Source organism: Balaenoptera musculus, chromosome 8, assembly GCF_009873245.2.
Source record: "Balaenoptera musculus isolate JJ_BM4_2016_0621 chromosome 8, mBalMus1.pri.v3, whole genome shotgun sequence".
Taxonomy (NCBI): Eukaryota; Metazoa; Chordata; class Mammalia; order Artiodactyla; family Balaenopteridae; genus Balaenoptera; species Balaenoptera musculus.
Genome location: NC_045792.1, coordinates 36,759,630 through 37,047,987, shown reverse-complemented (window position 1 = coordinate 37,047,987; position 288,358 = coordinate 36,759,630). Strand labels below are relative to the sequence as shown.

Below are 288,358 nucleotides of genomic sequence, written 5' to 3'. Positions count from 1 at the left end.
TTCTTTAATGTTTGCTTTATATATTTGGGTGCTCTGATGTTGGGTGCATATATATTTATTACTGTTATATCTTTCTGGTGAATTGACCCTTTTATCATTATATAATTCCTTCTTTGTCTCTGTGATAGTTTTTGTCTTAAACTCTATTTTGTCTGATATAACATAGCCTCTTCTCTTTTGGTTACCATTTATATGGGATATACTTTTTTCTCCTTTTACTTTCAGCCTATTTGTGATACTTAAAACTAAAATGAGTCTCTTATAGAGTGCACATAATTGAATATTGTGGGTTTTTTTGATGCATTCAGCCACTCCATGACTTTTGAATGGGGACGTTAATCCATTTACACTTAAAGTAATTACTGATAGGAAAGGACTTACTGTCACCATTTTGTTAATTTTTATTTTCTGTCTATCTTATAGATCTTTATTTTCTATTTTTCTCTTTTGCTGTCTTCCCTTGTATTTTGCTTAATTTTTTTTTTTTGCTTAATTTTTTATTGTGATATACATTTCTTATTTTCTTTTGTGTTAGTTCTAGACTATAAGAGATGTCTGTTTTTTCTAATGTGCAGATACAAACACAAAGAGTCAAGGAAAATGAAGAAACAGGGTACCATGCCTCAAACAGAGGAACAAGATGCTCCAGAAACTAACCTTATGAATAAGGATATATATGAGTTACCTAACATAGAATTCAAAATACTCAATAAATTCAGGATAAAGAAGAAGATACTCATGAATTCTGGAGAAAAAAGCATAAACAGAGTGAGAATTTTAACAAAGAAATAGAAAATACAAAAAAAAAAAAAAGAACCAAACAGAAATCTTGGCCCTGAAGAATACAATAACTGAACTGAAAAATTCAATAGAAGAATTCAACAGCAGATTAGATTAAGCAGAAGAAGGAATCAGTGTATTTGAAGATAAGAGATTTGAAATTATCCAGACAGAGAAACAGAAAGAATAAAAGAATGAAATGGAGTGAAGAAAGCTTAAGGGACTTATGAGACATTGTCATGTAGACCAATATATGCATGTCCTAGAAGGAGAAGAGAAAAAGAGTGAGCCAGAAAGCTTATTGAAAGAAATAATGGCCAAAAACTTTCCAAATCTGGGGAAGGGAATGGATTGTCAGAGCCAGGAAGCCCAAAGGATTCCAAAAAAATGAAACAAAGAAATCTACACCAAGAAACATGATAATCAAATTGTCAAAAGTCAAAGACAAAGAATTTTGAAAGCAGCAGGAGAAAAGCAATTTGCGATGCAGAGGGGGAAACCCCCCCATAAAACTACCAACAGATTTCTCAGCAGAAATCTTGCAGGTCAGAAGATACTATATAATATATTCAAAGTACTGAAAGGAAAAAGAACTACCACCAAGAATACTATACCCAGCACAATTCTCCTTCAGAAATGAAGGAAAGATGAAGACTTTCCCAGACAAATAAAAGCTGAGGGAGTTCATCACCAGTAGAAATGCCTTCTAAGAAATGCTAAAGGGAGTTCTTCAAACTGAACCAAAAGGATGCTGAACAGAAATATGAAGCATGTGAAAGTAAAAAACTTACTGGTAAAGGTAAATATATATATTTGTATATTTATATACAAAACAAAATACTATAATGGCAATATGTAAATCACTTTTAATTCTAGTATAAAAGTAGTTAAAAGACAAAATTATTTAAAGTAACTGTAAGTATAAAAATATGTTAATGGATACACAATATGAAAAGATGTCAATTGTGACATTAATAACATAAAGGAAGCGGGGGAAATAAAAGTGTAGAGTTGTTTATGCAATTGAAGTTAAGTTGTTATCCTCTTAAAATAGACTGTTATACCTATAAGATGTTTTATGTGAGCCCCATGGTAAACACAAAGAAAATGTCTCTTTTTAAGAGAATTTAATGATTTGAAAAGTATGGTTTTCCATCTTTGAATTCAGATACTGTCTTATATGTACTTATGTACTTTTAACTTGGCATTTAGAACATAACACGTTTATTTCTTATTGATAGTCCTTTTGCTCATTTACACCATAAGCTTCTTAAGAGCAGGACAATGCCTTATATCTCTATACACCTTAGCTTCACATGAACTGTCTTAAGTCTTGTAGCCATTTGCTCTAGTTAGACCCTATAGGTCAGGAGGAGCAAAGTTTTGCTCAAAGCAAAGCTTAAAAGAATGAAATTAATTATTGAAATATATGTATCTTGGTGCTGGAAAACTGCTGATGTCTCATTACCAACACTTTTCATATATTTTTTCAATAGTTTAAAATATCTTTTACTATCACTCTCACCAGAATTACTCCTACTTGTCCAATAGGTCAGACCTGATAAAATTTTAAATTGCCAGTTTCTGGAAAGTCTTTCTTGAACTGCCCACATTATCCCATATATTCTCTATCAAGACACTTAGGACATTTTTTTCAAAACAATAATCTGTTCAGTTGTTGGCACCATGAAATCAGAACTGTGTCTGTCTTACTATTGAATCCCCAATGCTCAGCCTTGTACAATAGGCACTTAACTAATGTTTGCTTAATAAGTGATATCTCTAGTGTTTCTACTTCCCTCTGCAACATAAACTTTTTTTCTCTTGCTACCAGCTGACTTAAACTTTTCATTCTTTTTCTGTACTTTTTACTAACTCATAGTTATCTGCTGCTTTATAACATCTACTTTGCCAGTATCCTGATTCTTATTCTTTCTCTTGTAACTTTCAAAGTCTCCATTGGCCCTGGTCCTTCCTCATGACAATTCTCTACCCATAAACTCTCAGTTTGAGATATTGATTCTTATAATCTTCCAGGGTAAATTTCAGAGAGAATCTCATTTGTTCACCTCTTCTTTTCATATCAGGCTGTATTATGGATTTTAAACATGGCTATCTAAACCCCTTCTTTATCAGGAGGCATATTTTCCTAGAAAGCATTATGGGTGTGTCAGCTATTATAGTTGAAATATGTTGTATAAATGATTATAAAAATACCAAAACTTTTTGCTAGTTTCCAAAAATTCATAATCTGAGCTATACAAAAATCAGATATTTTATCCTCACAATGTACCCTCCAGAGGTGGCAAAACAAGTACTGCCTTCCTTTCAGCAACTGAGGAAACTGCACAGAGAAGTTGATTGACTAGCTGAAGATCACACAGTTAGTCAGAAAACTGTTTACCATGACAGGGGTCTTAATCCTGGGGTTTTGTCAACTGGGCCTCTTCCATTTTCTCAGTCAAGTCTTCTTTCACTTCTTAATACCCAGAATACCTATTCAAGTAAGCTTCAGAGGAGTTCTGTTACCATACCTTTTATGGAGAGGATACAGAAGAAATTGGAAGAATGGAGATTACTGATTGAGACTCTTAAAAGTTTGAATTGAAATTTCTGTGATTAGCCTAAAGTAATACAATTCAATCCTTCCCATTCCCTCCTCCTCAATAATAAATAACCAAGTCTGCTAGGATTAAACAGAAATTTCTTTGCATTTGTTTTTTGACCATGAAATGTCTCATTGGGGAGTTGCCATGGAGACCGTGATGTCATGAACAACACAATGTACTGCCCTGAAACCTCAGAGAATCAAAGATAAGGTTTGATGGGAGCATTTTCTGGGCAAGTTTATTGCACTTAACAAGAAAATAGAAACTTGAGAGAAAAACATTTCTAAACATTGCACGCTGCTGGGGGTGTGTTGATGTGGTCACTGAAAACTTCACAAAGGAAAGTGCCTTTACAGTTTAAACACACTAAGAGGTCAGATTGAGGGGATGAATAGAGTATGTTACCAAGCTGGCTGCACTTTGGACAGACTGTTCCCAAGCTAAGAATGGCTAAATTTTTGGTAGCATAGCAAAATCTCTCTATTGGATTTTTTGGTCATGTTGAAAATTCACTGTGGGATTAAATGGAAATAAGAAACTTTTACACTAAATAAATTAGCAGAGCTTCGTACACATTCAGGACCACATGAGCTATGGTCTTCTTCAATGTCAAGTGTTGGACACCGTTCCATGGGCTTTCCATCTCCAATTCCCTTCCTTTACACTCAGCCTTCTCCACCCGAACTATATTCTGGCTCACCATCAGAGGGTTGTTTTTGTTGTCTGTTTTGTTTTTTGCTTCCTTCTTACAGACCACAACTTTCCACAGGAAGAAAAAAAACAATCCTAAAGGAAAAAGAATAATGAAATGAAAAGGAACTGAGATGAGACCAATGCAGGTGACAGAACGGAAAAGCTGCAGGTTTGATTATTGAAATAGGGGTTGTTAATGATAGATGAATATGATGAGCAGGTGTGTACATGTCAAAGAATCAGCATGTTCTTGGTCAATTCTGAGATTCTCTCAGATACATGGAGTGGTGCCAACTTTCAATTTAAGAGTTTCAACATCTTTTGCGTTCCTGAGATTCTACATGGCAGGGACTTTAAAGCATATGGGATTATAACAAAGCAGATTAGCTGTAATAAAAAACTACCTTTGTGAAGGTATGTTCATTTCTCATCTGTCTTTTTTTTACCCCAGGTGAAATTCACATAATAGAAAATGTATCATTTTTAAATGAACAATTCAGTGGCATTTAGAACATTCACAATGTTGTGCAAACACCACCTCTACTTAGTTCCAAAACATTTTTATCACCCCACAACGAAGCCTTGTACCCATTAAACTGTTACTCCCTAAATCTCCCTCGCTCCAGCCTCTGGCAGTCATCAATCTGCTTTCTGTTTCTATGTATTGATATTTACCTTTTCTGGATATTTCACATAAATGTAAATATACAGTATGTAACCTTTTGTGTCTGGGTTCTTTTACTTGGCACAATGTTTTCGAGGTTCATCTTCATTGTAGCAGATATCAATACTTCATTCTTTTTGTGGCTGAATAATATTCCATTGTATATATAAACCACAATTTGTTTATCCATTCACCCATTGATGAACATTTGGGTTATTTCTACCTTTTGGCTGTTGTGAATCATGCTGCTATGGACATTCATATACAAATATTTGTTTGAGTACCTGTTTTCAGTTCTATTGGTTATATACCTAGGAATGGAATCGCTGGGTCATATCATAATTCTATGTATCACTTTTTGAGAAATTGCCAAACAATTTTTCACAGTGATTGAACCATTTTACTTTCCCATCAGCAGTGTATGAGGATTCCAATTTCTCCACATCCTCACCAACAATTGTTATTTCCCATTTTTTTTATAGCCATCCAAGTGGGTGTGGAGTGGTAAGACATTGTAGTTTTGATTTGCATATCCCTAATGAATAGGATGTTGAGCATATTTTCATGTATTTGTTAACAATTTGTACATCTTCCTTGGGGAAATATCTATTCATATATTTTGCTCATATTTAAATTGTGGGGTTTTTTTTTTTTTGTCTCTTTGTCATTGAGTTGTAAGAGTTCTTCATATATCCTGCATCCTAGGCCAGTATCAGATATGCTATTTGAAAATATTTTCTCCCATTTTGTAGGTTGTCTTTTTATTTTCTTGATAATGTCCTTTAATATGCAAATTTTTTATTTTGATAATGTCAAATTTATCCTTTTTATGTGGATGCTTTTGGTGTCATGCCAAATCCAAGGTCATGAAGACTTACTCATATATTTTCACTTAAGAGTTTTATAATCCTTTGTTTCTTTATTGATCTTCTGTCTAGATGTTCTGTCCATCGTCAGAAGTGAGGTATTGGGACTTCCCTGGTGGTGCAGTGGTTAAGAATCCGCCTGCCAATGCAGGGGGCACGGGTTCGAGCCCTGGTCCAGGAAGATCCCACATGCTGCGGAGCAACTAAGCCCGTGCACCACTACTGCTGAGCCCGCGCACCCCAACAAAGAGTAGCCACAACTAGAGAAAGCCCACACGAGACAATGAAGACCCAACGTGGCCAAAAATAAAAAACTAAATAAATAAATTTATAGGGCTTCCCTGGTGGTGCAGTGGTTGAGAAGCTGCCTGCCAATGCAGGGGACACGGGTTCGAGCCCTGGTCTGGGAAGATCCCACATGCCACGGAGCAACTAGGTCCGTGAGCCACAATTACTGAGCCTGTGCGTCTGGAGCCTGTGCTCCACAACAAGAGGGGCTGCGATAGTGAGAGGCCCGCGCACCGCGATGAAGAGTGGCTCCCGCTTGCCACAACTAGGGAAAGCCCTCGCACAGAAACGAAGACCCAACACAGCCAAAAATAAATAAATAAATAAATAATTTTTTTTTTTAAATGTGAGGTATTGAAGTCTCCAGCTGTAATTGTAGAACTATCACTCCCTTCAATTCTGTTGATGTTTGCTCCATACATTTGGGGGGCTCTGTTGTTTGGTGCAGATATGTGTATAATTATATCATCCTGACCAATTGATCCTTTTATCAGGATATAATGACTTTTTTCATCTCATAACAATTTTTAGAGTCTATTTTGTCTAATTAGTATAGCCACCCAAGCTCTCTTTTTTTGTTACTATTTGCATGGGATGACTTTTTTCATCCTTACACTTTCAACCTATTTGTATCTTTGGATCTAAGGTGAGTCTCTTGTAGACAGCACATAGCTGGATCATTTTAAAAATCCATTCACCAGTCTCTGCCTTTTGATTGGTGAGCTAACTTGCTTTTTTTTTAATTGAATGCAAAAACTCATTCCAAACACCCTATACTTTTATCCATTCATCCATTCACTTATCATCAACAAACACTGGTTAAGGTCTTATTAAGTTCCAGGCATCATTTTAGATGCTGTGGAAAACACAGCTGAACAAAATTTAGACCTTAACCTGGAAGAGTTCACAATCTGAAAAGTGAGAAACATATATAAGTAAATAATTATAATGCAATGAAATATGTATTATAATGGAGATGTGCATAAAACATTTTGAAGGAAACAAGTAGGTGGGAGGAGGATCTAGGAAAATCCTAGGAGATGGGTCATATGGAAAGATAAGAAACTCAGACATTAGCTGAAATTCCAATAGAATAGGAAAATTTCCATGCAACATCCACTTATCCTGTTAATGGGCATAGGACCCAAATCAAACCAATCATAACCCTTTGCCATAATTTTTAAAAATTATTGCTGGGAGAGAGAAATCTCTTTTTCCTTCTAGAGAGAAGCTTTGGGGATCATTTCTCTCTGCTTAAAAGACTCAATGAAGGCAAGCCTGAAACTGAGCAATTAAGTACCTGGAAGAATACAGCCAAGAAGCAGAAATAAAGGCAAGAGAGAAAAAGCAAGGAAGTTCTGAAAACATTTCAATTCCAGTTCGAGATACCTCAAAGTAAGCTTGGCATGTCCCTCACACAATTTGGTTATGTGAGCTGTTATATTCCCATTTTCTGCTGGAGACCATTCAAGTTGGGTTACTGTCACTTGCAAATAAAAGTATTTATTGGGGCTTCCCTGGTGGTTCAGTGGTTGAGAGTCTGCCTGCCAATGCAGGGGACACGGGTTCGTAGCCCTGGTCTGGGAAGATCCCACATGCTGCGGAGCAACTGGGCCCGTGAGTCACAACTACTGAGCCTGCGCATCTGGAGCCTGTGCTCCGCAACAAGAGAGGCCGAGATAATGAGAGGCCCACGCACCGCGATGAAGAGTGGCCCCCGCTCGCCGCAACTAGAGAAAGCCCTCGCACAGAAACGAAGGCTCAACACAGCCAAAAATTAATTAATTAATTAATTAATTTTTTTTTTAAAAAGTGTTTATTAACACAGAGATTCTTGTACTGTAAATGTGAAAAGAAAGAGGAGAAAGGGCTAGGAAGCTCTTACAGTGACAAATAACCCGATAAAATTCTGAAGTTAGCATTTTCACACCTATTCCTGTAACAAAGACAAACTACAAAAAGGCAGATTTTCTGTGGCTAAAAGATATTTGGGCCAAAGATGGGCTCAATTTCTTTAATTCAGTGCTGATGTTTGCAATTCTTTTTCATTTCTCTAATCATCATAATCAAGAAAAAGTTTTTCCAAAGAAATGTTACAATAACAAAGGTACATCTTATTGATGTTCAATACCTACCTGATCTGTATAAAAAAAATCTTTATTAAACATCCACAGTAAAAGATTTCCTTGTCATCTCCAAAAAGGGCATGCTCTCCTCTTCCCATCTCCCTTTAGTTTTATTCTTTAATAATTGCATCACTGGTCTCAAACCATGCAAGGAATAAGATATGATCAGCAAAATAATTCTTGGACATTTCTGTGAAAAATGAAGAAAGAAAGAAATGATGCTATTACCCTCTCCTCCTTTGTGTTCTTGTACAAGTCATTCCACTGTGCTCAAATCCCTTTTACCTGGGCATCTTTCCTATGGATGAGATCACATATACTCAGTTTCCATTTCTACACCATTGAATATTGGTGCTAGTTCTAATAGAACAATCCTCTCATTGGCATATTATGGTACTGCATTCCCTCCAGTAAGGTAAAGGCAGCCAAAGATTCCAAAGTTACTTGCCCAAAATTATAAAACTATTATCGGCAAGCTAGGACTAGAATCCAGGCCTCCTAATTCCCCTAATTCTCCTAATTCCTAATTCTGTGTTTTATTTTACTACACACCTCTGTCTCCACCCTGCTTCAGGAAGAAGTAGAAGGGCAGGAAAACTCTTCACCGGGGAGTGTTAGTAAAAATTGAGGAGAACTCTAAACTGGAAATATCTTTCATGTCATTATTCTTCAAGAGTTACTGGCAAGGGGCAAGTGGTGACAGTGGGGATTAAACAGAATTTTTTGCAGTTTCATGAGTTTTCCACTGGAATGCCTTGATGAACATCAGCTGTTTCATCATCTGGGCATGTTAAGATTGTTTTTTCTGCTCAATATTTATTGCATGCTTACAACATACAAGGGGACATTGCATTCTGCTGCCTCACTGCCTTCCCTGGAGTTAAATTAATAATTTCTAATTATAAATATGGTGCATGCGGATGATACTCTCTGTTGGCAGAAACCTACAGCTAAAAACCACTGGCCAGGCCGTAGGTAAGCATTCGGAAACACGGTTTCCCTCCCTCTCTCTTCTGCACTGCAGAAGGCAAGACTACTACCTTGCCGAGGGGGCGTGGCCTATGCGGTTGCTGCCAGAGAGACACATGTCCCCTCAGTATCGCCTATGACTAAGGTGTAGGAAGAGCACAGGCTTAGGAGTCTGATAAGTGTCTGAACGTCAGCTGTGCCAGCGCCTAGGCATTTGACCTGGGACAAGCCATAAAACTCCATGAGGTTCACTTTTCCCATCTGTGAAAGGGGAATAAAAATCTATATCATGTCAAACGTTTTGAAAATAAGATGAGATACTGGAAGTAAAATGTTTATCACGTACTATGCCTAGAACACAGGATATGCTCAATAAGTGGTACTTTCACTCTCACTTCCTTTAGTTTTAGCCCCTGCCTTCCTGACCAGACTGAGGGAGAGCACGCCTGAGCTCTGAGTATGGGATGTGAAGTACTCAAAAGGCCTGGCCTGGGAGGGGCACCCTCCCCCTCTGGAGGCCCGCATTGTTTGAACCACCACAAGAGAGCTTCTCCCACCCCAGCACGGCCTGAGTCTTGAGACAGCTACTTCCTGTTCCTCAGCTGCCAACCCACCGCCTAAAAAGACTAAGTCCACCTTTCTCTGCCCAGGTTCACTCAGTTCAGAGTCCCATGGGACCTGTGAATTGCCTTTCATTCCATGGGTGCTAGAAAAAATTTGCTTTTGCCAGGTAAATGAAGACCTTCCAATACCAAGATTGTAGAATTTCCTTAACTGCATTGCACAGTTTAGTATTTAACTCTAGATTTTATATTATTCTGTATCTTAACTTCAGGATTTTGATCGCATTGCCTTAAACCAGACTGCAAACTCCTCAAGAAGGAAGAGATGCCTTACATTTCTGTATTCTCATGTTGTGCCTAGTACAGTGTATTCAAGAATCAGTTTTTTTACTGATTCTAAGTTCACTAAGCTAAGAACTGATCACTAAGTTCACTGAGCTGCCCCAGGATCTGGACTACAGAATCTCAGTTTTCATCACCGAGCTGTCAGCTCCATGCAGGAAGAGGCTATCTAGTTTACCATGGTGTCCGTGACACCTATCATGGTGTCACCTGGTATGTGACAGGTACTCAGATATTTACTGAATTAATGAATATTTCTTGTTGTTTAAATATTAAAACTTCACTCTCCTTTAGGGTAATTAGAAATTAAAACTAACTTATGTGACAAAAGCAAATCCAAATAATTAGAAATTGACAATGTTTTTTAATATCATACGTCCTACCTCTTTCTCCTGCAAAGCTTTACTTGCTCTCTGAGGAAGGCAGGCTTCTCACTTCTCTTTCCAAGTGCCCCCCCAGGTCCTCTGGTTTGGGAGCCGCTGGTCTGATGGTCTACCTGCTTTCCTCCGAACCTCTGTTCATCAAAAAATCTAAGGATCCTTACAGTATTTTGTCATTTCTAAGAGATGATGTATATATTTCCACATTTTTATGTTTATAACATTTGGAAGCATCTTCAAATGAGTACATTTAATGTGGTTCTGGTTTTGTTTCCCAAAAAATAGTAATTAATCCATGCTATAATCTAATTATCAGTAACACTTTATTTTTAAATTTTTTTATTGAAGTTTAGTTGATTTATAATTTTGTGTTAGTTTCAGGTGTACAGCAAAGTGATTCAGTTATGTACATATGTGTGTGTGTGTGTGTGTGTGTATTCTTTTTCAGATTCTCTTCCCTTATAGGTTATTACAAGATTTTGACTATAGTTCCCTCTGCTATACAGTAAGACCATGTTGTTTATCTGTTTTATATACAGTAATGTGTCCGTTAATCCCGAACTCCTAATTTATCCCCCCCTCTCCCTTTCCCCTTTGGTAGCCACGTTTGTTTTCTATATCAGTGAGTCTATTTCTGTTTTGTAATTAAGTTCATTTGTATCTTTTTTTTTTAGATTCCACATATAAGTCAAATCATATGATATTTGTCTTTGTCTGAAATACTTCTCTTAGTACAGTATGATTAATTATCAGTAACATTTTAAATCATGGAAATGCAGTAGTGACTCAGCTTCTTATGTACTTTAATACTAGGAACAGAGGGCATAGATGATAGTTCTGTAAAATTCAGACACTGGAAAGAACAGCTACTTTGTAAATGAATACTTCAAATTCTGATTTACATACCCAGCTCCTGTGAGTTCTATTATCTTGATTAAGCTCCCAGGAGCTGTTCAAGTCTGAGGCACTGAGAAAATTGAGTTCCTAGTGACACACACTCTGTTCCCCCCTGCCGACCAGTGAGTCCTCTCTGGCACCCAGGCTTCTTTCTTCCTCCCTGAGTGTGTCACCCTTCTCTAACCAAAGCACGGTAATTTTGATTTTAGCCTCAGACTCTTCTATCATAAATAGGCAAAATAATAGGTATTTCCCAGGGCTACCTCTTTGGTGTACAAGGGGGTCAGAAAATCAACAGTGTAGTAATTACAGCCATTTTTAAATTCAAAATTTGCTCAATGAACACCCAAACCGAGCCTCCTAGCTCAAAATAAACCATCTCCAAATATCCCACCATCTGCCACCTTCTTCTACATTCCCACCTGGCTCCTGATACCAGGTCACCAAGGTGCTCTGATGATATTTGGATTTCCACATGGAAAATCCACATGCCACCTTCACTATGAAATGCTTCCTCCAATGTCTATTTGAGACCACAAAGCAATGGTTATTTGCATTCTTTTCACTTCATATTAAAGCTCCCAGTGGCACAGCTTTTATTTCGCTCACTCTTTATTTTGAATCCCTCTTCTAAAGACTGTCAGACTCACCCAAAAAATACAGCTCTGGGAGCCTGTCTCCTCATCCTCTGAAATGTCTCTGCTTGAGTTCGGATGTAAGCTGAGCTGCTGTTACAGAGAGACAAAACCATACCAAAAGGAGATAAAAGTTGATTTCTGTCATGGAGTAGTCCGGAGGTAAGCAGTTCTGCCAACCTGAACACCTGGGTTCATATGTGGGACCCAGGGGCTTGCTCCAGTTCTCACCATCTCCTCACCACTGGGAAAGAGAAAAGGGACTAAGAGGTGTGGGTGGAGTGACGGCTACTGCCCCTTTCCTCCGTCCCATACAAAGCCTGTGTGTGCATCCTGACTCTGTATCCAATCTGGCAGGTTCCTTCCCTACCTAATACCAGACTAGTTCAAAGCCAGCTGCTGCTCTCTAAAGGGGGGAAGATATTTTTCTACCCTTGCTCCCTGATGTATTGTCACTGTCCTCTGCCCCACCAAGTTCTCATGCCTCAAGCAAAGTGATGCCTGGAAGACCCATCTACTTAAAGGTGCTCAGACTCAGCTGAATAGGCGAATCTCCACGGCATCCATTTAAAAACAAAGAGAATTGGAGAAGGAGAGTAGAGTGAAACAGATGCTCGGTAACAAATTCATTTCCCTTATTGTTCATTTATTTGCACAACATGGGCTCTGTGCTTGGCACTGGGGATCGAGGCGAATGAGACAAGCATGGTCCCTGGGCTGGACATCTTCCACATCTAATCTGATCTCCATCTTTCTCCACGCTCCTCTCTGCCAGACGACATCAGTGGATGTCCTTGCCCCCGGCTTCCCAGCAAAAATTTGGAGGGAGAAAGGAGAGTGAAGCAGGGGGCATCTCTGACCCTGGCTCCCTTCCTGTGGAGTCAGCTTGGGTTGGCTGTATCCCTCAATCAAAGAGGATTTCTCCACTCCTGGTGTTTCTCAGAGCGTGGTTGTGATTCTCTCCCTCCAGCCCAGTGGCCACTCCCTTCTTTCACCCTTCAGGCTAAGGATGTCAATATCCCCACTTAGGTAGCTCTGGCAGTGAACTACCCCTTGTGGATGTGGTTTTTCTACATCCTGCCCTGACCAATGCAACTAGCTCCAATAGTAAGTCGTGCTCAAAGTGTCCTTTGAGAGTGTCATCTTTTCCCCACTGGGACTCTGACTGATGGAGTACCTCTTCTCGGAGGCTTAGTGACTAGTGGGAGATGACAGACAACAAACAAACAAACATATAATTACAAGTCGTGATAAGATCCAGGAAGGAAATACAATGAATGGCGTGAAGAATAACAGGTTGGGATCTAAGTTAGATAGAATGGAGATGGCATTTAAGTCAAGTCCTAGAGAATGAAAAGAAGTCAGAAGAAGTGGATTCTAGGCAAAGGAGGAAGCAAATACAGAAAATCTGAAGTGGGAGCAGGTTAGGTGTGTTCAAGAAAGTTTAGAAAGGAAGGAAGGAAGGAAGGAAGGGAGGGAGGAAGGGAAGGAGGGAGGGAAGGAAGGAAGGAAGGAAGGAAGGAAGGAAGGAAGGAAATCCAGTGTTGTTAAGTGACATAAGGTAGAGTTAAAGAAGTCAGTCTTAGATTCAAAAGCACTTGTTTACGGTGAGTTTTTTAAAGGATTTTCTCATTGCTAAAAATTGTATCTGGACTTCTATCACTCCTTCCCTAACTCCTCAACTATGAACACCTCAGTTTAGCTAATATTTGGTGACATTTTAAATCGCCAAGTGAAACATGATTCTGGTAAAAGAATTAGACATTTAAGGGAAAATCTCATTTTAGCCTGTGCCCAAAATACAGCTCACACAAACACTTCCCTACACCCCCTGCCCCTCAGTGCTCTCCCAACTGAAGACATTGTTAATTCAAATCCTAATTAGCGAAAACCCTGTAATGGCTCAACTTCCACTGAGATCTGCCTGACTGGGCTGTATGGCTGGTGGGTGCTCAGACTGAGAATGTCATTTAAGAGCCCAAGGAATTCAGCCTTTTATAAAGGACATTGTAAAGTGAGCTGCTTTGCATAATGACTCAGAAGACCTAACTTCTTTCAGTCCTTTATTGGACAGGCCCTCAGGTTGGGGTCCAGTCCTCTCACCCTCTGTCTGTCTGCTGAAGGGGCAGAACTAGAGAACAGTAAGGTCTACTCCAGTTCTGATGGCCTGTGAGGCTGGGTAGTAATCAGTCTTCTTGGGAAGAAGTTGGCCTCTTTGAAATAAAATATCTTGTTATAGACTACTCTGAACCGAGCTTTCAGAATGAGAATCCTCTCTCTGTTCAATTCACTGCCCACCTATGTCTTTACCACTTCTGGCTCCTTACTTGGGAAGAGCGTATCTCCAACCCTCAGGAAATACATCACTTGGCCTAGTTTGAAAGAGTTGTATCACGTATGCATACCTGTTATTAGCTGTAATGGTTAATTTTGTATGTCAACATGACTAAGGCCACGGCACCCAGATACTTGGTCAACCATTTGTCTAGATGTTGCTGGGAAGAGTTATTTTTAGGTGAGATGAACATTTAAATTGGTAGACGTTGAGTAAAGCCGATCACTCTCTGTAACACAGGTGGGCCTCATCCAATCAGCTGACGGCCTCAAGAGAAAAAGACGAAGGTCCCTCATGGAAGAGAGAATTCTGCCTCCAGGTTGCCTTACGACTTGAGCTGCAGCATAAACTCTTACCTGGGTCTCCAGCCTGCTAACTTCCCCTACAGATTTTGGACTTGCTAGCCTCTATAGTCATGTGAACCAATTCTTAAAAATCTCTCTCTCTCTCTCTCTCCATATACACATCCTATTGTGTCTGTTTCCCTGGAGAACCCTGACTAATACACTAACAAATAACACATAAAAATATATCCCTTTAGGAAGCTGAATTTGAAAACTCCTTTTATGAACGGTTTTATAGGTACTCAAATCAACACCTTTTTCTTTTTTTTAATCAGTCATCAATTTTATACACAACAGTGTATACATGTCCAAATCAACACCTTTGACTCAGAAGTGAGGAGATTCATCCTCTCCCAGACCTGCCACACCCTGGTTATTAGCACTAGTTGCCTAAACTTTCAAAGCCACAGAAACTCTCCCCCGCCCCATTTGTAAAATGATAATAAAGTGGCTATTATGCTTATTTTAGGAGATTAGTACAGGGAACAAAAAAAAAAAAAAACATGTGGAAGTACTATATAAATAGGATCATTAAGCAATAATAATAAGTAAGCCTTATTGCATTTAATAATAATATACATACACATGTAATTAGGAAACATTCCACCCACAAAACCACCCTGTTTCTTAGATTGGGGTAAAGAAAATCAGTTTCCTTTTTTTTCTTCCAGTTTTGTTGAGATATAATTGACATTCAGCACTGTATAAGGTGTACAGTGTAATGATTTGACTTACATATATCATGAAATGATTATGATAAGTTTAGTGAACATCCATCATCTCATGTAAATAAAACTTAAAAAAGTAAGGAAAAAATGTTTTTCCCGTGATGAGAACTCTTAGGATTTACCCTCCTTACAGCTTTTCTATATAACATACAACAGTGTTAATTATATTTATCATGTTGTACATTACGTCGCTAGTACATATTTATCTTATAACTGGAAGTTTGTACCTTTTGACTGTCTTCATCCAATTCCCCCTCCCCCCAACCCCCCACCTCTGGTAACTACAAATCTGATCTCTTTTTCTATGAGTTTGATTGTTTGTTTTTCAAGTTTAAGTGACCTATAACACTATGTTAGTTCCTGTTACACAACATAGTAATTTGGTATTTCTGTACATTTCAAAATGATCACTATGATAAGCCTAGTTACAATATGTCACCATACAAAGATATTACACTATTATTGACTATATTCCCCACCCATACATTTCATACCCGTGACTCATTGATTTTGCAACTAGCAGGTTGTCCCTCTTAACCTCCCTTATCTATTTCTTACCTCCTCCCATCCCCCTCCACTAGGGCAACCACCTGTTTGTTCTCTGTATCTACAACTCTTATTTCTGTTTTGTTACGTTTGTCCATTTGTTTTGTTTTTTAGATTCCACATATAAGTGAAATCATACAGTATTTGTCTTTCTCTGACATTTCACTTAGCCTAATACCCTCTAGGTTCATCCATGTTGTATCAAATGGCAAGATTTCATTCTTTTTTATGGCTAATATTCCATTGTATATAGGTACTGTGTGTGTGTATATATATATATATATATATATATATGACCTCTTCTTTATCCATGCATCTATTGATAAGTATTTGGGTTGCTTCTATATCTTAGTTATTGTAAACAATGCTGCAATGAACATAGGAGTACATATATCTTTTCTAATTGGTGTTCTTGTTTTTTCGAATAAATAGGAGCAGAATTGCTGGATCATATGGTAGTTCTATTTTTAGCTTTTTGAGGAATCTCTATACTGTTTTCCATAGTGGCTGCACCAATTTACATTCCCACCAACAGTGTCCGAGGGCTTCCTTTTCTCCACATCCTCGCCAGTACTTGTTATTTGTTGTCTTTTTGATAATAGCCATTCTGACAGGTATGAGGTGATATCTCATTGTGGTGTTGACTTGCATTTCCTTGATGATTAGTAAGGTTGAGCATCTTTTCATGTGGCTGCTGGCCATCTCTATGTCTTCTTTGGAAATATGTCTATTCAGGTCCTCTGCCCATTTTTTAATTGGGTTGTTTGGTTTTTTGATGTTTAGTTGCATGAGTTCTTTGTATATTTTTGATATTAACCCTTTATCAGATATATTGCTTGCAAATATTTTCTCCCATTCAGTAGGTGGCTTTTTCATTTTGTTGATCGTTTACTCTGCTGTGTAAAATCTTTTTAGTTTGATGTAGTCCTATTTGTTTATTTTTGCTTTTGTTTCCCTTGCCTGAGGAGACCTATCCAAAAGAATATTACTAAGACTGATGTCAAAGAGAATACTGCCTATGTTTTCTTCTAGAAGTTTTATGGTTTCAAGACTTAAATTTAAGTCTTTAATCCATTTTGAATTTATTTTTGTGCATGGTGTGAGAAAGTAATCCAGTTTGGTTCTTAAGAATATCGGTTTCTGACTGGTATAAATGTTCCTCCAGTTAACTGATCAGTGTAGAGGATCCTGCACTGTGCATGGAAGGAGAAAAGTGAAAATAATAAACACAGATTTTTAAAAAATAAATTAGAGCTAGAGTTTACATTAATAAAATAAGATTAATAAACATTGTAAATAGATGCTTATCTTCCTCACTTAAGTTCTTTGAAGAACAAATTATACAAGCATAATTCCTGTTGGAAATTATGTTGACGAAAAACTATAAAGAAGGAAAGAGAGAAAATGAAAGAAATCATGGAGGAAGGGAAGAAGGGATTCCCCAAAGAGTGACACTAGGACCTACCGATAGACCTTATATGGAGACAAAGAGGAGGTTTTCTCTGGTCAAGTAAATTTGAGAAATAGTGAGTTAACAAAGGTAAACAAATTTCTTTACCAAAGGATTTCCTAGAAACTTTAAGATGCCAAAGTGCACAGTAAGGAAAATACAACATTTTGCATTTCTTCAAATTTCTCATTTCCTTTTCCCATGTTCCCTAAGTTCTTTGACAACGGCATCTCCCTTCACTCAACCATTATCTCATAGGATGAGCAAAACAGCCTAAGAAGCCCTGGTGTACCGAGAAAGTCCAAGGGATGCCCGTGTCCATCCCTTACCTGAAACCTTCAATGGCTCCCCATTGCTTACAAAATAAAGCCCAAGTACCTTATCACAGCCTGCGAGGCCCTACTGCCACCCCCACAGCCTCTTACCCCCTGTTTCTCACTATAATCTGTGTTTTAGCAACCCGGACCCATTTGTAATTCCCCTCGTACACACACGCACATTCTGTTGTAGAAAGAGAAAAAGTAGAGAGAGGAGTGTCACTGGAAACAGAAGGAAAGAGAATTTCAGATTGAGGAAGTGCTCAGCAGGGTCAAGAAAGACATGAACTGGAATGCTTTGATAGTTAGTGGGCACCAATGGCCTCAAAGAGAGCAGCTCGAGGAATGATGGTGGAATCTAGAATACAGGGCATGGAGGAATGAAGCAGAAGTGGGGAGTAGAGGCAACACAACAGACAGTTCTCAAAGAACTTGATCTTTAGAGGGAAAGAAGCAATACACAGGTATGAAAGAGAAAGCCAAAATAGACAATGAAAGTTTTTAGGAAGTTACATATTTAGGATATTGATGGTATTGATAGATTGATAGGAAAAAACAATAGAGAGAGACACTGACAATACAGGCAAGAGGTATGGCATCTTTATGACCAAGCTCATCTATATGAGAAAGCCTTCTTTGAGCAACCCTGCCACACACCCTCAAACTAGGTGAGGGTCACTGCATCTCACATAGGACAATGTGCACACCCTTATCATAGCATCTATCATTCTGGATTGAAATTCTCTGTTTATGGATCCCCTCATCTCATATAATGTAAATCATTTAAATGAGCTTACTATTGCCATTACGAATGATCGTAAGCTTAGTGGCTTCTAACAAAAATTTACTATCTTACAGTTCTGGACTGTCCAAAATGGGTCTTATGGGTGTTGGCAAAATTGTGTTCCTTCTGGAGGCTCTAGGGGAGAATCCCTGTCATTGCCTTTTTCAGCTTCTAGAGGCTGCCCACATTCCTTGACTTAGGACCTCAACTTATGGTCTTCACATCACTGAGACCTCTGCTTCTATCATGACATCTCCTTCCCTCTGACTCTGATCCTACTGCCCCGATCTTTCCATTATAATGACCCCTGCAATTACATTAGATCCACCAGATAGTCTGGATAACCTTCCTATCTCAAGATCCTTAACTTAACCACATCTGCAAAATCTCTTTTGCCAGGTAAGATAACATATTCACTTATTGGGAGGATTAGAATGTGGAATTTTGGGGGGCCCTTATTCTGTCTACCACACCCTTTAATGGTAGGTCCATGTCTAAGTCATCTCCACATCCCAAATGCCTGGATCATAGTCTATGCTCAATAAATGTCTGTCCTCCTTTCTGTCTACACTTTGTACAGTGCTTTCACATATTCTCTTTTCATTCAGTTTGCACATTCAATATTTCCCCTTTGAGAGGGAAATACTTTTTTTAGGAGAAAGTGCACTAGATAAGAAATAAGAGGTTGAGGTTCTTAGTTCCAGTTTCCCCATTTCCAAATGGGTGAATCAAGGCTCAGACAGTTAAGTGACTATGTCATACCAAAGTAGTAAACCTAGGACTTGAAGCTCGCTCTCTTTTCATGTTAGTACACTAATTCATCAGCCTAGAAATAGGGTGTTTTACTATACGAAGATTCTGATCAGCATCTTACAGCTGATAAAGGGTTGGATGGAGTAGGTATTTGTAACAGTGTTAACTTCTCCAGAGATTATATATATGGATTTACTTATCCAGGAACACTAAAGACATGATGCTTTGCTCTTACCAAGTAATTTTCCTTTTACCTCATTTGATTTCCAACTGTTTATTTCCTAAGGAAAGAATAATCCGTGAACTTTTGGACCTTACAGTGCCAAACATAGGCCACACTTCCCTGTATTGTACTGTTTGTGTCATTCCTGACATTGGCACAAGCCTCCATCCAGATGAGACTGTTTTATGTCCTCTCTGGAAATTTCCTCTGGTGCTCAGGCCGCCTGTGGTTGGCTGTGTTGGTTCACAGATGGGAATTCTGGCTGAGGTCACCATTGCACTTTCCTGCTCTTTAAAGTTTTGAAAGCATATCTGCATATCTTTCCAGATAAAACTCCCACTTCTGCTCCTTCTTTCTTTCTCGCTGCAAATCCACTTTGAAGTCTGAGTCTTCTAGGGAATCCACCCAGTGCCATTCTAAACCAACAAGTACATGAAATTTAAACCAAGTAAATGAGACCACTTATTTTTCTATCAGTATACATTACTCTAGTCTTCAAATTATTTCCAAAGTTTAGTTTATCCTACTTTTAATCATACATCCTACTATTAACTATTCTACAGTGCCTAAAAACTTCAAATATCTATCTTCAAATATTTTATCATTGCGATCATAGTTTTTATTTCATATCCTCCCTACAAATTTGTCCTTTTTTCTCCTGTATTTTTTGTATTAGTATTCTACTTTCCATCTACTTTTTCTCCAAAGTTGGAAAAATTTAATTACTTTCTTCATCCCCGTAGTGAATGTCAGTTATTTTGTCTGCTAAATATCCCCTTTCCCTTTTCCAGGTAACTGCTTCTTTGGAGGTAACTGCTTATACCTCCCTCAAAAAATATTGTGATGCTGGGGGAGTTGCCAATTACAGCCCCCCCCGAACATACACACATGCACACACACACACACACAATATGCATACACTTACATACACACACCACCTGCCACAGGGCTGGGCAAATGACCTGACCTGGTCCTGGCTCGGGACCTTAACTGAGCCAATCAGAATCTTTCACTGTGATTTATATGCATTGAAGCAGGAGGAGAAAAGTCCACCTGTTCCTCTATGGTCACTGAGCTGGGAAAATTTTCTTTAAGCCAAGGCCTGGAACAATGAATAAATCATGTGTGCCCCCTTAAATACGCTGCATGGAAAAAAAATCTCAGCCACAGGACAGAAGAGCACCACCAGGCAAAGGGGAGCAGAGACAGCAGAGACGCAGAGAGAGTCCTGATATCCAGCTGACCCGAAGGCCAGTTCCACCCCATTCTCTCCAGCTACATAAACCAGTGAATTCCCTGTTTCTTTAAGTTAATTTTAGTCAGGTTTTTGTTACTTACAATTAAAAAGTGCCCAACTAATATACAATCCTTTTCTCCCTTCCTTATTGTTTTCTCATATTATATCCATACTGTATCATCCAAACTTTATTTCTTCTTTACAGCTAATTTTGAATCCTAAATCATTTTTTAACCAAATTACAATTCCCCCAAACCTATCATGGGTAGAGTAGAACTGCATCTTTCTGGAGCATCAAGAACCCAAAGACATACCAGGGATGAGATGGCCCTGTCTGGAAAATACAGCCTCTGATCTAGTTCTGTACATCCTAGTATGCAGCATATGGTGAAACCTGAGGAGCATTACAATAATCCACGTACAGAAAAACCCTGGCTGTGCTAAGTGAAGTCCTTTGGAGCCATTAGACTTCTGGAACAGGTGCAAAAATGCCCGAGAAACTTGAACAAAACAAAGCAAACAGCTCTCAGCAATAGAGAAGCAGTTTCCGAGAACATCCACCACCCAATGAGGGAGATACAGAATGCTGAGGAGTTAAATTCCTCCCATAGCTATGAGATGGGAGAAAAAACTCTCATTTGATGGCAATATCTATATATCTCATTATCTAAGATATATGAGTAGAATGATAGGAAATGTAAGAAGCTAGAAAGATGGAAAGTGGGAACAAAGGAAGAGAATGACAAATGTGAATCAACATGGAAGCAGTGGTAGAGATGGATTTTTAGGGGTGGGACCAGCAGTGGTGAACAGCAGATGCCCCGGCACTGTGGGAGAGGACATAGGAGCAGGACTCAGGAGAACTTCACCCACTTGGGGTGGGCAAAAAGGAGGTTCCAACAACCACCAGCCCTGTGCCCCAGCCTGTCCTATACCCCGTACTCATTGAAACACCCAGGGGCCTCATCAAAGTCATGACACCTGGTACATAGTTTAAATGGAGGTACATAGGAAGTGTAAGTGTTCCCCATTCACTGCATCGAGGCAAAACTAAATGGCAAAGCTAAGCCTTAACAGTCACTTTGCTGGCACCAGATTGTAAACAGAAGTTTGGCATCTCAGTGAAGCCATTCCTTGATTTAAATTTCATTATTTTTTAGTGAGAGGCAAAGTGCACAAATCTAAAGTGTATTTCATAATCTTAAAAGACAAAATAGACTCTACGTTCCCAGTTGCTTTAACTAGTACTGGACCTCACAGTTTGCTTATCTGGTTGTCTGCACAGCTGTGGGAGGAGGGGGAGGGGGGCAGAGCATGGGCAAAGGCACTGTTGTGAGAAAGAAAGAACTCCTGAAGCCCTTCGAGAAAGTTACTCAAGATGGGATTTCCCCTCTGATGGGCCACGAGCAGGAGGCTCCAGGAGTAGCAACTGAAAAAGTAGCGAAAAAGCTTAAGATCGCCCTCTCTCCCTTCCCTTTGTATTTCCCAAGCCAAGAGTCACTTTTTTTCACCATTACAAGCCCAGCCTCACCAATGCTTTTGGGAATTAAAGGGGCTTATGTCTACAGTGGGACAAATCAGTACAATGAAAGCAGCGGCAGCCTTGAGAAGTTGGTTACAAGCCAGCAAGTGATGCCCAGAGCACAGAGGAGTCATCTGGAACAGAATGATCAGCTGAGGCGACAAGTCACAAACAGGATAGATTTGCGGGGCATGTGAGCATTCCTTAGGGATTTTCAGGAATATATGGGGAGGGGTTACAATAAAATACTGCATTTTCTGTGCACATGGAAAGGATTCTTACATTATTCCTCCTCCTCCTCTAATTATTATTATTATTCAGAGTAAGGGAGTCCTAAAGGCTGTAAAACATGAGGACAGAAAGTTTACCTTGAAAAGTAAGGGGACTAGAAAGAATGGATACGTGTATATGTGTATCTGAATCTCTTTGCTGTGCACCTGCAACTAACACACATTGTACATCAACTATACTCCAATACAAAATATAAAATTGCATTAAAAAATCTAAACTTAAAGAAAAGAAAGAAAAGCAAAGGGAAAAATGCAAGTCAATCAGGACAAAATTATGTAGCCACTCTCTGTGGTATCGATGATCAGGATTCGTATAAGCCTGCAGATAGAGGGTAAGATGCACCTTCCATAAACTGAAGAATTTACACTACTTTCTCTAGTTTTCAACCACATAGCATCATAATTATCCTATTTCTGGCTCAATGACAAATCATAACATTTTACAAATAATTGAAGCTGACTGAATCATGTATACTTTTATAAGGGCTAGTTTTGATGTTTCAAACCACACTATGGTATCAGAAAGCTAAATATAGTTGGAGAAGGAGAATCATTAACTCACAGCCCATAAGAAAAACTGCAAGTGGATGAAAAGTATTTTGAAGATGTTTTCACTACCAGTGATGCAGAAATCAGAGAAAAAAATTAATTGTACTCACCTGAGAAAACATTTCCTCTAAGCCCATTAAAGCATGTGAAAATTTTCTGTCATATGTATATCATTATTGTATTAAAATAAGACATGCATGACTGTACGACCTGTAAAAGTGGCTGGTCACACCTGAAGTATATGATGTCATTCCTAAAGGCACACCCAAAGTGTATGATGTTATTCCTAGATTTAGTCCCATAAGGATGAGGTGAGTCTGGAAATATGGAATCCAGAACAAATCTGGAGACTTCTGGAACACAAGGGGGGTAGAGAATCTGCCTTTTTAAAATAACTATTATGAATCCATTGATGTTAGCTGGACTGTGGGTTCCTGTAATGAAGACTATATTTCCTAGTCACCTTTGCAGCAAGGTGCAACCATATGTCCAAGTTCTGGCCAATGGGATGGAAATGGAGATGGTGTGCACAACTCTGGAAATTATCCTAAAAGGGAGAAGACATGATTTTTTTTTCCTTTCTTTTCTCCTTTCTGATGGATGATGTGGGCAAATAACTGGGGTTTCAACAGACATCGTGGACAATACTCAGTGCCCCTAAGAGATAGCAGAGAAGAAAACTGGAGGACACCAAGTTCCTGACAAATTTGTACCAACCCTGGATGCTGACTTATAGAGTTTTTACATAAAGTAATGAAATGTTCTGGGTTAAGCCACCATATTTGGGTTTTCTGCCACAAGACACTGAACTCAGTTCCAACAAATACAAGGGGAAAAGTAAATCACTTTCTTTTGTGGCTTGGGCTTTGTACCATGTAGTTTCCTAAGAAAGTGTTCCTTGAGTAACACGTTCAAAAACTGATAGTGAACTCATGGAGCAGAGCCAGGTACTAGAAAGTTAAAGACTCAGGTCAGTCATTTCTTTATCTGTAGCCAACTTAAGGGGTGGGACCAATTCTGCAAGACCCTGCAGCAGTTATATCTTATAGGCCAGATTGTTTAGATTTCCCCTACTTTGGGTCCTTCCAACTCTCCATGTTTATTTCCCTGCTATCAAAGTTTTGTTTTGTTTTGTTTGTCAGTCTTGAGGGGAGCTAAGGGAAGTATCTTTATCCATGCTTGGGACAAAACTGAAAGAAGGACCTCCTGACACTTCTACACCTGAGTGGAGGTGACAATCAAAATAAGTAAGAAACCCTTCAATGAATGCTTCCCATTGTTACCAAACCAGCAACATCTTTCTAGAGCAGATATTTTGTAGTTCTCCCTTTGCTACCCTAAAATAGAATTCAGAGGTAGTATAAATAAATCTATATAATCCTCAAACTATAAAAGAAAAATAAAATAATAATAATGTTTTTCCTATGTAAGTGCTCAAGTATGATCACATTGGAAGACAAAAGTGCCCCCATATTTTCAAAATGTTCCCCAGGGAACTGCTACCATGGAAGGTGATAAAACTTTGGGGTGGAAATGATGTCTCTTCTTTCCTTCTTTTTCTTCAGGGATAACCATGAAGGGCTTAGTAGTTTTATTTTCTTAATAAACGTAACACTTTCTTATAGCAGTATTACTTCAAATGTGCTCTGTAGCAAGCAAATTTCCTGTTAATGGGTGTTATGTTAAAAAAAAAAAAGTATAGTCCAATAGTTTAACAAACATTAGTTTAAACAGATTTGAAAGCTTTTTTCTTCCTCTAGGACATTTCAGAGTCCTGAAGATATCACTGTGCTCTGTGAATCTTATTCCCAAATGTATCTCACCACAGAATCCTTTTTCAGTGGGACATCTCTTGGGTTCAGATTCTTACAGAAGGAACTTAGAAAACACTGCCTTACAGCCTGTCAAAGAAAGGAGACCTTCTGGAAATCCGAGGTCCACTTTTGGAAGAGTAGCCTTTATGGGACTAATTCATTTTGCAGAAAAGTGGCCATGTTAGTCTTCCCTGGAACTCACAAATTTGCCCTGTTTCATTTGACTTTCACGAGAGGGGGGCAAACAAGTCAAACTAATCTGAAATCAGAGACATCTTCAGGAAAGGACAATATTAATGCTGCAGGAGTATTGACTTGTATTTGAGTTCATATTTCACAACACATTCTTTTATAGCTATTTTAACATCACAGATATTCTGTTCATAATATTAACAATGAGGCATTAGAAAAGAATACAGGTTGTCTGATATCTTTAAAGAATATGTTTTACCAATAGTTTTCAAAATATTTATCATTTCTGAAGTTTCTATCTTGTATAAGAACATTTTTATAATCATTGCTTCATTTCATCCACATAACACGTCCATGAGAGATTGGTAGTTTCATCTTCCAGATAAAGAACCTGCAGCTCAGGGTTAAGTGCCAACGTCACAGAATTTTTTAGTTGCAGAACTTGGACAGAGCCCAAGTCTATCCTGCTTTTCTAAAGCCCATGTTTTTTCCATTGCCTCCCTTAATTAAGGGAAAATTTTAGAATGTTTTAGAACGTTTCCCATTTTTAAAAAATCAGTTACAGCAATTACAAGTTAACCATCAACAATCAGGAAAACAGCCACCCATGTGTACCCAGGATCACTCATTCCTTGAGGGTGCCAGAGCCCATGCTTTAGTGCACATATTTTAACTGATGAACCTACACTGAACTGATGAAAAGTTACAAGGTCTAAAAGATTGTCATGTTTTTCTTCCTCCCTCCATGTCACCTGGTTTAAACTTCAAGGTGTGTTCTTTGAAAACCACTGTTTCCAATGACTCATTTTGAAATCACTGATTTCATCTTCCTGGTTCTCTGCAAAGCCAGGAAGGGAGATCAACACCACATTGTTTTCACCTTCAAACACACTTACCGTGTAACCGGAAGAATCCAGAACTGTTATTGTTAATTCGTTGAATAATATGTTCTTGCTTCATCTTTCACAAGAGCAGAAATCCATTCTGAAAACAGGGTGCCCTGCTTGCCATCTGTTTAATCCACCAGCATTTTGAAAGGATTTTTGTAAAGGACTGCAAAGGATTCACCTATTTAATCAACACACATTTATTGACACCCACTTTGTACCAGATGTTGTTCTACATTCTGGGAATGCAGTGGTTAGACAGACTAGATGTCTTCTCCTTGGAGGCTGTACTCTCATGATACACATGTAGATAAAAATGATCTTTCCAGATAGTGAAAAGGTCTATGAAGAGGGTGGTGTGCCACAGAGCAACTGAGTGAAAGATTTCTTTAGATTTAGGTAGACTTTCTAAGGAGGTAACATTTGAGCTGAGATCAGAATAATCACAAGGAGATAGCGATCACATGATTTGAAGGAAGAGAGTTCCAGGTGGAAAAAATAACTTTAAGATGAGATCAAAACTTGGGAGTCTGAGGAATAGAAAGGAGGCAGGCGCAGCTGGGAAGTGGTAAAAGAAAATAGTAGGTAAGGTCAGAAATGTAAACAGGGTCCAGAGCCCATGATAGAAAACTTAAGTTTTATCCCAAGTGCTGTGAAAAGACATAAAAGGATTTTGAGGCTGCTGTTTGGAGAACTGATTCAAGGCTGGGAGAAATGGAGCAGAGAAACCGGTTAGGCCAATTGCAATAGTTCCGATGAGAAGTACTAATGCTTGAACTGGGTAGTCCAATGAAGATGGGAGGAAGTAAACGGCTCTCAGGATAGAACTGCCAGAATTTGCTGATAGATTTCACAAAGGAAATGGGAAAATTTTTCAGAATTTTGCCTAAACAACTGGATTAATACTGAAGACATTTTCTGAACTGGGGAAGAGTAGGAGAGTCATATATTCGGGGGAGAGGTGGGAAATCCAGGGTGCAGTATTGGACATGTTAACTTTGAGATTCCTTTTAGTCATCTAATTAGAGATGTCAAGTAGGTAGCTGAGTATACAAGAGGTCAGAGGAGGGGTTCATAGCTGGAGATATAAAGTGTTTCATGAAGCCCCTGAGGGCTGAACCCTTTGCAACATGGTCATTCCCAATTCTCTGTGTACAGCTGATTTGCTCTGAAAAATAATTCTCCATGGAAATATCTAGTTTCAGTCTGATTTTTCACTCACTGAGGTCTTTCTGGGCTCTGTTCCTTTGTCAACAGTGTCTTCTTGAATATAAGCAAACAAAATTAACACCCACCTAAACCAAACTAAATGAAATTGCAAATCTTCTTCAGTATGGCCATAACTTTCATTCCAAGACAATCTAGATGAATTTTGTAGGATTCTTAGGATGAGTGGCTTCTGACCACCAGTCTGATCTTTGGACACTATCATCTTCTCATTCCTTGTAGGGCCTAGATTTCAACCAATTACCAACTAATCAGTCATTGGATGTTTAATGGCTTACTCATCTCCAGGTATATTTGTTTTTTACCTGGGAGATTGAAAGAACAAAAGATCTTGAAAAACAAATAGGTGCTCTCAGATGGTAGGAATTCAAGCAGGATTTCTCCAATCTTAATATATGGGTTGGTTCCTTTCCTGTGGCAGGCTCTACCCATTTTTTTCTCATATTTTCCATCTTAAAAATTTCCTTCTCCATGAAATTCTGACACATGCCAAAACATGGATAAACTTTGAGGACATTATGCTAAGCAATATAAAACAGTCACAAAAACACAAATACTGTATGATTCCACTTATATGAGATATCTAGAATAGTCAAATTCATAGAAACAGAAAGTAGAATGGTGGTTTCCAGGGGCTGAGGAGAGGGGGGAAATGGAGAGTTTCTGTTTAATTGGTATAGTTTCAGTTTTGCAAGATGAAAAAGTTCTGGAGATTGGTTGCACAATGTGAATATTCTTAACATTACTGAATTGTACACTTAAAAATGGTTACAATGGTAAATTTTATATTATGTGTAATTTGTCACAATTAAGAATTTTTTAAAATTTAAGCTAGCAGGTAAAAAAAGAGATTTGAAACATTAAAAGGATTCAACTTGCTGTGGCTTTAAAGATGGAGGAGACCACATAATGAGGAATTCAGGTGGCCTCTAGAGGATGGACTCAGCCAGAAAATAGGAACCTCAGTCCTATAACCATAAGAAACTGAATTCTGCTAACAACTTGAAAGAACTTGAAAGTGGATTCTTCCCCAGATCCTCCTTATAAGAGCCAGCCTAACTGACACTTTGATTTCAGTCTTTGGAGACCCCAAACAGAGAACCCTGTTGAGGCAGGCCAGACTTCTCATATACAAATCTGGGAGATAGTGAATGACTGATTTAAGCTGCTAAGAAAAAAATTACTTTCTTAACCTCAAACCCCCCTTTCCATAAGCTCCTATCCCATCTCTTCTTTCCTTTACAGCCATATGATTTAACATTCAATGTCTACTTCAGCTTTTCCATTGACTCTACTTTCCCCCAAAATACCAGTCACTTCCCTTAGTTCCCAGTTTCAATGAACATTTCAAAAGTTTTCTCTTACTTGACATTTATGGTGTTTGGTGCTCCTGACTACTTTTTCTTTTATGAAACCATTTCCTCCCGGTTCTCTCCTGGTTTCCCTCTTATTGCTTCTTTCCAATCTCCTTTGTAGAATCTACTGTCTCTAATTAAATCTTATATTTATTGTCCCCTGGGGCTCTATTATTACCCTAGCTTTTCTACTGTATGTACTCTCCTTGAGAATATCACCTCTTACTTATGTATGTATTGTTGACTCCACACATATTTTTTGGCCTGTACCTCTTGTTTAAACTTAAGATCTGTATATCCAACTGCTTATGGGACAGCTATCCTTTGAAACCCCAAAAGTCTTCAAATTCATTATGCCCAGTCATTCTTTCCTTACCAAATCTGTACCTTTTCTTACAGTTGCCATCTAGATAAATCTCACCCAAAGTAGAATAAAATAGGTGTTGCCTATACTTTCTTTCCTCTCTCATCAACACCGCCACAATCCAAGCACTTGCCCAATTCTAGTACAGTCAACCTCCTAAATATCTCTTGAATCTGCCCCCCACACACCTTTCTCTATACCTACTGTCATTTCTTAGTTTGTACTCTAACCACTTCATACTTGCTTATAGCACTAGCTTCCTAATGGTTTTCCTATCCTAACTGGTCACCCTGTTTTCAGTTTGTCCCACTACACGTCATTCTCCACCCCAGAGTGATCTTCTTAAAGTGCAAAACTGATACTGTTTCCCTTGATTACACTCCTTTAACAGCTCTTCATTTTTACATGATAAAGCTCAAATTCCTTTTCTTAGCATGCAACACCCTACAAGATCTGGCACCTGCTTACCTCAACTCCCCAACTAACTCATCCTCTCTCTGTGTACCTTTTGTTTGGGTCATACTAAATTACTACAAATTCAGTAATATGTCAAGCTGTTTCTCATCTCCATTCCTTTTGGACATGTCGTTCCTTTTGTCCACAATTCTCCAACTCATTCTTCAAATCTTAGCTCACTTCCAACCCTCTTGAAAACCTGTTCTAACGCCACACTTGCATTTAAGTGTCTTCCTTCTATCCATTAACATCACACCCTGTGTAAATCGGTAGCACTACCTTTTCCACAGCTCCTACTGAGAATGGTCATTGGCCTTCTCTGGCTCCACCATAAGAAAGTACACTCCTTGAGGCTGGAGGATGACCCTTACTGACATTGTATACCTAGTATCCACCACAGTGTCTGGCACCCATCAGTACCACAAGTATATTTTAATATATATATGTATACATGAATGAATTGTCCTTTATTCATTGCTTATTAAGAGCTGACCATATTTGAAAAATGATGCCAACATAAAAATATTATTTTTGCCAGCCTGATAATAATAATAATAGCTAACATTTACTATGTGCAGGGTACTATGCCACTTTACCTTTGTGATTTCATTTGCACCTAGAACATCTTTAAGAGATGTGAATACCATAGTCATCCTATATTTTAGGTGAGGAAACTGAGGCATAGGGAAGTCAAGTAATTTGCTCAAAATATATGAAACCAGGATTCAAAACCAGACCTCTCTGACCCTACTACACTAAACTGCCGATCATATAGTGAGCTGTATAAATGGCCTAGATTTTGAAATACTCTTTCCCATTGTCAGACAATGTACCAAATTCAAATTTTAGTTCAGAAAATTCAGTCACTGTATCTGTATACAGTGAATATATGAAAATGAAGCCATAATAAAAAATGAAGTCAATATTTTTTCTTTCTTTTTTTTCCCCCCAAAATTGATGTGCACACCTGGTCAAGTAAGCAAGTAGCTATCCTCATAGCTATTCTAACGCATGTGTGTGTTCAAATAACTCACCATAAAGTAAGTTTCAGACTGACTATACGTATTTTGAAAAGTCGTCGTTTCTTTTAATCACACTTGGACTTAAAAAATTTTTTTAACTTTTTATTTTACGTTGGAGTATAGTTTATTAACAATGTTGTGATAGTTTCAGGTGTACAGCAAAGTGATTCAGTTATACATATACATGTATCTATTCTTTTTCAAATTCTTTTCCCATTTAGGTTGTTATATAATATTGAGCAGAGTTCCCTGTAGTATACAGTAGTGGACTCCATTTTTTTTTTTAATTTTATTTATTTATTTATGGCTGTGTTGGGTCTTCGTTTCTCTGTGAGGGCTTTCTCTAGTTGTGGCAAGTGGGGACCACTCTTCATCGCGGTGCGTGGGCCTCTCACTATCGTGGCCTCTCTTGTTGCGGAGCACAGGCTCCAGACGCGCAGGCTCAGCAATTGTGGCTCACGGGTCTAGTCGCTCCCCTGCATTGGCAAGCAGATTCTCAACCACTGTGCCACCAGGGAAGCCCAAGTAGTGGACTTCTTATAAAATTTTATAGCAGAATGTAACAAAACTCCTGGTACATAGAAGGGGTAGGATGAATTTGTCAAATGCTCTACAGAGCCCCATCTGTTCCTCAGTGATACAATGCAGGTGAAAGGAGGGGGGTTGGGAGGGATGCTGAAGATTGATGAGCATTTAAGACTGAGATAATGCAAACTTTGCAGCTTCACTTTCATTTATCTTGCTTAATAGACTTGTAAGACTTTATTTGGGAAAAAAAAGTTTTACTTTAAATAAAGTTTGAAAAACATTCAGTTTATGAAAGTAAATTTTCTGTGACTCTGTGTTAGCGAATTTCCCCAGGAAACTTTCCTTTTGGGGAATTTCCTTTTGGATGCTGTTTGCACATCTTCTACTTGAAACAAATATTCCTCCTTTTGGTCAACAGATTCTCCTCTATCTTTGTTGAAGACTATAAGCCTGAAATATAAAATAGACTTATTCAGTTTGATTGTAATACAACAGTTTGAATTTAGGCACAAAAGTTACATTTGAATTGTACAAATAAGAGTCTCAGGTGTAATTCTCAGTTGCACTCCCTGGGTTCACATCCTAGTTCTGCTGCTTTCTAATTACATGACCTTAGACAAATCACTGAACTTCCCTGCACACCCATCTCCCTATCTGTAAAATGAAGTTAATAATAGGAGCTACTTCATAGTGCTGTGGTAAGGAATAAATGAGTTAACATATGTAAAGCTCCTCAAAGAGCCTGGTATATAGTATGAGCTCAATAATTGATCATTGTTATACTATTCTTATTATTTGAACTTGAGTATCTCAGTCCTTGAATACCCCATCATTTCCCATAAGGGCCAGCACTAATCTTGGCCAGATCCATAAAAATAAGGGCACTATGCTTTTCTCTTCAAGGAAGCCTAAAACAACACAGCGTCTATCTAGTTTTTTCCCCTATGAAGATGCATTGACAAGATTGCAAATTCTCACCTGACCAACCAATCAATAGAGGACCCAATTGCTTAGGAACCCAGAAGCTTTCAGAATGATGCTCATTCATCTTCTCCACCATATGTGTGATACTCCCTGCTTGGGGGTATGAAATTGTAATACTTTATTGTCCTGTGAGATCTCCCCTGTCTTCCCCAGTGAACCAGGGATGGCTTGGAGATGTTCCTAAACCTTGCTTTTGTTTTATTTATATTAGAATGCAAAGTTGAATAAGACATATCCCCATGGTAGACTTTTAGTGTCAAAGGAAAGACAGACCAGTGAACTTGTGATTACAGTACAATATAGGTGTTTGTGTAGTAGTAGATAATATTTCTGTAATATACTGATGGTTTCCTCTTTCACTCTTCCTTGCATGAGACTGTCCTCTACCAAACCAGATGCATAGTTACCTCTGGGAAGATTTTTTGTTATAACTAGAATGCAAAGAAAGAGCCACTGTTCAGCTTTTTGATTTGTAAGAGAGGATCTTGAAGTCCATGGCAAAATTGTAGTAATATAAGCCAGAGTTTGCTGAAAAATAAAGGTATTTCTAAAGTTCAATAGCTTGCCTTTTCGTAACAGGAACAAAAATTGGAAATGTTAAATATATAATTGTATTATAAGCTCTAGATAAAAGATAAATTTAGGGTTATAACTTAAGGGGAGTTACCATCCACCTAAGGAGTAGGAAGGGAAAAGAAAGAAAGCCTGACTTGAGGGACAGATGTCAGACAGGGAGATATAAAGGAGGTCAGAAGACAGAGAGGATGACCATGGGTCCCGGAGTATATCCCTGGAACAGGGCCTACATATGCATGGAGACAGGAGGATTTTGTGGCAGTAGAGTTTGCCACAAAAACCCCAGACATGTTGAGGGAGAAACTAAGAGCATCCATGCTAGTGCTCTGTTTTCCCAGGTTGTCCATGCTGGCCTTGGAGCAGCAAAGCAACAAAGAGTGGAGGAGGTGTTTGCAGAGATGGGCCTGGTATGGCACACCTGACTCTCCCTTGGTGCTTATAGGATGTGGAAGGAATCCAGAAGCTCCTGGATGCCTCATGGAATGTGAACCATGCGTGCTGGCTGTGACCTTGCTAGAGGCAAAGATAGGCCAAGCAGGATATGAGATGGAGTCACTGGGAATCTGAAGCACCATGTGGTACCTGATCGGCAGGAGGTGATGGCTCGGCTCTTTGGGAGCAATCACCATGCATTGCCCATCTTGGAAGAACAGACCCTGAGTGAGTTCAAACAGTCAGATGCTTGGTAGCAGCTTTTTTTTTTTTTTTTTAAACATCTTTATTGAAGTATAATTGTTTTACAATGGTGTGTCAGTTTCTGCTTTATAACAAAGTGAATCAGTTATACATATACGTATGTTCATGTGCGTGGAGGCTGCCTCCCAAAGACCAGGTGAGATGAGCTTAACAGAGGTTCAGAAGGAAGCAAAGAAGGACAACATAGAAATCATTCACCTCTTCCTGGACACATCAGTCCATGCAAACATTGCCCTACTCAGATTCCAACTCCCTTGAGAAGGTGGTTAGAACATTTGCAGTGTCTGATTATCCAAAAGAGACAGAGTTACTTTGTAATGAGCAAGTTTAAAGATTCTGACATTCCAGAAATGAGAACTCTTGAGCAAGATAAAGTCAGTTACCACAAAATTAAAAAGTGTATACTTTTGCCCATCTGAGTTGTGGGTCATCACTTTTGGCCCCTCTGTACTATGTTTGAGTATGCATCGTGCTATGGAAACCTAGGAGGTCAATGTTTTCAGACTGTGAAATTAGAAAACGATTCCCAGAAGAGTAACATTTAAGGTGAATTTTGAAGGGCAAGCAGGAATTATCCAGCTATGAGGAGGCAGAAGTGTATTTCAGGAAATGCAAAAAACATGAGTCAGGGTACTTTGGTCAAACTAAGTACAGCATGTTCAAGGAAAGCAAAGTTGTCTGAGCTCAGGAGCAAAGGGAAATCAGGTTGAACAGGTAAACTTCAGGGCGGTTCTGTCAGTGGTTGTGGAGGTTGTGAACTGCAAGGACCTTGGAGAGGTTGGGGGTTGAAAAACAGCGTGTGCTCTACTCTCCAAGGTCACTGTGTACCCTACAGCAGAGGGCATGCTCCCCGAGGATGTGACCACCCTTCATCCGGTGTTCACACAAAGGCTTGCTTCTCTCTGTAAGCCCTATATCACCAGGTTTTCTGTGCCTCCAGGGGGTGCCTTCTCAATTTTGCACAAAGGCATCATGTAAGTGAGCAGGGATCCTTTAAATTTGGTCAGATTATGGAAGACCCTGCAAGCTACTTTAAAGAATTTGGATTTTAAGGAAGAACAGTTAGGAGCCCCTGAAGGTTTTTGGACAGCGGTGTGATATGACAAAAAAATTATTCCACAGCAGCTGCATGCAGGGTAGATTGGAGCCAAGAGACTCAGGAAGTTACTGTAGTTGTCCAGGCATGAAGCAAAAAGGGAGATTCGATGGTATCCATGGTAACAGAAAGGGAAAGATATGGAAATTATTTTGAAGGCAGAAACAACAGGACTTGATTACTGATTGGATATGAGTGTATGAGAGAGGCAGCAATAATAAATGACTCAGGGATTTTGAGCTAAGGAAGGTATGAGAATAAATCTGAAATGGAGACGCTAATCAGGACGGCTGCTTTGAGAGGGAAGACAGAGAGTTTGGGTTAAGGCGTGTTGAATTTCACATCACGATGGAATGTGTAAGTGGAAATGCTCTCCATAGATTTAAAAGGGCAAGACTAGGGCATACTTCCTTTTCTTTTCCCCTTCTTCCTCTTCCCCTTCCCCTTCCTCTTCTTCTTCTTCTTCTTCTTCTTCTTCTTCGTCTTTGTCTTCTTCTTCCTCTTCTTCCTATTTTTGTTCAGTCTCCATGATTTTGAGTGTATCTGAGGCTCTTTTTCCAAAGACTTTTGGGAATAAATTTACCACTTCCTTTACTTTTAGTAAACTGTGAAGAAGTTTGTCATCATTATCATCATCAACTTTGTCTTCAAGTTAACACAAAGTGTTATTCAACACAGTGTCACTTTCGTAGACACAATTCACAATAACAGATTCCATGCCCTTGAGACATTTCCACTCTATGACAGCCAATACTGATAGGATCAATACATAGAGAACACACAGGATAGAATAATAATCACTGAACAATACCTACATAAGATTAAAAGTAGTATTGTATTTATGCTCTACAGCAGGAAATAAGGGAAGAGGAAGGGCACTGACCTAGATAAGACCAGGTGGGAAACTGGTGGGGAGGTAAAAAAGAAAACCGGCTAGAATTTCTTTTCTGGACAAGGCTAATGTAAGTCATCATCTCCTTAGGGAATGAAGATGGATTTAGGATGCTGCTTTAGATGACACTTTAGATGATAATAATCATTATTTTCATTAATGCTTTGTACCCATTATTTCCTCCTCTCCATGGATTCCAGGGCTTGTGCAAGACCAGCTCTTCCACAGGAAGCTGGGTCTCAAACTCAACAAATTTCCAGCCCAGCAGGTTGAACCACTTTAAGCATGATGAGAAATACTACAGTATTTCATGAGGAAATTCAGCTATTTTCTAAAAATATAAGAATATCTAAAAATATAAGAATGTAAGAACCCAAAAACATTGCTGTTAAGGGCAGGTCCTTTGGCAAGCTCTCCTTCTCTGCCTTTTACAAACTGAGGCCCTTCTGCATGAAAGGTCCCGAGAGTTGGCTGCTCATCTCTGGACCATTGGACCAGCACATACCCTTCACTCAGACATCTCTGTTTGCCTCTGCTGCTATTCCTTGCCTGGAGCAGCTCCCTGCCATATTTTCTCCACTATCTTAGAGAGGAGGATCAACTTTAAACAAAAAGAAAGAGAAAGAAATGACATGTTTTCTCCCTTGTTTTTCTATTTTATTAGTTTCCATTACAGTTTAACACTGTGGGTCAAAATCTGGGCTTGGAGACAGGTGACTCGGTTCATGTTTTTGGTCCACTGATGGGCAAATTATTTAACCTTTGTGCCAGTGTTTCTTCTGCTGTGAAAGAGATTTAGCAAAGCCATGGATGGCTGTTGAGAAGATTAAGAAGCTCAGTCAAAATGGTACCTTACAGACATAGGCACCCTTCAAAATCAAAGTCTGGTGGAGTCCACATTCCCACCTTTAGAGAACTCTGGATTCATTTAAGTTTCTCTGTAAGTTATAACCATCAAACATTCACCTTTAACTTACATAACATGTTTTCTTCAAGTTTCCCTTAGATTTTTCACTGTACCAAAGAGAGGGACTTTCTAAAAAAGTATCTTTATCTTTCGCAGCAAGTTCAATATATGAAAGCTTGATTTCTTTGCTACCCACACAGTTTCCTCTGGGGCCTTAGCCGGTAAGGCTAAGTCATCATTCTATGACTCACAGCTTTACTTTTCATAAATAGATGCTAAATACTGTCCCTGATTCTATTGGAAATGGCAGATAAAAATACTCAAGGAAAAAGCTTAACTAATGCAGTTAGATTTGAAATATACAGTAGACCCCCTCCCTCTCTCCTCTTTCCTCTCCTTCTCTTTCTCTTGTGTTTCTGCTCACCTGTCTGCTTGTCATAAACAGTGGTTATCAATCTCTGTCAGATAATTCTACTCTCTTTATTTCTCATTCCTCAAAATTCATAACCCTTTTATTGGGATGGAGTGGGGGGAGTCTTTAGTCCTCCTCCTTCTTTCTCTCTTACCTTTCGTTTGTCCCTTCTCCCCTTCACTGTGTTTTCTCCTCTCCTATTCATTTTCTCCTCCTTCCCCATGCCTAGGCCAAGCAGGTGTCAGCACTGGTCCCAGAAAAAGTTCCTTCCTCCTGCCAGAGACCTAGTTGATTTGTCATCTTTCTTGATTGCAAAGATCCCTGGGAAACCTCAAGTGTTCAGAGTCAGCAAAAATAAAAATACCCAGCATAATTCCAAGCCCAGTTTGAGAGCAGAAACTGGAGGCAGTGAGAACCACTACATTCTGGGTAACATGATGGCCTAAAGATAGCAGTGGAAAAGGGATGGAGAACCCACAATGGGCATAGACACCACGTTTTTTCAAGACAGTTTCTGCACTGGACTCTCATTTTTCTGCACATCTCATGAGCAGAGGCACTGACTTCCTTTGTTTTGGAGTAGCTTTTCAAGGATGCTTGCATGAAAAGCAGTCATGGAAGATAGAGCATTTCCCTCCGGAGCAAAGGGCAGGCCTACTCATTGATCATTGTAATGGATTTAGGTTCCCCAGCTGAGGGTTGAGCTCCTGTCATGCAACCCACTGCATGTGCAGGTGTCACCTGGACCTCTTTGCATCACCCTGTGGGAATTAGGACTCAAGGCATTGCCACAAGAAAATTCTGAGACCCTGTCTACTGCCATGTCTCTGAGTAATAGAGCTTTTTGTCTCTGACCCAGGATTCTTGTGTCTTCTGCCAGTATCTATGAAACTGTAGCAGACTCATGTTTTAAATTACAGGTAAGGTAAAACCTCAACCCTTTATAGTTCTTAATAATCTTCAGACTTTATATGATACTTTAGGCTGTCGGTAAGAATAGAAAGCAGGTAAAAATTTAGATGCTAATTTTTTCTCTATCAATATCTTGAAATAGTTAAATATACTTCCCCACCCCCTTCAGCTCCCACCTCCATCTAGTCTAATGTACCTTCTTAACGTTGATAATGATGGGCTTTAATGGACCATTTATTCAGTAGAGTGGATTTCTAAAAGCCATTTCCAGATTACAGTTCGTGTGCCAGGATTACATTTGTTTTCATTAATAGAGAGAGGAGTCGAGCAGCAGATTAGAGTTGACTTTACAATCACTTAATCAACAAATGCATCCTGAGTACCTTCTTACTACTGTGTTGAGAGCTGCAGAAAGCAGCCTCAGTTCTCAAAGCATGTTAACTTCCTTCACTCCAATAAAGAAACACTTCCCCATAAAAAGAATCCAAATGTTTAAGCCACTCATTCAACCAGGAGAAGCATTTTTATAAGAGGGCTTTTAAAAGTATTCTCCCTTGTCTATCCTGCTCCCAAACAGAAAAGCAATTTGAGGACTCAGGCTCCATACCCTTCTGATGCTGAAGAACCTCTGACCTTCAAGGAACTCAGACTAAAGAGTCCAGATCTATTAAGCCAACATTTTTCTGGTACTACTGATTTACAGTAATCATAAAATCAAACATTGCTATCTGTCATTTCCAGTTAATTCAATCCATAATGATGATTATTTGTTGGGGGAAAGAAAGCAGTGAGTCATGGTAAGGCTTTAAAAGTTGGGAAAGGAGCCATGTGAATAAACACACACACACGCACACACGCACACACACAATTTTCAACTTTCACATCAGCTTGAATCGTAACATTTTCTAAACAATAGTGCTCAAATGATAAATGCATTTTACAGTTCAACAAAAACTTAAAGTCTATCCATTGAGAACAGACATGTGATTGCCCAGGTAGAGGGGAGATGGGAGAGGAATGAAGTGGGAGTCTGGGATTAGTAGCTACAAACTATTATATATGGGGAATGGATAAAGAAGAGGGTCCCACTGTACAGCACAGAGAACTATATTCAATATCCTGTGATAAACCATAATTGAAAAGAATATGAAAATATGTATAATTGAATCATTTTGCTATACAGCAGAAATTAACACAACATTGTAAATCAACTATACTTCAATAAAATAAATTTTTAAAAAACTTACAGTCTATCACCTGTCCTCAATCCTTCTCAGTCTCTGTGATCCCCAGTTCAGTCCAGAATTTAACCTCCAAACCATACAGTACTGATCACTTAGGTTTCTGCCACTGTCTTGAGAGAGAGAACATAGGAAAACTGGGTGCAGCTTGGCTACTGAAAACTCACCAGGTTCTACAACCAGGGCACCCAGCAACCAGCCATTAAGGTAGTGAAGGGTTTATAAGGATAGGAGAGCCTTAGGACTTGCATTTTTTCTGTGGGAGTGAAGGAACCCCAAAGCTGTCCTCCTTCCTATGACCTGCCCCACCATTCACAGCTTGTTGCTTTTAGTAACATGGCGTGTTTTCTTTGTATTGGTTTCCCTGTGGAAGAAGGCTGCAGACATTCAGCGAAGTGTGCCACAACCTGCACTGCTTGCTGTCTTGGCCTCGAGACAAGGTTGAGGATGAGAACCTAAGTGCCAGAAAAGATCCTTTCTAGGTTTTCATAACTGAATGGGCAGAAAAATGGTTAAAGACCTCCATGTACACCAGATTGATGGGGGAAGCAGCCTAAAGTTAATGACACTTTTATAATAGTCAAGACTTTTAGGTAGTAGCTGGCTTGGAAGCTGTTCTCTTTTCAATTAAAAGCCAGTTATTTCTACAACTACTCACACCTCTTTCACTAAATAAGAGGGCTGGAAAAAAAAAAAAAAAGAAGTGAGGCATAGGAGAGAGTTAAGTCATATCCAGGTGATTAGCACAGTACGTTGTTGGGGAAAAAAAGGAAAATCTCAAGAAGTTCCAGCATTACACAGACCCAGGCAGTAGTACTTTGGAAGAGGAGTCATTAGATCTCAAGAAACACAGCTGATAGAAACTCAAAGTGTAGATTATGAGCAGTTGCAGACAGAGAGCCTCAGAATTCTATAGTAGTATAAGGGCTCTGATTCAAGAAATAATCACTCCAACACAGACGTATGAGGGATAAGGAATAGCATGGCACATAGCAGATAACAAAATCACATCCTAGAATTAGATGAAAATGGGGAGGGGAGGTGAAGACCTATACATGGACCGGGCATAGACATTTCCCTTGGGCATTCCTGACCAAACATTTTACCAGATCTCTAATGAGTTAAGATGGGAAATCTTGCGATTGCTTGAATGTATAAGATTGGTAGTCTCATGTGTACATGTTGTGTATGTATATTTGCTTGTTAACTACTTAGTAAGTTGGACCTAGTACATTCTTGGGTATGGGTTTAATTATCCTCATTTAATTATAAGACCCAATGTGAAACTCCCCAGCAAATATGATGAATAATTACCTGGACCGGATATGCCCAATGGACAATCATATCAGATTCTGGTGATTAGTGTAAGCAAACATTAGCAACAACCCTTCCAGAACGTTGCTCCAGCAGGATTATTCCTATCTGGATATGCCACACCACATACTGGCAAGGCACAAGGCTGCAGAAGAAGGGTCCCAAGTGATTTGGTTATGATATATAACTCTTCTCATAGAGGACCTGATTTGACAGAAGTTAATGATCTGCCTACCCCCAAACCATCTCCTTCTTCAGCCTGACACGTGCCTGAAATTCTTCTCTCCCTTTGTTAAAGCAAGCATGATGTTAACATGCAGTTGAGGGAAAGGGGTGATTGACACGCTTAGCTTCTACTCAGGCATTGCTGAAGCCATTTCTTCAGATTAACTAGCAAGGGGTCTCAAATACAGTAAGCATATTTTACAAATCTAAAACTGGGTCAAGCGGTTGCAAAAGTAAAAGTGTAATTATGAACTTTAAAAATTTTTGAAATCACAGCAGTACTAGAAGAACTGAGCTATTAAGTTATCACAGGCATGAAACAGGGTCATTTTAATCTAGGGAGAGGACAGGGCAACAGAGCCAGGTGGGATGGAAGAGTGTGGGACCATCAGTGCCAGAGAGCATTACAGCATACACAAGAGGAATGGGAAGACAGCAAAAGAATGAGAATTAGCTGGTTCTGAAAAACAAAATGTTACAAGGCTGCCCTGGGTGGCCCTAATGTTTTCACTTAGCCCTCAAAATTTTTGCTGTAGTCTTCAGGGAAAGAAGTAAAAGAAAAGTGGACAAAGATAAGAGATCCTACTTTCGTGAACATAAAATATGGATAGAGTGAGTGCTCAATTCACTGTTTCCCAAGTCCCTACTCTATGCCAAGCCCTGATCCCAGCTCTCCTTCCACTGGGCCAAGGACCGGGCAGTAGAGCGCATGTTCCCATAGCGACACACCAGCGAAGACACCTCATGCCCCACTTATATTGAGCTTTTTATTCTAAATATTTCCAAGGTTTATCTCAAGCAGAAATAGGCTTTTCTTCACGCTTCTGAGAAAGGGCTGTAATGATTGATTATTTATTTATTGCCATAAAGCTTAACAATAATATGCAAAAATTAAGCACTGGGAAAGAAACAAAATAGACCCTCAATGGGCAAGCAAGTTGTTTTAGTTTAAAAGATCATCATCTACCCGACATCTGGGCAGAATATCAACAGCCCTTAATGCAGCTCTCAATTCCATTTGCCAAAATGAGCTTTAATAATGTCTTTAAGAAATAAATTTCCCAGACCCCCCCCAACTCAAAATATCGTGAAAGAGCTAAATAGTTAAAATTAAAGTGATGAGGGATACACTAAGCAAGGAATGGTAATTCGTTTACTGAGTAGGACAGCGACTCACTTCAGATTTAGGGGAGGGTAGAGCCTCAGTCAGACTTTGGCTAGTCAGTGTGGGCTCTTCCTGCCTTGGTTGGAGAGCACCACCTAGTGTATCTACCCCACTACACTTCTCACAAAGTTCCTTGGTCAGCTCCACACATCCCAAATGCCCAAGGCTTTGAAAACTCAGGGCCAACACTAATATTTATAAGCATCAATTGGACATACACGTCTTGGACTGTGGGATAAAGAAAGAGGAAGGAAGGGCCAGCTCTGAAGCTTGGAGAAAGGAGGAGCTTTGGAAGGAGGATTTTAGATTTCTTCTTAGCACCCAGACACCTGGTCTGACCCACTCTACACGAGCCCACTTTCTCGGCCTTACCTGCCACCAGTCCTTTGATCCAAGTCTGCACCAAACTGGGCTCCTCACCATCTCTTATATTGTTTCTCATGATTTTGTTCATTCCATTCCCATTGCCTCAGCCTCACCACTGAGGCAAAACCTCCATATCTTTCAATTATTAGTGAAGAATTTTTTTTTTTATTTCATGCAAGCTTTCTTTCCAGCCTTCATGAGTCTTCATACCACACACGGTCAAGGACAATTATTTAACAATTAAACTGCATAGTGACATCTCTTGGAGGTTTTATTATTTAATTTTTGCCTGGTTCTCTAGGTAGTCATGTGCTTTAGGGTAACATCCCAACAGGTTTTTAAGCTCCTGGAGGGCAGCGGTGATGTGAGATATTAATTCATATCACACAGCACCCAGAACAGGGCCTTGGACATGACATGCCCTTCCTTTTGATCTCATCACTTCTTCTTCAGAACATCTTTCATTGTGCTTTGCGTAATTCCTCATAGGAGCTTATCTTTGTGAGAGAGCTCTGAATTCAAGCAGTTCATTAATTCAGCTGAAGAGTGAATAATTTTTCTTTGCTTCTAGGGGTTCCTCATAACCCAATAAGTCAAGGGGCTTAATTTTAATTACCCAGCCATGCTATGGAGATTCTTGAAATCCTTGTTTTCCTTAATATTCAGAAACAGGTTAATGCATATAGCCTGCTATAAAGCATAGTAGCTAAGATCATAAATTTTAGAAAAAGACAGTAAACTAGGTTCAATTTCTAACTCTATCCATTGTATCCTATGTAACCTTGGACATATTTCCTAATACCATTAAACTTGCTCTCCCCATATGTAAAAGAAGATAACATTCACCTAATGGGATTTTTATGAGAATTAAATGAGCAATATGCATAAACCACTTATTGCAGTGTCTAATAGTAAGTGTTGGTGGTGGTGGTGGTGTTTATATTCACAAGGCCTAGCAAGAGCCTGGCCCACAGGAAGTACTCAACACACCACACACACACACACACACACACACACACACACACACACACACACACACACACGTGTTAAAGTAAAATAGAGTAGAGAAGAATAGATTCATTCTATCCCAGTTGCTATGAACGGATCTAGCCTGATCAAGCACTGGGTGGTACAAATCTGTAAAGATTCACTCTCGGCCCCATTATCAGCATCCAACACTTGTTCAAGCAGTTTATTAATTATAGTCTTCTCTTTCTGCTCTCATCTTCTCTGAATCTCTGAACTCTTCTCCCAATTTCTACTTCTGGCCCCTTCTGTGCTGATGACCCAGTGGGGCATCCCCCCATAATCTGACCCATGTGCTCTTAGACCCAGTTGAGCAGCATATTCTGGGTCCACATACTCTCTACTCAGTAAAGGTTGTTTCTGCTTCCATCCTTCCAGGGAATCCCTTCTGATCTCATCAAGGGAGGGAGACGGGCCACAATTATCCAAATGAATAACTAACAAAAGCAAAAATATCAGTCATCTACTTGAAAGATGAATATACTCTCAATTTTTTGATCATATTTTGACTGGTTGCAGGAAAATAACATACTCCACATTTTAACATTGTACATTAGCCTGGCCACTGTTAGAGACTAATGCTTACCATTGTTGATTTTTACAATAACCTATAAATATGTGTCCTGTAAATGTGATGTGCCAAAACCTCTTGCAGTAGGATGATTATTAAACACAGGTGGAGGACCAAAAATGTGTGAACTTGACAAACTTTGTCCTTGGTTTGTTTTAGCACCATTTCCTGGCAAATTGTGAGATTCACTGTTTTTCCTGTTATTTTGCTTTCGGCTAGTTGTCAATGAGTATCCCTCAGGTGTAGATTGACATTGCCTTAAGGTGTTTTAAGTGCAAAAATGTATAAGGCTTAAAATACAATACCTCCCAATGGTATTTACGCTTTTATATGGAACTCTTGAAGAGAGTCCCAAAAGAATGTCTCTCTCACTGTAAGATTTCACATATCTTGACAAGGTTTGAAAATTACATCTGTTCCTGAAATTGCATCATTTGTAGGCTCAGTTACTCCATCGTCCACTAATGTTAGAGCCCAGACAGAGCAGACAGTAAGCAATAAAAAAGGTAGAGATGAATATGCAAAATATAAGGCTCTCTTCTTTCATTTGATTTCTGAGGTTAGAAGCAGTCATCGGCTCACAGCTGCTCCAAGAAGAGTTTTAGAACAATCAAGCCCAGCTGTGAAAAATCCTCTCCTGGTTGGGCTCCTGACAGACAAAAGCTTTTCTATGAAAAGTAACAGCTCCTTTCCCTCAGGTAAAACCTGAAATGGCTGTGCTCTCTGTGAAATCCAAATTGGTCAAAGATTTTGAACGAATATCATTTTGATACTGAAACCATCAACATGGAGAGAAAGTAGAAATGCTCTTTTTAGCAGGCATTATAAGTCATAAAGACTGAAGATAAAGCTGTAGAATTCAACCTACTTGACATTATTTCCAGAGGGCTCGGGACACCTAAATTCAATGAGCTCCATGGCCCTAACCCTCTAATGTATTGTCCCTATGCCCAGTTCAACATCACAAAACTCCCCACTTTATTTTGCTAATAAATTGAACAAAATTAATGTCTGGAGGAAAGTGTGAAGAAAGTCCAAGGCAACCAGTAAAAAACACAACAGAATATTAAGTATGGATGTAACTTGGCCAACATAGCAGAGTACCATAGAGGAAGGGAGGGGATTGTGTGCGATGCAGTGCATGGCTGGGATCGAGAACCTCAAGGGAGACTAGAGAAAGAAAGGGCCCTGTGGGTAGGGGGATAGTGAGAGGAATTAAACCCCAATCCTGGAAGCATGTTAGGGAGCATTTGAGCTGTGAGCATCAGAGTGAGCTTAGATGGAATGATTCCTGTTACATTAAGGCATCATAGACAAGGTCAAAGACTCTCACTAGATGAGAAATATACAGATGTGACAAAGCAGAGATTTCCAGCTTCATATAATAACCTCTGAATTGATGGGGTTTTTTCCTAATTAAACCTTAATATAGCTGTATGTTAAGAGTCTCTCGCCCCATATATTCCAATATATACTTCTGGGAGAAGGAAATATGTTAACCCAGAAGTATTCCATGAACTTATTGCCTGGTAAATTTGTGCAAAGAAAAATTAATACAGGGTTATTAAACAAGAGGTCTGGAAGAAGTTCTATTCTAAAGTCAATAGACTAAAATCAAATCATTATGGTATAGAGCATGAGACAATGCAGAGAGTGTCAATCGAGGTGTGTGGTAGGGAAGTAGAATTATCTCTGGCACCTTTTCCAAACTACACACATCTACCCACACATAGATTCTGATGGGATCTCAAGGGAAAACTCCTACCTTCCCAGCCCATAGAGGAAAACTGCTATTGATGGGCAGGAATCATCAGGTTTGTTGATTGAGAAAAGGTTGGGAGTCATCAGCAAAATGAGAAAACCACTGGTCTAGAGTCAGATGGAATGAGAATTGAATTTGGGTTCCCACACATACTAAATACTTGTTTGGGTACTTATTATTTAACTTCTCCCTGCATCTGTTTCCTTGTCTTCAAAAAGGGTGTTGGGGGATAGTAAGAGCTACCTTACCAGTTTAATGTAAACATTAAATAAGATAATATATGTGATAATGATATTAAATAAATATTAGTGGACTCTGAATTATATCATGCCATTCATAACTATCTATGATAGTTTATCAAATAAATATGTCAGATTCTACCCACTGTTTTCATTTTACCTTATTTTCATTTATATCAATTTTCCCCAGTTTGTACTAAAAGGATTTCCTGGATTGTATATTTTTAATCAGTTTGTGGGAAAGGAAGTTCTCAAAGGAAAGACTCTGCTCTATATCCGATGAAATCACTGGCATAGTATTTAGAAAGTTAAGAAAAAATAACTTGTTTACAATTATTTGATTCAACATGGAAATTTCCTTAAGTTTGGATTTCTTTTTGTTGATATCATTGGCATAAATTCAAACTGCTGAATATGAAGATATGAATCTAGTGTTTACGGAACAAAGCTGTGAAATGCTATCAACTAACCTAAATTTTATTCTCATTGGTGTTATCAATTAATGTGAAGTTGGACAAATAATTTTCCCAGATTACAAGTTAGTCTATCCAAAATCTAAGGAATGCCACCCACTCATTGAAATAAAGAAATAAATATGGCATAATTCCATTGTAGAATACGACCACATAACTAGGCTTCTGTAAGTCTAAACACTTAAAGTCTTATTTACCTGTTTCTATTTATGTATCACTAATATTTATGTATTACTAATATGTATCTCAGTCAACATTGGTGTATATACTGGTAACTCCATAATATTTGCAGTTTGGTGGATCAGATGAGAAGATTATGCTAAGACTGACACGCTCCTTTCTCCACCTAATGGTTTATCCACTTAATTGAAGGATACTATGCTCGTTGGGAATCTGTAAGTGTTCTTGGTGAAACTGACAAAATAATTCATTTTCTTAGAATTTTGTGATGTAGTTAATATTCAGGTTGGAACCTTCAGCATTCCAGAAAAGAGTCAAGTGTAGAAAGAAACTCCAAAGAGTATTTAAGAAGTGATGGGGAGGAATTTTCCCCTTCCTCCCCATCACAAACCTCTAACCTCAATCCACCTAAAATTCTGAGAAATCAATAAAGTTAAATGAATATGTGTGAGTTTATCATTGTCTCTCTAAAAAGAATTAGGCTCAGGCTTTACAAGGTGCATTTCTGTAGCTTCCGTGCTGTCATAAACTGCTGTTTCATTTAGCTGAGGTTGAGAATATTAGGCAGAGTCAAGGTGAACTCTAGCAAACAGATCTGGAAACACTCCAGGGAGGAAGCTGAAACCATTTGTCACCAGAACAACAAATAAAGTGGATTGTTCTAGAGTTTGCTCCTTCACCTCCTTCCCCCACCTCCACTTTCACTTTGGTAGCCAGTATTAAATACTGGTTCTACACTGTTCATGAAATAATACCAAAGGGAACAGAAACTCAACATTCACCTCCTTTCATCCGAAATCTAATCAAGAAAATGTGACAAAGTTTCTAACACTTCCCCTAAAAGATGTTTTAAAATGTAGCTAAATAAGATATATGAGAGTTTCTAAAAATCAGATTAGCAATAAAAAAAATCATTCTTAGGCTCAGAAATTTTGCCTAAACAGCTTCCTTCTCTGGAGTTCTGATAAAGCAGAATAAATACTCATCAAAAATATTCAATTGCAAAGGGTCATTTATAAAGCAACCATTTTACAAATGAAGAAACTAAGATTCAGGAAGTGCAAATGATTTGTCCTGTCATGGACCTAATTAATAGAAGAGCAAGGTGCTTCCTACACTTACTATCTTACTTTTCTGTTCATTATTTATGCAGAATTCCTGAGTATGTATTGTATCTACAGTGCTGTATAAGGGCTGTGTACAAACCCAAACAAGTCATGCTTCCTGCTTCCAAATATATTATAATTAGATACTTGACACAGAGCAAAATGATAACCACTATTTATCAAATATTCATCATGTGAGAGAAACTAGGTCAACGTCAGGGTGACAGATATTATCTTTCTTTCTTTCTTTCTTTCTTTCTTTCTTTCTTTCTTTCTTTCTTTCTTTCTTTCTTTCTTTCTTTCTTTCTTTCTTTCTTTCTTTTCATTATCTTCTTGACCTGAGTATTATTTTCTTCAGTTTACAGACGGGAAAACCAGGATACAAAATAGTCATGTAGTTGTCTCAAATCACACAATTCATCTGAAGTAGAGGTCATATTTAAGCCAAGATCTGCCTGATTCCAAGACTTTAGCTCTTAAGTACATCATAAGCTATGCTACCACTGAAACTTAACACTTATCCTCGGAGGCAATAGGAGATACTTGAGCTAAATGTAAAAGGCATTTTTTTTTTAACATCTTTATTGGAGTATAACTGCTTTACAATGGTGTGTTAGTTTCTGCTGTATAACAAAGTGAATCAGCTACACATATACATATATCCCCATATTTCCTCCCTCTTGCGTCTCCCTCCCACCCTCCCTATCCCACCCCTCTAGGTGGACACAAAGCACCAAGCTGATCTCAAAAGGCATTTTTTAAAACAAGTTTATTTAATCTGGAATAATATACCAAAGGAAACTACAGAATTTCATCCTCTCTAAGTGACTTGAAAATGAGAGGTTTCATTTAAAAGTGGGCCTATGTGATTGCCTAATAGGAAATGAAACCAAATGACAGCTCAGGCTTTCTTCCATCCTCTGACTCTAAAGGAAAACAATGACAACCAGAAAACAAAAACATCTACAAACAATAATGTCTTTCTCCTGTATTTTCCCTTGTGTTCACATGAGCTGAAAAGTGATAAATATATTGCAAAGAAAGTAGTTGTGCAGTGCTCTTGGGAAAAGAAGCATGGGCTATGAAGCTTTAAGATGTTTTCAAGGAGATTTTGCAGAGTCTGTCATAGTAAAGCCTGGTACTGAAGTTTGGGCAAAGGTGTGTGTCTGTGTGCCGTGATGAAGCCTATGTGTGGAGGAGGCAAACGTTGCCGATGGCTGAAAAAGATGCTAATGCTGGAAGGCCAGTGTGATGGCTGGCATCCTGAAAGAGAGATAGATGTTTCCTCAAAAGAAGAATTTTAGAACAAGTGGCTTGCGGTCCTATTCAGGCTTGGTTCTTTAGCTGTGTCTCAGGGTCATATACACATCGGAACAACTGTGCTCCTCCCTCTGTATCCCAAGAAAGAGACAGAGCACCGGGAAAGAGCCAGCTAGTTAATCGCAAGGACTTGGATAATAGTACCTTTCATTCGAAATGCTTCTTTTAGTTTTCAAGATGTTTTCATGTTCTCTAACACTTGCTTTAGAAACTTTGCCTTTGTTCACATACTGTGACCCCCTGCAGTGCTCCCATAACACTCTGTACCTTCTTTTTCACAAAAACCAGCCCTCTAGTATTCACTTTTTAATACAATATCTCTTCTCTGCGAAGCTATATGCTCATTTTTGGCAAGGGGCATGACTGCCTATTAACTACAAAATCCCAAGGACCTAACACAATGCCAGACACATAGGAGGTGTTCAAAAACATTTTTTCTCTGCACTCCTGAGAATATCTTTAGATATTCTCAGATATTCCAGAGAGGCAGAGGCTGGATTGGCTCTTTCATTAGGCTGCTTGGGCAAGATCATTCATTCATTCATTTATTCAACAGATATTTTCGAGTTCATACTATGTGTCAGGCACTGTGCTGAGTGACTGGGTTTCTACAATGAAAAGAAGAAAAGAGACAAAAACTTTGTCCCCATGGAACTTGCATGTCAGCATAACTACATTTGAGCAAGAAATTTAAAAATCCAACTATCTGACTACAAAATCCTTTAGTTTGCAGATTGCATATATGGCAAAGGATCTCACAAATTTTCTATCTTGATCAGGTGGGGATATATCTCCATAAAACCAGTAGAGTTTTAATTTGAGAAACATAACTTAAAGGTGTAGAAATCTATTGTAATGGACATATCAAAGCCAGTCACGGCCACCCTTCCGTGTATAACATTAGAAGTGGCTTTAGCACGAATACACATGTCCTATTGTTTCCTGCCACCTATCAGGGTTCTAAGTAATGGGCTCTAGGTTCTGATGGGAATAGAAACTTGTGGAGTGTGGGAATATTTGTCCAGAAAAGGAAGTTGAAACTAACATGTACCAAGCTGTTTGCAGGGACTAAGTTATGATTGACATTTCACATACTACATTATCTCATTTAATCTGGACAATAAACAAACAATAAATTAAATCATATGGGCTCCTTTTTATTTCCTATCAAATGAGGAAATAGGGTCAAAAGTAGAGCTGTGACTTTACATATCAATAGAGAGATTATAGATTTTGCAATGGCCAGAGCTCCTAAATCACTTATTAACTTCCCAACTAACAGATTTACAGACTTGCCTAAAGAGTGAATAAATGAATGGTCTCACCAGATACTAAGAAAATTTGTTGTTCATGACTCTGTGCCAAAAAAGAAATTGGAAATCATCAGACCAGAGAGAATGGCCATCTACTTTCTATTCAGCCAGGCAAGATTTTGTAGAAAAGATGCAAACTGGCTACAGTTGATGCTATTTAAAGAAATCCTGACTTTTAAAATTCTCCACTCCCTTTCTTAATGGCATTTTTTTTCTGTCCTTAAGGTCACAGGCTTTTCTCTAGCTGAAAACACAGCTGTCTCACAGAAACACTGCATAAGAAAATTAATAACAATAAAACCCAGAGGAATCAGGGAAGTAGTGATAGGCTGCTTGATGCTTTTCCTTTATTCAACTGGGAACTTCCTTTGGGCCTCACTTGCTGAGTGCTAAGAGGCCAGGGGAGAATGCTGGGCACATGGAGAGAGAAAGGAGAGGGGGGAGGAGCAAAGAGAAGAGGGAGCAGAGGGGGTTTTACAAAGGAGAAAAGTCTCCAGCTGGGACTGGTCCAAGGAAAAATCGAAGGTCAGCAGAGGGGCTTTAACACAATCCTCTCTCTCTCTCTCTCTCTCTGTTCTCTACCCTGTTCTGATCGCCTTCCGTTCCCATTCCCTTCCCAGCTGCTCTGCTTTCCATCCCCTCAACCACCTGAAACAACAAATGCTCCAAATCAGGAGTTAGCTTTGTGTGTGCAGCGGAGCCTCATTTTGTCCAAATTTAACTTCTATTCTGGCTTTAGAACCTAGACTTGCAACTAATTATTTTTAATCTTCAACCACAACAAACCTATTAGCATGTATTAAGGTTACAGTGGCTCAATAGTAAAAACCAAAATGGAATATACCCTGCAGGCAAGCTTTAGAATTGACACTTATCTCCTATTCTCCTCCAGAGAGTTAATAGGTGCTTCAAAGGCAGAATGTTGTGAAGGGTCAGATATCAGAATATGTGTATTCTTTTTATTCCATCCTTAGTCTAGATCAATGGTAAGCGAATTTCAATATGCGTAAGAATTACTGAAAAGCAAAATACCTCAAAACCATTTATACCATACGTCATAGATTAGTTCAGGGCTTTTCAAGCAAAATTTTGTCTCTAGTTTTGACATTTGAACATGCTCAGCTGCAAAAGTCACTTCCACTGTATGTACTTTTTTCTGGGGAGAAGGTCTATAGAGCTTGAAATACTCTCTAAGGAATCCAAAACCACCTAAGTTGAGAATCACTGCTCTTCCCATATCAAATCTCACCTGTCTCACATCCTCTTCCCTCAGAAATATCCTGTTCCCTTACTAAGTTACTATGGCTTAACTGATATGTTAAACCGAGTTAAATTTTTCATGGTTCCTGCACCTATATAGCACCTGTACTTTACGAAAGACTCTAGCACCCAAACCCAGGGGATTAGATGATTTGGGGAAATTCCAAGAACTCTGGCAGAATCAGAAAGGGAAATGCTTGAGCAAAGGAGTCAAAAAGGGTTTTTAGAGCCTCTGAAACCACACCTTATAAGTAAGCACTTCCTCCTCCTTCAGGAACTTTCTTCTTGGCACTCTCTACCAACCCTACTTCAGCTCTTACACCACTGCTGGTGTGTGGCAATATCAATGTGACCCTAAATTGCCTGGGTCTGAAGATCTCTATGGAAATAAAAGAGAAAAGGAAGCTGAAGAGAAAGGACCTGAGAATTTTGAAGCAGAGTGAGGTTTTTAGAGGAGAGACTCTTGCGGCTCCTACTACTCCAATCCTCCATCTGTTGAAAGAGAATAGAATAAAATCAGAAAACCTTGTGGCCAAGCTTCTGAGATCCATCTCATGTCTTCAGGTCAGACAAGTACACAGAAATTACAGATCCCAACGTGATTCAACACAGTTGGCATACTTTGCCTTTAAGAAATGTTGCCCTTACGAGGAGGCTGGCACACAGGGCCACCCCCCCAGCCACTTCTGGGTAGAGAGAAATGACACTGGGAGCCCCCATTCCAACTGCCACACCAGGAAATTACTAATGTCGACTTGGTCACTCTAAAGAATCCACAAATTCTCTGCCTTTGGGGAACATTTCAGGTCATCCCTACTTGAACAGCAGCTCTCTTTCCCTCCACAAAGCAAAAATCCATACCTTGGTCATCACAACAGCACAGATCAGAACATGCATGTGCAGAGCAATATGGAAAGCTGAATCCAGTATCTTGCAGAGCTTTGATTGTAGCTAAGCAACTACATGAAAAAGATGCCTAGAGATAATAAACACCTTTGCACTCCAAACACTGCATCTGAACTTTGGGCAATTGCAAATAGAAATACAGAAAATTCTATGTAATTAGATGTAAAACCCATGACGAAAGTAATCTATCTGCACATAGAGTCTGGGATATGAGTATGAGGCACAGCAGAATAGCAAGGTAGGCCCTGGATAACGAACTAAGACAGAAATGTTTTCCTTGGTCATGTCTGGCAGAGGGTTTCACCAGTTCCTTGGGATGAAGGAACCAGAATTACTGCCAGAACAGGATTTTTAGTTTGTGATATATTATTATTTTGCTCATATTAACTGTATAGTAAAGTTCATATAATTTTCATTTCATAGTGTAGACTCACTAACCATACATTAATTCTTTTATTTCCTTAATAAAATTTAAGATAAAGAATTTCTTCAAATATTGTTATGTCAATACTTCTGGACTGGAATGAAACTTCACTGAATTTTGCATTCAAGATTCTCATATCCAGACAAAAATTCTAGGTAAGCAACATATGTTCCTATTCCATCTTTTTGTTTTACAAACAGCAAATATAAGGGATGGCAGTATATATTTCCCCTTCCAGTGTCCCATAGATTTGCTCTAATCCTTGTAGGTTTTTAAAAAGATGCAGTCTCAGAGTCAGGAAGTAGAATTGTTCTTAGTACAAAGCTAAAAGGATTAGATATTCAATGACTTTCCACCTCAGCCTCAGAAACATGGCCCCATATCATCTGAGCTCCCATAATGCCTGGCACCAGGGATCTGCTCAGGCTCACAGTTCCTGTCTCTGTTTCTGAAGTCTTATAATTTCCTTAAAAACATCTCTTGCCATGGTGACTTCTCCAAATTCTACCCAACAAACCTAGATCTGTTATTGTAAAAGAGCAATGGTGTCTTTTGGGGTTTTTTTGTTTTGTTTTGTTTTGTTTTTTGAAAATGGTCCCACTAATGGCCTTGTTGTGATTTCTGTTCTACCAAATGCCACTGGGACTTTGCAAAGTAACTGGTTCTCAATTTGCTGAGTTGTAAAACAAGGGTTTGGTCCAGAAGATAATCTGTAAATTGTACATGTACAGGAAACATGAGTGAATGGTACCCTTTCCTGTGAAAAATTCATCAATTTAACAGCAAAGAGATACCACTACACACCTATTCAAATGGCTAAAATCTAACATACTGACAATATTAAGTGCAGACAAGTACATGAAGCCATAGGAACTCTCATTCATTGCTGGTGAGAATGCAAAATGGTACATCCACTTTGGAAGACAGTTGTTTATAAAACTAATAGTCTTACCAGCAGTTGTGCTCACAGGTGTTTACCCAACTGATTTGAAAATATCTGTTCACACAAAAACCTGCACAAAAATGTTTATAGCAGCTCTATTCATAACTGCCAAAAACTGGAAGCAAGCAAAATCACTTCAGTAGACCAATGGGTAAACAAACCTTGCTACATTCACACAATGAAATATCATTTAGTGGTTAAAAAAAATTACTGTGTACTTCCAATTATGTGACATTCTAGAAAAGGCAAAACTATGGAGATGGTAAACAGATTAGTGGTTGCCAGATGTTCAGGTGGGAGGTGAGTAGGTAGGGTTGAATAGGTGAAGTGCAGGAGATTTTTAGGGTGATGAAACTATTCTGTATGATACTGTAATAGTGGATACATGACACTACACATTTGTCAAAGCCCACAGAATATTGCAACACAAAGTGAAACCTTAATGTATGCAAATATTTAAAAAATCATTTTGGAGGTCAGAGGATCTCAGGATTGAATTCAGTATGTGACAAAGGAATACAAATATATTACAGATGTATGAAATAATCTCAACGATTGGGGTAGGAAATTAGGGTGCTGACCCAAATAACTTTGGAAATCAATGGAGTCTGTCAGTCTAAAGGCAAAAGGGACTCTACATGTTCTCTAGTTGATAAAGTTGTTTCCCATGAATTATGAGTTAACAATTCTAAAACCACTAATGGATATTGGAATTGAACCAGTAAGTAAATGGATAGCAGATGGTGGAAACCAGGTTTCTCACTATTGGAATGGGAGGTTACAGATAAGCAATGGGAAGAGTCTAGAATGATCCATGCAGTAACAAGTTAGAGTTGGAGACATCAGTATAAACTAATGTTTAGCTTAATATAGATAGAGATGGTTGCATATAGAAGTGTTTATAGATATGTGTATAAATACTGGTAAGAATACACACATATATCTCCTTGCTTTGTCATCTGAAAGGACTTAGAAGCAATGACACCCTGGTAGCAATGAGCATATCTAGTGCCAATATCTTGGTTTCTAATACCATTCTCCAATAAAAGGAACTAGAACTCCTTGGAGAAGTAGCTGATTCTAGGACTTGGACATAAAATATACAAAATGAGCTTGGAGCGTCTTGCAGTGCCAGAAAATAAGAAAGTGCTCAAAACAAAACAAAACCCTGCACTGATGGGGGGAAGCCTACTGAAGAGTTCCCAATGGCAAAATTTGAAATAATTATAGAAAACAAAATGATGTAGCATTGGATTCTAACCCAAAGCATGAAGTAAGTATCCACGAGTTCACTCTGATGTAAATGATTGAATAAATAAATAAATGGAGAAGAAGAAACAAATTTCCTGTGCAGAAAAATTCCAAATAATTTATGTAGATACTCCACCTTAAAAAAGATGGCGCATAATCCCCACTACTTAAGTGTGGGCTGCACACAGTGACTTTCTTCCAAAGAGTACAATGGAAGGAGAGGAAAAAAAAGAGTAACTTTAGAGTGGAGAAATCTGACAAACACTACCTCAAGCCAGGTGATCAACAGTGATAAGTCATATTGATAGTATGTACTCTTGATATGATGTAGTGAGAATGACACTCTACCTCTGTGGTCATCCTCCCCAAAACACATTACCCAGTCTAGCCATGAGAAAAAAACATCAGACAAATCCCAACTGAGGGACATTCAACTAAATATATGGCTAGTGCTCCACAAAACTGTCAGGTCCTCAAAACAAGGATGTCTGAGAAATTGTCACAGCCAAAAAGAGACATGACTACTAAGTGTAATGTTGTATCCTAGATGGGATTCTGGAAATGAAAAATGACATTAGATAAAAAACTAAAGAATTCACAGGATATCTGAATAAATTATGGAGTTTAGTTAATAATAAGGTACCAATATTGGTTCACTTATTGTGACAAATATTCCACACTAATGTAAGACATTAATAATAGGGGAAACTGAATGTGGGGTATTTGGGAAGGCTGTACCAACTTCACAATAATTCTGTACATCTGAAACTGTTCTAAAAAGAAAGCTTATTTTTTAAATTATCCATAATAGGATAATTTTAAATTTATCCAAATGTTGCTATGCTCCTGCATTGTACTGGGGTGCACTGCCTATAAAGCTGTGAGCAAAACAAACCTGCTTCACGCCCTCAGGAACTTATGGTTTAATATGAGGCAATGACATTCAGCAAATACTAAGTAGAGAGAGAGAGAGAGCGAGACTATGCTGTGAAGATTTTATAATGTCTAATGACTATAGTTCTGTAAAGATGTCCTGAGACTGATCCCAAAGGGAGAAGCATCATACTCTGGCCCCACAGTCACAGGATGACTTTGAGCCCAGCCATCAAGCACTTTCTGTTGATGACAAAGAAGACTCTATGGAAGGTGAGGGTAGGCAGGACATGAATGGATCCATTAGAATCAGAAGACCTGGAATCAAATTCCTCATCCTGTCCCTTACCAGTCATTTCAATTCCCTGAGCTACAATTTCTTCACCAACAAAATTTAGATAATAATACCTACCTTTCAGAGTTGGTATGAAGATTAAATGTGATTGTAAATGCAGCCAGGCACACTTAATGTCTACTTTCGGGGGCTCAGCTAAAGCCTCACACAAGTCTGCTCCCTTAGTCCAGACCATGTTCTGTCCCAGCTTGCTGTCTTCCCTTCTCTCACATAGATCACAAACCACAGGCTTGCTAGGAGTGGTTTCCCCTTTCTCCCCAAATATGCCTCTTTCTCCTTGAGAACGCTTGTTCCTCCACACCTGACTGCCTTATCTATAAAAGCCTGCTGTGCAGTGACACTATAACTCAACAGAGCTGCCCAAAATGGAAAAAATTATTTTTCTAGTTGCTTTGCTTTCACACAAGGAAACAATTTATCTTGCAGAGGGCGAAAGGAAGCTTCATCCAATTTATTTCTAAAAGCAGGGAATATGTTACAGAGAAAGAGAAAAAACTAGAAATACAATTACACTTAAAATCTAGGAGAAGTTATCTCATTAATTTATATGCCACTAATTCAGAATTTTTGATAATTAAAAGAATCCATGTGTTTCTATTGAATAAAAATAAAGGCTAGCAGCTACAGTGCAATATGTTTAGTAGTATATTCTATTTAAATTAACTGACTTGATAGAAGCAAACCCATGTTAAATTATATTAATGGTATAGGAGCACACTTTTTTAGTAATTTTTTTATGTATTAGATAATTTAGTCACAATCATTATAGATATGTGATGTTGTATTGTGTTAGTAATTCCAAGGATGCTGAAACTGAACCTCAAGAAACATACAATAGCTCTGTGTAAAATAATGCTGAAAAGGGTGTTGTTAGGGAGTGAAAGGAGAAAGCAATTGTTGGAACTTCAAATAAGAGGATATTCTTGGGTGAACGATCATCAGAAGTCCCAAATCCATTGCCTGGTTAATATTAATTTTTAATCTAATTCAGGGGATGATGTTCAGCACCTACTGAAGAAGTGGGTACATTTATATCTTCATCAGCCCTGAAGTAAACATAGGATTAAACTTTATCCCTGCCTCCCTTTTCCCCATCCTAAAATCTGACTGAGTTAACAACTGTTTAGGTAGGTTCATTATAATACATCTAGAGAAGAAGATACTACCTGTATCAAACACTAAAAAGACTACAAAAAGATTCTGACAGAAACACATATTTTTATCTCATTCTAATGAATTCATAAATATATATTGTATACTGCCAAAAATATTTATTCTTTCAAATACGTCATTATTTCTTTACTAATTTTAGCTTGAATTCTATTTGAAATATTTTTCTTTTAGTACTTCCAAAAGTATTATGAAAAACATTCAAATAGGAAAAGTTGTACACATCTTCTACAGAAAAACTGAGAAACCACTCTCAATGTCTTTTGTTTACTATTTCTATTATTAATACCCTACACTTTGCCTTTTCACAACAATGCCCTTTTCATAACATCTGTCATCTGTCTGTTTTAAAGATGATGAAATAATTTCAGGGATACTAAATGCCTGAATTAAAGTCATACAGCAAATAAATGATGGACCCAGGACCAAATTACAGGTCTCCCAGCTTATAGCCAAGACTTTACAATACCTTCATAAGTTTATACAATTTTCAATACTGCTCCACTGAGAGTTTTTTATCAAAAGAACATTTTCCAATTTAACTGTTTGCAAAACATAAATATATTAATGAGGTTGAGAATGTTAAACTTTGTAATATCAGAGGAAAATGAAATTACCCAACAATCTGTTCTGTTCATGGATACTGACAACAAATCACATGAGAAAAATGAATGAAGCCCTCAACATTAATTAATCTGAGAGAGCATCACCTTGTAGGATATAACTAGTAATGGAGAGTTTGGGGATAATCTTGGGAATTCTGAAGAACTGGAAGGATTCAGAACAGAAAAAGTAACCATGTTCAGAGACAAACAGACCACACCTTCCTTCCACACTTGTTTCAGTTGAGATTCTTTTTGTTGAAAGTAAGAGACACTAACTTAATCCTGCTTAAGCAAAACATGGACATTTTTATTACAAGGACATGGTTCTGCATCAGAATCCAAGATCATGTGTCTGGGGCTCATGATTCCCAAGGCTCTATTTTTAAGCGTTCTTTGCATGGAGGGAAGAGACTGGAGTATAGAAAATCAAGTCTAGAGAGGACTCAGTGGGTAGAAACATCTGAGCAGACTTGTTTCTGTGTGTACAGAGATATTCTCGGATTCCCACACTTAACAGACTCAGGCACAGGTGGGGACTAGTAAGTTGTTACTGCAGTTTAATAAATGAGGGCAAAGGAGCGAACACATTCTGGACATTATGCTAATGTAGCTTTATTTCTACCCACAGAGGAGAAGCCTGAGGACATGAGTTACACACATGCTAGGAGTGTTACACAGAAGAAGGAGAGAGGGATTCTCCACAGACCGGTGGAGAAAACAGCATGAGATTTCTGCACCAAAGCTCTCCCCATCAGTGGCTTTGGCACAATGAAATAGCTTCAGTACTGAAAAAAGTGGGGGGCAGGAGGTAGGAGGGAGCCAAGGCAAGAATCCTTGGCAGTGGCATCTGCTCTTTGGCCCTGGGATATTGGCAGCAGACCCTACCCTAGGCAGCAAAACTGTGGCTGGATAAAAGTAAAGTGATTGGGCTTGAGCTTGTCTGCTATGGTGAAACACTCTCTAAGGATGACTCAAAAGTAATCAGTAACAGTTTCAAAGGAGTCGAGTGAATGAGGCAGAGCCAAAGAAATAATATACTTGTACTGTTATTCTGATCCTCTTATTTTTACCTTTTACTTAGTGTGGCTTGGGAAACATGGTGTATAATACGTCACCAGAAATATGTGACTCTTTCACTCTATATCTATAGAAATCTCTGATTATTACCTTGGAACCATACTATTTCATGGGACTTGATGGTAGAAAAGTTGTTTTGTACATTTGTCTGCCCTTGCCTGAACACTATCTGACACACTGTAGGAACTTAATAAACCATTGCCGTTTATGACAATCCTGATACCTCACATATATGGGCTCATTTCAGTGTCACTTTTATTCTCTGAAAAGGATTCTACCCATGATATTAGTCAAGATGTCAGGAAATAAAACATATGGAATATGGCAACAAAGTTTTTTTTAAAACCCAGAACATATCTATTACATTCATTTTAAAGGACATGCCTCATAATATGTAATACTTACATTCCTGAAAACTCTTTGCAGTGAATTGCATATAAAAGCAAATGGTGTAGATAGCCTCATCCACCAGGGGGCAGACAGCAGAATCAAGAACTACAATCCTGCAGCCTGTGGAACAAAAACCACATTCACAGAAAAATAGACAAGATGTAAAGGCAGAGGGCTATGTACCAGATGAAGTAACAAGATAAAACCCTAGAAAAACAAATAAATGAAGTGGAGATAGGAAACCTTCCAGAGAAAGAATTCAGAATGATAGTGAAGATGATCCAGGACCTCAGAAAAAGAATGGAAGCAAAGATCGAGAAGATGCAAGAAATTTTTAAGAAAGACCTAGAAGAATAAAAGAACAAACACCTAGAAGAATTAAAGAACAAACAAACAGAGATGAACAATACAGTAATTGAAATGAAAAATACACTAGAAAGATTCAATAGCAGAATAACTGAGGCAGAAGAACGGATAAGTGACCTGGAAGACAGAATGGTGGAATTCACAGCCACGGAACAGAATAAAGAAAAATGAATGAAAAGAAATGAAGACTGCCTAAGAGACTTCTGGGACAACATTAAATGCAAAAACATTCGCACGCAGGGTTCCCAGAAGGAGAAGAGAGAGAGAAAGGACCCAAGAAAATATTTAAAGAGATTATAGTCGAAAACTTCCCTAACATGGGAAAGGAAATAGCCAATCAACCCCAGGAAGCACAGAGAGTCCCATACAGGATAAACCCAAGGAGGAACATGCCAAGACACATAGTAATCAAATTGGCGAAAATTAAAGACAAAGAAAAATTATTGAAAGCAGCAAGGGAAAAATGACAAATAACAAACAAAGGAACTCCCATAAGGTTAACAGCTGATTTCTCAGCAGAAACTCTACAAGCCAGAAAGGAGTGGCATGATATATTTAAAGTGATGAAAGGGAAGAACTTACAACCAAGATTACTCTACCCAGCAAGGATCTCATTCAGATTCGATGGAGAAATCAAAAACTTTACAGACAAGCAAAAGCTAAGAGAATTCAGCACCACCAAACCAGCTCTACAACAAATGCTAAAGGAACTTCTCTAAGTGGGAAACACAAGAGAAGAAAAGGACCTACAAAAACAAACCCATAACAATTAAGAAAATGGTAATAGGAACATACATATCAACATATCAATAATTACCTTAAACGTGAATGGATTAAATGCTCCAACCAAAAGACACAGGTTTGATGAATGGATACAAAAACAACACCCATATATATGCTGTCTACGAGAGACCCACTTCAGATCTAGGGACACATACAGACTGAAAGTGAGGGGATGGAAAAAGATATTCCATGCAAATGGAAGTCAAAAGAAAGCTGGAGTAGCAATTCTCATATCAGAGAAAATAGACTTTAAATTAAAGACTATTACAAGAGACAAGGAAGGATGCTACATAATGATCAAGGGATCAATCCAAGAAGAAGATATAACAATTATAAATATATATGCACCCAACATAGGAGCACCTCAATACATAAGGTAACTGCTAACAGCTATAAAACAGGAAATCAACAGTAACACAATAATAGTGGGGGATTTTAACACCTCACTTACACCAATGGACAGATCATCCAAGCAGAAAATTAGTAAGGAAACTCAAGCTTTAAATGACACAATAGACCAGATAGATTTAATTGATATTTATAGGACATTCCATCCAAAAACAGCAGATTACACTTTCTTCTCAAGTGCACATGGAACATTCTCCAGGATAAATCACATCTTGGGTCACAAATCAAGCCTCAGTATATTGAAGAAAATTGAAATCATATCAAGCATCTTTTCAGACCACAATGCTATGAGATTAGAAATCAATTACTGGGGAAAAAAATGTAAAAAACACGAACACATGGAGGCTAAACAATACATTACAAAATAACCAAGAGATCACTGAAGAAATCAAAGAGGAAATGAAAAAGTACCTAGAGACAAATTACAACAAAAACATGACAATCCAAAACCTATGGGATGCAGCAAAAGCAGTTATAAGAGGGAAGTTTATAGCAATACAAGCCCACCACAAGAAACAAGAAAAATCTCAAATAAACAATCTAACCTTACACCTAAAGGAAATAGAGAAAGAAGAACAAACAAAACCCAAGGTTAGTAGAAGGAAAGAAGTCATAAAGATCAGAGCAGAAATAAATGAAATAGAAACAAAGAAAACAATAGCAAAGATCAATAAAACTAAAAGCTGGTTCTTTGAAAAGCTAAACAAAATTGATAAACCATTAGCCAGACTCATCAAGAAAAAGAGGGAGAAGTCTCAAATCAATAAAATTAAATATGAAAAAGGAGAAGTTACAACAGACACCGCAGAAATACAAAGCATCCTAAGAGACTACTACAAGCAACTCTGTGCCAATAAAATGGACAACCTGGAAGAGATGGACAAATTCTTAGAAAGGTATAACCTTCAAAGACTGAACCAGGAAGAAATAGAAAATATGAACAGACTAATCACAATTAATGAAATTGAAACTGTGGTTAAAAATCTTCCAACAAACAAAAGTCCAGGACCAGATGGCTACACAGGTGAATCCTATCAAACATTTAGAGAAGAGCTAACACCCATCCTTCTCAAATTCTTCCAAAAAATTGTAGAGGAAGGAACATTCCCAAACACATTCTATGAGGCCACCATCACCCTGATACCAAAACAGACAAAGATACTACAAAAAAAGAAAATTACAGACCAATATCACTAATGAATATAGATGCAAAAATCCTCAACAAAATACTAGCAAACAGAATCCAACAACACATTAAAAGGATCATACACCATGATCAAGTGGAATTTATCCCAGGGATGCAAGGATTCTTCAATATATGCAAATCAATGAATGTGATACACCATATTAACAAATTGAAGAATAAAAACCATATGATCATCTCAATAGATGCAGAAAAAGCTTGTGACAAAATTCAATACCCATTTATGACAAAAACTCTAAAGAAAGTGGGCATAGAGGGAACCTACCTCAACATAATAAAGGCCATATATGACAAACCCACAGCCAACATCAGTCTCAATGGTGAAAAACTGAAAGCATTTCCTCTAAGATAAGGAGCAAGACAAGGATATCCACTCTCACCACTGTTATTCAACATAGTTTTGGAAGTCCTAGCCATGGCAATCAGAGAAGAAAAAGAAATAAAAGAAATACAAATTGGAAAAGAAGAAGTAAAACTGTCACTGTTTGCAGATGACATGATACTATACTTAGAGAATCCTAAAGATGCCACCAGAAAACTACTAGAGTTAATGAATGAATTTAGTAAAGTTGCAGGATACAAAATTAATGCACAGAAATGTCTTGCATTCCTATACACTAAGGATGAAAAATCTGAAAGAGAAATTAAGGAAACACTCCCATTTACCATTGCAACAAAAACAATAAAATACCTAGGAATAAACCTACCTAGGGAGACAAAAGACCTGTATGCAGAAAACTATAAGACACTGATCAAAGAAATTAAAGATGATATAAACAGATGGAGAGACATACCATGTTCTTGGATTGGAAGAATCAATATTGTGAAAATGACTATAGCACCCAAAGCAATCTCCAGATTCAGTGCAATCCCTATCAAATTACCAATGGCATTTTCTGCAGAACTAGAACAAAAAATCTTAAAATTTGTATGGAGACACAAAAGACCCCAAATAGCCAAAGCAATCTTGAGGGAAAAAAACAGAGCTGGAAGAATCAGACTCCCTGACTTCAGACTATATTACAAAGCTACAGTAATCAAGACAATATGGTACTGGCACAAAAACAGAAATATAGATCAGTGGAACAGAATAGAAAGCCCAGAGATAAACCCACGTACCTATCATCAACTAATCTATGACAAAGGAGGCAAGGATATACAATGGAGAAAAGACAGTCTCTTCAATAAGTGGTGCTGGGAAAACTGGACAACTACATGTAAAAGATTGAAATTAGAACACTCCCTAACACCATACACAAAAATAAACTCAAAATGGATTAAAGACCCAAATGTAAGACTGGACACTATAAAACTCTTAGAGGAAAACATAGGAAGAACACTTTTTGACATAAATCACAGAAAGATCCTTTTTGATCCACCTCATAAAGGAAATAAAAACAAAAATAAACAAATGGGACCTAATGAAACTTAAAAGCTTTTGCAAAGCAAAGGAAACCATAAGCAAGACGAAAAGACAACCCTCAGATTAGGAGAAAATATTTACAAATGAATCAGTAGACAAAGGGTTAATCTCCAAAATATATAAACAGCTCATGCAGCTCAATATTAAAAAAACAAACTACCCAATCAAAAAAATGAGCAGAAGACCTAAATAGACATTTCTCCAAAGGAGACATAAAGTTGGCCAAGAAGCACATGAAAAGCTGCTCAACATTACTAATTATTAGAGAAATGCAAATCAAAACTACAATGAGGTATCACCTCACACCAGTTAGAATGGGCATCATCAGAAAATCTACAAACAACAAATGCTGGAGAGGGTGTGGAGTAAAGGGAACCCTCTTGCACTGTTGGTGGGAATGTAAATTGATACAGCCAATATGGAGAAGGTATGGAGGTTCCTTAAAAAACTAAAAATAGAATTACCATATGACCCAGCAATCCCACTACTGGGCATATACCCAGAGAAAACCATAATTCAAAAAGACACATGCACTCTGATGTTCATTGCAGCACTATTTACAATAGCCAGGTCATGGAAGCAACCTAAATGCCCATCAACAGATGAATGGATAAAGAAGATGTGGTGCACATATACAATGGAATATTACACAGCCATAAAAAGGAACAAAACTGTGTCATTTGTAGAGACATGGATGGATCTGTCATACAGAGTGAAGTAAGTAGGAAAGAGAAAAACAGATATCGTATATTAATGGATATATGTGGAACCTAGAAAAATGGTATAGATGAACCAGTTTGCAGGGCAGAAATAGAGACACAGATGTAGAGAACAAACGTATGGACACCAAGGGGGGGAACGTGGTGGGGGGGATGTTATGAATTGGGAGATTGGGATTGACATGTATACACTAATATGTATAAAATGGGTAACTAATATGAACCTGCTGTATAAACAAATAAATAAAATTACATTAAAAAAAATTTTTAATGCAGTGGTTTGTTATCAATCATGTAAATTTTTCTGGTGATTAGGAACCAATGTTTTAAACAGTTTATATCATGATATGATAGTTTTACTGTGTAGTAGTTTTATTTTAGGAAATTGGTTGAGGGTTTTCGGTAAAGTATATTGCACTGTAATTTTTTCCCATTTAAAGAACTGGAAATATTGCAGTTATTTCCAATATTGCAGTTAAATATTCTTGGTTAGGTCTTTTGCACAGAATATCTGATTTTCAGATATGGATTACTGATGTTAAATAGAAGGTGATTGTATCTCTTCAATGTCATACTCCAATACACATCCAAATGTAACAATTTTGGGAAATTCAGTTCTTTTGTATTCAATGTCTGAATAACGAACGTGTCAATGTAACATATACTGATAATTGTTTCTTTTAAAATATACTTAGGATCTGGTACCCTTTGTTTCCAAACTTTTTGTTTTTTAGTTTTGTAATTTATCCTTATAAATGAATTGCTTTTTGAAATAAAGAAAAAAATGTAGTTATAAAAAAAAAAAGCAAATGGTATTTTAAACACCGATCATTGAAAAAAACTCTAGAGTGAATTCATTTGTAAAGGAAATAATCACCTCACATTCATTTCTTTTGTAGATTTGTCTTGCCTCCATAGTAGGATTGCAGAAAGGGGATGGCACAGCAGAGTGAAAGGAACATGGGATTAAAATCAAATAGGCTAAAAATCAGTCTTTATCTGCCATTAACTAGCTGCATGACCGTAAACAAGTTTCTAAGATCTGTTGAGCCTCAGTTTTCTCATCTGTAAGTAAAGCTATTACTAATCTCACAACTTACTGTGAGGAACCATGTAAGGAATTTGTTCATAGTAGATGCTCATATAGTTGTATGTGACATGTTTTATATTTCTCTCTCTCTCTCTCTCTCTCCATATATATATATATATATACACACATATACATATATACACACATATATACATATATAAAAATCTATACATATATAATACATATCTATACATATATAATATATATAATACCCACATTTTTGTTTCCAAAGAAAATAGCATTTCTAGAATTTTTAAAGTATATATACAGCAATAAAAGTTTAAAAACTAAAAAAAAAAAAAAAGTTTAAAAACTATGCAAGACAGGCAAACCATCACAACTCCTTAATATTCTGCATAATTAAATTTATAATTTTTAACCGTATCTAATTTTACTGAAATTAGCATCTTAGCCTACTTTTTATTACTACTTAGATAAAGTTGAAAAAATTTCAAACCTCAGTTCCTACTAAATGAAAAAATTAATGATTGAGATGCACTTTTCCTTCATTGGATCCCTCCATCTCTATTAAAATCTCAATCAAGTGATCAGTCCATACCTGCCAAGGACACAAGACTGTACTGAGCATATCAGATCAGATATTAATTAAGCACCTTTTTTTCCACTGAAATGATACACCCAGCTTCCCCAAAATCTTATTTTTGGTAATTTTATCTATCCTCTAAATTTTAGGAAAAAGTTTGCTCAAAATAGCAGTAAATCCAAGAGTAAATTTCAGATGGCTTTTCTTCTTTTATAACATAGTCACCCAGGTGCCATGTTTTATATGTTTTATAATACAGTCACTCAGATACCATGACCATTAGTTGCTGCTCAAGTTTCAATATTTGCATATTTGCAGTTGCAAAATGGGCCTCAAATATGCTCAAAAACCAATGTTTCAATTGCAAGGTTTTTCCCAAGAGGAAAATTAGAATAAATTTTATATGGTAAAATCACTGATTTGCATTCTATGACCTTAGCTAATTTCTACACTAATGTGGTAGAATTACAGGAATCATTTCTGGAACACATCCGTCATTAATTTTGCTAGAAGATAGCTGTTTATGGGCTTATAGAGGCCAAAACATGAGTTGGAAGAATATGTTCCTCAATGTTGGGAACACTTTGTGTCAAACAAATCTGTCAGTGTGTTTACCTCCACATAGGACATTAGTTCTTATTTTTAGATTCTCATTAAACCCAGTAAAGCAAGTGTCTGCGTAAACTGAAATTTCATTGATATGCTTGCTATACATATGGATAGAAATTACATTGCTCCTTATTATTGGTAATGCTTGCCTTAAAAGCAGAATCTTAAGAGTATTTTAGTAACTGGATTGAAAAACTCTTTAGTTTCATTCTTACTTGAGGGGTCAAATCCTGTTATCACAAACGTAGTTTCAAAGAAAAAAAAATCACTGTTAGCAAAATATTGGTTTCACACTAGTCAATGTGCTACCACTGACCTCAGGTGCTTCAAATCAAAGGATGGAATTTGAGATTTGGAAATGACCTTGGAGATTATCATATTTTCCAACCTACTTCTTTTATAGGTGAGTGAATTAAAGCCCATCACTGTCTCTCTTGTAGATCTCATAGTATCAGACACTGACATGCCCCAGTTTTGTGAGTAGTCTCTCACAGGTTGTGAACATTAAAAGGTTTTTTCCCTAATAAGTGGCACTAGCTGTGTTCTCACCCTGTAACTGAGCAGGACCCTAAGGGAACTTCCCATCCCAGACCCTCCCAATGTCCTCCACCTGCCTCTTGGCTGTAGAAAAACTTTACCCTCCTAGGCCTTCCCCGAGTTCCAAAGAGTAAATTTAATCAGAGAAGAGAGAAAATGCAAAAAGAAAGGAAAACAGTCAAGCAAGACCAAATAATAATAGTTTAACCATTAAAAAAAGTTAAGGACATTTAGTTCCTCCTTGAAGGCTATAGATAATATTCGGAGCCATATCCTTCAGGCTGTTTTGCAGACACTGAAAACCCCACCAGGTGAAAGAAGTTAACTGCATGCCCACAAGTACATGGACCCCAGAAGGTTGATGATGTTGATTCCCAATTAGCTCACCACCAACCGATCAGAAGACTATCCACGAGATGATCACACACCCCACAACCCCCCTCCCTCACCCTGTCTTTACAGCCTTACCCTGAAAGCCTTCAGGGAGTTCAGGCCTTTTAAGCACTAGCTACCTGGACTCCTTGTTTTGCGCCCTGAAATAAATGCTGCACTTTCCTTCCCCACAAGCCGGTGTCAGTAGCTTAGCTTTACTGCGTGAAGGCAAGTGGACCCAAATTTGGTTTGGTCACAGCCCCACACTGTTTTCCAGCCTGGGGAGCAGGCTCCCTTCAGGTATCTCATTCTGGCTCCATAACTTTGTATCCACTTTCTGTTATTAAAACAGTCACATTTTGGATCTTTAAAATCAAGTGCTGATCATTTGACTTTAATCTCAAATTTGATCCTAGGTCCTCTTTCTCTCTGCCCTGGCACAGACTAAACTCATGACTCTAGAAACTTGGAGGAGAATGAGGAGCACATTGGTTGACTTCCCCCCTTTTCACCCCTCCTCTTCCTGCTTCCTGTCCTCCTCAGATGTTGAGTTAGGGAGGAGGGAAAGGGACAAGAGACCAAGACTCTTCTTCTGATCTGCTCATCACGAGGTTTCCATCTTCTTCCTATTGGTGGATTCTCCTTTCCTGCCTTACATGGGCAGGCCAGAAATCCATTCAGTATGGCTGACATTCAAATACCCTTGGACCTCCCCTTTTATTTATTCACACTTGCTTCATTGGTGATCTCACCCAGTCTGGTAGCTTTTAATAACTTCTATACACTAAAAACTCCCAACATCCAACTGCCTGATCCTCATCTCTACTTGGATGCTCAGTAGGCATCTCGAACTGAACATGCCCACAAAGCCCGCTCCACCTGCTATCTCCCCATCTCAGCTCACAGCAACTCCATCTTTCTAGTTGCACAAGCCAAAATTTGGAGTCACTTTTATTCCTTTCTTCTTCTCTTTCCCCACATTCAATCTTTCCACAAATTCCATCATCTCTCCTTCAAAATTATATCCAGAATCCAAACTCCTCTTACTACCTTCCATGCTGCCATCCTCATCCCAGTCATCACTGGCTCTCACCCAGATTATTGCAATGGACTTTTAATGTATCTGCCTTGCTTTCAACAGTCTTTCTCAACAGCAACCAGAGCAATCTTGTTAAAACGTATATCAGATCATATCACATATGTGGAATCTTAAATATGACACAAATGAACATATCTATGAAACAGAAACAGACTCAAAGACATAGAGAACAGACTTGTGGTTGCCAAGGGGGGCTGGTGGAAGGATTGGGAGTTTGGGATTAGCAGATGCAAACTAGTATATATAGGATGGATAAACAACAAGGTCCTACTGTATAGCACAGGGAACTATATTCAATATCCTGTGATAAACCATAATGGAAAAGAACATGAAAAAGAATATATATGTATCTGTATATATAAATATATATTTATATATATACATATGTATAAATCTGTGACTCAAAGTGATCTGAGTCACTTTGCAGTACAGCAGAAATTAACACAGCATTGTAAATCAACTACACTTCATTAAAAATATATATTTTTAAGTATATCAAATCATTTCACACCTCTGCTCAAGATCCTGCAAAGAGTCCCTATTTCATCCAGAATAAAAGCCAGAGGCCTTACGACAGCCTACCAGGCCTCCCATCATTCACTTCATCCCCTATTATGCTTTTGGACTCATATTCAGCCACATTCCTCCTTGCTCACTGCACACCTGCTTGTCTTCAACAAACACTCCAGGCACATATTTTTTCTTAATTGAATAGATGAATGAATAAAGAAGATGTGGTATCTGGAAAAGATGAAAACTCTAATTTGAAAAGATACATGCACCCCAATGTTCATTGCTGCACTATTTACAATAGCCAAGACATGGAAACAACCCAAGTGCCCATCAACAGATGAATGGATAAAGATGTGGTATACATATACAATGGAATATTACTCAGCCATAAAAAAATAAGATATTGCCATTTGCAGCAGCATGGATGGGCTTAGAGAATAGCATACTAACTGAAGTAAGTCAGACAAAGACAAGTATTATATTGTACCACTTATATGTGGAATCTAAAAAATAGTATAAATGAATATATATACAAAACAGAAACAGACTCACAGACATAAGAAACAAACTTGTGGTTGCAAAAGGGAAAGGAGGAAGGGAGGGATAGATCAGGAGTATGGGATTAATAGATATAAACTTCTATACATAAAATAGATAAGCAACAAGGATTTACTGTATAGCACAGGGAACTATATTCAAATATCTTATAATAACTGTAATGCAAAATCATCTGAAATATATATATACATATATATATTTATACATATATATGTATATATGTATATATATACATATATATGTATATATGTATACATATATATGTATATATGTATATATATACATATATATGTATACATATATACATATATATGTATATATATATATATCACTGAATCACTTTGCTGTACCCCTGAAACTAACACAATATTGTAAATCAACTATACTTCAGTTAAAAGAAAAAAAGATGCGGTATATGTATATGCAATGGAATACTACTCAACCCTATATAAGAATGCAATCTTGACATTTGTGATAACATGGATGGACCTTGAGGGTATTATGCTAACTGAAATAAGTCATACAGAGAAAGACAAATACCATATGATTTTACTCATATGTGGAATCTTAAAAATGTAATAATAATAAAAAGTTAAAACGAATGAACAAATAAAATAAAACAAAAACAAGCTCATAGATACCAAGAACAGATACATGGTTACCAGAGGGGAAGGGAGATGGGGGTGAGCAAGATAAGTAAAAAGGATCAATCTTATGGTGATGGATGGTAACTAGATTTTGGTGGTAGTGTACACAGATGCCAAATTATATTGTTATACACCTGAAACTTATATAATGTTCTCTATCAATTTTACCTCCATAAAAAATAATAACACAGAAGCATGCTTCTGAATTGCAAATTGTAAATGTTGAAGTTTTTAAATGACTTTTTTGTTATATTTATTGACTGTTTTCTTTTGAAGGCAGGGTGGGGGGGGGTGTTGTCTGTTTTATTTATTAATGTATCACCACTGCCTAGAATAGTGCCTAATACTTAAGTAGACACTCATAAATAATTGTTAAATGGAAGCAAGGAAAGAAGGAAGATGTCAGAAGCAAGAGGACAATGTCTAAGGTGTCTCTCAAGATACCAAGTCATCTCTATTCTATGTGACTCCCCAGGCCCCCCAAGCTGCTGACGCAGCGCCCCATTGTCCCCAGGGAATTTCAGTCATGGGACTCTGTCCCATCTGCCCTCTTCATGGACTTCCCAATCTTTCTCTTCAGCACATGCCAGGTGTTCACTTATGCAAAAAGCCTCTACATCTTGAGATGGAGTTGCTAAAATGTTTCACTCATCAGGCATTAACCTGCTTGGCTTCCCCCTTGCTGTGTCTTGATGTATCTATGCATTCTCCCTCCTCACCCCCCACCCTCCAGCATACCCCACCTAATTGTGAGGGGAGTCTCCGACTTCCTTCCCCTCTCCCATAAGCAGCACCCAACCTCAGCCCCACCCCTTCCTCCATTTCCTCCAACCCAGAAGGCACTCATATACTCCATGCCCAGAATTCCTTCAGCTGAAGAGACTGCTGGCTTGTATTTCTCTTCAGAGCACTCATACATACAAGTAGCTATTATCTGCTACATTACCTGGTGGGAAATTCTAGAAAGCTACATTTGTTTTGCCCTCTCAACATCAGCCCTCACAAATAGAACAACAGGACTAGGATTGCTATTCATTTATTACATCTTCTTCATTTGAGAAAATAAAAAATGAAATGATGGGCATGTATGGGGATGGGGGTTATGGGAACTCACTGTACTTTCTGCTCAATTTCACTGTGAACCTAAAACTTCTCAAAAAATTAAGCTTATTAATTAAAAATAAAAGGATAGCTCTGCCTTACAAATAACAGTGGATTTACGTAAAAATCACTGCCCATTCATCTTCCTGTTGGTCCAGTAAAGTGAATGTGAACTCATTCAGACTTTAAGCAAATTCCCTCAATGTTTATTAATATTATTATTTATTAATTATTTTTATTTTATGTTTATTATTTATTAATATTACAATATAACAAAGTTGTTTGTCTCAGTAATCTTAAAGTGATTATCAATGCCTATTTTGGTCAGGGTGTAACCAGAAAAACACAATTCACTTAAAGTATTTACAACAGAAGATACATAATGTTGAAAGTTGGTTCCACAGATAATGAAAAAACCTAGAAGCCAAATGAAATGGTGAGAGGGAATCTAGATATTAGCAACATCAGGGAACCACTACTAATCCCTAGGCTGGAAAGATAAAGGGAGGAAGCAAAGTTACCAGAACCCAGGTGCCAGGGTCACTCAGCAGAGGCTGGCTTCATGGCAAGCCTGGCAGACAGGAGCTAGTGCCACGGAAAATATATAGCCCTGCCTGAGACACCCACCAGAAAGAGATGAACAAGGAGAAATACCCTTGTTACCGAATGCAAGTTCGTGTGCCTGACGCACAGTGCGGCCAAACAAACCGAAACATGAGTTTGGAGCAGAGAAAGGTTTATTGCAAATCCATGCAAGGAGGTGGCTAGCTCATGCCCGAAAGACCCCAAACTCCTTGAAGGGTTTCAGCAAAGCACTTTTTATTTTATTATTTATTTATTTATTTATTTATTTATTTTTGGCTGTGTTGGGTCTCCGTTTCTGTACGAGGGCTTTCTCCAGTTGCGGCAAGTGGGGGCCACTCTTCATCACGGTGCGCGGGCCTCTCACTATCGCGGCCTCTCTTGTTGCGGAGCACAGGCTCCAGACGCGCAGGCTAAGCAGTTGTGGCTCACGGGCCCAGTCGCTCCGCGGCATGTGGGATCTTCCCAGACCAGGGCTCGAACCCGTGTGCCCTGCATTGGCAGGCAGATTCTCAACCACTGCGCCACCAGGGAAGCCCCCAGCAAAGCACTTTTAAAGGCAAGATGAGGGAGGGGCAAAGTTGGTTGCTGCAAACTTCTTGGTGTCGGAATCCTTTGTTCTTGCAGCCGTCCACGTATGTCAGGTCGTGATGTTCCTGTAAACCTCCCACAAGACAAATGTTATTCCCTGTTCCGCAACTTTTTATCTCTATATAAATGGACTCTTAAAGGGCAGAGCCTTGAGAATAGGTTATCTTGTATATTTCAGGCTATAGGCAACATTCTTTTACAAACGGGTACAGAACCGGTATGACTAAGCACAGGCAACAGAGCACAAAAGTAAAAGTAAAATGAACAGATCTAATGTGGAGTTAGATTTGTTCTTCCCTATTACACCCAGACATCTCCATTTCTCTCACCCTCCCGTTTCCTGCAGGGCTTCCCATCTACCACACTGAGCCAGAAGCCAGGTGACACATGAACCTGGGAAACAGCCTAGAGCGATCAGCCCACTCAAGCAGGGGCAGGGCAAGGATTCGATCTGAGGGCAGCAATCAGCACTGCACCAAAGCTAGAATAAATACGTATAGCAGAATTGGAAAAACGTTCAATAATTTCTATCAGAGTAGATGCTATTTCAGAACATTTCAAAATGCGTGTTTTAACATAAGCAAGAGTAAATGGCTTAGTTTCAAAAAAAAAAAAAAAAGAAAGGAAGGAAGGAAAGAAAGAAAAGGAGAAAAGGAGGAAAGAAAGAAAAACTACCTAATGGTGAAACATTATTAGAATAGGGACTTCCCTGGTGGCGCAGTGGTTAAGAATCTGCCTGCCAATGCAGGGGACACGGGTTGGGGACACAGGTTCGAGCCCTGGTCTGGGCTCTACATGCCGTGGAGAAACTAAGCCCATGTGCCACAACTACTGTGTCTGCACTGTAGACCCCGCTCGCCACAACTAGAGAAAGCCTGCACGCAGCAACAAAGACCCAACGCAGCCAAAAACAAATAAATAAATGTTTTTTAAAAAGCATTATTAGAATAAATAAATACTCAAGCAAAGCTTGAAAATGGGTTCCTGTTGGATTCCAGCACACAATAATCCTATTCTCTTGGTCTTTATGGCATAAGAGAAGGTTAGAAGTTTCCATGTTATTTCTGGCTACTCCAGTTTCAGCATAGGAAAAAAAAAACAGTAATGGTTCAGATCTTATCTTGATATTAACCTCAAAGGTTTGTATTTTTAGAGAAGTGAAACTAGTAAATAATATTTGAAGATTAAGTTTCTTTTTCTTCTTCTTGATGTTGTAAAGTTATTTCAATGATTAAAAAAATATTTGTCTGAAAAAAGATTGTGCCATAAAGTTCAAGGGTCCATAATCTATAATTTGTCAGGCAGAATGTTACGAGAAGACTAACAATCAGGCCATTATTTCATGAAGACTATGATAACTTATGAACAGCAGAGACTGCCCAGGGATTTGAGTTCCAACACATGGGTCTGAATGTCTCCTGGAGTACCTTCCTAGCTGTGTATTTTTAGACAAAGAACTTGACAACTCTGAGCCTCGGGTCAATGCAAGTAATAGTACACTCATGGCACCACTTAGGGTCATGGTGATGATTTAAAGAAATAAAGTTGCTGACCATTATTGCACAAATGTTTGCTACTGTTGTTTTCCTTTTTATTTCAGGGACCCAAGAATGAGCCTTCCTTTTACCGCATGAAAAAACACGGAACACAAACATTATGTAGTCAGAAGCAACCTAAAATAGCCACTATATAATTAACCCAGTCTCCAGAAGAGAAAACAATTACAGGATTAGAGAAGGAAAAACACAGACAATTTTCTATGCCTTCTCCACTGCAGCAGCTAAATGGAGATCTTCAAGCTCACTGATGGCCCCCATTTATTTTACTGAATCTTTACAGCCCTAAATAGTCCAGATGTGTAGGGCTCGCCTGGGTCTGGTAAGCCATGAAACAAGTTAACCAATGATTTCCCAAAAACGGTGGACTAAGTAATCAGAAGAAGAAATGAAGATCACCTGGACATCTTTGTCTTAAAATAGCTGACAAGGAGTAGGAAAAATTTACTTTTGTAAGTCCAAGTTTCTTGCATCAATTTTCTTACTTAAATACCTCCTGGCAAGCAGTTTGTCTAACCAAATCACCAAATTGGTTTCTACTTCATTACTTTGTCTTCCTCTCTAGTTCAGACCCTGAGAATGATCTATTGCAACTCACTCACTCTTCTTTTCAAACGATCTTTTTTTTTCATAAAAGTACTTCTTCTTTTTTTTCATAAAATTACCTCCAGTTTAGTCCCTTGGAGAAATTTGGCAAAGAATTCATCATACAACAAATAGTTAAAGACCTACAGTTGCCATGCACTCATCTAGGCTCTTGGGATACATTAGGGAATAAACAAAGGTCCATGCCTTTGTGGAGCTTATATTCTAGTGGGGTAGACAGACAATAAGAAATATAATAAAGAAGTAAGCTGTATAATGTGTTAGGTGATAACACATTAGGTGATAAGTGTTATGAACGGTAGAGCAAAGTCAGCAGGATCAAAACTGCTGAGCTGGGTTTGGGGAGAGGGGCAGAAAGTTATCCCCTGTCCTCTCAACCGTTAGCATTTAAAGAGTGAGGATTCCGTAAAGACACACAGCCTTTCCTCTGGAACAACGTTTCATGCTGGCAAGTAATAGCTTTGTTCCCTTTCAGTTCAAGCAAGTAATGGAAATTTTACATAGCTGTTTTCACTCTTTTAATTTCCAGATCTGATTTTATGGAATGACATATTAGGATACCCTAGTTTCTACATCCATTATATTTCATTAGGGCTAATTTAGCTTCTCCATCTCCAAGTCCTCAACTTTCCATCTTCTCTTCACAAATAGAATAATTACCAGTTCACGTCCTTTGAGGTCAGAATAGTCCAATCAGTCAGTGTTTTACCAATTCAATTCTAAGACTTTCCCGGGACCTCATTTGAACTTCCATGGGTACAAGCCCATCTTAATAAAAGACATACTTTTATTATGTGGCAAAATTGTGGAGCAAGTGAAAACTGAAAGGGAGACCCTCCACAACTCATTTCTGAGGCTCTTCACCCATTCGTTACTGTACTTTCCTTCTCCCCCTTCCTTCCAAAATATGGAAGTCCCACCCTGCACTACAAATCTCCCCCACCACGCACCCAAGTTTACCCCCTGTGTGGCACTTCCCTGAGGACTTTCCACTTAACCTGTACACCAGTGGTTGGTAATAAGTTCATTCAGACTTACTTAATCCAAGTAAAGTAAAAATTTTTTAAAGTGGGGAGGGGTTTTTGGCCTCATCTTATTCAGCCTTGTATCTCCAGGCCTCAATGCATGTTAGTACTCAATGTATGTTTGATGAATGAATGAATGAATGATTAACACCAATACATGAAAATGTAATCCTGTCAGAGGGAAGGAACAATGTGAATTTTGTTTAAGTGGTTGAAATGAGGACCACATCTCTCCTATAATCTTCTGCTTTATCCCCTACTCATACATACTTTTATTTCATAATGTTTCACTTGTTTGTTTGTCTGCCTGTCTCTTCCACTGTACTCTGAGCTCCCTGAGAGATTCTACGTGTTTAGCTGTTTTATCTCCTGTCAGCAACATCCAGGATGGGAGAACATTTCTTTCCCCACTACTTGTTTCCAGCCAGAGAGGAGCAGGAATGTCTGTCTTCCTTCTCAGAAGAGAAAAATACAAGGGGATCTTCTAATGTCTCTCACAGCCCTCCCTCACTCCTGTCCAGGCTGCTCCCTTCATCAGGAAATGCAGGGGAAGAAATCACACGTGCTTGACTCAGCCCCATCTACCTCCCCTTTTGGGTTGACCTGCCCTCAGAACATCCATAGTCTCTGTCACGGCCATGGAATAAGCATATGGGGTAGGCTGGAGAGTGGGGGGCTGGTACTGTTCTTCCAGGCCTGGGTGAGTAAGCTGGCCTAATCCAGGAGTTAAGTCTTAGGTGGCCGACTGGGGATGCCATTTCTAAACCATGGTCTCTAGTCAGCCTTACCAACAAAGCCAGTTTTATATCTCTGTTAAATTCCCGCAGCTATGCCTGAATCCTCTGAATACCACAGCTGACACTGGGTCTGGCTTATCATATGCACTCAAAAATCAGAGAGTTTAATGAAATAATATTGTCGGGGTCTTTGTGATGCTTGTCTAGAAATGTGAAGGATGAGCTAGATAAGCACAAGGCAATTCCAATGCTCAGGAAAATGGGGAGTCAGCTCTGATTCCGAAGTCCAGGACTCATTCATTTATTTGGTACTTAGAGGAATAGGAGCAGGCTAGGGTGAGGTACAAAATGTCTAACCTTGGCTCTGTATTTCCTTATTATTATATCATTATATCATTAATGTCTTGAGCCTGAGCTGGGGCAGGTCCCAGCAATACCTGATGTCTTTATCCTGGGAATGCCCTTCTAAAAGTGTGTTCTGTGGGATTCTGCTTGAGCAAAATACTCTTTGGAAAAATTAAAAAGGAAGAAAATAGAGCATTGTGGTCAAGACTGTGGGTTCTGCTGCCAAACGCTTGGGTTCAAATCACAACAAAGCCACTCGCTCATAATGTCCTAGGCAGTTATTGAAGCATTCCAGGCCTCAGGACCATCATTCCAAAAAACAAGGACATGTCATACAATAGTTATATGGATTAAATGGGGTAACCTATGTAAAGCATTTAATGTGGTAAACAGTACAGAGGTGCTCAGTAAATGCTGGCTTCCTTGCATACGTTTGATAAATTTATTACCTCCCTCTGTTAGAGATTCACAATTAGCAGAAGTACACTCAGGGCTATGAAATACCCTGCAATATGCCTTGACTTCCTAAGTGTATTTCACCATGAACTGTTTTTTTGTGGGTTTAAATTTTTCTCTTAACATCCATGCAAAAACTTTACGCAACACTGCCATAGGATTGTGAATATAGCTAAGGGCCACAAACACCCCTAGTGGCCCTCAAACCCTAAAAAAATTCAGACATATACCCCCATTTGGCTGGTGAGGCATCTCTGAGGTCAAACAGCGCTCAGCTTCCCTCACCATCTGCCTTTTCATGACCAGTGCTATGCACAGGCCTTAGTTAATTGAACATGCAAAATGCCGCCCACAGGCAACGATCTCAGTTATCTATTTTGACTCATCATCCCACGAAATCAGAGATGAAAGCAACATCTAATGGCTGCGAATACATAAATAGCCATTTCCATTCACTTTCAATTACCCTGCAGAGGAATCTGGTCACAGATGAGCTCAGTAAATTCACAATATGTTAGCCTCAATAGCCATGCTGAGCAAAATCACCCAATTTGTTAGAACATTAATCCTCTAAAAGCGTGCCAACCCTAATCATTTTATGGCTTCAGATTGCTTAATGGTAAAGCTGAGACGACCCCCCCAGGGACACCCAGGTGTGACCTTCAGTTAGTCAAGTGCAGACAGTCTCCTGATTATGTGGATGCAAGTCTTGCTGCCTCGATACCTGCTTTTCAGTAAGGTGGCAGGTGTTCCAAACTCTCATTTGCACTGTATGTCTTTCACCAACTCATCTTGGAGGAATGTCCAGTCCTTTGAAAGCAAGGATTACATATTATTTATTTCTGAATCGCCAGTGGTGGGCATAGTATCAGGCACATAGAGGTCACACGAAATACATTTGTTAAATGAAAACTCAAATAAGTGACAGTCATTTACACTTAGAAAAGAGGAGGGGAAAGAAAGAAAGAAGAAAGGGAAGGGAAGGGAAGGGAAGGAAAGGAAAGGAAAGGAAAGGAAAGGAAAAGAAAAGAGAGGAGAGGAGAGGAGACGAGAGGAGAGGGGAGGGGAAGGGAGGGGAGGGGAGGGGAGGGAAGAGAAGGGAAGGAAAGGAAAGGAAAGGAAAGGAAAGGAAAGGAAAGGAAAGGAAAGGAAAGGAAAGGAAAGGAAGGGAAGGGAAGGGAAAGAAGGGGAAGGAATTAGGAAGGAAGGAAGGAAGGAAGGAGTGAGGGAAGAGAGAATGGCTTTTTTTTTTTTACACTTCTCTGTCTGAAGGTAGAGGTGAAGGCTCTCTTTGCTTGATTCTACCTGTGAATCTGAAATTCTGTACTGATAACTTCAGAGTAAAACTGGTAGAATAATGTAACAACTAAAAGTGGGCTGCACCATACTATGTGGGTTAAAATTTTTGGATGTCTCTTAGTAGCTGTGTGACTTTGGGGGAGTTATTTAGCCTCTCTTTGTCTTAGTTTCTAAACTCTCAGATAGAGATGACAACATGAGGAGTAAATATAGTTTATATAATATCTATATCTATCTATCTGCCTATCTATATATGTAGAATGTCTGGTATGTGGTGAACACTATGTAAGCCTGAAGGACTAGGAGTAGAGCAGTAATGAGTTTATGAACCCTTGTTCCCATGTCAATTGCTCTCTCTTAACACGCTCTTCCCTTTTCTGCATCTCTTAGAATTCACTTCTCACAAGGCGGAGGCAGCATCAGGGGCCAAGATCCTAGCAAGGAACAGCATGTATATATTTGTCGGGCCTTGCCCTTTAGTCCGATCTCTCTAGTAGAAGTGGCATCTAGTCAAGGACACTATCTACCACATGGTAGACTTGTGCCCTCTGGCCTTCCCTTTTCTCTATCCTGGGGGTCTCTCATTCACACCTTCCACCCCCGGAGACCATAATAAATTCTAGCCATGCAAAACTCCCACAGTCTCACCAGAAAAACTGTATTCACATCCTAGCTTGGATATTGAGTCAGTGTTACATGAATTCATACAACCAGTAGGATGACTGTTGCTGGCTGACCAGTGGTCATCTCAGGGACCCATGCTTCATAGCCGCCTTCCTTTTTCTCAATGAAAAAAGAAAATCAACTTTTTAAAAAATCAACTTAATCGAGGTATAAATTATATGTAATAAAATGCGCCCATTTTAAGTGTTCAGTTTAATGAGATTTGATAAATGTATACACCTGTGTAACTACTACCATCATCGATACATTTCCCTCCCCCTCCCCAAATTTCCCTTTTACCACTTGGTAGTCAATTATCCCCACACCAATCCCCAAGCAACCACTCATTTACCACTACTGATGAGTTTTGCCTTTGCTAGAATTTCATATAAATTCACTTTCGTGTATCCTCTTTTATTCAACATGTTTTTCAAGAGTTATTCATGCTGTTACATATTTCAGTAGTTTGCTTCTTTTTATTGCTAAGTAGTATTCCAGTGTATGGATATATTATAATTTGTTTTGTTCACCTGTTGATGGACATTTGAATTATTTGCAGTTTTTGGCTGTTACCAATAAAGCTTTTATGAACATTCATGTACAATTTTTGGTGTGGCATACACTTTTATTTCTCTTGCGTAGATTCCTAGGCACGATTGCATGACTGCTAGTCTTATGGTAGTTGTGTGTTTAACTTTATAAGAATCTGACAGATTGTTTTCCAAAGTGTTTTACCATTTTATGTTCCCATAAGTAATTTACAAGTGTTACAGTTACTCCACATTCTTGTCAATTCTTGATATTATCAACCTTTTTAATTTTTAGTAATTCTAGTAGATATGCAATTATATCTTATTGTGTTTTAATTTTCATTCCCTAATGATTAGTAATGTTTGGCATCATGCTTACTGGCCATTTGTATATCTTCTTTGGTAGAGTATCTGTTCAACTCTTTTACCTATTTTCTACTTGGGTTTCTTTTGTCGTCTTCCTATTGAAATATAAGAGTTCTTTATATGTTCAGGATATAAGTGTTTTGCCAGATATATATTTTGAAAATACTTTTTCATTTTCTTAACGGTGTCTTATCAAGATCAGAAAATTTCGATTATGGTAGAGTTAAATTTTTCAATTTTTTCTTCACATTTCATGCTTTTTGTGTTCCTAAGAAATCTTTATGCCAACACAAGTTCACAAAGATTTTCTTATATTTTTCCTTTAACAATTTAATAGTTTTGGCATTTACATTTAGGTCTATGAATCATTTCAGGGTACTACATGAGAATGATGTAAAGTAAAGTACAATGTTCATTTTTTTCTAAGTGGACACCCGGTTGCTCCAGCATCATTTGTGAAAAAGATTTGCTGCAAAGTGAATTCAGTACACACACACACACACACACACACACACTATCTTCTGTTGATCAGTGTGTCTATCCGTACATCAGTACCATGTTATCTTGATTATCGTCATTTTTGTTAATCTTGAAAGCAGGTAGTTAAGTTCTCCACTCTTGTTCTTCTTCAAAATTGTTTTGACCTTCTAAGTCCTTTGTATTTCCATATAAATTGTAGAATCAACTTGATAATTTCTCCCCGCCCCCAAAAGAAAAGTCATGCTATGATTGAGGTAAAATTCTATGCAAGGAGAATTGATATCTTAACAATAAGGAGTCTTCCAATTCATGACTATGCTATATCTTACCACTTATTTAGGTGTTCCTTCATTTCTCTCAGCAAGGTTTTATAGTTTTCAACTCTCATAGTGTACAGTCTTAATATCTCTTGTTAAATTTATCCTTTATTATTATTATTATTTTTAAAGAACCATTTTGGGGTTTATTTATTTATTTATTTTTGACTGTGTTGGGTCTTCGTTTCTGTGCGAGGGCCCTCTCCAGTTGTGGCAAGCGGGGGCCACTCTTCATCGCGGTGCGCGGGCCTCTCATTATCGCGGCCTCTCTTGTTGCGGAGCACAGGCTCCAGACGCGCAGGCTCAGTAGGTGTGGCTCACGGGCCCAGCCGCTCCGCAGCATGCGGGATCCTCCCAGACCAGGGCTCGAACCCGTGTCCCCTGCATTGGCAGGCAGACTCTCAACCACTGCGCCACCAGGGAAGCCCTATCCTTTATTATTTTATGTACTTTATTCTGTTCTAAATGGAATCACTTTTTTGTTGAACACTCCAGTGATTCATTGCTAGTGTATAAAAATACAATTGTTTTTTTGTGTGCTACCTTTTATCTTATGACCTTGCTAAATCCACTTGTTAATTCTAGTAGCTTTCTTGTAGATTCTTTAGGGCTTTTATACATATATGATCATGTCATATGTGAATAAAGGCAGCTTTACTTCTTCCATTCTAATTTGTATGCTTTTTTTTTTTTTTGGTCTGGCTTTATTGCACAGAGTAGGACCACGTACAAGGACAAATGCAGTGTTGAATAGAATTGATAAAAACAGACCTCCTTGTTATGCTCCCAATTTTACATTGAGACTTTCACCATTAAGTATGATGTTAGCTGTGATTTTTTTGTTGTTGTTTTTTGTAGATGTTCTTTATCAGATTGGAAAGTTTCCTTCTAGTCCTAATTTGCTGAGATATTTTACCATGAATATGTGTTGAATTTTGTCCAATGTTTTTTCTGCATCTAATGATGCTTATATTGTTTTTCTTTATTCTGTTGACATGGTGATTGATATTGATTCTTTTAATATAAACCAACTTTGCATTCCTCGGATAAATCTTATTTGTTAATTTTGTATTATTTCTTTCATGTATTGCTGGATTCCATTTGCTGATAATTTGTAGAGTAATTTTTTTTCAATATTCATGAAGGACATGGGTCAACAGTTTTCTTGTAATGCCTTAGTCTGGTTTTGTTTCAGGGTAAGGCAGCATCATGAAACAAGTTAGGATGTATTTCCTCTTCCTCTGTTTTTCAAAAAAGTTTGTGTAGGATTTGTTATTTCTTCCATAAATGTCTGATGGAATTCACCAGTGAAGCAATCTAGCAAATCTAGCAAATCTGTAGGTTTGTTTTTTTGTAGGAAATCTTTTCATTTTGAATGCAATATCTTCTATAGATATAGGACTATATAGATATTCTATTTTTACCTATGTCGGTTTTGATAATTTGTGCTTTTCAAGAAATGTTTATTTCATCTTAGTTGTCAATTTTTTGGCATAAAGTTGTTCATAATATTTCCTTATTTTCCTTTTAATGCTGCAGGATCTATAGTGATAAATCTTTTTATTCTTGATATTTGTAAGTTGTAGCTTTTTGTTTCCTGATCAGTCTGGCTAAAGGCTTATTTATTTTATTGATTTTTTTTCAAAGAATCAGCTTTTGGTTTTATTTATTTTCTCAGTTAGCCCACTTTCTATTTAATTACTTTTGTTTTTGTCTTTATTATTCCCTTCCTTCTGCTTATTTTGGGTTTCATTTCCTCTATTGTGTACAATATGCATCTTCTTAAGTGGAAGCCTAGATCATAATGCCCTTCTTTATCCTGATAATATTCCTTGTTCTGAGTCTACTTTATCTACTATTAATACAGCCATTCTTTCTTTTGATTAGTTTCTCCTTGGTATTCTTTTCCTTCTTTTACTTTTAACCTAGGTTTTGATATTTAAAAATAGGTTTCTTGCAGGTATCATAGAGTTGAGTATTGCTTTTTTTAATCCAATTTGACAATCTTGGTCTTTTATTTAGGGCCTTTAGTCCATTTACATTTCATGAATTATTGATATAGTTGAGTTTAAATCCATAATCTTGCCATGTGCTGTTTATGTTTGTCTGAATAAACCTTTTTCTCATTTATTTCTGAAGCATATTTTTGCTTAATATAGAATTTTAGGTTAAATGGTGTTTTTTGTTTTTTGTTTTTTTTTACTTTTTTCAGTACTTTAAATCTGTTTTTCCATTATGTATTGGCTTGTACCGTTTCTGACAGGAAGTCTGACATCATTGTTATCTTTGTTCTCTTTTATATAATACGATATTCTCATATCCTCTGGTCTTTTTTTTTTTTAATATTTATTTATTTGGCTGCATCAGGTCAGTTGCAGCATGCGGGATCTTTGTTGTGGCATGCAGGATTTTTCATTGTGGCACACAGGCTCTAGAGCTCGCAGGCTCAGTAGTTGCGGCACACGGGCTTAGTTGCCCCACAGCATGTGGGATCTTAGTTCCGCAACCAGGAATCAAACCCATGTCCCCTGCATTGGAAGGTGGATTCTTAACCACTGGGCCACCAGGGAAGTCCCCCTCTGGCTGTTTTAAGATCTTCTCTTTATCAATGATATTCAGCAATTTGATTAAGATATGACTTGATGGGGTTTTTTTGTTTGTTTATGTGATTGTTTGTTCATTTTGGTTGGGGTTTGTTGAATTTCTTGAGTGTAAAATGTTATGGTTTATATCAAATTTGGAATTTTTCTACTTTTTCTACCCCCTTCCTTTCTTCTTGGATTCCAATTATATGTATATAGAGTACTTGAAATTCTTGCAAAGATCACTGAGGCACCATTCATTTATTTTAGTCTTTTTTCTTTCTCTGCTTCCATTTGGATAGTTTCTATTCCTACATCTTCAACTTAACTGATCTGTTCTTCTACACAATCTAATCTTCTGTTATGTTCATCCTGTAACATGTTTATGTTAGATATTGATTTTTTTATTCCTAGAAGTTCCATTTGCTTTTTTTGAAATATATTTCTCTCCTCACTAACTTCATGTTTCTCTTTAAATCCTTGAGCATATTTGTCATAGCAATTTTAAAGCTGTTATATGTTAATTCCGTCTTCTTTGTCATTTCTAGGTTTACTGATTTACTTTTTCCTGGTTATGGGTCACATTTTCCAGCTTCTTTACACATCTAGTAATTTTTATTGGATGCTGGGAATTGTGATTGTTATACTTTGAATGCCTAGATTTTGTTGTTTTCCATTAAAGTGTGTTTAAGTTTGTTTTGACAGGCAATTAAATTATTTGTGATCAGCTTGATCTTTTTGAGGTTTGTTTTCAAGTTTTTAGGAATGTCTAGAGTAGCCTATACTCTAGGGTTAGTCTAGATCTAGTACTAAAGTGTGAACCTCCTAGGGTCCCCATTTATCATTCATTGAGGTCTCACTACTTTGGCTAGTAGGAACTCAAATAGCTTCCAGTCAAGTATGATCTCTGGAAATTGCTTATTTTACACCTCCCTAATTGTTCGTTGGTTGGCTTTGAGGAGTTTTCATCCTCTGCTTGCATAGCTTACAATTCATCAACAGACTCAAGTGGACCTCTATGCAGGTTTCTGGTTCCTGCACTGCCAGTTGTCCAAAGTCTGAAGACAGTTATTTAATGTATTTTTGTCTAATTTTCTAGTGTTTTTGGTGGGAGAGCAAGCCCAATCTGTTACATCATCATATCTGGAAGTGGAAGTCAAATGCTGTGTTTTGATTGCTGTTATACTTTAGGCAAAAATGGTTTTCTGATTTAAGTAAAGTTCACATTAATCTACAAAAGACTTAACCTTCCCCTTCAAAGATCACAGTAATCTCTTTTCATCATCGACAAGATTTGAGGAAAAGAAAAGAACAAATGGTCAAAGAAATCCTAAAATGGTTATGTTGTCAGGATTTCCACTTGAAAAGGGTATGTACCCACTTCACTTAGCAACAAACCTCTGCCTCACCACCTTTCTTCATTTACATTCTTGGTTCTGGATTCCCCATGTAGTACACCGTGCTCCCCACTTTTTTCAAAGTGTCTCTCAACAGAATTTTCTGCCTAATTATCCATCTGTTCAGAGTCCAGCTTCCCATACAGGGACCATACACATGGGCCACACTTCAGTGGTGGTGGGAGACTAACTCAGGGTTTATTGCCTTTGACCAAGGTAATATCTGTTATTATCAGCAGACCCCTTCTGCAGAAACAGTTCTGCCTTTGTTGTTTAACCCAAAAGAGTACATTTAATCAATCCAGGAAGAACAAAGACCTCTTGGCCAGTCATTGGAAGTGAACATTTTAATTAGATCAGGTATTTAAATGTCTCCAGGTGGGCAGTTAATAAAACAAGAGAACTTTCAATGACATTTAACCAAAATATATTTCTCTCCTTCCAGGATGCAGAAAAGCAATCGAAGGAAACATTCAAAATGATTCCTACTTAATTGATCTCCAATGGATGATACAGTTATACCCGGGAAGTATTTACAGGCCAGGTGTTTGTTGTTGTTTTGTTTTTGCTCTTTTAAGTAATTTGTTAAATGGCATTTTTATTTATTTATTAATTCAGAAACATTTACTTCACTCTTACTATGTGTCATGCTTTGTCCTAGCCATTCCCTAGTGGTGGCTGGAGATGGTGGCTCTTCCCAAGATTCTTAGCGTCTCCTAAAGGAGCAAGATGTGTAACTGGATCATTATAATATAGTGAACTCATTTTATGGAGATACGCTCAGAGAGCTGCAGGAGCACAGAAAAAGGAGTAATTCTCCATGCCTGGGAAGAGCAACCCAGAGGGGGTATCATTTCAGTAGTAGATTATGGTCAATATATCTGAACCTTTCAGAATTGAGGCAGTTTTGAACTGGGTACATTGTAAGAAATACAAGGGAAAGTAACACAAAAGGAGACAAAATTGTATAGTAACTGCCCATGTACTAGTTTCCAAAATTATCAACATATAGCCAATCTTGTTTCACCTATACCCCCTTTTCTCACTGGACTATTAAAAACAAAATGATGGGGCTTCCCTGGTGGCGCAGTGGTTGAGAATCTACCTGCCAATGCAGGGGACGTGGGTTCGAGCCCTGGTCTGGGAGGATCCCACATGCTGCGGAGCGACTGGGCCCGTGAGCCATAATTGCTGAGCCTGCGCGTCTGGAGCCTGTGCTCCGCAACAAGAGAGGCCGCGATAGTGAGAGGCCCGCGCACCGCGATGAGGAGTGGCCCCCACTTGCCGCAACTAGAGAAAGCCCTCGCACAGAGACGAAGACCCAACACAACCATAAATTAATTAATTAATTAATTAAAAAAACAAAAACAAAAAAACAAAAAAACAAAATGACATTACCATTTTTAACATAGCAGCAATATCATTATTACACCCCCAAAATGACAGTAGATACTCAGTATCATCAGTGTACAAATTTCCCTGAGTAAGAGTCCAAATTCCACCCTGAGCCTTTGGGTTGAGAGGGCTCCAGAAGTTTACTCCATACTGACCTGCCCAAACCCTCCTAGTTAGCGTCCTCAGTTCCCTTCCCCTGCAGCTCCTGAGCCCGAGCTGAACAGGCCAGGATTGCAGCAGCAGCGTTAACCACCAGCAGGTGGATCGGGAAATTATCTTTCTTGCCATAGCATTTATCAACTATAGCTGAGCCTGATTTTCCTTTGTGCTTCTGCTTTATTTCCCTGATAAGTTTCTGACCATTTGACTACTGCACTCATGACTATCTGTGGTGGTTTTAAAATCTGGCTACAAATTCTTTGACACCCCTTCTATTGAGAAATGATGCCTATGCCCCAGTTGAATTGGGATGAGTTTTAACTTCTTTGATCAACAGAGTATAGCAAAAGTGATACAATGTGACTAACAAGGCTGGGTCATAAATGGCCAGGGAGCTCCTGTCTTTTTTGCTGCACCAGTTCACCATACTGTGAGGAAGCACAACCCACATGGAGATGTCACATGTGGGCCTTCCAGTTGAGAATCCCGATTGAACCAAGTCTTTTCACCACCCCACCAGACACCATACCTGTGGTTGAAGAAGTTTCTAGCTGATTTCAGTCCATTATTATTTGAGTCATTCTAGATGTCTGAATCTTCCCAACTGAGACTTGAGGTATTATAAAGCAGAGACATGCCATCGCCACTTAATTTTTATTAGAGAGTGACCCATCTGAAATCCTTACCCACAGAATAATGGATTCAGCATAATAAAATGGCTAATGTTTTTTGCCACTAAATTTCATGGTAATTTGTTACATACAACATTAATAACCACCCTAGTTCCTGCATGTCTGTTTCCTTGGGGCACTAAATCCCCCCAAACTTCTGCCTCAGTTCAATCCACTGAATTACCATGATTTGGGAGACCAGCTAAAGAAATGGACTAAGAGATCTTACCATTCACTCTGCAGAATTTAATGTAATCCCCATTTCTAGTAAAGTGACTCACTCTGACCCCAGGCTGTATCTGTCATCATTAAGTCCAGAGTGTCTTGGATCCATTTTTCTGGAGAATAAATATCCAGATGCCTGGCTTTATGGTTGTGGGAGAAGGGTTTAAATAGTCTGAATTTCAGTCAGTCTTCCTACATTAAGCCCATCTTCACCCTGCCTCCAATCCTTCTGTCTTTCCTGGGTCCTGCAGAGTCAAGCTTCACTGTTGGCATCTTCTTTGGAGGCACTTACATTTCCATTGTTTTCACTTGGCTAAGTTGGACTCCACCAGCATTCTCTCTTCTACAGTATTTGTTGGCATAACACGTCTGCTGTGGTTTCCCACCCTCTTTTCTCTGTCCTTGTGTATTTGTATCTTCTTTTTTTCATCCTCAGGCTTCTGATCTCCTAGAAGCAGATCAGGGAAAGTGGCTGGAGGGCTGGCCATGTTTTCTGGATGTGGACTCTCACTCAGTCCCTGCTTTCTGGCCTGTCTCTCACCCTAGTCAAACACGATGCCCAATACTGCTGAGTTCTAAGCTCAAGCTTTCTTCTGTGTGTTGCAGACTCTCAAACAATCTTATTCTCAGTCCTGTGCCTTGTTCCCAACTTCCACAGTACCTGACACCTCCAAGTTCTGAGCCTCGTATGGTCTCTGTGGAGTGGACAAGCTCACCACTTGTAAGTTTCCCCCTTTTTAGATGCTACTGTCAGTCATCGCTTCTCTGTCCACTTTCTGTCTCTCAAAAATGTATCATTCCCCCCTGAAGTACCATTTTCTTCCTGGGTCTATAGCTTTTAAATTTCTTTAGGTCTTAGAAGGAAGAGGATATAAACCTCTGTGGTCAATATACTAAGTTTAATAAATTGAAAATTGTCAGTATTTACTTAGAAAGTCACCAGTGAATAATAAAGGTTTGCTAAGACAAAAATCAGAAATCATATATTAGTTGCTATTTTATATCATACTCACTGTCTAATGTACTTCTTTCTTTTTATTGGGTTGCAGAATATTGAGAGACTTCTATTTCATAGAGAAAAATAGTTGCAAACAATAATGTTTTTACCAGATTGCCCAGAAGTCTTCTGATACTCAATATAACTGATCCAAAAGCTTGAAAGAGGAGCTGCAAGATATGTTTTATCTACAAACAATAAATGCAGGAGAAGGTGTGGAGAAAAGGGAACCCTCCTACACTGTTGGTGGGAATATAAATTGGTATAGCCACTATGGAGAACAGTATGAAGTTTCCTTAAAAAACTAAAAGTAGAAATATCATATGACCCAGCAATCCCACTCCTGGGCATATATCTGGAGAAAACCATAATTTGAAAAGATACATGCACCCCAATGTTCATTGCAGCACTATTTACAATAGCCAGGACATGGAAACAACCTAAATATCCATCGACAGAGGAATGGATAAAGAAGATGTGGTACATATATACAATGGAATATTACTCAGCCATAAAAAAAAAACAAAATAATGCCATTTGCAGCAACATGGATGGACCTAGAGATTGTCACACTGAGTGAAGTAAGTCAGACACAGAAAGACAAATATCATATGATATTGCTTATATGTGGAATCTTAAAAAAAAAAAAGGGTACAAATGAACTTATTTACAAAACAGAAGTAGAGTCACGGATGTAGAAAACAAACTTATGGTTACCAGGGGATAAGGGAAGGAGGGATAAACTAGGAGATTGGGATTGACATATACACACTACTATATATAAAACAGATAACTAATAAGAACCTGCTATATAGCACAGGGAACTCTACTCAATACTCTGTAATGACCTATATGGGAAAAGAATCTAAAAAAAAAAAATGGATATATGTATAGTATAACTGATTCACTTTGCTATACACCTGAAACTAACACAACATTGTAAATTAACTATACTCCAATAAAAAATTTTTTTAAAAAGATATCTTTTTTTTAAGTTGATGCACTAACAATACCTCACATTTTTCACATTTTGTCATCAGTAAGTATTCAGTTTGGAGTGAGTTGGTGGGACAATTTTTTGAACAGCACATAATTGGGAACATAATGAGATATCCAATAATGTCTTTAAAAATCTCAGAAAGATTTCTGTTCAAGGTTGTAAATGAAGCACACACTTCCCTCCCCTTGTTCTTGAAAACCAATCAGAGTGACAATAAGCAAAGAAGAGGAGAAATTCCTGCAAGGGCTGGAATTGGGAAGGGGGATATCAATGCAATTTACCAAAAGGCATTGGTAAATTTCCATAAGACAGAATCTAGGTGATGTGATTCCCATGGAGGAGGAAGAGTAGATGGCACTCCAGCTCTGAGCATGTCCCAGTGTGACTGAGGCAGAGGGCTGGTCAACTTTAGTAGTGATACACACCAGAGTCAGGAGTTGATAATTATCATACCTGAGTTTTGTTGAGCACTTACTACATGCCAAACAATGTATTTTTAAGCACCTTACTAGGTATTGTCCCATTTAATCCTGACAACAACCTTATTAAATCTATACTATATCCAGATGAAGAAACTGCGGCACAGAAAAGTTAATATCATGCCCAACGTTCCTCCGCTAATAAGTGGTAAAGCTACATGTGGGACTAGGGCAGTTAACTCCAGAATCTTGTAACTGCTTTGCCAGACTGAGGCTGTTTCCAAACGGCTCTATTCATTTTGTTTTGCATGTAGAATTCAAACTTTAAGGTTCACTTTTATTGATGATATTTCATCTGTATTTGCTTAAGCTAGAAAATACTGAGAGACTGCATTGTAAAATTGAGCTTATTCAATTTATTAAACGTCAGACAGAAAGCACCAAAAACTCACAAATGCTGAAGCTGTCATATAATTGGATCACAAGTTACCCATTCACATATCTTTTAAAACCGGCTGTTTCTCCATGAAAATGCCATGCATCCTTTGGAAGCATTTAAGTGTTGCCTAAGATTTAATTGAGCACAGCATACAGTAGCTCATTATAATGTACTTTTCTATACAACTTTGTGAGGAGGCACATACAACAAGCTGAATTCAAAAAAACACTGGGGTAGGATGACAAATCTATAGAATGCATTTTTTAAAGTACAAGTACAAAAGCTGTCAGAAAAATTTTATTCCAAAGTTTGCACAAAAGCTACTTAAACTAGGTATCACAAGTCAACACCTAATTTGTGGCCCATATAGTAGACTTTGCAGAGGTGTCCTAGGGCCAGCACACACAGGAAGAGGCTCCTGGCAACCGTATTTATACTGCATGATTCTGTGCCCTTGGCCATGGTTGATTGGCTCTACAGTTGATACCTGGGTCAAGTTAGCCTGCTGGATCCTCTCTCCTAAGCATTTGGAATTGGTACTGAAAATTGAGTCAGTGTCTGTAGATACACAGACGCAGAGGGTGTGTAGTGGCGATATTTTTGGCTACAAGGCCTGAGGAGCACAGGAAGCATGTCTTGAGAGAAAAGAATGAAGAAACACACAGAGATGAGAAACAGCCCTGTTGACCTCTGGTACCTGGCTTAGGTTCCTTTGTGAGACCTGGCTGCCTTCCAGACCTTGGTCTAGGACAAAGTCCTGAGTCCTTCAAATAAAATACTCCATTTTGGCTTGAGCTAGTTAGGGTTGGTTTATATTACTTTAAATCATAATCCTAACTTATAGGATTAAAATTTAGTATCATGGGTTAAAATTTAGTATCAGCCCATGGGTGTGCTTTTTACTTTTTATGAGTTTTTGAAGTATGCAAAATGTCTTAAATGAATTTTTCCTATGTTTGCAACTCCTGCTACTTCTGTGGCACGCACAGCATGGAAACCTCTCATCTAAAGCTGCTGAACAATCTTCAGCCAGAATGAAGAGTTTGGCCAGCTGGAAGTGAAAACATCACACCATTGGCAAGATGTAAAAACTAAGCTGCCTCTCGATCAGATTAGTAAGAAGACTAGTCTTGCTGAAGATGCGTTCTTGTATCTGTTGGGTTATCTCTTGTTGCTTGGGGCCCAGTGGAACACAAACAGGAGCCCTAGAGATTCAAAGGTGCTCCCTGCTGCCTGAGGCTGTAGCCTCTGCACTTATTGTTGCTGCTCTTCCTGCCTCTGCCGTGGGAAAGCAGTTATTTGTTTGCACTGGTCTCTCCTTACTTGTTGTTCTTGTTGCTGGTGCAGCTCATTCTGTTCCAGGCCTCCCACTCCTCAGAGACCAGGCCCAGCTTGAAACAGGGCAGGACTCTATGGGGCCTTCCCAGGACAGACCCCACTCCATGTCCTCCACCTGCCTTTTTTCTGTAGAAAAACTTTAGCCAAAGAATAAGTTCAATTAAAGAAGTGAGAAAATACAGAAGCAAAGGAAAGCAATCAAACAAGACCAAATAATAATCGTTTAGCCATTAAACAAAGCCAAGGACCTTTAGTTCCTTCTCAAGGGCTATAGATAATATTCTGAGCCATATCCTGTGAGCTGTTTTGCAGATACTGAAACCCTCACCAGGTGGAAGAAGTTAACCACATGACGACCAGACTGTAGCCATGACATAAGCTGCCACAATTCCGAGAACTGGCCTCAAAGAAATGGGAACAAACCGACCCTGGAACTGAAGATTAACTGTACTTAAAACAATCAAGATGATGATGATCAAACAACCGCATGACCAATTTCAAGATGACTGTCGGAGCTGACTGTGCTGTTTCTGCATGTAGCCCCCTCCCTCTGTCTAGACACCCCTGAGACTCCCCTTTAAAAGCTCTTGCCCACTGATTGTCAGGGGGGGAATCAGCCTTTGGTTGCCAGCCTCCAAAATAAAGCAAACTTTCCTTTCCACCAACCTTGCCTCTCGAGTACTGGCTTTTGAGGGACTAGCGGCTGGACGCTACTTTCAGTAACAAACTGACACAGAGCACCAGAGAGGAATCAAAGCCCTCCCCCCCAGACCATGGTCCTCGCTTATCTCAGGTCATGACAGTGGGAATATCCATTCCCTTCGGGGGAAATCCTTTCCTCACTACAAGGTGTCATGTGGTTTGCCGCCTCAACAAAATAATCTGGTACATAGTGGATCTTCCTAAATCTGAGATTTTCCAGTCATATTCATGATCATCTTTTTTCCATGCTCCATTTATTGAGTTGGATCTGTTGGCTGGCTGGTTGGGATATTAAAAGTGCAAAAAGCACTTTCTTTGCTCTTTGATGGCCAGGAAAGTCAGGCAACTCACTAGCATAGCAAAATTAAAACAAAACAAAGCAAGCAAAAATAACAAAACAGAAAATACTAGGGAGAAAGAAAAGAGGGAGAAAATCGAAAGACCGAAGAACAGTCAGAGAGTAGCAAATGCTGGCAACCAAAGAAAACAGATATTGGGCTTCCCTGGTGGTGCAGTGGTTAAGAATCCGCCTGCCAATGCAGGGGACATGGGTTCGAGCCCTGGTCTGGGAAGATCCCACATGCCTCGGAGCAACTAAACCCGTGCGCCACAACTACTGAGTCTGCACTCTAGAGCCCGCGAGCCACAACTACTGAGCCCACATGCCACAACTACTGGAGCCCACGTGCCTAGAGCCCGTGCTCCACAACAAGAGAAACCACTGCAATGAGAAGCCCGCACACCACAACGAAGAGTTGCCCCTCCTCCCTGCAACTAGAGAAAGCCTGCACACAGCAGTGAAGACCAAACGCAGCCAAAAATAAATAAATAAAATAAATAAATTTATTAAAAAAAGAAAGAAAGAAAGAAAACAGATGTCTTTGGACCTTACTGAGAACTTGTGGTTTAGAGGGATGTTCAGTGAAAGGGCAGCTAACTTATTAACCTTGGCAGCTCTGTAAGTAGAGCACAGCAGAACTCAGGCAGTGCCAAATGTAAGGTACCCCGGTGGGCTCAGCTCAGTTCAGCTGCCAGGGGAGCATTTGCTACTTGATCATTAATAACAACAACATTTATGGCAGTTTATGGAATTTATAGGAATTTTCATAATCGTGATCTTATTTGATCCTCATGGCCCTGGGAATTGACAAGTACAGCAGTATTATTGCAACACTTTAGAAGTGAGGAAACTAAAATGAAAAAAAGAAAAGGTTATTTTCTCAAGGTCTCCTGACTCCCCACCTCACGTTTCTTTCTATACATCACAACAGACTTTGATTCAATAATTAATTGAATAGAAACTCAGCTCTGGAAGTTATGCCATGGCAGAGATATCACTCCCCTTTATTCGGAAGAGACAAATAATTGAAAAGCAAGTGGCTATCAAGGACTTTTTCAAGTGAGCAAGTTCAAGTGTCTTAACCTATTCAGTCCTACATTTGTCTTTATAAGGAACAATAAGAGCCCATTTATTGAGCACTTAATGGGATCAGCATCTTAGATGCTTTATTTAACCTTGACAACAGCTATGTGATTGACCTTCATTTTAATGACAAAACTGAGTCTCAGAGAGGTTAAGTAACTCACCCAGTGTTGCACAGCCAGATAATGACAGAGTCTGAGTTTGAACCAGGATCTAACTCTAAAGCCTTGCTTGGTTCTTAACCACCACAACTTGTGGCCTGCGTAAGCAACACTGTGCTAAGTCTCAGGTGAGGTGTCTTGTCTTTGAGTTAAGGAAAAGGTAAACCAACACCTAAGAATGCCAGAAGTGTTATATATATATTAGCCAGGGGGCAGGGGAGGAGGGTGCAGGGGAGGATCAAAATCTATTTTAAATTTTTTGACTTAATTAAACTTTAGTGGTCAGGAGACATTACTTTCCTGAATTACATTTTTCCTTGCAGTTCAGGACACATGAGTCGTTATTCCACTTTTACTCTATATATCGTTGCCCAAGTTTATCTTTATTATTATTGTTTTGATTGCACAATTATCTCTATTTACATAAAGCAGAAGGATTTTTTCTAAAAATAAAAAATCTCTTGAGCAGTAGTTCATTTTTAAAAATACATACCCACCTAATTTTTTGTATATGAATAAATGAATAAATGTGATTCTCTTCATGCTACAGTCTTACAGCACAGTCCTATTCTTTGGGGCTTCCTCTTCTTTTGAACAATTCCACATTTCTTGTCACTTCTCCCTGTAGTTATGTTTTTAATGATATTTCCTTTTTGCCTTTTCATTATTTTTACTGGTGTGATCAAGCTGCTTTCAATCCAGTTTTTCTCCTGATATTTTGCAAGTTCTACCTCCCTTTCATTTCATTAATGGCTGCCTTCCCTTTCCTGTGCTCACAATCACGCTCATGTTTTCCTATTTTATTTGAAGAAAAATTGCCATCAGTTTCTCCCCTATCCCAGGAGTTCTATTATTTCATTTTCTCCTGATCCTAATAAGATTAAACTTTTAAACTATGCTCATTCCCCCTTCTCTTGCTGTTCTCTACTCCCTGCCCTGCTCACCATGAAACTTTGGTAATGGAATTATTTAGTCCTTTTTCCTATCTCCGATTGTTAGACTTTGCTGAGATAGTTAAAATCATTGGTTTCTCTTTTTGAGAGTTCATATTTATCACTTCCTAATATTAAAACATCCCAGGCTAATATTATCTATTTAGATTTAAAGTAAATATATCTTGCAAGCTTCATTGCTCACCACTGTTTCCTCTCCTTGACATCTCCATACTGAATTTTTTTTTCGTTCCTTTGTTTGGTGTCTTTTCTAGAATAGTTTCTGCATATGGAGAACACAGATGATAGAGTCTCTGATTACTAGCACAACCACAATTAAATTTCTTTCATCTTGACAGGAGAATGATCCTTGGTTAACGTAGGATTCCTAGGTTGCAGGCTTTTTTTTTTTGTAAGTAGTTTGTGGGATGTTAGTTCTCTGTTGCTTCTAGTGTTACAACAGATGAGAAGTCTGATTCCTTGTCCTTTGCAGAAAAGCTGTTTTTTTCTGTCTGGAAGTGTGTAAGATTTTCTCTTTAGCCTTAGAATTCAGAAATTTTACCAAGACATGTCTTTTAAAAAAAAAGATCAATACTACTAGAAACTCATTGATTCTTTCCAATATGCAGACTCAAGTCTTTCATAGTTCTGGGAAGTTTTCTACTATAACTTAATAAATGTTCTACTGCTCTCTCTTATAAGTTTTTTCTTCTAGAAGTCCTTTTAAAATTATTACTACTTAGCATGTCAGAACTCCTAAATCTATCTTACCAAAAAGTGATCTCTTCTCATCAATTCTACTGTGCATTTTGGGTATATTTCTTGTCATTATTCTTCTAGGCCACTAATCCAATTTTAGCAAATGTTTGGTTGGGAAATCATCTTTTTAGGTGGAGGAAGTCTCTTTTCCCTCACATGCTGGCTGTTCTTCAAGTATATTTTTATTGTTTTTCTGTTCAAATATTTGTCTCTCCCCATCTGCAGCTCTAGTTCATTGTGCTGTTATCTGTTCTGGCTGGTCTTCCCCATCTAAATGCTGGGCCCTGTTCACTGGGAGCAAGTCCTTTGTTAGCTCCCAGGAGCTCAGTTGGGTTACTGGGGGCTCCTAAGCAGTGGCTGGATCACTGAATCCTCTCATAATCCACTGCTTTAAGATTCTCATCCTGGAAGGAAGGGTCTGGGAAGGAATAGTTAGAGAGTTTGGGATCAACATGTACACACTGCTATATTTAAAATGTATAACCAACAAGAACCTACTGTATAGCACAGGGAACTCTGCTCAATATTATGTAACCACCTAATTGGGGAAAAAAAGTTTGAAAAAGAATAGATACATGTATATGTATAACTGAGTCACTTTGCCAAAGCAACCATGAGAAAGAAAAACAGAGCTGGAGGAATCAGGCTCTCTGACTTCAGACTATACTACAAAGCTACAGTAATCAAGACAGTATGGTACTGGCACAAAAACAGAAATATAGATCAATAGTACAGGGTAGAAAACCCAGAGATAAACCCACACATATATGGTCACCTAATTTATGACAAAGAAGGCAAGAACATACAATGGAGAAAAGACAGCCTCTTCAATAAGTGGTGCTGGGAAAACTGGACAACTACATGTAAAAGAATGAAATTAGAGCACTTCCTAACACCATATACAAAAATAAACTCAAAATGGATTAAAGACCTAAATGTAAGACTGGACACTATAAAATTCATAGAGGAAACATAGGAAAACACTCTTTGACATAAATCACAGCAAGATCTTTTTTGACCCACCTCCTAGAGTAATGAAAATAAAAACAAAAATAAACAAATGGGACCTAATTAAACTTAAAAGCTTTTGCACAGCAAAGGAAACCATAAACAAGACAAAAAGACAACCCTCAGAATGGGAAAAAATATTTGCAAATGAAGCAATGGACAAAGGATTAATCCTCAAAATATACAAATAGCCCATGGAGTTCAATATCAAGAAAACAAACAATCAAATTAAAAAATGGGGGGAATAGGGAGGGAGGGAGGGAGGAAGGGAGATGCAAGAGGGAAGAGATATGGGGACATATGTGTATGTGTAACTGATTCACTTCGTTATAAAGCAGAAACTAACACACCATTGTAAAGCAATTACACTCCAATAAAGATGTAAAAAAAAAAAAATGGGGGGAAGACCTAAATAGACATTTCACTAAAGAAAACATACAGATGGCCAAGAGGCACATGAAAAGAGGCTCAGAATCACTAATTATTAGAGAAATGCACATCAAAACTACAATGAGGTATCACCTCACACCGGTCAGAATGGCCATCATCAAAAAATCTACAAACAATAAATGCTGGAGAGGGTGTGGAGAAAAGGGAACCCTTTTGCACTGTTGGTGGGAATGTAAATTGATACAGCCACTGTGGAGAACAGTATAGAGTTTCCTTAAAAAACTAAAAATAGAACTACCATATGACCCAGCAATCCCACTACTGGGCATATATCCTGAGAAAACGACACATGTACCCCAGTGTTCACTATTTACAATAGCCAGGACATGGAAACAACCTAAATGTCCAACGACAGATGAATGGATAAAGAAGATGTGGTAAATATATACAATGGAATATTACTCAGCCATAAAAGGAGCAAAATTGGGTCATTTGTAGAGATGTGGATGGACCTAGAGTCTGTCATACAGAGTGAAGTAAGCCAGAAAGAGAAAAACAAATATCGTTTATTAATGCACATATGTGGAATCTAGAAAAATGGAATACATGAACCTATTTGCAGGGCAGGAATAGAGACATAGACGTAGAGAACGGACATGTGGACACAGGGTGGGAAGGGGAGGGTGGGAAGAATTGGGAGATTAGGATTGACATATATACACCACCATGCATCAAATAGATAGCTAGCGGGAACATGCTGTGAAGCACAGGAAGCTCAGATCAGCGCTCTGCGATGACCTAGATGGGTGGGATTGGGGGGGGGGTGGGAGGGAGGTCCCAGAGGGAGGGGGTATAGGTATACATATAGCTGATTCACTTCATTGTACAGCAGAAACTAACACAACATTGTAAAGCAATTATACTCCAATAAAAAAAAAATTTGAAAAAGAATAGATACATATATATGTACAACTGAGTCACTTTGCTGCACACCTGAAACTAACACAACATTGTTAAATAACTATACTCCAACATAAAAAGTTAAAAAAAAAAAAGATTCTCATCCCTGAGGTGTGGGGTGTGGGAGGGGAAATAAAAGAAGTTTGAGATGAAGAAAGATTTAAGAGACATAATCAATGCAACATATAGACCTTATATAGATCTTAATTTTAATCCTATACATATCCTATTTTGATTTATGAGGAAAATTTGAACACTGATCATTATCTCATTATCAAATGAGATAATAGAATTAAATGTTAGGTTTTTAGAAAGAATCTTTTTCATGTAGAGATACATATTAAAATATTTATGGGTGCGATTATATGATGATTAGGATTTGCTTGAAGCGAATCAGGGGAGAGTGGGACAGCTCCTTTTCCTTTCTATCTAGTCTCGGACTTTTCCTCTCCATGTGGCCTTTCCATGTGGTCTCTTTAGCAGGAGATCTGGCCTTCTTGGATGAATGACCCCGAAAGCACAAAATTAGAAGTTGCCAGACCTTCTTAAAGGCTGAGGCTTAGAACTGACACAACATCATTTCCTTTGCATTATGTTGGTTAAAGGGAGACATAGGGTCATCCCAGAATCACTGGAGGAGGGGGCTACACCAGGGTGTGAATACTGGAAGGTGTGATTCATGGGGCTAAATTAATTCATCTACCACACCTACGTATTAATTAAAACTTTAAAATTATAACGTTGAGACATCTTCTCCTCTCCAGCTGAGGACTGCTGTGGACCAGCCATTTCAGTGGGGAGAGAGGTCCTGAGCCTTCTCTACCCCATTTAGCGTTTGTTCTCTTCTGCCAGCCAGCCAACATCTGACCCAGCCAGCATCAAAGCAGGGAGATGCAAGAACAGTAAACAGAGTGGGAGTTTTTATTTTAATGATGTGTTTCTAAGATGGCTTCGCTCTTTGAATTTGGCAAATGTTTACAACTGATTTCTTCTCTTGCGACGGGACGGTGGCTGGGGCAGAGTTGGTGTTTCATGAGTTCTTTTGAGATCTCCCTCCAGGCCACGGGGAACTTTGTATTGTACTTTCCACAGCAGACAAGATACTTTCCTGTGACTCACTGGGCCCCTTAAAGCTCAGGTTTGTCTTCTGACTCTTCAATGAAGACCCTTTGCTGGGATCCCCTCTTTGCCCATCTCCAACTCACCCAAAGCAGTCCTCTTGGACAAAACTCGGACCAACTCCAAGTTGACTAGATCATATTTCCCACAGCTGGAAGCACTACTCACATACCCTTGACTCAGTAATCTCTGAGAATGGAAACCAGTCTGGATGCAGGAACTTGTCCTTAGTTGGCACCATCAGAGAAGCTAGCTAAGCCAGCCATCTTTCCCAGATTTTAGATTTTCCAGGGAGAAGTCCATTTTATCGCCCCGGTGTCAGGGAACATATCAAGCTCTTCAAGTAAATTCACTGAAGATCCTCTCTTTTCATGGGGTTCACACCCCAAACCTACCTCCTTGGGTGGAGAGAAGGGCTTACAGATCTGCTCTCTCCAAACGAATCTTCTCCTAGGTACTGCTCTCAACCATTTAGACCCTCAGTGTTGGAGGGGCTTAAGAATTGTGTCCTGCATAGAAAACAGACTTGTGGTTGCCAAGGGATCAGGGAGTGGGGGAGGGATGGATTGGGAGTCTGGGATTAGCAGATGCAGACTATTATATATAGAATGGATAAACAACAAGGTCCTGCTGTATAACACAGGGAACTATATTCAATATCCTGTGATAAACCATAATGGAAAAGAATATGAAAAAGAATGTATATATATATGTATAACTGGATCACTTTGCTGTACAGCAGAAATTAACACAACATTGTAAATCAACTATACTTCAATTAAAAAACAAAAAAATAATCGTGTCCTGGGTTTTCAGTTACCTCCTTTTCCCAAGTTCCCGAAGATGGCTCATCTCACTTTGGTATCTACTATCTATTGTGTCTTGGCATCTCAATCATGACTTTTAATCTCATATCCTAACACAAATGATCTGTATGTGCAAGCTGAATTCATAGCCCGATTCCTAATTCAAATGTTTGTTTTGCACTTCCATTCAAATGTTCCCAAAAGGTTTTCTTCCTTCAGTAGTACCTTGAGACGAGTGGATTGAGAACAGTTATTTAGAGAACATGGAGAATCCGTAGTGCTTTATATTTCAAAAATAATTTATATCACAACATCCTCAAATTTCTTTACCCGAAGGAGAGACTAAATACTGACAAGTTCCCTTTTCTTCTTCTACTCTGTACAGCTACACAGATATTCATAGTCTAGGAACCAGGCCACTTCACTGACATAGATGATCAGGAATCCAGGGCCCATCTTGGTAACCATAGGAGCAGGCAGCCAATGACATCAGACGCCTACATCGTGGCTTCTGTTTGCTTAGTGCTGCTATGCTGAAGGAAATCACAAGGTGAGGCAAGGAAAACATTATATACAAAGCCTTTCACTCCTTTTGAGAGGTACTTGGGAATGATTTCTAAAAGAAGTATCTGAATCCCTGCAGCCATTTTTAAACCTTCGGCTTGCATTAATAAAATTTACAGTAGAAAAGAACTTGACAATTTGAAAATGATGTAAAGTAATAAGAATGCAGATTCAAATATATCTATTTTTTATCTTATATAAAATATATAAATACATTCTTTTTAAACCAATTGTTAGTTTTGGCTTTTAGTTTGACTATAAAGGCACCCAGCTGTAGGATGGTTATGCCATAACCCCAGACTAAGTCAGACATGTATAAAGTCATTTTAACATAAACAAAAGTTGGATGCAGCAATTATGCTGGCCTATGGTGTTTGTTGATTTCTACCTGAACTCCACTTTTCCTAATGCTCCATTTTCCTTCCAGCTACACTCTAGGCTTCTCATATTACCTCCTCATGCCTGTTCTACCCCATCATTATTGCCAGGTCCACTCATTCATTTTCAGGGAATCTCTAAAACTGTACTTGGAAATAACTTGCCACATGCCAGGTTTATTATTCACAAGGGTAATGCATGTAATATATTTGGCCTAGAGCCTCAAAAAAAATTAGTGATTTCATCCCACTAAGAAAATTCAGAAGCCCTATCCTGGTTAGAAGTAGCTAGCAGTTTGGTTGGTTGTTATATGGACAAGGGAGAAACGATTTTTCTAGCTGCATTGACAATTAAGACTATTAAAAAGAGGGGTTTTCAATAGAAGCTGAATGACCCAGTCCATATGAGTTCCTGATACCCTGGCAGACCTGTCCCATTACTAAGGAATAAGGGAGGCCTAATAACCCTCTCAAACAAAAATCCATGTCGCATGAAATGTGCAAAAATGAGCAAAACGCTACAAAGAAATGTCATTTAGGAGCTGTTCAATACATTCATAGCTTGACTCAAACCATATCATTCCAGCCCCGCGGGTACGCCCAGTCTCAGGTCACTGTTGACGGCTATATAAGCTGCGTGTCATACAACCCAGGACTCTGGCATTACTTTTGACATAGACCAGCTCAACAATGCAGTGGCCATGTCAACCCTCTCTGGGAGACATAACTTAGCTGGGGATGGAGGGCCTCTGACTTAGGACTGTTGATTCCCTGACCCATTATGTCACCCCTAAGTGTCTTGGGTGCAGGAGCTCCCTCACAGGTAGGAGGAGGAAGGCCCAAACAAATGTCCCTAGTGCATCAGCAGGGCTGGCTTAAGAGAAAGACATGTGCACAGAACGTCAAGACAGAAATCTTTAAAGCAACTCTTTTTAAAATAGCACTTCTGAATTCAAAAACAATTTGTCCCAAGACAAACATTTTAAAACTCATCTTTTGTGAGCTAATCGGTTGAGTGAATTGAAAAGGTGTATTTTGGAATTGTGCAAAACCAGTTCTTCTGCAATTTGCTTCTGCAAATGGGTTATCCCACTTATAACAATATATATCCTATATATGACAAAACTTTGTCACAAAGAGTAGCTGTGAGAATGCTTGCTCCTACCAGAGTGACTCCACCACAGCTGCACAGCCAACGAAGCTTGTGTAGTATTATTTAGCAGTAAAGCCCACCCCCTGGTGGACATGAGTAGAAATTTAAAATCAGTAAAACCTTTCAAATATATTTCATTCCTCTTTAACGTTTAAATCATAGAATTGAAAATGAAAAGGGGATAGCTGCTTCACTGGTGGGCCATAAAAGCTGTAATACGGTAGAAAGATTTGTCTGTGTGTGTGTGTTTTAATATACATTTATTTATTTAATTTATTTATTTTTGGCTGTGTTGAGTCTTTGTTGCTGCGTGCGGGCTTTCTCTAGTTGTGGCGAGAGGGGGCTACTCCTCATTGCGGTGCACGGGTTTCTCATCGTGGTGGCTTCTCTTGTTGCAGAGCACGGGCTCTAGGCGCGTGGGCTCAGTAGTTGTGGCGCACGGGCTTAGTTGCTGGGCGGCATGTGGGATCTTCCCAGACCAGGGCTCGAACCCGTGTCCCCTGCGTTGGCTGGCGGATTCTTAACCACTGCGCCACCAGGGAAGCTCTGGTAGAAAGATTTATGTTAAAGTCAAGGCTTTTGAGGCCATAGTGAGGGCTGAGATGTAGAGCCATTTTAGGGTTTGGAGTGGGGCAGGGTCTCTCAGTCTTGGCGCTGTTGACATTTGGGCCTGACAGTGTTTTGTTGTGCGGGGCTGTCCTGTGCATGTAAGACGGTTAGCAGCATCCCTCACCTCTAACAGGCTGATGTTTGCAGCACTAGACCACACGCGCACACACATTGCCAAATATCCCTGCAGGCGCTATAAATAACTCCCAGCTGAGAACCACTGGAGTAGAGGGATGACAGGATATGATATCATTTAATAAAATCACTCTCTGAGTGGCATGGACATATATACACTACCAAATGTAAAATAGATAGCTAGTGGGAAGCAGCCGCATAGCACAGGGAGATCAGCTCTGTGCTTTGTGATCACCTAGAGGAGTGGGATAGGGAGGGTGGGAGGGAGGGAGATGCAAGAGGGAAGACATATGGGAACATATGTATATGTATAACTGATTCACTTTGTTATAAAGCAGAAACTAACACACCATTGTAAAGCAATTATACTCCAATAAAGATGTTTAAAAAACAACCAAAAAAAAGATGTGGCACATATATACAATGGAATATTACTCAGCCATAAAAAGAAACGAAATTGAGTTATTTGTAATGAGGTGGATGGAGTTAGAGTCTGTCATACAGAGTGAAGTAAGTCAGAAAGAGAAAAACAAATACAGTATGCTAACACATATATATGGAATCTAAGAAAAAAAAAAAAGGTCATGAAGAACCTAGTGGCAAGACGGGAATAAAGACACAGACCTACTAGAGAATGGACTTGAGGATACGGGGAGGGGGAAGGGTAAGCTGTGACAAAGTGAGAGAGTGGCATGGACATATAAACGCTACCAAACGTAAAATAGATAGCTAGTGGGAAACAGGCACATAGCACAGGGAGATCAGCTCGGTGCTTTGTGACCACCTGGAGGGGTGGGATAGGGAGGGTGGGAGGGAGGGAGATGCAATAGGGAAGAGATATGGGAACATATGTATATGTATAACTGATTCACTTTGTTATAAAGCAGAAACTAACACACCATTGTAAATCAATTATACTCCAATAAAGATGTTAAAAAAAAAAAAAAAATCACTCTCTGCTTCTCTGTTGAGAATAGCCAGCAGGCAACAGAGAGACCAGTTAGGAGTGGAGATGGTGAAAAGTGGTTAAATCCTGGACATATTCTGAAGTTAGAGCTGACAGAAATTTTGGAAGGACAGATATGGAGTGAGAGGGAAAAAGAGTCAATGCTGCCACCAAAGATTTTGGCCTGAACAACTAGAATTGAGTTGCCGTTAACCGAGCTGGGAAAACAGCATGAGGAGCTGGCTCTGGAGTTGTTTGGACTTGAGGGTCTAGATCAGGAGCACACAATTGTGGATGTTGGGTTTGAGAGCCATTTTAGACACTCAAATGGAGATGATAGACTGTCTGGAAATTAGGAGAGAGGTCCAGACTGCTGTCATAAGTTTCGGAGTCATTAGCTTACAGACAATATTATAGATAATATTTAATGAGCTTAAGAAATGAAAAAAAATATGTATATATATTATATATTTATTAAAAAGTAGATATATAGAAAGATAGAAGGACTGGGCCCTGAGCAACTCTAACCATTCGATGTAAGGGTATAAGAAATAACAAGCAAAAGAAACTGAGAAGCAGCAAGAAAAGTTAAACAGGCACGTGTAATGTTCTGGAAGTCATGTGTCTTTGTATGTTTTTTTTTTTTTTTTTGGCTGCGTTGGGTCTTCATTGCTGCACGTGGGCTTTCTCTAGTTGTGGCGAGCGGGGGCTACCGTTCATTGCGGTGCGTGGGCTTCTCATTGTGGTGGCTTCTCTTGTTGCAGAGCACGGGCTTCAGTAGTTGAGGCTCATGGGCTCTAGAGTGCAGGCTCAGTAGTTGTGGCGCATGGACTTCGTTGCTTGGCGGCATGTGGGATCTTCCCGGATCAGGGATCAAACCCATGTCCCCTGCACTGGCAGGCAGATTCTTAACCACGGCGCCACCAGGGAATTCCTAGGGGTTTTTTTTCTTTAAAAAAATGGTTTTATCTTAGTAACTCCCTTCTTAATGTTATCATTCGTGAATAACTGTAATTTATCATACTTTCTGAAATAACTTAATTACCAGACTGTTTCTTCTAGATTGTGAGCTCCTGAGAATGAAGATCTTTGCATCTTTGTAGCAACTGGCACAGGGACTGGCACATAGTACATAATAGATGCTTAGAGTTTAATAGGAAATTCACTCCTCTGAAATGAAAACACCTGTACAATAAGGTGACAGTCATTGAGATTCCCAATTAATTCAAAATCAGCAATAACTCAGACATAATTAAAATAACTAAGATATTTAGATTATGTGGCATTATCAAGGACTCAGCCACCAACATCTGCTGTACTGAATCCTGCAATGAAAGGGACCCCATCCTCGCCTTGACTTCTACCAAAGTGCCTCAATTTCTATTTGTTTTACATATTGATTGGTACTCCTGATAAGATTTTATTTGATAAAAGAAAATTAGTTCCATGGTTAAAAACTATGAAGACATTAATCAACCCTAATAGTCTGTTGTCATCAGACTCATCAAAAGACATGCTTGAGGGCTTCCCTGGTGGTGCAGTGGTTGAGAATCTGCCTGCCGATGCAGGGGACACGGGTTCGAGCCCTGGTCTGGGAAGATCCCACATGCCGTGGAGCAACTAGGCCCGTGAGCCACAACTACTGAGCCTGCGCGTCTGGAGCCTGTGCTCCGCAACGGGAGAGGCCGCGATAGTGAGAGGCCCGCGCACCGTGATGAAGAGTGGCCCCCGCTTGCCGCGACTAGAGAAAGCCCTCGCACAGAAACGAAGACCCAACACAGCCGAAAATAAAATAAATAAATAAATAAGTAAATAAAGGAGTTCCTTTAAAAAAAAAAAGTACCCCTTTATAAAAAAAAAAAAAAATGCTTGAAAACTGAAAAGGCACAGTGAGCCTTCATGTTATCTTTAAAAATATTTAGTTGATTAAGTAAACAATTGCCTAGCCATATTGTATGTCTACCACGTGCCAGAGATTATGTAAAGTGCTTTGTATATTAATACTTTATCTTATTTAACTGTCAATAACAACCCTATAAATTGTGACACAGATGAGGAAACTGAGACTCGGGGATATTCATAAATATACCCCCAAAACTTCCAGTTAATAAATGGCAGAGCTGGCTTTGAAACTAGATTTGACTCCAAAAATAGTGGTCTTAAATACTAGGTTCTACTGCCTTACGTGTATGGCTATGAAAGTAAGGCTATGAAATTACTACAAATGTTTTTTTATAATGTAGGAGTTGCTTTTGTTATGGAGGTGAGGGGAGAAGGGAAGGATGAAAACAGGAATCAAAATTACATTGTAACATGATTATAGCCCTTACTCACAGATAACGTTAGAAGAAAATGTACAAAACAGAAACACGAATGTCCCCAGGTGGTAGAATTGTGGGTGGGTTTTTTCCCCTTATTTCTACTCTTTATTGGTATTATCCTTAATTTTTTCAAAGAAGGTATATTGTTTAAGGTGAGCCATAAGTCAGCGGGGTCGGTGGTGGTATTTTTTATTAGGAAAAAAAACCTTAACTTACACTAAAGTTGAACTGAAGAGTATAATAAACTGCCATATACCAATTCCGGAACTCAATTCCGATAATTAACAACTACAGTCAATCCTGTTTTGTTTATATTCCCATCCACATCCCTCCCTATATTATTCTGAGTCAAATACCAAACATCATGTCATTTCACTGTAAGTATTTGAGTAGGTGTCTTAAACATAGCTGCAATAAAGCCATTATCACACCTAAAAGTTTAACAGTAATTCCTTGCTATTATTAAATAACCAGTCAATATTCAAATTTCCAGTTGTGTCATAAATGCTAAAATGTTTTTTTTTTCAATTTTTAAGTTTTTTTGATTCAAGATCCAAATCAGGTCCACATATTGTGATTGGTTGATATCTTCTAAGTACCTCTCACCTTGTATGTTTCCCTCCAACTCCCCTCCATCACTTTTTTCTCCTTGCAAATTACTGAAGAAACAATTGCGCCAACTGCATCCCTTCAGTGTCATTCAGCATAATATGCTGTTCTCTTTCCTGTAAATTGGTAGATACTTGATCAGATTTAGGTATGATTCTTTTTGGCAAAACTACTCTATGGGTCATAGTCTGCTCCTCCCTCAGAAAGCACGTGATGCTAAGAGTGAGTCTCGTTGTTTACTTTTAGCAGCTGAACAATAGCATGGCCAATGCTTATTATCTCCATTAATTCATTGAAAGTTGCAAAGTGATTATACTGTAATTCCATCATTCCTTTTTCACTCATTAAATGGAACTTCTTTTTTTTTAAGAAAAAGTATCCCTCATTTACTACTTGCCTATCCAGAGGTACAGTGTGTATGGGAACTGTAGGAAATATTGAATTCTTTTCTGTTTATTTACCAGTTTTCAAAATATTGAGTCAGCTTGCTAGTATCCTCCAATGGTGATCAATTAGTGCTTTGGGTTTTGTATGGTGTCTCTTTATTTTGTATCATTTTGAACTCATGTATTTAAACATATTCAGTGTTTCCACCCACTACAGATATTATTTTCTATATTGATGTTCAAATTGTGCTATCTGCCAGCTGGCTCCTGAGTCTTTTGAGAGTGTACTAAATCATCCTTGATAGCTTCCTTGCTATCTGACCTGACAAGATATGCAGGCTCATTTTATACTTTTCCCTACTGAATATATCTATTTCTTCTTAAAGTAACTTGAGTTTACGCTGATAATTCTAATTAAAAACAGGGCTCTACAGATTTTCCTAAACTTATATCTCCTTTCTCTTTAGCCAAGAATCCTAGTCCTAAACATTGAATGGAATGATAGAATTAGAAAATCACATAATTATTCACTTGCCTTATTCACAATGTTTTATCCCACACAATAATTTCAGAATACTGACACTGTCACCAATATGACTGTCAACAGTGTAAGATGATTTTGCAGTTCTTTTTTACTTTAGGACATATCCCACTAGGGAGGTACAAATTATTGCATTTTATAGCAATTAGCATAGTTATCTGTGTGGTTGTGGCACCAACTGGTTATATATTTAGGTACATTTGGTGTTTCTTTTTTTTTTTTTTTGATTATAACATTGTAAAAATATTTAAGTGACTCCAAAGTCAAATCAACAAAACATGGTATATTCCAAGAATTCTAGCTTCCAACATTGTCCCTTCCAACGTATTCCTCCTCCCACCCCCTTATTGGTAACCATTTTTTTTAAATTATGGTTAAACCTTCGATTTTTAAAAAATCATATATTTGTGTGTATGTGTGCGGGTAGAGCCCTACCCTTCTTAAATAGTAACATGCTACAACACACTTTCCTCTAGTTTGCTTCTCTCAATTAACAATGTATCCTAGAGAAGTAGCTGAGTTAGTTTTACAGCTACATAGTATCCATTATATGGACATATCATAGTTTTTTAACCAAGCCCTTGAAGCTATTTTTTTTTTAATTTTTTTTTTCTAAGTGTGTGTTCGGGATAGAATTTTAGAAACTGGATTGCTAGGGCAAAGCACAAATGCATGTGTAATTTTGCTGGTTATTAAAATTTACCTCCATAGGGACTGTTTTGCAATGACCAATAGGAATATAGGAAAGTGTTTCTTCCACAACTTTGTCAACGAAGTATGTTGTCAGATTTCGAATACTGCAAACCTACAGGTGAGAAATTGTAACTCCATATACTTTTGATTTTCATTTTTCTTATTATGGGTGAAGTTGAGCATCTTTTCACATGGTTAAGAAGCATGTGCATTTTCCCTATGAACTGTCTATTCATTTCTCTTGCCTAGTTTGCTATAGGGTTGTCGGTCTCTTTCTTCTCTATTTTGGAAATGAGTCAATCATTTTAGTCAAGATACAGTTTCCAACCCTCTAATCATATAACTTTTCAGACTATGTGTTTCTTGAAAAGTGGTGACTAGCACTACACGTTCCAAATGCAATCGTATCAATTAAACATGAGAGAAAGAACACTGGGCTTGAATCATCTACCATCTCCTTGTCAATTAAAAAACAAATTCTGTGCCTTATATGTCAAGGCATAAGCTTGTTGCATCCAATTGACTTTTCTCACTATCCTCAACTTCTTAGCTATGTCTGATATGACTATACACATCCCTCCTTAAAACTTCATTTGTGTGGCAAACTGGCTAGGTACAAATCACTTAAACCAAGCTACCTTAAATTCTTTTTAGAAAATGTCAGGACATTAATAAAAGTCAATACTTAAGTCATTTGCCCTTTCTTGCTCCATTTCTTTGGCTATGAGATAAAAGCAGTTGGAGAAAATGATTTCTACAGTCTTCTTAAAGTGTCAAATTATCTGGTCTTACATGACTTCCTTTTCAAAAATCTACTGGAGACTACCCAAACTGCTTTTAAAATACATCTCCAAAAACTTTTCCAAGTTTATTCTTCCCCAAATGTCTTCCACTCATTGTCTCTTAAACCTCATTCTTTTCTTTTTCTTCTTTTTTTAAATTTCTATACTTCTTGGGCCAGAAGCGTCAGCATTACCTGGGAGTTCTAAATGCAAATTTTGGGGCCCCATCCCAGAGCCATGGACTCAAGAAACTGGGGCTGAGGCACAGCAACACATGCTTAACAAGCCCCACACTCCCATTCCTGACTGACGCACGCTCAAGTTTGAGAAAACAATGATATAGACTAACCTTTCCCACAATCCTGCAAATGCCCTTGCTAAAAGCTATTACCTTCTATTGCATTTTAATTAAGTTCCAGGTATTTTTTCATGTATATTGTCTCCCCAGCTAGGCTAGAAATTAAAGGCATGTCTTCAACTCTTATCCTATCAAACGATCTAGCATGGTTCTAGTCATGTTTCAACGTTTGCAAAAAACCTCAACTACATATAGCTTGATTCACCTATTGTTGCTTTGAAATAGCACAATAAAAATTTATATAATTTCTTTTCAGGAAAATAACTATTTCATGAGAGCAGTCTTAACAGATAGGAAAATTAAACTTGTTTGGTCTGAGTCAACTCCTTCAAATCTATTGTTTTAGAAAAATGTAGGTGAATCTTACTGTAGGCTCAAAAACGGTCCCCTGAGATGTCCAAGTCCTAATCCCTGGAACATATAAATATATAAATACTATATTACCTTACATGACAAAAGGGAGTATGCAGATGTAATTAAGGACCTGAGATAGGGAGACTATCCTGATCATCCAGGTGCGCCCGACAATGTCCTTCTAAGGGGGAACAGAGAGAGACACTATGACCAAAGAGAGATCATATGACAACAGACGCAGAGACACTTGAAGATGCTGTACTTTTGGCTTTGAAGATGGAGGAGGGGGCAAAGAGCCACAGAATGCAAGGAATGCAGCTCCAGAAGCTAGAAAAGGCAAGAAAACACTTACTTCCCAAGAGCCTCCAAAAGGAACCAGACCTGCCAACACCCTGACTTTAGCCCAGTGAAACTGATTTTGGACTTGTGGCCTCCAGAACTGTAAGAGAATTGATCTGTGCTATTTTAAGCCACTAAATTTGTGCTAAGTTGTTACAGCAGCAATAGGAAACCAATACAAAGCTTTTTGACAAGTTTTTATTGTGAAATATTGGATTTAGAAAAAAAGTACAAAATGTCAACAGTCAGATGTGTACAGGTACAGTATTTCAATAGTCTATACATGTGAACAGCTTAACAGGTTCACTGCAGAATGCATATTTAGACCAATACAATCTAAAAAGGACTGCAATATTCACAGGCTATTAATACATAAATAACTGGAGCCAAAATGACCCTCACTGGTAAATGCTAATCGATAGCTGAAAACAGGCTAGAAAGCACAATACGTCACACCATAGTATCTCCTTACAGGTCCACATTGAGAGGATATCAGGTCATTATGTCAATACACTACAGATTCAGGACTGGGACTCAAATACTAGTTTATACAACTGCAAAATAATTAAGTTATAAAACCAGCTCATGGAATAAAGAGAGGGCATTTAATTAGGACTAAATACTGTGAAGCCCCTAAAAGGTTTTAGCCTTGGAATTTACAAAGCTTAAGTATTTAGACTCATTTGAATTTTTAATCTCTTACCTAAAAAACGGGGAAGGGGCATCTTTCTTTTGTAGCAGCTCCAACAAGGTATAAGAACTATTACACAGTTTAAAACCATAATGACCACTGTGGATTGACAAATGGCTATGAAACCAGAATACAAACATTATAAATTTTGAAGAAAGGTAATGACGGTATTATGAATTTAGCAAATCCTGAAAACATTAAAATCTGTGTTAAGGAGACAATTACCTATCATTGTTGAGAATACTAAGTTTAGGAAGATTATTGCATGAAGATTTCATAAAAATAAACTGGTTTAATTCTTCCAAGTCTGACTGATTCAGTATTTTACTATCACTTGAAAATTACCCTAGATTATATGTTTTCAAATTGGACAAAGTATTATTTGATATCTGTTTATAATGAATCACTATAGGAATAATCTACTGAAACATGAATCATGTTAAAAACAATTATTACAATCATCCTGTGTTCTGCGGAAAGAGGATCTTTGATAGGACATTCATAATCAATGCTTCAAGACTGATAAATTTAATAACAGTTTACTTGAAACAAATTTACTTTGCCCATAAATTCCTAAGAGAAGGAGCCTTCTACTCTATACAGTATATCTAGCAATGCTTGACGCTTTAAAATTGAACTGAAACTCTGAACTGGCATTTACTAAGTAGGAGATCAATTCTATTACAGGCTGAAAACCACTAGATTAGAACACAATTAGTCAATAACTTCTCCTAACCTATCCCACCCTACCTTTACCTTTTATAGACAATTTTAAAGACTCTGATATAATTTTCTTATAAATAGTGCCTGAATCTTGCAGTAGATTCCAATTTATTTAAAGATAACCACAGATTGATTTAAAAGATATTTAATTTTTTTCCAGATTTGCTTTAAACTTACAAATTAAGTATGGTGTACATAAATATTAACTTAGATAACCACATATTATAGGGAAAGCAGATATATGGACCACTGCAGAAAAATTATTAATTTTTAAAAATTTTAATAAAAGAAAAATAAAACATGTAACACAAAATATGAACATGAAGCCATATGACATAAAAAATAAAATTATTCTATCAGAAGTGATTTAAAATTAAATCTTTTGGGAAGTATTTTGACATAATTCAATGAATTCAATGACCAACAGCTTCCCATATCACACAGAAACAAACCACAAAATCATCTAAAGTCTAGATGCATTATCAGTTCTTAATGCAACCTCAAACATTTTACTAGCAACTTTGATTTCCTTTCGAAATAGGCTTCTGTACATATGCATTTATATACAAACATTTATTAAACATGATTTTAAAACAAACTGTATGTACAAAAGATCAGCATTCCTATAAATAAAAACATTAGGTGGCAAAAAGGCACTTGTAAGTAAAAATCTACAGTCGTTTTTACAAAACAAACACATTTACCTTGGATACTGTACAATAAACATTAATTCCTATACCAATAATGAAAATACTAGTTTACTAACTAATGGTAACGATGTAACTTTAAAAAACATATTTACATATACTCTGAAGTCCATTTAATAAAAGCACCATGATTCTCTCCTAAAGTCATGTTCATGAAAAGTAAAAACACAATTACTAAAAAACCAGTGTTCACAATTTTTCTTGTTTAAAAGTTTCTGTATTTCTAAATTGAAAACTGTTTATATGAAATTAGCATAGTGTAAAACAAAAACAAAACAAAAAGCCCTGCTGCTCTGACTTCTGAAAACCATACCTACTCTATTATTGCATGTTGTATTTTATAAAGAGCACTACTCATGCACTCCCTTACAACTGTTTAACACTATTGCTGGCAAAAAAGTTCCTGGGTATCAAATAATTTAAAAGTTGCTTCAAACCAGTTGAAGTTTTATTTGAATGTTATACAACTTAAAAAATGCTGTATATCAGTTACAAAAGTGAATAGGAAACATGCCAATTCGTTTGGTGTGCAAAAATATTTTTCCACTACACAGAATTTAAGGGCTTCACAGAATTTTTTTCCAATTTTACATTTTCAGCAGAAACACTAATGAATAACCACTTCTCAAGGGGATGTTAATATGCTTCCACTTTTGTCAAACTTTTTACCCTTTGACAATGCTGCAACCTGTTTGAGTAGTTCTCTGTTTTTGGCCTGCGGAAGACAAAAACATTTACAATTAAAAATGTTTCAAACATTAAGTTCTGCTGAAGAATACTACTTCAAATATTTTATTGAAACACTAACAGAATAAATGAAAGAGTTGATATATTTAGGTTCATCTCTTTAATGTTGGATATGTAGAAGGAAAATCCTAGATTCGTTTATCAGCCCCCTTTGTAATGTCAATATTAAAGTAATTGTTGTCCAAAGATATAATTGGTTACACAAAAGGCAACTTAAAGTGAATCCCTTTAAAAGAGGGTCAAAATTTTAAATAAGGGAAAAATATTTTTGTTTTATCTTAAAAACATGAAACAGAAACTATGAATATAAGTACTGTTGTATAATTAATAAGATCAAATAACAAGTGATAATTTGAGAGGGCTATTTTCAGACAAACTCTACAAAGTCTTTCATTTTGATGTTTACCTATTTATAGAGCAAGCATAACAGGTCCTTTTTGCAAAAATATTCAGACTTTATCACTTTACCAAAGGGACTACTCTCTTAACTTAATGATATTCAAAAGAAAACTTTTTGAAGCACCCATCACAACCACCCTTTCTGGTCTTTTTGTTGTTGTTGTTGTTCCTTTAATTGGCATACAGTTATTTGGTATTGGCTTTGATGTAACTTGAGCAGTTACACATCATCACTGTTTTCAGTTTCATGAAAGGCTGAAATTTCTTTTCAAAGATTCAAGATTTCATTTTGCCATCAATCTGAACTGAATTTGCAAGTCATTCAAATGTTCCATCCACCACTGACAAACACACTGTCCTCAAGCCAATGTGCTATGGCAGTCACTAGTGTTTAGTGAGGAGGAAAGTATAAATGGGGGCCTTCAGTGAATATTTTCAAACTTTGACTACATCCATCTCCCTGTGTAATCTCTTAACTGTGGCAATGTAGATAATAAAGGACCCTCCATATATACAAATATGTTAATACACAAATGCTTTTGGAGTTTTTGAGCCAAAACAGGGAGAATGTTGACAACAGTTTGGAATCTGAGCACTGACAAAATTTCAGAAGACATCCTCTGGTTTATGTTTGAAAACCATTTTCCTGCACAGGTCTCAAGATTTTTTATTATCTACACTTTTTTAACCTCAGTGCTTTATCTTCTACTCTAATTTTAGCCTTTGTATGGCACTCTGCCTTTTCAGTATATACCATCTTAAAGCAGTTTCGTAGAATATAAACCTTTCCCAGGCTTTGTACTTCCACTCTCCAACCCTTCTCCAATCAAATTCTCCCTAATTAATAGGGAGACCTCCAAAATGCAAATATCCTAGCTATCTTACATTTGCAAGTCAAATCATTTTTTAATGTTCAACTGTATGATTAATAGCATTTCTCTATTCCACGATTATTAAATAATTAAGGTGGTAATTTCAAATTCAATTTCAAATTTGGAAAATCATCAAGAATTTAAAAGGATTTTTATTTTCCCTTTAAAACGAAATAGTTTGAGAAACTCAGATGACAAATCAGTGAGAATGCCTGGCAGTTAGTGGAAGTCAAGTGCACGCAACCATTATCAATTGGTGTATTACTCAGCTGACCAGTCCTAGTAAACACAGTAGTTGTAAGTTGTTTTCTTTTCATTGTTTGCTACATATTATTCAATATATAACTATAATAGACTCACTGGTTAAAAAAAGGAATCTTAAGAAACAGAAATTTTAAAATACAAATTAATGAAGGGCATAAAAAAAAGGAAAATGTCTGCAAACTTGCCTCAAAGAGATCTCTGTCAGATCTGTAAGTTATACAAAAGTGTTTACACTGACATAGCAAATCATTAAAGAGTTAATTTTCAAACTATCTTTTCTCATTCATCAAGAAAAAAACAAAAAAATCAATGAGTTTATAATTTTCATATTCTAAGTATGAAATACAAGAACTCAAACCTTAGGTATTGAAAGAAGTTTTTCCTTTTAATTCTTTAGCAGCTAATTTTCAATCTGCATGTATATATTCAGTGTCCTAATCACGTCACTAGTAAATTTTTTTGCTGATAAATTATGTAAGAAAAAAGCCTTTAAGAAAAATAAACAGTAAGTCAGTTGTTAAATGGGGACAAGTCCAAATCTGTCTTATCCTTATTTCGGTACATTTAAGATATACTTTATAGTAATATTTAATATATATGCATTAAAATATTCATCCTAATAATACTTCTTTATTATGCACCATGCAAAAATCAATTATTTAAGAACTCTTAAGCAAGTTAAGTTAAAAATGTTTAGAAATGCTGGCCTCAAGAAAAGAATATGTGGATTACGAATCACACAGATCCTGCTTTGAATCCTGGCTCTGACACTTATCTGCAATGTAACTTGGGAGTCTATTTTCTCACATGTAAAACAGAAACTTCACCATCTACCTCAACAGGAGTTGAAAGAGCTAATCAAATATACAAAACACTTAGCCTAACACAGTGGCTGGTATATGGTAGGCACTCAAATGTTAATTCCCTTTCCCCTTTTATCAACTTATCTCCTAAATGAAGGTATATTTTTTATTTGGCTTTCTTGATATTTTAGACAATTTGGTTTTTGTTTGATTGGCTGGGATTTGTTGTGGGGGTTTTTTTTGGTATTTTGGACAATTTTTTTCTTGTGATGCTCAGTGCTTATTTTTCAAGTTTGGTAGTTTCAAATGTTTTGAGAGTTATTAGAACAAGATAAATTTTCTGCTTCAGCATTCAGTTTCTTATCACAAAAAGATAAGAAAAACAGTTCACTGTGTTTACTCACTTAGGTGGGGAACCTTACTAGTACATGGTTGCTAAAGGGAGTGGGGTTAAAAGAGGATACGTAACTGTGACAGAATGTCACCAGTAATAATACAAATGATAAAGGGAAGTGGTCTGACAATAAGGATGAAGTAGAAAACCTGAGTAACCTGAGGTGGGAGTCAGTGCAGAACAAGAGAAAGTATAGTTAAATCTGAGTCAGAAGATATAGGTTTCTATGTCACTTCTGACTCTGTGACCACAGTGTCATCTGGATACCACATAACTTAAAGTTACTGTAAGGAGCAAATAAGACAGCCTATGTAAAATTATGTTGAAAATGTATACTTCTATAGAGTTATTAGTTATTATTAAATTATATGAAACTTCAGCTACCAAGAAGAGGTAGGCTTAAGATACCAATCAGGCTAAGATGTCAAAGAGAGGTTCCCTTGTGCTTACAACTACAAAATGAAACAAACTGCTCTTTTGAACAGTGAAGAGTACTAAGTTTTATCATATTTAAGTACTGCTCACAGGTTTTCTGTCATGTCATTCTGGATTTATTCATGTTTTGGCTAAATCACATTAAACCAGAGATCATCATGCAGAAGATTTTGTTTCCAGTAATCATTCAGCACTAATAACTGAATGAGTAAAGTAACATAAAACTACTGCTTGCTGGTGGATGAGAAACAATAATGTACAAGAAGCCTAATATATAAAATGGGCAATCTCTCAGAACAGAGGGCAGATGGGCATTTCCATAAATCGTCACTCATTCAACAAATTATTTGAATTCCTACTATGTGTCAGGTTCTACGAAAGTTTCTCTTCAGAATTCTCTGTAATAGTAAGATCAGCATTACGACTATGCAATCTCTACCCTGAATTTCAACAGGTTCCTAAATCCACTTTACAATCTTACTCAACTTAAGCTATTTTCAAAGTATGAAGAACACAAAACCAAAAGATAGGAAATAGCAAATATCCCTTGGTATTACAATGTTAAAAAAAAAAAAAATGCAGGGCAATATTAATTCCTTCCTTCCCAAGCTACACTCTCCCATCAAGAGCCTGAAGTCTGTGTGCTGCCATCTTCTATGCTTTTTTTTTTTTTTATTATTTGTACTGTTTTTTTTTAATTTATTTATTATTTATTATTTATTTTTGGCTGTGTTGGGTCTTCGTTTCTGTGCAAGGGCTTTCTCCAGTTGCGGCAAGCGGGGGCCACTCTTCATCGCAATGCGCGGGCCTCTCACTATCGCGGCCTCTCTTGTTGCGGAGCACAGGCTCCAGATGCGCAGGCTCAGTAGTTGTGGCTCACGGGCCTAGCTGCTCCGCGGCATGCGGGATCTTCCCAGACCAGGGCTCGAACCCGTGTCCCCTGCATTGGCAGGCAGACTCCCAACCACTGCGCCACCAGGGAAGCCCTTCTATGCTTTTAAGACTTAATTCTACAAATGTCAGAATGTATAAATCTATAGAACATATAATTAACTTAGTGTAGTCTGATTTCTAAATTTATGAAACCTAGGTGAAAAAAGGCTTAAATAAGGAAATAACCTAAATCTCTGTTTGATGCTCTCCATCTCTGCATTCCAGACCTCAGAAACCACCCTCCTCGTCACTGTGGTGACTCTTGGCATCACCATTCAGTTGTTTTGTATATGGACACCCTACTGAGTATCCTCTGCAGTACTCTGAGGCTGGCCTACATCCTTAGAGGCTCCCTGCTGTGGATACAGCAGAACCCTATCTGGCACTTTAAAAACCACAGTACAGGGCTTCCCTGGTGGCGCAGTGGTTGAGAATCTGCCTGCCAATGCAGGGGACACGGGTTCGAGCCCTGGTCTGGGAAGATCCCACATGCCGCGGAGCAACTAGGCCCGTGAGCCACAACTACTGAGCCTGCGCATCTGGAGCCTGTGCTCCGCAACAAGAGAGGCCGCGACAGTGAGAGGCCCGCGCACCACGATGAAGAGTGGCCCCCACTTGCCGCAACTAGAGAAAGCCCTCGCATAGAAACGAAGACCCAACACAGCCAAAAATAAATAAATAAATAATTTTTTTTAAAAAACCATGATGGTTTAAAAAAAAAAAAAATCACAGTACAGAGGTTAAAGTGCACTCTTTGGCCTTGCATCTCTGCATGCAGCATGAATTTCTTCCACTCGAGGTCCCGTAAATCGGTTTTGTACCCCCACTTCCCTCCCGTTATCTGGGAGGAAACAGGAAGAATAACTACACAATGTACTGAAGACCTTACTTTCACCTTAGTTTCATGAATCTGATTTTTAATTTTTTGCTTTTCACCTGATGATCAACTGAACATACTTCAGTGATATCCTCCTCTGAAAACCCCATCTGAACTTTAGGCAAAAGGTTTCAGAATTAATCTACTGAATCTCCTTATCAAGTGATTTCAGGCAATAACTTTTAATGGGAGCAGGATTAAAAGGTATTTTAAGTCAAAATCAAAGCTGAAAATGCTCTAGATATGCATAAAGTAGGGATACCAATACCAGTCTAAGAGAAAGAATACTATTAACCAAGTTTACCCCTCCTTGCCTAACAGTTTACATAAATAATCTCATTTACCTGGAGTTGTTCCACAGTTTCTTTGTGAGCTTTTTCCATACTGTTCATCTTTGTTCTCAAGTTTGACTCTTGGTACTGAAAGTCTGCCTTAAGTTCAGTTAACTGAAAGATTAAAGAAAAAAATATATATAGCTATATATATATATGTATATACATGTATATATATATATATATATATATGCACAAACACATCATTGTTAAATATTTTTCACAATAAACTCACAATTCATTATAAAAGTGGAGAATGTTAACAGCAGTTTACTGAGTTTTGTAACTTATCTAGAATTTGTTTTGTGATATAATGAATTCTATCTAATTTACTACTTTAACACTAATACAATTTTAATGTTAAGATAATATTGAACCATCAGTATAACTTTTGAGAAGTTGCCTTTTGTGTTTCTTTTTAAAGGTGGTTTCACTGGACACAGAATTTGGCAACTGGTATGCCAACAGGAAAGCTTAATGGTTAATACCCTGGAAAATGCTTCAGTTAAAACATACTTCACATTATATATAAACAAAGTAAACAGTAAAACTGGTTTCAGGTTAAAATAATCTTTCAATGAAAAAAGAAAAAAGTTTCACACTGGGCAAGTACATAAAGGAACAAGTCTTATCAACCAAAAGCTATATTGCTTTTACTTTAAAATTTATGTCCAGAATTCCATATCCAATACCACTTAAGATTTGAGGTAAAAATGGAGAACAAAGCACAGAAATACAACTAACATGGAATAAGAAAGGAAAGGGGGCTACTTTAAAATTTGGGCTAAATTAGACAACGTAAGAAAAAAGATGGTGATTTGAGGAAGGAAAGACAGCTATATGACAATTTTTTTCATAAATATAAATGACATACATAAAGATACAAAATCTCATGACTTCATACTAAAAAATAGGTTGGTATTATATAATTTCAACATACGAACCAGGCAGAAGACAGCTTCTGCTTATTTTTAATTGGTTTTCATTACATAAGCTTTAAAGGTTTGCAGGTTCTTTTCTGTAATTACCCGGTAGCCAGTAAACAAAGAAGTACACCAAAAAGAGAAAGGAAGTCACAGTGCCCTATATACTGATTTTCTGAATAAAAGCTCTCGCTTTTTGTCCAATTCAAAGAATAACTGAATCCTGCTTTCTACATTACAAAGGAATTCCCGTTCTGAAATGTCAGTTCACATCAGATAAGCTATGATATTTTCATCACTACACTGTGAGTTGCCTCCAGATTATGAATTTCTGGAAGATAAGAATCATGTCTTATTTTGTCTTTTTATCCTCATGATCTAGTACATGGCTGGCTCTAGAAGTCACTGAATAAAGTGAAATAAATTCTAGAAAATAACGTGGTTGTCTTACATTTACATTATTTTAAAAAGCTGTAAGTATGTAGCTATTTTAGGCTTACAATTATTTTCCTCATAGTACTGCTAATTTCCATCCCCATTAGTGTTTAAGAAAAAAGGAACAATAACAAAACCAGAAAACTTTCCACTAATTGCACTAACACAGAATAGTGATGCTTGAAAAAAAAAAAAAAAATCTAAAAAGGCCAAAATTCCACAGTTCATTACCACGTAGTTTTGGAATCACTATTTTATAGTAAACTTCCCATTTTATTCAACTTTTATCTAGGTTAGTACAGATAGACCTGTCTTTGTGTAACAGAAATGTTTCTAATATTTTGTGTGTAAAACAAATTTCCATTAAAGCTAATTTAAAATATTCTGTTGTTAAGCAAAAAGAACCATAAAAAATAAAATACTCGTAACTATCCTATTTTTGTCTTATGTCAATCCTAAATTTCATATATCAAATTTGCTTAAGGTAAGGTACAAATGTATTAAGATAAATTTAAATCCATTAACCATCAAGGTGTGGGAAAATGTAACATAAAAGTTACATTTTTTACATGAATGCCAGAAGTAAAAGCCAACTCAGACTCAAGCACTACTATGGAATCTCAGAGATAGCTACATACTACATATTCATAATCACATCTTGTTCATAATTTTAGAAGAACGTTTTTAATGTTTTCCTATTGCTATGGTATGTTTGAAGTAGGTCAAACCAGACAGTCTAGGATCATAAAACAAGTACAGAAGTAGGTTCTACCCTCAAAGAAGACCAAACCCCAGTAATAGCAGCTATGAGCACTTATACATGCCAGAAGCTGTAAGTAAACGCTTTACATTCTCATTTAATCACAACCATCTTCCCATGAGATGGTGTTAATACTCTCATTTTTAAAATGAGAAAACTGAGGCCCAAACAGGTAAAATTCTGCTCAAGTGCACACAGAAAGTATGAGAACTTTTCACTAAACAGACAACATATTTGATATTCCTCTTTATCTAACTGATAAAGTCCCAATAAGTACACTTAATTCCTATCTTAGATACCTATTGTTAATCATTACCACATAGGAAATTCCCACAGCATTAATTTTTCTCCACTTATTTGATCTTAATTGAAATAAATATATAATTGGTATATTAGACTATATTCAATTACTTTCTTATACCAAAAGAATTGACATAATATTCCATTTACATCTCATTTTCAAATTAAGACATTAGATCTAATTTTAGATTACAGGCTTCCTGAAAACTAATGTTCAGAAATTATTAGAATTCTAATCAGCTCTCAATTGATTCTTAGAACTAAAATTCTGAAGTACCACTTTTACATATCATAATTAGATGGCCTAGGTTCCAATTTGGGCTTCTGTGTCTTGTAAGAATCATGTACAATAAACATGACCAAGTTATTAAAGAAAGTCTCAACAAAATTTGCAATTATCAAGCAAGAGTCAAGATGTAAACCTTACCAGGCTTCAGTGAACCATGTACTTACCTTTTTATCTTTTTCTAAAATGGTCTGGTCTCTCTGCTGTAAGAGACGTTTAAGTGACATCACTTCTTCTTTCAGTTGACTTATAAGGACAAAATTGTCTGTTCCCCCACTATCTGCTGACTGATTTATAGAGCTACTAAAAAGAAAAAAGTAAAACACAGTTAAATGAAGTAGAAGGAAAATTAGCAGGTGTTCAAATTGCATAAATTAGACAATTCCACAAACATCCTTAAGGCTAATGCAAAAAAATATGTACCTGACAGAAATGGATGCAACTGGCAAATTACCTTACTAATGGCACACATTACATACACCTGCAGAAATATAATTCAGTATTAGCTTTTAGGGGGTCAATACTTCTAGTGTAAAGCAATAGGCAGCCAATTTGTACAGTAACATCAGCAAACTTTTGGCTAATGAACTAAAACAAAGTCACTCTCAAAATACTTTAAATCTAAAAACATTTTCCAAGCAGGTCAATTTCAAATATCACAATTAGTTTTGTGTTTCACTGAAGAATAATTAAGATAATGTTCTCTATTCAGATTTTTTTTCAAAACCCAAATTTATGCCCCAAATAGAACATCGTTCAGTGCCACTTTCTTATTGCTAAAATTAAGTTAAAAATTTTAACTGATTATGTTTACTCTTCTGGGTGACTCAAAGAAGTCAGTGTAGAAGATACATGTTCTACTCTTTTACCTAGTAATAACTGGCAATCGGCCATAACTGTTCAACTAAGTTGAATTTTCACAGCACTAAAGGAGTTCATTTTTACCTATCTCCATTAGACGGCTTAGATTCCAATTTGGGCTTTTTCTTTGGAGTTTCATTCTGAATTGCTGCAGAGGATTTATGGCTGAAACCAAACATTAATAAAAATAATTAGAGTAAGAAGGGCAGAGGCATCAAATGAAAAGTTATTCTTCTTCCCCTGAAGTTTTACTGAATATCAATTTTTTTAAAGCCTAAGTAACAAAGTTCAAGGAATATCACATCTTAAAAAATACATGTCAAAATAGTTCAGAAAATATGTTTACGTATTTACCTCTGTTTCCACAGTCCCTGCTCTTGTTCTGGACTCAGATTGCTGATTCTGAAAAATACACAGATGATATCTAATAACAACATTTATTTAACCCATCAACATTTTAACAGCATTCTTCCCAACGGAATCAAATGATATATGTGTATATTCTTTTGTTCTGAGAAAGGCATATTCAACTAAGTTTTCAGACTAAGCTAATATATTTTGAATAAATCACATTCCAATAAGATAAATTCTAATCAAATGACTACTACCCATCTTAAGTTGTTTAAGAAAGGTACGATGATAGGGACTGGATTTTCTTTTTAATCAGGACTTTCAATAATTCAATTTAATATCATACTAAGGGTTAGGGTATTATAAGCATGAAAACCACCACAACAGGGTTCTATAATGACAAAGTCTGAAAACCATCATTCTTAGGCTACCCTTACTATTTCAGACAGATGTTTTATCTTAAAGTTAAGGCCTTCCTAATAATCCTACGTGGAGATTCCTCTGGAGTAACTCAAGTTGCTCACAATCGTGTGTCAAGTTGAACCAGGAAGTATCTGAATTTTTCTTTCTTTCCTAGTTTTCCTAAGAATCTTTTCCAAAGTTTCTTCTTTCATTAGGCTGTACTCTGGAGCAGTCATGCTGAAAATACTGGGAAATCTCATAGTAACTACTGATTTTACTTTTACTTATAATTACTACTACAGTACTACTTCTTTTCCACTATGCCACAATACTAGTAACCACTTTATAACTCACTATGAATTGTCCATACTTTTTTCCTGTACTTTCACATTGGCCAATCCTTCATTAACCTCTAGCTTATTCATTCAACACATGCAGAGCATCTCCTATGTACTGCACACCACGTAAACTGCTGACCCTTGAACAACATGGGTGTTTGGGGGTGCTGATCCTCTGTACAGTTGAAAATCTGCACTTTACAGTCAACCCTCCATATAGGAGGTTCTGCAGCCACAGATTCAATCAACCACAGATCATGTAGAACTGTAGTAAATATTTAGTAAAAAAAAAAAAAATCTGAGTATATAAGTGGATCTATGCAGTTCAAACCTGTTGTTCAAGGGTCCACTGTATATACAATATAAGAGATGTTAAGAAGACCTGGGCTGTGTGACCTTTTGCAAGTTCTTAAAATCCCTGAGCCTCAGTCACCTCATCTGTAAAATGGGTATACCTTATAGGGAAAATAAGGATTAAATGAGTTACCTATGTAAAGACACTTAGTACAGTGCTAGCATACACAAAATAGAAATATGTACATATGTTTGTGTGTGTATATAAAATTTACTATTCTTTTAGCTGTAGAAGCTTTTTAACCATGTTCTTAAGAATCAGCTATAAATAACAAGCTGGGGAAACAGCAGCTGTAATTCTCTCAACCTGAGTTATTCTCTACTTGTGGCAATGAACGGCAACCCTACTGAGGAATTCAGTTGCCATTTTGTTTCTTTTACAAATTTCATTAAAAGCATTAGCGAGGTATATAATCACACATGAATTAATAGAACTATTCAGACCTCAAAATGAGAAAAATCACATTAATAATGACTTAACAGAAACAGAATCCCAGCTTTCTGAGGTGGGATATTCTTGCATCCATATTAACCTGAGTTTCTTCCTTCCCCCATCACTATATATCACAATATGTAAGCTCTTCATAATCATCCTTATCCAATGAACTTAAGATAGGGCTCCACAAACTGGCTGCCTACTCATCAAATACAAAATAGTATTTGCATATCTTAAATAATCCAAAGGAAAATAAAAAGTCAATCCATTCTCTTTCCCTTTACTTCTGAAACATTAATTTCAAAAGATTAAGTTACTGTCACAAAATTTGATCTTTATAAACATAATCTGAGTGTGTCCTTTCACAGCATGCTAAAACAAGTAAAGGGCAAGGGAAAGGGACATTTCAGCTGAGTCTTACGTCTGACAGTTACCATCATGGTAGTTATTTCCTCATATATTTTCCTAAAGCAAGAAGCAAAAACAAGGAAGGTTTACATTCCTTTGTTCCTTGGGATACACTGATATAGAGGCCACAAGATTTCTTCAAAGTAGCCAGATTAGAAGTCATTATGCAGTCTACCACTGTTACATCCAGAAAGCACTACAACACAGTGAGACAAATGGAAAAATTGCTAGAGAAGCAAACAATCTCAGTGTCTCAATCAACCCCCATAATCTACTATGTGCTTGCCTATAATTCAGAATCAAATGTTGTTAATTAGACAGAACTACATTACATTCCACAAATATCTTCATGTGTTCTTAACTGTGGCAGGCATCAGTTTTCTGTAAATGAAACTGTTTTAACTGTCTAGAACTTTAAAAAGGCTCAGAGAAATTTGTGAAAAAAAAATAAATTCTCCTGAAAATCAGTGTGTATCATGTCCCCTTCTTCTCTGTTTTAATTTTTGTATTTATTTTGCATTTTAATATTCTTGATTTGTCCATGAAGACTAAAACTACACTTTAAAAAAACTTTACACACATAAAGGGTTAAGATACTACTACTATGGAACTTTTCTCCCTAAGGCAATTTAAAAATCAAGCAGTTGTTAATATTTGAATAGAGTTCCTGTTTTTTAAAAAAGCAAAGAAACATTAGTCAAAAAGATTACTTCTCACACTTTGTGAACCTTCAAGGTTTAGAATGCTTCCATCATGGTCACAAATGACAGTGTTACAATCTGTTCTCCAAAAAACATTTCCTAGTCACCGGTTTAAATTTGTTTTAACTAAAACAAGTTAATAGTAACAGAGGTAAATAAAATTTTTACAAGTAAAATCCTAACAATTCTTTGAACAAAAAAAGAATATTGAGGCTTTTGATAACATGAATCAATGAAGCATCAATTAACTCTGATGTACTTGTATTTTGACTTCATTATATGATCATAACTTTATATTGTAATTCTCTAAAAGTCTTACCTTTATATTTATAGTAAACAACTAAACACACTCATTATGTGTAATTCTGTACACTGAATAAAGTGGGGAAACAGCCCTAGAAGCTGTCATGGTAACACTCAAGAAGCTTACTGTGTACAATGGAAACTGGACAAGCACATAGCTAGCATTTACAAAAAGTTAAACACCAAAATCTGGCATTAAAATGCCAGTGAGGACTTTGGAAAACACGATTTCAAAGTACTTACTTGTGATGGCTACTGCTGTGACGATGGTGATGGTGATGATGGTGGTGATGATGTTTTGAATGATGCTGGTCTTTCTCAGTAAGAGATGAAGAAGACGAATTTGAATGTGAGGATCCCAGGCTCTTCCTTTGTTCTTTTGTCTTCTGTAAAACTCTCTTGTACGATAAAGTACAGAGCCAGCATAATAACTTCCCATCAACCTTTTAAAAGAAAATACTTAGATTAGATTAAATGTACGTGTAACTGGCTATACGTGAAACCAGGTAAGGTAAACTGCTCAACTGCTGGTGTGCATGTGCGCACGCTCTCTCTCTCTCACACACTCACACTCACACACACACACACACACCACACACAGTGACTGTTGCAAAATGGAAGTAAAAGTAGACTTTCTCTGAAACTTGGGGAAATGCTTATTTAGAGGATCATAAAATTAGAAAGGATGATATATGGACTTCCATTAGTTTTGAGGCATTTTTAAATTTGGAGAGGAAAACTCATTTTCTTATTACTAGAAAATAAGCATAACTTGATGATATACTTCAAAGAAACCTTACCTAAGCACTATCATAAATTCTTAAATTACTGTGTAATTACTAAAATGGCAAAGTATTTCCCATGACAGCAAAACTGTTAATTTATAGAAAAAATGAGATTGAATGACATATAGAATCGACTGTCATTTGCAGATTTTGTATTGGCAAATTCACCACCTATCAGCTAAAATTTACCTGTCACCCCCTAAATCAATTTGTAGCACTTTTGTGATCATTCACCCACATGCACAGAGCAGCAAAAAAATTTGTGTAGCTAGACCACAAACGTTCCCAGATGAGGTTAACAAGGTGATGCTCTGCTGCCTTTCTTCAGCCCTCATATTGTAAACAAGTATCCTTTTCACAGTCTACCTCCTATCACGTTTTTCACATTTGTGCTTTTTATTGGTGATTTCACTGCTAAAATGGTCCCCAAAAGTAGTACTAAAGTGATGTAGTGTTCCTAAGCATAAGGCGGCTATGATGTACTTTATGTGGAAAATACCTGTGTTAGATAAGATTCATTCAGGCATAGTTATAGTGCTGTTTGCTATGAGTTCAATTTAATCAATCACCAATATATATTAAGGTGTCTTTAAACAGAAACATACACAAAACAAAACAAGATTAGGTACCGATCCACTGATTACCACGTTGTGACCAGAGGCAGGGACCTATCCTGTATTGTCCATAGGAGCAACAGTTCTATTCACTAACTCAGTGTTTGCAGCAATTTTATAAAACACAACTCTCACAGACAATGGGAGGCCAGTGTCTGCATGTCAACGGGGAGGAAAAGAGACTTCTTTCCAAAATTAAGACTAAAATTAAGTTCGTATCCTCTATTTGTTCAGACGAGAAGTGCTGGAGGAACATGTCTTACAACTAGGGTACATATATTGCTGTGCAGGAACATGGCAGAGCCCCTCAAAGAGACAGTCATCCTCCAAATCAACTGAAACTGATAGTCATCAGGAGGCCTGTGTGAATGCTCAGCAGAGAAATGTCACACACATATAGATACCTTTTAAGTCACTGTAGGTAGAGAAAAACAAACAATGGTATAAAATATGAGCCCCAAATCGAAAGGCACATGACTAACTTTGAATCATATGTGTTAAAGTGTCATCAGGTATATTTTCACACCAGCAACTTCAAGTAACCAGCAAAAAGGTAGGTAGCTGAAAAGATTTGAAAGCAGTTAGTAATTCTCCCACACCAAATACTGGATAACCAAATAGTACAGAATAGCTATCACAGAATGTTTTTTAAAGTATAGTAATCTCAACTGATCAACATGAATCTACATATCACGTCAGCAAGGAGAAAATGCACTGTTCCTGCACTTTCATCTAACCACCTGCTTTCAGGGACCCAAAGAATACATCAAGCTTCAGTAATATATTAATTATAATAATTTCCAAATTGTTTGTGTTTTATTTAATTTCCAACTTGTTTGTGTTTTATTTAATTTCCAGAAGATGTCATAAAATAAATAAAACATACCTTTCTTCTTCCTTCCTCCTTCCGATCAAAAGCACACTGTTGTTTGCACTGTTCACAAGTCTGAGGTGGTCCATATTTTTTTTCTGAATTTGTGCAACGCTGACACTTGGTACCAATAAATGCTGCAATTATGTTACAGTATTGACAAGGCTTAGGCTGAAAAACAGATATTTTCTTTAATTGAGACATTTTAAAATACTAAAATTTTGCTGCATAAAATATACCCAGTGAACAGGACATATTTTAGGAATTAATTAAGGAAACTAATAGGCAAAAAAGTTTTCTGTGAAGTATGTTGCCCTATCATAGTCAAAGACATTTATTATGTTTCTATTCATTTGCTAACATTTATTTCTAGACTCATTAAACTTTTCGTCAAATAGTTAAATAAGATCGTGAGAAATGTACTTATGACTTGCATAGTATGTTATATAATACAAAAGCTACATGTAAAGACGTTTCAATAAATGAAAACAAAGGTACACAAAAAAGTTTCATGTATCCAGTATTTGGGGGAGTGAACTTCTACTAACTTAATATCCTGTTAGCTTAATTACTATATCATTTATTCAAAATACATTTAACAACTTTTCATCATATATAGGTACAGATGATGCAAGAAATAGGTGAGTTTTCAACTAAAAAAAACTGGCACAAGCATATTCAACATAACTAAAACAAACATACCTTGATTTTCTTTGATATTCAAAAGACAACTGAAGATTTTAGAAACCCTTAAGGCCAGAAATTTGACTAATCATGAGTGTAATATACCAATAATAACTGTAATATACATATAAGAAAAGAACTGTACTAGGATAACTTCTTGACTTTTGTGACTAAATGCCTGAACTGTGCCACTATACAAAAATTGTCAGAGGTTCTGAGGAAGAGGTAAAGTACAGTTATGCAAACTTTATAAGTAGGTTCTCTACAACCAGGAGTTTGTTTGCTATATTTGACTCTTTAAAGAATAAAATCCTAACTTCCCCACTGAAATTCAATATATATAAACATGCACATAATAAGACTGTTTTAAAATGTTATCTTCCCATCAGACTCTCTATAGAAAGTTTCTTTCCTGAAATATTTTGGTACTTGAAATATTTAAGAACATAGCAATACATATTTTTTAAAAGGTCCATCTTTGTGAAAACATTAATTGATCAGCAGCAATAAAATGAGATGAAAATATAAGATATACTTACGGTGCCAAATTGCTTCACATTTTGAGCACACTTCTTACAAATCGTGTTAGTTTTGCTGAAAAGGAAATTGTATATAGATGATGAAACTTATGCAGCACAATGCTGAACTAAAGCAAGTAGTCAAAGTGTACTATTAGTAAAAGTGTACCATGTACTTTAGTAGTACTTAAAACTTACTCTAACACAGAGTAAGAATTTTTTAAAACTGCAAACGTGAGGATCTTTTTAGGGCTGTATATTATCCAAATTTGCTCCCCTTAATTAACTTAAGATAAATGTTTTCATACATTTTTATTGTGTATTTTAAATGGAAACAAAACAAAAAATCCTACTGTTTTCTATCTAGTTCCAAAATCCTCACACTTGCCACTATTTATGCACCGCACCAGTGCCTACCTAACCTTCCACTGGGTGCTCTCCACTATTATGATGCTCACACCTACTTGTGAAGAAATTATTTGCTCCTCTCTTAAGCTCTTGTGCATGCACTGAGGCTCTAACAGGAATCACTCCATTAAGAAATATGTGCTGTTCTTCCACTGGTAACAAGTCACTAGATTTTACCCTTGGAAGGTAGCTGGTTAACACTATAGACCTTTCCTCAGGTCCATGTCAGCACTAACGTTCTGCCATTTTTTAATAGCTTAACAATAACAGTTTATATTTGCACTTTTCGTTAGCAAGGCTGTACATTTTCCATGCAATAATTTATTTTTTATCTCCGCAGGTATAAAGTCTAGCTGTAAAACAGCCATTAATTTTTGGTCAGCATTCTCTCTCCTACCATGCAGAAAGGGCTTACAACTTAAAGCTTGAGAAACTAAACCATTTTATTAAAAAAAAAAACTGTAACATAAATATGGGATTACAACCCTCAAGTATTCCTTACAGACAATACTTTGTCTTTAACAATCAAAAACTGTTCAATATACAAACCTCTCTTGTTGAAATTCTGATCTGCAGTAAGTACACTTTACAATGGGATGCGCAATCCGACATTCCTGTAATAAGACAATATATTAGTCATTATCTATCTCAAGGCCCCCAAAATTTCACGTTTCTGGTGGAAAATTATTACCCAACCTAGTCAAATGCCTAAAACATCAATAAAATTTGTCCCCCAACGTAGAAAATTGAGTGATTTATCAAATAAGTAGCCAATTACAGCATAATTCCTTAGGGAAGGCTTAGGTGTCTTTGTCTTTATTAGATGGGGGGGGGGTACGCAACAGATAAATTAAAAAAAGCTGTCAGGGCCGATTCCAAGGATTGGTTAAATGTGAAACTACTTATTATTTTGCACCGTTGCTCACAGACAGCATCCCGGCTTTAATGGGATGGGAGGAGCTCCAAATCATAGAGCATTCTGTTCCCAAGCCAGACGCTTCGCTTTCCTGGACGGGGAAGAAGGATGCCGTCAGCTTTGCGGCTTCAGGTTCCTAGCAAGAAAGTGCAAACACCGTCCTCTGCCTCCCGGTGGAAGGAGAGGACAGACTAGACAGAAAACCGAGATGAAAACATCTCCATCCCGGGGTCTCTGCGGCATAGACAGGTGGCTGCCTCACGCAGCCCCACCCCTGAGACCCCTCAACGTTGCTGGGGCCCGGCCCCCTCCTGGGTCGCCTGGAAGAGGGCAGGGTTCCGTCCTCCTCTCAGGGGCTTTCCCAGCTGATGCCCAGGTCCTCGGATAACGGGGTCTCTGAGTGAGGAGGCGAGGGCTCCAAACCCCCAAGGCGCCGGCGAAGAGAGAGGGGCTGCAGAGCAGCGGGCACCCAGCTCCCTCGGGCTATGGCCGAGGAAACCCCGCCCGCCCACCACCCAGCGCCCACGGACCTTGCAAAGCTGCTGGCCCTGGGAGAGCTCCTCGAAGGGATAGCGCTGCGTGCACTTGGTGCAGGCGTACAGGGCCGAGGCCGCCATCCTGCTCCTCAGTCTCCTCCTCCACCGCCGCCCGCTCCGAGGCGGGGCCCTACGGGGAACTCGGGCGCCGCCGCCACCGCCGCCCGGACCGCGGGCTCCTCCTCCTCCTCCTCCCCCTCCCCCGCGCCCACCAGAGCCTCGACGCGAGAGACCAAGGTACTGCAGACGCAGCCGTCTCCCTCCGCCTCCACTTCCGCCCCAGCCCACCCAGTGACGCCGTCCCAGCAGCTCCCGCTTAGGCCCCGAGAGCGGCGGAGGGAGACGAAGCGGATAGTTCGCTGCGGTTTAGCTGCGCGGCGGCGGATCCGCTTCCTCCTCGGCCTCCCTTCCCCACCCCTGATTGGCTGGGGAGGCTACTGCGTCACTCGGTCGCTCCGCCCAACTTCTAACCCCCGCTACGCCGGGAGCTCCCACAAAGGGAGGAAGTCGCTGGCCAATAAAAGCCAGACGCTCTCAGCGCGCGAAAGCCGCTTTAAACTCACCCCGCCCAAAGGTCCCGGTCGCGGCTTTTCCTAGCAGCCAGTCCCAGGTTTGGGTGGGAGCTTCCGAATCCAATTGGGCAGTTGTTTGCGGAGGTTTACTCTCTGCCCCTACTGTTTTTTTTCCCCTTGACTTCTATTGGACCAAATCTTTAAGCTCCTCCTCATTCTATTTGTTATTGGCCGAAAGGTAAGTACCTCACGTGGAGAGGCGTCCCCGAGTCAAACTCACGCTGTCTCCGGCGATTAACGCAAGGGAAGTGATGGAGTGTTTTGAGCTTCGCATTCGCTTTTATTTTATTACAGTCATCCCATTCAATCGCCACTGGAGACAACACAACCCCTCGCCCACGCTTCCCCTTCGAGAATGTCCGCCCCTGTGCAGAACCCCTTCAAGAGCCGCCCGGTAGCCAGCCAGCCCGGTTCCCGCGGCGCGCTACCTTGTGACGTCACCGAGGGAAGAGGCGGATTCTCCTGCCACCGGAAGACGACTGATTTTTTGATTGGCTAGTCAGGACGTCCGTTAGGACGTGTTGCGCTTTTGGTGTGCACTCCGAGCGTGGGCGGCCCGGTGGGGGTGTGTGGCCGCGGTTTCCAGACCCGGGACCAACACCCCAGCCCCTTCCATCAGGGGTTCGGCTTAGGGTCGCCCCTGGCGGGCGGCTCTCGAATCTTGAAGAACAGCACGCGAACCCGGACCCTCCCGGGGCTGCGGAGGTCGGCAGGAAGATGGCGGCAGCGTCGGTCTCTGAGACTTCGGCTTCTCAGTTCTCGGTAAGAAGCGGTTGACGTTCGAATAGGCCCCGGGTAGGTCCTGGCGCCCCTTTGCTTTTTCTCCCTCTTCAGAGCGCTTTCGGCCCAGAGTCTCACTCCATCTTGGGGAGCGGCGGGGGGCGCCTAGATCGTCCCTTGCTACCTCGGCGCCCACTGCTCCTGTGTCAAGGCTGCACCCTTCCATTGAGACAGGCCGGGCCCGTCACTCCCCACCTGCTGCTTTCGTCTTTCGGCCTAGCCGCCCAGATTGCCGAACGTTGCCTGGACTCGCAGGGATGACTACCTACACCTTGGCCTGCGAGAACAGGGCTCCTGGGTCTCGTGGGTGCAACGGCCCCTCTTGGAAATTCTCCGAAACCAGGTGGGCGCTCTAGTCGGCTTAATAGGCAGCTGTTGAATTGTACGCAGTCTCGAGTGCTTCTGCTGATTCCTCTGCCTGCAGTGCCTCCCCCTCCCATCCTCCCAGTAACTTCGATCTGTGCTCATCCTACGTCGAGCGCGCGCGCTTCCCGCCTTTCTCTATATTACGGTGACCTCAATGTGTAGTAAATGCCCTTTTAGAGAGGCGACAAGGGGAGCCAATCTGAAATATTGTATTGGCCTCTACAAGAGCCACCAGCCTATTCAGTCACTGGTATTTTGTGGAATTGGAGCGGGACCCGCCGCATTGGGAATAGATAGGCAGTAAATGTGAATGTGAAGCAGCTCAAGTTGGAGCCATTAGCTCTTCATCTAGCAAATGCTGAGTGTCTGGCGTACTTTTAGGCTCTAGGATTACACAGATGAATAGGGGAGAACCCCTGCTCTGAAGGAGCAAAGCACTGAAGAGAAACTACACGTAATTAGGTTATTACACAGTACATTTTGATAAATGCCACCCTGCTAGAATAATCTAGGCGAGAGTGATTAGCAGTGCTTGGGTAGAGAAGATGGAGCTAGCTGGGTGGTGAAGGAATCGGAAATGTTTGTCCCAGGAACAGAAAAGGAAGGAGAAAAACGCACCGCAGGCATTTTGGAATATGTGCCAAGACAAGAGGTGTTTTCAGAAAACTTGTAAAAATTTGAATTGAGCAGAGGTAGTGTGGAGGTAGAGTTCGGTTAGATGAATTGTAAAAATAGGTTAAAATATGAAAAAAGAGGGATAGTGAGAGGAGACTATCAGGGTAAGGTTGTCAAAGAAGTTAACGGGGAAAAGCCTAGGGGGACAGTAAAAGCAGAGTCACCTTGGCGAAAACACACTTTTCCTCAGTTTCAGCTTTTGGTGACTGTTGCTTAAATTTGTGTTAATGAGGCCAGAAGTGATCTTCAGGGTTTCAGCACAGTGGGAGTAGCAAGTTTGTAGAGAGGTCAGGGAAGATTAAGAGGAAGGAAGGAAGGAAACAATTGGAGTTATCCAGAAACTAGATCAGTGAAAGGGAAGATAAAAGACGAGCTATTAGACTATTAAGAAGTGTCAGTAAGTAGATGGATGAGATGATATAGGAGTTGTGATTAATTAAATTTAATCGGGAGAAAAAATAATTAAACATAATTAGGAAAGGAGGGCTTTTCACCACTCTCAAAATAGCACTTGGAGACTGAGCAAGGAGAACTATAAATGTTGACTTGAGCTGAACTCTGCCAAGGCCACCTAGCTGAGAGTGGTTACTGGAGTGTGGTCAACCCTTAGTCTTTAAGGTACCCTGGACAGAAATCCTATAGAGTGTTTAATAGGAAAGCATATATATTTTTATATGCTAAGCTCAGCTTTAAGTGGATTCGAAATACTCAGAGTACACTAAGAATACCTTGGACCCTTTACAAATCAAAGTATAACTTTCTTAACTTTACCTGCTAAATCAAAATGTCTAATTTGGAAGTCACTATGTCTCAAAACAAAAATGACTAAATTTAACTTATCAGTGTATAAGAAATGGCCCTGCTTAGATACTTTAACTGTCCTGTCAGAAATAAGGCTGGCATTTCCAACAGAATTTAAAAAGCACTCCGGCTTAACAGATAGCTGATCATAAAATAAGGCAACGAAAGAAGACCTTTTAAAACTACAACATGAACTCAGAAGGCTACTCATAATGAGATTTCAGGGTTGTGAACATTAACTTTTTATTGTATTTAACATTGATAAACTCAGTATAGGTATAGTAAATGGAAATGCTTTTAGGAGGCAAGGATTTTTATCAGATAGATTCACAAATAACAGTCTTTGGGAAGCAGGTGCAATGTAAATCTCAAATGTGAACAACATGGAAGTAGGTGATACTTTTGAATTGTTCTTGTAAGCATTCTTTCTCTGCAACAACAGCAAGAAGAGTAACAACTAGCAGCTAACATTTATTGAAAGATTGCTGTGTATTAACCCACTAGTGGAGAGCCTCAGGAAAATAAGTATGATCAGGCATAATGACAATGAAAGTACAGGCAGCCTAGTGTTGAAACAGAGTATCTTTCCTGTTTTTGTTTTAAATTTTCCCCGGTAACCATGGTCAACACTCTTAGGTCACTTTGGACTTAATTAATAAGCTAATCTCCTAATTGGTCTCCCTGGCTTTTTTGCCAGGCCTATTGACAAACCTGCTCTGTATTTCTCTTAAAAGTGATTTATGAATGTATCATAGATTTCATAACATTAAATATATGAAGGATTTATTTTTGAGAATAATAAAATGAATACCTTCATGCCCCTTAGTGCATCTTCCTGCTTCTCTTTTACTCTATTACACACACACACACACACACACACACACACACATTTTGAGATTATAATAATATATAATACTAGTATAGTACTATCTGGCAGGCATTTTAAATACTTTTTATATATTAACTCATTTAATCCTCATAATAATCTTATGAGGTTAGCATTAGTATTTCCATTTTTGAATGAGCAAAATGAGGGACAAAGAGGTTAAGTCAAGGTTACACAACTAGTAAATGGTAGAGCCTCTTTTATATTTCTGTATAGTATAGTATCTTGATGGGCTTTGGGGTTTTTAGGGTTTGTTCATTTGTTTGCCCGCTATTGTAAACAGTCCTGTTGTGATCATCTCTATATGTTTCACATGTGCAAAATTTTCTCTAGCATGGCAGTTCTCAAAGAGTGGTCTGAAGACCTTTGGGGGTCTACAGTGTCCTTCCTTATCCAGCCGCTTTGTGGGAGACCAGATTCTTCATGTACATCAACCAAAACAGAGAATGCAGAAGCAAATAAAATGTAGCAGCCTTCTTTAAGCCAAGAGTTAAAGAGATTTGCAAAAAAATGTAACAGTGCCACTCTTTTCACTAAATTTTTTTGATGATATAGTTATTTTTCATTCAAACATTATATTTATGATAACATCATGGGTTTAATATTTTTAAATTAGTAAATATCTTTAAATTTTCTCTTTTAATTTTTCATGTGATAAGTATCAATTGATATAACCCACATAAGCAAAAGCTTTTTGGGGTCTTCAGTAATTTTTAAAAGTGTAAGGGCATCCTGAGACCAAAAAGTTTGAGGAGCAGCGATTTTTGAAACGCAGGTTTGGGCTGTGGGTTACAACTCAGTAATGGGTTGTAGTGTATGTTTAGAAACTTAGGACTGACTTTTTTTTTTTTTTTTAGGAGAGAGAGAAAATAGTTCAGTGAAATGCTGGGTCATAGAGTGTGTGCATCTTTGGCTTTAATGCTGAATTGTTTCCCAAAGTGATTGTACCAGTTTACATTCCCATCAACAGTTCCCTTTAATCTATATCCTCTTTAACCGGTGGTGTTGTGTCAATTTTTTTTTTTTTTTTTTTTTTTTGCTGAGAGATGAGTGTGAAGTGGTGTCCTCTTCTTATTCTTATTTGTGTTCTCTGATCATTGATGAAGATACACTTTTTTTTTCGTAATTTTACTAGTCTTTTGTGGGTTTTGTTCTTGTTCTGTGAAATGCCTCTTAGTACCTTTTGCCTGTTTTCAATTGGTTTGTCTTTTTTTTTTTTTTTTTTTTTACTGATTTATAGTCATTCTTTATGTATTCTGGATGTTAATCAACTATTAGGAGTTTTCTAATGCTCTTTGGCTTGTCTTTTTATGATATGTTTTGATTAGCAAGAGTTCTTTATTTTAATGTAAAATTTATTCTTTCTTTTATGATTATTGCTTTTTGGCTAAATTCTTCCTTATAGCCAAGGCCTTAATGATATTCTTCTATATTTTTCTCTACAGATTTTAAAGTTGGGGCCTATTGTCTTTTATTTGCTTGAAATTAATTTGTGTGCTTATGAGGTAGGGATGTTTTATTTATGATATGCATTTCAGCATTACTTGTTTAAACTCATCCTTTCCCCAGTGGTTTACAATTCCAGCTGTCAGTATATTAATTTCCATATGTGTATGGACGTGTTACTGGGCTCTTTGTTCCACTGTTGTATTTTTCTATATCACTGTCTTAATGATTTCCTTTTTATTTTTGGTCTGAGAGGCCAACTATCTTCCTTGTTCCTCAGAAGAAATGGTAGCTATTCTTGGTCCTCTGCTGTTCTTCAGTAGAAATTCTAGAATCTGGTATTGGAATTTTGATTGAAATTGAATTGAATTTCTAGTTCATTTTGGGAATAACTGATGTTTTTTGGATATTGAGCTGTCTATCTGAACATGTTATTCCAGTTTTTTGGAGTAGTAGTAAAGTAATTATAGAGTCGTATTAACATTTTATTTGAACATTTTTCAGTAAAGTTTTATAGTTTCAGGTCTTGTATATTTATTAAATTTATTTCTAGTTACTTATTTTTATATGTTTTCATAAGTTGCATTTTCTAACTAGTATATAGAATTATTATTGATTATTGCATATTAATTTTACTCAGCAACTTTCCTAAACTCCAGTTCTAATAATTGAGGTTTCTTGGTATTTTCTGTTGAGACAGTCATAATCAGTGAAGTTTGGATTCTTCCTTTACAGTTTTAACATCTGTTATTTCTTTTCATTATCTTAATGTGCAGGCTAGGAAATAACAGCACAACATTGACTAGAAGTTGTCTTGTAGATAATCTTTGCCTTGTTCCTAAATTTAAAGGGGATGTTTTAAATTTTGCACCATTAAATATGTTGCCATTTATTTGGTAAATTTTCTAATAACCATAAGAAAAAAGTTATTTAATAATGGCTAGATATTAAATTTTATTGACTACTCTTTTGCATTTGTTGCTCATATGGATTTTCACTTTAATGGGATGGATTGCATCAAAAGATGTTCTAATGTTCACACAGTTTTAGATTCCTGGAATAACCCCGCCTTGGTCATACTGCTTTATGTTTTCTATGTATTTGTGTATGGTCTGCTAAATTGTATTTAAATTTTTATGTACCTGATTTTTATTTCTTCCAGCTGTGTTGCACATTACATTTGAAAAGAAGGCAAGTAATAATACATTTTTTATCATCCTTCACACTTAACACAGTGTCATACACAGAGATGTTTAATAAATATTTGAGGGGACTTCCCTGGTAGTCCAGTGGTAAAGAATCTGCCTTCCAATGCAGGGGACGCAGGTTTGATCCCTGGTTGGGGAACTAAGATCCCACATGCCATGGGGCAGCTGAGGCCACGCGCCACAACTACTGAGCTCACGTGCCTCAAGGAAAGAGCCTGCGTGCCGCAAACTGTGGAGCCCACACACCCTGGAGCCCGTGCACCAAACTAGAGAGAGAAAAAGAGAAAACCCGCACGCCACAGCTAGAGAGAAGCCCAGGCACCACGGCGAAGAGCGCGCATGCCTCAATCAATCAATCAATCGTCTTTTTAAAATATAAATAAATAAATAAATAATAAATAAATATTTGAGTTGTAAGTGTTCCTAAGTAGGATGTTTGCCCTAACAACTAAAGCTACCAGGAAAGAAAGTGGTCAGGTTAAACGTTTTGCCTTTAATCCTGAAAGTTTTTCCTAGAATCATATCATTTTAGTTGGAAAAATATTTGGAAAGAGGACTGGATTAGGAGCTGGACTTGGGCTCCTTAGTAGCTGTGAAACCTGAAGCAAATGGTTTATGTTTTCTTAGCCTCTTTTTTCACCTACAAAATGGGGACAGTAATATTTGCTATGCTTGCTTCATAGGGTTCTTGTGATAATTAAAAGAGAATATGAGTGTGCTTAGAGAAAACAATGTGCTAACAAATCTAAGATACCATGTTCATTGTTCTGAAAATAAATCCAAGTATATTTTCCTGAACTATAAAGTGGAGATACTTTCTTACTTGTCAGGAATGTTGTGAAGATCACCCCAGATAATGAAAGTGTAGGTTGTAAAGTGCAAGATGAGTTTGAGGTTTATGGGTTGTTTTTAGTATTAATATGAGAGAAGATAGCATAAACGGCATGCTTAAAGGATCCTTTGCCCTTCCATAGTTCTCAGGTACCATGATTGGATGCATATGGCATTGAAGACGGAAAAGAATTCTCTTGAAATCTACCATAATTCCAGATGACTTGTTTATTTTAGAAAGGGCTGTTTGCAAGGTTAGCTCTTCATTGGCATCTGTGAACTTGAGTGGTAAACAGTTTCCTACACAGATCTAGAACTTTAACCTAAATCAGGAAAGAGTGGCTTATTGTGCTTAAACTGTTTATGCAAACAATGTTGAACACCTGTTTTCCTTCTGGGAGTCAGGAATATAACCAGCCTCAAATAAGAACCTTGGCCACTGAGTCTGAAGAGCTTCCTTCGTAGACGCCACTTGACACAGCTGTCACTATTAGTTGCTCGAGGAATTAAGCACGTCCTGTATGACTCTACCTGGAGAGGAATTTTCAAAGCTTGCGCCTGATCTCTTGTAGCTTTTCCCTTTTCTGATTTTGCTTTGTATCCTTTTGTTGTAAGAAATCATAGCCGTTAAGTATAACTCTGTGCTGAGTTTTGTCAGTTCTTCAAGCAAATCATTGAACCCGGGGCTGGTCTTGGGGACCCCTGACTCTAATGGTGACAATATTTGGAACCTTCCCAACATTCAAGTTCCAAAATACCAGCCAAGAACTAACCTTGCAGGCAGACCTCGAGTCTGCTATGTTAACTCTTTGTACACAGCCTCCCTATGACGTTTGTGCTATTATTTGGTACAAAAGAAACCAAAAGTTTTTGTCTTCTAAGAGATTATAGTAACTTTATTGAATAGGATTATTCAGTTTTATAAGCATTATGCCGTTTTCCTGTTTTGTAAAATATTTATATAATTAATTCGTTCAACAGATTTATTAAACATTTATTGAGTGTCTTTTTGGAACTTAAACCCATAATGGGGTGACTATATTTTTCCAACATGCAATTTTTCTATGCCAACTGGGTGTCCTACAATTCAGTTCTGACACTACCTGGAGATAGTGCAAACACCACAGGTTAAGACACTAGGTCCCACAAGACTGCCCCCATTTCAGTTGCCACCTGCAAGTCCCAGATGTCCCCAGAGAACCTGTACTTCTGTCAGCCAACTGTAGATTAAGTTCTGACTCTTCCCCTGTCACGTTCAATAATTTGCTACAGTGACTCACAGAACTCAGGAAAACACTACACTTATAATTAAAACCTTTTTTAAACTTTTTCTTATAAAGAATACAACTCCAGAACCACCAAATGGAAGAGACACACAGGGTAAGATGTAAAGGGACTTCCATGACCAATCTGGACACTCCTGGGACCTCACTGAACAAAGAGTTTTTTAGGGAGGTTTCATTATGTGGGTAGGATTGACTAAATCATTAGCCGTTGGTGAGTGAACTCAATCTCTAGCCCCTCTTCCTTCTCTTGAGGGCAGGGGGTGGGACTGAAATTTCTAACCGTCTAATCGCCTGGTAGGTTTTTCTGGCTATCTGCCCTCATCCTAAGCTATCCACGGCCCCCACTATTACCATAACAAAGACACTCCTATCACTTAAAAATTCTGAGAGTTTTTAAACCTCTTTCAGGGACAAAAACTAAATATATTTTTAATTTTTCCACAGGGCATAGAGATGATAAATATATCAGGTAGAAATAGTGTTTCTTAAAAGGGTAAGGAGATACAGTGACAAAAGGTGCTACTTTAGATAGGGTAGTCAGGGAAAACCTCACTGACAGACTTTTTAGTAGATAACTGAGTAGTGGGAGGAAGGGAGCTTTCCAGGCAGAGTAAATGTAGCAAATGAAAACTGTACTGTGCATTTTAGAAATCCCAAAGTTGGTCAGTATGGCTGGAAAAAATGGGGGGGGGGGGGGGGGGGGGGATAGGTGGTGTGGAGAGAGACTGGTAAGGGATGAGGTCAGGGTTAGCCTGGGGTCAGTTAATGTGGGGTCATGGTAAGAATTTTGGATTTTATTCTGGGATGGAAAGCCATGGGAAGGTTTTGATTAGGGGCATTACTTGAATTATTTTCTTAAAGAATCATAGCACCTACTATTTGGAGAACAGACTGGGGGGACCTTGACAAAAGTGGTTAGGAGGCTATTATGGTAGTCCAGACAAAAAGATCACAGTGGTGTCAAGCAGGGAATTAGTAGTGGAATTGATGAGAAGTTGAAGACTTTCTGTATATATGGTAAAGACAGAGACCCAACCAGATATACTGAAAGATTGGATGTGAGATGTGTATGAAAAATGACTTGTGCAAGGGTTTCGGCCTGAGCAGCTGGGTAGGTGGTGGTGCCAATTATTGTGGTATGCAATACCATTTGAGGAGTTGGTTTGGGAAATAGATTCAAGAATTTGGTTATAGACATGTTAAGTTTGGGGTCCTCATATTGACATCCAAGTGGAGACAGCAAGTAGGAAGGTTGATTTGAATATAGAGTTTCAAGAGGGAGAGCTATATATTCCATATTTAAACTTGAAAGTTATCAGCAGATAGAGGCTTTTTAAAAGCCCTGAGAGTTGATGAGATCATCAGAGGTATCCATGTAGATGAAGACAAGAGGAGGAAGGACTAAGCTTTAGGGAAGCTCCAGCATTTAGAAAGAGGAAGGAGAGAGAGCCCAGGAGATTCTGAGGGAGATGCCTGGGTGTTAGAAGGAAAATCCGATTGTGGTGTTCCATCCACTGAAGGAAGTATTGGGATGAAGTGATCTGCTGTATCACATGCTTCTGGGAGGTCACTGAGTTCAGCACTGTAAAAGTCACTGATGAACTTGAAGAGCTGTTTCTCTGAATTGGTGAGGATTGAAGTCTGGAGGGGATGAAAAGGGAAGGTGATTAAGAAGTGGCAGCAATTACAAACAAGTATTTTGAGGGACTTTGTTATAAAAGCTGAGAAATGAGACAGGAGCTGAAGAGGAGTCCTAAAGTTCAGAAAAGTCTGTTCCTCCCTCCACTCTGTTCCCTTCCTCCCTCCCTCTTTCTCTCCCTTTCTTTCCTTCCCTCCCTTCCTTTCCTTACAAATGGCAGTGTGCAAGGTCTAGTAGGGAGGGAGAAATAGATGGCATCTGGAGGGACACCATGTCCTTTAGAAAGGATAACCAAGACTTTGAGTAGGTAAGTGGAGATAGGTCCATTATACAAAGCTCATTCCCTGTGTTATGTGTGTGAGAACAGATGCAAGTAGGTTTGTGGATTCTCTTTTGAAAGCTAGTTAATTTTTCAGTTAATCACATAGAATGTGATTGCCCTGATTCTACTGGAGGTCAGGTTGGTGTGACAACTCACTATTTTCTTATTATCTTTAGTTGTTTACCTAGTACTTTATCATCTTAACCATTTTTAAATGTACAGTTCAGTGGTATTAAACACATTCACATTGTTGTGAAACGGATCTCCAGAACTTTTTCATCTTGCAAAACGGAAACTCTGTATCTGTTAAACAACTCCCCTTTGCAACCTCCCCCCAGCCCCTAGTAACCACCGTATTTCTACTTTGTTGCCATGAATTTAACTACTTTACCTCATGTAAGTGGAATCATAAAATATTTGTCTTTTTGTGACAGGCTTATTTCACTAAGCATAATATCCTCAAGGTTCATCCATTATGTAGCACGTGATGGGATTTCCCTCCTTTTTAAGGCTGAATAATATCGTATGTAGGTACCACATTTTATCCTCTACAATTTTTAATAGACACTATGTGTACGTAATTGAGTTATGAGTTTCTTATTTCTTGGTTTAATTTTATTTCAAAATAGTTCTTGTAAATAATTTTTATAAAGCCATTTTGTTTTCTTCCTTTTGCTTTGGGTTGATTTATGTATTCTTCCCATTCTTTGCTTCAGACTTCTGGCAGCAAATGAGTACATTGATCCAAAACATTCATAGTTAACAATGACTTTCATTGCTTAAACCCTGACATTCAAAATGAGCTGACTGACTTAGAAAATGGAATATATTTAGAATGACTATTCCAAAAAAAAGTCTCATTATAACTTGCGTTTTTATATTAAGACTTTTCTTAATTTGTCACCTGACCCAAGCAGTATTTTGATGATGTATATGTAACAAATTTTGTTGAAAGACAAATATTGAACTGTTCATTTTACAAGAGCTAGCAGGCAATGAATTTAGCAAAGATGGTTTGTTCTCATTTCTTGATTGGATGTTTTGTTTTTGTTTTGTTTTGGGTTTTGGTAAATTATTTATGCATAATCCTTCTGTTAATATCTGTGCAGTGTTTGGTAATACTAATACAATTCATTTTGAAAATCATAAGTGACTTGCTCATGGTTTGTGTTCATAGATATGTTAAATGCTTCCTAACCATTGATCTTTGAATGGTAGTTGTTAAATGATAGGATTCTAGTAGGTTGTATGGAGACATGAGGTACTCTGTGAAGAACAATATTTAAAGTTAAGCTATGTGATTGATTATGCATGGTGTTTTACAAGAGCTTTGGCAGTATTATATATTTTAATAATTGAAGAACACCCTATTTTCTAGCCACCTCCAAAACTTGATGTCAGTTTGCCCAAAAGTTGAAAAAATGCCAGCTATTAGTCCTTGTTGCATGTGAACACACGTTTCACAGTAGAGTAGCATGGATTTAAGTACTGCTTTTGAGACTTACCTCCTACCCTTTCCAAGCTCTTTGCCCTCTCTTTTAGTTTTCACAGCCATAGTGTATGTTTTGTATTTGCTTTCTTAAATCAACTGGAAAATTGCATGGTTTTTAACATGGAAATATAGTCTTCAATTTTTAATAAGATTTAGATACAGTATGGTTTTTGATGGCCTTTTATTCCAGGAGGCAGTTTACTGTATTGTAAATATACATTGTTCCTTTTTACTTTTCTGGACACAGGTTATTCTGGTACTTTATAGTCATAGTTCCCCAAAGGTAAGAGTTGAGAACCTAGTTTACTGTGGCTATTTGAATACGAAAAATGGATGTCTGAGAGTTTTGAGCAGCTAGCAGTCATATCTTCCACCTGAGCTTTTCCTACTCTAGGTCTTTCTACCAAAAGGAAGTCACCTACAAAAAGCAAAACAGTCAGCATCCCCTGCACTGAAAATTATCTGTGGAATGTAATCCCAAATTGAACGGTATGACAAATGCAGAATGGTATATGTGTGGAAATAAAGTTTTATATTTATGTGTTTGATGAGCTTTAATGTTTTCTAATGGCTTCTTCCTTTTTTCCCCCTAATTAAATGTAAAATTTTTGAGACAAGGAATATGCCTTATTTTCTTTCTATATACCCCAGAGTTTTGGACTTTTGATAGATACTCAGGAATTGTGTAGTTGATTGGGGAAAGATTAATTTAGTCATTTTCTAGCAGTTTCTGATACTGTAAAAAGATAATATTTACTTTTCTGAATATGTATCTTACAGTACATATTTTTAAAATAAACTATATTAATAAATTAAACTAATTTATTTTATAATTAAGTAAACTATGCTCACAATATTCATTGTGAGTACCATATTTAAGTATCTCTGCAGCATTTGTATTCAAGTTGTGTGAACATTATTTCCTTTTTATAGTATTTGGCATATGGCTACATTTAGACATATGAAACGCTTTAAAAGTTTTATTATTTTCAAGTAATGATTGAATTCTGTTGTGTTTGGTCAATGGACTTTAGTTTTTGTCTCCATCAGTGGAACATATGTATATATACACATGCTATTTGTGGTTTAAAATTTTGAGAGGTAATTTCTGTATTTTTATTTTTCAGAACATCTTAGCAGAACCATCAAAGTCTAATGGAAGTATGGTTCACGATTCCTCATCTCCATATGTAATATATCCACCTGATAAGCCTTTCCTTAATAGTGATCTGCGACGTTCCCCAAATAAGCCTACATTTGCCTATCCAGAAAGCAACAGCAGAGGTAATAGAGCCTAACAAAATGGAGGTTTCTTTTGTGTGTTTACTCACTGCTTAAAAACTCTTAATTGTGTCTTCCATTTATTGCAAAATTAAAGGAGGAGAGTATACTTCCCCTTTCCTGTTTTTAACCTCCTCAAAATACAATGCCTTTCTTTTGTTCCTTGATTATTAGACATCATCATCCACCTGATCATCAAGACTATGTTACTTTGAGTCATCTAGGACTGCTCTGTCATTTCCAGCATCACTCAGGAACCAAGACTTGTATTTTGCTTCTGAAATATCCCCAAAACTTACAGGTTTTTCTGTCTCTTCATTCTCATTGGTTTGGTTCAGGCTCTCATCATCTATTGCATAGATAATTGTAATACACTTTTAACCAATTTCCCTGCCCTTGGTCTCCCTCTCATCCCCAGTTAACAGCATTGCTGCCATTTGCTGTCACTCATCATCTCTCCCACTGTAAAGAAAAGTTTCAGCACCTCTCCATGGCTTAAATAATGAAGTCTTAGATTTTTTCTAACTTAGGCTCTACCTGCTTTACCAGCTTCATCCCTAGCCACTCTTCCATTCTTCCTTACCCACACATCCTTTGCTTTGGCTGCTTTGGAATATAGTTGTTCCTGAAACTTGCCACCTGTATTAGTTTTCTTGCTGCCTTAACAAATTACTACAAACTTAGCAGTCTTAAATAACCAAAATGTATTACCTGACAGTTTCTGTAGGACTAGCAGGGTACTCTATTTAGGCTGCTGAAATCACAGTGTTGACTGGACTGTGTTCCCTACTGGAGAGTCTAGGGAAGAACCTTTTGCTAGGTCATTCAGATTCTTGGCCAGATTCAGTTCCTTGTGGGTGTAGAACTGAGGTTCCATCGTCTTGCCGACCTTCAGTCAGCACCAGTCTTTGCTCCTAGAATCTGTCTGCGTTCTCATGCTTTTCTTATGGTCCCCTACAGGAATGGTGGGTCATGTCTCATGCTTCAAATTTCTCTGACTTCTCCCACTGCTTCTTTCTAATTTCAGCCAGAGACAATTGTCAGCTTTTAAGGGTTCATGTATTTTAGTTAGATTGAGCCCAGTCACATAATCAGATATAATTTCCCTATCTGTAAGGTCCCTAGCTTTAATTACATCTCCCAAAGTCCTTTTTACCGTGTAACAGGTACTCAGGGATTCTAGGATTAGGACATAGGCATCTTTGAGTGTCTGTTTTGCCTACCACACCAGCCATGGTGAAAATTATACTCTTTTCTCTAAAGCCTGGATTGTATATTATTTCTTCATAGAAGTCTTCTTCTCTACCAGCTTCCTCAACACATCCCTCTCTCTGCTGTCTTCAGATGTCTCTTCTGAACTCTCTTGGTCCTTTGGTCATACCTCATAGCCTTTACTTTTTTGTCTGGGGCGAGGGGTGGTGGTTTCTGTGTCTATCCATCCTATAGTGAAAGTAGGTATCATTGGATTGATACCAGAAACACTGTAAAAGTATAATGGATCATAATGATTATCTTGGGGCATTGCTACACAGTTCATAACACCATGTTCTGAAGGAATAAAAGAAGCTTATTTACTGTCTTCCACATTATTTTTTCTCGTTTACTTTCTTCTTCCTCTCCTTTTTTCTGCCCTTTCTCTCTCATTTTCCTGAAAACCACTAATTACTCACAGGCAGAATTTAGCTTTTGCTCTAACACTAGGTTAAACACTTGCTAACCTTTGCTCTGTGAATAAATCTGCCCCATTTAATTTTTCTTATTCATGGATTCTTTAGTAATTTGCTTTTCTTTGAACTTTAAAAAAAAGTTTCTTTAGATTGACATAAAGATCAACATAAAGATCAAAACTAGATGAAATATCATGATAGGATTAGTATCTAATTCTTAGACTTTATGTTCCTGCTAGAACTCTTGCATGTTTTTGTGTGTGCTTATTTTTTTAAAAGAAATTATTACTAAAATTTAACTGATTTTTGCTCCACTGTGGGCTTCAGTTATTTGTGTTTTGCTTTTTTAACCTATGTTGTTTGAAAGTTATACAACTTTTGTTATTTTTCTAAATTGCCAGTCTTTAGCTGCTGTATTCTGATGAGTAGCACTTTATCAGTTGTTTTATTAACCATTAAATTAATTAGTATTTTCTTTATCATCATCTTTGAGATACAGTATCTTATGAATAAGATGTTTCTAGTTAGTAATTTGAGTATCACCTATTGAAATTCTTAAAAGACACTTAAAAGAAATTCTTAAAGGCCTCGGGTTAAATTTGTTTCAGCAAACACTTTTAATGCCCCATTACAGGCTAGGATTTACATTGGTAACTATACTTAGATATTGTTACCTACCTAGTATTTTATTATACAGCCAGTACACAGTTTACAAACCAGTGTTATTCTGAGATTGATTTTTAAGATATTTGCAGTGCATTTCCCAATTGAAACAAAAGGGTTCCTAAACTAATTTACAAACAGCTGTTTAACCCATATGTGGCTAAAATATAACACTTCTTTTATCTAGAAAATCATTAGTAAATATAATTGCCACAGTACTGATTAAACACAACTTTTAAAAAAATGAAAGGAATGAAATGCAGTAACATTTCAGACATAGCAAATATATTTCATTTCATCCTCTCAGGAAAACTGTATAAGGTAGGTATATTCAAAAGTAACTGATGAAGAAACATCTCAAAGATGATTATTTTAACATATGCAGTATCAAAACCATTTTCTCTTTCCACTTTTTCCCTGGTTTGTTCAGTGAACCCTCAAATATTTACTGAATGAATGAAGGCTTATTTTGAATAGATACTTGCTATGATAAACTTTTTCTTTTATACTTAGTAAATGTTTCTTTCTCAGTAATACTTTAGGGGGAAAAACTTGTTATTTTTTAGTTTAGTTATGGTTTAACATTTTCATTGATAAATTACCATTTCACTTCACTATCTGAAAATCACTTTGAAAATATAATTTGACTAATGCCATGGAAAGAAATAAACTGTGCTTCCTTTAATTCTCATATTAATTTTGAACTTTAGTGAGAAAAGAAATGAACAAGAACTTTGAAATTATTACTGACATCAAAAAATGTACTAATGTTTTTAGGGAGTCCTTTAAAAAAATGGTAACATCACTCCAAAGATTTTCAGTATAACCCATAGCTCATGTCACTTGTTCAGTACATTTCAAATGATAGTAATGTGAAGAATGGCTTGGATGTTTGAAGCAAGGTAAGTAGCTACAAGGTAGTTCTACTAGGCCAATGCTTTCCAACCTTTCACATACCATAGTACATATGGACAATAAAATGGTAATATATATACAGCACACTGAGATAAACTGGTGGGGTTGGTGGCAACTAATCTGGGGTCTTTTACTGTCCCAAGCTACTCTTAATCCCCCTAAGAGCTGAGAGAAAAAACATCTTGGCGTATCTATTACAAATTTGTGTTGGAACACTCAGTGTTATTGGGACCAGTGTTATAGTCAAGTTATAGCTATTGTGTTAGGTATTGGTAACAATTTACTGCCCATCTGTTCTTCTGAAGCATTGGTTCTCAATTTTTTTTGGTCCAGGAAATCCATTATATGTGTACATAAGTATTTCAATGAAGAATATTTTTCCAAATTTAAAAAACATACTATAAAGAGTAGCATTGTTTTATTTTACACTGTAAATCTCTTATTTCTGGCTTAATAGAAGACAGCTTAACTCTCATATCTACTTTTGCATTCCACTTGTGATGATAAATTGTTCTGATTGAAGTATGTGGGAAAGAAAATCTGGCCTTACACAGATATGCAGTTGGAAAACGAGTAAATTTTAATAGCCTTTCCAACAGTTTGTGGCTATTCTTCTTTGACACTACATCAGAACTTGGCAAATACAGTTTCTTAAAATTAAGCTGCAGTGTGGATTATGGAAACATTACTGAGTTTTTCATACTCTGGGACCTCAGGACCACCTACGTGGTTGCATATTAACTAGAAGGATTTAAGATTCAGAAGCAGTTGTAATTACACCTGTGTATTACAGTGGAATCTGGAGAAATCCAGATTCAGGCTTCCAAAGTTTTTTCTTGTGATCACATAAAACACACTTCTTCCTCCAGCAATAAACTGCATAACTAGGTTCAGAGACAAGGGCTTTTATTTGGAGTTGGTCACACAGACACTTTGTGCCTGCTCAGCCAGTCAAGATATTCAACATAAAACATATTGTTTACACAATCTAGGCAGACTTCTGCAGCAGGATTCAGTGCCCTAGTCATTACAAAACAACCTTATCAGTTAGTAACATAGAGAACATTCCCAAAGCCAATTCCCAGAAGTTAGTCAAGGTTCAAGCCTGTAAACCTTTTTTTTTTTTTTTTTTTTGAGTGCTATTCCACTGAAATTCATTGGTTTGTTTTGAACTTTGAATGGCTCTTTTACCCATGCATGACTTGTTAATTGTATTGACTTATACACACTTGTAAAATTTGACATTTCTTTATACAATATCAAAAAAATTACATTTGTTAATATCACTCAATCTCAATAGAAGAAAATCTTTATATTGGGAAACTATAAAGCTCACAGAACAGAAAGCTTTTTTTTTATTTAGAATTTTAACTTTCACTTGAATTTTATCATTGGCAGCAATTACTGTCAGCTCTTTGAAGGCCCATGTCATTTGAGAAATTCAGGACAAGCTCATTAGGAAAATGACTAAATACCTTAAGTCTGAATAGTTGTAGTCTAACAAAAGTTCTTTCAAATAAAAAGGGTGTTCCTTTGAAGGAAATGGTTTTTGTTCATTTCACAAGTCAAACATTTGTGCATCAAGACCATTGTCCTTTGTTACATACTTTACAGATGTGTCCTTCCCATTTTGTCACACAGGATTAAGTAGATGTGTACTCAAGGCTTGAAATTTAATGATTTTTACTGCTTCATCGAGGACAACAAACAAGCGGCTTTGTTTTTTCTTACTGGGAGTGTGTGGCTGTGACGAATTCGATGCCAAAATTATTGTTTAGTGCCAGTGCTTTGATTTGTGCTAAAATTAGCAGTTCTACCCAACATTGCTCTTGCATCATCTTTGCAAATGTCAACACAGTGAAAAGAGTAAATAAAATCTTAGTAGTGTAATGAAAATAGTGTTGATCTCACAGACACTGGTGATGAGCCCCACCTCTCCATGGGGCCATGCCCCGTGCTTTGAGAACCAACATAGTAAAGACTGAGTACATACAGAGTCATGTTTTGTTTATGTAAATATTTTTCACCAGGTGTGGGAAGAGTAGATAGTAGCTTCTCTTTCCAGAAACTAGACAATAGCTCCTTGAAAGCAAGGACTATCTTAATTATTTTTATGTTCTCTTCTTCATCTTGCAGAGTGCCTTACACATCATATGTGCTCTATAAATGTTGAACTGAAATTTAGGTCAGAAATTAGTCTAAACTGAAGCAATGGCAGTTGGGGTAGAGAACAGGAGACTGATTAAGGAGAGATTTATGCATATTTTGGTGGGCAGTGAAGAAGTCCAAGATTTCTGTTGTGGAGAATGGTAGTGTGATTAGGACAAATTACAGGAAAGCTAGAACATTTCTAGGAAAGTAATATAATTTTGGCTATATCAAATTTGAGATGCCTATGAGTTAGGTGGAGATGAAATAGTAAGCAAATGAAGATAAAAGTGAAGTGTAAAAGAGAACTCTGCACTAATGAACTCAGGCATGAACAAGGATACGGTAGTAAATGAAGCTATATGTGTGTGGAGGGGTTTCTCTGGAAAGAAAGTAGAGGGGAAAGGGTTTTGGAAAATAGCACTGTTCAAATAGTGAGCTAAAATTAGTGGGAGTAGTCAGAAGGGTAGAGAACTACCAAGACAGAAAAATACTAGGGAAATTGAAGATGTGTACTAGTGATTTGGGTCCCCACATGTCCCCCCCCCTCTTAAACTGCAGCAAACTTGTGCTGATAAATTAGTGATAGAAATATTCCAGATAACAGATAGACCCCCCTTTGTTGTTAATGAGATGATACTGAGGTCTGCTAGGCTTAATGTACCCCAAATTCTGAATGAATGACAAGCTGGATTGAGAAGAGGAGAAAGTCTTTCATTCTTTTCGTGCTCTAGTTGTTACTAGAAAGTTTTCAAACTTTGCACATTAGAATCGTCTGAGGATCTTCTTGGACTCATGCCTTTCATTCCAAAAATTTGTGGTGGTTTTTGCTTGTTTGTTTGGGGGTTTTTGGTTTTTTTGTTTTTGTTTGTATGGGGTATGTTCTGGGCATTAGGATTTTTTAAAGCTCACCAAGTACAGAAAATGCAGTGAAGGTGGGGAATCACTGATTGTCTTAGGGAAAGAATGAATTATAAATTACTAAGATGAGGTTTAATTTTGTTAGGTAAAGAGTTAGAGATTGCTGCCATGTCTTCTAATTGATATTTTAAATTAATAATCATGGAGACTTTCCTAGATATGTTTATTGAAACATCTACATACCAACTATGTGCCACACATAATATGTAGCATTGGCATTTGAATTATGAATAATAGGTTGTCTCTTCACTCTACGGAGTTCACATTTCAGAGATGATTAAAGTTTAAGGAAAACTCGGTATCTATCTTTGACGCTAAGTTTTCCAGAGGCAATTTGCACTCTCCTATTCAACTAACTAAAATGTATTTAATTTTGAAATGTATGTTCAGGGATACTGTGGGTAAGGAGGATAAAAATTTTAAATCTAGTGTTTGCTGTGGAAGGTCTGTTTGTGAAAATAAAACAAATATGTACAGTATTATTATATTTTAGTATATCACTTTTTTTCCATCTTCCAGTGTTTGAATTTGCTTCTTGTTCTAGAAATATATTTCCCACTGTATACCTTCCTAATGTATGAAGTTAAAAATCTCTCATTGTTCATTTCTACATAGAATATTTTTCACTCAAGGGAATTTCTAGGTAATGTGGTTATTTGAACATAAATGCAGTGGTGCATGACCTCATAGATGTGAGGGCAGTAGAAGGGAGAAAAAAGCAAGAGCTCACTCACATACTTTTCTAAGGAAAAACAAAAGACTTAAGATCCATCATTTCATCACCTAGAATGTTTTTTAACTCAATAAAGCAGGCATGTTTCTATGAAAACTAAATATAAAGCTGAGAAACTATGCCAAATATAACTCTTAAAGTGAAGATATAATGTACATGAACTTCCTTTCATACAAAATCTCATTCTTGACATAGAAAATGTATTCAGAGATGTGTGTGCATATGTAGTTACGTGTTTATGTATTTTTAAATACATATTAGCCATTGGTAGAATAAAGTCATTTTGCATCTTTATGGTACTGGATTTATTTAATAAAAACTTAGAAAACAAAGAGCAGTTAATAAAAACTTAGCTGTAAGTGATAGACATTCCCAGTCTGAACTAGCTTTGGCAAAGAATCTTTTTGGTTTACAGACATGCAAGGGAGGATTGAACAACCAAGAACAGAAAGGCAGATATACGGGTGGACTTCAAGAACATTAGAAACCAGGGACTCAAACATGACCAACACTTTCTCCCCATCTGTTTTTTAAATTCTTCTAGCTAGCTTCATTCTCTCTAGCCACAGAACAGCTTTTCCACATATCAGGAAACATGGCTACTAAAAGCTCGAGTTTTAAGCTGAACTAATTCTGGCTTCAGCTTTTGGGGCCAGAGTCCAAAAATCCCAAGAAGAAAGCCATTGTCTGGGCTTCAGTTGGGTATCCCTGTGGGTCAGTCAGCTGTGGCCATATTTGTGAGAGGGTGCTAAAGGAACACATCAGTTGTATTTATAGCCATGTTGAGGTAAGAGGAAATTACCAGGAAAAGACATGTATAAGCCAGACAAACAGTTCCCAAGATGTATGCAGTACTTCATACAGTAAAATATAATAATAAAGAAAAATCAAGGAAACAAAATTAGAAATCATAAAATACAATGAAAAAAATAGGGTGACATTTATCAGATGTGATGACATTGATTATGTTAAAAACAAAAAAGAAAAAAAAAACTCAAGAGTCAGTATATGCTTTTTAAGCCGAACAAAATGACACATTAAAAGTAAAAAGCTGTCAAAGACATGTTAGGAACATAAATAAAAAGGATGATGGCAATATTACTGTCAGAGTAATTGTCATAGACAAATATCAGCAGTTTCGTATGATAATAAATAACAAGTAAAACCCAGCTTTAAGTTAAGAAAGGGAAATACCTAGGTGCCAGAAATAAAATGAATTTAAGGCCAAAAGCCTCAGGGACACTATTAGGAGTCTTGGTATTAGATATAAGCCTTAGGTATTGGGGTACAGTAGGGGAGAAGTTGGGATTTTAAATCTAGGTAGCGACTGGAGACAGAAGCTTTAGGCCCAAGTGAAGTGGCTTCTGGAATAATGCTTCCTTTGCAAATCTAATTGGAGAAAAGGAACTGGAATCGCTCAGCCACCTGGCCTGGGAAAGAGGCCATGGTAGAAAAGTCACCTGAGGTAAATCGGCCTAGGCCTGTTCTGTGTGCTCTGTGAGGAGAGTACGTGAAGACTTGAATAAATGGAGCTGTGCAGTGTTCCTCAGTGGAAACTCTTAATATTGTGAATATCACTTAAAGAATGATGTGTGAGAGCTGCATTTCTTCTTTTAATAGAAGGCTTCACTCCTATAAAGGATGGTCTCACCATGTCAACTAATAACAGGTTATAGAGCTATAAAAATAGGAAGTGTGGTTTGAGCCGGTTCAGAACTAGACATTAGTGGAACAGAAAGTTCCTAGACAAGTATGTATAAGGATGGAATTCTAGAAATGTATCTATAGATTGACATGGAGAAATACTCATACTTGAATAAGTGTGATATCAACTAGCAAAGGGATAATTTCACTAACTTATAAAAGCATAGGAAAATCCAAAAGGATTTCAACAAAATGTTTATAATTATTATACTGAGATGATAGGATTGTGGGTATCTTGTTTTTCCTTTTCATTTCTGTTTTTCCCTAAATCCTGCTTAATGTGCATTTATTCAGATTTTTTGCAAAAGAAAACTGTTAAACATTACATACTTAAACTTACGGATTTGCAGTACTTGGAAGGAAATTCATATAATCTTAAATACTTTCCTTATCGAGCAAGAAAAGAATGAAAATAATTGTAGTTAACACTGCTGTATGATATATAGGAAAGTTGTCAAGACAGTAGATCCTAAGAGTTCTCATCACAAGGAGAAGTTTCTTTTTATTTTTATTGTATGTATATGAGATATAGAAGTTAACTAAACCTACGGTGTTAATTTCACAATACATATAAATCAACCCATCATGCTGGACACCTTAAACTTATACATTGATGTATGTCAAGGATTTGTCAGTGAAACTGGAAAAAAAAAACTAAGCATTAATTCAAGTTTGGTAAAGAACCAGTAGAGCTAAGAAAAGTGGGAGAAAGAATTAATGTTTGGCTTTTGTTTTGTTTTGAAATAAAAATGCTGAAGATTCCAAGGAACTTCTGAGAAAGATTCTAAAGAAATGCTAAGATTTTAAGGAAAGAATATAAATCAGTTATTCACAGAGTTAGAAATAAGGAGAGTATGATAGATGACTGTAGGACTATTAAGTTCAGTTCTCTATTAATAAATGTGAGTGTCTTAATAAAATATTTTTAAACATAGAAATGAGGGGGAGGGGGTTGACTAGAAAAAAATGTTTCAAACTGTCAAAGTCTCGGTAAGGTTCTAGCCCCAAGTAGTTTTAGGGAATAAGTTTTGAGAAATGTTTAAATAAACAATCTCTATGCTATATTAGCCATTTCAGAATGCAGTGAATGAAAGCATATACTTTTTGGGTCTTTTCGTTAATCCAGCATATCCCTGCAATATCATAGTGGTTGATGTATCAAACAACAATAGAGTGTTCCAGCCAATTGCAATAATAACTGTAAATGCAAAAATAAAATACTAGCAAAATCATTTACTGTTAGGTACAGTTTAATGAAGGAATGCAAGAAATGTTTGTTATTACAAAGTTTAATAAATACTCAGTGGTTCAAAACAGGCAAAAAACCTCAAATGGCATGTATTAATTTTCTCTTTTTCTATTACATTTTTTATCTGATTATTCCAGGTGTATCAAAGAATTATTGTTCCTTTAAATACTAGTCTTATGTCTGGGCTCTTTTCCTATTCTCATAGTCTTCTCAGTTGATTTTTCAGGTTTCTGAGTGTGTGTATTCGTGTTTCATATCTGTGTTCTTTCTAATTAGATTGTAGTCTCATTGCATACCAGCAAGAATAAGCTGGCTATATTATAAAATGTATCATTCTCGTATTTGGGGCCTGTCACATCTTAGGCACTGAAAAACTTGGTGAATTAATGCATTATGTTAATACATGGGAATGCGTGCCTTGTTTTGAGTGAGAAAGCTCGATTTTTAAAAGATGGTAGTTCTTCCTACTTATTGTATAGTTTACATGAAGTTTTATTTAAATCATTAGGCGAAATGATTCTGAATATTTAATTGGTAAGAATAATTTGAAATGTTTTAAAGATTTATATACTGTGGGAGACTGGCAGAATTGATGTTTATATTATAAAGTTTTAGTAATGAAAATACTGGCATAATATTAATGAAGCCAGAGTAAAAGAAAGTCCTGAAACTGTCTTGGGTATGTGTAAGTAATAATTATATCTGTATGTATAGATATATGTGTGAACTTGGTATATGATAAAGTTGCCATTTAAAGTTCTTCCTTCAATACAAAAATGTTTGTATTGACTTTTATTTGACTTAAAGAATTAAATGTAAAAGTGTATGAAACTATAATAAAGGAAAATACAAAGTTTATCTAATCTTGAGGTTACAGAAGAACTTCTTAACAAAGAACTTGATGGGAAAGATTGTTAGATATAGCTGTGAAAAATCAAAACATCTTTGTATCAAAACTAGAATTAAAGACAATAAAATGGAACGGGGAGACTAATGAAAAATGGGCACAGAAATTCATAAAAGACAGCCAACAATATGTAACAAAATATTTAAACTTTTAATAGAAATGCAAAATAAACTAACCAGAGTAGCATGGGTTTCTTAATCAGAATGGTAGAGATATTGTAATTAGTGATGGTCTATATTGGCAAAGACATGTACTTCTGATGAAAGCATAAATTGATAAAACCCTTTTTGAAGGTACTTTGCTCTTTAAAGAGTCTTTAAAATATGAATATTCTGGGACTTCCCTGGTGGTCCAATGGTTAAGACTCTGCTCTCTCAATGCAGGGGGCCCGGGTTCAATCCCTGGTCAGGGAACTAGATCCCACATGCCGCAACTAAGAGCCCGCATGCCACAAGTAAAGATCCTGCATGCCGCAACGAAGATCCCGTGTGCCACAGCTAAGACCGGCTGTGGCCAAATAAATAAATATGTTTAAAATAAAAATAAATAAAATATGAATATTCTTTGATCCAGTAACTTAGTTTTTCAATTACTAATTGGTCACAAGGAAATAATCTTTTAGGTCTATCTGATTGCATGAGGGAATGCTCACAGTTCCATAATGCTAAGTGAAAAAACTTGGATCAATTTTGATCTCAATATATGTTATACATATAGGAAAAGATTGAAAGAAATGACCAAAATTGATAGTCATTATCTCTTAGGATTATCAGTTCTTCTCTTTCTTGTATTTTCCTGTGCTTTCTACAGTGAATATATATTACTTTTATAATCAAAAGCTTTTTGAGGGGCAGAGTGCTTAGGTTTTTTTTGGAGATCAAAAAGAAATAGTCCTTTATGTGCTTGACTATTTTTAGCTCTATAATTGGATTCTGCATGTGATCCTATTAGTAAAACAGAAAAGATTTATAGTTAATAATGTGCCTTGGGACAGTTTATGAATTTTGTATGATTAGCTAAATATTTTTACCATTTTATAAAATCTTTGAAATGTTTTTACCATGGCAGTATGCTTTTTACTTGAGTACCTAGCACATTTCAGAGACTCAAAAGATGTCTTTAAATGGAGTTTTTTAAACAATTACCATGTGATGATAATTCCCAAAGAGTGATCCTCCATCAATTTTATTTTTTATTTAGATGAGTTTATTCTTTTTCAGTGAACTTTTTCCATATGTATTATAGTATCCATGTTTTTATTTGGCAGCTATATTTTCTGCTCTGAAGAATCTTCAAGATAAAATTCGACGTTTAGAACTTGAAAGGATTCAGGCAGAAGAAAGTGTGAAAACCTTGTCTAAAGAAACAATTGAATATAAGAAAGTACTGGATGAACAGATACAAGAAAGGGAGAATTCAAAGAATGAGGAATCAAAGCACAATCAAGGTTTGTTTAATTATGAAGGAAATGAAACACTATCAAAATAAGTATTATAAAATCACTCTAAAAGAAATTCCACATTAGTGTTTTCTAGTGCTTAGTGTCTTCGAGCACTACAAAATTACATTTATATTTGGGAGCATTTTGTGGAACAAGTGCTGATGTCCTGTATTATATTTACTGTCTGAATTCAAGGCAGATTAGACTAACATACAGAAAGAGAATGACTTAGGTCATCTGAAAAGGCTTCTAGAGCTACTGGAAAATGTTTATTATACATACTGTAGATTCATGTTAAGCAGCTTGTTAAAACTAATACTTGTGCGAGTGAGCTAATTTCTGCTTTTCTTATGTATTCTTTTTAGAGCTGACATCTCAGCTGTTAGCTGCAGAAAATAAATGTAATCTTTTAGAAAAACAATTGGCATACATGCGTAACATGATAAAGCATGCAGAAATGGAGAGGACATCTGTATTAGAGAAACAGGTATGTTACTTCATAGAGTCACTCTCAAGAAGAGTTAGTTATAGAGAAAATTAAGTTGATATAAAGACCTTTTTTCTCAGTGAGGACTAATGGTGCTGTTACAAATAATCAATTCTCCGTCCATCTTAAAAGATAATAGTACCAGTAGTTCATTTTGAAAAACTGCTAGTGGAAGCTTTGAGAAAAATGTGGTTTGTTTTTTCAGCGAAGCTAAAAAGAGGAGTTTCCTTTTTGGATGACCCTCACACACACTGACATATCCTCTACACACAGCTTTGACAGCTTCTGCTTTGGAACAGTACAACAGCATAGGACTGAAATTACTTGGGATCAGTTATGGTGTCTGAAGATTTGATTGGTCTTCATTGTTTTTGCTGTATTTGGTAGAGTTCTACTTAAATTGGAAAAATACTGTACATTTAATTGTATTTTCTTTCCAAGTCATGTTAACTTCTTTGTACATTATCAAAAGTATAAATAAGCATATTACATACCTCTCTGCCTCTTGAATTTTGTTTAAAGACTCAACTCAGGTAGCACATTTCAAGGTTCTTTATACTTTGAAAAACTTTTTTACAGTTGTTATTTTAACAAAAATATTTTGCTCTGTCACACCAGAGGTATTTTAATTTCAGTAACCTATGCATTTACGAGAGGACATCTGCAACATCAGTCTCGAATATATTTTTTTAAAACATACCTCCTTTTCCTATTATGAATATAGAATTTGAATTCATCATGAATACCACAGTTTCTGGGCATCTTAACTTTATTATGCAAAAGTTGAATGTCTATATGCTTAATATTTTGCTGGGTACTCTGCAGTGTGAAAGAAATTAAATGCTTTCCACCTTAGTCAGCTTTCGGTCATAGCTGGAGATATCAAAGAAATATTTGATTGCACAGCAATATTTAAGAGGATGTTTCAGCAATTTTCATTTGTGTTATAGGTCTCTTTACTATGCCATTGAGTTTATTTGTGACCATATTTTTTTGTTTCCAGTTGGGTCCTCTTCAGTCCACCTATTTTTGTTATTTTAATGTACCATTACTTTGCTTTTTATTCCTTCATTTTATCTCTTTGAACACTATAAAAATTCCCAGTCTTTTTAAAATCATTTTTTTTCTTATGAGAACTGTATACGTATATGTATTTTTTTATGATGAACTCTTATTCTTTGGAGTTATCTTGGGAATTCCATACTTCTAAGTTGTGTAGGCAGCCTTATGAAATGGTTGTGGATTTGCCTTTGCTGGGGCTTGATGGGTTTCCCTGGTTCTGGTCTGCATTTATGATAGTTGGCTTTGGGCTCCTGCATCGTGCAGATGGTATGTTGCCTGAGATTTATGTCACGTTCTTTGTGTATCTTATACACCAAGGCTATAGTCTTGCCTCATGTAATATTTGGCTTCAGTATTACTTGCTTTTGATTTATCTTTTTTGCACCTGAAGAGTTCCCTTTCTTCAAGCTTGCTATGCAATTATTATTATTTCTGTGTTTTCTCTGACGCTTTTATGTGATGAATGGGGTCGGGAAAGGGATGGTGAGTTAAATCTGCCACATGATTGGAAATGGCAAAACATTATGTACAGTAATACGCAGTTCTCTTCATTGGCATATTTCCGTTCTCGGGTTAGAAAGCATTTATAAGACAACAGTGAGATGTCTTGACTAATATTGATATAACTGTTAGACATATATATATGTCTTTGAATTAAGCCCTGTTTTCATCAGTAAAGTTTGATTAGTCCATCTTATAAGAGTGGTTCCAATACTGGAAGTGAAGTGTGATTTGTGCCAATATTTAACTTAATGTATTATTTCAAGGGCAGCAACTATCCACTAAGGTGGGTAGGAGGAAATTAGTAGTTCACACAAATTCCTGAGAAATGTATTGGTTTGTATTACTTTGTCATATTCAAATTTCTGTTAGTATGACCTATTGCTATAGACTTGTATATGAAGATACACTGTTAACAAGTTCACATGCTTAATGTTTTGCTTTTTACCAGTAGACCTCAGTTTAGCATACTTCCACTTCTTATCCTAGTTTAATGGTTTATCCTGTGGCTGTCAGTCCTTAAATCTGATAGGTGGCAGTCTTTTCAAATCCTTGACCCTAAGCCTGAAAAAAAAAAAATGATGGATGTTTTGCATAGAATTCAGAGGAAGTATAAATGATACATACCAAAACCCTGATTATTGCCTTAATTAAGAGATTATTTAAGAGAAGCAGACTAATTACAACTATTTGTGTGTAGCCTATATGTCTAGTAAATACCTTCATTCAGAGAGTATTCACAAGTCTTAGTATAGAGAACCAAATGTTATAATAGTATATAGTAAGAACAAGATTTCACTTGTATTTGTTAATTTTCCTCTGGTTTCATCTTAATATTGTTTTCCTGGAATTCCTCTGTAGTACCTAAGTAGTTGTATGAAAGGCCAGATAACATCCCTAGTACTTATTTTACTTGTAACTGGAAGTTTGTACTTTGTAATTTTTATTTTATATTGGAATGTGGTTGATTGACAACGTTGTGTTAGTTTCAGGTGCACAGCAGAGTGATTCAGTTATACATATACATGTGTCTATTCTTTTTCAAATTATTTTCCCATTTAGGTTATTATAGAATATTCAGCAGAGTTTCGTATGCTATACAGTAGGTCCTTGTTGGTAATCTATTTTAAATATAGAAGTGTGTACATGTCAATCCCAAACTCCCAATTTATCCGTCCCCTCTCCCCCAGCTTTCCCCTTTGGTGACCATAAGTTTGTTTTCTAAGTCTGTGAGTCTGAAGAAACTTAGTATTTTTTGATTTTTCAAAGGACTGATTTGTAAAAGTCAGTTTTACAATTGTCTAGGTCATAGCCTACCTTTTCTCAAGTAAAGCTGGTTAGTCTCATTTTAGGTTATTGGTTTTTTTGCCTGGCTACGGTTCAAGGTTTTATATGGTGAAGGAATCTCAGATTCCTTTTAATTTTTTCAGGGAATTTAGATTACTTTTGATTAAGACCTGTAGATCAGAGACTTAGGATAGAAGCATCATGAATGAAAAACTATTCATAGGAACACCTTTCTAAAAGTATTATTTTCACTTGTTCAACAAGTATTTATAGCCACTGTACTAGGCAAGTGGAGACCACAAAAATCGGAGACTACTGTGATTCTGTTTTATAGTCTTGTAATATGATAGCATATATGTAAGTATAAAATAGTACACTAAAAATACAAGAACTTTGAATAATCAAAAAAAAAAGAAAAGCCAGACAAGTAGCATACAACATAGTACTCTCAGTGTTAGTTTTTCAGTTTTTTGTCAAATTATTATGCTGTATTTAATATTGTTTCCCAGGTTTCCCTAGAAAGAGAACGACAACATGATCAGACGCATGTTCAAAACCAACTTGAAAAATTGGATCTTCTTGAACAGGAGTATAACAAGCTTACCACAATGCAGGCCCTTGCAGAAGTCAGTGAAAATCTTTTTTACTCATCAATGCATAATATTGGTTCTTATGTAAAATTGGTTATTTTATAATACTGGATATTTTATAGGAAAAAAAGTGACCTTGTAGCAAAGAAACATATAGGAATTTTTTTAAAGGAAGAAATGTAAATTTGGAGAGAAAGTTCACATTTTACCATCTTAGTGTACATAAGGAAGGAGTTCTTTTTGAAAATGTTGAAAGATGAAGTGTTTTTGAGTACCCTTAAGGCTTGTATCACTTCGTTTTTGTTCTCTGACCTAATTTTAGTTTTTTGTTTGTTTGTTTTAAATTTTTATTTATTTTTGGCTGCATTAGGTCTTTGTTGCTGTGCACGGGCTTTCTCTAGTTGTGGTGAGCGGGGGCTACTCTTCGTTGCCGTGTGCAGGCTTCTCGTTGCAGAGCATGTGCGCTAGGCACGCGGGCTTCAGTAGCTGCAGCACACAGACTCAGTAGTTGCAGCACACGGGCCCTAGAGCACACGGGCTTCAGTAGTTGTGGCACGTGGGCTCAGTAGTTGTGGCTTGCAGGCTCTAGAGCTCAGGCTCAGCACTTGTGACGCATGGGCCTAGTTCCTCCGCGGCATGTGGGATCTTCCCAGACCAGGGATCAAACCCGTGTCCCCTGCCTTGGTAGGCGTATTCCCAACCACTGCGCCACCAGCGAAGTCCTAATTGTAGTCTTAATTGATTCATTTGGGAAGTGTTTAATACCACTGAGACTATAAAGTTTCACATTCAGCTTCCATGTAGCCCAGGGGTCCCCAACTGATTAGGAACCAGGCCACACAGCAGGTGAGTGGTGGGTGAGCGAGCAAAGCTTCATCTGCTGCTCCCCATTGCTCACATTACCGCCTGAACCATCCCCCACCCACCTCATCCGCAGAAAAATTGTCTTCCATGAGAAACCGGTCCCTGGTGCCAAAAAGGTTGGGGACCGCTGATGTAGCCTATGTGGCTTCATACAGAGGCTGTGTTCTTTGGCCGTGAATTTTACCCATAATTCTGTGGAATTGTAAAGGAGAGTCATGGATAAAAAGTTTACAAATAGACACGGAAACTCCTTTCACTATTATCACTTTTAATATTTTTATCACTAGAAAAAAATGCAAGAGTTAGAAGCAAAACTCCATCAAGAAGAACAGGAAAGGAAACGTATGCAAGCTAAGGCAGCCCAGGTAAGTTGAAATGTGAGCAGGTAGGCTCCTCACATTTCATGCTACTCTTTATATATAAATAGATGTAAATGCGCGCTGCTTTGATTATTTATAATTTGGAATGGTCCAATATATAAATTTGCAGACTTAGCTTAATATGAAAACTATAAACGTATTTTTATAGGCAGAAAGTAAAAGCTGAGCAATTCTTTAGGGTTTTTTTAATTGTGGGCTTTCGATCAGCTTTATTTTTTTTTTTTAAATCAATAGACTAAAAAATATCGGCGACTGTATACATAATATAATACGTAATCATCTAAAACTTTTCACATTAGTCACTATTGGAAATGTTTGAAAGCCTCATTCAGTATCCTACTTGTAAGTGCTTCCCTTTTTTGGTGGCCTCGAGACACTAGGTCAGTAGCTGAGGTAGTGGGCTGCCCAACAGGTGGTGACCCATACTAATTTACAAAAGCCACCATATAAGGAAAATGAGCTCTGCTCATTCCTAGCCTTGAATTTTTATCCCATGCAGTGGCCACCAGGTAGAATAGGTGAGGCAGTGTGAATTCACGAATCATTGAGTTTATATATACCAACTAGAACTGCATTTCTAGAAGATATAGCAACATTTCTATATCCAACATCTTACAGGCTAAATAAAATACTTCTGTTTATAACTGAAGACTCTCCCCATGTGAGCTTATTAATTCAAATACCTCTCATTTATTGCCCCTCCCCTTCCAAAGTCTTTAAGTTTTGTAACATTTACATGTATCTTTTCTCATAATATTAACACAAGAAGCAGGTCCTGATTCCAAAACAATTAGGAGAGGAGGCTCTGCAATTCAGGTTGTGGCCAGATGCCAGCGGTGTCCTGGGGTCACTTCATAAATGTGCTCGCAGGACTGTAAACATCTATTATCTCGTCTTTGTTATCTTGTCTATTTTTTCCAGTGCTTCCCAGAATTCATTGACTTAACATATTCTCTTTCTATTAAACCCGATATATTTTCTTTCTCAAATATTTACCTTCTGATCAATTTGTATGTATTTTTTACCTCTCTGTGCTTTCTGAGTTATATAGTCATGTGGCTTTATTTTTGACCACCAACAAATTTTGAGATTACTTGGTTTCTCTCCCCTTTCCACACTTTAGGGTAGGTAGGCCACTTTACTGTGCCTCTGTTTCCTCACTCATAACATGCAAACTTTAAAGCTATGCTTTATATACATTGTGGTGGTGAGTTCTATTATACATGAAATACAGAATTAACAAGTTCATTATTTTATGAATTTAAAAAATTATTTTGTGGTAGTTTTGTTTTGTATTTAGCAGGCAAAAAGTTGGGACCAAATCAGTTATTACTGATAATATATCAGTAAAGGTTTGTGTTTTGTTTTTAATTTTTTATTTATTTATTTATTTAAATTTATTTATTTATTTATTTATTTATTTTTTGGCTGTGTTGGGTCTTCGTTTCTGTGTGAGGGCTTTCTCCAGTTGCGGAGAGCGGGAGCCACTCTTCATCACGGTGCGCAGGCCTCTCACTGTCGCGGCCTCTCCCGTTGCGGAGCACAGGCTCCAGATGCGCAGGCTCAGTAGTTGTGGCTCACGGGCTTAGTTGTGGCTCACGGGCTTAGTTGCTCCGTGGCATGTGGGATCTTCCCAGACCAGGGCTCGAACCCGTGTCCCCTGCATTGGCAGGCAGGTTCTTAACCACTGCGCCAGCAGGGAAGCCCTCCGTAAAGGTTTTGAGTTCTGATAGTGAACACTGTTGTCGTGGTAGAACAGGGTCTGGGGTTGATACGTGGTTCCAAGTCTAACCATAATTTGTGTAGTCCTGGGCGAGATATGTAACCATTCAGAGCTTGGGATTTTACCACTGATACTGGTCTTTATTTACATCTTCTTAATGTTGGAGAGATCGAACGAGAGAAAATATAATGAAATCACTTAAAAATGTTAAAACTCTGCCACACAAATATATGACAGCTACTGGGAAGAACTTAAGAAGTTAAAATAGTTCACATTTTTTTTGTTTTGTTCAAACTCATTGGCTTCATAGGTCTTCCAGAGTAGTAATTTCATGTTCATGGAATTATATCCATTCAGTTTACTATGTATAAAGCATCGTTAGAAGTGTGGGAATGTAGACACTCCTGAGAGTAGGAATCCCTGTGTTCCTTTGTCACTGAATAAATTCTGTCCCCAAAGAATGCAGTCATTGTGGGAAGCATTAGTAATGATCTCAGGATTTCTTTTAACTAATCCACTGGTTCTGGGTGTTTGAGCTCCATCATAATTTCCTGAAGAACTTTAAAATACTTTTAAAATATAAATTTCCCCAGCCTGGAATGTTTAAAATCATGACGTCTGGAGAGACACCTGACAATCTGAATTTTCTCATAAACTCCAGACAATTTTGATACATAGGCAGGTTTGAAAACCACTATTCTAGACAAATACACACAAACACAGACACACACACACACACACACACATACCTGTGTATAGGTATGTAATTATATGTTTTAAGGAAAGTTGAAAAGAGCAGTCCTTGTTTGAAATCCTTAGTAACTGTGGAATTTCTACCATATTAAATTAATGTAGTTACTAAGCTTCTAGAGAAAAGGGCTTGATAACATTCTCTGATATACCTTCCAGTTCTTTTGGACATAGATTTCCAGTTCCTTTTTCTTACATTGTTAAGTGTATGAGTTTTTAAAAGAGGAAGAAATTGTACTTTGTTCTCCAGCTGCTTTGTGTCTAGCGCTGTTGTATATGCCGTGCATGAAAAGAAGAAAATGTTGAAACGTTGGTTTGGAGTTAGAAATACTGCCTTTAACTCATTAGATATAATTTAAGGACCAACCTCAAATAAGGAGCTAAAGGTTTCCAGGCTAAGTGAAAGGACAAATTATAGGACAGCACTTTAAGTAAATTGAGAGAGTGGTATTGATTTAAAATATTGGATAAATGTTGACAGATTGAGTCCAGATACAGCTACACAGCTATGATGGGTTTTTCATTCTATACTGTACGATACTACTGTAGGTTTTTTACAGGCCTTTATTTGGCAGATCTCAAATTTGAATCATAGCTTTTATTTCTACAGTATTAACTTTAGGCTCTCATATTTCTCCTAGTTGCAGACTGGTCTAGAAACAAATAGACTTATCTTTGAAGATAAGGCAACTTCATGTGTTCCCAATGCAAAAAGAATTAAAAAAAAGAAGTCAAAACCACCAGAAAAGGTATGAAAAAAGAACCATTAAGTCAAAGTGCTGGTTATTACTTGGCATAGTTTATGTGAAAACACTTACAAACCATGTGGTACTTCAACCTTGGATGAGTAAATCTCTTTCATTCTCAGTTTCTTCATTGGGAAAATAAGGATAAGTAATATCTACTTCTAAATGTTCACCCTGACAGTGAGATAATATATATGAAAGTGTTAGAACTACATAGCACCACACAGATGTTAGTTATTATTCAGTATCGCATTATCTTTTGCACTTAAAAGTTTGTGTATATACATATGCACGTGTGCGCACACACACACACACAGTTTCTCTACTGAGACTGTAACTGATGTTTTGTCAGGAACTATTTTTTCTTTCCTAGCCTTTCCTAGGCTAGGATATGTGTTGACGAGTATTATTAGGAGCTCCAGACCATAATGCCAATAGAGATAAAACAAGCAGTAGCCCAGCAGTAAGCTGAAGTTTCAGATTAGTCCTATATAGCCAGCTTTTATCATCATGTGAGTAAAATTGCTCTTCTTTTTTCTTTTCCATGCAGAAAGGTTCTAGGAACTATTTTGCTGCACAACCACATTATAGATTATGCTTGGGTGATATGCCATTTGTAGCTGGAAAGGTGAGTTGGTCGAACTCTGGCTTTTTTTGTACAACTTAGATCTTTGAATTAAATCCGCTCATCTGCCTGTATACCTATAAACGGCGGAAATATTTTTCAGCTTTTTTACCAATTGGATCATAGTGATGTGAGAATGAGATGAAGGAAAGTTTTATGGGACTGTGGGGGAGCAGGGAGGAGACTGGGGGGACATTTTAAAGCAGGTAGAGTATATGCAGAAGGGAAGTTATGAGCAAAAGCGGAGACTCTGGTTTGCAGAAGGTGTGGTTGCAGATAGGAAATAGTATGTTTGTAGCACTGGATTTTTAGTATCAGCCCTGTTGATTTGTATTTAGATATAGATATTTAAATGAAAAGAAGTCGCATCCTCTTTGTCCTCACATCCTTATTATAGGATTCATTCTCCAAGAAGCAGTCATACATAGACTTGAATCTTAAGTTCCTTTAGTGCTTAAAAATGTGGAGATGATAATTTTATCAAATATCAGCAAGTACTGGGTGATTTCTAAGAAGTGCTTAAAAATGTGGAGATGATAATTTTATCAGATATCAGCAAGTACTGGGTGATTTCTAAGAAGTGCTTAACATTGTGTTTATACCACTTTTTCATTGATGTTTGTGTTGCTGGTTGTTTCATGTATAGATGCCTTGAGTATCCAACTAGATTGTGAATTTGAGAAGCTTGAGGAGTAAATTTTAATTTTAGGTATTTATTTGTTTATTTTAACCCCACAGTAAATCCTCAGTGAAAGCTTAGGGAATTAACTATTTCCTAGCTTTTCCACTTGCCCTTTGTAGATGCGTGCGGCCAAATCACTTTTAAAAAGTTTTGTCGTTGGCTGTCCTTTACCCTAAATTTAACCTCTTCTTGGATTGCAGACCATCTTTTGACCTACCAAGGTCAAAAGGTTCATCTTTGAACCTTTGTTCCTAACCAAGGTTCTTCTACTTTGCCATAGAATCTTTGAGTTGGGCTGGAAACAGTTTCTCAAAGGATGACCAGCTGCATCAGAATCACTGACTATGCATCTGAAAAAGCAGATTACGAAGCCCCACCACAGTTCTACTAAATCAGAATTTTCTGGGTGTGGGACCTAGAAAGTATAGTCAGTTGTTCCCGAGTCTCAGTCTAATGTTCATTTAGATTTGGGACCCACTTAGTACAGTTCCCTGTCCAATGTCTTCATTATGTAAACATCCAGAATAATGGTCATGTACTCTGTCCAAATACATCTACTGATGAGACCTCATTATACCCTCAAACAGCCCTGCACAGTTCTAGACAGCTTTATTTGATAGTTCTTAAGTGCGATGAAATCTGTCACTATAAATTCTACTCATTGGTATTTTTTTCTGCTCTCAGGGATCCACATAGACCAAATGAACCCTTAACTATAGGAAAAATTTTAAAACTTTAGAAGATAGCTGTATCTTTTTTTTAACCTTATATTGATAATAGATTAATGGGTTTTTTTGTTTTTGTTTTAATTAACTATTTTTTGGCTGTGTTGTGTCTTAGCTGCAGCAAGTGGGATCTTTGTTGAGGCGTGCAGGATCTTTTGTTGTGGCGCAAAGGCTCTCCATTGCAGTGTGCGGGCTTCTCTCTAGTTGTGGTGTGCCAGTTTTCTCTTCTCTAGTTGCAGCACGCAGGCTCCAGAGCACGTGGGCTCTGAAGTTTGCGGCCCGTGGGCTCTCTAGTTGAGGCGCCCGGGCTCAGTAGTTGTGGCGCGCAGTCTTAGTTGCCCCACAGCATGTGGGATCTTTGTTCCCAGACCAGGGATTGAACCCGCGTCCCCTGCATTGGAAGGCGGATTCTTTACCACTGGACCACCAGGGAAGTCCCAGATAGCTGTATCTTTATTCTCATCTCCTTATTCTAGGTTATAAATAATTATTTTTCTTCAGCTATTCATCATAAGATATGCTTTATGAGTTTCTTAACCACCTCATCACTCCCTTCCTAAATCGAATATAGTCCTCTAAATGTGGTGTGACTAGCACAGGATAGAGAGCCTTTGTCATGTTCTGGATAGTCTGTTAACTCAGCCTAGCATCACACTAATGTCACGGGGAAGCCACAGCATCCCTTTCACTCATTAATTCTGGAGTCATCTGAAGTAATAGGTCTTCTGCTTAGTCCTAGCATCAGCCTCTCTAGGTCCTATACTTGTGGAGTTGATTGTTTTACACAGAATTTTTAATCAAATGAAGCACTATAGGAATTGATTCACCCTATCCCACATTAGATTAGAATCTAGTTCAGTCTTCCGTTTTGTATGTGTTATCCCCAAATTTAATTTGCCTATCTTTGGTAATTCTCACTGAAGTCATTAATACTTGAACAGGACAGGTTCAAAGATAGGGCTTTTCAACCTGAGGTCTTCTTTTGAAGTTGTAATTTGTACTTTTTGTGAAATATTCAAACAGCTAAGAATGTGCTGTCATCTGAGCGTTTCCCAAACTATCTGTTGTGGAGGACCAGTTTTTATTTTTATTTATACATTGTCATAAACCAGTACATTTGTAAAGTGAAATAAAGGTGAATTACTAGAAAAAATGAAATTTAAAAGACAAAATACACGTTCCAATTTTTTAAATTACTGGATTCAAGACATAAAATTTCCTTAATAAATGGAGTCAGAAAAATAACAGGAAAAAGAACTTCAAGATTCTTTTAGCTCTTCTAGTTCCTTTGCCTTTCCATGTGAATTTTAGAAGAAACTTCTCTACCAAAGAAAAGGTCTTGCTGGAATTTTGATAGGAACTGTATTAATTTGGGAGGATTGACATCCTTGTTGAGTCTTTCAGCCCATGAGAATGGTACATCTCTTACTTATTTAGATCTTTGATTTCTTTCATCAGGATTTTCATCATATTAGTCCCATTCCTGTTTTATCAGATTTATATACAAATTTTTTGAGCGATTGTAAATTGTATTGTTTTAATTTCAGCTTTTACATGATCATTGTTAGTATAGTTGGGTTTTTATGTTAATGTTATATTCTGTGACCTTGCTGAATTCACTTATTAGTCCTAGGAATTATTTTTTGGATGTACGTAAGCTTTTCTATGTGAAGAATCATGTCATTTGTAAATAAGGATAGTTTATTTCTTCCCTTTTAATTTGTGTGCCTTTTTTTTCCTTTCTTGCCTTACTGCACTGGCTAGGATTTCCTGTATCATGTTGTAAGTAAGAGTGATGAGAGTGGATATCCTTGCCTTTTTGCTGATCTTCAGGGGAAGGCAGTCTTTCACCAATAAGTATGATATTAGCTGTAGGTTCTTTGTCTGTGCTCTTTGTCAACTTGAGGAAATTTCTCTCTGTTCCTGCTTTGCTGAAAGTTTATACCCTTAATGGGTATTGGGATTTTTTCAAATGCTTTTCTTCATCAAATGATATGGTTATGTGATTTTTCTTCTTTACCTTGTTGATACGCTGGATTACAGAGATTCATTTTCAAACATTGAACTAGCCTTGCATTCCTGGAAAAAACCCCACTTGGATGTGGTATATACATCTTTGTATATATATTACTAAATTCAGTGTGCTACCTAACAACAAAAACTAGGATAAAAAGAGCATCTGTTTAGCTTAGCTGAGTGGTTTGCAAACCTGGCTGATTAGAATCAGCTGGCAGACTTTTAAATGCACACTTCTAAGCCGTGGCCACACGCTGATGGAGTTTGGCCTGCTGCCTCGGACTGTGCACTTTAACCTTGCTCATGGAGCCGCGCTGGCCCAACCATCTGTTTATGAATTGAAATTGCACATTGAGACTTGTTTAGTGTTCAAAACAAAAAGAAAAATTTTGAGAGGGCTACCAGGTTTTTCCCATTGCTTATGTGACAAACATGAACTTAATGCTTCCTACTAGAGGACAGAGAAATGAATACAGTAATAGTCCCTACCACCTGGAAGTGCTTACACTACTTAATATATTAGTGAAAAAGACATGCAAACACAATTACAATATTTTGTGATAAATCCTGTGATCGAGATAAATGCCATAGGTGATCTGAGAATGGACCAATTAATTACCTGGATGTTTTAAGAAAGTCTTTACAAATCATGTATTTGAACTGGTTTTTAAAAATGGTATAAAAATTGGCACACAAAAGAAATGACATGTGCAAATACAGTTCATTCAAATAGTGGAGAACAGGTAGGAGATAGTGGGACACGAGGCCAAGGTGTAGAAGTTGCAGCTTAGTGTTATAGGGCCTTGATTTCTGTGCTGAGGAGTTTGGACATTAGAGTCAGCGAGCTTAACATTAAAGGGTGTCAAATAGAAGAACGGGATCAGAATCATATTTTCGGAGGATAACTGATAGAACTATGGAGTTAGAGACTGAAGAGACTGGGAGCAGGGGACAGTTGGGGTGTTCGTCCATATCTAATAGAGATGGGTGTGTAAACCGAGTGGGTAACACTAGGGTGGAGAGTAAGGGGAGACTGGAGATGCACTGTACACCAGGAGGTTTGTATCACAGGCTTTTCTGCGGAGGCGGAGAGGGTCTTTTTACCCAGGCTTAGGGGGGAAAGAGAAAACATTTTTCTAGAGGATGTGGCTTCAATTACTTCTCTTCATTTTTCTTCAGTCCACCAGCCCCAGCCATGCCGTGGTAGCCAATGTTCAGCATGTCTTACATCTAATGAAGCAACACAGTAAAGTCTTGTGCAATGATCGAGTAGTCAGCAGTGTTCCTTTGGCAAAGCAAGTGTCTTCACGAAGTGGGAAAAGTAAGAAGTCAGCAGCGCCTTCCCCCTCTAGCAGCATTAATGAAGAGCTGGCAGAAGTCTTAGAGACTTTACAAGATGAATTTGGGCAGATGAGCTTGTGAGTTTCAGTTTTTTCGTTTTTTAGTTATATTTAGTTCTAAAACCTCATTTAACTTCTTGGTGACTTTATTGTCTTTCATATTTCAATATTTTAAGAAATATTTGTTGAACACAGTCCTTGCACCAACCACTGAACAAGTTACTAGGACTTTAACCAATACAACTGTTCTGGGTGAAATCTCTCCTTTTTCTATAATTGTTAAATGTTTTGGAGACCAAGGTTTACATTTAAGTTTTATTTCCTTGTTTGGGAGCTTGATCTACATTGACTTTGGCTAAACGTAACTGATAAGTTGGGAAGTGAGTGTTTGAAGAACAAGATCCTTCTCTAGACTTTCCTTTTCTACATATGTAATGCTCTTGTGGGGGAGGCAGAGATATAAATAATTAGCGCTTTGAAATTAAGAACTCTTCTTGCATTTGCATCCAGTACCTTTTTTAAACTTTTACACTATCACTAATAATATGGAAAATTTTGCTCTATTTTAAAAAATTGGGTCTTTTTTTTTTTTTTAGGTTTTTTTGTTTTTTATGTGGACCATTTTTAAAGTCTTTACTGAATTTGTTACAGAATTGCTTCTGTTTTTTTATGTTTTGGTTTTTTGGCCGCGAGGCATGTGGGATCTTAGCTCCCCGACCAGGGATCGAACCTGCACCCCCTGCACTGGAAGGCGAAGTCTTAACCACTGGACCTCCAGGGAAGTCCCAAAATTGAGTCGTTTTTTAATGCGCAGAGCAGTGGTCCCATGGTGAGTGAGATGTAGTGGACTTAACCAGCTAACATAGGAAACTTAACCAAGCTCTCCTTCTGTTTTTTATACAGTGATCACCAGCAGCTTGCGAAACTTATCCAAGAATCACCAACCACTGAACTGAAAGACAACCTAGAGTGCGAACTGGAGGCGTTAGTGGGCAGGATGGAGGCAAAGGCCAATCAAATAACTAAAGTTCGAAAATATCAAGCCCAGGTAACTCTGTTTTCCTTAACTCATTTCTAATGATTAAAAAACAAGAGTAAAACAGAACAAAACAACCCCTTTTCTTCAAATATGTTAATTGATGCCCTTGTAAGTGTATCATAGATAGAAAGCTACAGGAGGTATTTTTCACTGTAGACACTTATTAATTCATTGCATTAGTTATTATGAATTGGTGTTAAGCAGGCTAAGAAAGAAGACACTGTCTTGAAGTCTCTTAGAGTAGATTTTATAATCTAAAATACATCTTCCAAGTACTGAATATATTTAATATTCTTATATGAACAAGCTTTACCTCTGTGATGAGTTTAAATGGTTCTAAGTTTACCCAAGTCTTTTTAAAAACACCTAGAAATTCTTAATTTCTAAAGGAATAAATCAGATGTAAATATGTGAAAAAGATCTTTAGTTCCATTTATGTTACTAATTATATTAATAAAACAAACCATGTATTTAGTATCTACTAAGTGCAATGGGAAGTCACACTCCAGGGTCTCCATCCAGAGAGAAATGTAATGATTGGTGTATTTAAGAGATGACTGTGACTGCCGGGAGGGGGATAGAGGCAGGAGAGAGGCTGAGAGACCAGCTACGCCGTTTAAGCTTATCTTGATCAGAGGTCACCGGTGACTGCAGTTGGGGAGAAGTAGACAGATTTGAGGTGAGTCTTGGAAATAGAATTATCAGGGCTGCTTGCTGCTGGATATCATGTGGAGGGAGAGGACGGTGGTACGGCTGACTGAAACGGAGAAGACTGGTAGCAGAACAGGTTGGCAGACATTTATTAATTGGCTGCTGTGTAATAGGCACAATGCTGAGTGCTCTATGTCATCTTATTTAATTTTCATGGAAGGCTTATGAGCTGAGTATATATTTCATTTTACAAATGAGGAAACTGGAGCCAAGGTCCTGGGAGGTGGGCATACCCTAAAATGAAATTATGTCACTTGCCCAAGGACATACTGGCTCACTGGTAAATGGCAGAGGTATGATGCAGACTGGGGTCTTTGCAACTCCAAAACCTAGCTTTTTAAGCATTTTTTTCCAAAGTTCACATACTAAAAATAAAAGAATAAATACAAGCAAATGATTCCTATAGGAGTAATGATCTAATGTGTTTCCTGTACATTAGATTTAACTTTATTCAATGGAACACCAGTGTGCCAGCAGCAATTTATTTCAGCCAGCCGCTAAAGTAAAAATAAAGCTCCCTATTTGAAATTAAATTATTCTAAAAGGTGAAATAATAAAATTAAAAATCCTTTTCATAGTACTAATACATTACCGTTACATCCCTTCATCCATCTGCAACATGCTTCTTTGTCTGTGCAGACTAGTTTCCAGGATGCCTTTCTCCTTTGTGTATTAAAATCCTGTCTTGCATTTCCCATGTCAGATTTTTTTGCCGCCTCCTTGAGACCTTCCCCCGAACTCCCTTGCTTCTCACTCACCCTGTGCTGCACTTTGGCAAGTCTTAACTTCTGATACAGCACCAGAATTGATGTGTTGACTCTTGTTTACAGGTTTTTATGTCACTATATATTTTAAACACTGTTAAATGACTAGTACAATAGATTTTTGAAGCCTTTAAAAATATAAACCCAGAATATATTATATGCGTTTTAGTTAGTATGAGAGTTAGAAATACCAGTTTTCAGAAAAATATGTTTTCATTAATTTCTCCTTTTTTCCCTGCCTTGGTTTTTTCGTATAGCTGGAGAAACAGAAGTTGGAGAAGCAGAAGAGGGAATTAAGAACCACCAAAAAGACTCTTGATGAAGAAGGAAACAGCAGCGGCCGTTCTTCTGCAACCACAGGGACCACAAATAAGAAGGACTTTGCCAAACCGAGACCTGGAGAAAAAAGCAGGAAAAATCTTCAGTTGTTGAAGGACATGCAAACCATACAGAATTCTTTACAGAGCAATAGTCTGTGTTGGGATTACTGACTGGTACCAGGCCATAAATGTTATTCACATAATCCGTACCTCATCAGTCAGATGTTGACAGTTTACTTTCCAGGTCTCATACTCTTAGGTTGGAATTAATTAATAGCAGGTATTAAGGGGCCCAAGCTTCATTACACAGGCTTCTTGTGTTACGTATCACAACTAAATGTTAAACCATCTAAATGGAAACCAGGGGAGTTTTAAAGGCGAAGAAGCCACACATACTCTGTTTCTTTGAGATGAATTTGCTGTACTGAGATATTGCACTTTGTAAACAGATTACCAATTTTTTACTTGTGGGTGTGATTTTTTTTAAATAGTTCTATATATCTAAGTAAAATGAGGTTTAAAGTATCAAAGTATGAGGCTGTCCCATAGGCGGTGTTTGAAAAGTGTCATTTTTAAATCTTCCCCTGGCGTGAATCGCCCACTTCTCCTTTTCAATGCAACCATTAAATGTACTTTGTTTCAACTATTGATGAAGGTTTTCTATATTTAAATATTTATACATATTTAAGAGGATTGTTTTCTTTTGCTCTTTGACACTTCAAACATTGATCAGTGTTAAATACACCTTTATCGATGTTAATCCACCATTAAAATTTTTTTGAAGACCGAAGCATTCATTTTAAATCAGTTAACTGTGAAGATTACAAAAGCATGTTTAAAACTATAAACAAATTGTAAATGAAGTAAATGAGGTTTTAGAATGAAGAGAGAACGGGAGGTGTTGTAAAGCATATATGTTTGTATTTTTAGATAATACCTGTTTGTAATCATGCTATTTATTTCAAGGCATTATCGTTTTTAATCTTAAAACTTAGAAGAACCCCTTGGCTATTTACTTTTATTGGTGTACAGTGTGAGTGCAACATTAACTGTACACATGCAATTGTCATTGTGTTAATAATGTAAATCATAATTTTGAATAGATCAAGACATGTTAACTTTTTATAAATTTGCCACTGAAATCAATAAAGCAGCTTTTTTAAGGAAACACTGAAATTTTCCTTAACAGCCTGTTAATAAAGGCTTTTGTTGCAGTCTCTCAAAAAAATACATTTTTAAATAGGACATCAACATATTATGAGAAACAGAATATATGGTATTTAATACATAATTTACTTGCCTTTTTCATGCTTACATAGAAACTAGGCCCAACAAAACTGGATTATCTCATGGTATATGTTAAGATACTCTTAAGAGTACTAATGAGCATGTTAACTAGATATTAAAGCGATTCCTTTTTTGCCTCCCTTGGGATTGAAATGGAGTTCTAGGATTTTATCTAGACAACAGCATGAATTGTAGAGGCTGTCTGGGCACTAAGCTTGTTAGGCCTTTTACTGAATTCATTGTCTACAAAGTTTTTAATTAAGTGTCCTTAGATTTGGGGGTATTTGTGAATCTCCTAAAATTGTATGTACACTTCTGCTTACATGTAGTTTTCTTCCTTAGTAAGCAAGGTATGCACAGAGGGAGGTGAGGCATGGCAGAGAAGGGAGTGATGAACAGGGATCATTTCCTGGAGGAGGAAATGATGCCTAAACTCTACAGAACAGGAATAACCAGGGAGAACAGTTCCAGGTCAACAAGGTAAAATGAACACAAGCAAGGAGGCAGGAATCTGCCCTTTATATGGGAGAATTGGGACTAGTTGCGCAGTATTAGTACATAAAAGTTGAGGTATGATGATGAGAATAGAAGGGTAAGCAGACAAGTGACAGGAGGCTCAGGGGCTTTGACTTAAACACACAGGCCTCTAAATTGTATATCCCTGATCATAAAGGAAAAGGTACACCTATGCAACCAATATTCATAGATAAATATAAAGTTATAAAACAGAACTCTCCACTCAAAAGTTTTGTGTAAATATATAAAAAGTGCTAAGACCACCCTCCCAGGCTTCCACACACCTCAATGGATTATCTTTTTTTTTTCTTTTAGATTTAGATTTGTTAGAAACACCTTTATTACAAGTGTTTTTCTTCATTACATGCATTACAGAATGGGTATCATTTGCATGCACTGAAATAACACTGCTGAACACAGCTTCAGCTAGCTTTGTTGGAAGTATCTTTATTATGTCTTCTTAAATACTTAACTACATGCATTACAAAATGGGTGGGTATCACTTCCAGTCCCTGAAATGACACTGTGCTGAACACAGCTTGCAAGTAGCTGTGTTAGAAACATCTTTATTATAAGGGTTTTTTTTAATTGAACAAATTTGACATGTAACATTGTATAAATTCAAGGTGTACAATGTGTTACCTTGATACATTTAAATATTGTAATGATTGCCACTGTAGTGATATTTATCACATTATATAATCATAGTATAATACTGTTGTCTATATTCATTATATTGTACATTATCTCTGGCTTATTTGCTACTTGTTTCAAGTTTGTACCCTTAACATCGATCTTATCCCTCTAAGCTCCATCTCCTGATAACCACCATTTTACTGTTTTTTGAGTTGGACTATTTTAGATTCCACACATGAGATCATGCAGTCTTTGTTTTTCTCTGACTTATCTCAGTATAATGTGCTCAAGTTCCCTTCATGTTGTTGCAAATGGCAGGATATCCTCCTTTCTCGTGGCTGAATAATATTCTATTGTGTATATATACCACATCATTTGTATCCATTCATCTATTGATGGGCATTTAGGTTGTTTCCATATCTTGGCTATTGTGAATAATGCTGCAGTAAACCTGGGAATGCATATATTCTCTTTGAAATTCTATTTTCCTTAGGGTATTTACCTGGAAGTATGTTAGCTCTATTTTGAAATTTTTGATGAGCCTCCATATTGTTTTCCATACTAGTTGGACCAGTTTACATTCCCACCAACAGTGTACAGTTGACCCTTGAACAGCATTTCTGCATTCACAGATTCAACCAACCTCAGATTTTACTGAAACAAAATCTAAGTGGACCTGCACAGTTCTAACTTGTGTTAAGTGCCAACTGTGTAAGGTTTCCCTTTTCACCACATCCTCACCAACACCCGTTATATGTCACTTCTTGGTGACAGCCATTCTAACAGGTATGAAGTGTCTTATTATGGTTTTTATTTGCATTTCCCTGAAGATTAGGCATGTTGAGCATCTTTTCATGTACCTGTTGGCCATTCTGATGTCCTCTTTGGAAAAATGTCCATTTAGTTATGCCCATTTTTTCATTGGATTGGGTTTTTTTGTTATTAAGTTGTATGTATTGTTTACATATATTTTGGACATTAAGCCCTCATTTAATATATGGTGTGCAAAATTTTTTCTCCCATTCAGTAGGTTATCCTTTCATTTTTTGTCTCTTTTGCTGTGCAGAATTCTGAGCTTGATGTAGTCCCATTTGTTTTTTGCTTTTGTTGTTTGTGCTTTCGGCATCAGGTCCAAAAAATCATTGCTAAGACCAATATTAAGGAGCTTCTCCCCTTCTAGTTTTATGGTGTCAGGTCTTATGTTTAAGTCTTTGATCCATTTCAAGTTTTTTTTTAATGTATGACTTCTGTTAATATAGTCAAAGCAGGCCTTATTTGATTACATTATCAAAAATTGCCCCCTCATCTCCTGATTTACTATCAGATTAGCCTATTTTATTCACAGCATTTATCACTATTGAAGTTAATTTTTGTGAATGGTGTTAGATAGGCATCCAATTTCATTGTTCTGCATGTGTTCTTCTCTGGTTTCCCAGCACCATTTGTTGAAGAGACTATCCTTTCCCCATTGGGTGTTCTTGGCTCCCTCGTCAAATATTAGGTGACCACTGGGATTTAATTCTGGGCTTTCTGTTCTATTCCATTGGTCAATGTGTCTATTTTTGTGCCAGTACCATAATGTTTTTATTACTGTGGTTTTGTAATATAGTTTGAAATCTGAACACATATCCACAGCTTAGTTCTTTTTTCTCAGGATTATTTTGGCTGTTTGGGGCTTCTTTGTGGTTCCACAAAAATTTTTGGATTCTTTCTTCTATGTCTGTAAAAGAATGCCTTTGGCACTTTGATGGGAACTGCACAGAATCTGTAGATAGCTTTGGGTAGTAAGGACATCTAGGAAAGTCCTCCATTGGATTCTTCCAATCCATGAACAGAGGATGTCTTTCCATTTGTGTCTTCTTTGATTTCTTTCAGCAGTCTTGTAGTTTTCATTGTACAGATCTTTCACTTCCTTGGTTAAACCTTTCCTCAGTAGTATATTGTTTTTATGCTATTTTGAGTGGGATGGTTTTATCAATATTTTGTTTTCAGATGCTTCATCATTAGTGTAAAGGAATGCAACTGACTTATGTATGATGATTTTGTATCCTGCAACTTTACTGAAATTGTTTAGTCCCAACAGTGTTTTGGTTGACTCTGGGATTATCTATATATAAAACCAAATCATCACAAATAGAGACATTTTACTTCTTCCTTTCTGATTTGGATGCCTTTTTCTTCTCTTGCCTAGTTGCTCTAGCTAGGAATTCCAATACTATAATGAATATGAGTGGTGAGAGTGGGCATCATTGTCTTGTTCTTGATCTTAGAGGAAAAACTTTCAATTGTTCTCCATTAACAGCTGTGGGTTTATGGTACACAGCCTTTATTATATTGAAGTATATTCTTTTTTTACCCGATCTGTTAAAGGTTTTTATTATGAAAGGATATTGTACTTTGTCAGATCCTTTTTCTGCATTTATTGAAATGATCATGTAATTTTTCTTTCATTTTATTGATGTGATATATTATTACATTTATTGATTTGCATATGTTAAATCATCCTTGCATACAAGGGATCAATCCCACTTTGGTCATGGTATATGATCCTATTTGTGTGTCCTTGAATTTGGTTTGCTAATATTTGGTTGAGAGTTTTTGCGTCTATATTCAGCAGGGATATTGGTCTGTAGTTTTCTTGTATCCTCATTTGGTTCTGGTATCAATGTAATGCTGGCCTGGTAGATGACTTTGGAAGAGTTCCCTCCTCCTTAATACTTTGGAAGTGTTTGGAGGAAGATTGTGTTCATTCTTCTTTATATGTTTGGTACAATTCACCACTGAAGTCATCTGGTACTGTAGTTTTCTGTGTTGGGATTTTTTTGATTACTGTTTCAGTTCCTTTACTCATTACTGGTCTGTCATGGAGAGCTCTCCTCAGAAATCTGGGGTGTTGCTGAAAAGCAATGGGACCCTCCAACTGCAGCCCACAAGCTGAGTAGACTTACACTTACCCTTTTCACTTCCCACCTCCTCTGCTGGAGAGGTTGCTGCTGCCGCCACAGCCAGTGTCACCACATCTCCCTTGGCTCCCTAGCCTCCTTTGAGGTTTCATTCACCCAATTTCAGATACACGGATGAATCTCTCTCAGGTGTCCTGGTATGCTGTGCAGAGGCACTTGTGTCCAGTTATGGATGTCTGATTCGTTAGAAGTCAAAGGGAGAGAAAAGGAAGCACTGGTGCCACCATGATGCTGATGTCTTCACTAAAGGATCATCTTAAAGGCACTCCACTTTGGAGACTCCTGCAAAAGGTAAAAGGAAACCCCTGGAAAGTTTTGAAAGGAGAAGTGACAGATTTGCACTTAGATTGCTCTGAATGGAATTTAGATTCTGAATGGAATTAGATCGCTTTGAATGGAATTTAAAGTGAATATGAGGGTATTAAGACTAGAAGTTTTAAATTCTTGAACCTGTTAAATCATCTACATTCTTTTATGTGGCATCAGACCAAGATGATAAAGGCTTAAGGGAGGGAAATGGTAGAATGCACAGAGAGAATGGATTTATAAAATATTTGGAATAGAAAACTTAGGTTTAATACTGACAGACTGGTCACTTAAATACTGTTATAAATTTTCTTGTAACAAATTTCAATGATCGAATCATTTTGGTACCAATTTTGCTAATATTGGATGTACTAATAACGGAAATTATACTTACTCATTGCAAAACGAAGAGCAGGGCAAAAGGTTCAGACTAGTGAGTTAGGTGAAAAAACACTGATTTTTAGTATTTGATTTATCTGATCAAACTGAACATTTCTCTTAGAGCAGCTGCTATGAAACACCCCTTTCCTCAAAAAATTCCAAATAACATTTCTGCAAAAGAAACTTAAGGCAAACAACTTAGAACAAGGACAAAGTTTAAAAGTCAGTTGAAATTTTCTTTTAATTAAAGACCCAAGGGACAAGAAGCTCCTTTGTGTTACAGTACATAACATATGGCTCTTATACAGAGTAAAATAGACACCAGGGAGTCAAGTGTTTATACCAGCGCTGAATTCTTACTGTAGCAGCCAAAAAGTGAAGCAGGATTTCCTTTACTGGCATTGAGACTGTAATACATTTTTACATGCAATAAATTCTTTGGTAGACTTAATCATTCAGTGGAATTACAGAATTTGCAAAGGAAAGTAACAGTAAAATATTTCATGTAAAATTTGAGCACAGTACTTCTCACCATATGCTATTTATACAGACTTCAGAAAAAAGTCAATCCTACTAAACTTTTAAATACTGCCTCAAAATTTGCCAGTTAACTTCTCTGTGTTCAAAAAAAATGTAACTAAAATAAAGTAGGGCAGATAATGAGTTTTTTAAATATGTTTCATGATGTTTCTAGTAATTGTGCAAATGGAAACTAATCTGAAGGATGTGGAATTCTTTGAAATCCTGGACGGCTACCACTTTCTCCTCTCCATCCTCCTCCCAAGCACATCTGTAAGGCATCATTTTGGAACAGCTATCTAATACATCTTAAATTAAGTACATAAATAATGACAGCAATAATTTTCAACTATTACTACACCATAATATCCTCAAGACTTTGCCTTATTACATGAAGAACACGAGTTTTGAATGGTGAAAGTAAATCACTTACTACAAAAAGGAAAAACCCATGATGGGGAAAGGAGCATCAAATGATCTTGATTTTGACACTGAGGCCCAGTATGTATAATGCCATGAAATGTCAGTACTGGTTTGGTTTGAAAACTGGTGCTCCTCCTTCTGTGCAATGAGTGCTCTTCCATCAAGAAGTATATTTCTGAAGTAGTTTGTGTTTTGATTTTACCATACACCAAAATTTCTGAGACAGCATTTTCCTTTTAAAATCAGAAACCTGTTCCCACTGTGGATCCAGGACTGAAGCATTGTAATATTCTTTGGGTGACTTATAAGATTAGTGTCATAATCATGTAATTACATGTGGGGTTATTTCACTTAAACCACCTGCACTGCTACAGTTCTAAACTCATCCTAGAGAGATTTAAAATAAATAAAGTGACTTAAGTTCTCTCACAGATGGGTTCTGTATTCAGAAACTTTCTCCTCATGAAGCTGCCGTTGTAATCAGAGTTCATGGCGATGACCGATGGCCCCATCCAGTAGTCCTCTCACACAACAGTCTGTACAGGAGTGACACACTGTGCAGGAGAACCGGCTCTCTCCGAGGATGAGGTTGATCGGTTGGAAATTTCTCTCTGTAGTTCCTCTACTTTCTTCTGAAGCTCTGCTCGTTTAGCAAGAAGTTCTTTATATCTGTTGTGAATGGGCTCCTACAAGAGCAGCAGCACACCCTAAAATTATTTAACTGGGCAATCCTAAACAAACCCAAAGTCAAGTCATTCCAGTATAGAGCTCCTTCCCTAAATGCTGCAATGTGTGTGTTTTCAGCTATGGGGACCACACCCACCTTTCCAGAACATCAGTGAAAACTAACTTCAGGGACTCCTCTGACACCACTGCTCTTTTCACTGGCTTCCCTAGTGCCCCCAAGTGTTTCCACAGAGTACCCTGAAACTGGTACTTAGCCAAATACAATAAATAATTAAGTTAACAGTGTAATCTAAAAGCCAATACTCAAAGATTTCCTGTCATTTAGTTGCAGACCTTTTAGTCTTTTAAACAGTTCTAAGCAGTAAATATTCCATAACATTTTAAAAAATCAACCAGAATTTTGTTAGGCTTTTAACTTTCCTAAAGCTATTTTCTCCAGCCTATTAAGACAAGACCTCTAGTCCAGCACCCTCATTTTATAGAAGAGGGGAAAAAAGACAAAACAGAAGTGACTTGTCCAAGGCCAAACAAGCGAGTCATGATAAGAACCAAGTGTACTGATTATCCCTATGTAGTGCTTTTTCTACTATACAATTAAAACTGTTAACAGGAAAAAGTGAAAGCTTTAAATATGCACAGATAATTTTTCTAGATGCTTTAAAGGGGACGAATGTAATTCATACAACTGCATGGATAAAAACTCTCATTGTATATTGCAGGGCATATACCTGTGGCTTCATCCGTGGATTCCACCTTACGTAGTATCCCACCCAGAGCTCTAGGTGGCGCATGCTGGCTACTGGATAAAGGACATGATTGGAATAGCTCCCATAGAGAGGATTAGTGAAGTCCTCCAGCTGACTATTTATGTAAGACCACAATGACACAGTCCTTTTGGGAAGATTCTGTAAGAAGGAAAAAGATTCTCCATTACATAAGCTAATTATACTTTAGATGGAATTTGTAAAGAGGTATACTGTGCTCATTTAAATTGTTTCAGAGGGAGAGAGAACTCACGACACTGTGGTGACAGCCCCACTTAGATTAAAATTAGAGGGTATTGGAAAACTGTGCAGTTCCGCAAAAAGTTAAACAGAGTTACCATACCAGCAATTCCACTCTTAGGTATATACCCAAGAGAAGTGAAAACACATGCACACACAACCCAGTACACAAATGTTCAAAGAAGCATCAGTCATAGTAGCCAAAAAGTAGAAACAACCCAAAAGACCATCAACTGATAAATGGATAAAATGCAGTATATCAATACAATTGATTATTCAGTCATAAAAAGGAATGAAGTACTGATACACACTACAAATTGAACCTTGAAAACATTATGTTAAGTGAAAGAAGCCAAACACAAAAGGCCACACCCTGACTGATTTCATTTATATGAAATGCCCAGAAGAGGCAAATCAAGAGACAGATTAGTGTTTGCCAGGGTCTGAGAGGAGAGAAGAATGGGGAGCAACTACTAATAGGTATGGGGTTTCTTTTCAGTGTTCTGAAATTAATGGTGGTGATGGCTATACAACTCTAGAGATGCTAAAACCCACTAAATTATACACTTTAAAAGAGTGAAATTTTATGGAATGCAAATTATAGCTCAGTTTTAAAAACATTTCTTTTTTTAAAGATACAGTGAATCCTATTTGAGGCTCTCAAAAAATGAAAGTATCTTTGGAAGTTATCTATTAATTACCTAACATGCAAGAAATTCTCTTTTTTTGTACCAATAATTGTTTCTTTTATTGCTGCGTAGTAGTACATCATATAGAAATACCACAGGTGAAGGGCATTTAGGTTGTTTTCAGTTTTCAGCCACTGTAAATAAATGTTCACTGGTATGAACATTTGTGGGAAGAAAATCAGAATTTTGTGGGAACAAAAGTTTCTATTTCTCTAGGATAAATACCCAGTAGTGTGATTACCGGGTCATATGGTAAGTAAATGCATACATAGCTTTATATACAAATGTCAACTGTTTATGAGACATTCAATAAATTCTTGGTTGCCTACTATGCACGGAAATATTTACTGCATGCTACATACTGAAGATGTAACGGTGAATTAAAAAATTTAATATCAGTCGTCAAGGAATTTCTAGTCTAGGAAGCACTTACTACATGGCAGTTATTATAGTGTTTTGTATGGTTTATTTTATGTAATCCTCACAACTGTAAGCAGTATTAAGTACTTAAGTAAATAAGTACTATTATCCCTACTTTACAGAAGCCTAAATTAACTTGCCCAACTTCACACAGTAAGTCAAAGATCCAAGATTTGAACCCAGGCAGCCTGGCCCCAGAGCAAGCATTCTTTGCCACTAGGCTTTTTAGAAAAGCATGAAGAAACTATTTTATAGCCACATTTTTTAGAATGAAAATTGAAGCGGAGGGAGACACTAATCAAGATAATTTAGAATTTCATACATAGGATAGATGTATTTTGAGGAAGACAACTTGAAATGTAATCCTTACAAGGTTTCTTCTAAATAATATCAACCACTTAAAAGTGGTAACTCTGGGGAAGTGGGGTAACAAATTTTAACTTTCTACTTAATATCTTTTCAGTATTCGAATGTTTTATGGTATTATTTTACAATTAAAAAAAAAAACTAAAATGGCTCATACATATGCAGAATATATTTGGGGAAGTGAGCTGTCCATTCATTCAAATACATTTTTTTTTGCTAATTATATATTTCTGCACCTGTTTTGATGGTTTTCCACCCTGCAGGGAGTAACAGGTACATGGGCGCTCCTAAGACTCCACATACTTCAGTTCTCTTTAGGAGACACTGCTTCCTACCCATAAACTCAACTGACAGCTGGCTAGCATGTTCAGCCTTGTGACAGAGGTGCTTTAAAATAGATCAGGTTCAGATGTATGGAAAGAAGCATACTACAGCATATAAAATAAAATACAGCTAAAGGAATCATCCAAAAGAACAACTGTTCAGCTGAAATCCATCAGAGGATGCACTCTAGTAGAGAAAGCACATATTAGGGATACAGGGGGGAGGGTCAGGGCTCATGTTTTACCTCTTTTCCTCTCTGCTGTTCACTGTTACAGAGGAATGTTCCAAACAAACAGCTATATAGGTGGTCCAAAATGGTAATGAGAAAATATTCATTGAACTCAAATGCTGTAGGAAACTGCAAAATCAAACACCACAAACGCACAAAATTATTAAGAAATTTTCTCAAGCATATTCATCCCTGTATACTGGCAGATCCTTTGTAATACTTCTTAAAATTAGGCTAAACAATATTCAAGACTATATATTTCTAAGCCATTATGGTATTATCTGCTTGGTCTTCTGTTCAAAATTATTTTCTGAGATAATTTTTCCTAATATCTCCTTTTCTTGTACAGTAAGAGTTTGAATGGTCTGATCCTGATGTTTCTGCATCCGTTTGTATCAGTTAACCCTCAACTTGAGCCTAATAAATTCTGACTTGTCTTTCTCTGCCAAAAAAGACCATAAGCAACATAGTAAAATGTTTCTTTAAATTTGCAACAACATAGTTTTGTTTTTAGGAATTACACAAAAAAAATCAACGTCTCCAGAAAATGTCAGCAATGCACAAAAATAAATTCCAAGGCAGACATGCAGATCATTTAAAAGCCAACCTACTTATCTTTTCAAGGAACATGCACTCAAACCAGGATATCTTGTAATCCAGTACTTTGGCAGCCTCTTTCTAAAAAAAGAAAATTCACTGTCTCTTTAACCTAGGACAAGTGCTTGACTGGATATCTTGCTATTACACAAACAATACAACTTTGGGGGACTGTATCAAGGACCAATTACAGATCCCAGGAAGGAGGGTAAGGGATTTAGTATAATCCTATCCACCTAATGTTTCAAGAATTATTTGAAAGCTTCTATCTATGTAGGACTGTACCATTTATAGGACTGTGAAAAGGAATTCCATGAATATTTGGATTGTGGATTTGGGAAATAAATATTGGTGCCAAATTTTTCTTAGAATGATCCCTACCCCATAGTGGAGGAAAACAGTATGAACTGCATGCAAAAGGCACAGGGAAGAAAACAACTTTGCCTTGAAGTTTCCTAAATTTATAAGCACGGTAACGTGGCAAATTTATCTTCTCAAACAATGTATCTTCTCGAACAATTCATTCTTGAATAATAATTTTTGTGGCTGTGAAGCAAATGAAGCAGGTAATAAAGCACATGCCAACATAAAGCCAATCAATTGTAAGAAACTGTCAAATCCCATTCATTCATTTACAGAACAAATCCCATCTCCTGTACTGTTTTTTTTTTTTTAATTTTTTACTTATTTATTTTTGGCTGTGTTGGGTCTTCGTTGCTGCGTGCGGGCTTTCTCTAGTTGCAGCAAGCTGGGGCTACTCTTCATTGCAGTGCGTGGGCTTCTCATTGCAGTGGCTTCTCTTATTGCGGAGCACGGGCTCTAGGCGCACGGGCTTCAGTAGTGGCACGCGGGCTCGGTAGTTGTGGCACACAGGCTTAGTCCACGGCACGTGGCATCTTCCTGGACCAGGGATCGAACCCGTGTCCCCTGCATTGGCAGGTGGACTCAACCACTGCGTCACCAGCGAAGTCCCCCCATCTCCTGTACTGTTACACGCTCTTAACAGCCTTATTTATTAGCCAACCATGAATGCACCCTGACTCATTTTATTACATAGCAAGCCAAAGGAGCTAAGCCTATGATTAGTCTTTCATCTTTGTGGCAAAACTATTATCTCAGTTATGAGAAGATGGCTTAATCAGTGAGCATTTCCTCACAACAAAACTAAAATAGCATTATTTTAGAGCATTATTTAAATAGAGTACTAACTGCTGCTGTTGTTTTTAAAATTCTGAGCAGAGGAGGAATATTTTGCCTCCTTACATGTTTAAAATCTAAAGGGCCCTTTATCAACTGCTTCCTGATCCCAGGACTGAGGGGATGAGGATGAGGGCAGAAGGAGATGTAGAATCTGGCTAATTACATTACTGGTCCCATTTTAACAAATTTGCTATTTAAATCTCTGCACATTCAATTATTCATAAAACTGATGATTGCCAATAAACATTATGACTACCTAACACATTCAATGCTCAGGAAGAAAATATCATACAGAAAAATATAAGCAGACGTTTACAATAAAGACTCACAACTATAGGGGTGTTTTAAGTTCTATCAATGAAACACAAGATTAAACAGGTATTACATTATTTATTAACTTAAGCTCAAAATTAGAGTTAAATTGCTTTTAGATATACAGCATATAAAAAGTTAACACAACTACTAAGAAAGAAATGCATTTGTCATGCACTCTTCTATGTGAACAATTGGTAAATGTGACTGATTTTGTTTTTCTAACAAATATACCAGAACTAATAGTTCACACACATTGCTCCCTTCAAGGTATGTTCCCCAGAAAGCAGTACACTTAACCATCAATGATGACTTTTGTAGTCCTTTGATATGGCATATTTGATTTTTGCCAACATTGTCAAATATTACTTAAAGATTGATAATGGTCAAAAGTAGGTCCTATTGTTTTTGGTCAAACACCCAAAAAAAAAAAAGAAAAAAAAAGGATTGATAAGGCTTTGTAATAGCTAATATATCGAACACTATCTCAAAGGCAGTTCCAAAGGAAAAATTCAAACCTACTCCAAGAAGCAGTAAACATTATTAAACTAATAAGCATGTTGTAGCTCCCTTCCCCCCAACACGCCAAGGGCCTAATTTGTAGAACAAAACTGAATTGTATACACATTTGCATCACATGTGTTAAAATACCAGCCTCAACAAACGGTAGTCATATCTATTACAACACTTCATTTAAGACAGCAGGTTTCAAAACAAATCCACCCAAACTGAAATGCTTATGGGGGAAAAATATTCGATATGTAATTAATGTATTTCACTTGAGGATCACCATTTTTCTCTTAATGAAATAAAGAGTATTTTATTGAAGCGAGAACACAATCCTAAAGCCAGGCAGAGCCAGCAACTGCCCTACTTTATATTCCTGTGGCAGTCTAATGAAACACCAACCAGGCTCCCAGTTGTGTGAGGTCTAATAAAACTCTTGGATAAATAATTAACTGAAAAAAAAAAATTAACTGATACACCAATGAACTGTATCTAACTTTTGGGTTCTGAGATTATTTTTCCTGAGTTAAACATTTTTAAGACACCAATTCCTTGCCTCATTAGTGAAGTGATCCCATAATAAATCAGGTGTTTTTCAATCTCCTCTGGTATCTTTCCAAAAGACTAAATCTATTTACAGTAATATTTCAAATCATTTGCTAGAATGTTGACGGATTAAGTCTAAAAAAACATAATCTCTCTCTCTCTCCATACCTAAAAACAAAAAGAACTATTACATACATACCTTGCCGTAATTTCCATCTAAATACATTTTTCCGTCAAAAGTGCTTAAAACAGGATTTCATTTCGCTTGAGTTACCTAGCCTATTTCATTTCTTTACCTCCTTTAGCAATGTACAGATGAGTTTCTGGGTGAATATAAAGCCATTATTTAACACTACTTGTCCAAAACAAAAGAGGAAACCTCTCAGGGGTTATGATCAATGCCATGCATTGAAATGCTAACGGAATCAAATTGTCAGGTGTTTAATACTACCTCCAAATAATATCCTTTAACTTAATTCATAATGTAATCACAGGTAATAGTTCTAGTACCTAGAAAACTTACAAGAATTTCCGTTTTACATGAAATGTAATACAATCAGTGATCAAATCCAACTCTGACTGGACAGCTGAAAAGAGAGACGTAAGAATGGATATCCCAGATAAATTACCTGTCTTGTCATTTGCCAGACACAGTCAATAAACTGAAGAAAAACAGGTGATCTGTCTGCATCTGCATGGTTCTTGTCTCCATGGCCAAGTCTCTGAAGCAAAGAATGAAATATTACATGAGCTTTGCGGGATGTTTCAGCTTTTAATGAAAGTAATTTTACTTTCAAAGAAAAGTAATATTTGCTCAATATTTTTAAAAATTCAGAAAATCTTTTTAAAAGAGCACTGCAAGGAAAACAGAAATCACCATAATCCCACCAAGCAGACATCTCTATTAACATTTCAATGTGCAAACTGCCAGGTTATTTCCTGACATGAGACACTTGTAACAGGAATTACAACTCAGTTGAATAAATAACACTTAGATCCTAAAAGGCTGATAATGGGACACAGAAGCAGTCAGACCTCAGAGCCCAGATTTTTCTTCTGGAGATTTATTTTGCCCTGAATATTAACAGTTCCTTGTACACTAGCTTCAGGAAGCACCCTTCTCCTTTAACACCTTGGCCAGTGCATGAAGGGGACCTGCTGCATCTGAGCTCCAGACTGTCTTTCAAAAAGAATTACATTAGCACAATCTTTGAAAACTTTTTAAAAATGCTTGACATCTCCCCTCAAGCATGCACTCACCTACTTTCTCAATTTTTTTTTCTCCTCTGAGGACTTCTGCCCCCAATGACTGAGATAAACCTCTACTCTGTACCCTAAAACAGTGATTCTAAAAGTATGGTCCACAGAATTCCGGCAGCAGGGCAGGTCTGTGAGTTCAAAACTATTTTTATAATATTACTAAGACACGTTTTGCCTTTTTCAACGTGTTGACATTTGCACTAATGGTGTAAAAGTGCTGAAGGATGAAAACTTTTGGTACCTTAGGAGGAATCAGGAAGCAAGGCATTGAAATCAATCTACACTAGCAGTTATTATATTCTTCCCTACCAAACACTTGCAGTTAAAGAAGAAAAAAAAAAAAAAAAGCCAATCTCTCTTAAGCCAGTTTCCTTGATGAAGCAGTAAAAATTATTAACTTTATTAAATCTCCCCAATTGAGTACAAATTTTTTAAGTATCCTATTAACAAAATGGGAAATATACATAATATGCTTCTGCTGCAGACTTAAGTAGGATGGTAGGAAACACGGCTTTTTCATGGAACATCATTTTGACTTGAAAGAACAATATATGAACTATGATTATTAAGACTTGAATATCTTGCAGACATTTTTTTGAAAATGTACAAAAGTGACTACGTCACTTCAAGGAAAACAATGGACAGTATTTGTTACCAATGACACAATTCAAGTTTTTGAGTGAAAATTAGATTGGGGGAAATTTTTATATGCTACAATGAGTTTGATAATACTTTTCTGATAAAATCAGTAGCGGTATTAACAAATGTGACTATATGACATTATATAATGAAATGCATTAATATTGGAAGGGCTGTGTAAATCAGTAAGCCAGTATTTTCCAAATTACCAACACCTGATGTTACAAAACCATGCATGGGTAAGAGATCTATTTATTCAAAGTGCAAGACAGACCAAAGGAATTTAATAGAACAAACAACGAAAAATTCATTGAGTTAGTTTTGGATTCCACATTACAATTAACTGCTAAGAAACTACCATTTGTCGAGTTTTGGCACAGTATCAAAGAAAAATATCCACAATTCCCTGAAAAAAATTAAAATACTCTCTATTTTTCAACCTACATATCTGTGTGTGGTCAGATTTTCCTCATTTCTTCAACCAACAGAACATATTGCAACAGATTGAATGCAGAAGGAGAAATGAAATTCAGCTATCTTCTATTAAGCCAGACATTAAAGAAATTTGCAAAAAATGTAGAATAATGCCACTCTTCTCATTAAACTTCTTTATTTGTTTTGGAAAATACAGTTATTTTTCTTTAAAATGTTATTTATGTTAATATATAATAGTACTATGGTTTGAATGTTTGTGTTCCCCCAAAATTCACATGTTGAAATCCTAATGCCCAGTGTGATGGTATTAGGAGCTAACTAGGTCATGAGGGTGGAACCCTCATGAATGGGATTAATGCTCTTATCAGAAGAGACCCCACAGAGGCCCCAGCCCTCTTCCACCATTCAAGAACACAGCGAAATGTTGGCAGTCTGCAACCCGGAAAAGGGCCTTCACCAGAAGGCCATGCTGGCACTCTGAACTTGGACCTCCAGCCGTCAAAACTGTGAGAAATATAGCCGTCCAAATGGACTAAGAAAACAGATTTATTTCTTTAAATAATATTTAAATTTTTAAAATTTAATTTCTAATATGGTAAATACTGATAGATATAAACAAAGATCTTTCAGGTCATCAATAATTGTTAAAAAAGGAAAGAGGTCCAGAAATCAAAAAGTTTGAGAATCATTACCCTGTATTAACCATGTGAGCATACCCTCTTGATCAGATGTCCTTTAACTGTCAAATTCTGCTTTCAGATAACAACTAAGGGGGAAAAAATGGAGTAGGTAACCAGAGTCAACAATTTAGGAATCCACTGCAACTTCAAACAGTCTGAAATATTTATGATTTTGGTTACATTTACATGAACACGTACAGCTCTGGCTGACTAAAACTTCATTCTTTTTTTTTTTAATGGTCTTTTCATGGTACGTACATTTTATAGAGAACGGAAAAACATGAGCTATTTGAATAGATACTCCAGATGACCAACTTTATTTAACAATTCAAGTTCAAAAGAGCAGACTACCTTTAAATGTCCATTTCTTGCAAGTTTTTTTATAAACACTGCTGGTAGCTACTGGATACTAATGGTTAACATTAGAGACAGCATCTGAGCAAACGTATTTCAGAAAGTCTTTCAGCTAATCCAGGAAAATGCTGCCAAAAATCACACTCTCAGGGGCTTCAAGGCCTCTGAACAATCTTAACTCTCATCTCCATGATTTTCTAAACCTGCCCCTCCCTCGACTCTACTCCAGCCACACTCAGTCCCACCCAGACATTTGCTCACCCTGCTCCTCTTTCTTGGGAAAATATTCCTGCTCCTCACTCTCTAAATTCTATGATTACAACCAACATATACCATGGATGGGCGTACATGAGAACCAAGGCCTACAAGGTAACTTCCCAAGTTTGCTGATTCCAAATTTAGTGTTTAACAGAAACACAGATAAAAACCACTTGAATGTTTATTTAATTAAAAGCTACATGAATCTAAAGTATGTTGTAACAAAAAGCAAATACAAAAGCACAGCATCCTTTAAAAGGGACATAATAACCCCATTCCTCTATTTTAGGGACTACTACAGTTTTGGGTACCACACTTGTAGAAAGCCATGAGCAAAGTCCAGAGGACAAAGGGGAGGGTGAGGGGATTAGGATGAGAAAAGACTGAAGAAAACGGATGTTTTGCCAGAACTGAGGATTATGACTGACACAGGAAGACAGCTACTTTCAAATATTTGCAGAGCTATCTTATTTGGATTAGTAGTCATATTTGTTCTTCTTATCTCCAAAGGGGAATGTAAGAAAATGAGAAGCAAATTTTAATTCACTATGAAGAAAAAGTTTCTAGTAGGTAGACTTTCTTCAGTGAGACTGGACAGCCTCAGGAAGGGACTTGCTGCTTATTTCTGGAGGTGTTAATGAAGAAACCAAACAACCATTTCACGGGGACACGAGAGAAGACATTCAGCAGTTAATGCCTGGACTCTGAGGCCCTTCCAACTTTTAGATTTGATACAAATGACAACATCAAAATAAATTTTAAGTCATATAGAGGGCACAAAAATTTGTCATTTCCATAAAACTGCAACACTTTCCATACATATGGTCATTAAGAAGGGTAATGGAAAAGCTATTTATTCCCAACTCTAAATTAAATTATTTTTTCTCCGTTATTTCTTTTAGTCCCAGTCTAAATTGTTTTAGACCCTGATCCTGTGTGAGTAGTGCTACTTTGTAGGGCTACATTAAATTAAGAATAATAGGCCAGTCTCGCGTTTGTTTAAGTCTACAGGAAAAGCTAGAAGCGCCCTGTAGCTCCGTAACAGTCCATGCTGCTCTGAACTGTCATTTGAAGGTGGAAGTCACAGAAGGGTATCTCCTATTCCCGATAGAGAGTATGGAAGAGACTGGGTCAGACGCCTGACAAACAGCTAACCCTGGCTCCAGACTGCAGAGCCACAGCAGGATAACCTAGTGCTTCCAAAACAAGCCCAAAGTTCTCTTGGGAAGTTTACCCATTAGAACAAAGGATCAGATTTAGACGAATATCTAGTGAGTAAAGGCATGATTTTCACATGGCTTATGTGAGATGCATATGTGATACACTGAGTCACGGTTCTTTACTCACAAGCTGAAATCGATGTCCAAAGCTTAGCCACTCTTTTTCCACAAGGACTTCAAATCCTCGGATGGTTCGGTAGTATCCATCCAACATGAGCATGGCCAGGGAGGTCAGCTGAGCTGTGCGATCCCAGCCATCACTGCAGTGGACTACCACAGACGTCTTTCCTGACTCTACTTTGTCAGCAATCCTAAGAGCCCCTGCGAGAATAAGCTGCAAGCAGATTTTTTAATTAATTTTTTAAAAAGTTAAATGCTTCCTTCCTCACAATTTACTAATAGAGTTTTGTTTAGAGATGACTGTCTCAATACCATGTGGAGAAAAAAACATCAGTCCCTTCCCTAAAAAGAATTTTTGTGAATGGTAGAAGATACATAAATTTTGCTTTTAAAACTAAAAAAAATCTCATAAATGCGACTCCTATTAATCCGCACAATGAAATATCCAAACAAAAGGTGCCTTTGAGTTCTAAACAAATCAAAAATATGAGTAGGAGGAAAGAAGGATTAAGTTCTAAAGAGATTAAGTTCTAAAGAGATCTATTTCTGAGAATCTTCAAATATTCCAACATCATCCATTTAAATAAAAATAATACACCAACTTTAGTCTCACCTGTTATTTTAAAACAATGATGCTTAACCAAATTAGAATATGAAAGCAATAAAGCTGGATATTTTAAAATATTCTACAGCTTCTATAGCATTTTATATACATCATATAGCACACAGCAAGCACAGTATAAAACTTCAGAGTAAGCTGCTTTTTTTGTATCAGTATGAATGGAAAATTCTGATCAGACCAATATATTACCATGTCAATTTAACTGGTATCTAAAATAATTTCAGGTTTTTTTTTAAAATATGCAGAGACTCTGCAAAATAATTTACCTTTTCTGAAGCTGATCTTGAGTTAAAACTAGACAGAATTAGATGTAACCAAAAAAGAAACACAAAGTATGATATCCTTTAAAATGAACAATATAGCCACATTTTTCTCTGCAATGGCCAAATCATACTTAAAGAACAGCATGATTACACAAACATAGATAAGAAAGAAAAAAAAGATATACTAGGCTTAGAGAATCTCATGATGACCTCCTTTTGATTATAACTGTAGGCATATTTTGGAAGTGAGGTACTCTGAAGCAATCTCAATCTTGACTATGCATCAGAGTCATTTGTGAGCATTAAAAAAAACAAAAACAAACACCTGGTCCCCATTCTCCACTAATCCTAACTCACTATTTTAAATAACTTCTACCTATAATTCAAATGTATATCCAAACTTACACATCACTGACCCAAAGGATTAAAACAGCTGGAGAGTTAAGACTGACAAGAAAGAGTTATCCAAAGTGGTCAACTTCATTGATTGATTGATTCATTCCTTCATTCAAAAGATAAACATTTACGGAGTCCCCTACCATGTGGCAGGCACAGCTCGAGGTGTTGGAAATAGAGCAGCAAACAGAACAAAGTGCTGGCTTAACGAAGTTTACATTCTACTTAGGTGAGGCCAGCCAGGTGCAAATAAAGAAAGAAATATACAGTGTGTCAGAGGGCAGTAAGTGAAAAAGCACCATCTAGGTCTAGGGAGTGCTGGCAGAACTGCTATTTTATATGGAGTGGTTGGGAAAGGCATCTTTGAGAAAGTGACATTTGAGCAGAGATTTAAAGAAAGTAAGTGGGTAAGCCTTGCAGGTGTGAGGACTGGGGTAGGAGAAAGTGGTCCAGACACAACTGTACCTCTTAAACTTCTAAGGAAACTTATTTCGGTTATAGCCAGATTTTTGGAGAGAATGTTGTACCTGCTAAAAATTGACCTGGAACTTACAGAATGCTGCAATTTATGTTAGTTCTGAATCAAGTCCTATGGTTTGCTACTTATACATCATACAATGTAATAGATGGTCCCATGACCATGCTCTTTAACAGAAGAGTGTGTATACACTTTGCTACATTCAAGCTTCTATGTTTCTAGAAGAGAAACAGTAATCAAAATAGTCTATAATTGTCATTAGGTCAATTTAGCTTTCAATTCTGTCTTAGTTTTAGAGGATTTAATGTGAGTACGATCTGCGCCTTCTTAACATGAAAAATCTCATTTCCATTTATTTCATAATATGAATATATGTGGTCATATATATTATAGAAATCTATATTTTGGTAAGGTATCTTACTGAGATTCAGACACTATCTGAGAATATTTGTAACTATATTAACTGAAATAACATTTGGTGCTTCAAACATTATATATATTAACATATTAGGCAAGCTAGGGTTCACATGGTCGTCTCCAAATCATTTAGCATTCAAATGGTATCCTTCATTTAACTACTTCACCTCATGTGCTTGACCAGAATGGTTTTCACAAGCCATGCAACAATTATTTACTGAGTGCTTTATTCATATCATATAGTGCTGCCCTGGCTCCTGAGAGGACAAAGAAGAAATATGATTTAGCCTGTCCTACTCTCCATGAATTAGCAATATATGTTGGGTGACACATAAAAGTAATTAAATCAAGTGCATGGTAACACCTGAGTAGCTGGAAAGAAAAAGTAAAGTGAAAAGTTCAGAAAAAATGAAAACGAATGCAATCTGGGAAGACTTTATGGAAGAAATGAAATATGAGCTGGGATCTGAAGGATGGGCAGAATTCAGATAGGATGGGAAAGAGAGGGAAAAAAAGAAGTACAACTGACCCAAATGAATAATATAGAAAACTAATTCATTCAGGCACCAAAACTTAAAAGTAGTTCTAATTATCAAAGCAGTTATCAATTTTTCACTGTTTAAAAAGGTACTTTCATCTTGATTTCAATTGTAAGAAAAGAGCCGATATAGACAAAAGGGCAGAGAAAGTCCTTGTTTGATATTCTATGATAGTTTAAAGAAATAACAACATACCCACCTTAATATGTTCTAGCCAGTGAGTAGATTCCAAGTTAGACAACCAGTGGGTCTCCTCAATGTTGGGGTACACAATCTCCTTAAGTTTTCGTAAAGATTCTCTCATAACATGGATATTGTGGATATCTAGAAAAACTAGTTCTGCATTTTGATAGGCATCTTCACTTTCATAACCTCCACCTTTTGCCTGGAAAAAATAAAGCAAACATCACAGGAAATCATAAATGAATGCACATCCATTGTATGTTGACATCCCCAAGAATGCCACAAAATATCCAATAGAATCAAAGATGACATGCATTACTGATGGATAGGAAAACTCCATGGGAAAATGTGGCTGGCTCAAGGCAACTTAACACAACCACGCTCTATCACATGTTCTTCATGAAACAAGAATATACTCTCACCCTGACTTCCTTTTTTTGCTGTTATTAAAATTATATGTGATAACAAATATGAAGGTAAAATTTCCCTATCCATATTTCAAGTCCTACTCAAACATAATTTCATAAAGAAGACTGAAGTCACCAGACTAGCAAGCTCCGTGTGCAGGGACATCTGTCTAGTTTACCCCCGGCCCATGCTTCTTCACCTCCCTTCCTCTTCACCTCATTTTAATCTTAATATTTGCAAAGTGCTTTGCAATCATAGTGACTGGCTTCTATTATAACCACACAACTACTATTAAACAAAAAGACAGAACAAGTATAAAAGCACAGAGTACTATAGTATAATACTATCACTATTTTCAAAGATGTAAATCTACAAGTACAGAACAGAATGAGAAATATTTGGTGTTCACAATAAGCTATGGCTGGAAAAATAAATTTTTCTGGATTGAATATTTCTCTATTTTAAGAATAAAATATTCTCCTACCTTATGTATAAAATATACATCCTGTCTTATGTATAAAATCATGCTTCTTAGAGCACTAATGGAAAAAAAATTAGGAAGATACAGGAACAGCCACTGTAGTTATACAAAATTAAGAGATTACACCTTTGAAAACAACAAAACTCACCTCTTAACCAACAACAAATTACCAAAGGAAGTTCAAGTTTCCTTTCTGACACTGATAGTCTGGGAAATAGTCTGGAGTTAAGAATGATACAGGTACAAAATTAACAGCGTTTCATTAGGTACCTGTTAACAATGATTACTTCTGGAGAGTGGGGATAGGACAGGCAAGGGGTAAAGGGACGTTCAAATTTGTTGCAACAAATCCTAGAAACATAGCAGTAGTAGCAACTACACAGAACCTGTCACAAAAACACACAGAATGAAAATGCTCTGGAATCAGATAGTTATACAACTTTATGAATATAATAAAAACACTGAAATACATACTTTAAAAGAGTGCATTTTATGGCATGTGAATTATATTTCAACATAACTGATATTTTTAAAAAGAGAGCAACTAGATAGTAAAACCAAAAACACAAAAAAATCATTCAAGACAGAACTGGAGGACAAAGCATTCCTTCAAACCCCAAAACCACCAAAAGTCACAAGATCTGGATGCTATCAGCGAATGTGTGAAGGAACAAATGGATATAAGATGGACTGGAGAACAAGAGATTCACAAGAGAGTCTTATAATTTGTAGTGTTTGTTCTGCTTCCTTGTTCTAGCTTTCTTCCTCCAGAACTACAGGAAAGAACAACAGGTCAATCTAAGAAGTACCGCTGAAACCAGGAAGGGTTCTGTCCAGTCTAACAGCCGAATTATTAGAGAAACTCAGAAATGAAATGAGACTTGGGAACAAATTAGAAATAAAAGAAAAAAAAATCAGAAATAAAGAGTAAATTAGAAGAAACTCAAGAGCAAACAAATACAATGGATATTAAATTAAAAGAAATAGACAGTGAAAAGCAAAATATAAAACCAAAACAGAAATAGAAAGCATAAAAAGGATTCAAGAGAAAGTGGCAAATGATGAAGATAGGTAAAGAAGAGCCAGCACAGGAGTAACAGGAGTCCAGAAGAAGCAAGCCATACATGGAAATGAAACAAATACTAAGAACTATGATTAAAGAAAACATTCATGAAATTTTTAAATTGGAAATTACCAATCAAAATCGCATACATGCATACTTGATAATATAGACCCAGAACACAAAACATGAAGACATATTCTGGCAAAATAACTGGACTTCAAAGAAAAAGAAAAAACAAAATCTTTCACAAATCCAAGTAAAAAGAGTGACTTAGAAGGAAAGGAAATTTAGTTTATCATCAGACTTTGAAACTTTATGCCAAAAAAAAGCAACATATTTAAGACATTCAATAAAATCAAATGTAAGCCAAGAATTTTATGCCCAGCAAAACTAACCCAAATATAAAGGACATAAAGCTGCTATCAGCATACAAATACTCAGAATATAGTTCTTATGAGCCTTGCTGAAATATTTACAAGAGAACAACTCCAGACAAAAGAAAAAGACCAGAAAGACATCCATATAAGAATTGGTTGCCAGCACAAAATATTTAGCTACTTGTAGAAGTCAAAGGTAAAAGGCAAAAAGTATGTGTACAAAAGGGAGACTATGTAAAGACTACACATGTTCTGATGACGTAAATACAATTCATTTTAAAATGGGAGCAAATGGAAAAAAATTTAACTTTTCAGTAAATGTACTGGTGATGATACTATTAATACTGTTATTCTAAGACCATGGTAGGATAAAGCAAATGAGTAATTATGTAGCATACTAATGTTATTATCCCCTCTGTTTTTGAGAATCGGGATTTCTGGTGTGGAAGAAAGGAGATACACATGTAATTTAGAAGAAGTTATGTAAAAACTCGAGCACTGAATTTAAATTGAAAGCACCAGTATGAACTCATGAGGTATAATACTTTATCTTTAAAAACATGTAAACAAACGTTTCCAAGCTCTATCCACTGAAAAGACTTAGAAATTAGACCAACCCAGTAGCAAATAATTATCCTTAGCACCCAGATTATGGTTTGAAATACCATTTCCTACTAACAGAAATCAGAACTTCTTAGAGAAATGGCTATTCTAAGCCTGCGGCAGGAAACATACAAGATTTCCTGATGAGTCTGGTATACCTTGTCATACCAGATAGCAAAGATTATTATGGTTATGTCAAAAGAACTCAGGAGATAACTTGAAAAGTGTCCCTCAGACCAAAGGTGAGAATTTTTTTTTTCAAAAAAAAAAAAAAAATACCATCTGCAATGAATTAGAAATTGTTGACTACATATAAATACATGCATTCATAATGACACTTAAAAAAATTAGTCATCCTCATGGGATGGTAGGGAGTAAATTCATTATTGGGAAAACTTGTAAATAAGGAAAAAGAATCAAGCATTTATCCTGACTTTCTTATATGAACTGAACTGCTGGTGAACCAAAATTTAGATAAGAGAAAGTGTTTCTTTACAGAAAGAGTTCAACTAAGCTGAAAAGGAAATCATGCAATTAGAATATCACCATTCTGCAACCCCAGCGAATTAATACATCTCGGTACTGAGCATGAACAGCTGCTGATATCCCAAAAAGAAGAATCAGCCACAAATTATGTGCCTCCTGATATATCCCCTATAGCTTTGCCAAAGGAGTTGAACCTGAATCTGAATAAACCTCTGAATTCATGTGAAGGAAATTCAGAAAACAGAAGAAAGTTGAACCATACCATAATACAATTGGCAAAATCTGGACTGTGGAAAACTCTACAATAAAATATATTGGAGTGAAGGAGGGAGGGAAGGAGAAAGGAAGGGCAAGGGGAAGACTATAGATGAAAAGAGACTTAAAAGACATATCAAATACAATACTTGAAAAGGCAAGGCTAAGAGTCTAGAGATGTATACACTTCAGTAATAAAAGTATAAAGTAATGTAAGAAGACTACTGTAAAAGTTAGGATAGTGGTTACTCTTAGCAGGGGTAGAAGGTAAATTTAATTGCGGTAGGGCACACATGGAAGACTTAGTGGCTAGTACAGTTTTAATTCTTGATACGGCTCATGGTGCAAAAGCAGTTGTCATATTCACACTGACAAAGCTATAAAAAATGTTCTTACTACGAAGGTAAAAATATACTTGTTGCAACAAGGATGTATACTTTTGCAAATTTTAAAAGGGAGATGGTGGGGAGATTGGGTGAAGGTAGTAAAAAAGGGCAAACTTCCAGTTAAAAGATAAGTAAGTAGTGGTGATGTAATGCACAACATGATGACTATAGTCAACAATACTATATTGTATATTTGAAAGTTGCTAAGAGAGTAGACTTTGAAAATTCACAAGGAAAAAAATGTAACTGCGTGAGGCAATGGATGTTAACTAAACTTAGGGGGTGATCATTTCACAATATATGCATATATCAAATCATTATGTTGTATACCTTAAACTTACGCACTTTTCTATGCCAATTATATCTCAATAAAACGGCAGGAAAAAATACATCAAGCTGGTAAACTAACCTTCCCGAAGAATGCTGGCAATATGTAACAAAACTTTTAAAAATATGCATACTTTAAACTACGATATAGTAACGGTATATCTACGAAACTAGTTTATGGAAATAAAGATGCCAACAAAAGATACTTATTTTAGCTATATTTAAAATACTAAATACTTAAACACCTAATATTAGAAGAATGATTAAGTGCACAATGATAGAGCTGTATGATGAGCACTATTAAAGTTATTTCAGAAATATTTCATGAAAAGAAATAATTCATATAAAGAGGAAAAACAATGAAAAATAACAATACATAAATGCACAGAACAGTGGGAGAAAATATATCAAAGATTGGTGATTATAAGTGATTTTTATTTCTTTGCATTGTCTACGCCTTCCTAGATTTTTGTTGTCTATTACATATCAGAAAAATGTCCCAATAGATAAATTATATCAGAGTCTTTTAAAAAAAGAGAGATTTCCGTAGTGAAATACGCATGGGAATGACTTAAAAAATAAGACGACACCAAGACACATGTTAATCAATCAAAAACTAAATACAAAGAAAAAGTATTAAAAGCAGCAAGGGAAAAACAACAAATAATATACAAGGGAATCCCCACAAGGTTAACGGCTGATCTTTTGCAGAAACTCTGCAAGCCAAAAAGGAGTGGCAGGACATATTTAAAGTGATGAAAGGGAAAAGCCTACAACCAAGATTCTCTACCCAGCAAGGATCTCATTCAGATTCGATGGAGAAATTAAAACCTTTACAGACAAGCAAAAGCTAAGAGAATTCAGCACCACCAAACCAGCTTTGCAACAAATGCTAAAGGAACTTCTCTACGCAGGAAACACAAGAGAAGGAAAAGACCTACAATAAACAACCCAAAACAATTAAGAAAATGGTAATAGGAACATACATATTGATAATTACCTTAAAAGTAAATGGATTAAATGCTCCAACCAAAAGACACAGACTGGCTGAATGGATACAAAAACAAGACCCGTATATATGCTGTCTACAAGAGACCCACTTCAGACCTAGGGACACATACAGACTGAAAGTGAGGGGATGGAAAAAGATATTCCATGCAAATGGAAATCAAAAGAAAGCTGGAGTAGCAATTCTCATACCAGACAAAACAGACATTAAAATCAAGACTATTACAAGAGACAAAGAAGGACACTACAAAATGATCAAGGGATCAGTGCAAGAAGAAGATATAACAATTGTAAATATTTATGCATCCAACATAGGAACACCTCAATATGTAAGGCAAATGCTAACAGCCATAAAAGGGGAAATCGACAGTAATCGATCCCCTACAATCATAGTAGGGGACTTTAACACCCCACTTTCACCAGTGGACAGATCACCCAAAATGAATAAGGAAACACAAGATTTAAATGATACATTAAACAAGAGGGACTTAATTGATATTTATAGGACATTCCATCCAAAAACAACAGAATACACTTTCTTCTCAAGTGCTCATGGAACATTCTCCAGGATAGATCATATCTTGGGTCACAAGTCAAGCCTTGGTAAATTTAAGAAAATTGAAATTGTATCAGGTTTCTTTTCCGACCACAAGGCTATGAGACTAAATATCAATTACAGGAAAAAATCTGTAAAAAATACAAACACATGGAGGCTAAACAATACACTACTAAATAACCAAGAGATCACTGAAGAAATCAAAGAGGAAATCAAAAAATACCTAGAAACGAATGACAATGAAAACATGATGACCCAAAACCTTTGGGATGCAGCGAAAGCAGTTCCAAGAGGGAAGTTTATCACAATACAATCCTACCTCAAGAAACAAGAAGAATCTCAATAAACAACCTAACCTTACACCTAAGCAATTAGAGAAAGAAGAACAAAAAACCCCCAAAGAGAGCAGAAGAAAAGAAATCATAAAGATCAGATCAGAAATAAATGAAAAAGAAATCAAGGAAATGATAGCAAAGATCACTAAAACTAAAAGCTGTTTCTTTGAGAAGATAAACAAAATTGATAAACCATTAGCTAGACTCATCAAGAAAAGAAGGGAGAAGACTCAAGTCAACAGCATTAGAAATGAAAATGGAGAAGTAACAAGTAACACTGCCGAAATACAAAAGATCATGAGAGATTACTACAAGCAACTATATGCCAATAAAATGGACAACCTGGAAGAAACGGACACATTCTTAGAAAAGCACAACCTTCCGAGACTGAACCAGGAAGAAACAGAAAATATAAACAGACCAATCACAAGCAATGAAATTGAGACTGTGATTAAAAATCTTCCAACAAACAACAGCTCAGGACCAGATGGCTTCACAGGCGAATTCTATCAAACATTTAAAGAAGAGCTAACACCTATCGTTCTCAAACTCTTCCAAAATATAGCAGAGGGAGGAACACTCCCAAACTCATTCTACAAGGCCACCATCACCCTGATACCAAAACGAGAGAAAGAGGTCACAAAGAAAGAACACTACAGGCCAATATCACTGATGAACACAGATGCAAAAATCCTCAACAAACTACTAGCAAACAGAATCCAACAGCACATTAAAAGGATCATACACCACGATCAAGTGGGGTTTATCCCAGGAATGCAAAGATTCTTCAATATACACAAATCAATTGATGTGCTAAACCATATTAACAAATTGAAGGAGAAAAACCATAAGATCATCTCAATAGATGCAGAAAAAGCTTCTGACAAAATTCAACACCCATTTACAATAAAAACCCTCCAGAAAGTAGGCATAGTGGGAACTTATCTAAACATAATAAAGGCCATATATGACAAACCCACAGCCAAATCGTCCTCAAAACTGAAACCATTTCCTCTAAGATCAGGAACAAAACAAGGTTGTCCGCTCTCACCATTATTATTCAACCTAGTTTCAGAAGTTTTAGCCACGGCAATCAGAGAAGAAAAAGAAATAAAAGGAATCCAAATCGGAAAAGAAGAAGTAAAGCTGTCACTGTTGGCAGATGACATGAGAATACATAGAGAATCCTAAAGATGCTACCAGAAAACTACTAGAGCTAATCAATGAATTTGGTAAAGTAGCAGGATACAAAATTAATGCACAGAAATATCTTGCATTCCTATACACTAATGATAAAAAATCTGTAAGAGAAGTTAAGGAAACACTCCCATTTACCACTGCAACAAAAAGAATAAAATACCTAGGAATAAACCTACCTAAGGAGACAAAAGACCTGTATGCAGAAAACTATAAGACACTAGGGAAAGAAATTAAAGATGATACAAACAGATGGAGAGCTATATCATGTTCTTGGATTGGAAGAATCAACATTGTGGAAATGACCCTACTACCCAAAGCAATCTACAGATTCAATGCAATCCCTATCAAACTACCAATGGCATTTTTCACAGAACTAGAACAAAAAATTTCACAGTTTGTATGGAAACACAAAAGACTCCAAATAGCCAAAGCAATCTTGAGAGAGAAAAACGGAGCTGGAGGAATCAGGCACCCGGACTTCAGACTATACTACAAAGCTACAGTAATCAAGACAGTATGGTACTGTCACAGAAACAGAAATATAGATCAAAGGAATAGGAGAGAAAGTCCAGAGATAAACCCACGCACATATGGTGACCATACTTTTGATAAAGGGAGGCAAGAATATACAATGGAGAAAAGACAGCCTCTTCAATAAGTGGTGCTGGGAAAACTGGACAGCTACATGTAAAAGAATGAAATTAGAACACTCCCTAACACCATACACAAAAATAAACCCAAAATGGATTAAAGACCTAAATGTAAGGCCAGACACTATCAAACTCTTAGAGGAAAACATAGGCAGAACACTCTATGACATAAATCACAGCAAGATCCTTTTTGACCCACCTCCTAGAGAAATGGAAATAAAAACAAAATAAACAAATGGGACCTAATGAAACTTAAAATCTTTTTGCACAGCAAAGGAAACCATAAATAAGATGAAAAAATAACCCTCAGAATGGGAGAAAATACTTGCACATGAAGCAACTGACAAAGGATTAATCTCCAAAATTTACAAGCAGCTCATGCAGCTCAGTATCAAAAAAACAAACAACCCAATCCAAAAGTGAGCAGAAGGCCTAAATAGACATTTCTCCAAAGATATACAGATTGCCAACAAACACATGAACGGATGCTCAACATCACTAATCATTTTAGAGAAATGCAAATCAAAACTATGATGAGGTATCACCTCACACCAGTCAGAATGGCCATCATCAAAAAATCTACAAACAGTAAATGCTGGAGAGGGTGTGGAGAAAAGGGAACCCTCTTGCACTGTTAGTGGGAATGTAAATTGATACAGACACTATGGAGAACAATATGGAGGTTCCTTATAAAACTAAAAATAGAACTACCATACCACCCAGCAATCCCACTACTAGGCATATACGCTGACAGAACCGTAATTCAAAAAGAGTCATGTACCACAATGTTCATTGCAGCTCTATTTACAATAGCCAGGACATGGAAGCAACCTAGGTGTCCATCGACAGATGAATGGATAAAGAAGATGTGGCACATATATACAATGGAATATTACTCAGCCATAAAAAGAAACGAAATTGAACTATTTGTAGTGAGGTGGATGGACCTAGAGTCTGTCATACAGAGTGAAGTAAGTCAGAAAGAGAAAAACAAATACCATATGCTAACACATATATATGGAATCTACAAAAAAAAAAAAAGGTTCTGAAGAACCTAGGGGTAGGACAGGAATAAAGACGCAGACGTAGAGAATGGACTTGAGGACATGGGGAGGGGGAAGGGTAAGCTGGGATGAAGTGAGAGAGTGGCATGGACATATATACACTACCAAATGTAAAACAGATAGTTAGTGGGAAGCAGCCACATAGCACAGGGAGATCAGCTCGGTGCTTTCTGACCACCTAGAGGGGTGGGATAGGGAGGGTGGGAGGGAGGGAGACACAAGAGGGAGGAGGTATGGGGATATATGTATATGTATAGCTGATTCACTATGTTATAAAGCAGAAACTAACACACCATTATAAAGCAATTATACTCCAATAAAGATGTTAAAAAAAAAAAAAAAGACGTGGAATGTACATTTTGCTCTACCCCCTTTTCTGCCTTATATGCCTCTCTCCTTCTCTCACTCTAGACAACATCTTAAGTCTCATTCCTGCTAATTCATGGTATAAGGTTTACGGAAGGGAACAAGCAATTACTGGAAAAATACATGCCAGTCTCTGGGATACCAGCTTCATGTACACATTGTCTCATTTCTCCTTTAAGGGGAAATACTTACAGTTTAACAAAGAATGTCTGAAATTCACAATGTCCTCAAAACACTAAATAGGACAGAAATAATTAGGTACCTGTTCCATAATTTAATTTAAGGATGGTCACCCCAGCACTGTTTATAATAGCAAAAAAAAAAAAACCAGAAATAACCTAAATATCCAAAAACAATTGGTGTTAATAATTATCATGTTACAGATATTTATTGTCATAGAAAGAAACAGCACCAATTAAAAAAAGGAAGTTGCAATTATCCCATTCTGTCTCAAATATATGTGTGCACGCATCTGCACATAGGTCTGGAAGTATAACCAAGATTTAATGGTGTTTCTCTCTTATTTAGTTATAGGATTTGGGGTGTTTTAGTTTTGGGGGGGGCTTTTGGGGTTTTTTTCTGCTTATATGTGAGGTAATTTTTTAAAGCTAAATTATATCTCTTCTCTTTCCTTCTCCTATGGTAGATTTCGTCAACTGGACTAGAATTTCTATTTCCACAATGCTAATATTTATTCCACAGCAGAAATCAGGACCACTGCGCCAGCTAACTGCAAGTTTTCAGTCTGAATAGCTTGTACAGGTGGAGAGCTGCCAGAAGAGGGCAGCACTGGTCACTGAGAACACTGCATGACTTCTACAAGTGCTGTGCAGACTTCTTTTGTCAGTCACAAGCTCAGTTTATTGTCCAGTTTGGAGAAGGGAAAGAGAAACTAGTAATTGATGAATACCTATTTCTTACGTAAGTAAGCAGGATTATGCACTATTTTTTACCAGGTGAGTTTTGCCCCTAAAACAACCCTGTTAGTTATTATGATTCTCATTTCACAAATAAGCAAATTAAAGTTACTAAAAAGATTAAATAACTGACTCCACATTATACTGAGATTGACATGTACACACTGCTATATTTAAAACAGATAACCAGTAAGGACCTACTGTATAGCACAGGGAACTCTGATCAATATTCTGTAATAACCTAAATGGGAAAAGAATTTGAAAAAGAATAGATACATTTACATGTATAAATGAGTCACTCTGCTGTATACCTGAAACTAATACAACATTGTTAATCAACTATACTCCAATATAAAATAAAAAATTTTTTTAAAAAGTTATACTATCAAGTAGAAGAGCCAGGATTAGAATCTACATTTTTATCATTGAAAAGCCCGAAGTTTTTCTAGTGCTCTGTGGCTCCCACCAAACTCATGAAACTGTAACTATAATCTTAATTACTGGAAGACGATCTCACCTTATTGGCAACAGCATTAACACTTGGCCGGGCGTCAAATATAAACATTTTATGAGATTGGGCATTGGAGTCCATAATGGCTTGAAGGTATTTTTCATCTTCTTTGCTTCGCTTCCCACTTACCCCTACCATGGGCTGGCTACACCGAGTGATTGTGGCTTGACTTTCAGGATGAATCCATGATAAAACCTTAATGGGGGGAAAAAATGGCAACACACCCTTTACATGCTTCTCTGTTTATAATTCTTCTGAAAATCATTACTCTATAAAACTCTGCTTTCTAACTGGATTCAAAGCCTAGCCATAAAAGGATATACGAGGCTGCTATGAAAAATCATCACCTTTCTTTCAAGCCAATTCTGGCATGTGGAAAACTTGGTCTAATTCATTAATCAGATATTGATTTATGAAAGTCACTGATTATTGGAAGTGTTGTCTCTAGAAAAAAAATACATTAAAAGGGGGCTAAGTAAACCCCACTTTTAAAGTCTGAGTACTATATCAGCAAAACTGTCCAACTATAAAGTCTTCAGAATCTGAATTTTTGTACCTAAAATTATTTGAGCTATCTTTCTAGAACACAGTAATTCATCATAAATTTGTAAAGTTTTCTTCTTTCTAGGATTTAAAGGAAAAAAGGCATTTATCACCACGACCAAAGATGTATAATAAGATAAAGAAATAGTGAATACAGAGCCAACTTTGTTTTCGAGTTAAGAACCATGCAATTCTGTGCAGCTCTCTAATATCCATCTCAAATCCTCCAGAAACGTCTTTAGTCTACGTCTTTCCTCTGGTTTTAATTTTACTAAATAACTCATTCCCTAATATCCCCAGAGAAGACCTGCTGCTGTAGCTATTTTTAATCCTGCAACCATTCTCCCATTTGTCATCCTCATCATTATGTGACGTACAAAGCAATGGGAAAGTTTCAGCACAGCTTCACACTTACTGGGATACGGCCCCGTGACCTGAAGGATGCCACTCTCTTTAATTCTTCATCAGGAATATTTGCCGGCACAACCAAGAGGGCAGGGTATGTATCACAAAGCTCATACCGTTCATTTATCTTTGTTATTCTCCAGCTTTCATTTGGAATTCCCTGCATGTGAAATAAAACATAAGACAAATTACTGCCTAACAAAAATATTTTAAAACATCAGAACAGAAGCCTCCTATTCAACTTCTCTTTTCTCCACTATCTATCACTTAAGTTGTTGGAATAGTTATTGTCTGCCTGTGGTGACCAGGCTTTCAGGATGAGATATTCTAACACAGGGATCTGTGTTCATTTTGGCATTCAATTTTATGTTAATAGATTTATTAAATCATTAAATACTGAATGAGTGTTGGGTCTGTCCTAAGCACATCAAATGAAAAGCAAGGAAACAGTAAGACTGAAAATGTTCTTGTCTTTAAAAAGAACACAGTCTCATACAGTTTGACTGGTGAGTGATTCTGTTGCCATTCATCTATACAAAGAAATTTCTGAGGGCAGACACCAAGTGTCCACCAGAATGCTATGTACATGTTTATCACTTATATACCTAAAGTGAATTTTACAGTATTAATAAAATGTTGCTGATGTAAAACATATTAAAAAAAACAAGGAAGTAATGGAAGGCAAAACCAAAAAAAAAAAAAAAAAAGAAGAGGCAAGGGAAACAAAACAATTTTTGAAAAACACACCAATTATTAAACTCATTTGGTCCTTAAATATTTGCCATATTTATAACTAGTATACCACTTCACATATAGGATTACTTAATAAGACACTTTAAAATTTCCATCCTCCATTCCATAGAAAATAAAGCCATTACATTAAATGGCTGGAATTAAGAAAATACATATATTTTTAATTTTATTACCTCTGATAACTCATAATAAACAGAAAAAGACAAAACTGAAAGAAACCAAATTACAGGAAAAAAAATACATTTATTGAGCACCTACTATGTGCAGGCATTATGCCAGCAGCCTTTCTCTCTATCCCTCCCTCCCTCCCCCTCCCGCCCCCCCCACACACATATTACTGTATTCAGGTTTCATTACTGTCATTTTATAGATGAAGAAATTGTGGCACAAACTGTAACTTGACCAAAGGAAATTGTCAAGAATTCCATGTACATTCTAAATCTATCCTTTTAATTAAAAAAGTACATTGTGCCTCAAGAAAAATTTTACTATCCTGGTTCACAAAATTGTTATAAATATCTGAAATCAAAGGGCAGGAGGTACTCTCCTTTAAAGGGGTATTTCTAAAGCTGTTGCCGAACACCCAGGAGGATATTAAAATTAGGAAAGGAAAATTCCCTTCCAGTAATCATGTGATAAATATTATCAATAGAGTTTCCACCTATCCCTAGCCAAGGTCTCTCTTCATTAGTGCCTTACATACTATTTACCCCATTTAATTAGCCTGGTCCCAACTTGCTTCCTATGATCTACATCTCTCCTTCCCTCCTGCTTTCCTCAACTTTCTAGATTAACTGTTCAGGTAAGATCCTTACTTATTTCCAGAAATAAAAAAAAGGTTTAAGTAAGAGATGTTTAAAATAAATGTTCATGCTATAATAAAAAATGTACAATGAAAAAAAATGAATTCGTAAGTTTATAGAGGTGGTATTCAACCAAGAAACTTGGATACCACCTCTAACTCTCCCTCACCCTCTACTTCCAATGAATGATTAATTTTTATGATTTTTTTTCTTCCAAAAGTGCCTGAAAAAAGTTTGCACTTCTCTCAATCTTCACTGTCACTTCCCTAATTCAGGCCATTGTCACTTCTCTTCTGTCCCTCCGCAATCCATTCTCCACACTGCCTCAAAATTCTTTTAAGATGCAAAAGCTATCACATCATTCTTCTGCCTAAAAGCTATCAATGGCTACCTATTCCTTTTCACATAAACTATAGAACCCTTTATGGGACTTAGCAAAGACCTTCACACTCCTGCTTTCCCCAGACTGATCTCTGGCCACTCTAAACTCTAGTCTAGCCTATACCAAACACCTTCAGTTTCCAGATGGCTTCATATTCTATCACCGGAGTACTTGCTCTATTATTCACAATATTCATCACTGTGGATTTTGATTGTTAGTTTACTTCTTTGAATCCTCCATTAAACATATGTTCTTTGGGAGTCAGGATTGTGTCTTTCTGTTTTAGCCACTAGTACATAGTAGGTGCTACATGAATTTGATGAATGAATGAATGAATATATGAATGAATAAAATCAATGAACCACAAGGAAGCTTCTACAAGAAGCAAAATTAGTTTCTGAAGTTTTCTTAGAAAATATGGTGTCAAAGCTGAGAGGGTCAGGTCTCCTGAGATCCTAGTGTACCATCTTTAACCCAGGTAGGTAACTCCCACCTCTCTGTCACTGCCTTCCCATATCCTTGAAAAATCACTACCAGGGAGAACTGTTACCACTGGGATTGTGTCAGATTCTTCAGAGAAATGGATGGGTGGGAGTAGAATCACTGACTTAAATTACCTTAATGGCTACTGTCCTCCTCATTCTTAGAGAAGCTGACACACCTATCTCCACTAAAGGAATTGCCTTCCGAGCAGAAAACTGGAGTTGGCTAGTCAGCATATACATCCTTTGTAGACAGTGCTAAAGATATAATGACAACTGTTGATCTCTGGCATACATCTTTCTACTCTCCATGCAAATCACTGCCCTTCAGTTAATGTATCCATTTGTCAGAGTCAATTTACAACCAAATTAACTGGATTATAGCTTTCCCTAGTTACTTACATTCCAGTTCTGAGGATAAATTCTGTTCTCCTTTACTGCACTTGAGTGCTCTCCAAATTTGTTAAGCAAGATATCTACCATATGATTATTTCTGCAGAAGACCATGCTCATTTTCTATATACTGATTTTTATTTTAGCAACTTGATGATTTCTCTCGACCTTATCCACAAATTTCAGGGTCCTCTATATAATCACTACATGTGTCAAGAGAAAATTAAAGAAATACTCTCTTATATAACAAACAAATGGTTACTAACGGTTTTGCCCATTTAAAAAATATATAATCTAATTTCTTTACACACTATAACGTATGGTCTACAAATTTAATGTGGCTTTCCTTTTGTGTTTCAGCGGCAGCACACAAAAAGCCAACCAATCATGACTTCCGTTTTTAGAGCTTTACAATGTAATAAATATAATAATAATCATTTGGATCGATTTCTATGGTTTATAATGTGCCTTTCTGTATATCACTAATCCTTCACACAATCCTATAAGGCAGTTCCTATTACCAAGTAAAAAATAAAGGCACTGTGACATGAGTGACTCATTCAACAGCACATATCTAAGTATGAGAGCTAAGCAAGTGCTAGAGCTAGGATTCAAAACTGAGTCTTCTAAATGATCTGGAATTAGATTGTGGTGATAGGTGCACAACCTTATGAATATGTTAAAAAACAGTGGTATACACTTTAAAGTAGAAAATTTTATGGTATGTAAATTATATCTCAATTTTAAAGAAAAAAAGAATAGAGAGGCCATGTGTTTTGAGATGGTATAATCTCCAAAATACGTTAGATGAAAAAGAAGGGTACAGTGTGCACAGAATGCTATTATCTGCTTTAAAAAAACACTGTATACACATTATACAAGCTGTGTAGCATAAAATCTCTGAAAGGATATACGGGTAATGAGTAACATTATTTCCTCAAGGGAGAGGAACTGGGATGGCTGGGGAACAATGTTGGCCAGAAGGGAAACCTTCCTTTCAGTATACCCTTTTATACCTTTTGCATTTTATACAGAGTGTGAGTATTACTGCATCCAATTTTTTTTTTTAATTTAAAAGAAGAAAAAAGGAATATTCTGATGCTTTATCTTTAGTCTCAACATTTATATTAAGAGACTACCCTGAACAGCAAAGGAAAAATCATCAACAAAATGAAAAGGCACCCTATGAAATTGGAGAAAATATTTGCAAACCATATACCTGATATGGCGTTAATATCCAAAAATATATAAAGAACTTAAAAACAACAACAAAAATTCCGATTAAAAATGAGCAAAGGATCTGAATAAACATTTTCCCAAGACATACAAATGGCTAGCAAACACATGAAAAGATGCTCAACATCACTCATCATCAGGGAAATGCAAATCAAAACTACAGTGAGATATCACCTCACACCTGTTAAAATGGCTAATTACACAGCATTGTAAAGCAATTATACTCCAATAAAGATGTATTAAAAAATAAATAAATAATTTTTTAAATAAATAATAAAATAAAATGGCTAATCACCAAAAAAACAAGAAATCACAAGTGTTGGCGAGGATGTGCAGAAAAGGGAGCCCTTGTGCAGTGTTGTTGGGAAACAGTAAGGAGGTTCCTCAAAAAATTAAAAATAGAACTACTATATGATCCAGCAATTCCACTTCTGAGTATTTATTCAAAGAAAATGAAAACACTAACTCAAAAAGATATATGCTTCCATTAATTGTAGCATTATTTACAATAGCCAAGATATGGACACAATGTAAGTGCTCACTGATGAATGAATAAAGAAAATGTGGTATATATATATATATAAAGAGGGAGAGAGATCTCTATATATAATGGAATTTTATTCAACCATAGGAAGAATGAAATCTTGCCACTTGTGACAACACGGATGGAACCTGAGTGCACAATGTTAAGTGAAATAAGACAGAAAAAAGCAAATATTGTATGACGATCTCACTTATATGTGGAATCTTTAAAAAAAACAAAACAAAACAAGAAAACAAGCTCATAGATAAAGGGAACAAACTGATGGTTGGTTGTTGGAAGCTTGGAAGCAGGGGGTCAGGAGTGGGCAAAATGGTGAAGGGAGCCAAAAGGTACAAGCTTCCAATTATAAACTAAATGTAAGTCACAGGGATATACTGTACAGCATGGTAACTATAGTTAATACTGTATTGTATATTTGAAAGTTGCAAAGAGAATAAATCTTGAAAGATCTCATCACAAGAAAAAAAATCCTAACTGTTTTTGGTGACACTGTCTAGATGTTAACTAGACTTACTGTGGTGATCATTTTGCAATATATATAAATATCAAATCATTATGGTATACACCTGAAACTAATATAATGTCGTATGTCAATTATACCTCAATGAAAACAAGGAAAGAAAGAAACAGAAGAAAGAGATTATCTTCATTTTCTTCAGTAATAAACTTAAATTAAAAAAAAAAAGTCTTCTAACTACACCAAATACAGTGTCCTCTCCACTAGACTTTAACTTAGTTGACTCAGAGACAAACTGTCTCACTCTGCAGTAAAAAGCCAACAAATTAATCTAGTAAGTTAAAGACCATAAAGCATCTGTATCATTCAGTGTAGAGTTCATTGCTGTATTCTGATTACCACATTTCCTAATCTCATAATTCTCTTTCTGAATGCGTACAGCTGTTCATTTACTCTTTTTTTTCAACTGGAGTATAGCTAATTTACAATATTGTATTAGTTTCAAATGTACAGCGAAGTGATTCAGTTACACATATTTTCTCTGATTTTTTTCCATTATAGGCTATTACAAGATATTGAATATAGGTTCCTGTACTATACAGTAAATCACTGTTGTTTATTTTACATACAGTGGTGTGTATCTGTTAATCCCATACTCCTAACTTATCTCTCCCCCCACCTCTTTCCCCTTTGGTAAACATGAGTTTGTTTTCTATGTCAGTGAGTCTGTTTCTGTTTTGTAAACAAGTTCATTTGTATTACTTTTTTAGTTCCACATATAAGTGATATTATATATTTGTCTTTCTCTGCCTGGCTTACTTCACTCAGTATGATGATCTCTAGGTCCATTCACATTGCTGCAAATGGCAATATTTCATTCCTTTTTATGGCTGAGTAATATTCCAGTGTGTGTGTGTGTGTGTGTGTGTGTGTGTGTGTGTGTACACACCACATCTTCTTGATCCATTCATCAGTTGATGAACACTTAGGTTGCTTCCATGCCTTTGCTACTGTAAATAGTGATGCTATGAAACATTAGGGTGCATGTATCTCTTTGAATTAGAGTTTTCATCTTTTCCAGATCACATGGTAACTCTATTTTTAGTTTTTTAAGGAACCTCCAGACTATTTTCCATAGTGACTATACCAATTTACATTCCCACCAAAAGTGTAGGAAGGTTCTCTTTTCTCCACACCCTCTGCAGCATTTATTTGTAAACTTTTTGATGATGGCCATTCTGACCAGGGTGAGGTGACACTTCATTACAGTTTTGAATTGCATTTCTCTAATAATTGGCAATGTTGAGCCTCTTTTCATGTGATTGTTGGCCATCTGCACGTCTTTGGAGAAATGTTCACTTCTGCCCATTTTCTGATCGGGTTGTTTGTTTTTTCACACTCACTTTTCAACTTATTCTTTTTCATATTAATTTCTTTCTTTTCGCTGGACACAGTTATCTCATCTCCTTTCCAAAGTTCTATGTTGAATGCTACTACAACAGACAGCAATTTTTGCCCAGATTCCCAAAGAATATTCTTCATTTTTACAATTCTACAGACATTTGTTAGATTTTCTGATTGCTTTGCCACCTAATTCTGACACTGGATTTTTGGTTTAACAAAAATTTTGCAATGTTACTTGTAGACTCTTGGTTTTTAAAAGCTGATCCATTTATTTTGTATTCTGCTTCATATTTTGCCAGCTGACGGTTTTATAACTGAATGGTTTTATAACTGATGGTTTTATAACTAATTTTAAATTTTACTTGCCACATGCAATTGAGCAACAAAATCAGTTTCAAACCATCTGGATATCTTTAGTCTCTGGTGATGGTTTTTTATTCTTCCTGGTTTTCTGAAACAAACCTAAAAAATTAGAAGCTTTATAGTAACTAAAATGCAATGTTTAAAATCTAAATACAAAAATCACAGCCTAATGTTTGTCATATTTGAATTCTAGAATAATTTGAATATCAAATCTAATAATTACCAAGAAACAATCAATGTGTCTGAAAAATTCTCAAGAATGCACAGTGAACATGTGGAAAGTTAAAAATAAAGACTATTTTTGGTAGAGTTTAAGCACTGCAGTATAGGAATTCTGGGAAGTGGTAATATTGAGGAAGAATAGGGAGACTGATACACTGTAACACAGATTTCAAGACTGAATTCTGCTTTAATCTCCTACTGTGGTGAATCACATTATTAGGTTTTCTAATATTAAGCAAACTCACCTTAGTCGTGATGTATTATCTCTTTTGTATACTATCAGATTTGATTTGTTAACATTTTATGTAGAAGTATGTCCTCTGAAAATGTAGAACTTTCAAAATTTTATGTGGAGCTAAATTATAAGCAGTAGAATTATTAGGAAATGTTTTCAGAATTAAATTATAGGATACCCAAAAAGAAAAATCTGAGTGAATAATGCGAATGACATATAAAAACATTAAAATGTAAATATATTTACAATTTTATTTTTATTTTTAAAATTATTAAACATTTTTTAAATAAACTGATTTACTTGTAAACTCTTAGATAAGTAAAGATTCATGAAAGATCATTGGCATAGTCTGAAAAGCTGTTTAAAGAAACTGAAAGGCAATCAAAAAAATCAAGATTAGCCTTTATTAAAGAAACAACAACAAAAACCACAAAACTATATAAAGCTGTTCACTTCTATCCATGAACGTTTTGTTGTAATGAAAAGAATACAGAATATTGAAATTCAAAAAAAAAGTACTTACCTGCCTTCTATACTCTAAAAGAGAGTCATATAGCTTCCACCCGTTTTCAGGGAATACTTCTTTGTACTCAAAAGCAAAAAGAGGCTACAAAAAGTAAAGAGTTAATAGCTAAAAAGACATTTAAGAAGGTAATGAATCAGAAATGTAACCTTATCATACCCCAAGTTTTCATTTACTTATCTGTAAGGATATTTTGTATTGGTATTCTTCTTTATATTGTTGTTTTAGCTTTTGTTTTATAATTTTGAAAACTTACTTTTTTTTATATTTTCAAGCACAGAAAAGCACAAAGGTCTGCCACCAAGATTTATCAAATGCTAACATATCACCATGTTTCCTTCAGATATCTTTGGTAGCTGTTTTAGGTTTACTTCTAAATAATGAAAGATATTACATAAAAAAGACATCTTCTGATATAATTAATTAGTTTGACATCACAGATATCAGCAGTTAAGCAGCTTTAAAGATTATGCTACATTTTCTAAAACATACTGAATAAACTTTTTATTTGGGGACATGCAATCTGTACCAAAAGAGAAAATTTAATTTATCATTAATGTAGACAGAATAGCAGGAACAACTATGATGATAAACACTCAAACTCGAGTCAGAAGACCAGGATTGATTCTAAATTTTACTTCTTACTAACTATGCCACTGAGTCAATTGTTTACCTGCTCCTGGTTTCAACTTTAAAATACGGATAAATAATATTTAGCACCATAGGGCTACTGTAGAAGTTAGATTATATAAAATAAATGAGGAAACCAAGTACTGTTAATAGCACACAGTAGGAACTCAGTTCTAAGTATTTATCCACCCTTCCCTCCTGAAATTGCTAGACTTAACTCTCAGCTCTCAATTTAAAAGATTTCACATCCTAATGAAAACCACATACAGCTTTTCATCATGAAAATACCCTGGATAGAAAGATCATATAATGATAGAATGTCAGTCTGCAGGGATGGACCTCAGAAATCAGCTAGTCCAGCTTCCTCATTTTATACCTTAAAAAGCTGGTCCTATAGATTAAACCTAAACTAGACATCTGGCAAAGTGGGATTGTAAACAGAGAGATTCTAAATAGCCTAGACAAGTTTCTTGACACTACACCAATAATTATAATATAGCTTTTTCAAAGATGAGAAACCTCTTACCAGGTTATTAGAGACAGGAAATGCATACTTCATTAGATTCTCAAATATAGATCTTCTTGTTCGCCCCTCAGGTTTATGAGCAAACCGTAAATTCCGAATATCCTAGAAAAGAGTTAGGATCCAAGTCACCTATCATTGTTTGTTCACTTTTTATTTAAGGAACAAATAAGGCAACTTATTTGTTCATTAAATAAAAAGTGAATGAATGTGGGATACAAAAATAGACAACAGCTCCTGGAGGCAGGGAAATTACAATGCCTTATTGAGAGAAACAAAAATAAACACAAGACACTCTGATACAAGGCGGAATTCAGAGGACAGAAAATTTCCCTCTGCTTATGAACTCAAGAGAGGCCACTGAAGGAGCCAGCATCTGATGTAGGCACTGGAGATTAGAGATACTATGTCTGAAGTCATGATATTACATGGCTGATACACACTGTCAACATTATGTCCTGGGACTTCCCTAGTGGTCCAGTGGTAAAGAATCCACCTTCCAATGCAGGGGACGCGGGATGATCCCTGGTCGGGGAACTAAGATTCCACATGCCACGGGGCAACTAAGCCCCCTCACCACAACTACTGAGCTCACGTGCCTCAACTAGAGAGCCTGCTTGCCGCAAACTACAGAGCCCACGCGCTCTGGAACCCACACACCACAACTACAGAGTCTACGTGCCACAACTAGAGAAGAGAAAACCTGCACACCACAACTACAGAGAAGCCCACGCACCGGAACAAAAGATGCCGCGCGCCTCAACGAATATCCCACATGCTGCAACTAAGACCCAACGCAGCCAAAAATAAATTAAATAAATAAATAAATCTTAAAAAAAAATTATGTCCTTTCCCTGTGAAAGCCCAATGTCTGTTATGAATTTCCCTATTAAAAACCTGATTAGCTGTTGTTATATTTCATAAATGTCTTCATTCCCATTATGCTTGGTGATCATTTGCCTATTTATAATCCCTTGCCAGGACTCACTTCCATTGGACCTTCAATTCATAAGGCTCCTGCTACTAGACTGATAGAACCCAACCCTGCCTAAAGGTCTTCCTCCAGTCCACGTCCCAAGGTCTTCAACTATCTACTAGCAAAAACTTTGAATAGTTTGACTGATATCATCCAGGCTCTAAAGTCAGATCTAAAGAGCAAAATTCCCTTCCCTTATTTGTTCTCAAGCAGTTTTCTATGCTCAGGCTGAATGTAGATATTCATGTTCCAACTTACTGAGATCTTAACAGCACTAAGAAAAAAAACGGGATTAAGAATAATTTCAAGACTATTCATTTTATTTAAGTGGTTTCATCTAGACCGAATTCAAAATAGCTTTATTCCACTGTATTCTGTAAAACTGAGCACACAGACCCTCCACAACAATGCACCTACAGAACATGAACAAGTAGAACATTTTATTATAAATCTGATCCAAAATTAGAATGCCAGCTCTACCACCTTTTAAAACAAATGTGTGAGAACCTAAGCTGATATTTTGTTTTTCATCAGTAAATACCTTTACAACTAATAGAGATATTCATAATCACTCTGTTAAACAGAGCTCTCCAAAAGTACCATAGCAGGGGCCCTACAAATGTTTGGGTTTATTGATAATGGTCTTGTTCTATGGAAAAAGTTATATTTAAAATGATCAAAATTTCAAAGTCACCCTCTTTCATGTCCTCTTCTATTCTATGCTCTATTTACTCTTAGACCACAGAAGAGCAATCAGGAGACGTGCCTGTCACACAGCTGACAGCTATTATACTCTTAGAGCCCTTCCAACTATAATGGAAAAGCACACAAATAATTACTAAGTCATTAGCTTTAATACTAGATTCATAAAGCTTCTAAGATTGGCATGAGAAAGGATCTTGAAAGTTACACATGTGCTGTTGCTTTTACTTTTTTGGCACTCGCAGAACAGCAAAAGAAAGGAAAAAGATCTAGCAGTGAGACGTACACAGCTGTTAATTAGGCTATATAGTAAGGAGAACAGTGACCTTAGAAGTGGCAATGGTATTAAATATTTATGACTGAATGTTAAGATTATAACAATCTAACTCTCATTCAAGTATCAATGCACTTAAGGAATACCAGTTAGATAAGAAAATACAGAAGGTCTATAACATGAAGTTTTCCTCACCATTGTTTTAGAAGCAGAAAAATTATGAGAACTAGAAATAGGAAAGAGAGGTGACTGTATCATAATCAGTTCCTCCACTACAAAGTACTATGAGCCTTAACTGCTCAGAGACTTATGTTTCTAATTTGTGAATTAAAGGTAATAATGTCCATCATGCCTACTTCAAGATTTTTATGAGGCTCAAAAATGAAATAATGAATGTGAGAGTACTTTGTGTTGAGTCCAAAAAATTCAAGTCTAATTCACAACCAATCACCTTTTTATTACTCCTAAATGTTGTTTTCTTCTACTAGAATGACTCTTCTAGCATGAAATCCATTTGATATTTTGGAAATTTCTAAAATATCTATTTAATAGAAAGCTTTTCGAACAAAAAAAAATTGCATACATATTACAACATTTACCTTGCACACAGTTTCAAGTCCGTAAGAATTTTCACCTCGACTAGAAGCACCACCAATTTTTTCTACTCTGCTTATAACACCAAGAGAAGCATCTAAAACAAATGGGGGATCCTAAAGGAAGGAAAAAAAATTAAAACTGAGCAACTGATACTGTACAATTATAGCTGAGAAAAATATTAACTAGAAATGCTTTAATTAACAATGACCAAAGATGAACAAACAACACACAGATGTACATATAAAAATCTAATCCAACAAGCCTTACCCGTTCCATGCTTTTGAAATATAACCTGTAGTTCGTAACAGTCAGAGTTCCTCGTACAGCACCAGTGAATGGACATATATAAGTTACATCTTTGGCTGAAAAGGAAAAGAGCCCACAATTTACTATACATTGTGCACTATTAAAAACTGCACTATCATCTTTTCACAAACAAAATTTAAAAGAATTCTGACTGCTAGTCTAAATTATGATCAAAAAAATCACAGAATCAGTGATTCAAAGAGACCTCAAATGCCAAATCCAAGCTTCTAACCACACACTAATCTGGGGAAGGAATGTAGAATAAATGGGAAGGACTGAAGAAGCAGAGGGACATCCTTTACCCTGAGACAGACACAAGGAAACAAAGATGGCCACTCTCCCTGATGGACAGACTAGGTGTGGCAGTTGGAGTAGTGAGTGGAAGAGTAGTGGTAAAGGTGGGAACAACAGTAAATGTCTCAAGTCACAGTCACCAATCATCTAATCATAGTTCCTAGATCATCTCCCCAATCTGCTGGTCTTCTTCCGGCCACAGTCTAGTGTGTCACCATTCCTCTAACTATACAATACCTAAAACATAATAACAGAAACTCCTGACCTGATTATATTTATACGGAAAATACTGTACAGAAAATGAAACATATATGAAATAGATTCTTAGAAAAAATAACAGTACAGCAAGAGGGTATTATATTCCTGACCGAGCAACAGATGTCAAACTTTGTAGAGAAATAATCACAAGCATTGTTTAATTAAATGATAAATGATGAATCTATACAGTATTATCACTTTTTAAAACATGTTAATTAAGCAGGGTAACTCAGCTACCACCAGCTCAAAATACTATTTAATATGGTAAAGTTCATATGCCCAATACAAAGGTTTTTTGTATCTTAAAATATTCATAAATCCCTGCTATGTCATTATTGTAGCAAAGCAGCAGATAAAGGAACATCTTCATTGTTCCAAGAAACTAAGGCACAATTAGGAGCAAAAAATTTCTAAGAACCTTTCAAGGGGCCTCTGGGAAAACTTAGGAACATGAAATATGTTTAATAAGGTATTGCAACTTCCTGACTTTGCTTTCTATTCCTCACTTTGAAGGACTGACCGCTTTGTATGGAATTTGAAATGAGACCGATCTTCTAACAAACATTTCTAACCTTCAAAATAGCTCCCTTGGGAATGTTCAAATATGAGATGAATTATTTGAATCATTGTTTCCAATGCATTTCCAATGTTTCATTTAGAGGGAAGCTATTAAAATTAAATAAACCAATCATTATAGAAAGATACATAAACTTGCCTTGCAGACATTTTCTTGCCCTTATGAATTTTTATCTCAACTGGGAAAGCTTTAGTCAATGTTACTAAAAACATTTCTTGATTTTTTCCAGAGCCAATTTTCTTCACTCACACAAGAAAATCAGTCCTATTATTCTATATTCTACTACAGGATATGTCCCTCTTAGTCCCAGCCCAAAGGTTTTGTTACAACTTCCCCTTTATTCTAAAATCATGAAATAATATACATGAAAGTGCTTCCAAAATTGAAAGTACTCTACTAGATATTGGGTTGGCCAAAAAGTTCGTTTGGTTAATGAATACGTTATTCAATAAAGTTCTTGATGAAAATTACTTACAGCCGAACGAACTTTTTGGCCAATCCAATACAAGGGTTTATTGCTATGTTACTATTATCATCATTAGGCTTGGCTTTGCTCTGTCCCTTTTATCCTTTTTCCTCAGGCTGGTGGCAGCTAAGTCACTCTGAAGAGAGAATTTATGCCCAGTAGAGTCTGTACCAAGTAGAAGAGAGACTGTGATTAGGAGTCTTAACCAGAGCGAATGACAATAGTAACAACCAGCACTGACAGCCTAGCACTTCAGAATTTATGAAGTACTTTTTACCTGAGTACCTCCCTTAACCTTCAAAACAACCTTTAAATATAAAACCTCTAATTACCTACAATTTTTAGATGAGAGTACCAGGGCTCAGAGAAGTAAAACAAATTGTCTAATGTTTCAGAACCAGTAACTGCTAAGATTAGGACTTGAATGCAATTCCTATGACTGCAAATTCAAATTTCCTTCCATCACATCACGCAAAGCTAAGCCACTCAAGTAGCACAGCCTGTCTCCTGTGTTAAAGGGTGAAATATTGCCGTCTGGGGCCACCTCTACTGCTGATGTGCGCAGGCCACAATACCCTGAGACTGTTGCTGCTACTGTTAAAGCATTCTGTTGATGTTCCTAACACTACTCTAACTTTTAAAAAACGTCTAAACTGCAGATTTACTTTAGACCAACTAAGAATGTCTTTTCTATATGAAGTAATACACTCAAGGTTACCAGCCTTATCCTTTGTATTACATTTAATTTTTTGAAGAATAATCAAGTCTATACAGATGACTTTGAATCAGAATATTTTATTTAATATATTAGGTATTCCTCTAAATTTCACAATACTGATACTGCCTAGTGGTTACCAAAAGAGCTTAGATTTACCAATCCTCTCAAATTTTCCCTGAGCTCACAAAGAATCAATAATAGTTTCCATGAGGCAGACCAAAATGACTTTGAGAATACATATCTATAAGGATGTAAAATATATACAAATAAATGTAATATATGAGAGCATGCAATCTGTGCAGAAAGAGAGGCACAAAAACATACTCTAAGTAATACAAAGAAGGAAAGTCCATTAAGCTATGGGATCGGAGAAGGTTCAAGGAACACAGCCATGTGAGTTGTGCCCCAGTGGCTGGTATCCTTTTAATGGGTAGAGATGTTGATACAGCACTCAATGCAGAGAAGAACCTAAACTAAATTACAGAAGTTAAGAAAGTAAAGTAACTATTTGGACAAGGTAAGTATATAGTCTGGATCTCTCTAATTTATATTATATCACATTCTCTTCATTCCTTCTCAGTTTCCCTCCCTGGTTCCTCTTCTACCATATACCAAAGCTATGTTCTTGGCCCTCTTTTTACTCCATACATTCTCTGGGTTATTTTCCTCCTTTCATTTTCAACTAATATCCATATTCTGATGATTCCAAAATATGCACTTCCAGCCCTGCTCTCTCTCCCAAACTCCTACAAGTTTCTCATAGGCACCTGAAATTCAATGTACATAAATATTATACCAAGGGCTCATGAAAATGAGAGAAAAAGATATCATTCAAGAAATTTTTAGAGATTACTCCTCTGGATCTGGTAACTGATTGAATGTCAGAGTTCAGAAAAAAAGAGCAGCTGAGGATGACTCCCAGATTTCTGCCTTGAGTGAATGGACAACCAGTGTTAATATTAACCGACATAAAGAATAAAAGAAAAGGAGTAAATTTGGACATAAAGGTGATGACAGTTTTGGAGATGCTGAGCATAAGGGATATCTACAGAATATCCAAGGGCATGTGTCTAAGACACAGGCATTTGTTTTATACGTATTAAGACAGAGGTTCACACTAGAAGTAACAAATTTTGGAGTCATCAGTAAATACATGGTAGGTAAAGCTACTAATTTAGATATGATCAACTAAAAAGAGCAAATAGGAGAGAAAAGGGAAATGAGCCAAGGATGAAGTCCTAACTGGAGTGTTGCTATCTAAAGGAGGAGACGACAACAAAAGAGATTGAGTGGTAACTTGAAAATCTTTTATAAGGTCATTTATCACAGCGGAAATAGCATATGCTTTAGGCTCAGAAGAGGGAAAAAAAATTGTCTCAATGCTAGCTATAACTTTACTAGCTAGGTAGTCTCCCTATGCCTTAGTTTCTCCATCTACAAAATGGGATTAATATCTTCCTCAGAAGATCACTGTGAGGATGATTAAATGAGACAGTAAGCACTTAATAGTGATAACTACTGTTATTATATGATATCCAGTGGTAATAATACATAACACCTAACTTAGTAGGTAACTCAGCAGAACAAGCTTAGGATACCTGAGGTGAGTAGGGAGGAAAAAAGGAATGTGGAGGTATTCAATCAAGAGTTAAAAGTAAGAAGAGAGAAATGCTAAGTGTGAGGAACTAAATGTACCGCAGGCAATAACAACACATTTAGGGGATAGGTCCTCTTTGGCTTGCTTATTTTTACACAAGGAAATGACATGTGGCCAGTGGAAATTAGGCATTTATTAAGTGCTTTTTAAAATTATGATTGATAATCAAATGAAAGGTGGTGTTTACTTTGACTGAAAAACCATCTAGTGTATTCTCCTATATATTACTTTATTTCTCAAAAGCTATGAGTATTTTCTTTTAATGACTGAATAATATTCCACTGTATATATATATAAATATATAAACATACCACAACTTTTTTTCAATCATCTTACGTTATTTCTTTACAGAGTTCTTTTACGAACACAAGCATACAATTTTTTCTTTTCTTTTTTTTTTAATTGAAGTACAGTTTCTGTACAATATTATGTAAGCTATAGGTGTACACACGGCGATTCACAATTTTTAAAGGTTTTATTCCATTATAGTTGTTCTAAAATATTGACTATATTCCCTGTGTTGTACAATATATCCTTGTAGCTTATTTTATGCCTAATAGTTTGTACTTCTTAATCTCCTACCCCTATATTGCTCCTCCCCCCTTCCCTCTCCCCACCTGTGACCACTAGTTTGTTCTCTATATCTGTGAGTCTGCTTCTTTTTTGTTATATTCACTAGTCTGTTGTACTTTTTAGATTCTACATATAAGAGATATCATACAGTATTTGTCTTTCTTTGACTTATTTCACCTAGCATAATGACCTCCAAGTCCATCCATGTTGTTGCAAATGGCAAAATTTCACCTTTTTATGGCTGAGTAATATTCCATTTTATACACACACACACACCCCCCCCCCACATCTTCTTTATCCATTCATCTATTGACAAACACTTAGGTTGCTTCCATATCTTGGAAACTGTAAATAATGCTGCTATGAACACTGGGGTGCATGTATCTTTCTGAATCAGTGTTTTGGGGTTTTTTTTTTTTTTTGGATATATACCCAGGAGTGGAACTGCTGGGTCATATGGTAGTTCTATATAGACCTCATCTTCTTTATCCATTCCTCTGTAAATGGACACCTAGAAAAGAATAAAATCTTGCCATCTCCAAGAACATGAATAGACCTGGAGGGTATTATATTTAATGAAATAAGTCAGACAGAGAAAGACAAACACCATACTATTTATGTATACATGGAATTAAAAAAACAAAGGAACATATGTAACAAAACAGAAAGAGACTCACAGATACAGAGAACAAACTAGTGGTTATTAGAGGGTAGAGGGGTGGGGAAAGGGGCAAAATAGGTAAAGGGGATTAAGAAGTATAAACTACCAATTGTAAAATAAATAATTTACAAGGATGTAATGTGCAGCACAGGGAATATAGTCAATATTTTATAACAACTTTGCATGATGTATAATCTATACAAATATCAAATTACTATGTTGTACACCTGAAACTAATACTGTAAGTCAACTATACTTCAATAAATAAATAAATATCTTAAAAATAAAAAAAGCTATGGGTATTTTGTAGATCACCACGCAAATTAAACAAAGTAAAAGCATGAGGACAAAAAATTACCTTAAAAGTGTGTTTCCAGTTTCCAGTCCATACAATAAGTTAATGCTTAGTTATTTAGGCTGGACAAAGAAAGGCACCTATATGTAAACGGCTTGCTTTGCAATGGCGATGAAATATATTTATCCAAAACTGACAAATTTATTCAGAGTAGGAAAAAATAAAGAAGCAAAAAGAGAGAATGTGCTTTAAGAAAAATTACTTGTACAAAGTGACAATTCAATTTTTTATCTATGCAACCCACTATCTTACTGCAGTAATTCAAAATAATGAAATTTACTTTCACGAAATTCAGCAACAGTTTTTAAAATAAGTCACCTACTTCCAGTGAAAGTAAAGCAAACCAGAAAAGCAGCAGAATATCATTCAACTTGCATGTCTCCCAGTAGTCCAAATCCAAACACAACCAACAGGTCTAGACTTAAGCTTACAGAACACACTGGATGCTGGGAAGGCTGGCAGTCATGAGTCCACCAAACAGGAGGTGTCTAGGCAGTGAGCCTGTTCTCTGTACACTGAGAGTACTGAATAGTCTGTACAGTCACAAAGGAGGAGGAAATTCGACAAAAAATACCATTACAGACCCATGTCTTTAATATTTTCTCCTGGAAGTAAGGGTGGTTCTTCCATTTCTGCTAATTTGTTAGACTCCCTCAGGACCTGGATTGGAAAGGGGAGGAGAGAGCAAGAAAAGAAACATTTTTTTATTCAAAGGCTAATTTTTTACTCAAATTTCGACTGTGTATGCTTGGTCTTATTTAAAGTTATAATACTATATCACATATACTGCTTTAAATCAAATTATAAAGACTATAATGCTGGCATGTGTAACATGTGAAGTTGCTGTTTTTCTACAAAACATGTACTGAGTGCCTACTTTGTATAAGGTACCACACAAAACACTACGTTTTCTCACTGACTCCGACAACAGCCCTATAAGGGTAGGTATTATCATCCTCATTTCTTAGATGAGGAAAAAGAGGCCAGAATTAACTTGTTCAAGATCCTATAGCTAAAAAGTGTCAGAGCCTAGATGTGAATTATAGTTTTGGTGGACTAGGAAGCCCATTTTCTTTCCCTTAAGCCATGCTCAAATGCCTTAGTGCATTTAGACTTGGATGAAATCCAACTCTTATGTAGATTTAATGTTTAGAGAATTTGGAAATGATGTTGATAAAGAATCTTACTGAAAAAGAGATATTTAATAAATTAAAATCAAGATCAACATTTATTGAGTAGTTACCTTATGAAGGATGTTACACTGGATTCCAAGAATGTAAAGGTACAGAATCATGGTTCTAATGGATTTACAACCCAGAGACCACACACATACACGCATGCACGCAGGCACACGCGCACGCAATTGTCATATGCTAAATATCGCAATTGTCATATGCTAAATATCACAATTGTAATATGCTAAATATCGCAATTGTCGTATGCTAAATATCTCAATTGTCATATGCTAAATACATCCCGCTAACTGCCAAATGCCTCCCCTTTCACCTCTTTCACTGCCAAACAATAACCTTCACTGTCGCCAGTTCTTTACCTCCCATTAATTCCTCAACCTTCTGCAATCTGGCTTTGCCACCTAACCCAACCCCTTCCAGGGAACCTGTTTTCTCCCCAATAACCTCCTCATTGTTAAAGACAATAGGTATTTCTCAGTCTTTATTTCTATCTCCTAGCTACATGTGATACTATCTGCACTTGCCTGCTTCTTGAAAGTACACTCTCCTGGCTAAACTCTTCCTTCTCTGGCCATTCTTTTTCAGTGACCTTTATATGCCCTTTTCTCAACCCTCCCTATTTCTTCAAGGTCTGTCCATTTCTCACTTTACTCACTTCCTGTTGATTTCATACCTTATCTATGACATTACCTAACTTCAATCTACATTGTCAGCCGAGATTTTTCTTGGACTCTAGTTCCATACATCCGACTGCTTAAATGTTCCTCTCCATCTAGATTTCCCACAGACACTCTGAACTCAACAGATTTAAAATTGATCTGTGTTCCATACTTAGCAAGAGGTACTACCACCCATTTGGTTGTCCTAGCCTGTCTGGGGGGAGGGCCGAGCAGTGGTCTCTGTGAGCAGACTCAGGCCTTCTACTTCCAACTCAATTTGTTTCATTAGACTAAGAACCAATACTACTAGAAAAAAGATTCTCAATTTTTTTTTAAATAGCTTTTGACTTATTTCCTTCCATCCAAAAAGTAGACTTAGAGTCCTCAAAAGAAGGTAAAAGGGAGAAAAAACAAGGTATTACCACTGCCTTAAAGGTCACCTTCTGCAGGCCGTCAAAACTGAGCTAGATGTCTGCCATGCGTGAGCTCCTATCTGGCACTTACTACACCTCTCTAATTGCCTGTCTGTTTTCTTCCATACTAGGCCCCTAGAGAAGAGGTACCATACCTTATACAATTTTGAATTCCCAATAAAAATATAACACGAGGCACATATGTAATTTTTAATTGTCTTGTAGTCACATTAGAAAAAGAAAAAACAGGGGCTTCCCTGGTGGTGCGGTGGTTGAGAATCTGCCTGCCAATGCAGGGGACACGGGTTCGGGCCCTGGTCTGGGAGGATCCCACATGCTGCGGAGCGGCTGGGCCCGTGAGCCACAGTTGCTGAGCCTGCGCATCTGGAGCCTGTGCTCCGCAGCAAGAGAGGCCGCGATAGTGAGAGGCCCGCGCACCGCGATGAAGAGTGGCCCCCGCTTGCCGCAACTGGACAAAGCCCTCGCACAGAAACGAAGACCCAACACAGCCGAAAATAAATAAATAAATAAATAAATAAATAAATAAATAAATAAATAAATAAATAAATAAATAAAAATCTATAAAAAAAAAAAAAGAAAAAACAGCAAAAATTGATTTTAAAAATGTATTTTATTTGATCTAGTAAGTCAAAACTATTGTCATTTCAACACGTAATATTTTTAAGTATTAATGAGATATTTTATATTCTTTTATTCATACTAAGCCTTCAAAATCCAGAGTATGTTTATACTTCTAGCACATCTCAACCAGAACAGCCGCATTTCCAGTGTTCAATAGCCATCTATCTAGTGGTGCCCATATTGGCAGCACTAATCCAATGAATCTAATTCTTACTGACAGTCAAGTCATTCCCTAGTTTAAGTTAGGTGCTGAGAGAGGATTACACAAAAGGGTTAGACATTACTTCCACAGCCCAATGCTCACCTAAGGCCAATAAAGGAAGAACTACAAAGAACAAATTACTTCTGTTCAATAAATTTGCAATCTAAACAAATTCATACTTTTGAAAATTTAAAAATTTATTTCAGAAAGTCACCTTAGTGCAATACCTAAAGAACTGAAATATATACACACATACATACTTTTTTAATATTGCACATTCTAAAACTCAAAAAAGGTCATATTTTTGAATGGTATCTCATTGCCAGTTCCTGATATAGTGTTTTATGTAGTCATAAAAGAAACTTAAGAAAAAAGGAAGAGAGAGAAGTAGGGAATGAAGGAGAAAGGGCGGGCCCATGAAGATGCAGAAAAACAGGATAAAAACTTGCACAATGCAAATATATAGACTTCCTGGCTTCAAATCCTGACTGTGCTACATGTTAGCTAAGTACTCTTAGACAAGTGTTCAACTTCTTTATGCCTCATTTTTTCCACCTATAAAATGGTGATAATTACAGTATGCCACAAAAGGGCTGCTATAACTTAAATGAGTTAATACACTTAAAGCATTTATATCAGTGTTGACACAAAATATATACTTAATAAGTATTTTCTATTTATAGAAATAATAATAGTAAAATTAATAATAATAGTAAAAATTTAGACTAACAAGACTGCCAGAATCTGGTAAGAATTTCTACTAATTATGAAAACAATTAGATCAAAAGATATGAATAATAACTAACACACAGTATACTGAAAAAACCAAATAAGGCTACACATGTGAAAGATCACATAAAGGGAATCTGCTTTATCCTTTGCCCACTGTCTACCACTTGATTTGGAAATACAAAGATTATGTCACTTCCAAAGCTGGGCACTAGTTCTCTATTGCACAGGTATACCTTCTTATAGTTGCTATAGTGTTGTTCCCCATGATTTCCTCTCTTTCTATATTTCTATACTCAGAAGGAAGCTGCAAACCCCAGAAAATATGTGTGTTGTAGACAGGTGTGGAGAGAAAGGCAGTTCTGGCAGAGGCACAGGTGTATGACGAGGTACAATCTTCATAAGTAAAGCTTTGCAAAGTGAGAAAAGACACAGGGAAACGCATGCAAGTAGTGCATGCTGAGAATCATAGGCTCTCTTACACTCTTGGACTAGAAGGTCAGAGAGCAAGACAATGAAGAGAAGCAAGATAGACAGCTTTGTTTGGAAAATCTGCACCAGATGACAGACTTTTAATAATAGGCACACACTGGAGGTTACACATGAACAACTCACTTTAGAGCTCAAGATACAAAAAGGAACTCAAACAAGTACACAAAGCAGGGCCAAGGGCAATCCAGACCCTTTGTTTACTGGCAAACACTGATTCTGAACCAATCTATCCTTAATGAAACAGAAGAGAAAAAAAAATAGGGCCTAAAAACAAGATTGTTTGACAAGAAAAAGGTAGTATCAGCCTGAAGCTCAAAAAAAGAGCAGTTCTCTGAAAATATTCCTATAAGCATTAGTAGAAACAATGTAAAAACTATGTGGCATACCCAAAAGGAAACCAGCCTATCCCCTGGGAAACAGGAATAGAAAGGAGAGACTGCAACTAAGAGAAGTGGGTAAAATAAGGAATTACTACAAAAAAATTTAAATGTAACAGCAGAAATAAAATCTGTGCTGGAGTTAATAAAGAACTGAATGCATTATTCAGAAGACAGCATTTACGTACAGGGCAAATGTGAAAAATCCTCTAACAATTTGTAGAAAAGAACAGACATAAAAATCATGAGAGAAGATGATAACCAATAAAAGAATTCTATTCCCTAAAGGAAAAAATTAAAACAGCATAGAAGCAACAATCCAATATGTAATTGAAGAACATGCCTTTGAAATGAGTAAAGATTTTCTAAGTTTGCTGATCAAAATAATTTATAATGTTCCACATAAAAATCAGTGAACAGACATATATGGGTGTATCTCAGCAAAAATTTTTGAACTGTAATTAGAAGACAAACTATGAAAATATAGACAAAAATGTTTAGAAAGAGAGAATTTACATACAAAAGCAAAATCAGGCTACCTTCACATTTCTCTGTAAAGCCATATTCTAGAAGACAATAAGAAAATGTTATCAGATTCTTGAAGGAAAATGCTGTGACCTCTCTAATATGGAAGTCATTCTCAGATATGCCAAGTCAACAAAAATGTAACCCACATGTCCTGTGCTTTTGAAAAAAGAAAAAAATTACCCAAGGCAGTAATTAAGGTGAAAAAGGGGAATGAAAATTAAAACTTATATGTAAGAAATTTGTGGTACCCAGTGAAGACAAGTTTTTTATATCCTAACTGCCTTCCAGCCAAAAAAACAAACAAACAAAAGAAAACCCATTTGGTGGCAGTAGCCACCATACTAACCTCTCTGAGTCTTAGTTTCATCATTTATATTATTACGGTAATATTAATATCCACCTTACAGGCTTGTGAATATGAAATGAGATAGCTGCATCATAAAGGGATTTGCAAGATGCTATTAAAATATAAGAAATACTTATTATTCACTTAACAGAAGCATCAACATAAATTTGCACTGTCTCTTCTCACAATGGCTTATTCACATGGTGCTTTATTCCTCTGCTCTAAAATACACAGGGATTAATATTTGAGACAGCATGTCATAAAGGGAACCATATATCTCTCTAACTCTTGACCTACTAACTTCTAGGCTTAGCTACAGAATAGCAAGCATCTTACTATTCTAAAGAAAGCAGCAAGAGAAGTGATGCTAGCTTCATGGTAGCATAAGGCATCCCTCATTTTCATTGTCCTTTAACATCTAAAATTTTGTATCTATCCATGAACAAAAGTGTCCCCATGGGAGCTATGGAATCCAGCACCATATGCCGAGGGACCTAGAAGGAGTCTCCCCCACCACTGCATCATGTAAAAAGCAGACAGAACCTGATACAGGCTGTGGAGCCAGCAGGAGCCTGTGAACTGACTCCAACCCCTCTTAACTGCAGTACCTGGAAAACAATGACTTGAGCAAATACCCACAGATGAGAAAGCCTTTATGGAAGTTCAGGTTTCTAAAGAAGTTCCAGCACTCCAGTTGGAACAACAACAAAAAAATAACAAGTTTGGACCCATTAGAGTAAGAGGAGCTTTGCCAGTATCACCCCTCCCCCCAAGGTGGCACAGCCTGGAGAAAAAGGTTTGGAATTCCTCTGGGGAAAAGGGAAAACAGTGAGTGAGCACACAGCTTTCCCAGTTGTGGGGACACTGCTAAAGAAACCCACCTCTCTCCCACAGCCTCAGAGCATTATTAAAGCAAGAGCTCCGTGACTGGGGGAAGGGAGGAGTTCAGGAAAGAGGTAGGTAAGAATACCAGAGGGCATTAAATGGATGTGGTTCTCTGCATTCTAGACTCCAGGAGGAAGGCCACCATGAGTCACTGGAAAAACTTCATCCAAAGATCCCCTAATCTGACCCACCAGAACTCCCAATGCCCCAAATGCCACATCCAGACCCTCCCCACTCTGCAGCCAGCTCCTTGTTCACATTTCCAAGGGCAACAACAGTGAGAGTAAGCTCAGGTAGACAGGGAGTGTACACAGAAAACAAGCCAGGGTCTATGGGCAAGGGAGAAACCACAATCTTGAGCTGTAGCACCACCCTCTGGAAAATGAAAGGGAGGTTAACCAACAGCCAGCCTGGGTCACAGTAAGATTTAGAGAAGACATACAAGCTTAACAATTCTGCCACCAGAGGGAGCAAGAAGTGTGGAGCTGATGTACCCATACAAGGTCACAGAAGGCCCCAGACCACAAGTAGGATCAACAAAAAGTATCTCTCAGCTAGTAAAGATTGGAGGAAGCAACTTACTTCAAATGCCAAAACAGCAATGTAAAACTACAAGGAACATGAAGAATAAAGGAACTGTGACATTACCAAAAGATCATAATTATCCCCCCAGTAACTGAAGGCAAAGACACAGAGATCTGTGATTTATCCAATAAAGAATTCAAAATAGCCATCTTGAGGAAACTCAATGATCTACAAGAAAATAAAGAGACAATTTAACAAAATCTGGAAAACAATACATGATCAAAATGAGAAATAAACAGAGATAGAAATCATTAAAAGAAATAAACATGAATTCTGGAGCTGAAGAATTCAATGAATGAAATGAAGAATGCAAGAGAAAGCATCAACAGCAGAACAGAAGAGTCAGAAAATAGAATCCATGAGTTAGAGGATAGGAACTTTGAAATAACCCAGTCAGAGGAGAACAAAGAAGAAAGAATGAAAAGGAATAAAGAGGGCCTACATGATCTATGGAACACTATCAAAAGAATCAATAGCAGAATCATTGGAGTTCCAGAAGGAGAAGAGAAAAGAAAGGGGGAATAAAGCTTATTAAAAAAAAATAATGGCTGAAAACTTCCCAAACCTGGGGAGAAGGTTGGACATCCAAGTTCATAAAGCTAATAGATCCCCCACTGTTTCAATTCAAAATTATTTTCTCCAAGACACATTATACTCAAACTGTCAAAAATCAAAGACAAAGAGAAAATCCTAAGAGCAGTAAGATAAAGATTGTAAACTACAAAGGAACCCCCACTAGGCTATCAGCAGATTTCTGAGCAGAAACCTTTCAGGCCAGGAGAGAGTGGAATGAATGATGTATTCAAAGTGCTGAAAGGAAAAAATTGCCAGCTAAGAATACTCTATCCAACAAAGGTATCCTTCAGAAATGAAGACATTCCCAGATGAATAAAAGCTAGATCAGCCATATAAAATCACCACTAGATCTACTTTACAAAAAATGCTGAAAGGAATTCTTCAAGCTGAAATGAAAAAACACTAATAGTAACATGAAAATATACAATTCACTGATAAAGGTAAATATACAGTGAGGTTCAGAAAATTCTAATTCTGTAATAGGATGGTGTGTTAACCACTTAACTTTAAACATTATATAGTTTAAAGGAAAAGACTATTAAAAATAACTAGAGCCAGTATAATTTCTTCATGAATACACAATATAAAAAGAGGTAAATTTTAACACTAAAAACATAAAAAGTTCAAAGCAATCCCTATCAAATTTCCACTGGCATTTTTCAACAGAAATACAAAAAAAAATCCTAAAATTTGTATGAAACCACAAAAGATCTTGAATAGCCAAAGAAATCTTGAGAAAGAACACAGCTGGAGGCATACTTCCTGATTTCAAACTATATTACAAAGCTATAGTAGTCAAACAGTGTGGTATTGGCATAAAAAATACACATAGATCAATGGAACAGAATAGAGAGCACAGAAATAAAACCACTCATCTACAGTCAATTAATTTACAACAAAACTGCCAAGAATATACAATGGGGAAAGGACAGTCTCTTTAACAAATAGTGCTGGGAAAACTGGACAGCCAAATGCAAAAGAGTGAAAATAGACTCCTATCTTACACCATACACAAGAATCAACTCAAAAGGAATTAAAGACTTGAATGTAAGACCTAAAAGCATAAAATCCTAGAAGAAAATATAAAGGATAAGCTCCTTGACATCAGTCTTGGCAATGATATTTTGGATTTGACACCAAAAGCAAAGGCAAAAAAAGCAAAAATAAACAAGTGAGACTATATCGAACTAAAAAGCTTCTGCACAATAAAGGAAACCATCAACAACAAAAAAAGACAACCTACCAAATGGGAGAAAATATTTGCAAATCATATATCTGATAAGGGGTTAATATTGAATATATAGAGAACTGATACAACTCAATAGTGTGTCTGGAAATTTTTATAATAAAATATGGGGGTTGCAGCTCTATTTACAATAGCCAGGACATGGAAGCAACCTAAGTGTCCATCAACAGATGAATGGATAAAGAAGATGTGGCACATATATACAATGGAATATTACTCAGCCATAAAAAGAAACGAAATTGAGTTATTTGTAGTGAGGTGGATGGAGTTAGAGTCTGTCATACAGAGTGAAGTAAGTCAGAAAGAAAAAAAGAAATACTGTATGTTAACACATATATATGGAATCTAAGGGAAAAAAAGGTCATGAAGAACCTAGGGGCAAGACGGGAATAAAGACACAGACCTACTAGAGAATGGACTTGAGGATATGGGGAGGGGGAAGGGTAAGCTGTGACAAAGTGAGAGAGTGGCATGGACATATATACACTACCAAACGTAAAATAGATAGCTAGTGGGAAGCAGCCGCATAGCACAGGGAGATCAGCTCTGTGCTTTGTGATCACCTAGAGGAGTGGGATAGGGAGGGTGGGAGGGAGGGAGATGCAAGAGGGAAGACATATGGGAACATATGTATATGTATAACTGATTCACTTTGTTATAAAGCAGAAACTAACACACCATTGTAAAGCAATTATACTCCAATAAAGATGTTTAAAAAACAACCAAAAAAAAGATGTGGCACATATATACAATGGAATATTACTCAGCCATAAAAAGAAACGAAATTGAGTTATTTGTAATGAGGTGGATGGAGTTAGAGTCTGTCATACAGAGTGAAGTAAGTCAGAAAGAGAAAAACAAATACAGTATGCTAACACATATATATGGAATCTAAGAAAAAAAAAAGGTCATGAAGAACCTAGTGGCAAGACGGGAATAAAGACACAGACCTACTAGAGAATGGACTTGAGGATACGGGGAGGGGGAAGGGTAAGCTGTGACAAAGTGAGAGAGTGGCATGGACATATAAACGCTACCAAACGTAAAATAGATAGCTAGTGGGAAACAGGCACATAGCACAGGGAGATCAGCTCGGTGCTTTGTGACCACCTGGAGGGGTGGGATAGGGAGGGTGGGAGGGAGGGAGACGCAAGAGGGAAGAGATATGGGAACATATGTATATGTATACCTGATTCACTTTGTTATAAAGCAGAAACTAACACACCATTGTAAAGCAATTATACTCCAATAAAGATGTTAAAAAAAATAAATAAAATAAAATTAAATAAAATAAAATATGGGGGGAGTGGGGAGAGTAAGGATTTTAAACTTGACCAGTCATGTTAAGGAAAACCACTGCAGGTCTCTGATAGAGGTAAATGGCATGGTCATAAAGGTGCACAAAACTGTATATGATAAAGATGAAAGGATAATAATCTAGGACAGAAATATCAGAATCCTGGATTAGTCTGTGGTAGGAGAAATAAAGATGCATATGAAATAGCTTGTTGGAAGAAGTGATCAAATTTGACCCTAGGTTTACAAAAAAAATACAAGCAATTATTGAGTAATACAGGATGCTTTTTACTTGAAGAGAACTGCATTTCAGGTATTTCAGTAATGAAAAAAGAAATGCAGATTAAACAAAGAAAGGAGTTAAGGTCAAAACAAGAGGTCAACTCAAAAACACCAGGGTCCTACCTTCCTAAAATGAGAGTAGAGAAACGAAGACAGCAAAGCCAGACTGATTCATTAGGTTTGTCAGCATTCACATGGAACTGTCTTCAGCAGAGAAAAAGTTATATAACCCTCAGATATGAGAGGAAGAGAGAAATTCCCCCCAGAAGAAACCCCCTGGAATACATAAAACACTTCCTCATACTGGACCAAAGTCATGTTACTAAGTGGCTATCCATTCTGTTTCCTATCAGATGTATTAGATGCTGGCCTGCTTCAAGAGCTCTGGCTATATCAATAGATAAGATTATATAAAATCTGCTCTTTACTAGCACTTAATACAATATTTAATCCTTTTCTTAACTATCAAGACAAGTGTATTGATCACATTAAAATCTTACTGGTGGAAAAAAACACACAGGTTGAAATGTATAATTTTTTATTCCTAAAACATAATTCAGTTTTGCTCTCTCCCAACCATGTTTTTTTCCCCCCATTTTCTTCCATGCCCTCTTTATCAAACTATTTTCAAAGTGCTCAGTAACTTTCCATGCGACTCTAACCTACCTCCCTTTCTCTCCTTCTCTCTGATCAGGAAATTACTATAAAGGAAATTCAGAAACCTTGTCTATAATGATGATCTGGAAGTTGGCAAGTTTATGGGTCAGTTTTCACATGGAATGTCAGATGACAGAAAGATAGGAAAGAATTTTTCTGAAATCTGCAAAACACTAAATTATAATCACCTGAAAGGGAAAAATGAGTCTGTAGAAGTTATACACTATCTCTCACAGCTTCTTTATGTACTAGAACTGTGAAGAAAAAAATAATGAACTTACTCTTCATTGGATAATTCTATTAAAGAAAATTATTTTACATCAATTTCACTTTATTCTATTTCTATACTTCACTGACAAACCACAAAGTACGCAAATGAATCATACAAACCAAAATCTGAAGAGGACAGACTGGTGTCTGGGATGGACCTTACTGGTTACATATTTGAAAGCACATCCAAATTCAAGCACAAGGAAGCCCGTTCTTTGTATAACACTGCCAAGGACACTGGTTTTCAGCTGAAACCACAATTAGTAAGATATGGATAATATTACATCACCATCAATGATTGAACAACAACAAAAAAAGGGCGAGTATCTACAGAGGAACAGTCTGGAAAGCATCACTTCATGCCATGGGTTGAACTGTGCCCCTCAATAAACATAGGTTGAGGTACTAACTGACAGCACCTTGGAACATGACCTTATTTGGAAACAGGGTCACTGCAGATGTAATTAGTTAAATGAGGATATACTGGATAGGGTGGACCCCTAATCCAATATGACTGTCGTCTATATAAGAAGACATCCCTAGAAGACACAGAGATACCGGGATAATGCCATGTGAAGATGGAGGCAGAGATTGGAGTGATGGATCTACAAGCCAAGGAACACCAAGGATCGTTGGTCCTCCCCAGCAGCTAGAAAAGAGGTATCGAACAGATTCTTCCTCTGAACCCTCAGAAGTAACCAACCCTCTCAACATCTTGATTTTAGATTATGAGAAAGAAAGAAAAATCACTGTTTTTCTATCCTCTACTCTCAACACTTCTGACACCAGATGTGTGGTTTTTTCCACACCAAGTAATTCTCCAGTTCTCAGCGGATACCAACGGGGTGTCCTATAACTCAGTTACTACACTATCACCCGTAGTTAGTGCAGACTTCACATTGTAAGGGCTTAGTCCCACAAGACTGCCCCCTACTTCAAGCACCAATCTCAAGTCCCAGGTTGCCAATTGTACTTCTGACCAATCGTTCATAAATCAGGGGTTCCCACAACCCCTCCTTGGGTTCAATAATTTGCTAAAATGGTTCACAAAACTCAGGGAAACACCTTACTTACATTCGCCAGTTTATTATGAAGGACAGAACTCAGAAACAACCAGATGGAAGACCTACATAGGGCAAGGAATGGGGTATGAGGCTGTGTGGAATTTCCATGCCCTATCTGGGCATATTACTCTCCCAGAACCTCAAAAGTGTTCACTTATCACTTAGAAAATGACAAAAGTTTTAGGAGCTCTGACCAAGATTTAAGGATGAAGACCAATATATATATATATATTTCTTATTACATACTCCAGAACTGTGAGAGAATAAATTTTTGTTGTTTTAAGCCACCCAGTTTGTGTATTCTGTTACAGCAGCCCTAGGAATGAACACACCTAATATCAAAAAAAATTTTCAAGTTTAAATCTTAAAATGCAAGGTGTTCATAACTGCCAAAACTTGGAAGCAACAGAAAAGTCCTTCAGTGAGTGAATGGATAAACAAACTGTGGTACATCAATACAAAGGAGTATTATTATTTAGTGATAAGAAGAAATGAGCTATCAAGCCACAAAAAGATATGGAGGAATCTCAAAGGCATACTGCTAAGTAAAAGAAGCCAATCCGGCTATGTATTAGATGATTCCAACTATATGACATTCTGGAAAAGCAAAACTATGGAGACAGTAAAAAGATCAGTGGTAGTCAGGGGTTCAGGGAGAAGGGGGAGGGACAAATAGGTGGAGTAAAGAGTGCTTTTAGGGTAGTGAAACTACTTTGTATGATACAGTAATGGTGGAAACATGTCATTATACATTTGTCAAAACCCATAGAATGTACCACACAAAGACTGAACCCTAATGTAAACTATGGATTTTAATTAGTATTATTATGTGTCAGTATTGGTTCATCAATTATAACAAATGCACCACACTAATATGTAAATAGGAGAAACTGTGGAGGCTGAGGAGGGGAATAACATAGGGCTGCAACTTTTTTTAAAAAAATAACTTAGAACATTAAAATAACCACAAAAACAACTACCATTGGGACTTCCCTGGTGGCACAGTGGTTAAGAATCTGCCTGCCAATGCAGGGGACACGGGTTTGAGCCCTGGTCCGGGAAGTTCCCACAGGCCGCAGAGCAACTAAGCCTGCGCGCCACAACTACTGAGCCTGCGCTCTAGAGCCCACGAGCCACAACTACTGAGCCCACGTGCCACAACTACTGAAGCCCGTGCACCTAGAGCCCGTGCTCCGCAACAAGAGAAGCCACCATAATGAGAAGCCCGCACACCGCAACTAGAGAAAGCCCGCGCGCAGCAACGAAGACCCAAAGCAGCCAAAAATAAATAAATTTTAAAAATTAAAAAAAAAACAACACAAACTACCATCTATGACCAATATCATTTCATAAAAGAAAGGAGACTTTTACTTATTTTTTATTTATGGCTGTGTTGGGTCCTCGCCTCTGCGCAAGGGCCCTCCCCACCTGCGGCAAGTGGGGACCACTCCTCACCGTGGCGCGCGGGCCCCCCACGGCCGCGGCCTCCCCCGTTGCGGAGCACAAGCTCCAGATGCGCAGGCTCAGTAGTTGTGGCTCACGGGCCTAGTCGCTCCGCGGCACGCGGGATCCTCCCAGACGAGGGCTCGAACCCGTGTCCCCTGCATCGGCAGGCAGACTCCCAACCACTGCGCCACCAGGGAAGCCCCCAAGAAAGGAGACTTTTAAAACCAAGAAGTTAGAATGATATAATCCTGTGATAAAGAACACTTCTTCCCAGTAAAGGATGGCTTATATCAATTTCTGCCAAAAACAAAACAGAAGTAGATAGATAAAATATTATCTCATTACTTTCATTTTACCTCATACACAGAAGATATCATCATGACCTGACCTGGTTAATGCACTGCTTTTAGAAGATCATTATTCATTTACTACTCATAATACCCTGAAAGAGAAGTAGTGTTTTTATTCCCATTTCTAAATGGGGTAATTGACCCTTATAGAAGTTAAGCAACTTTTCCAAGGTGACATATACCTCACAACAGCAGCTGAACTTGAACAGATATATGACTGAACTAAGACTATGACCATGACATAATAGCATCCTACTGTAACTGTATAGCAAGCAAGTGATATGATGGATCAGAGGCTGAGAAAGAGATCACAACCAGAGGTAAAGATATGGGAGTCATCCATAAAGTGACGATAGCTGAAGTTATGAGAAAGAAAGAGCATAAGGAAGACAGGAGTAGGGAGTTTGGGGGTGAGCAAGGGATGAAGGACATATTAGGGTCACCTTGTTTAGCTGAGGAGAGAGGAACAGCAAGTACACAAAGGAGGGGCAGTCTGATAGAAAAGAAGTGAAGCCATAAATTGTCACCAGGTTTGAAACCTGGAGTCATCATCTTTGACTCCTCTCTCCCCCAATCTTCAATACTCAGGCAGCTTAAACACATTACGTCCACATAAATATTTTTTCAAACCTGTCCTTTACTGTGCATTGTCATTACCCTAGTGCATGCCCTTTATCAATTTTTACTTGGAATTGTACAAACAGCCTCCAAACGTATCTCCTTGTTTTCATTCCACCTGCCTCTAATTAATACCACCTGTTCATGTATCCGCGGCTTCTTCTAGCCCTCCCCCAACAATTCCCAGCAAATGGAAACTTAAACACACTCTTCTCTCCTGAATTTTTTAACCTATCTTGAACATATTTTCATATCCACAAATGAAGATCCATTTCTTCTTTCCAAATACTACATAGTATTCAATTGTAAACACATAATTTATTTAACCATCCCCCTAACCAAAAAACATTTCTATTGTTTCCAGACTTTTGTCATTACAAATGTGAGAATCAGCTTGTCAAGTCTTAACCATATTATTTACAGAATAAGCAAGAATTAAAATCTGAACAATATTGAGCCTTTCTATCAAAAAACAAGGTATGGGAGCTTCCCTGGTGGCGCAGTGGTTGAGAATCTGCCTGCCAATGCAGGGGACACGGGTTCGAGCCCTGGTCTGGGAAGATCCCACATGCCGCGGAGCAACTGGGCCCGTGAGCCACAACTACTGAGCCTGAGCGTCTGGAGCCTCTGCTCCACAACAAGAGAGGCCGCGATAGTGAGAGGCCCGCGCACCGCGATGAAGAGTGGCCCCCACTCGCCGCAACTGGAGAAAGCCCTCGCACAGAAACGAAGACCCAACACGCCAAAAATAAAAATAATAAATAAATAATAAATTAAAAAATTTAAAAAAAAAAACAAGGTATGACTTTCCATTTATTTAAGTATTCTTTTATATTACTCAGCAGAGTTTTAAAGTTTCTTCATATAGTTTCTTCCTGTATCTTAAGTTTATTCCTGGATATTTTATATTTTTAATTGTTATTATAAATAGGACCTTTCCCTTCCTGATATTTATAAGTATTTTTATCATAGAAAGCTGTTGATCCTTACATATCAATTTTGGCTTTTAGTATGCCTTGTAATGTTTTGCTGAAAGTTGGACATGATGCACCAGGTAAAAAGAGCTGAGATAAACAGGCCCCTAATGATGTTGTAGTGAGGTGAGGAGGTGGGAGGGGAAATGTTCTATAGTCCTATGACTGAATCCCATAGTCCTCTGTCTTTCAATGAGCTTGTGCCCTGGCAGTGTGATGTTTACAAATGCTTCTTTGTCCCCCCGGCCCCTCCCACCCCCAGATACGACAGGTTGGCTAGAGGGTGCTGAAGTCTGTATTTCTCTTCTCCCATGGGGAAGGTTAGAGGAGGCTGGAATTGGGTATTTCCCTTCCCCCAGGTCAGTTAGGCTCTCACAAAGCCCGTAGGCTGGGCTAGTAAAATAGTTTCTTTTGAGGGCAGGCCTTGTTAAGAAGAACAGAATGTTCTCGACATTTTCAAAATAGCTGCTTTTCCCCTCCCTCTGCCAGAAGCAAAAGAGATTTTTCTCAGTCTTCACTGTGAGAACCTGGTAGGGCTCCTATAGGTAAAACTCACAAAGCTATGAAGGCCCCCCTAAGACTGGGACCCCCTTGAGCATTTAACTCTCAGACTTGTCCACGCTGACCCGCCAGCAATTCGTCAATTACAGTTTAAGTTGTCCTGCCCCTTACTAGTTCCAGAGACAGTTTCTGCTGACGGGTTTCTGCTCTGCCTGTCTCTCCAATTTGGGAGACAGCCATTTGTCCTGTGATCTCAATTCTCTGATGGATCTAAGAAGAGTTGAATTTCAACTTTTTGGCTTTTTACTTGTTAGGACAGATGGCTTCCAAGCTTCTTTTTGTAACCAGTCACCTGATTAGTCTTTTGTTTCTAAAAATTTTCATTTGATTTTCTTAACTTCCAGGTAAAAAGAATGCTCCTTTTCAGTAATATGCCTCCCATGTACAGTCGTCCCTTGGTATCCACAAGGGATTGGTTCCAGGACCCCCGCTGGATACCAAAATCTGAGGATTCTCAAGGCCCTTTTATAAAATGGTGTAGTATTTGCATATAACTTACGCACATTCTCCCACATACTTTAAATCAATTCTAGATTACTGAAAAAGACTAATAAAATGTAAGTACTATGTAAATAGTTGCTGGTGAGTGGCAAATTCAAGTTCTGTTTTTTGGAAATTCTGGAAGTTTTTTCCCTGAATATTTTCAATCCGCAGTTAGTTGAATCTGCTGATAAGGAACCTGTGGATTCAAGGGGCAGACTATATTTCTCTAATCTAATTGCATCAGACAGTACTTACAAAGAATGCTAAGTAACACAGGCATGATAGTAGGTACCTTGTCTTGTTCTTTAATGGAACTACTTCTAATGTTTTAATATTAGGCACAGTGCTTAATAAGTATTTACCTATTCCCTTCTAATTAAAAGTTCTAAAAACCTGAAACAGGTTAAATTTGGTCAAATACTCTTTATTAAATGCCTTTTCTGCATATATAAAGATAATTATGTGGAACCCTCTCTGTCTTGTAAAAGAAGTTATATCAGCAGCACTTTTACTATGCTTAGCTTTGAAGTGTGAAACATTCTCTACTCCAGAATCAGGATCATTTTAATAAGTGTTCCACCTAATTAAATACACTTCAGGCACAAACACTTTTCCTTATCTCCTTACTATCAACTGAATACAGTCACTATTATTCCTGTTGCATCATGACTACGTTAAATATACTTTTATGTTTGTCAGTTTTTCCATACATTCTAATTTTTTAATAATCTCTATATATGTTTCTATTATAATTATTTGGCTCTTTTTACTAAAACTCTTAACACAGAGCTTTTATTCTTTTAACCCTTAAAGGGGTTAATAATATCTGCAATATAATCTGCAAATCACATCAAAATAATTACAAACCCAATAAACATGCTATACAACAGTATAGCATCTAAGACCCTACTTACTATAGCTTAGCCAACTGCTGACATCATGAACTTGTGGTGAGTAGAGTTGAAGAGCTTTTACTGATACCCAATCTTATAACTGTAAAAGTTCTACGTAAAACTTTTAAGGAAGATGTTTTGTGTACCAAATACTAAGAGTAATGGTGAGAGTAGTAGAGGCACTGGTGATTTTTATTTTTTCCTTAATCCTATTTCTATTTCCCACAAATTAGTACACTGTATTACTTTTATAATAAAAAAAAACTCTCAAGGTTATTATAAAAGATACAAAATTTTACAAATATGAGTCAGGTAATTTTGGAGAGAAAAGTTTCAGTAAAATGGAAATCATGAGGGTGTGGTCTGAAGTCATTTCTCTATTAAGCATGGAAATGAGACAACTGTGAATATTTTCAAGTGTGATGAAGGCAGTGAATTAGTGACTGTCTCTCTTCCAAATTTTCCTCATATAACTTCAAAGTTTTTTCAACATTGTTCTCTCTCTGATTTTTATCTAAATATCTCCCATCAGAAAAAAAAAGATCATAATGAGCTAGAAGGGTCAGAAATGGGACTGAGTCTATGATAAATGGGCTGACCATGATTTGTTTCACTGAAGAGCAGAAGTACATTCCAGATGCATGAGTGAGTGATCATGAATGGAAGTGAGAATGAGCACATATTGTGTAAGGGACTAAAAGAAGAATCCCTATCTATCGGGGTGGGATTACACTTGGGGACAGTTGGAGATACAGTGTGATAGTTGTGATGGGATCAATCACAAAGAACCCTGAACGCAAGGCTTAGAAGTCTGCACTCACTACTGTAAGAAACGGGGATCCCCTTGAAGAATTTTTAAACAGGGTATCACATATGAAAGTGATGTCAGAGGAAGATTAGCCTTATGGTAATGCATTAGCTGCATCAGACAAAGACAAGCCTATCAGACGTAAGAACTAGGGGACTGTTAACAATGGAAAGTAAAGGGGAAATGAGTATTTTTCAAAATATATGACATTCTGTTAAAAGAGAAAGTAACTTCGTATTTCTCATTCTCTGCAACTGATTTAGTCAAAACATTTTTCCTGGGTACCTTCCCACATTCCAAATATGGAGCTCTAAGGATACAAGACAGGACAACAGATATATCTTATCTGTATATATCTTATAGTATATTCTCTTTTTTTTTCCAGAAAGTTTATTTTTCTTTAAATTCTTGTTTTTGTAAATGCCCTCCAAGTTTTTTCTTTAAGTATGTTTAAATGTAGTAGTACTTTATTTACTTATAATGTAAACTGCTTTAGAATGTTCTGCCCTTTCTGCTCCCAAGGTATACCTTTGTCATAGTACCTATCATATAATATCATGGATTTGCTTACCTCCTTTTCCACTACATGAGTCTAAGCTTCATGCTGGCAGAGGCCATGTCTTACTGGATACTTTCTCCCCGGAACACTCAGGAAATTTCAAGAGAGTGCAGTGAGTTAGTGAATAAATGCACAGATTTTATCGGGAACTATGAATAAAACACAGAATTTCCTTCTTTAGTTTCCCAGATGTAGCTGACAGGTGGTTTCAAGTTTCAGTCAATGAGGAGTGCTCCTCAAACTTTTCCACCAATTAAATACAGCAAATGAGAGGACAAATATTCCCAATGTCCCAAGGAGCTTTAGTTTGCAACTGGCCACAAGTGTGAAATAGCTTTTAAGTCACATTGATTCAGGCACTATTCTATGCACTAGGGAAATAACCAAGGCTCCTGCCTTTGTAGAGCTTAATTTGAGAGAGGTCAGATGAACAGTAATCAAATAAACAGGAAAAGGTCTTTACCCTTCTAGCACAATAAAACTTTGTTTTTATTTTTTATAAATGAAACTTTTAAAATTTGTTTTTTTATATCTTTTCTTTTAATCTTTTCTTTTATGGTTAATATTTTTGGGTATTATTTTAAAATTCCCTCCTGACAGAAGTCATAAAGATACTGTATTTTCTTTTAAAATTTTAAAATTTTGATTTTCAAGTTTAAGTGCTTAGTTTAACGAATTCAATTTTTGTGTATGTGTGAATTAGGAACCCAACTTTTTTTCCCCCAATATGGCGAACCTAGTGCTGATTACCAAATAGTTCATTCTTCCCCCTTCTCCGAGATGAATACAGAGTTCATATAAATATCAGTCTGTTCTTGAACTTTGCCATGTCTCATTCATCTATTTCTGTTCTAATTACTTTAGCTTTATATTTGACTAAATGAATCCCCCCTCTTCATTTTTCTTCGTAAGTAATCTTGACCTTTTTACCTTTTCATATAAATTTTAGGATCAGCTTGCCAAGTTCTTCAGGATAAACTTGAATCTGGTTTGCAATGATATAGAGTTAACAGACATACTGAAAATATTTGACATTCCCAGGCTTTTGTGTCTACTTACATATTTGAGATAGTTTTAGGCTCTTTAATAAAGTTTTATAACTTTCTCCATGAGGTTGTTACATATCTTTTATTAGACTTTGTAATTTTGTTGCTCTTGTGACTAGAATATCTTTTAAATCACACTGTCTAAACATTTTTGCTAAGGTACAGAAGCATGATTTTTTTTAAATTATCTTGTATCCAGCACCAGTGCTGGTAGTGTACATATAGATTTTTCTTAAGTCTTCTGTATATACAATCATTTATAAATAATAAAAGTTTTGTTTCTTCCTTTCATTTCTTATATTATTTATTCTTTTCCTATTTTACTGGCTAGGACTTCTAGCATAATGTTGAATAAAAGTGGTGATAGAAATCATCATCATGTTTCTAAGTTTAAAGGAAATGCTTCTAACATCTTCCCATTAAGTATGAGGCTTATTGTGGAGTTTTGGTGGGTATCCTTTATTTCACTAAGATGTTCTTTTCAATTCCTAGGCTCTCAAGAGTTGATGTTGGTATGCGGGGTGGTGGTATTAATCATAATAAGTGCTAACTTCAATCAGTTTTTGCTCTGGCTATTGAAATAATTATGTATAATAGACACTGTTCTCTGTTTACCTAACATCTGCTCTATGAGCCTTAACTCATTCCAACTAGATTTGCATACTTACAGAATATGTCAATATTACGTTCATGTACACACTCTAGATAAGAAATAATCCTATTATCTCTGACCTCTGGTTCATAAAGAAATATGAACAATATAACACAAATTTTGAAAGGATAATCACACTTGCTTGATTTAAGCCCATTAAATATTTCAAGGGCAGATGGTTAAGAACAAAACCCAAAATATTGTAACTTTTATCTCATATATATTTATGTATATATAAACTATATAAATACATATATATATATATATATATATATATATTCTGAGATAAAATAGGCCTTCTAAAATAGAGATAAAAAACACAGAATACAATTTCATTTTAATATTTGATTTTGAATTGTAGACAAACATCAGTATAAGCGCCATATCACAGGCATCAACAAAGGAAAGGGGATACTGCGTAGCCTGACTTTTAACTTATCTTTTAATCACCACCATTTAAGGAACATACTTTGCTTAAAGCCCAATGCTATACTAATTACTATTTATACTATTAAATAGTATAAATACTATACTAATTAAAATTTATACTATTTATAAATAGAGTTGTGCATTTGAATTTTAAAATCCTGTATTTCATGGGATTTTAGTCTTCAGTGAGCAAATAAGTCAACCAAACACAAGTTCCCTAGGTTCTTAATTCCACTGTCAAACTTTAAAAATATGTTCTTATTAAAGAAAGTCTGATTTTAAAAATTGCAAATTTATTTTAAAATAATTTATTAAAAATTCTATACGAAAGGATTTTAAGTTTTTTAAATGAAATTAAATAGGCTGCACTACCAAGTGAAGAATAAATGAAGCAAAGAGAAAACACTAATGTCACTGAGGATTCAATTTATCAAGCCTAAGTTTGTGCTCAACTTTTTAGAAATACATCTACTGGATTAAATCTGTATATGACTTTTTCCACAACAAACAAGGCTCACAGGGTGAAAAAGTACCACAAATAGAATTCCACCTGAGTAAATACAAGTTCAAGATATCTAGAATAGTCCACTACCCCCAGTGATTTTCCATTCTGCTTTACTGATGTAGGAGCAAAGAATCTTGCTTGACTAAGAAATTCATAACAGAAACTTTCACAGCTGTTACTACACTACAACACTATCCTTTCAGGAAAGTGTCACTTCATGGTGCCTACAGCAGAAAACCTATACAATTCAATTTAATATATTTAATGAAGAAGGATTAGCTTTTCAATGCATTGTGTTCTTTACACTTCTATTTAAAAGTTGTTACTAACAGAGCTTCTAAAATGTTGAGGCTCAGGGCAGAGATAAACAGTGAGGCTATGTGGAGAACTCAAAGCCTAGAGGTTAACCAACTTCAAATCATCTGTGAAATGATGTTCAAACTACCATACCAAGCCCCTCATCTCATAAATAGAGCCAAACCATGGTCAAAGAACAACATAGCTGTCTGCAGTTAGTTGCACCTATAATTTACTAGAACACTACCATTTTATAGCCACTAAAGGTATACATAATAAAAGCAAAATATCATCAACTAACAAAATTGAAAAGGGGGAGAGATCAGATATTATTAGAAAAACCATCTTTTATGATTAATTAGAAAAGCAATTCTCACTTATTAAGGAATATTGAAAACTGCTATTTCTACCTCAAAAATGTGTTAAAGTTATTCCTTTTAATTAAGAAAATCGCACTTCACATTTGAAAAAACTTAGCAACAAAATCCTGGGAGAATAGTCTCTCTGGATAATGTGCTGTACAGGAATATGACCAATCTGAGACCAAACATCAATAAAAGGGCAACACCTAGCTGTGTGCCTTTAAGCACATGATTTAATTCAGCTCTTCTGAATATCAGGTTGCTCCCTGTCAAACGGGGTAGTGATATCTGTCTCACAGAATTGTTGTGAAAGTTAAATGAGATAAGTATGTATAAATATTTATCCAGGTAGCACACTACATTTTTTTCAATTCTTAGAAGTATGTTCTTCCTCCACCCTACACATACATTTGAAATCAGGCTGCGTTTTTTAAATGATATTAAATGTTACTCATTCATTTCCCTTCCACAACTGAAAAAAAGACTGTGATTCAGGTAAAGATTGTATCTAATAATCAAGGATATCTTTTAAAATGAGGAAACAGGAAAACAGTCAGCCTAAACATATTAGTTTCCGTTTCTCTCTGTCCTTTCAGGCACTCTACCGTGGAAAGTATGGTTAACCTTTGGTTGCCCAAAACCATCTTCTCCTTAATTTAACATTTAACAATTGTCTCTTCATTTGTCTATTAAAAATTATCTGAGGGCCCCAAGAAGTTGTGAAAGATGCTGAATTGACAAGGCACTAATGGGGACAATTCCTTAAGTCATGGACCTGATGTATAAATTTAACAGATTCCCTTAGTATCCTAGTGCTAAGAGAGTCAGTAATTCAGGACATTTTTGTGTCTAATGTAAAACCTGAAGAGACAACAACATAAAATAAGACTACTCCAGACAAACTTACATATATGATCACCAGACTCATTATCTCCAAATAGGAGGTATGCAAATGATCTTTTGCTTCAGAAGGAGAATAAAAGTACTTTGTTACCTTTTTTTGGGAAGGGAGGGAAGGAGAGAGGAAGGAAGGAAGGGAGGGAGCACATAGTGCACAGATCTTGGTTTCTAATACCATTCTCCAATAAAAGAAATCTGGCTCCCTGAGAAATGGATGATGATTCTAGGACTGGGGCAGGAAGTATCAAGATGAGCTTGGAGTATCTTGCAGTGACAGAAAGTAAGGAAGAGCTAATAAACAAACAACAAACAAGAAAATCAACAACAACAGCAAAACACCATAATGATGGGAGTATGTCAAAGGGACACAAGATCTGACTGAAAGAAATCCCAATCTGGAGCTGGAACAATTTGAGCAACAAAGTAGTACTGGACTGTAATATATAAAATAAATATCCATAAGTCTATACTGATATAAATAAATGATTGCATAAATCAATAAATGAGGGAGAAGAGACAAATCTCTCATGCAAAAGAAATAAAAGGTGTTCCACTCTAACAATGTAGAGTCTGGGCTCCTTAAGCAGGGACTGTGCATAGTTACTTCCTTTCAAAGAGTACAGTATAAGGATAAGAAGGGGAAAAAAGAGTATCTTATAGTGAAAGAACCTAACACTACCTCAACCAAGTGATTAACGTTAACATCAACAGTGACAAATCATGTTGATAGTATGTACCTTTGATATGATGTGATGAAAATGGCTCCTCACCTCTGTGGTCTTCTTCCCCAAAAGAAATAATCCCAGTCTAATAATGGGTAAAACATCAGACATTCTACAAAGTATCTGACCAGTGCTCTTCGAAACTAACACGGTCATGAAAAACAAAGAAAGTCTGAAAACCTGTCACAGCCAAGAGGTGCCGTGCCTAAGGAGACATGACTACTAAATGCAATGTGGTGTCCTGGATGGACCATGGAACAAAAAGAAGGACATTAGGTAAAAACTAAGGATATGTGAATAAAGCATTGATTTTAGTTAATAATAATGTATCAACATTGGTTCATTAATTTTGACAAACGTACCATACTAATGTAAGATATTAATAATAGGGGAAACTGGATGTCAAGTACCTGGGAACTCTGTAGTATCTCTGCATTTTTTCTGTAAATCTAAACCTGTTCTAAAATTAAAATTTTACCTAATAAAAGTAAGAAATAAGTTATAATATTTAGTCTGCAGATTAACATTATGACCCTTATTTTGTCCCAATGCAAGCCAGTCACTCTTATTATGGTATACATGACATTCTGAGGAAATAAAGGGGGTCTGCACACAGAGAAGCTGACAGTGGAGGCCTCCTTTCAGCATCCTACAATGTACTTCAATTCACATCTATGCCTAGTTAAGTAGTTTAACTAAGCTAACCCTCACAAGAATACACACATAGTTTAACATATTTTAGGCAAGAAACAGCAGGTAAAATATAATATTAATAATATAAGCACAGGCTAGAAATAAAAGCGACATTTCTCCCATTCCTAATGAGTTCTGTATCAGTCACAAGAAGTTAAAAACAATGATGTTTTTAACTAATAAAATCTGACCAGAAGTAGGCCAAAAAATTTCAAAATTATCAAGAGGCCTAGAGGCCTTTAATGTATTTTTATTAATGTAATGACTAAACCAAGGTTAGATACATATATCAAATATGTATTTTTAAATAGTAATATATTAATGAAAGGCAACAGTGGACTTATATCCACTATTATTAATGATAAACCCTGCCCTAAATGTATGCTATGCTTCAAGTTAACAGCTAATGATATTATGAGGCCTTTTTAACCAGCACAACATATATTCAGATTATAAAGATAAATGTTTATCATTTGTAGCAATGTTTAAAGTCCTGCTATACCCAATTTAGTATTTTATGACATTTCACAGGAGATAATGGCAGGTATGCAGAAGCCTTTACACACGCTTCTAACCTGTCTTCTTACATTTGTTGGATTCTGGTTTTGAAAATGAAATACATGAAAAAGATATATTCTCAATATATTCTCAACAGCAAATGACTTCATTAATGAAAACAATGTTTTAGTTAAAATTGTGAAAGTATAACCACTGAGAAGGCAGTCACTTGATCAGAATAAAAAGATTTTGAGGTAAGGTTTAAAGGTTATCACCACATATGAAATTCATTTTCCCCATCATTCATAGACAAGCAGCAGTAGAAAAGCAGATGAATCCAAAAATGTACAAAGTGCTACAGGATTATCACTGATATGGTTAATTTCATAGCAACAAGACCTTTAATAAATAGAGGAATACCTACATACTATAATGAGGTATGTAGCAACTATAGCACAGTATTTAAGTGACTTAGCTCCAGAACTGGACTACATGAGCTGTAATACTGACAATTAAATTTATTAGCTATGAGACCCTAGACATGTTATTTAATCTCTCTCTGAGTTACTGTCATCTGTAGAATGGTAGTAATAATAATTTCTACCTCACAGAATTGCTAAAAGTATTACAAGAGATATTTCATTAGAGCACTTAGAACAATACTTGGCACATGGTAAGTACTCAAAAAATATTAGCTATTATTGGGAGTAAAGCATTATGGGAGTATTCATGAAAATCTTTTATATCACAACAAAATTCATTAATTATCTTAAAGATATCAAACCCAGAGATGAATTACACATTTTTCTTTTACAAATAAATAAGAATGGCCTGTTCTGTGATATTACATAAAGACAGGTCTTTGAGACTTCCATCAGTGTCTCCTTCTTAATTAGTTAAAGGTTATATTGATAGTGTGGACACAAACAGCTAACAGAAAATACTTCACTAGAACTCAGAAAGAGTATACATACCCTCAAATCAGGAGAAAAGTTCTCTGCAGAAGTTGATATGGAATCCGATGATACAACAGAAGCTGATTTTGTATGCACTGAATTCTCTGAATGAGAAGTGGAAGCACTACAAGATACAAAAGCACAGTGTGTTTGAAAAATGGGCGTGTTAAAAACCAATTTCAGAAATTTTATTAACTATAACTCTATTATTTCTTAAAACTTCCACTGCCAACCAGTCCTACTTTGCCTATTCAATCTTATCTCCAAATACTGATAAATTGCAAGCTCTATTGGTAAGAATAGGGCTAAGTATTATTACCATCCACATTCCCTCTGGACAGGCTTCCCCAGTACTCATAAATACATTCCAGGTTAATTCTTTCTTTTTATCCAACCATCCATTTATGCATCCAATGATCAGGCCAATGTGCAAAACCATTACACCAGGCACTATGATTTGGAGATAAATATGGCAAAACCCTCATGTTCATAAAGCTCACAAGCTTGTGAAAGAGGCAGACAAGTAGATAATGCTGCAGTGTGATAACTCTAACTACATACACACACACACGGGGTGGGGTGGGGTGAGGGCAGAGAGAGAGAGAAAGAGAAAGAGAAAGAAGGACTATGATTACGAACTTGGAGAAAAGAAAAGAAAGCACCTGACTCTACCCAGGAAAGTTCAGGGAAGACATCACAGAGGAGGTGATATCTGAACTGAGTCTTGAAAGATAGGAAATTGTCAGGCTGACAAACAAGTAAGGGAATTCCAAAAACAAACAAAAAACACTACAGAAGTACAGAATTATCAAAGAGCACAGAACACTTGAGAAACTACAAATAGTTCGACAGTGCTGGATGAGCAGAAGAGCAGAAGATGGAAAGTTGAGCCTGTCTTTGTACCTTGTACCTTTCCACCAAACCAAATTCTATATTTTTAACAAGGCTGTCTGAAATATCCACTTCTTCCTTTACAATAAGGAATCACACTCTAGAGTTACTTTTATTCTCTTTAATTCTTATAGAACTTTTGATACCTGATCACATACTGCCTTTTACTGTTTACTGATCTCAGGTATGTAAATTTAGTCTCACCAACTAAAATTTAAATACCCCAAGAGGGAGGACCATGTCTTTACTTTCCTTAAAATCGACTTCAGTGCCTGTGTATATAGTTAACATGTATTATGTTTCTTAAATTCAAAAATACAGGACTTCCCTGGCGGTCCAGTGGTTAAGACTCCACGTTTCCACCGCAGGGGCCATGGGTTCAATCCCTGGTCAGGGAACTGAGATCCCACATGCCCTGCGGCCAAAAATTATAGTGACAATATACCTATGCCACAAACTGAAATGATTTACATCATTTCCTTTTATCAGTAAAAAATTTTTTTAATTATTTAAGGAAGAAAAATCAATGGTAGAAAAATCTCAGACACTTTGAATTGAAACTTAAAGTTCTGATAAAAAAATATATTTTTCTAAAGTTTCATTCCCAACATATTAAAAGTCTCCCTCACATGAAAAGTCAAAACTTTTTCATTAGATTCTGATGGAATAATCCACCTTGAGGTTGTGATAATATTTAAGAACCATATTTTTGTTTTAAAATTTGTCCATCATAAACCTGTGTATAATGATTACTAAACTATTTTTACAATGTGAAAATCATCTCCTCTCAAAAAACTGTCAGTTCATTTTTTTATTGGTTTTTTTCAGCTTTATTGAGGTTTGATTACTAAAAATTGTGTATATTTTAGGTGTACAACATGTTTTCACATATGTATACATTGTGAAATGATCACCACAATTAAGCTAACTGAAACATCCATCACCTCACAGAGTTACCTTTCTTCTCCTGGTGAGGGAATTTGAGATCTACTGTCTTGGCAGTTTCAAGTATACAATACCGTATTACTAACTACAGTCACCGTGCTATATATTAGGTACCCAGAACTTAATTTATAACTGAAAATTTGTCCCTTTTGATCAGTATGTCCACTTTTTCCCTCTTCAGATAGGATTTGAAAACATTTTCTCTCACTCGGTAGGTCACTTTTTCGTTTTATTTTTTCTTTTGTTACAGGGAAACTTTTTGTTTTTGATGTAGTCCCAATAGTTTATTTTTGCTTTTGTTGTCTGCACTATTGGTGTCAAATCCCAGAAACCATTCTCAAGACCAACACCAAAGAGCTTTTTCCCTATGTTTTCCTCTAGGAGTTTTACAGATTCAGGTCTTACTTTTAAATGTTTAATCCATTTTGTGTTGATTTTTGTGTGTGATGTAATACAAGAGTCCAATTTTATCCTTTTGCATGTGGATATCTATTTTTACCAACACCATTTATTGAAGAGTCTATCATTTCCCCACTGTGCATTCCTGGTGCCCTTTCAAAGGCAAGTTGACTGTATACATGTGTGGTTCTATTTCTGGGCTCTCTATTCTGTTCTAATGTCTATGTGTCTATTTTCTTATGCTGGTACCATATTGTTTTGATAACTATAGCTTTGTAATACAGTTTGAAGTTAGGAAGCATGATGCCTCCAGCTTTGTTCTTCGTGCTCAAGATTGCTTTAGCTATTTCAGGTTTTGTGTGGTTCCATACTGACTTCAGGATTGTTTTTCTATCTGTGAAAAATGCCATTAGAATTTTTATGTAGAATGCATTGAATCTGTAGATCACTTTGGGCAGCAGTGACATTTTAACAAGATTAATTCTTCCAATCCATTAACATAGGATAACTTTCTATTGATTTGTGTCTTCTTCAATTTCTTCCATCACTGTTTTATAGTTTTCTTCATACAGGTCTTTTACCGCCTTGGTTAATTTTACTCCTTAGTATTTTATTCTTGTTGATGTTATTGCAATGAATTTGTTTTCTTAATGTCTTTTTTGGAAAGTTCATTGCTAGCATATAGAAACAACTGATTTCTGCATGTTGATTTTGTATCCTGTAACTTAACCTGAATTTGCTTATTAGTTTTAACAGTTCTTTTGGTAGAGTTTTTAGTGTTCCATATATAAGATCATGCTATCTACAGTATGTTTTTATATATTTATACAATGTGAAAATCATCTCCCCCAAAATAAACTGTCACTTCACTTAAATGAATGAAAATGGCATTCCACTGGGAACACTTCAAAATTGTTTTTTCAAATACAAACATCTCTTTATTTTATTAACTATTTCAAAGTATAATTGTGTAATTTTTTTTGTATCCAAGAATCTATATTATACAAAGGAGCAGTCATAAGAATTCTATTATCTAGTTTTATAATGCAAGGAAAGAGAAATTGATAGGCTGAGAATGATTTCTTCCTTTTTTCCTGTACCAATTTCTGAGTAATTAAATTCCATGTGCATTAAAATAACAAGTAAAATAGACAAACTTCAGGCACAGTGCTCTAACAGATATTGTTTGCTGCCTGCTCCATATATATACACACCCCTTTCTTTCCTGACTTTAGTGAGGACAGTTTGTGGCCAGCCCAAGATGACATGCTTGTTTTTGGCTCCCTTGTGTCTAGGAAACAATGTGACACAATTTTGGCCAATGAGATTCAAGGGGCGGTTTGTTAATTGTTATGGAAGCCTCTTATTTTCTTAATAAAGGGGAGCAGAAATAGCAAGGCGGTCCTTAACCTTTCCCACTTTCTCTTGCCTGGACCAAGAACGTAAAGCTTGGATATACTGTGGCCATCCTGTAAACATGAGCAAATGCTGGCTTGTGAAGGACACAAAAGAGCATAAAGTCCTTTCCTGGTGAGCAGCTGAATCTACACCAACAACTCCCTACTTTGGGAATCTTGGTTATGTAAAATAAATGAAGTTCAATTTTTAAAATCACTGTAATGGAGTTTTCTATTCTGTACAGCCAAACACAATTTTAAGTGTTACAGCAATCAACACCTCACAAAGTCTATTTTGAATAAGCTGAAATGCATGGTACTATTTTTTATGTATATGACCTTCTGGGAAAACAGAAAAAACATGTAAAGGCAATAAAACACAATTTGGAATTATGGGTAGTGTATACCTAAAAATAATAGTATCGATAGGAATATTATAGCATGTACCATTAAGACATCAAATAGTTCTTGAGAGCCAAAGTATGAAATAAACAAATCTAAGAGAAATAAAATAACAAGCAAAATCAGGTCTTGCAACTAATACTTTGCAGTCTCAAAGAATCAGTCTTCCAAGCAAAAGTGTGGAAAACAGCCTTTAATTATTAATCTCTTTTTAGACACACATAAACATGGGTAGATATTGTGATCTACACTGTTGTATTTGAATAAGCACTAAAAGGTTTTAAACTCCAGGCAGGCAATGAGGGGCTGGAGGGGACAAGGGTGGGAATACTTGTGATTACAGCAAACACAAATACACACAGCACCACCACCACCACCACCAGAACCCCTGAAAGTTCTGGTATAAACATGAAGTGGCTACTCAGACTGAAGGTGGCCACAGAATGCAGTTCTTATTCAGCAGTTATTTTTCTCCTGTCATATGGGCTCTATGCATGCTTCTGATCACCATGGCTACTACAATAATACAACCTAATTTCCACTGCTCTCTTCCATTTCCCCACTGTTCATCTTGAGGTCAAGCTCTCTATGTTGACCTTTTATGAACTGTTCCACAAACAAGCTCTATATTTCCCTGAATTCATACCTTTGCTCATGCCATTCCAAAAACAATGCCCATTTATCCCAATCTATTTATTAACATCTTACTTACACTTTAAGACCCGGTTAAAAGGCTAGCTTTTCCAAGAAATCTTCCCCAGGTCTTCCAGCTGGAACAAAACTCTCAGTCGACTACACTTCTGCCTATACTCTATAATGGCACTTAACACTTTCCACATTAGACTAGAGCTCTTTGGTTACACAGCCTCCTCCTTTTTAAATTATAAACTGCTAGAGAATAAGAATCTTGTAATTGGCAAGGCATTTGAACTCAGAGCAAAGATTGCAGTCTGCTAATCTCATTAAGTAACCAGTGCCACTTTGGTTTTCCTAGGCCCATAAACTTCACCACATAAATTTCAATCCAAACATTCCTGCTATCCTTGTCATCCTGAACTTCTTCAAAAATGCCAGACCTTCTAGTCCGACTATGTGTTTTCTCCATCCATTTTCCCTGCCCAAGTCTTCCTTCAGCTCCTAACTTTTCCTAACCTTTATACTAGACTTTTTACACCATACTGAATAAATTCTCTTACATCTTCAACCAAATTCTCCCCTCCACCTCTTTGCTTCAACTGAGATCTCCTTCCAGGAATCCACTTCGCTGCAGCCTTTTCTAGAGAAAACTTTCTTGTTCCACATCTAAAAAGCCCAAAGGTGAAGCCAGCATTTCCCCAGCTCCTTTCTCATGCTTCTACACTAGTATTACTTTTCCATCTTCATATATAAAAGCCTTCTTCCTCTGAGGTTCATGGGATGTGGGTATAAAACCTCTCTGTAACTATCATCCACTCACCTTTTAATTACTCCTCCTCACTCAGTAAGAACTTTCTAATCTGGCTCACTTTCTTCTCTAAAGCTTCTTTCTACTCCAAAAGTGCCTTCATCATGGGAATTTTAATGCCCATAAGGGCAAACTAGCAACAACCTTGCTCAAAATTCCTCACTTCCTACATCCCTCATCTATATCCCCACCTTAGCAATGTGCTTCTGTAGTCACACACTGTACTTTATCATTTCTGGAAACTACCCAGCCTTTGTAATCTTAAACTTAAGGAAACCAATATCTGACCACAGATGCTATTCTTTCCAAATATCTCTTTTTCTTAACTTTCCCTTCATCTAATCTTCAACCTGGTGGTGACAACTCATCCCTCAACTCCTCCATTTGTCATTATTATCCTTCATGCTTTACTGCTCTCTCTATCCCCCTTCACTTCCTTCCCCATCCAACCTGGAATACACAGTATCATTTTATACTCTCTCTTGCCAAACACTCAGTATCCTTATATCCTTATCCACTGACCACCACTTCCCTAACTAATCCCTAAATTCAGATCAATATATTGAATAACTATCTACCTTCTCCTGCGCTAATGGAATAAATCTTCACATTGGGGCCATTTAAAATTTATGGTTAGAAAATATTAGCTAGGCCCTGGGCAGTGCTCAGCAACACTCCCACTTACCAAGTGATTTTTCTAAACCATCACTATCTTTTCCCCAAGCCAATCACATCCAATCAATCCAAAGTCCTGTAGAGTCTACCTCCCTATCATCTCTTGAATGCATCCTTTTTTCTATCCTAATTTTTACTGTCTTAGCTCGACACCTCTTCCCTCAACTACTCATCCAATATATCACCTCAAACTAATACCAAAGTGACCTTTCAAAGACAGATCTGATCCTATCATTCCTCTGCTTAAAACTTGTTTTTAAATTGAGATATAATAGACATATAACATTATATTAGTTTCAGGTGTACAGCATAATGATTCCGTGTTTGTATATATTGTGAAATAATCACAGTTAAGTCTTGTTAACATCCATCACCATAAATATTTACAATTTTTCTTCTGATGATAACTTTTAAGATCAACTCTCTTAGCAACTCTCAACTATACAATACAGTATTATTAACTATAGTCACCATGCTGTACATCACATCCCCATGACTTTATTTCATAACCAGAAGTACTCTGACCACCTTCACATTTCACCCATTCCCTCCTACCCTAATCCCCTGCCTCTGGCAACCACCAATCTGTTCTATGTGAGTTCGGTTTTTGTTTTTCAGATTCCACATATAAGTGAGGTCATACAGTATCTGTCTATCTCTGACTTATTTCACTTAGCATAACACCCTCAAGATCCACCCATGTTGTTGCAAATGACAAGATTTCCCTCTTTTTAGCTAAATAATATCCCGTTTTGTGTGTGTGTGTGTGTGTGTGTGTGTGTGTGTGTGTGTGTGTGTGTGTGTGTGTAGCACATTTTCTTTATCAATTCATCCGTCAGTGGACCCTTAGGTTGCTTCCATATTTTGGTTATTGTAAATAATGCTGCAATGAACATGAGGGTGCACATATCTTTTTCAGTTAGTGTTTTTGTTTTTCTCAGATAAATATCCAGAAGTCGAATTGCTGGATCATACAGTAGTTCCATTTTTAATTTTTTGAGGAACCTCCATCCTGTTTCCCACAGCGACTGTACCACTTTATATGCTGACCAACAGTCTACCAGGGCTCCCTTTTCTCCACATCCTCACCAACACTTGTGATGTTTTGTCTTTTTGATAAGAGCGATTCTAACAGGCGTGAGGTGATATCTCATTGTGGTTTTAACTTGCATTCCCTGCTTAAATCTTCAGTGATTACTCACTGCCAACAGAATCGAGCCCAAACTCCTTAGCACAACACTTGAAGTCTTCCATGATCTGGCCTTTGTTCTACACATCTAGCTGGAGCTCTTATTCATCTGAACCCATTGGGAATGGCTTGCAGATTCTCTAAGTTCTTTAGCTATTTCATGCATCTGCACCTTTGCTAACCTTGCTTAACCCTGCTGTCTTTGCCTCTAATGTCCTTCATACACTTCCAAGCCCTCTTTGCCCATCCATCTTGTAAACATGACTACTTCTTCCTTCACTGTACACTGTACATATTTCTATCATAATACCTGTAACACTGTATTGTATTTACTCATCTACGAGCTCCTCTTCTCAGACACTTTGTTATTGTTTACTATTCCAAGATCCTTTACCACAGATCGTTTCCCTATCTTGCTCGCAATAAAATATGTAAAGCGTCTAAAAAAATGTAGCACCACGTGTAAGTATCGATATTAGCTGTAATTATTTATGACAAATGAGTGTTATTACACAGAAATTACCCCACCCCAAGTAAGATTAGCTGCAGAAATTTAAAAATTATAATAGCAAAGCTGCTGTTTCACCTCTCATTAATACTACTTTCAGCTGTGACATATTACAAGTCAGAATACAAATGTCCCCTAGTGACTGCACCCACAGATTTACTGGGGGAGCGGAGGGGACAGCAAGAACTACAATTAAAGACCTGGTATTCACAAAATAAGGAATTATGTCTTTTGGACAACATTATGTTAGAAGTATTAGAAAAATGATTATTTTTCCCACTATAAGGGCACGTGTGTTGGCACTGTGGACGCAATTTAAAAATGAAGTCTGTCGTTGCCATGAACTGAATGGTGTCCCCCCCCAAATTCTTACACTGAAGCTCACTATGAGCCCCAAAGTGATTATAACTGGTGACAGTGCTTTTAGGAGATACTTAAAGTTAAATGAAGTCATAAGGGTGGGGTATAAGTTAACATCAATAGGATTAGTGGCCTTATAAGAAGAGGAAGAGAGAAAGCCTATCATTGCCCCCATCCCTACCTGACTCTGCAAGCACACAGCAGGAAAGGCCATGTAAGAAGACAGCCACCTGCAAGCCAGTCAAAGAGAGTCCTCACTGCGAACTGAATCGGCCAGCACCTTGATCCCAGACTTCCCAGCCTCTAAAACTGTGAGAAATAAATTTCTGTTGTTTAAGCCACAAGTCTATAGTATTGCTTTGTATGCAAGCCTGAGCTGACTAATACAGTCATAGAGAATAAAAGTCATCAAAGGAGTTTCTCTTGGATATACTGATAGAAGTGAAAGATTTCTAATTTGAAATTGATAATATAAAATAAATTTTTTTTATACAAAAAAAAGCTCAAAAGTTCTGAAAAGTACTAAAAAGGACATGGCAGTCCTACCAAAAGAGACCTAATTATATCATCAGAAATAACCTTTCTCTGGGAAAAATATGAGTAAAAATTAATGTTTACGTTGCCTATTATGTTTTCCACAGAACTACCTTGCCCAAAACTGTTCACCCCAACTTGATAGACACTCCAACTGTATGAAGTCATTTTCATCAAGAAACAGTTTATATTTTCTTTTCTTCTTCCCTTCCTTTCTTTCTCACTGAATAGGGTTTTTATTTCCCATTTTCATGTCTCACTCTAGCTCAATACACTTTTGCTGAAAAAAGCTGGAATCAGCTCATAACTGGATTCCCTCAGGGATGTTAGTCGCATCACTTTGTAATATATAATATTCAAATCTACAAGAATAATGTCCTTCAAGCATCACTCCAACAATCCTATAGCACTTGTATTCATTATGATGAAAGTGCGTCTACTAGTACCCAACTGCCTCCAAATCAAATTAAATATCGTAATAGCTTTCAGAGTGCCAAGGCTCTCCAACATACCTACTTCTAGCTCAAGTTTACATTTCACTCCAGCCAGACAAACCTGTTCCTTGCCACTGGTCACGAGAATCAGACTCTTCTCTGTTTCCGCTCTGAATAGCTTTTAATTTAGTCTCCAAACTGTCTTCTCTTCTGACCAACTCTGGTTTTTAACCACCTCAAACTTATCTTGAAGGTGCATTTTCCACAATAAACCAGTCCTAAGTTATTCTTACTGATTCCTTTCAATAAGTCTACTCATTCCAACACCTTTGCATTTGTATTCAGTTATGTTTACACTGATGTACTATGTTTATACTGATTCATCTTTGTCCATATTGATTCACTGTATAATGCACATATACCTTTAAAAAATTTTTAACAATTACCAAACCCTGACTATGTACAAAATACTAGATTACAGAACAGCCTCTGCCCTTGAGATTTCAGCCCGATAAGAGGCATTATACCACATAAGCATATCAATAATACCATGAGAGGTACAAACAAGGAGAAAAAACTCAAACGAAATGGTAATAATTTGAGGATTAGAGAAAAGAAGAAATACATTAAGTTGAACCATTTGAAATTGCTGTTTTGTAGGTAAAATGGTCAAATATCAACTATTCCACATGGCTCAATGTGGTCAAATGCAGGAGAAAGAAATTCAGCTGGGCCTTTAAGGAAGGACTGCAAGGCACAGATCAAGGCTTTGCAAATCACAAGCACCCCCTCCCACCTCCCCCAACACACACACACACACACACAGAAATTTGTAAAAAGAGTTTTGGAAAGTATAGGGCGTATTTTGTGAATAATAAGTCACTGACTCAAACAAAATAGATAAAAGGCCTGGTACCAGAACACTGAGAATACTAAATGCCAGGCTTAAAAATCTTGCTAGGAAAAGGCAAGGGGTTCACAATGAGAAACCACTCCACACCCTCTAGGGTGGCTAAAATCAAAAAGACAATAACAAGCGTTAGCAAAATTGTGGAGAAACTGGAACCCTCATACATTGCTGATGGGAATGTTAGATGGTATAGCCACTTTGGAAATCAGTCTGGCAGTTCCTTAAAAGGTGAAATGGAGTTACCAAATGACATAGCAATTCCACTCCTAAACATATATCCAGGACAAATGAAAACATGCCTACTTAAAAAACTACACAAGTGCACACGGATGTTCACAGCAGCATTATTCATAATAGCCAAACAGTTAAAATGCGCCATGCCATCCCCCTCCTTGAAATCCTTCCATGGCTCCCCACTGCTCTTACTTACCTTAACCTCAAGTAGCTACATGATCTGCCCCTGCCTCCTTCTCCAGCCTCCTCTTGTACATCTCTCTCTCTCCTTGCTCTTCTGTCCAACCACAGTGGCCTTCTTTGAGATCCTTAAATAAGCTGGCACCTCTGCAGGGAGCCTAGTTCTGCAAAACTCCCTGACTAGTTCCTCTAAGACTACAAACTTTAAGAAGGAAGAACTGTCAATTTTGCTCGCCATTCTATTCCTAAGACCTAGCATGGTACCTGGTATAGAACAGGCACTGAAGAAATACTGCTCCCTGGTGGCGCAGTGGTTGAGAATCTGCCTGCCAATGCAGGGGACACGGGTTGGAGCCCTGGTCTGGGAAGATCCCACATGCCGCGGAACAACTAGGCCCGTGAGCCACAATTACTGAGCCTGCGCGTCTGGAGCCTGTGCTCCGCAACAAGAGAGGCTGCGATAGTGAGAGGCCCGCGCACCGCAATGAAGAGTGGCCCCCACTTGCCACAACTAGAGAAAGCCCTCGCACAGAAATGAAGACCCACCCAACACAGTCATAAATAAATAAATAAATACTTTAAAAAAATAAGTAAAAATTAAAAAAAAAAAAGAAAAGAAATACTGCTCAAACTAATTAATGAGTGAAAAAATGAGAATGATCAAAAGATTGAATTATTCTAATCAAATTCATCAGAGGCCATGACTAGAACATAAGACAAGATGAAAAAGAAATGTGGCAAAGGGGGGCTGGGCGGGGGGGGAGGACAGAACAAGGCAGGGGAAGATAAACAGAAAGTTTCATTTTCCTTCTGGAGTTCCTGTGCATATGTTACTTTATATACCATATATAGTACTCCATTTCCATTGAAAAATTTCTTAGGACATTGGAGCAAATATTTTGTTAAGGAGGCTATGTCTTAAGTGAACGACAAATAATCCTTAAACAACTGGTGGGAATTGTTTTTTGACTGTTATTTCCACTGGAATGATTAAAGAAAAAGTTGGGAATTAAGAAACAAGGATACTTAACAGCAGTATCCATGGCCAAGTGACTTAATCCCCACTCCCCATTACAGTTTCATTATCTGTGAAAAGTACCGATTAGACTATTTTAATGGTTAGCTTTTTGATGGTCAGATCCCTCTTTGAAAAATCTCATGAAAGCTATTCCCTGTATTGTTTACAATGTCAGGGACTTTAAGGTTAAGAACCGTGGCCTAGATTATTCCTTTTAGTTCTAACATAGTCCAGAGCTTCAGAAATGAGTATTCTGCCTTTTGAAATATTCACACAGTATCTAGATAAATACTGAAAAATTAAACTGATTGTCCAAAAGGTATATGTGTATGTAAGTGTATATATATGTATGTTTTTTCTAATTAGGTAATCACAGTCTTGAATATGAAGTTAAGACTCATAAACTAAATAGAAATATTCCAATATTGTATTTCATACAACAGAGTCAAAAGGAAACTAAATCCAATAGCTATACTTATTTCAGGAACTCTGGGCTATCACTGTGTAAATTCAACGCCCCTGATTATAGATAAATAGAAACGATACCCTATCAAGAAATATAAGCCACAATTTCTTTAAATATTTTCATTGGTTTTATATTAAGTGATTTTATCAGAAGCTATATCTATCTTTTAAAATACACTTGAAAAATATTCTAATTTAGCTAAGTAATGATTCTTTTTCCCTTTTTTTCTTTTTTTTTTTTTTTTAAACTAACTACAGATGGGCCACAGAAGTCTCCCCCATAATGTCATTTCAAGTACAATGGAAAGACCTTCACTGTCTGCCTCCCTGGCCCTACCATACGTTATCAACAGCTTCCACCATTAGGGTTTCTGAGCTTAATGATTCTATTTCAAACGTCATACATTTCAAAACATACCTGTAATAATTAGGGGGAGATACCTCCTTAAAAATATACATACGGTTGGCTCAATAACTCTTCTAAATAAATAATTTCATCAGAATGAACTGGAACACAAGAATATAAACTCAGTGGCTCAGGAACATCACCCTTGCCAATGCCCAACATGGTTATGTTACAAGGCTTCTTATTCTGTGATTCGTACACTTAATCTAACCTTGTGGCCTCAGGACACTGGAACTTGTTATTAGCTTCAGTGGCCTGACTCACTGGACTGCCTCTCCTCTGCCAAGGTGAAAAACAAAAACGCATGACTTGGAGTAATCCTGGCACTTGCGTTTCTGACAGCACACTCATTTTTCTTTCGAACACCGCATGTGGTTTTCCTTCACAAGTCTCTTTCCAAATCTGAAGGCCATATTCCATTTCTTAAGAGTTTAGCTACCTTCTACATTACAGCAAATGGTCTATCCTCAGTGGTTCCATTTTCTTAGTACCCACTCGTTCCCTAATTCCTTCCCATCTGGCTTCTGCCTCTATCAAGCCCCTAAAATGGCTCCTTCCTATAGTTGCTAATGACCTGATTATTTTTTTAAAAAAGGTCTTTTCTCAGTTCTGATACTATAAATTCCGCTCTCTTCACTAGCATATTCTTTTGGTTATCCCATATCTCAGTTTAATTTCATCAATACTCTTGAGCATCTACTATATGCAAGACACTACTGTTCTAGGAACTACTAAAGATACAGAGATAAATAACATAGGGTTGCTGCCCCTAGTGAGCTTTCACTCCAATGTACTTAATACAAGTACAGAAAAATCACAACACAATATAGAATATGAAAAATGAATGAAATAAAGAACTTAGGGGTTTGGAAATTGGAATGCTCATATACAGCTTTAACTTAGGGGCTTGAAAAGGGTTTTAAGAAAGAGGTAGCATTTGAAGTTAGACTATAGAAGAGGTTCAACACCTTCTCAACAATTTCACTAAGCAAAAGAACAATATGAAAAAGAGAAAAGAAAAAGAAAGAATTAGGAAATTCAGGGCATATTAAAGCTATTATAAGAGGCAGACCACTTTGGTTGAAGTGTGGGATACTTGTAAGGCTCAATCAGAGATATGCCAGAAAAGGTAAGTTTTGATTAGCCTGTACAAGTTCTAAAAAATAAGTTGATATCTAGATATTTAGTTCTGAAAGCAGTGAGAAGCCACTGAAAGCTTCTGTGCTTTCGGAAGATCATTTTAACAATAGGTCAAAGAATGGATGACAACAGCAGGAAAATCTGTTCGAAAACTATTAGGAGACCTCCTCAAGTCAGAGGTACTAAGGACCTAAACTAGCAGAAAAATGAAATAGGACTGGATGCAAGGCACACTGGAGACAGAATCAACAGAACTTGGCAACTGACTTGACATGATGAGAGCAGGAGAGAAAAGGGTCAAAATATGAACCCAAGTACTGCTGACTGAGAAACCAGTGTGCCAAACTAGAGAGCAAGAAAAGTAGGTAGTTTGGGGAGCTAATGAGTTTCATCTTGGAATTTTTAAGACTGAGGTGGCATCAAGGCATCCACAGGGAAACATACGCACCCCATGCAGCAGTAGGCCAAAGGATTTTATATTTTACCTGGTCATGCATTTGTTCATCCATTCATTCAGGCAATTTTGATTTACTGCTTACACTGTGTTGGATGAGTGCACTGTGAAGATACATGCGATACGGTAACATTAGATGTGCTCCCAAATTAAATCTTCATGGGAGAGGCTAACTCCTATTCAACTATCTATGAAACTGACTGTGATAAATGCTATAAGAGTGGTTTAAAAAATACTATAGAGTAGAAGAGCAAAGGACTGAGTGCGACTGGGAAAGGTTAAGGCTGACCTGAAAAATGTGTCATTTTGTTATGGACAATGGCCTGTTAATAGGATTTGAAGGTAGAGTGGAAAAGTAAAAACATTCCATACAGAGAACAGCAGAAGTAAATAGATTACTTGGGGAAACCTATGTGACTGGGCTTTGTGGATCATGGCAGGGGTGGAGGCAAGAAAGGCTGAGCTATGTTCTATGAAGAAACCATAGAAATTGCGGTTCTATGAAGGATACCATAATAAGAGTTCAGACTCTGTTCTGTAGGCAATGGGAAGCCATCAGACATTTCTGAGCATGTGTTACATAATCAGTTCTATGTGCAGAGAGAGATTCTGCTGGCATGATGGAGCACCAACTGGGGGAAAACCTCTAGAGGAAGTCAGATTAGTTAACAGGCTATTGAACGAAATCATTAATAGACATTTGGAACAGGCCGCACAATGACAAAGACAGGAAATACAGAAGAAAGAGCAAATTTGAATGGGGTATGTGAAAATGTGCAGTAGATTTTGATGTTGTTGAACTTGAAGCTCTTACAAAGTACCCAAGTGTTCATTAAGTAAGTGGAAGTACAAAACTTTTCCAGTTTTGAAGTTCTTTGGAGAGATTACAGTTAGGTGACAGCTAAATCCATGAAACTGAATCATGTAGCCCAGGGACAGGATGTATAAAGCAATAAGAGATTTGAGATTTAGTGAACAGAACTACAGTCATTTTCACAGAATACAGACTGGAGGTAGAAGTCCAGAAAAAAATGGTCAGAGAGATGAAAGAAACAAGAGAAAAAGTTTAGTGAAAGCCAAAAAGAGTGTTTTAAATTGGTAGTTCATAGTACATAATAATACTACAAAGAGGTCAAGGAAAGTAAGAGAAAAATCCAATGGAATTATTAATAAGATATGTAAAATAAATTACTATGTCAACAAGATCTGTATGTTTTAGAAACAATAATCTAATAGGAATGAAAAATTGAGGTAATAAGGCATATTGTCTCTCTCTCAGTAAACGTAACTGTATCCAAACCGACTCTTTCTTCCTATCTTAGATGATAACACATCCCTTCTCAGGTTCAAGGCAAGTCCCTCCTCCTGCGTTCTTCATCCTGCCCCATCCAGTCATCCTCAGGAGAGGAGAGTGAGTGTGTGTGTGTCTGTGTGTGTGTGTGTGTGTGTGCATGCATACACATGCATAGACTTTATACAACACTGGATATTCAGTAGAAACTCAACACTGATTTGCTGAATCTATGTCAGGTTCATTAATAACTCTACCCTCTACTGCTCTCTGGATGTCATGTGACTTCAGGAAGTTTCTCTAGTTCTTGCCCTCCTTAACTTCTCTGCAATATGTGACACTCCTGGCACTGCCTCCCTATTGGGATTCTTTTCCTCTCTAAATTTCCGCTGTCATTAAAATTTACTGGCTTCCTCCAGGTTCTTTTCTTCCAGTTGCCCCCTAAATATAGATTCTCTTGAAAGTTCTGACCTTGGCTCTGTTCTCTGTCCTCAGTCTCTCTCTGAAATATCATGGATTCCCACAGCTTCAGTTATCACCTCCGTGCCAACGATTTTCAAACATCTTTAGTCTTCTCAGTCCCACATTTACAAATACAACTAGTACTATCTGGCCCCACCCTCTCTCTCTCCAGTCCTATTTCTCACTCTGATCCTGTCTGGCCCACACCTTACAATGACACTAAGCTGCACAGTAAGTAACCACAGTTATACCAAATAATAGTTTTTAATTGTTCCTTTCAAATGCAAGTATAGGCACCAGTTAGCCAACTATTCTGATAATTAGCCAGTTAATTAAAGAATATTATAACTTTCAAGGACCTCCAAGATTTTAGTGAAACTCCCCTCATTTACAGATAAAATACAGTCCAGAGAAGTGAAGTGAATGATTTGAAATACGATACCGAATAAGTGGCAGAGCCAGATACATCAGGTCCCATTTTGACTAAATCACACTGCTTCTGATACGGAGTACAGAACCAAAAGGACAAATATCCTCCGGGTGTTTACTATCTAACTAGGGACATGAAACAAATGCACACACGCACGCACAAACACACACACCAATATTTCTATCACATAAGCTCACTGTATGAAGATGAAGTTCAGCTGAGACCAATCAAGGAATGCTCCCTGGAGAAGATAAAGCTGAACTGGATTTAGAAGTGGGTTAAGAATAAAACAACCAGAAAGCAGTTTCTTTGGGTTTCTTTCCCATAATTTTTTTTTTACGTTTCTGGACAATAAACACAAGGAACATATTCAATATGAGAAGACTGGATTGTTCATTAAATCTCCCATTTAGAATTCAGTATGAAAAGGATGTGATAATAAAAACAAAAATAAAAAATAAAATATACATATATAATGAGGTGAAAAAAAAAAGAATTCAGTATAAATCCAAGTGATACTGTAGGATCTTGAAAGTAAATGAAAGCTCCAGTGACAATCTACTATTATCTCAGAATGTTACTGTTCCCTGACTCATCTACTTTACTGTTTAAGACTGCTTCATCTCCTTTTACTCCACTACTCAGCAGCCATGTGGCTGTGGGCCGGATGCTCTACCTCACTAAGTCTCAGTTTCTTTATGTGTAAAATGGAAATGATAAACTCTACCTCATATAATTGATCATTCATTCAGCTCCTTGTGTTCCAAATAAGACCACCCATTCCCCCCAGCCCCCAGCCCCCATCAGTAGGAGTTATGAAAGGACATCAGAAATCCAAGTGCTCTGGAAGAGTAAGACTGTGTGCCTCCATCTCTCCATAGCCTCCCCAACATCACTGGCAAGTGAAGAGTAGATCCCAGAACTGTGAGTGATCTCTACAGGACCTCACCCTTCCCTCCCCCTCAGTACTCAGTCTCCCTACATTCCATCATCCCATCTTAAAAACTGTAAGGACTAACTTCATTATACCCTTTATCTCTGTTTACAACAGTTCCCACAAAAAGTCAGAACCACCAGACTAATGCCCTCCTCTCATCTCATCTTCCATTCACTCCCCCCACAACTCCTGTGCTTCTGAATTTCCAGGTCAATCATCAGCAAAATATCCTCTACCTTCCTCTCCCTTAAATGGTCTCTTTACCTTTTACTCTAACTAAAGGCTGGTTTTTCCCCCTGAGAACACTGCTCTCCCTACAGCCCTTTCAAATGGAAAAATAAGCCCTCTTATTTTCTCACCAATATCTCTCTCCCACGGCTGGGCCCGGAAATTAGGCCTTATTCTCCATTGCCACTTTCAGACTATTCTTCCTCTCCATGTCTAAAAACCCCAATCATTCAATCTTATGTCATCAGGCTACACTACCTTCTACCCTTCCCTGCTGAGGTCAACGACCAGTCTCTAACTCACTCTCCCTCACTCCTTGAAGAATTAGCTTCAGGCTCACCCTGACTCTTTCTAATATCAACACAATTGCCATAATTCTTATTGATTTCAATATCCATATAAATGAATATTCCAACACCCTGGCCTCTCAGTGCCTTACCTCCTCTCCACCAGTGATCTTGTCCTCCACTCTACCTCAGATCAGGATCACACCCTAAAACACTGGCATTCCCAATTAACTGACCTCCATAATTTAAATTTCAAACGTTCTACTACCAGCTCATCTCTCTAGGACCCTAGCCAACATCTTTTAATTGTTCAATTCCACCAAGGCCTCCACTGTTCCTACTGTCTTTCACTGTCTCTCTTTCATGACCTTATTTCTCTTTCCCCAACTTATTAAATTCTATAGCCTGTAATTACAATCATCTCTGGTCCTTGCTTGCTTCATGGTACTTACCTGGCAACACCCAAATGCTAGTTAAGCCAACTCTCTGCCTACTCCAGATCTGTACCCATACAGTTGGATTAGTGTAGAGAAAAACACACAACCATACGGCCTGGACTCACTTTGAATACAGGATCACTCACCTCAACCAAGCCCTTAATACTGCCCAGCAAACACACGACATTTCCCTAATCCATATGTTCTCCCATTCTTCCAGACAACTATTTCATATGGTCTTTTCTTTCCTCATCCTCTACCATCCTCTCCGTCTTGAATTTAGTAGGTGATCTAGATTCCCATTTCACTGAAAAATATAGAAGTAATCAAAAAAGATCTTTCACAGGCTCCCTCAACTACAACCTCTCTGCATCAGTGCATGTGTACTCTGCCTTCCTTTCTCTTACTGCAGGGAAAGCTCCATACTTCTATCTAAAGCTCCTCCACTGAACTATCTCCCCTCATCTTCACAAGAAAATCTCTCCAGCAATTCTTCCCTCTGGTTCCTGTATCATAAAAATTTTCCTCTCTTCTCAATCATTCCAGTCAGCATAGAAACATGCTATTATTTCTCTTAACTTACCCTCCAGATACCACTTCGCTTCTCTGAGCTTCCTTACAGCAAAACTCCTTGAAACAGATGTCTACTCACTGCTTCCAATTCCTCACTTCTCATTCTCTCTGAACCCACTTCCAACGGGCCAACAAAAATGCTTTTGTCAGGCCATCAAGAACCTCCACTTTGCTAAACTCAATTGTCAGTACTTAGTCCTCATCTATAAGCAGCATTTGACATAGCTGATCCTTCCTTCTTGAAATACTTTCTATCCTTGGCTTCCAAAACACTGTACTCTTATGGCTACCTCACGAGCCCTTCTTCCTTTCAGGTCTCCTGTAGTGATTCCTTCTCACTTCTGAACCTCCTAACACTGGAATACCCCTAAACTCTCAGTCTTTGAAACTCTTATCTTCTCTATGTACACCTCCCCTCCTTAATAATCTCATCCAGTCTCACAACTTTAACATCTCTAAATTGATGAACCCAAATGTATAGCATTATCCCACACTTTTCTCTTGAATTCCAGATTCCAATAACTTATTTATGTAACACCTCCAGGTGAACAATATGCCCCAAACCAAATTCCTGCTCTTCTTCCTGAAACCAGCTCTAACATCTTAGTAAATGTTAATTCTATCCTTCTATACTTTCTTGAGCCAAAAACTCTGGAGTCAACTTTGACTCTTCTCCTACACTACATGTTCAATCCAGCAGGAAATCCTATTGGCTGCACCCTCAAAACATGTCCAGTATCCAATCACTTCTCGTTCTTCTTTGGCTACTACCATCATCTCCCTCCTGGATGATTCCAATTCCCTAAAAAACAGTCTCCCTGCTTCTGCATCCTAGTCTGTTCTTAATACAGCAGCCACAGTGATCCTTCTGAAACATCTGACATAGTCACTCCTCTGCAAAAAAACCTTCCACTACCTTCCCATCGCATTCAAAACAAAAGCCAAAATCCTTAATACGGCCCAAAAGGCTTTCACATCTGCCCCCACCCTTACCTCCCTGACCTCATCTTCTACTATTCCCCCCCTGCTCCTTTGCACTATAACAACACAGGAGCCCTTGCTGTTCCTCAAACACACCAGGCAAGCTCCCACTTCAAGTCCTTCATATCTTCCATTACCTCTATCTGTAACTCTCTTCTCCTAAATATTCCGTTTCTTCCTTTACCTTCTTCAGCTTTTTTGCTCAGATGTTGCCTACTTAGTGAGACCTTCCCTGGCCATTCTATTTAAAATTGCAAACAACTCCAGACCCACCCACTCATTCTCTATTCATCCTCCCTGCTTTATTTTTCCCAAAACACTCATTGCTATCTGACATACTTTTTGTTTTACTTATTTATTTTCTGTTTCCTCCATTTAGTTAATACTTGCTGAGTACTTACTTAACCACATGCCAGGAACAGTTCACATACTGATAAAGATTAAATAAAATAATGCATGCAAAGAGCTTAGCACACTACCTGACAGAAACACCTTAACAATGTAAAATACTATTTTTATCTAATGGAGGCTGGAATGGGATGCCGCCTACTGTCATCAGAGAACACCAGTTTAACAGAATGAGGTTAAACACAGGGCTGGAGAATTAAAACAAATGAAACTCTAACAATTTTACCCTTAAAGAAGCAAGGAGCTAAATTATCCATAATCAGATAGTCTCTGCCAGAGAAAATGTAATACAATTTATTTAAAACATAACAAGAAAGCAAAAATAACTTCTGGAAAAGGAAATTTCATATTTCCCCTCTAGCAACCAGTTCCAATTATTAAATCACTGTTGGAAACATAAGATCCTTTCTGCTTTCAACACAAATGCTGTGTACTATGTCATTTCATGACCAAAAAGGGATGTATACCATTAAGCGTTTAATAGTGGATTATTATAAGTAACCATACTGCAAAGCACCTTCACAATATGAAGCATGGGACACTTTGGAGGATGCTAACACATAAACTATTCTCTCACCCCAACTAGGACATGTAAGTTTAAGCTACAAGAAGAGAAAGGAAAATTAGGTCTCGTAAATCATGGAAAGTCATTTAGCCTCTCAGAGCCTCAATTTCATACTGCAAAGTAGGGATAAAAATACTGATACTTGTTCTTATCTCACTGGATAGTTCTAAAATAATGTGAAAATGCTATCTAAGCATTAAGATTCTTTTATATATAAACACCACTACTAAGGGGGGGCAGGGAGGGACCAGCATCCAACAACTGATAATGTACTAAAATATGGAAAATGAAGTTACTGTTAAAATGTTTAAGATACACATGGGGCTATCTAAGAAACAAGGCATCTTCTCAGGAAGACTTTCCACATTAACACCATTCCTTCTGGATGACTCCTTGGATATATACCCCCCTCATCACCTTCATCATTGGGTCACAGCTATTTCTTACAGTTCTTTGCTCATGTTTTCAAGCAAGCTTACGTTTTCTAGTTAGGTAAAATGTACAAAATAAATGCTTATGTACCAAGAAAACTTCCCAAATAAAAATCAGAGCTCCTTGGAGATTAGCACTTAGGACATATCCATTACATTTAAAATGACAGCAATAAAATAGTAAGCCAGACCTATTTACACTAAAATAATTTAAAGGAATAACTGACTTATAGGAAAATACATTAAATAAAGAAATATTTGAGATGATCAAATCTATCATGACCAACAGTAAAAGACTTGTGGAAAAGTCACCAGATGTCCAAAAAAAAAAAAAAATCACATCATCTTATTTTTGACAAAAGCCAAATTGGATAGAATTTGGGCACGCAAATGAAAAGATGACATAGAGAGTCACAGGTTCATGGTCCAAATACTTTTTTTTTAATGACCATTAGTTTCATAACAGTTTCACAGAGTGATTTCAAAGAGTCAAGATGAAAAGAATTGTGGTGTTACTATTCAAATTAAATTATAACCATTCCATGGTATCTGCTTTAATCACGAAATGTCACCTGCCCTCAATGACAAAAAGGATTTTTCCAAATGTATGCTTAAATGAGAAATACAACTATGGTTCCAAACTAAGCAATCATTCTCCACTATCCATATTCCATTTAATTGACAGGCTACCAAAAGGGTCATTTCCTATACCCAATGCCTCTTTTCTTTGATGAGAGTGATCTCCAAAATGGAACAGGAAGTGTTGAGGAAGTGAGGGCTTTGTGAATGATGACATTCAACTCATAAGGAAGACTTGAGGGGTGGAGCTGCTACACAAGATGGTCTCAAAGTTCAAATCTAAGGTTCTATGATTCAGAGCATAAAAATCCTAGAGAGATAAAATTCTAGGATTACAAATGAAGAGTTATGGTTCTAACTATTGGAAATATTTGCTAAACTGGATTTTACCATTTTTAATATCCCTTTCAGCTCTTGATAGTCATAATGCCCCCAACTCTCCCCTCTTATACACACACATGCGTACATACATAGAAATAAACAATTGTCCCATATGAAAATGTGATTCAAAGACTTCTCCGTCAACATTATTTCTTACGTATACTGCATAAACTTTCCCCATAAAAAGGCCGTCACACAGCAGCAACAGCGTGAAATTTTATTCATTTTCAATTAGTGTGGGCACTTTTCTGCCCAAACCTTTTATCAGAATTGTTATTAAGAAATAGTATTGAATTATAATCATTCTGTTCCTATAAATCCTTCAATGGAGGTACAAAAAAACCACTGACAACGTTCAAATACCTAAGCCATAAATAAATACAACATTCCCTGGCCTTGGATAACCTGCAAGTTATTAATAAGGTTCAGAATAATGGAGAGGTAAGTGTACTTCAGAACAAAAACAATCATAATACCTCAAGGGTAGGCCAAACAATTTCTGCCCTCAAGAGCAGTAATGTCTGTACTTAGAAAACTGTGCTATGTCAAAAAAAAAGTATAAATAAAACACATTTTAGAAATTAATAAAGTTGTTATAGAGAGAATATGTTCTCAAAAGCTACAAAACTGATAAAAATGTAACCAGCACTGTGGAATACTCTTGTTACTAATACTAATTATTCTTTATACTTATTCATATGTAGACTGCTTTTCTCAGGAGGCTCAAAATACCTCAGAATAAAACTGTGTTATATTCTAAATTCTGATTCATTGTATAATCCTTTGGAAGACCAGTTAAAGATTATATGAACATGCAAACAATTTACATTCTCACATGTGCTTATCCAAATTTGCAGAGCCATGGCCATTGTAAATGGGAAACCATTCTCAGTAGAACTCCCCTCTTTAACCTACTTCTTATTCTACCCTAAACTATATCTTCTCTTTGTTCCTAATTTAAAGGAATCAAGTCAATATTATTTAAATGTTAACTTCTGGCTCCACAAAACAACCAAATGAACATACACACATACCTAGGAAAGAACAGAACTTAGCTTTATAGTGACTCAAGAGAGGCATAATACAGGACAGCACTAGTCATACTATTTTTCAATAGTCCTGCCACTATCTCAGCCAGAGTGATGCAGTTTTCTTTCCACCACAAGATCAAAACAGAAATCCCATCATCTGACTCTTAGTCATTCCCACACATTTACTGGTCTGCTGTTATTGCAACAGAATATCTTTTTCCCTTGCTACACTATTCCTAAGAGCAATGTTCCACCCTTTTGGTCTCAGAAGTTCTACTATTTCAAAGTGTAGCATTTAGGCGAACAGAGTTATACAAACTAATTATTGGTAGGAAGATAGAAATTACTCTTTATACGCTTTTCAAAATATATAGTATTAAATAAGGTACTCTCTACTTTTCAATTTTTTTGTTTGTTTCAGTTAGATTTTTTTTTTAAGTTATACTTATTCCTGAGAATTAATCAGGCTAAAAACTTGCTAATTATGACAATTATGTCTAAACAAATGAATTTTGGTACCTACCACAAAAGTATTTCTTGCCTCAATACTAGTGAACTTACAAGCATCCCTGGTAATGTTGCAAAGGCAGAAAAACCTGTCTCCAGATAGCAGGGGTCACTTATCAATTCCAAATATTCACATGCCTCAAAGTACCCCTCAGCTTCTTCAAGGATGGAGACTAAGAATCTCTACCTCCACTAAAGGCCTCCTAGCCATCTTCCCTCTGGCTCTTCACACTCTTCCCCTCCATTTGCGGGGCAGGAACTTCCTAAGTCTCCTATTTCATACCCTCCCTTCTCATAGACATTTACTGACATCACCAATGTATCATGTACTGGGGACAGTGTTGAAAACAGATTCATTTTCTTCAAGGGACTTATGGTCTAAGGAAGATGCTGGATATCTAAGTATCTCATAATAGTAAAATGTGGGACTGAAAGGATATAAAGGATGCAATGGAAACACAGAAGAGAACACAAAGCATAGGGCACAGATGCAGAAGTGCTCAGTAGCTGAAAATATGAGCTGCAGGGTCACAAGGACTTGGTCTCCCGCTTAGCAAATAATAATTCAGGCAAGTTACTTAATCTAACTTCTTTCTTTATAAAATAAGGTAACGATATCTTATTAAGACCATAGTAAGGATAAAAAACATGACCTGTAGAAAGCAATTCGTACTAAACACTTAACTGGTAGAAAGCGTTCAACGAATAGCATCGTGGAAATACAAGAGTACCCTTGTCAGAAAGGAAAACAGTATGAAATCAGAAATAAGGGTCTCCTTTTAAAAAGGAACCCACTAATTAAATTAAAATGAAGCAAAGCCCTTGGCCCTAAAAGTACTTTTCACTCAGATGTACACTGTAAAATGTCCTCATTTGACCAAGATAACTAAACGTATAAACTTTTAAACGTAAAAAAAAAGTTTTAGTTAACGGATGAATCACTGAATACTAAGCACAAATATCAAGAAGAAAATTTCTTAATATATATAAATATGTACACATTATACACATACACACACACACACACCCTCACACACATGCATACATGCATCCTATGTAACTTCTGATAGATTCAAGCAGAAGACTGGCCCAAAGCTTCAATCACAAAACCAATTCCATCACCAGTATTTTTCAATGTAACTGTTAGCAAAGCACTGACCCTCTTTGACTCTGCTGGTTTGCTGGACTGTTAATGGAATTAACATTACTTTATTGTCAATTGCACCAACACTGGTGGTATTTCACAATAATGAACAGAAAAATAAAATTCAAGCACTAAAAGATGTCAAAAATATAGTTATACTCCTCTTAATTCTCCTGATTTAACATTTCAAAATCCCATAAAAACATTTCTAGCAAAAGTGAAAAAGTGTGTCTGAAAATTAGGGATGCAGATAAACATACCAACATTCTACACTCTTAATTCAAAACAACCTGAAAACAAGTCACCTATCTTTCCATATATCCTAGTAAACAAATGCCTCCCGAGGATTTAATTTCTTTTATTTCCAGTCATTACTGACTATAATCATTACAATAAGATTTAAATCACTTGCCTTATTTAAACTGCTTCACTCCTACTGCCAATTCAATTTTTCTTCAGTATTCCATGGAAAGAAAAGGTTCTTTTCAAAAAAGTATTCTCCTGTAAGTAATGTCCTGAGCACATACATAGTATGTTTGCCCACGAACATTAAAGAATGTATTCTATATTCTGACTGTGAACGAGCCTTTTCTAGAAATGCAAATTTTGCTGTCAATACTTACACAATGGACTACAGTGCATAAGCACTGTTCATGCTCTATTAGTCATTCTGTTGGAAATTTTATTAAAAAAAAATAAAAGGCCTGCAGTGTGTATAAAGCACTTAGGATACAAAAGACGTATTGTCAGAATATTTGCAGGATCTCCAAAATAGAAAAACAACTCCCTCAAACAAATTAATTACAGCTTATAGTAATTATTTTTTTAAATGCTACACCAGAAACCTGAATTTCTTAACTTAACCAATCTATAGTATAAAAGAGATGACATAAGTGATCTTATCATCATGGCATCTGATTGACAGATGAGAGCCTACATTTTGTATTCTTCAGAGAAACAAAGGGGATCTGAGCTCTGAGACAGCTGGTGTAGTGCATGTTGGCACTTAGTCTGGAAAATCCCTAGGTTCTGAGGTACACATGACCTTGGATACAGTTTAATTTGTATTATTTTATTTTCAGGTCTATCAACTATATTTCCCTAACTAAAAGTTAGGGCATATTACTTGGTAATGCAACAGAAAGTGTGAAAAACCAGGTTGTATAGAAAATGGTTTACATACATGTTTTTCTTCTGCAGAGTATTATTTCTTCAAAGATCTTATCTAGAAATATAAATAAATAAGTAAAAGCCAAAGTATTCTAGCCAAAATGAGTGTGTCCACGGGGAATGGGGTGAGAATTGGAGAGGAGGAGGGACTTTCAGTCCCAGCTCCAATCCCAACACCCTCAGCAACTTCTTAAAAGAGTTTCCCAGAACCCCTTCAAAAATCCTGATTCAAACTCTGATGAGAGCTGAAATTAAAACTCACATGGATTCATAAGTAGCCTAGAGAGGAAAAGCGAGCAATTTAGCTGAGAAAAATGTCGCACTAAACTGAACGTTGGTAAGAATAGAGCTCAAAGCGCACTACACTGAAATTGCATTTCCTTTTAGAAACGAACACTTCCATCCAAATTGAAGTATAAGGGCAGAAACACTAAAAAGAGGAGAGTTGACCTATTCTGTAAATGCTTGCTCAACAAACACTTTTACCTGGACAAACAATAGAAAACGCACGGGGAATTCATGCTTTGATAAATGACCTTGCATGTAATTTTCTCATTCCATTATGCAAATCTGAACTCATTATTAAAACCATGAAGTCACATATCCATTCTTTAGGCTATCTAGACAGACATTTTGTTTTCCCAAGACAGAGAAAAACAAATTATTACTATTAATTGGTCACAACCCCATCAGCATAATGAGATACAACTTTTCTGCACAAACTTCAGTCATATAAGTGAAGTTGACATAGGTGTTTTATTTTGTTTTGTCCTGCACTCACTAAAACATTTTGTAGGAAAATAAGAGCATTCAACATCTCTTCCTCTTCCTAGCCTGGAATGGTTACATTAAAAATCTAATGTATCGGCATCATTCCGCGATTTATCCCTCCTTAATTCTGAATACTATTCGTTATTTACCAGATTAAGCTGGTTGTTTTTTCTTGCTTGTTTTTGCCGTTTTTTCCTCTATCTGTATAAAAAGGATGAGGAAAACATCTCTCTTTTAAAGTACTTTTAGAATAATAATACTTAACATTAGCATAGCCCTTTACAAATGTCAAAGAGCTCTCATACACATTTATCTTCCATACATATTACCAACTCTGGGGCTAGATTGCCTGGTACTAAATTCTGGTTCTACCACCCTGTTGTGACCTCAAGGAAGTTACTTAACCTCTCTGTGCCTCAGATTCCTCATCTATAAAGTGAGGATAATGATAATTCTTATACCTCACGGGATTGTTATGAGAATTAAATGAATAATATGTAAAATACTTAAAACAGTGCCTACTACATGGTACACACTACACAGGCATTAACTATTCTTTTAAATTATTGTCATCAACATAAATCATCATATTAAGGTCTCACAACGATTCTGTAAAAATAGGACAGCAAGAATCATTTTACCCTTTTTCCAGATAAGGGAATCAGGCTCAGAGAAATCAAGGGACTCATCCAGAGTCATAGTTAAGAAGTAGAATCCGAACTAAAAAACACAGGCCTAAGAAAGTATCAAGGAATACAATGAAGGAATTATACTGCATAATTAGACTCCTTTTTAGAACCACCATATTTACAATTTTAAGTCTGTGGTTACAAAAAGAGCAAAAAAAAAATATTTGATGGGAAGAAAATTTTAAATTACAAAAATACAGCTTATTAGAAATGAATATGTGATTTTAAAACGTCTTTTTAAAAATCTTACAGTTAAAATATGTACCAAAATTTCCGGAAAATTGAATAATAGCACTTTATAGTTAAACTCAGTCGTTAATTTGAGAATTACAGAATATTTCAAAGAAAAGTGGATAACGACATTTACTAATGTAAGGTTACAATTCAGTAACTATCAATATACCATACACAATACAATATAAAATACACATACAACACTAAAATTAATTCAAATACATATAGTTCAGAAAATACTTTAGAATAATTTAGTCCCTCAGAGATATTGTGAATATCAACTACAACAATGGAGTATCATAAATATAAATGACTTCAATTATTTAAGGTCTCTGGCTTGGTATATAAAGTATCAGCTTCTGTACAAAGCAAATAAAACCACTCCTAATAGTAGCTTATAGAATACTAAGGAAAAAAACAAAGTTTTAACAGTAACCTGTTCATACTATTTATCGAGCACCTACTATTTGCAAAGCACTATGCTAGCTACCATCATTCAAAAAGGAAATCAGATCCCTCCTTTTCAGAAGCATAAAATTTAAAGACCAAGCAGGGATAGTGCCATGGGGGGAATAAAAGGTTTTTTTCCTCTTCCTGGACTACCAGAGGTTCCCCCCCAACCCCAGTGATTTCAAAATTAGAACCAGTCATATAACTGACTAAAGATGAAGAAACAAACAGTTGATGTTCTTCAGTTATTTTTTTAGTTACTTTTTTCAGGAACAGTGATGAACTGCCTATGATTTTATATATATATACGCTGTCTGGCCTAATAAAACCCACAACGTGACTTGAAGTCTAGGAGTCGGCAGATCACTTCTGGCACTAAATATCTCCGTGACTTTGGAGAAAACACCACCAACCATTCCTGGCCTTCTAACACTTATGGTGCCTTTGGGTAGAGTTATTAAACTTCTCTAGGTCTGTTCCCTCAACTGCAAACTTACAGAGCTGTACTGGAATCCAAACAGTAACTGGATCGGTGGGGTTCTCACTTTAAGTAGAGACTCCTGGGCCCACTCCCAGCGATTCAGAATGTCTGGCCTGGAACCCAGGAAGCTAGGTGCTCACCAAGCACCACAAGGGACTGAAATGTGCAGGCGGGCCTCAGCCACACTTGAGAAATTAACTACACGATCTCTAATGCACCAACTGTATAAAAAGATGACATAGCAAGATGACATAACTTATTTCAGAAACAAGGTCTTAGGAATTCTGGATCTAGCTCAATGTTCAGGATATAATCTATGTTAAACAAATACTTACAGAGAGTAAGAAAGGAAGGAAGGGAGCTGGTAAAGACAGAAGGGAAGGCAGGCAGGAGGCTAGCTAGCTTACTGGTCATAGTTCTGCCTAAGAAACATACAGAACGACAGTAAAATTAAAACTGTGCAAAACATACATCAGCAGCTAGAAAGCGAAGACCTCAGTCTCTACACACATACAATTTTAAATACAACATCAGCCCTTGTCAAAGTGCAAAGTACTAAGGAGAAAAAAGCAAAAAACAGTACATGGAAGCCAAAAGAATCCTAATGGAAAATTACTGATGACTAAAACTTAGTGACTGTTTTCCCTAGGTAGAAGAGAATAGAATTTTAAGAACTAGGACTTGGAACTGGGACTAAAGTTTGAAGTTACTGGTTAGTCATATGCATAAATTGCATTTGGGGTAATATATGAATTGCAGAAATATTGTTGGCAATATTCCCTTCTGTCCATTTTTAATTTCCATTTTCCCATTCACTTACATTATAATTTTTGAGATGTTTTATCTTCACTTCTGATGATCTTCAAATGTCAATGGCTCTTAACACATTAACTGTAAATAAACACAAAGGAACTTAGGGGAATTCAGATATTTAAGGAACCCTACAGTAAAGTATTCTAAAGTATTCTGTAAAGCCTACAGGGGAGAGAGGGTTGGGAAGAGGTTTTGGCATCATGTTTACTTGCTTTATTATTTATCTGATGTTCAAAATGTAAAACTATTCTTCTGAATGAAAATGATACTATCCTCTTAATCATCAGGCAAAGAAAAAAAATCCTATTTTCTGTCAGAAGAAAAAAAATTCAAAGCTAGAGAAAATTCTCTCCAAAGATGGACATTCTGAATTCACTAATGTATTGTGTACCTTATCCTTCTCCTGCTCAGCAGTACAGCTGGTCAAGGAAACTCATTTCCTCATCAAGACAACCCAACTGACCCGCCCTGGGACTGCCCTTAACTACCTAGTTTTGCCCTGGAGCTGGGGCACCAGATCGTCAGGTATGATGAGTTCATTACAGCACAGAAGATGCTGAAGTTAAACATGACTTGGGTTCAAATGTCAAACTGCTCTCCCTAATCTTCAGTTTTCTCATCTGTAAAATGGAAACAATAATACTGTTTATTTTATACAGTAATGAGGATTATATGAGAAAATGCATATAAGGGATTTACCACTATGCCTAGCATATAGTAAGCACTCAATAAATGTTAAGTGCTATTATTTATATTATTATTATTGGGACTGTTGATATTAATACTATTAATTGTTTACTACAACAACTTTCTACCACTTGAAAAGCAAAGCTTATCTCAGATGTTCATATTTTTAGGTACTGCCTTTGGTTATAATGGAGGAGTATTATCCAATACTAGTAACAGAGGACATTCATATCATATTAAAATTTTATTTTTGACCTTTGCTGCATTTCCTGGCTCAAGAAAATTAAGGCTCATCATCACTAGCCCATCATCAGCCAAAGTTATTACACCTTTTGCTGATACACAACCTCCTAACAAAGTCCTAGTTGAACAACTATTCGCTTGCTGTTTTCAGTAATAGCAATTCTGTTAAGAAAGGAGATGGATATATTTGTAACTCATGCCTATTAAACCCTATGAGCACAATGAATAACGCTGTATCAACCCAGAAGAGACTCCTCTACCCTCCTCTACTTATCTCCAAATGATTAAACTCCTTCTGTTTGACATTACATGCTTAAAATATTAATATTTAAGTTAGATGACACAAAAATGTATAAAACACTGATTTCTCTGAATTTTCAATCAAACCTTTAGGTCGATGATGTAAAAATAAACACAAGATACTGGCAAAAGCATTCATAAATTAACATGGCCCAAAATGGCCTGCTTTATTTCTCTTATGAAGACCAAAGCTTTTGAACTGAAATGAGAGAAAATACCTAAGTATGACCTGATGCAATATTCTAGGGGGAGATAAAACACATGGACACATGGCTTGGAAATGAACGCCAAACTGCAGAGGAATAATCAGTACAGGCCATCATCCTCATACCACCACTACTTTACCAGGCAACTCTTTGAGCTCTTCAAATGAAATAACATAGCTGATCATTCCTCATTTGATTTCTATTTGCCTTTCACTTAATGACCTGGCAATTAATAAGTCTATCCCCTTTATTTTATAGTCCTAGATTAAGATTATAAAAATCTGGCCCAAGATAATACAAACAAAAAAAAAGTAAAAAGCTTAAAAACTCAAAAGTTTAGAGCATTCCAAGATACAGTTCTCTTTTTCGGTCGGCTACAATATATCATCTCTCTCTTTCCAAGCATTTTCTATTATGGTCATTGCAGGCAAATCTAAGAATGCCTTTGGCATAAGTTAAGTGTTGTACACTTGAGCTGAAAAATATTTTCCTTGCTTTAAGATGATTTATGTGTATACGTGGGAGAAGTTGCTGACTATCTCCAATACCCATTCTCTCCTATTCCTTAAAGATAGACCTCCAATTTCCAGCTCAGAATAAAGCCTCCCAGAAGAGACTATGTATCCTAGCCTCCGTTGTGGCTAGGTATGGCAATGGGACCATGATCTGGCCAACCGGATGTAAGCTTAAAGGCGGTATGTGACTTCAAAAAAAGTATCCTTTACATAGAGGAACATGCCTTTCTTCTTCCTTTCCTCCTTCCTTTCGACTAATGAAGATCCAATGGGTAAAGCATTGCAATAGCAAGTTCAGTTTTTGAGGTAACACTGGAATGTAACATACACTAAGTTAGAAAGAGTCTGTGTCCTTGATACTTTATACCCATTATATCAGATCTGTATTAACTATCTCCAGGCTTTTACCGTGGAGGGAAAAAAACACAAAATTATCTGTTTTAAGCCACTGTTAGTTTGGGTTTTCTGTTATACTCTAAGCCTAAATCCTAACTTTAAAAAAATAATAAAGAAGAAGAGTTTTCCAAGTAAGTGTATTTAGGTTTTTTGAAGTGTATAGGTTGAAACATTTTAAAAGTTAATTTTTATTATATTGAAAACATAGCATTTGCCCTTATTTAATATAGACTAAAAAGTACTTAAAGAGGCCAAGAGTTAATCACATCCAGTAAAGAGTCTTTGAAAGAAGAAAAGTTCATCAGCAATTACTGCATGAGTACTATGTACTTGGCCAGGGGAAGAATTATGAAGCTTGCTCATTAGTGGTATATAATGATGACAACATTGGTACATATAGAGAAACACATTAAGAGGGATAAGCACAGTCAGTTCTGTGTAATAAAGCTACAGGAAAGGGAACTGAGGTTATTATTTTCATTAAGAGGGCATCTTCTCTGGTCCCTTTAATTTTAAGAACCTTGTATCAATCTTTTCATTTTATATAATTCCGTTTTTAACCTGACTTCCTGTGGAATGCAGGCTTATAAAATCACTCCCTATCCATATCACCTCTCAATAGTTTTAATCTTATCCACTGATTTAACTAAATTATAGAGTAGGCCAAGAGACGGCAAGTGCTTTACCTATTCAAAACTAACTTCCTTTAAAAAGAGAAAATATTCTATACTAATCTAGAGAATGGTCAAGTCCTGAATCACATGCAACCTTTGTCCCTGATGAATCTGAATACAATAGCATTAACTGGCAGCTTTCCAAAATAAACTCACTGCTTACTGAACATCTGTATCTGGGTTATTTCCTTCCCTTGGGCATAATCCTTTATTGGTTCAGGTGATGGTCTCCAGGAATTCTTTATAACACTTTTTTAATATGTATGTTACCACTAATGCATCTCACCAAGGATCTATTTTTAAGAAAAGCCTAAAACATATATTCTTGATTTGGTGTTCTTTCTTGTGGCTATGAAAGAAAAGAGCTCAGGAAATTTCCAAAAAGCGAGATATAATAAATCCACAAGAGATGACTTTTACCTCTCACTACTTCAGTCGATATTTTTACAAAAGTGCTCTCAAGTAACAGGCTTATAGTAGTTCTAACACAGACCTTAACCTAGTCCATTCCAACTAATATTGATGGAGTTACTAAGCAACAATCAGGAAAGGACCCAAGACAATGGTTCTCAAACTTCAGCATGCATCAGGCACCTGGAGGTCTTGCTAAAATACAAACTGTGGTCTCCACCCTCAAAGTTTTCGATTCAGTTAGATCTGAGGTAGGCCCAGGAAATCTGTATTTTAACAAATTCCCAAGGGATGCTGATGGTACTGTCCTGGAACTACTGACTTATATTAACAGAAGACTATTGATGATAGCATAAGGAAGAAAGAATAAAACATACACAGGACCCAGTCTCAGCTTTAGTATTAACTTGTACACTTTTGATTGGTAAGTAATTTAAATGTTCTTCCAGAAAAATATATACAATTACTGATTAGTCCACAAGAATACTGGATCTTATCTAACAGAACTTTAAGGTTCTTTTAGGGTCCTGTTATAATGAAACCCAAAATAAGTAATTTTTAGGCTACCAAAATGTTCCATGTCTGATGCAAGGTGTTAATAATAAGGCCAAGGTTGGAGATTCAACCTATCAGCTTCACTTTGTTCTGTAGCTATAGTTTCTACCACCAATCAGGCCAGCTGCCTCAGAAGACATGCCAAGAGTCAAAAGGAGTATTGGTAAGAATGTGTGATTGGATACAAATCTATCACCACTACTGAAAAAACAACCTAAAAGGATATTTCCTACTTACATCACCTCTAAGTAACCTTGGGGCTGAAACTAGAAATGAGACCTTATGACAAAATGTATTTTAGAAATCTTAAAAACTCTCCTACCTCTTCAGGCTATAAGTACCATCAAAACTCATGGAAACAGAAATCCAGGATCTACTGTTTTCGAATGATGATAATTTTAAGGAAGACATGCAATTCAAAAATCTAATTAGTTGGAGCTACTTTTTTGATTACATTATGTGCACCTCCCCTCTGATTTTTTTTTAATCTAAGCTAAACGTAACTACAGAATGCTCATAAATACTAATGAATATACAGACTAGAAATCAACTGATAACCCAAAATCATCTGAGACAAACAAGTGGTGCCCAGAGTAATTAGAAAATGAGGATATGTATAGGATGAAAGAAATATACATTAAATAAAATGACTGACAAAATAAATTAGAGAGAAAGAGACCAAAGTAATCAAGACAGATGGAAAATCCAGTAGGCTAAGGAAACAATGTTGTGAAGACATATAGGAGTGGGCACAGAAAAGATAATGCAGCCAATAAAATAGCTCAGGGTGTCAGGAGGCTTCATGCAAGGGTAACTTCCCAGCTTGAACCTGAAGTTGTGACTTTACAGGCCAAATTCCACTTAAGAAAACCCTTTTTAATTCTTTGAATAGAAACAGCAAATAAGACAAGTGGTGAACATTCAGTCAACATTTCTTTATTCAATCATTCACTGGGCACATATTCAGCACTAGATATATTAGCATGTGATTATGCACTGTAAAAAGTAATCAAAGAAACTCACTTAAGCAGTACATTTTATAACTGTACAAAATGGAAAACCAGACTAAGAAGGCAGAATAGTACCAATACAGTGTCAAACTGTGCCGTATAACTTCTACAATTCTAAGGCTCAGGCCTACCCTAGCTGCCATATCCAGCCTACAGTATTGTTTTATCAATATCCTACACAAGAATCAGAGCAAAACCAACAAGAAGAAAATTATGGAATACAGCCAGATAAACAGTGTGTTGAAGTGAATTTTTTCGCAACTCTCTCTCTGCGGGGCAGGACACGTGTGATGAATGGACAATAGCAGGATATACAAGAGCTGCTGAACAGCTCACTGAAGTAGACAATACCAAGCAGGACTCACCAAAGAAAATTATTTTTTGTAAGGATGCAAGATGACATAATTCCTAATCATATACAGCTGATTAGGAAACTGCTATGTGAACATCATATTAAGAATGAAACTGTTCTTCTGTGATCAAAGATATCAGGCCTAAGATGACCTAGAAGGCAAAGCTAAGCAATAGCAATTCTGAGCTGACTACAGATTTATAGATACATACAGACAGTAGATATATAGATATCAAGACTCAATATATGCTTAGGATGAACTACAGATCCCACAAGAGCCAGTCACCGAACTTAAATGGAGTGTGTCATTTTCCAAAAAACAATGGGCAACCACATAGGTTACAGTACTATTTTTCAGATTTATATTCTTCCTACTTCCCAGAAGAGTGTAAAACATTTTACAAATTAACACATTTAAACATAATATTTAAACTGAATTCATCTAATAGAAGTACTTGAAAAAATTAAAGATGAGTATATTACCAACTTCAGTTATAAATCCGACTGAAGTCTTTTGCCAAATTGAAGATGCATTAATAGTTTCCATTTTCAAACAAATAGGAAATATACATAATTTTTTGCATAAACAATTTTCCTTTGAACTAAACTCAGCAGAAATTTGTTAATCGAATGTGTAAAAGACAATCTGTAACACACTGAACAGTATTAACTATTATTCTACAGGAGATATCAAAACAATTTCACAAGGCAATTTCCTAATTGAAAATTTGAAAATGAAAATTTCCTAATTGTATAAAACAAAAGCATAACTACAATTTAAGGGTGAGATTTCTGCAAAAGGCTGAGATAATACAGTTCAAACACCAATATTTTGCTTTATTATAGGCTAACAAAAGTAATAAACTTAATCTGGGTAGCCACTTAACATTGCTTTTATAACCACAGTTGTCCACCCCCCGTCCCCCGTGTACTAGAACCATCTGTGACTGTTACCCTAAATTAAGTTTAAAATTACGCTTTCTAACAACTGTCTACAATGCAGCTTTTCTATAATGTTGATTAAAGAGAATGCCACAAACAGGTGTAATGATTCATGAAATAAAAGATATGAAAGAATTTAGCAGGGTGGACTGTATACAGTAGACAATCAATAAATGTTATTTTTCCACCTTCTAGAGAAGAGGAATGAAAGCTGGCATTTTCCTGTGAAAGTAGAGTCATACTTATATTTTTGTCTGGAGAGGATGAAGCTAATACTCTAGTCAAAATTCAAGGAGTTCTTAATCTTCTCAAATTTATATGTAACATAATGTTTCATTAAGAAGTTAAAAAAATATATATATATATAAACTGTAAAGTTGCTGGGTTTTTTTTTTTAGAAAATAATTGTGCTTAAGTGGCACAGGTATGTACATTAGTTTGTAATACTAACAGACATTTATTTAGCGTAATTGCAAAAATTCATAACAAAGGTTATTATCATCAAGTATTATCATTAAGATAAAGAATTTTAGAGCTCCACAGGACCTTACAGGTTTTCTAGATCAACCCCCTTATTTCAAAAGATGAAAAAACTGCAGACTGGAAAGGTTAAATGATACAGGCCAAATCATTAGCTGAGCCTAGGACTTTAAAAGAGCCTGAGCCTCCTGATTTCCAGTACTTTCTTTCTAACAACACTATGCTGCCTCCTGTGGTTCCAAATCCTCTCCCTTGGATGAGATTACTAGTTGCCTCATTTGTGTTCTTTACATTCTGTCCTGGGCCATAGTTGTCATTCATAATTCTCCCATAAAATTGTAATTTTCCAACCTGTTTTCTGAATGATTTTACAGCTGAGTGTAAACCCCCAGCTTTCTAAATTTCCAAGTAATAAACATAAACCTAAAAATTACTTGAAACAAATGTACACTGTACATAATCAAACACAAAGAAAAGTTCTTCTCTCCTGGATAACTCAATATACAAATTCAAAAAAAAACATTTATTAAGCACCTCTGACAGGCAGGGTCTCTGTTTAATGCTGGTGATATGAAGATGAATACGATCCTTGTCCGCAAGTAGCTTATAGCCTAGTAGAGAAGACAATTAAACCAAAAATTACACTGTGCTTGTTAAGGACTCTGAAAAAAGCGTGGGCAGGTTGCTATGAACGCATTTAAGAGAATCTAATTTAGAACGGTGGGATCAGCTAATGATTTCCCAATGAGGTCCCAAACAGCAACAGGAAAAAAAATGGCAGTATCACCCATATCTAGCAGAATCCAAAATGAATTAAAAGAGACAGAGCAACTTCAATTTATTCACAGGAAAAAATGAAAACAGTGTGTTTTCACAGTGGTTTAGTATCTAATAACTCTCTAATAACAACTAGACTATTTTTCAATGGAAAAGAACCTGATTTCATTGTGGCCATATAACAAATACAGGTCTTCCAATTATTTCTTAATAAAATTTTAAATCACTATTTTAAAACCAAAGGAAAAAACTGCGTCTGAAACACGTGTAGTTAACATTCACAACAGCTCTCTGCAAAGCTGCATAGTAAAGTCCTCCTCAAAATCCCATCTGGTACAAGAGAAATAACCTGGAGAACCGGTAGCCCAAGAAGGAAGAAAACTACCACTCATTAGTTACTCGGGAATAATGACTTTCAACTGAAAGATTCAGACCAGAAAAGCACAGTGGCGGGTATTTTTACTTACATTTTAAAGCAAAGTTGGGGGGGGGGGGAGGCGGGGGCGGGGGTGGAGATCAGAATGTAAGGAAAATAGTAAAAGAGATAAGTGAAGCGAAGAGAAAGAGAGGAAAGAGTCGGCAAGAAACCGAAAAGCAAAGACTTAAAGACGGATGGAAAAAACACTGCAGGATGATTTTGGAAAGAGTGGTCAAGAGAGAAAGGCAGGGAGGATATGGGGGGAGAGCTATCCAAAAAATGAATTAAGAAGTAATGAAAGATTAGAGAATGTAATGAACCGGGGCTTCCCCAACCGCGGATAAAACGACCCCGGAATACAAAAGGTAGAGGAGCCGAAAAAGAAGCAGTGAGTTTTAACCTCCTCTTTCCCAGCCTCTAACCCCCAGAGAGGGAGAAAGAAGACGTTCCCAGTCCTAGGGAAGGAATTCCGGCGCAGTCTTCTGGAACCAGAGGCGGCGAGCTGGGGCACCATCCAGCGTGGCCCCGGCCCCTCGTCATCCCCCTCGGACGCTGGGCGAGGCCCTGGGCGTCCCGGTTACCTGGACAGGGAATCCACGCTGGGTGGCCGTGCTACTGCCGGCTGGGAGCCAAGACTCTCGCAACTCGAGCTCTTCTCCATGGCGCGGCGGAGGCAGCGGGAGAGAAAGCCTGCAGCGACCTCCGCGGCTGCCGGGCTGGAGAAACGCAGGGCGGAGTGCGACAGGCAGGGGCCGCGGTCAGGCCCGCGCCGGCCCAGGAGGGAGACCGGAAGCGGCCATGTTCCCCCAGCTTGCACCGCGCGCGGGGGCTGCCGGGGAGCCGGAGGACCCCGCGGCGCCCTCAGACGCCCGCCCCCCACGCGCCACGCACGCTGTGACCCCCCGCGCCCCCACGCGCCGCGCCCGCTGTGACCGCCGTGCCTCCGCTGGTCGATGGGAAAGAGAGGGGGCGGCACCGGAGGGGAGGGGATTCCGTGAGGCAGGAGGGACCAGGAGTCTGCGGCAGGAGGGGACGTTTTAAAAATAAGAGAGAGGAAACAGGGAATATTACGAACGAGGGTCTCAAGAGAAGAAAGAGACAAGGACCTTAAGGACGGGGATGATTGTGACAGGAATGTGGAGGTCAGGGAAAGTGGGAGGACAGGGTAATAAAGGAAGGTGGGCAAACAGTAGGATGAGGGGGCAGAGGGACGTGGGGGATGAGGAAGGGAGGAAGAGAACGTAGGGACGCGTAAAGGATAAGGATATGAGAGATGAGATGGCAAAATGTTCACCGGATTAGGGGCTGAAAATAATGATTAAAAAATAATAATAATGATTAAATAGTTGTTCATTAACTCATAATTAAAGGCTGCTTTAGAGTTAGTCAGGCATGGATTCAAATCCTGCCTCTGCCAGTTATTTGCAGTGTAATTCAAGGCATGGAACATCAGCTTCCTTATCTTTAAAATAGGAATAATAATAGCCTCACAGATTAGATGAGTTAATACGTGTTAAATGCTTAAAATAACGCTTGATACGTAGTAAATAGTCAAATGTAAGTAGTATTACTACTGTCTCCGTAAGGGTTGTTAGGATGG

General features: G+C 37.1%; 3 protein-coding genes and 1 non-coding gene across 22 annotated transcripts; 2 read left to right on the top strand and 2 right to left on the bottom strand.

Annotated features, from left to right (window-relative positions):
- Positions 1-109,518: 109,518 nt before the first annotated feature.
- On the bottom strand, positions 109,519-129,895 carry FAM76B (family with sequence similarity 76 member B). 3 transcript variants are annotated; one of them, XM_036859624.1, is made up of 11 exons: positions 129,702-129,895; positions 128,805-128,869; positions 127,869-127,923; positions 126,661-126,816; positions 124,619-124,818; positions 121,437-121,484; positions 121,167-121,247; positions 120,389-120,524; positions 117,530-117,631; positions 114,102-114,230; positions 109,519-112,176 (listed from the first exon to the last, which is right to left on the bottom strand). In XM_036859624.1, the coding sequence occupies exons 1-10, from the start codon at positions 129,786-129,788 to the stop codon at positions 114,144-114,146; spliced, it is 1,017 nt and encodes a 338-aa protein (XP_036715519.1). In that variant the 5' UTR covers positions 129,789-129,895; the 3' UTR covers positions 109,519-112,176; positions 114,102-114,143. The 3 variants fall into 3 exon arrangements, with proteins under 3 accessions (XP_036715519.1, XP_036715518.1, XP_036715520.1); XM_036859623.1 differs by lacking the exon at positions 114,102-114,230; XM_036859625.1 differs by lacking the exon at positions 114,102-114,230 and having other exon boundaries at positions 120,389-120,521.
- An 846-nt stretch (positions 129,896-130,741) lies between these two features.
- CEP57 (centrosomal protein 57) lies at positions 130,742-173,420 on the top strand. Of its 6 annotated transcripts, XM_036859618.1 has the most exons (13): positions 130,742-131,041; positions 131,234-131,402; positions 142,406-142,500; positions 143,139-143,295; positions 155,467-155,646; positions 156,006-156,127; positions 159,487-159,603; positions 160,719-160,796; positions 163,926-164,033; positions 164,581-164,658; positions 169,258-169,496; positions 170,322-170,466; positions 172,190-173,420. In XM_036859618.1, the coding sequence occupies exons 4-13, from the start codon at positions 143,175-143,177 to the stop codon at positions 172,421-172,423; spliced, it is 1,422 nt and encodes a 473-aa protein (XP_036715513.1). In that variant the 5' UTR covers positions 130,742-131,041; positions 131,234-131,402; positions 142,406-142,500; positions 143,139-143,174; the 3' UTR covers positions 172,424-173,420. The 6 variants fall into 6 exon arrangements, with proteins under 6 accessions (XP_036715513.1, XP_036715512.1, XP_036715515.1 ...); XM_036859617.1 differs by lacking the exon at positions 131,234-131,402; XM_036859620.1 differs by lacking the exon at positions 142,406-142,500.
- Positions 154,540-154,612, top strand: TRNAE-CUC. The gene has a single exon. It is a non-coding gene; the product is annotated as a tRNA-Glu (tRNA).
- Positions 173,421-178,563: 5,143 nt separating the features above from the next.
- On the bottom strand, positions 178,564-287,661 carry MTMR2 (myotubularin related protein 2). Of its 12 annotated transcripts, none has more exons than XM_036860665.1 (17): positions 287,340-287,661; positions 286,098-286,174; positions 278,800-278,870; positions 249,546-249,651; positions 223,918-223,993; positions 217,736-217,830; positions 217,471-217,581; positions 214,923-215,024; positions 213,767-213,850; positions 205,980-206,129; positions 205,028-205,216; positions 194,045-194,230; positions 191,138-191,344; positions 186,794-186,886; positions 183,018-183,131; positions 180,699-180,875; positions 178,564-179,969 (listed from the first exon to the last, which is right to left on the bottom strand). In XM_036860665.1, the coding sequence occupies exons 5-17, from the start codon at positions 223,961-223,963 to the stop codon at positions 179,808-179,810; spliced, it is 1,716 nt and encodes a 571-aa protein (XP_036716560.1). In that variant the 5' UTR covers positions 223,964-223,993; positions 249,546-249,651; positions 278,800-278,870; positions 286,098-286,174; positions 287,340-287,661; the 3' UTR covers positions 178,564-179,807. The 12 variants fall into 12 exon arrangements, 11 of the variants coding, with proteins under 11 accessions (XP_036716560.1, XP_036716563.1, XP_036716561.1 ...); XM_036860668.1 differs by lacking the exon at positions 286,098-286,174 and adding an exon at positions 242,480-242,616; XM_036860666.1 differs by lacking the exon at positions 286,098-286,174.
- Between the last annotated feature and the right edge of the window lie 697 nt (positions 287,662-288,358).

What these genes read in the sequence shown, in the direction of transcription:
- CEP57 (XM_036859616.1), top strand. Translation starts at nt 130,997, where the DNA reads ATGGCGGCAGCGTCGGTCTCTGAGACTTCGGCTTCTCAGTTCTCG. An exon ending in CATCTGTATTAGAGAAACAG is followed by an intron (nt 156,128 to 159,486) that starts GTATGTTACTTC and finishes ATTGTTTCCCAG; the next exon opens with GTTTCCCTAGAAAGAGAACG. An exon ending in AGTCAAAACCACCAGAAAAG is followed by an intron (nt 164,034 to 164,580) that starts GTATGAAAAAAG and finishes TTTTCCATGCAG; the next exon opens with AAAGGTTCTAGGAACTATTT.
- FAM76B (XM_036859623.1), bottom strand. Translation starts at nt 129,788, where the DNA reads ATGGCGGCCTCGGCCCTGTACGCCTGCACCAAGTGCACGCAGCGCTAT. An exon ending in ATGTGAAGCAATTTGGCACC is followed by an intron (nt 126,817 to 127,868) that starts GTAAGTATATCT and finishes TCTGTTTTTCAG; the next exon opens with CCTAAGCCTTGTCAATACTG. An exon ending in AGGAGGAAGGAAGAAGAAAG is followed by an intron (nt 124,819 to 126,660) that starts GTATGTTTTATT and finishes TTCTTTTAAAAG; the next exon opens with GTTGATGGGAAGTTATTATG.
- MTMR2 (XM_036860663.1), bottom strand. Translation starts at nt 287,419, where the DNA reads ATGGAGAAGAGCTCGAGTTGCGAGAGTCTTGGCTCCCAGCCGGCAGTA. An exon ending in ACTTTTCTCCTGATTTGAGG is followed by an intron (nt 223,994 to 249,545) that starts GTATGTATACTC and finishes TTTCCAATCCAG; the next exon opens with GTCCTGAGGGAGTCTAACAA. An exon ending in TTAATGCTGTTGCCAATAAG is followed by an intron (nt 194,231 to 205,027) that starts GTGAGATCGTCT and finishes TATTTTTTCCAG; the next exon opens with GCAAAAGGTGGAGGTTATGA.